The sequence below is a fragment of the Emys orbicularis genome, chromosome 12 (genome assembly GCF_028017835.1).
Source record: "Emys orbicularis isolate rEmyOrb1 chromosome 12, rEmyOrb1.hap1, whole genome shotgun sequence".
NCBI lineage: Eukaryota > Metazoa > Chordata > Testudines > Emydidae > Emys > Emys orbicularis.
Genome location: NC_088694.1, coordinates 6,975,099 through 7,263,456, shown reverse-complemented (window position 1 = coordinate 7,263,456; position 288,358 = coordinate 6,975,099). Strand labels below are relative to the sequence as shown.

The 288,358-nt window shown below is 41.7% G+C and overlaps 5 protein-coding genes across 5 annotated transcripts; 3 read left to right on the top strand and 2 right to left on the bottom strand.

Moving 5' to 3' along the window:
* Window positions 1–75,896: 75,896 nt before the first annotated feature.
* MRGBP (MRG domain binding protein) lies at window positions 75,897–81,990 on the top strand. The gene is made up of 5 exons (XM_065414447.1): window positions 75,897–76,059; window positions 77,049–77,170; window positions 77,706–77,787; window positions 80,331–80,405; window positions 81,650–81,990. The coding sequence occupies exons 1-5, from the start codon at window positions 75,897–75,899 to the stop codon at window positions 81,838–81,840; spliced, it is 633 nt and encodes a 210-aa protein (XP_065270519.1). The 3' UTR covers window positions 81,841–81,990.
* Window positions 81,991–85,588: 3,598 nt separating this feature from the next.
* On the top strand, window positions 85,589–97,980 carry OGFR (opioid growth factor receptor). The gene is made up of 9 exons (XM_065414352.1): window positions 85,589–85,813; window positions 88,635–88,715; window positions 91,043–91,090; window positions 92,164–92,226; window positions 92,559–92,646; window positions 94,055–94,133; window positions 94,679–94,745; window positions 95,115–95,263; window positions 96,492–97,980. Exons 1-9 carry the CDS (start codon window positions 85,613–85,615, stop codon window positions 97,978–97,980), a joined length of 2,265 nt encoding a protein of 754 aa, XP_065270424.1. The 5' UTR covers window positions 85,589–85,612.
* A 6,892-nt stretch (window positions 97,981–104,872) lies between these two features.
* On the top strand, window positions 104,873–173,060 carry COL9A3 (collagen type IX alpha 3 chain). The gene is made up of 32 exons (XM_065414984.1): window positions 104,873–104,938; window positions 106,210–106,278; window positions 114,256–114,291; window positions 116,113–116,184; window positions 119,972–120,025; window positions 128,076–128,111; window positions 130,005–130,028; window positions 130,623–130,676; window positions 131,530–131,583; window positions 133,568–133,609; window positions 136,349–136,405; window positions 138,900–138,953; window positions 139,507–139,560; window positions 140,676–140,729; window positions 141,708–141,761; window positions 143,116–143,169; window positions 144,611–144,664; window positions 145,774–145,827; window positions 147,122–147,175; window positions 148,300–148,344; window positions 149,486–149,539; window positions 150,297–150,350; window positions 154,162–154,215; window positions 155,816–155,887; window positions 160,011–160,046; window positions 162,983–163,027; window positions 164,293–164,325; window positions 165,285–165,431; window positions 167,650–167,704; window positions 168,473–168,655; window positions 171,799–171,876; window positions 172,867–173,060. Exons 1-32 carry the CDS (start codon window positions 104,873–104,875, stop codon window positions 173,058–173,060), a joined length of 2,046 nt encoding a protein of 681 aa, XP_065271056.1.
* A 1,764-nt stretch (window positions 173,061–174,824) lies between these two features.
* On the bottom strand, window positions 174,825–184,368 carry TCFL5 (transcription factor like 5). Its single transcript, XM_065414939.1, has 6 exons — window positions 183,767–184,368; window positions 182,592–182,778; window positions 181,724–181,886; window positions 180,431–180,674; window positions 178,907–179,048; window positions 174,825–174,947 (listed from the first exon to the last, which is right to left on the bottom strand). The coding sequence occupies exons 1-6, from the start codon at window positions 184,336–184,338 to the stop codon at window positions 174,825–174,827; spliced, it is 1,431 nt and encodes a 476-aa protein (XP_065271011.1). The 5' UTR covers window positions 184,339–184,368.
* Window positions 184,369–193,289: 8,921 nt separating this feature from the next.
* DIDO1 (death inducer-obliterator 1) lies at window positions 193,290–259,520 on the bottom strand. The gene is made up of 17 exons (XM_065414301.1): window positions 259,356–259,520; window positions 256,741–256,939; window positions 250,523–250,633; window positions 244,228–245,104; window positions 243,633–243,951; window positions 237,701–237,907; window positions 236,671–236,896; window positions 219,589–220,054; window positions 217,306–217,465; window positions 216,426–216,542; window positions 216,040–216,147; window positions 215,262–215,397; window positions 214,344–214,884; window positions 212,988–213,141; window positions 210,038–210,127; window positions 208,303–208,498; window positions 193,290–196,746 (listed from the first exon to the last, which is right to left on the bottom strand). Exons 1-17 carry the CDS (start codon window positions 259,518–259,520, stop codon window positions 193,322–193,324), a joined length of 7,497 nt encoding a protein of 2,498 aa, XP_065270373.1. The 3' UTR covers window positions 193,290–193,321.
* Window positions 259,521–288,358: the final 28,838 nt, after the last annotated feature.

Genomic DNA, 288,358 nt, shown 5'->3' with positions numbered 1-288,358 from the left:
AGATAGATTTTAAGTGATTATAAGTGATAGGCAAAAAGTCAGAGTGGTTACCAAAAGAAAAGAAACTATAAGCACACAGTCTAAACTCTCTAGCTATAGACTGGGCAACATCTAGATTAAGCAGTTTTTCTAACCTCACTGGATATTGCAGGTTGGTTACAGTCTTTCATACGCAGGCTTTTCCCTCTTAGCCCAGGGACCAGTTTCTTGAGCTCCAGCGTTCTCATTGCCTTCAGTGTAGGTGGGGCGGAAGAGAAAGGACAAAGCATGGGGCCACTGTCATCTGTTTTATACCCTTTTCCATGGGCTTGGAACATAAGTCCAGGCATGTCTGGTGGGCATTGCTGAGTCACCAGGTTGAACAATTCCCCTGATGTGACCTTGTGCAAATGAGTCATTGAATTGTAACTCCCTTGCTGGACAATGGCTATTGATGGTTGTTCGACACCTGCCTGGGCATTGGTTAGCGCCCTTATTCTTGTCTCTGGGGCTCTAATATCTGGGCAATTCCCCAACTCACAGCATATTTTAGTGACAACCATACAACACAATCTCATAACTTCATATGCGCCAATGATAGAGATATTTAGATAGGACAATGGCTTTCAGCAGCTCATAACCTTTTCTATGATACCTGGCATGGCATGCTTTATAAGAAATATCACAATTATATACAAGTGATGAATATGCGGGTTGCAGAGCACACCCTGAGGTATAGAGTGTCACACACAGAACCCATCATAGGCCTGGTTTTTAAACCAGTTCAGTATGCAGTTGCATGTGCCAAAGCCATATGCAATCCTAACCAAATATTGTGCGTGAAATTACCAGGACAGCACACACAAATCACACCCATCCTTGAGTTTTAAAACCGCTTTTTGCGGCTTTCCCCGGCAAGATTCTGAGTGTCTTTAACTCCCATTAAGTGTGGGTTAAGGGCACTCAGCCCCTTGCAGGATGAGACTCTTAGTGCAGAGGGAAATGTTATCCAGACAATCAAGCCTGTCACCTATTCTTTAAAAAAAATACCATGAGGCCTGAACACCCCACCAGAGATGAGTGGAAGTGGCCTTGGTTTGGTGTTCCATGTAAAGGCTAGGTACCATCAGTATCAGCTATTACACCGAACCATCAGGACTGGGCAGGACTCTGCCTTCTGCATGAGACTTTCCCACACAACAAGAGCTATGTGGAATAGGTAGGCAGGGTCACGTGGCTAAAGCACAAAATTGGGAGTCAAGAGATCTGGGCCCACTCATTTCTGAAAGGTCTGGTCCTAGGGGGTCTATTTCTGGCTCAGCCATGGATTTCCTTTGAGATCTGGGCAATCCACTTAACTTCTTTAGTTTCTCCATCGATCAAATGAGGATGATGAGACGTAGCTACCTGCAAATGGTACTGGGGCTATAATTCGTTACTCTTTGGAAAACAGATTGGTCCCCTGGCATGGAAGGCCCTACTATAAGTGTGACAAGAAAAAAACTCCCTTGGTTCTTTTGGCAACTAGTTCCTGGGAAAGACGGAGATCTCACCCAGATGAAATAGCATGGACCCAAAGACATTTTTTTCTCCCCACTGGGTTTGCCAGCCTTTGTGTTTTACTTAGGATTCAGGAGTTCCCACCAGACTTGAGCATGCTACCAAATGATCCATGCTCACTCACAAGTCCATTAGAGATGCCAAGTTAATGATTATGAAACCATTACCCTATAGTTGTTCTCTAATGAAGAGCTCTGAACATTCCCTACACGCGCCTTCTGAGAACCTGAGCCTGCTTGGGTGCTTTGTCGAATGGAATCTATCTCTGTCATCTTGGCAAACAACATTTCATTGTTACCGGTCTTGTCCTTTGCTAGAGCACAAACTCATTAATACAGCTCCCATTTATCACTTGTCATTGCATCATACAGCTGACGTTTCCAGACTCTTTGCAAGTCACACTGCCAGGTCTCCCACGCCCACCCTGCCTATCGCCTCTTGAAAAAGGATCTGTCGAATAATGACTGACAGGAGGTCTTATTCGCCAATGTCTCAGAGTCTGTACTCATGATTTTTTATCCCATTCCCCTCTTCTGAATGTGACAGCAGATAAATGTCTCATAACAATTGATTTTTTTTCCATCTTGTAAACTACATAATAATGTATCAACCTTGAACTGCCTCAATGAAGAAAGGGATTCAGATCTCCCCCCACCAAAACCCCAAATCTCTTCCGATTAGTATCTGGGCTCAGTTTGTGAAAGGGATAATGGAAACAATATTATGGAGTCCCCAAAAAATGAAAATCTTAATTACAAGATATTTGCTCCACACAGCATGTTGCTGCATATTTTAAATATGTGACTTATATAGGAAGCAGAGGCAGATGAGGGGTTTGTTGGGCCCCGGGCCAGAGCAAGTGGGGGCCCCTCCCCACCCCCTCCACCTGCAGTCCACCCCGCCCCCTTCCCTGGCTTGCCCCGCCCCACCCCCCTGCCCAGCACTGCTGCTGGGGAGCTGGTGCGGAGGCTTCCCCCACCCGCCCGGCACTCCTGCTGGGGAGTGGGGTCGGGGTGCGGGGGCTTCCCCCTGCTTCCTGGCAGGAGCACTAGGCGGGCAGAGCGGAGCAAGTCCCTGTGCCCCGACCCCGCTCCCCGGCAGGAGCGCCGGGCAGAGCAGGTCAGGGTTGTGGCAACGCCCATTTTTCCAGTGCCCCCCAATTGGCTGCGGTCCCCTTTGGCCCAGTGGCTAATCCGCCACTGATAGGAAGTTTGTTGGTTTCATTCAAAGGCAAGAAATGATTAAGGAATCCACTGAATGGCTTTGAATTCACTGTCCTAGTGCAGAAAATATTCAACAATTGAAAGAATAGATTTGTTATATAAGTGAGAGAAGAAAAGAAATCATTCCTATGTCTGTGCGCTTCCAATTAAGGGGCAGATTATCAGACATGTGCATGCAAAAGTGTGCAGATGCAAACTCCATTGCATGTGCACAATGTGGTTTGTATATGCACTGTAGATGCACACACTAATGAGGGATTATATATACGTCAGTGTATGTACATGGACCCTGAAGGGTTTATGCGTGCAATTTGTTTTTGCATCGTGATGGGTGAAGCATAATTTTTACCCTGGGTCTGGGATTTAATTACAATCTTTTTATGCTACCTGATTTATAATTATTTGCTAAAGATGGTGTGATCTCACCTTGATCTGCAAAAGAATGCATATTCTTCTTATGGCTTCCTGCTTTCTCCTGACAATAGAACACCTCAGCAAATGAGATGTGAAATTCTCAGAACTGTGCACTCATTCAGCAAAACATTTTCTGATGCTATATGTGAAGGAGACTACATAAAATTAATTTTGTTACATTTAATTATTTCTCCCTCTCTTTTCAGAACTGCTCTGTAGACATTTATTTTCTCCCTTGCCAACAAAGCATAATGAACTAATTCATTATGATTGTCCAATATGCTGTAATGAACTATAAAGCAAAGTTCTACATTGCTTTCTCCTTTAGCTCTTATCTGTAGCAAATCTGTAGTTGTCATTAGCTTTGGGGAATGGTCTGATAAATAATGTGTATGAAAAAACAAAACTCCATTGTGTTACAATATGCTTCACCAGTGGCAATCACCAACTACATTCTTCTCCCTACCTGGCCCAGTCCAACAGTTCTTGAACAGCTAAAATTACCACTGACTGCACTATATGATTAGCATAATATTTAGATACTGAGAGCTAAGTGAGTGTGATCTCCAAGAAAGCCTTTAAAATCAGGAGTAATCAGAAGTCAATGGAGTTACACCTGTGACGGGTTGGTTCACAACAAAAACCCTTGGGGACTGCCAACTGATATGCTGAGACTACTTCTAACCCCTGCCAGCTTGGGAATCCAGAACCCTGCCTGTTTGAGCCAGACATGCTAGCCTGCTACAAACCCAGACCCAGGTCTGAACAACGTCCCCTAAAAGCTGCAGGCTTAACTGAAAACAGCTTACAAAGTGTTCCAGTCTCCAGCACTCAGATGCCCAACTCCCAATGGGGTCCAAACCCCACATAAATCTGTTTTACCCTATATAAAGCTTATACAGGGTAAACTCGTAAATTGTTCGCCCTCTATGACACTGATAGAGAGATATGCACAGCTGTTTGCCGCCCCCAGGTATTAATACATACTCTGGGTTAATTAATAAGTAAAAAGTGATTTTATTAAATACAAAAAGCAGGATTTAAGTGGTTCCAAGTAATAACAGACAGAACAAAGTGAATTACCAAGCAAAATAAAATAAAACATGCAAGTCTAAGCCTAGTACAGTAAGAAAACTGAATACAGATAAAACCTCACCCTCAGATGTTTCAATAAGCTTCTATCACAGACTAGACGCCTTCCTAGTCTGGGCACAATCCTTTCCCCTGGTACAGCCCTTGTTCCAGCTCAGGTGGTAGCTAGGGGATTTCTCATGATTGCAGCCCCTTTGTTCTGTTCCACCCACATATATATCTTTTGCATAAGGCGGGAATCCTTTGTCCCTCTCTGGGTTCCCACCCCTCCTTCTAAATGGAAAAACACCAGGTTAAAGATGGATTCCAGTTCAGGTGACATGTTCACATGTCTCTGTAAGACGTCATTACCCACTTGCCAGCACACACGTATACAAGAAGACTTAGAAGTAAAACAGAGCCATCTACAGACAATTGTCCTGGTTAAGGGGAGCCATCAAGATTCCAAAGCACCATTAATGGCCCACACTTTGCATAATTACAATAGGCCCTCAGAGTTATATTTCATATTTCTAGTTTCAGATACAAGAATGATACATTCATACAAATAGGATGATCACACTCAGTAGCTTATAAGCTTTGTAATGATACCTTCCAAGAGACCTTTTGCATGAAGCATATTCCAGTTACATTATATTCACACTCATTAGCATATTTTCATAAAATCATATAGGGTCAGAGGTGAAAGTAAGCCGGTCCGGTCCGGTCCGGCATACCAGCAAGAGCTGGTGTGCCATGCCAGACTGACCAGCTTCCCCAGGCTGTTGATTTAAAGGGCCTGGGGCTCCCCACAGCAGCTGGAGCCCAGGGCCCTTTAAATCGCTTCCCGAGCCCCGCTGCCTGAGCCCTGGGGTAGTGGTGACAGGGCTCCCTCAGCGATTTAAAGGGCCCGGGGCTCCCCGCAGCGGCCAGCACCCCAGGCCCTTTAAATCGCCCCTGAGCCCCGGGGCTCCCAGCCACCTCTGCAGCTGGTAGCTCCAGGGATGATTTAAAGGCCCTGGGGCTCCCAGCCGCAGCCAGAGCACTGGGGCCTTTAAATCTTGATTTAAAGGCCCCACCTCTTCTGGTTGAGGCCACGCCCCTGCTCAGGACTCCGGCGTACCTGTAAGTCCTTTAACTTACTTTCATCCCTGTATAGGGTGCAATGTCACAACACCAGTGTACACTGTTTATTATTTGTATTACTGTAGGGCCTGGGAGCCCTAGTCATGGGCCAGGACTCCATCGTGCTAGGTGCTGTACAAACACGAAACAAAAAGACAGTGCCTTCCCCCAGGGGCTTGCAATCTAAGTATAAAACAAGAGACAACAGATGGATATGGACAGATGGGAGGATACAAGTAAATAATAAGAGAATATTGCTCATCATGATGGGCAGTGGAATAAGAGCCTACACTTCCGGGCAGAGACTACGGCTCATCTATCATCTGTTAGACACTGGGCAAATGTTTAGCTATTAATAATTTGTAAACCACGATAGTATCAGGTTCTTGCGCTGTGACCGCACACCATTAATGTCTATCATCACTTTTTTGTCATATATTTAAGGACACTAACACAATAACCACTAAGATAATGGACATGTTCTAGTTAATAACCATACACAAGTTTCCTATTACAAGCAGTCCTCGGACTTATGACACAATTGGTTCCTGAAAATCGCGTCTTAAGTCGAAATGTCGTAACTCTGAACCGATTTCCCCAGAACATTGATGCGCACATCGGAAAGTAGGAACTTGTTCACTGGCATGGCGGTGCATCAGACTGAGCGTCATAAAGTCAAAACCGATGTCAGAAAGTCGAAACAGGATGTCAATTTAAAAAGGTTGTAACTCGTAACTCGAACGTCATAAAGTCGAGGTCTGCCTGTATATCTATTTTGAAGCAGTGCAACCTGTATTACTATTGGTGTATTGATTGAGAGTGGTGACTTCTCAGACAGTCAGCAACACACTAGCTCATGAACCGATAGCAAAATAGTTCATTATCCTTTCACAGAGAATCAGCGATTTCCTTGGTCCAGTTTGAAGCAGCAGCCTTTTAATAGACCTGATCCAGGAGGCCAAATTCCTATGGATATTAGCGGCACAGGATCAGATACAGTATGATGCCACTGCTTTGTAGCTTTATTCTTTCATGGACAAGGTGGGGGGAAATTAATTAACTTCTGCCACAGTGGTAGAATTTATCTGAGATGCATGCACTGACATAACAACCAGCTGGAGGCAACCCTGGGGGAAATTCTGAGAAAAAGTCAGCTTTCTAAACTTAGAATTTAATTATGCAGAAGGGGAACAGATATTTTTGATTCTTTTTGTTACACAAATGCCAGAATTTTGACTTTTGGTGTGCATAACAAATGCGCTAGCATGTTCCCATTACAGCTGAAACAGCTGGCACTTGTGTATTTGTTGGTGAAGAGCAGAAAAGTGACTAAATGTAGCAGTACATTGAATTACATCAAATCTCTCTTCTCTTTTCCAATAAGAATGAAGGCTTCAGGGCCAAGGTCTGTTCTTTACCTGATTTTATTACATGCCCTGGATCTAATTAAGTGCATCCTTTATCAGCTCTGTTCACTCTCCCCATCTTATCCTAGATGCACACACACACAAACTCACCATATTATTTTCTCTGCTACCCTGACTATCCCTTAGATTTTAACTAGTTCCAGTGCCATTTAAAGCAACGCTGGGGTGAGGCTGCTAAAACGCCACACTAGTTCTACCATTCAGTCAAAAATTCAAGCTACAGCTTAATCAAAAACATTTTGTCACAGTTGAAAAAATAATATTTCCGTACATCAGGGTGCAGTATACTGGAGCTGTAGAAGGCTCTGCTCATAAAACCACCCCTCAGAGAAATAAGCAAAACTGAACGTCTTTGGGTCAGACTGTCTAGCCACACTAAGTCTGTTTCATTGAAGAGGAAGAATGGTCCAGTGGTCAGGGCACTAGCTTAGGGCTTGGAGGCCAGATTCAGTTCCCCGCTCTGCCACAGTCTTCTCTTGGTCTCTCTGAGTCACTTAGGTTACGTCTAAACAGCAAAACAAACCCTACGGCAGCAAGTCTCGGAGACCAGGTCAACTGACTCCAGCTCACAGGGTCCGTGCTACAGGACTAAAAATAACAGTGAAGACATTCAGATTCAAGCTGGAGCCTGGGCTCTGAGACCCTTCCCCCTCACTGAGTTTCAGAGCCCTGGCTCCAGCCCCAGCCCAAACATCTACACTGCTATTTTTAGCCTGAATCATCTGACCCAGGCTCTGAGACTCCCTGCCGTGGGTCTTCTTTTACTGTGTAAACGTACCCTTAGCCTCAGTTCTCCATCCGTAAAAAGGGGATAATAGCACCGTGCTACCTCACAGGAGTGTCAGGAGGGTAAATATAGTAAAGACTGTGAAGCGCTTTGATGAAAAGTGTGATATAAGAGTTAGGTTTTATCATATTTTCTCCTCAGGCTCTGGGTCTTTCTGCCTATCTTCTAGCTGATTTTTATTGTTTTCTCTCTCGCTCACTTTCTCCACCCAACCATTTAACCTGTTTTCTGAAGCTCTCATAACTAAGTGGCTCTGACTGATAGCACTGGAACACAAAATTGCCTGGTGAGGCTCTCTTCCTTGTATTATTTCAAGCATAATAATCCTGAAGTGGCAGCCTCATGATAGTTATATCAGTGCTTATTTAGATCGTATTCGTAACTGCGGCCAAATATATAATGAGTCCTCTGTGTGTTCTCATAAATATTAGCAAGGACGGCGTCAGACTTGGAGCCGGTATGTCAGGACGCAATATATAGCCTTGAGTGGTGCTATCCGAAATAGTGCAATTCGTATCTCTCCAAAAGACCTGCTCCTGAAGAGTTTGATCCAAAGCCCATTGGAGTCAATTGGCTATTTAGTCAGTTAATCTTTCCACTAACTTCAATGGATCTAGGGTGACTGATGTCTTGATTTTATAGGGACAGTCCCGATTTTTGGGGCTTTTTCTTATACAGGCACCTATTACCCCCATCCCCGTCCCGATTTTTCACACTTGCTGTCTGGTCACCCTATTTGGATCAGGCCCAATTTGCATTAAGTCAGGTATCTGGCATTTGGCAAGTTACAGAACAAAATGGCTACTCAATGTGTAGTTTCTGTTAGGATTTACTTGCTAATTAGGGCAGCAGCCAAAAATATTTTCTAGTTAGACCATCATTATATTTTGTACCTAGACAGCGTTCTTACCTGATATTCCACACTGTCTGTAGCATTGTCTCAGGAAGAAAATTTATTGTTCTCAGCTGTGCTTCTGTGGAAAAATTGCATTTTAGACACTGTGTGTGTGTCACTGTGGCTCTTACTGTTTCTTTAGTCTCTTGCAAAAGCTTCTGCTCATTTTCTATCAGGCTGGATAGATTTAGAAATATCAAAAGTAAAGGGGAGCAAGAAAGGAAGATGCTTGATTTTCAGTCGACATGACTTACTTCTAGAGGCCAAAAAGGACAAGGAACATGACATGGCTTGTAGCATTTTACTCACAGAAATATCCTGTCAATGATCTATGTCTGCAGTTGGTTGAGATCTGATTACAGTTCTGTCCTTGAAAAACAGACCAAGCAGTTTTCCATGACCTTGGTGACACAGACAGGTTGTCCATCTAGCTGGACAGAGAAATTGAGAAGATTGTCCAATATGCTGTAATTTACGTGTTATTGACTGATTTGACAATCAACATTGCCATCATATCAACACTATGATGATCCTGACAAGGTCCTCCAAGCTCTTCTCTGCTAGGCAATACTACGCCTACACTACACAAGGTCAGTGACTGATTATTTAAATCTTTCAGCACATCATGTGCTCTAACAGCTCCTCAATTTACAGACATTGTATTAGGCTACCGGGACCAAAATTGCACAGATTTATGTGGAGGTGGGATCAAGACCAAATTGTCAAAGGGGCTTATCTCAGCTTCTGTGACTACACAACTCAGTATCACTTACTTCCACATTCAATTTTTGCACGCTCAGTTCATGCAAATGATAGCAACTATATGCATAAAACCCATTGGCACTTGATTTCCGTTGGGTTTGGGTTTGCACAGGGACAGTGTTCCATGTGCAAAGTGGTGTGGAAACAAACAAATGCCCCAATTTTGGAACTGTGTCCCTAATGTAAAGTGTTTGCAGGGCATATCTTTGGCTCCAGCTGCTCCTCACCTTTGGTGACCCAAATAGTTTCTGCCATGTACCAATTCAGTAATGTTGCTGCACTAAAACCTCTCTTAGCATTATTAATAACTCCTTTTAAAACATGTGCTGCTAGTATAATTCTGTCTAAAACCCATTCACCAAGGGCTATTTCAAGATGCTTTGAAGTCAGTACTCCCATTGACTTCAATGGGCCTCAGATCAGGTCTCATGTGATACGCAAATGTCAAGTCCACGTCTATTAAATCCAACCTAATTCACAATTATTTACTCCACTAAGTATATCGTGGGGTTGGCCTGTGTGATTATTATTATTTCTACAATGCCTGTCTCTGCTGCAACTCTACATTCTAATTACACAGATTAAAACACCACAAGTACAAAGCAACAAAAGTTAATCACTAAGCATAATAAAAGCATCTTGCTTCATGTTGCGAAGTCTCCGGATTGAAGTACAGAGACCAAGGTGGGCCCAGAATGGACAGATTGCATTAGTGGAATGTGTTGCCCTTTAAAATTTCTATCATCTATCAGCCTGTCTTTCTGCATTGTTGCCTTTCTCAGATTCCTAGTGACATTCTCAGCAAGAGTCGCTGAACCCTGGAGCTTTCTGCCATTCACTTGGCTCATTCAACATGAATTGGATACATTAGGCAAGCCTGGAGGGAAAAAAAAACATTAGCATTTGACTCTCCAAGATGATAAAGCCGTTTACCGTTTTGCAACTTTAATGGAAGTGGCTGGAATTAACACTATGTTGACTGAGATCACTGCTTTATGTTCTTAATCAGCACAGTGCTTATAGAGGGGAGCAAAGGGGGAGATGATGCTTTCCTCTCCTCCTTCCATCCACCTTTTCTTCCATTTCCCCCTCCTCCTTTTCTCAGTTAGCAGCAGTGATTGCTGGAAATATTGCATAGGTGAGCCAAGACCACGCAGGATCAATATGGGGAAAGTGGGGGAATCCAATATATCACCCAGAAAAACAAAATCTCTATGCTGTGTATCCCTTCCTTATCTGTCTCAGTGTCTTCCCCTCGTCATCACTATAATCTGAGTCCCCATCTAGCCAGGTCCTTGGCTTTTCTCTGGCAAAGATTTTCATTTAACCCTATCCAAAGCAGCAAGGTCTTTCGGTCAAAGCAGCAGCACTGGGTCTACTTCAAATGTGTCACCTTCACTGGATGCGCCTCCTCTCGGTGTTTTTCTACGGTTCATAACCATCCAGGAGATAGGTGTCCACATAACAAATACACACAACAGTGGTCACTAATTGATACTTCTTGAGGCAGTTCCAGCAGAGAGGGTTGGGCTGAGTGAATGGGCCGGGAAGACTGAGCTTCTCTCTCTTTTCAGGCCAGGCTAATAAGAAAAGGGGAAAATATAATGGGAGCTAAGGATTCCCACCAGCTGGATGGCAGGGAGATCCTAGCTCTGCACTTTATTATTTATGTTATAGTAGCACCTAGAGACACACACACACACACCCCGCAAAGATTAGGGCACCCAGGTGAGGGACTAACACATAATAAGAGACAGTTCCTGCCCCAAGAATTTCCAGTCTAGGTAGACAAGACAGACAAAGAGTAGGAGACAGGTAGAGATGAGAAGTGACTTGGCCTTGGTCACACAGCTGGGCCAGGAGCAGAACCCTGAGCTCCTGACCCCAAGGAGAATGCCCCGTCCATTAGACCATGCTGCTTTCCACCTTCAATTCTTTGACACTTTTTTGAGCGGCTGCCGTAGTGGCTAATGGTAACAGCCGCCGTGCAATGGAAAGAGGAAAAACTAGGGGAGTTTGGTTCAGCAAAGTCAAGGGGTGGCTTATATTTGGGTCCCACTTTTCCCAAACCACCAAAATTCCAGCATGATCAGAAGTGTCACTTTGGGTGATCTTCGTGACCAGGCAGGCGAGCTTCCTTTTTCCATTGTCTCAATAGAAGGTTTTCTTAGCAACTGTCAGCATAATTTTTATTGAAACTTCATGAGTAGGTGTCTATTGTTTAGTCAGCCTCGTGGTCTGTCTCTAGAAGAGGAATGATTGTCATCTCTGCTATACATTGCCATTCTGTCTGGCTCTGAATGGAATGAATAGTCTAAATTAACAATCTGCTTTAAAAATGAAGGGATGGCAGCAGCTATCATCAATCTTTCTCTCTGCAAAAGCAACCTGTTAAAGGAGGAGTTTGCTATTCAACTGTAGCTGGTGAGTCTGGGCCCAACACCAGTGGAAATCAAGACTGATTGCACTGAAATCAATGGCATTACACCACTTTAAAACTGGTGTAAGAGAGAGGGGAACCGGGCCTTCTATTCGCGTTCCAAAAACAGCAAGTTGAGAGGTCCGCTTTACTGTTTCTTCTGCCCTATGCCCTGGTAAAAATAGGGAGATGGGTGGACCACAAAACTTGGGGAGAGCACTTGTGGTGTGGAACAAGACAAGGGACTCAGGTTCAGTTGAAGCAGCGTCAGGCTTTATTCCAAAAACTCAAGACAGCATCTAGTGCAGGGGTCGACAACCTTTCAGAAGTGGTGTGCTGAGTCTTCATTTATTCACTCTAATTTAAGGTTTCGCGTGCCAGTAATACATTTTAATGTTTTTAGAAGGTCTTTTTCTATAAGTCTATAATATATAGCTAAACTATTGTTGTATGTAAAGTAAATACGGTTTTAAAAATGTTTAAGAAGCTTCATTTAAAATTAAATTAAAATGCAGAGCCCCCCAGACCGGTGGCCAGGATCCGGGCGGTGTGAGTGCCACTGAAAATCAGCTCGCGTGCCGCCTTTGGCACGCGTGCCATAGGTTGCCTACCCCGATCTAGTGGGTAAGGAGACAGGCAGCCGTTGCACTGAGCAGGCTCTGACTGGCACTCAACTGAGTTCTTATATAGCTGGCATGGGCAGCCTCTGTTGGGCAACGACCAATAGGGGGTAAGCTATGCTAATTCAATTACAAGCCCTGCACACGCTGCATGAGTTCCTCACAATTTCCTGGCCATGATGCAGCTATTTTTCATTGGTCTGCCCTCAAGCAGATCCAGGCAGCAGGAGATTCCCCTCGTGTAGGGGAATCCATTGGTGGCATAATGGCTTTTTCACCACCACCCCATGCAGTGGATGTGGATAGGCTACGGGGACAGCTGCAGCCAGGAAGCTGCTGCAACTTCACTGTCAGAACAGCATGCATAGGCTACAGGGAGCTGGATGTAACATAGAGCAGCTACTTGGCTTGCCTATCCCCAAGTCCTATGCCAAGCAGAGCTCAGCCAGAGCAGAAAATCTGGCCTATGATCAACAGTGATCAGTACTTTGCCCTTCGCTTTGAAGCCCCCGCAACAGAATGGCTTCTTTTAGTCTGTGCATCCTCCGGATTTATGCACTATGGTTCACACTTGCAACGTTTACATGTCTCTTCCGTGTAATAAAGAAGAGCTGCTTTGTTAATCAGCCGTAAGTGGCACAAGAGAATCAAAGGGAAGCTGTAAGGAATGTAGGGTTGGATATAGAGAAAATTTTAATACAGGCCTGTGATCAGCAACATGCTAATAGGAAGGGATAGTAATAAGAATGACTGGGAGAGCAAAATTTCATCCATATTAAAGACCCATCACTTAATGGTTTCATGGGCACCAGTAAACATTCATAGATCTCCAAACAGGGGGTGACCAACAGACTTCTGGGGAAGATAGGTATTTGGAGTCAAATCAATAATTGATAATAATAATGCCTTATCTATGAGCAGGGGGGTTATTGCAATGAATTCTGGTATCAAAAGAAGGTATATCCAAATGTTAATAGCTACACTGGAAGTCCAGCCTGCCTGTTACAGTGGTTCATTTCACAATAGATTCTTGCTGGGGCTAGCAGGCTAACCCTTCTTTATAGATACTTACCAGGGGATTCCCACCCAACCTATCCAATATCTGCTTCTGCACCTTGAGCGATACATGCATAAAGGACAGGAACCTTTCAGTGGAATAGAAAGCTTTGTTCAGCTTTCCAGATAATAATACAGGCATTATTGTGTGCAAGAAACCAGCCACTGCTGCACCTGAGCAGCAGAAATGCTTTTGTTGCTTGTTTTCTTATTAAATTAATCTATGGGATTTCCTTGAGCTTTATCAGAGATTTAACTGAAAGGGAAACACTTGGGAGATATTATGTGGTTTGTGGCGGGTAATTATGTTCCTGCGGCTGTTTAAATACTTCTTTCTTCAGTGCTACCATTTAAAAACCATTTTTTCTGTCTCATTACCGACGAGAAAGCCTTAGAGGAGAAGGTCTTCCACACCTGAGGGAAGAGCAATACTTTGAAGTCTCTGGGAAGCTAAGACGTGGGCAAGTAATTGCACAATTTGGCAGTTAGTCACAGAAAACTAGCCTGCTCGTTAAAGTGAAATAAGAAGCTCCTCAGGAGAAAAACGGGCTTTCCTGCAAACCATTTGTGACATGGTCCCAGCACCAAAAACATTGCTGCAGGTTTCATAAAAGGAAGTTACACAGCTAGTGTGACAGAAATATAAGGGCAAAGTGCCATTTGGACACATTCTGCTGCTGCATGAAATCACTAGATTGATCAGATGAATTTAAAGGAATTATTACTTATGGGATTTGAGATATGACACTGGATGTAAATTGCAAATATTTTCATTTGTTTGTTTACTGGATCTGCGGTATTCTACAGCTGTTTCTTTCTACCATCTGTGCCCTGAAGGTTGGCCATTCTTCTTCTCTGCAACATATGGGCGATCACATGCATTGAACCTGCTCTGGGGCCGCTAGTGGGTAGGATAGCGTTTTTAATTATTTGAAGAAGTATGCATGAGATCAGGTGAACCTCAGACACGTATTATTTTTAGTCAACCTCAATCGGATTCTGAAGCAAGAAGAAGTTGGGAGACTTTATGGAGATAGTTTAACTGAGAAAATGTTGATGACTTTGTGCCATTGTAAATATAAAGGTCCAGGTCTCTAAAAAAATTATTTAATTTAGAACTCCGAGAGGGGCTTAGGATCTATCAATTTCAATTATACCGTCCCCAGCTTGAAGAACAGTTTGCTGCTGCATTGGTCTCAGACGCACAGAACTCTCAACGAGATAGCACTGCAGAGGGGATCCAAGAATATTTTAGTGACGGGCCATCTCAATCCTAAGCATAGCCTCAGGGGCACTACTGAGAAAAGGGAGGGAGGATAGGTGACATCCTGTCAGCTTTCCCTGACTCCCCAATCCAAGGGGCAGCTGATTGGAGCAGCTCTAAATTGTGCCAACTGGAATATCCCGCTCTGGCCATTCTACCAGGCCAGGATCACTGCTGTCCCAGAGTGAGTGGCATAGATCTAACTCAGTATGCATGAACCCCACAAAGGAAGTGGAGCAGTGGCTGTGAATCTGGTCTCTTGTGTTCTAGCTGAAATGGTTTGCTTCAGGTCTGAAGACAGAGGTGAGGCTATAGTAGCCATCCATATTTTCCACATATGGTCCTCCCAGTGCCTAAAATCTATCGTCAGGGAAAGCAGAGGCTTCTCAAGGGAGTATGAGAATGGGAGACAGAATCCAATGGACAGAGCACTGGGGCGGGGCCTATCTCTACCCCCTTCAAAGGAAAATGGGAAAACATAGTGAATGGTATTAACAAGATTGGAACAAGGACAGTGTATTTCGCCATATGTGCTTGGATATGTGGATTTACTGTTTCGTCAGGGTGGGTGGGGGGGGAATGCTGTTATAGCCCATTCTGATTGCTCAGAAAGCATCACATCAGATGTGATAGCTGTGAGATGAAAGTGGGTCGCACTGCAACCGCAAATGGCTTTAATGAAGTTCTCGGCTGCAACCGTGGCAGATGTTGCTTGCTAGTGTTTCATAAAGAAACACTAAAAAATACAAAAAGGTAAATGACTTACAGCTTGTACCACATACCACACATTTTATAGGATATCCAATAGAATTATGCAGTGACGCAGCTTTACAATTTATCACAGCTGCAAGACCAGGCAATACAAAAGCAGACAATATAACATGTTAGGCTGGGGCTAACAATAATAATAATAAAAGACCTACACAGAGAGGCAAAAAAGGGAAGGCGGTGACTGGGGTGATGGGCAGAGGGAAGGAAAAAGCAAAGAGGTCAGGTGCAATGGAAATCTGGCATTATCTGAACTATCTCAGCTTTATCCAAATGTATCGAGAAACAGGCTCCAAATGTCTTTGACTTCATATAATGGCTCTCTACGTCGATAAGCTAGTCTTTCTTTCTCTGCGGACTCGGACAGGTCCAAGTACCGCTGCTCCAGTCTGGGCATAAGCCTACTCTTCTATTTTTGGTAAATCATGCACTGGGTGATCATTGCAGCCTCAGGAACCAAAGTCTTGATGGTGGAGTTAAACCCCGCCTAATAGGTACATAACCTAGGATATAATTTTCAGCTGAGGTGCGGTTGCTGAAGCCAAGTGCTAGTTTCAGTCTTGTGTCCACCTCTTTCCACAGCAGCTGTGGGCAGTCTCACAGTGTATGCATCAGGGTTCCTTGTTCTTTGTTACAGCCCCAACGAACATCAGAGGACAAGGGCCACCATCTCGCGCAACCTCTGTGGCGTCCGATACATTTTGAATAAAATCTTTTGCTGTATCGGGGTAGCCTGCGAGCCACCAAAGCATTTTTAACATTCTGTAATATCCTCTGCCACTGGGGTTCTTTTAAGGGCTGTGAGAGATAACTCCCCTTCCTGTGCTTTCACAAAGAACTCCAGACCAATGGAGTTCCTCTTCATTAGCAAAGCATATGTAGTGGACATAGGCCTGGGGAGTTCATGCAGCATTTCCAAGGTACCCAGTAGCTCTGGGGCTCTGACCATCCTTGGTCATCCCAACAGCCCACCTCTAATTTAATATTTTGCAGGTGGGCAGGTGCAGTATTCTCTAGGACCTCCCATTTTTCTTCATCCCCTTTTTATGTCCTCCTTGTTCTTAAGTTGCCTCAAGTCAGGGCGGCCTATTTTGCTTTGAAGGGGGTAGACGCCGCTGCCTCTGGAGCTCATCAGTGGAAGATTGGAATAATGGAGCACTGCTCTGTATCCTTCCCCTAACACACCCTCTACATTGGAGGGTGCCAGCTGGTAGCACTGGATCCAGCAGCAGCACAGTCACACCAGCAGGTATACACATCGGGGGAGTTTTCTTCTGGCCATCTGCAGCCAGATTATGGCCCTTTTATACTGCTTGGGAGGCACAGAGGGGCCCCTACTCATTGGAGAATCTGGCTCTTTAAGTGAATCCTCTGAGTACAATATAATGCATCCTACTATAAAGTATCGAGTTGTGTCCTGGTGCCACCTACATCACATCAGATTAGATTAAGTTGAACGCATTTATACAGTATCACAGCCTATTAACTTGAATTTGTACTTAGTGTATGTGCATCTTACAATAATGGGTTGCTGTCAGCAAAGGTTGTTTAAAAGAGGAAGGCTATTAATACAGACATAATGAAAAAGGAGAGAGTGGAAATAATTGAATTTTCTGGTTCTCGTTACAGATTCACTTGGGCTCAGGCAGTGGCTTCCACTTGCAAAGCCTGGCAGGAAAGGAGCAAAAAAAGGAATTTCAGAATGGGGGAAAGAGAATTCTCTCTAAATATTTCCAGATTTTATGGGCAACATTTCTCATTTTTTAAACTGGATGGATCAATTTTCTCTCTTAAATTATAAATACCCTAAATAAATACTCATGGAGGTACACTTTGGAAATAGCCTCATTTAGATGCTCTTTCTCAGTAACAGCAGGTTTATTTTACTACAGGGAAGAACATGCCATTTATTAGGGCAAGGAATTAAAGTTTCAGCCAATGTTAATGTGTTTCTCAACCTTCTAGAACAAAGATGTTTGGATGATCACTGGATTCCATTCTCTGAATGATCTGCGCTTTACCCATCACTATTTTAGGAGTTACGGCATAGATGGACTGAGTACAGCCATGGTACAGTCAATAGTTTCCTGCCACACAATGTACTTTATAGCTTTGAAAACTAGACAAAGATGAGGTAAGTAGGTCAAGGTGAGACCTCCATATATCATAGACATAATGCTGACTTAGGCTGTGTCTACACTGGAACCTGAATGACAAAAGTTTTGTCGTTCAGCGGTGTGAAAAAAACACACACACCCCGAACGACAAAATTTTTGCCGACAAAAAGCGCTGGTATGAACAGTGCTTGTCTCGGCAGGAGACCTCTCCTGCTGACAAAGCTACTGCCGCTGGTTGGGGGTGGAATTTTTTTGTTGCCGGGAGAGCTCTCTCCCACCGACAAACAGTGGCTATGTTGTGCACCTTTTAGCGGCACACCTGTAGTGGCACAGCTTTGTCGCTAAAAGGTGCGTATTGTAGACATAGCCACATAAACAGTCACCTAGGTTGTCAGTACTATGGAAGATCAAGGGAGAAATTGCAAAGATAGCATGGAATACATTAAAATCTCACCAGGCAGGGCATGCATCCAGCACGTAGGGAGGAAGGCTGGTCTTGTGGTTAAGACACTGGACTGGGAATCAGAAGAGCTGGCTCTGCAAGAAACTTTCAGTCTGACCGTTAGCAAATCTTTTATTCTCTCTGTGCCGGGGTGTACTACCCCTTTAAGGGGCAGTCTGCAGCTTGCAGCTAAGACAACCTGGATTCAATCAAGGAGCACCCTGCCCTGCCCTTGGGGCTGAGCCATATAAACAGGAAAAGGAAACTAAGCAAGGGAAAGGGGACCAGCGTCATGCTGGCTGCCACAGGTTGCAGTGCGCCAGGTCACTGGCCTGGCCCCTAGAGACTCTGTGTTGCTGATTCTAACTTTGGTTGCTCTGACTCAGGGCTCTGAGGTAAGGGCCTTATGAACTGGGTTAAGCAGCTCCTCACCTGACCTGCTACTTACGGGAAAGGGAGAAAGCCTGCCTGGCTCCTGGAACAATAAGAAAACTAGGGACGCTGCTGGCTGGAGTTGGTTTGGAGGCCTTAAAGGGGACATGGGTTTTTTTGTTAGTTTGGTTTTGGCCTCCCCCTTTCTGGATCCTATACAATCTGCCATCAGCATAAATAATAATAATAACCAGGATAATAATTCTGACAGGGGTGTGGTGAAGATAAATGTATTAATGTTTGTGGGACACTTAGATACTGCAGTGGGGAAGCCATATCGGCATCTAGGTAGATACATGTTACAATGCTAAAAGTGGAAGTGACATTCATGTGGTAAATTGCAGACCTATTGGAATAAATGGGTTGGTTATGTCCCTTTGACCACTTCGCCTGCCCTATCCATCTGTTCTCTCATTCCAAACCCCGGGATAGCTTCAACTTGCTGTCTTTTGACAACTGAATCTCAATTTTGACTAGAAATATTTATGAACCTGCTTTGTGAAAATTTGACAAAATGGTCTGATTTGATTTTAGTCATATCTCTGAACATACTGGGATGGCAAGCATCTCCATTCTTTTATTTAAGTCCATCTTCAGGGGTTCTCAAAATTCATTGCATTGCGACCCCCTTCTGATAACAAAAATTACCTACAGGACCCTGGGGTGGAGAGGACCGAAGCTTGAGCCCACACAAGCCCTGCCACTCCTGGGATGGGGTGGGGAGGGGTGGGAAGCCAAAGCCCCACCTCCCCAGGCCAGGGGGCCAAAGCCCAAGCACTTCAGCCCCAGGCAGAGGGCCTGTAACCTGAGCCCCGCAGCCCAGGGTTGAAGCCCTCGGGCTTGGGCTTTGGCCCCAGGCCTCAGCAAGTCTAAGCCAGCCCTGGCAACCTCATTAAAATGGGGTCACGACCCACTTTGGGGTCCTGACCCACAGTATAAGAACCACTGAGCTATTGGTTTATGACTAAGAACATTAAAATTAAAACTCTACACCTAGCAACAATTTTATTTTCAATTTAAGAGACTAAATTATCATACATTACCAATACATGTAGGAAAAATGTAATAGTTCTAGAAAGAAATGGCATTCATTCAAATGGAATAATACAGCACAAAAATCTGCCTAGGCTCCATCCCTGCCATCGGACATTTGTGGCAAGTGTCATATCAGCAATACTACCCTTGGCAGTGCTGTCAATATCTATGATGTCCTTAATTAATCAAGGCGAGACATAAACAGAAGAAAGAAAACTTTGTGCTAAATATTTTCCTTGCATGCTGTAGCACTTATGCACCGCACAGGAAATAGCACTTTGGATTGTAATTAGAGAGACAATGATAACTTAGTCCTTAAAAAGGCAGTTTGAGATCTTAATTAATATCAATAAGGAAACATGGTGTAGGTTTTAACAAGTGACACTGTCTGCCTGGTGTAGAAAATGTTACCTAGAGTATCCCAAAAGGGCAAGTATTCATGTATTCACTTTGTGATCAAAGACATGACACTGGTGATGATTAGAGCAGGAAGTTCAGGATTCAGTGAGACATGGGCCTACGAAGCATTGAATAAAATCTCCAGATCAGGAACACCACTGAAATTTTGCAATGTGGACTCACTTCTAAATCCTAGTCAGTTAATATTAGATTTGAATTCCTCAGGGCAAGGATTCTGTAAAGCACCTAGTATATATTGGGTGATGTGGCCCTGATCCTGCAAAAGCTTACACAGAATCATAGCAACGTAGGGCAGGAATGGAGTTGGAGAGGCCACCTACTTCTACTCCCTGTGCTAAGGCAGGACTAAGTGTACCTATTACATGCTTCATTTAAAGAACATAAGTAGTCCCAATGACTTCATTATACATGTTTTTGTTTGTTTGCAGTATATGCATCTCTCAATATTTCTTCTGATCCTTTGTCCCAATTTTTGTTTCTAATTGTACGTATAGCTTGGTGTGCTGAATGCTCAGGAAGTCAGGCTGTCAGAGACAAAACTTAGTTTGGAGAGGACTACATGTCTGAGCGGACCTTATCAGCTATGCACAGTCAGTCCTATCGGTATCAAAGCAATGCTCCATTATCTGCAGGTTCCTGGAGAGGCCAGCACATTAAAATAAACGCGATCTTGAAGTATGTAATTCTCAAGAAGCTAGAAGGTTCATAAGGCTCTGTATTGACATTGTATTTTCCAGCAGTTGTCATAACAAGCGCAATCTCATCTTCTAGTTGACTGGGCAACCCTCTTTTACTCTCGCGTTGACAGATCTCCAGAGCAGCACATTTTCAGTGTTCCCAGCACTGATAAGTCAAGGATTTTTGCCATCTGAGTTGTCTCTGTCAAATGAATTCACAAGCACATGCATGCATAGCTCAGAAGAACCTTGACTACATTACCTCTGAGCCAGGAAGAGCAGATACTAATCTGTGGGCAAAATACTCAGTCTAAAACCCAGGCAAACATATGAGGAGACCTGAAAAGTGGCAGTGAAAAATGAAGAAAATACACAGAAAACTGATTTTAACCTTAACAATAACAGGTGGGTGAAGTTATGTCTTTTTTATTGGACCATGACAGTGGAGATTTGTTTTACTCCATTTGTTTACATCTCTCCAGGCCTCTTCTTTTCTAACAAATTTCTCACCAAGATCTGGTCTTCAGACTCAATACTGCTCACTGTCCAGAGGGACCAAGTATCAGAGGGGTAGCCGTGTTAGTCTGAATCTGTAAAAAGCAACAGAGGGTCCTGTGGCACCTTTAAGACTAACAGAAGTATTGGGAGCATAAGCTTTCGTGGGTAAGAACCTCACTTCTTGCATCTGAAGAAGTGAGGTTCTTACCCACGAAAGCTTATGCTCCCAATACTTCTGTTAGTCTTAAAGGTGCCACAGGACCCTCTGTTGCTTTGTCCAGAGGTAGTGCTCCTAGCATTCATTTCTCACTTTTCTTCCAGTGTTGGGGCTAACTTTGTGAGCTTCCTTGCTCCATGCACATTTCTGACCCGTTCCTCTCTTACAAAGACTCTATGAGCCATTCTGGATGCTATCCAAAGAGAATCAATCGAGTTGACTAACCTCTCCCTTCATACATAACACCACAATGTGTGTAAATATACCACTGAAATCTTTCCAATTCTGGACTCCATCCATTATCCCTGATATGCAGCAACGTCCTGGTGAAAGGTTCTGTAATATTTCCTTGAGTAAAAGAGAAAGAAGTCTGAAGATTCTGCACACCACATTCATCTTGACCTTCTGGCTTGTAATGGATTGTGGAAGGGAGTCACCATCGTACATGGAACCTAGTTGAAACTCTCCATAAGCACTTCTGATAGATGCTGAATCTTCTTTTCCATCACTGTTTGAAGAACCTCTTCATTGTCCATAGGACAAGTTGCCTCTGTAACAAATGTAACACTTTTAATAAAATGCCCTTTGCCGGTGTTTCTGTGGCATGTTTCCAGGCACTAGAACACAAGACTGGGCTAGATTCTGATTCCGTTTATACCACTGTGATTCCAGAGTAACTTAATTAACTTCTGCAGAATTAGTCCGGTATTCCACTGGTGCAAATGGGATCAGAATCCGATCCATTACTGAATCAAAATGGCAATGAAAACAAAGTGTCTTTGACCACTTTTAGATCGCATAACTGATACTTGAGCATACATGATAATCGAGAAGGCAGCAAAAGTAACTGATCATAACCTTTCGCAGCTGGGGTGGTTATTACTATTAATTATTTGTACTATAGTAGCACCTACAAGCGCCGAGATTGGACCCTGACTGTGCTAGGCCCTGTACAAATAGCAGTGAGAGAGTCCCAGTTCAGAAGTGTTTATAGTTAAAGAGACAAGACTGCCAAAGGCTGGAAGGAAGGAAGAATAATTATCCCCATTCTACAGATAGAGATTGAGTAATTTGTCCAAGATCACTCTGTAAATCTGTGACAGCAACCATGATTAAACCCAAATCCCCTGAATCCTGTCTAGTGCCTTACACGACCACTGTTCTTCACTGTGGTGGCAAGAATAGGATAGCAAAATTCTGACTGTTCTTACTAACTTCATCACTGAGTACAGTTCTGTCATCCTTAGCCACCCTGAAGTGCACCTTACTCTGCAAGCAGTCCCATTTAAATCAGGCTGCTCCCAGGCTCAGTTGTTAGTTAACCTGAGAAAAGTGGCAGAATCTGGCCCTTCTGCGGATGGAATGAAAAATGGAAAAATAAAATCTCCAGGGAGTTTAAAGTGTCTATCAAATACTCACCAAGTCACCAGGTAAGTGGGTTGGAATATTTAATCAGATGGCATTATCCCACACTGAATTCATCTGCTTAATGTACAATGTTAATGAATCTTGGTGCTGTTGCTGAAAATAGAGTATCAATGTGCATTGTACTGAGTGAATGCATTAGCCACTGTTATTTCCTTAATGAGTATTTTAAAGAGTCCCTTGGAATGGAAAGGTTTATAGAATAATAATGAGTGAAAATGGACTCTCCTTTTGATGTTTAGTGCTTCTTTCTAATTCATGGGAAATTAAGATTGTTAAAAGGAAACAATTTCTCCTCATCAGAGTTATAAGTTGTCTACGGTGCCAGCAAAATTAGGTAGAAACTTATTAAACTATATGAAACCACCAACTCCCCACAAACTCATCTTTCCCGGGTACATCTTTCCTGGGTACATTCAAAGTACAATTTGTCTCCCAGAATATTTTTCATAATGCTTTCAGAACACAGCAACCACATGATAATCCACTTGACCAATGCATTAGTTCATAGAATCATAGAATATTAGGGTTGGAAGGGACCTCAGGAGGTCATCTAGTCCAACCCCCTGCTCAAAGCAGGACCAATCCCCAACTAAATCAGTTCCCCACAGAGAGTAGTGCTGCATCTAACCTGCTTCAGATAGCAAGGGACAAAGGAAGCAATGAGATTCCGAGAACTGAAAACCATCAGGACCTTGGTACATAAATTGATGTTTGTGAAAGGACGTGAAGAAGGATGCTGGAGCAAGCCTTTTTTTGGAATGAAATGCTATGGTGGGAAAGTGAAGCTGACTGATGAAAGCAAAAAGAAATCACAGGTTTAAACAGATATAGTGCCTGCACTGGCAGGGAAAAATGATGCAATTGTATGAAGCGATTAATTGTTTTACCATGACCTATCATTGCATTAAATTTTTTAATTTGAATAAGCAGCACCATTCCCAAGGACGGAGGGAACAATCCTATTTAATTAGGAAATACAAATTATTAGCATAATGTGACCTTCTGAAAGAGGATTAAAAACGAGCCTGTCAGTTTCCATTTTCTAATATTGGGCCCTACATTCATGGTAGGTCTCACCCTGAGGTGGGTAAAGAAGTTAGCCCTCCCCACTGATCTGTTCCCCCCCCCCCCCGAGCTCTCTGGAGGGGTTAAGAACTGCAGCAGAAAGGTGGGGTGGAGAACTGGGAGAAGGGAATCGGCACAGCTGGGCTGGGGGTGGGGGTGGTGGGGAGAAACAGGACAAGGAGAGTTAACTTTGTTCCCACCAAGAGCCATATGAAGATTAACCTGGGAAAATGTAATACAGCTCCATGCTCTATTATATCTTACCTGGAACCCACCCATGCTAGGTGGTTTCCATTTAAGGGAAGTCCCCAGGGCAGAAACACAGCCAGGGGGGACTCAGATAACAATGATGACCCCCTGGAGCCAAACTATGAGGAAGTGAGCAGGGATGCGTGTCCTGAACCCAGTGCAGAGGCATAAGGTATCAATGCAGCTAGCCCTGTGCCTTAGGTCTTGTCTACACACTGAAGTTGCTCCAGTTTGACTTAAATCACCTTAAAAACTGATTTAGTTAAATCAGTGCAAACCCCTGTGTGGCGACATTTAGATTGGTTTTACTCTGGTTTATATCAATTTAGCTTTCCCCTGTAAATTACAGGAACAAACCAAACCAATAAGCCCAGTTTGTACAAGTGTCCACATGCAAAATTGCCCTTGTTTAACTAAGGGCTTGTCTACACTTAAAATGTTGCAGCAGCACATGTGTACCACTGTAGTGCTTCAGTGTAAATACCACCTATGTCAATGGGAGGGCTTCTCCCGTCAGCGTAGGTAAACCACCTCCCCAAGAATTCTTCCATCAAACTAGCGCTGGTCTGCACCGGGGGTTAGGTCAGTGTAGCTACATCTCTCAGAGCTGTGAATTTTTCACAGTCCTGAGAGATGTAGCTATACTGAAGTAAATTCCTAGTGTAGACCAGGCCTAAGTCCATTTAAAAATCACATTTTTAGTTAAAGTAGTGCAGCTTTGGGCTTGTCAACATGGAGATATCCAGGAAAACTAATCTGAATTAAAGGTGTGAATTTAAAGTAGATTAGTCAAACCACATTAAATCTCTGTGTGGATGCCGTTATTCAGAGTTAAAGTGGCCTTCATTCAGTTTAGCTTAATTCACTTTGGAAGTGAATTAAACTAAAATGAATGAAAGCCAACTTTAATTCTGAATGATGCCATTCACATAAGGGTTTAATGGGGTTTAATTAATTCACCAATAGTATTTCCTGTATGTCCCCGTGTAGAGAACCCCTTCATGTGTAGACCAGACCTTAATCAGATTGTAGGGGATCATCTGGAGGTAGAACTGTGGCTCATTCCATGAGTGTGGAATGGAGTGATTTGGAGGAAAATCTGCCAAGAAATCTTCATGGACTTTCCATTCCCCAAAATCCCTCACACAGGATTTTCCACGGGATGGTGTGTGCCAGCCCATTGACATTTCAGTGCTCTGATGGTAACAAGAAAGTTCTAACTGAACAATTTTGGGCATTTGAAGACCCAAGCTCCTGGGCCTTGATATGGGACACTTGAGAAGCTGCATGCTATGTTATAAAATAATGCGTGAGGGACCGTAACCATCATCAAAAACCATCCCATGCACCAGAGTAAAAAGCAGAATAAAATGGCAGTAACAATTTATGTTTCTGTCAAACTCCTTTCACACTAGATATACTATGGAACTATTTCCATGTAGAACTGTGATATTCAAAACACTTCTTTTCTGATAGGTTATAGTTGTTGGTTCATACACAATTTCCCCACCCTCTGTCTCATCCCCTTCCTCCTCCCATTTCTTGTTATGTAAAATGTTGATGCCATGGCTATTTTAGCATTTAACACATGCAAAAACTGGAAACTTACAATTGATTCTGAGGCATAATTTTGTTTCAGCCTGGGCTCATTTTTCCTTGAAAACGGGTCTATTCACACTCAAAAGTTACCTGTGCCTGAGCTGTTTCCCCCCCAGAACTGTGCCTGTTTGACAGATCATAATGAAAAGTAAAAAAACACAATTTCTGAGTAGTTTTATATTTCATTACTAGTATCTCAATCCCACATTTCAAAGTGGCAGGAAAGTCATTCTCTCGGATATATAAAGAAAGAAAATAAAATCATATGGAATAATCTGTCAGCTCTGACATGGAAAACTGACAAGTTTAAATGTCTAGAGATTTTCTCCTATTCAAGTTAGTACTTAAATTGCACTGTATTAATTATTGGTGAACTTACCACAGCCTGCAACAGAGAGCAGTCAAAATCCCTTCAGAAGTCACTTTTCCTTAGAATGTAGTTATTCTTATATGCCAAAGTGTCATATAAGTGCTGGTAGTTATAATCTTTCTTTAACCCTGGGGAAAGGAAGGAATAATGTAACACAGCTTTCACTTGATTTATGCCCTCATCATTTCAAAGGCACCCTTAAAAACACAGAGGGCAAACATAAATAAAACAAGGAGTAAGTGTTATGCTAGCCAGCCAGCTAGCTAGGTACTTATGTAGTCCCTATCACCATGGTATTTGAAACCTTATAGGCCAGATTTTAATACCCTTACTTATGTGGAATAGTAGCTTACTACACTTCTAGCCCCATTGAAAGTGTTTACCCTACCAGAGAAACAAGGAAATACTGGAAATGAATATGAGTCTCATAATCCAGCCCTATAATAGTAATTTGTAATTTTAACCTTATTAGTTGAGGGAAATGGTTATATATTTTATATTTTTTTCTTAAATTTAGACACTTTTTAAAATATTGCTGATTGCTAGTGCCCTGATCCTGCAATGAGCTCACCTATTTTGAACCCCATTGACATTTAGGGCTTAATCTCCAATAGCTCTTCGTCCACCCCACCCTATCCCCTTTTAAACTTGCACAGCAGACAGGGCTGTCATCATAGTAAAATGAATCCATTGATTGCACTGGCAACGTTCATGTTTGCCCTGTATAAGTTTGTGCGAATGCAGGGCCATATGCAATGCAATTTCCAAGATCTATTAACAATTAGTGATATTAACCAGTGTGTAAGTTTTGCTCAAGATTTACTGTTATTTCTTTCTCAGGCCTGGTCTACACTGCGGGGGTGGGGGGGAGGATCGATCTAAGTTACGCTACTTCAGCTACGTGAATAACATAGCTGAAGTCGATGTACTTAGACCGACTCACCGTGGTGTCTTCACTGTGGTGAGTCGACTGCTGCCGCGCCCCCGTCGACTCTGCCTGCGCCTCTCGTGGCGCTGGAGTACAGGAGTCGACGGGAGAGCGCTCGGGGGTCGACTGATCGTGTCTAGACTATACGCGATAAATCAATCCCCGCTGGATTGATCACTGCCCGCCGATCCGGCGGGTAGTGTAGACATACCCTTAGAAGATGAGGGATATAATAACTCATCATTTTTCCACTAATGCCCAGTCTCTTCCCACACACTCAAATACATGGGATGTCTTAGGCTATGTCTTCCCTGCAGCATTAACCCAGATTCTTACTCACGTGTTGCCTCTAGTCCCCCTCCTGGCCACATATAAAAACCTCTCACCTGTATTTAATGGTGCTTTCAATCCAGGCTACCTGACCCATCTTGGACTATAGGTTAAAATCTATGTGAGTCTTTTACTCAGGCTAGTAACCTAGCCACTTTGCAGTGAGGACACAGGCTAAACTGCTCGAGTGCTGATAGTCCTCCAAGACCTTCCGACATACCCCCCATATGCCCAGAAGAAATTACATGTTCTCCCATAATTCACTGCAAAAGAATCATAGCGCAACTCATCTGCCTGCCATATAAAGAACCATGGGATATACCCCCAGACGTCCTAGCAAACACAGGAGTGCTCAGCAACAGGGAGGACATGCTAATTTGCGTAGGGCTTCGCAGTGCGGCTGCTCATACCAGGCTGCACACTTGGCGTTCAAACACAGGCCAAGACCACTTTGGATTGACAATCAGAGCAAGTCAAACTACCAGATTCAAGCATGACCAGTCCCATCCTTGGATTCGTGCATTCACTTCTGATGGCTAGAAAACAGACCTTTTTTGGTGTTGCTACCAGCTGACAGAAGGGATGCTTATTACTCCAGGCAGGAACTCAGGGCCCTTTCACTCCAACTTCGGGCGGGGGGGTTGTTATAAAACCTGCACAGATCAATGCAAAACTCTTTGCAAATTCCAGTGATTCGTGGCTAAAATGTTATGGTCATCTCCCATTTCCACCTGTCAGACGTAGAGCTGGTAGATCAAGGATCAGTTCCTGCTCTTGCTTCTGAGATCTTGGACAACTCACTTAAGCCACTCTGTGCCTCAGTTCCCCATCTGTACAATGGGGATAACAGCCCTGCCCTGCCTCACAGAAGCGCTGTGAGGATAAATACACTAATGATTTTGTGAGGCACGCAGATACCTGAGTGCAATTAACTATGGAGGGATGGGGAAGTCTGAGTCAGAAAACATTTACAGTGGGTCAGAGCCACATTTCTGACCAGGTGCAAAGTGGAATGTTCTTTGGTGTTGGCCCAGCCATCCTGTGCCCTGGCCTCTACAAGACAGATTGTATGTTCCCGAGGCACACTGCCCGCCAGAGGCATAACAAGAACCAATGGCTGGAAGCGGAAGCCCAACAAATCCAAATTAAAGACAAGGCACCCATATTTAAAAGTGAGGGTGATTAAACCATTAGAACAAACTACCAAGGGAAGTGGTGGATTCTCCATCTCTTAATGTCTTCAGATCAAGACAGGATGCCTTTCTGGAAGATATGCTTTACTCAAACACAAGTTACTGGGCTAAGTACATGGGTCATGGGGTGAAAATTAATGACCTGTGGTATACAGGTGGTCCGACTAGATGAGCTAATGGTACCTGCTGACTTTAAACTCTATGAATCTAGGTAGTGCTGTTCTGCGCCAGTCCTAGAGCAGGGCTGTAGTTTAATGCCACAATTGAGCCCAACGTGTTTTTTTTCCAGTCCTGTACTAAAGGCTTTAGTCCTTCTAGCTTGAAATTCAGCTGTTATATGTTAGTTTCTGTTCAGTGACTTTTTTTTTTTATTTTCTTCTAGATAACCAAAAATAACAGATGTAGCTTTTGGTGAGTGCAAACATGTAACCCAGAGAATAAAAGAAACATACCGAAACTTCATTTGACAGGACTAGGAAGCCAGACTATTTCTCGGATGCCACATTTCCTCACTGGAAGGCCTTAGGCCTCTTCACAATTTCAAGACTCTTTTTTATCCCCTCAGTGAAAATGCACGAGCAGTTCTGATGTCATGATGGATTAGGACATCATTTCACAATGGTGAATGACAGCTTCCCAGTGAAGCTCGGTCAGCATTCTGCTAAAAACAAACAAACCAATAAAAAACCCAAAACACTCATGCTGTAATCAAAAGCAATAGCCCAAAACACTCCAGTATAATTCTGCCATTCAGATTTCAATTTCAAGTGTGTGGGGTAGGCTCTGTAATGGATTTTTTAGACTGTACCACTTAAGAGCACCAGACAAATAAGATTAGAATTTTGCTCTTTACACATGTAATAGAATTCCTTGACACAAAACGCACTTTTAGAGTATAGCAGTTGCTACTTACTGTGTAGAATATATTGTAACAGAGCTATTGACACTTTGGCTACGTCCTCACTACAGGGGGGGGGTCGATTTAAGATATGCAAATTCAGCTACGCGAATAGCGTAGCTGAATTCGACGTATCGGAGCCGACTTACCCCGCTGTGAGGACGGCGGCAAATCGACCTCCGTGGCTCCCCCGTCGACGGCGCTTACTCCTACCTCCGCTGGTGGAGTACAAGCGTTGATTCAGGGATCGATTGTCGCGTCCCGACGAGACGCGATAATTCGATCCCCGAGAGATCGATTTCTACCCGCCGATTCAGGCGGGTAGTGTAGACGTAGCCTTTGTCACTGCAGTATATACCACACCAGGGCAGCTTTGAATTTCACATCAACAGAAAGGTAAAAGCCAGATCCTCTTACTCCAAAATCAAACCCAGATTTTGCCAGAGCTAAAGGAAAATCAATCAATATACCTATGTTCTTACATGGGCCCTGTCATCATACTATCTGGTCTTCCTTAGCTGTCAGCAGTACAGAACCTATAACAAACTGGTGAGCAGTTCTGAATGCATCCATTAGAAACCACTGGTCCACAAACACACTAACCAATTTATTAAATTATTATTGCATAGCAGCTTGCCTAAATGATAATGAAAAACTACTCTTTGGGTCTATTAGAATAAACTATTAGCACAAATGTTTAGGGTGAGATGTTCATTTCCACATGCTTTGGTTACACATTTTTACTGATGTGTTTAGTTATTTGCTCCATCTTTTATCACAAAGGGCTTGATCCTGCATAGACCTGAGCAACTCCCGGAGGTGCGGAGCATCGGAAGATTCTGAGGCGTGCATCTGAAGGCACTCAATGCCGCTAGGCTTTGCTCAGTACATTGCAGGACTGAGCCTAAAATGCATGTGAAGCAATATATTTTCATTTGTCAGAATTAAATAGAGTCCAGTTTCACAATCTGGGAAAGTAACAAAATGACTTTTGCTGTTTTCTATACAAAAAGGCAATCATACTATAAATGCACTAGCCGCTGACAAAAGAATAGCTCTAATGATTCACATGGTCACAGGTTTCTGATGCCCCTATACATGCTTATTATAAATTGATCAGCCTTAAAAACTTGCCAGTTGCCTTAGGTAATGAAATAATATTTCCCCAGTATTTGCAGTGTTTGCTAAGTGTTCTCTGTAGTAAGGGAAGCAGAGGGAAACTTACAAATATTGAAATAACCGTAACTATTTATCCAGGGCAACCACTGTAGATATAGTTCATAAGAAAGGGCTTGTTCTGAAGATGTTTATTCTGTTAGCATTTAAATTCTCATTTATTGCTGAAGTTCCGGATTTTTTTTCCTTATTTTCGCCAGAAAGCAGAAAGGAACATGACTGATGCTAACCCCTTTCTTCAGAAACCCCAGGCCAAACTCTGTGCTGACTTACAACCTATGTAAGCCCACTAAAGCACAGGGGGGAAGCCAGTGCAGATTCCAGCCAGGCTTGTAAATGGAATCCATTTAAACATCTTCCTTCTCTATCAAGTCAAACACCAGTGTAGGATTAAAGTTATTAAATGCTAAAGTGATGTGATCATAAACGACAGCAGCAGATAAATGTATCAAGCTGTTAGAGGACGTGGAATACTCCGGCTGAGCTGCATGTGCCCACTATTTAAAATCTTATCCCAGCACAACAAAAGCTGGGGGGGAGGGGTACGGGGGGGGACGAAGACGACTCTAAAATGAAGCTGCTAGTGAGAAGCAATGGGTCAAACCCTCTGATGGAGCTGGACTGCCTTGTGCTACTCCAGACAGAGCAAAGCACCGCAAAAGCTGTCTTATCCTCTACACAGGGGAATCCTCCAGTGGTGTCAGTGTCCTGGAACACAGATCGTAAGGCCATCCCTTTCTAGCTGCTCCAAGTAAAGGGACATGGTCAAAGAAAAGTCAATGTGGCCAGAGCATCTCTACAGTTCAGCAATCCCCACCTGCCAGACATAGGCAGCCAGGTGTATGCTACAGCAGCCTTCACAACCCCAGGATCAAGGGGAACATAAAGCCACCTTGCCCCCCAGCCCCCAGTGCTGTGCTCAGCTCAGCCAGCCCTGAGGATCCCCTGAATAATTTTGTATAGTTTATCATCCCTATGGATTGCAGAATTCAGTTGAATCACAGCTCCCCAGCAAGGGTTCATTGTATTTTCTCTCCTTGTTGTACTGACATGGTGGTTTTGCATTTCCGAGGCTGTGGAATATTGTAACAAATCCTGGCTTTGTATGCTTCTGTCTGTTAGAAGCCTTCGAACTGGGAAACCGGAGCCAATGGCCTATCCGCCCTGTTAGGTGGGTTTTCCAGTGAAGAGAGATGCCAGTTTTTCCCTAAAAGGTTTTCTCAAACTACATCCCTTTCATCCAAATTGCCATCTCCCTATAAAGTAAATGCTGCAGCAGGTTGGCCACTGACAAATGCCTCACAGGGAATGTATTCCTCCCTACCTGGAAATGAAATGCCATTGATCTGGAGAACCTCTGTGCCTCCAATGTCCTGAGAAGCTTTGTGATATCGGCAGCCTGATGAGAGTTCACTTAAAGGGCGGGGAGGTTCTTGCTCATTTTGAGGGAAGACTAAGCCTGTGACTGAGGGCACATCTACACCACAAATGAAAAAAGGTGTGAGTACAGTGCAGGTAGGCATGCCCATACTAGCTTTCATCTAGCTGGCATGGGCAACAGTAGTCGTGAGGACAAGGTGGCTCAGGGTTAAGCATGGGCTTGCCACCCCTAATACAAGCCCACTGGGGACCTGGAGTATGTATTCGGGTTTCCAGCCTGCACTGGGATCTGAGCCGCTGCATTATCTGCATTAGCTAGATTAAAGCCACTGTGGTGTACATACCTGCATTGCAGTCAGACCTTCAACTGCCGTGTAAACACACCCTGAATCACTAAAGCTGGATAGCCCTGTTGGAGTAACAGTCCTTGCAGGCAGGCTTGTTAATCAGAATTATGGTCACAGTTGGTGCCCAGATCGTACACTGATTGGGACTTATAAATACACCGATAGCAGAGAGACAGATATGTAGACAGACACAGAATTGAGCAGCAGTGCTTGAAACGTATGATTTGGAAAGTGTCCCAATTAAACGGATTTCCTGGTTAAGCCCATTCTGAGTAAGACAGAAGCGAGGGTTTAATTCACATCACTTAACAGCCGCCTCTCTGACTCAGGAGTGGTGCTGAGAGGCTCTGGGGATGGTTCTACCCAGCCCTCTTGGACCTGAAGAAATGCTATCCGAGATAGAAAGTTTGTAGTTTGAGCTGTGGCGTGAGGACAATGGGGAGATCCACATAGCTCCACTTAGCCTCCAGAAGCCACTGGAGAAGGGGGAGAACATAAAAAACATAAGAACATAAGAACATAAGAACAGCCATACTGGGTCAGACCAAAGGTCCATCTAGCCCAGTATCCTGTCTTCCGCCAATGCCAGGTGCCCCAGAGGGAATGAACAGAACAGGTAATCATCAAGGGATCCATCCCGCATCGCCCATTCCCAGCTTCTGGCAAACAGAGGCTAGGGACACCATCCCTGCCCATCCTGGCTAATAGCCATTGATGGACCTATCCTCCATGAATTTATCTAATTCAGGAGGAAGGGAATTTCTATATTGCTCTTGATCAGACAGAACGATCCTAGCTAACAAGATCCAAATTAAAAGAACTGGCACTTTTCCAGCATCATGTCGGCAGCTGCTTGGAAATTAGATGCTTCCACAGCAGGGAATATTACATTTAGATTTTACAAACAGCCTGTAAAAATGTGGAGCAGGCCAGTATACTGCCATTGGAAAGCCTGTAAGAGGGTGGAAATGCTCATCTGCATGAAGTCTGTGCCATCCCTGCCTCCCTCAGCTCTCTCTTGTGTCGACCAAAGCTACGAAGCTAGCCAGAAACCGAAAGACAGAATCTGTCTGTCTCCTGGACTCCACTGTTCCTGGGAGGAGCTCACCATAAAAAGCCACTTTGTTACCCTCCTTCAAATCCCTCATTAAACTCACGATCCTACAAATCACTTGGCCATGGCTAATCAGTTGGTCTGTGGGCACTTATGCCTATTCACTTGGATGTTCAAACAAAGCCACAAGGAGTTAGACACCTAAATCCCATTGAAAGTGAGTGAGAGATGGGTGTCTAACTCCCTTGGACTCCTTTGAGAACCCCAAACATTTAGCTTATTAGGATTGTTGCACTGTTTATCTTGTCCTACCCTACACTTACTTTAGTCACGCTATGTTTTTCTCGTTATATATTCAGAGTAAGCTCTATGGGACAGGGACTGCCTTTTACCACATGTGTGTACAGTGCCTGGCATTACTGGGCCGTGACTGGGACCTCTAACCAAGGCTATCACTAACATCATTTGGCTGCTGAGCCAAACTCCACAGGCTTCCACCCAAAGGGGAAGGCTACAGGTTGTTTTGGATGGAGTGAGGAGTTATAATTACGCCAGGTGTACACTACAAAGATTTGTCAGCATAGCTGAGTCAATCAGGGGTGTGAAAAAAACACATCCCCAACCAGCATATCTATGGCGGCAACAATCCCAGTGTAGGTGCAGCTATGTCAACAGAAGAATGTTTCTGTTGGCAAAGCTGACGTCATTCAAGGAGGTGGTGCTACTATTCTGACAGAAAAATGCTTTCTGCTGGTGTACGCTACGTCTATACTAGGAGGTACAGTTATCCTGGCAAATCATTTGTAGTGTAGACAAGGCCTTAGTCTTTCCATTTCCTGCCCCACTAGGGTGACCAGACAGCAAGTGTGAAAAATCAGGACAGAGGCTGAGGGGTAATAGGAGCCTATATGAGAAAAAGACCCAAAAATCGGGACTGTCCCTATAAAATCAGGACATCTGGTCACCCTATGCCCCACCCCCCAAACAACCAAACAAAGATTTCGCTTGCCAGCCTCTCGTATTTAAAAAACAAAATCAGTGAAAGATTTTGGAAAGTCGGTACTTTTCTGATGGCACAAAAGTTATTTGGAGCCACTTGTAATTAGCTGCCGATCACAGCCACTTCTGATCAAGCGTTCCGGGAACTTTTCCCCCACTTGTTCCTAATTTGTGGACTAGTGATTTCATCTTTCAAGTGAGCAGCTACACGTCAACATGATTTATGTAGATTTAACTTGCCTCAGACAGATGAGCCTCTTCTGATTATTTCGTATAGCTTCTCGCTGAGTAACGTGAGCAGCTTCAGTGCGTAGCCTTGTGCTGTAAGAGATGATGTACTTCCTAGTCCTCTACATGGTTCATTCACCACATAAATCCAATGAACCCCATGAGTACCAGGGACATTCAACACAGGTCCAGAGTAAGGAGCGTTGTATAGACACACATATACACCTCGTGTTGAATCCATGGCTTTACTGGGCAGACAACATGGTCATTAACTTATTTAGTTGTCACTAGTGGTGGAGCTTTTATTTTCCATAGGCCAATATTTGTAGTGAAGAGGTGTACAGACACACCTGGCCAGGGTCTTACCACAGCACTGCAGTGCTCAAACCTGTATCATGAAAATGTGGCTAAAGGAGTGGACAAAATGACAGGTGGATGCTTTTGGATTAAGCCAATATCGAAGGAAGTAAAGGCTGAGCAGAGTGCTGGGTATATATTATACCGATAACCTGACCCCCACTTTCCAACTTTGAAGGCTATCACTTTGAGAGTGTTCCAAAAAGTTTACTTGAAGACGTAAAACTAGTGGGCACTGTCATACAGTTTTACACGGCGTAATGCCGTTGACTTTAGCGGAGTTACTTCTGACTTACACCAGTGTAAGTGAGAGGAAAATCAGACCCCGTGGACATGTGGAAGAGCAGCTAGTGGCATTAACAGCAGCAAAGCGTATTTTAAAGCTTACGGAAGGATTTTTTGTTTTTCCTTATATGGAAACTAAAAATCACAGCTAAACAACCAGGATCCTGTATAGACTCAAGAGGCCTGATTCTCCCCTCAGCTATACCAGCTTTTCAATGGTGTAACTGCATTGACTCTAGTAGCATGGCTAACAGTTTACACTGGTGAATGAGATCTGAATTAATCATTACAGCTGGCGTGACAGCTCTAGCCAAGACTCACTAGGGTGATTGCAATGTATCACAAAGGGCCTGATTCTGATCTCACTCACTTGGTTTTACACCAATATAACTCCACTGGCTTCAGTGAAGTACTTCAGCCTTACAGCAGTATAGATGATATCAGAAACAGGCCCAAAGAATCTACAGGGATTCAGTGCTGTAGAAATGCAGTGCAGGACAAGTCCTAATACTGCCACCTTTTGGTTCTGCTCCCTACAGATATGCAAGGATCATGCTGTAAGTAAAGTACTCCACGGGAGAGCTGTTATATTTCCTTGCATCAAAAATGTTTGCCACAGGGGGCCTAATTATATTTATTTATTCAGCCCAGACTAGTCCAAGGTGCTTTTGCAAAATGAGTGTTAGCTTCTTCATACACATTTCTGTTCCCCCAAAAGGCATGTCTTATAATCGCCCTGATTTCCACACTGTGCCCACATTGGTTGCATGTAATTTGCATGCACAGTTACATAATCTTGTGCCCAAGAGGCCAGTCACACTTCTAACATGATGGTTGTGGATGCCTTTTTATAGTGTACATGCCAATTAGGCATGCAAATGTGAGCTAATTTCTTCATTTCTGTGCCCAGGGCCGCCTGGGGGGGGGGGAAGGGGGGGCAAGTGGGGCAATTTGCCCCAGGCCCCGGGCCTCACAGGGGCCCCCATGAGAATATAGTATTCTATGGTATTGCAACTTTTTTTTATGGAAGGGGCCCCCGAAATTGCTTTGCCCCAGGCCCCCTGAATCCTCTGGGCGGCCCTGTCTGTGCCTATGTATACCAGTGTATTAGAAGGTAACAATTTGATTTAAAACAAAGGTGTCCTACAGTAGTAACACATCAGATTTTCATTAGCTCATATGGATCCTCAGGGCTACATAAGGGGTGTGGGGGCTGAATAACTGTTCACACAGGGTTAGATTCTAATCTTAGTTACACTGGTGTGAATCTGGATTAATCCCACTGACTTCAGTGGCAACATTTAACTAGTATTACTAACTATAAGAATCTGGATACTTGGAAATCTGAGTCTAAGATCCTTGCTCAACATGACACAGTGAGTTAGTGGCAGAATCAGAAAGAGCCCAGGAGTCCTGATATGCTGTCTGCTATTCTAAGACTTACACAACACTTCCTTACATAAAATTTATTCTGAGGCGGAAAAAAATAGTTGGAAAAACAACAGCTTTCAGTTGAGAACCAGTTTGCTCTATTGACATGTCAGCTGCATGTCTGAAGAGTGAAAAGAACCAAGCTTTCCTTATAACAGCGTATGACAAAGCCAATCAAAATAAACATCTACAAAAATATTAAGGACGAGCTAGCAGACAGTGGAGAGAGCAGATGGTTATTTAAAATAACAGCATAATTCTGCATGATGAATACACATACAAAAGCTCTTGTCATGAAACACAATTGTTAATGGCAAAAGAGAAGGAAGAAACATTAGGGTGTTTTGCAGAGTTGGACAAAAGCGGCATGCTGCAAAAAGGGAATTTTTAGCACTACATACAATTCATTGCAAAGATCACTGACAGCATGTCAGAAACAGGCAAAGTAGAAATGCACAATGAATAATTGGAAGGAATATTGGCATGAGTGATGCGAGGCACCGAGGGATGTTATGGACTCTACCCCAAGTGTAGGGATCAGATCCTGAGCTAAAATAGAATCTTTGTCTCCCCAGGAAAAGGTTGATTTTAATTTATTTTTACTGTAGTTTCAAACCAGGAGAGTAGCAAGTCCTGGGAGGGGTATTGACAAAGGAGGCTGGGAACCATATATGTCATAGACTCTCAGTGTTTCTGGCAAACAGGGGGCTGGCTAACACTTGGGGCTGCAAATCAGTCTAAATCACTATGCCAAAAGAAGAGAGCGATGCCTGATCCTGCTTCCCGTGAAGATAAAGAGGAAGGCATATTCCCAATGCACAGAGAGAGATCAAGGGTTATGTCACCAATTTACACCCACAAAATGTGTACCTGTATATTTGCATCCACAATCCAACTGCTGAGCCTCTGACTAAAGGCACAAAGGCTTATGGTCAGAGGTCCTACTATTCATATTTGCACCCACAATTCATTCTGCAGATGCAAAAAGCTGTGGGCACATTCCACGCATGAACAGGGAGGCTCGGCTCAGCTAGCTGCAAATATCATCAAACTATACCTGGGACAAAATCCTTTATGAAATTTTTATTTCAACAGATTAAAGTGCCTGTACAAAAAACTAATCTCTCTGCATGAACTAAACCTCCTGACAACTGAGTGGGAGGTTGGGAGCGAGATGGAGGGGGAGGAGGGTTCAAAACACCCAACAAAATAAGCTCACATTATGAACTCGCAGCCTGCAATGTTTTTGCATGAAATATGCTGGATTAGCAATATCCTTACGCATATCACCAACAAAGCCATGGGGCTGCAGTGTTATGCAAATATGATGTTGTCTTGAGAGCTTAAACCACTGCTTCAAATCTTGGGAATCTGCTTCTTAGCATATGTCTACACTATGATTAAAACAAACCTGCGGCACTGAGTTTCAGAGCCTGGATCAGCTGACTTGAGCTCATGGGCCTCGGACTGTGGGGCTAAAAATAGCAGCATAGATGCTCAGGCTCGGGCTGCGCTCTGAATCCCAACCCCCATGCGGGATCTCAAAGCCCGGGCTCCAGCCCAAATGTCTACACTGCAATTTTATAGCCCCTCAAGCCTAAGTCTGCTGATCCAGACTAGCTGCGGCTGTGCCATGGGTCTTTTTTTGCAATGTAGACATACCCTTAGAGGTGCTGAAATCAATGGGTACTGCAGGTGGTATGGGCCTCTGAAAATCAGTCCCAATAATGTGTCTGAAATCCAGCACCTAACTCACTGGGCTGGTTATCATAGGTGCTGATCACCCACAGCTCCCACTGAATGCAACTGGAGCTCTGGGCGCACAATGCCTTGGAAAATCAGTCCACTTCTATTTAGGAGCTTCAGTATGGATTTCAGTATTGCCAGATCTGGCCATTTTTATTGCGAGTCTTTTGGTGTTTTGTCCTCCAGCCTCAGTTCCCAGAGTCAGGGGATGACATGAGAATCTTTGCTTTCATTATTTTTTAAGTAAATTCCTAGCCCTTGTGGGTTGCAGAGAAAAGCTTGCAAATGTGATTTGAGTGTAACCTAAAAGTTCAAAATCCAGAAGGCAAAGAAAAGGAACCCCAGATTGGTTTAAAAATTGCAAGATTTAAAAGAAATAGTCAATCTCATGATTCTGGGATGCTGACTCATTTGTTTTGAACTCCTGGAGTTGGCAATACTGGATTTATATGTCCACAATGGGAGGCAGGTGGGAAGAGAGGAAATGCTGGCATGAGATTCTGAATGGCTGAGGGTAAATGTAAGTGCTTGTTCTCAAAGGAATTGGGAGCTAAGTCTTGCACACCCTTATCATCTTACCTTATCTTAGCCCAGGTCTATACTGGGGGGGGGGGGGGGGGATCGATCTAAGTTACGTGAATAACGTAGCTGAAGTTGACGTACTTAGATCAACTTACCGTGGTGTCTTCACCGCGGTGAGTCGACTGCTGCCACTCCCACGTCCACTCTGCCTGCACCTCTCGTGGCGCTGGAGTACAGGAGTTGACGGGAGAGGGCTTGGGGGTCGATTTATCGCGTCTAGACTAGACGCGATAAATCAATCCCCGCTGGATCGATCGTTGCTCGCCAATCCGGCGGGTAGTGTAGACATACCCTTACAGTTTTATAGTGCCACACATCCCCATAGTATCTGCAGGGCCGGCCTTACCATGAGGCGAACTGAGGCGGCCGCCTCAGGTGCCAGACTGTGGGGGGGCGCCACTAGGACCCAGAGTGTAGAAAATTGTGTCTGTTGCTGGTGCATATGTATTCTGTCTTCTCTAGATGCACAGAGATGGTGGAGTGCTGTGCTGGAGGAAGGCAGAATTGAGACCTTTCAAAGTTTTGGCCCAAGCGAGGGGGCATTGGGGCGTCATTTGAGCTCCCCGCCTCAGATGCCAAAATGTTGTGGGCCAGCCCTGAGTATCTGAGCACCTTCTACATAAAATCATTAGCAATAGCCAAGCCCTTAGTGTACTTCATGGAGTCTCTGACACATCTTCCTTTTCAGGGGTGGATAGGGTTTTTTGGTTTTGATTAATCTCCTCCTTTTGGGGGTTGGTTTGTGGGAGTTTATTGGTAGAAGGGCATGCCAGCATTGTGATTGTCATTCTTTTGGAGGGAAAACTTTTCTGAAGAGGAAAGTTTTGCAGTATTTCCTAAAGATGGTCACATGCTACACCCAACCTCCCCGCTCCATCCAAAGCATCCTGCCAGACATTATTAGTCTGTTTAATTCAGTTTTAAAAATATATTCTGCTTCCCTGTGCTCTATACAGTGATTCAAGAGCTCACTTGAATATGTAACTAAATATAAACCAACTGCAAAAGCAGACAGGGGTTGCTCCACTGTTTGGAACTTTGTTGGTGATTAGTGGTGTCTGTTTTGAGAGATTTTCTTCTTTTGTGATATTAAAGATCTTATTTTTTATTTCCCAGAGCTTACATGTCAGTATCACTGATAATAATACTCCACTACTACCTATCTGTCCTCTAGAACTTGGGGATAAGCAAGCGAGTGCAACTTAAAGAAGTATGGGCTGGATGAATGGACTGTAAGGTGGATAGAAAGCTGGCTAGATCGTCGGGCTCAACGGGTAGTGATCAATGGCTCCATGTCTAGTTGGCAGCCAGTTTCAAGTGGAGTGCCCCAAGGGTCGGTCCTGGGGCCGGTTTTGTTTAATATCTTTATTAATGATTTGGAGGATGGTGTGGACTGCACTCTCAGCAAGTTTGCCAATGACACTAAACTAGGAGGCGTGGTAGATACACTAGAGGGAAGGGATCGGATACAGAGGGACCTAGACAAATTAGAGGATTGGGCCAAAAGAAACCAGATGAGGTTCAACAAGGACAAGTGCAGAGTCCTGCACTTAGGACGGAAGAATCCCATGCTCAGCTACAGACTAGGGACCGAATGGCTAGGTAGCAGTTCTGCAGAAAAGGACCTAGGGGTCACAGTGGACGAGAAGCTGGATATGAGTCAACAGTGTGCTCTTGTTGCCAAGAAGGCTAACAGCATTTTGGGCTGTATAAGTAGGGGCATTGCCAGCAGATCGAGGGACGTGATCGTTCCCCTTTATTCGACATTGGTGAGGCCTCATCTGGAGTACTGTGTCCAGTTTTGGGCCCCACACTACAAGAAGGATGTGGAAAAATTGGAAAGAGTCCAGCGGAGGGCAACAAAAATGATTAGGGGTCTGGAGCGCATGACTTATGAGGAGAGGCTGAGGGAACTGGGATTGTTTAGTCTCCAGAAGAGAAGAATGAGGGGGGATTTGATAGCAGCCTTCAACTACCTGAAGGGGGGTTCCAAAGAGGTTGGAACTCGGCTGTTCTCAATGGTGGCAGATGACAGAACAAGGAGCAATGGTCTCAAGTTGCAGTGGGGGAGGTCTAGGTTGGATATTAGGAAACACTATTTCACTAGGAGGGTGGTGAAGCACTGGAATGCGTTACCTAGGGAGGTGGTGGAGTCTCCTTCCTTGGAGGTTTTTAAGGCCCGGCTTGACAAAGCCCTGGCTGGGATGATTTAGTTGGGAATTGGTCCTGCTTTGAGCAGGGGGTTGGACTAGATGATCTCCTGAGGTCCCTTCCAACCCTGATATTCTATGATTCTATGATTCTATGAACTCCGGCATTTACAGTGGTGGGAAGTACCAGCTTTGAAGGTGACATATTACTTCTGAAATTGGAAAAAAAAAGAAAAAAAAGAAACTCTTGATCTAAGACTGCCCAAAATAGAGGCCTTTGGGGTTTCCCAGCTAATCACAAACCATCTAGCAGGATGCAGCAATATAATGAAATTTTTTTTTCATAGACTTCAGAGATAGAAAAGACCTTGAGTGTCTAAGCAATCTCCCTGCCAGTGAAGACACTATTAAAAGCACTTTATTCCATCTAATCTGGAAGGAGGGTTTGTGAGGCTGTGCCTTCAAAACATAGCAGTAGTATGGACAGGACTGAATTTACAGAACATATGACCTTCACCACACAAACACATGCTCCCCAGCAGTCTGGTCAGTAATCATTCCTCTCCAGAAATCAGGCAGCAACTCGACAAGGTGGGTCGAATGGGCCCTGCCCTGCAGCCTAGAAACTTTATGCCAGCTGGAGGGCCAGACAAAAAGATGCCTTCCACCAATTTATGGACCCACCTGTCCATTGTCTGGATTAGCTGTGGTGCTTCTTGCTTAATGCCACATCTGTGACTCTCTGGATGAGCCAATAGGATGTCTGCCTTGATGCCTCTCGGAAGCTGTTCTTTGTGTCTCCCTACTATGGCTCAGCAGATGTTATTCCGTGACTGCACACTAAAGGGTATGTAAGAATGAATAAGGACATCTGACCACTGACATCACCAGCTCTGCCGATTCCTTCTGTAGGAGCCTGATCGAAAACCCACTGAAGTGAATAGAAAGATTCTCATTGACTTTAATGGGTTTTGAATCAGGTTGTAGGTTGCTCTAAAGCTTGACGTTCTTCCGAAGGCAGGCTGTGCTAACCCCATGTCATTTAGAGATTGCCAAGTTATTTCCAACTCCTCTAACACATTTGTTTGCTATTTATTAGCTTGGAGCATCTCTTTAACAGGCAAAATTTGCTGTCTCCTCCTGCCTTAGTGCACAGCCACGATGGGAGAGTAAATGCAGACAAAAATCAGGCTAGAAAATAAACCTAATTGCCATTAACTGCCCAAAAAGCTTGATGAGAGGCACTCATCTTTCTTAATTAAGGCAACAATTAACTATGTTTGGGTTTGATAGCTTGGCGTAGGCCTCCTGCCAAATGCAGTCGTTTTATGTGAGCTCTCAGGGCCAGCGTGCCAACTCTGTAAGCAGCCTCCTGCTCGTGTTTATTTCTGATCCCTTGGATCGGACGCATCCCTTCCTACTGCTCCCCTCCCACCCACACACACTTATCCGAGATTTACTGCCATTGTTTGTGTCTGGCTGCATTCATTCGACCTTGGTAAAGCATGCCATGCGGAGACGCTGGGTGGGAACATTGGATGAGGCACACAGAGCTGCTTCTATGAATTGCTTTCAGAAAATTTATACCAAGGCAGGGATGCTGGAGACTGTATGAGCTTGTAACTCATCAGTCTCACGCCTCAGTAAGATCCATTTAGAAACATTAGGCCTAGTCCTCAAATGATGGAAATCGTGTGCGCTGAAAACAATGGCTATAAACTAGGGTGACCAGATGTCCCGATAAAATCGGGACTGTCCCGATATCGAGCAGTTTGTCCCACGTCCCGACCAAAGTATTTTGTTTCAGCCGCGTTTTTTTTTTTTTTTGCTTAGGCTTTGCTTAGGAAAATATCGGGACCGCCGCAGGAGGAGCGCCTTTTCAATTGTTATACTCACCCGTCCAGGTCTTCACCAGCACTTCGGCAGCGGGTCCTTCAGTCGCTGACGGTCTTCGGCGGCATTTCGGCGGTGAGTACTTCTTTCTTTGGTGGGAAGGTTTATTACCGGCCACCGAAATGCCGCCGAAGACCGTCAGCGACTGAAGGACCCGCTGCCGAAGAATGGGAAGAGACTGTCTAGGAAGGAGTACAGCAGAAAGGGATCTAGGGGTTATAGTGGACCACAAGCTAAATATGAGTCAACAGTGTGTGCAAAAAAAGCAAACATGATTCTGGGATGTATTAACAGGTGTGTTGTGAGCAAGACACGAGAAGTCATTCTTCCGCTCTACTCTGCACTGGTTAGGCCTCAGCTGGAGTATTGTGTCCAGTTCTGGGCACCGCATTTCAAGAAAGATATGGAGAAATTGGAGAGGATCCAGAGAAGAGCAACAAGAATGATTAAAGGTCTTGAGAACATGACCTATGAAGGAAGGCTGAAAGAATTGGATTTGTTTAGTCTGGAAAAGAGAAGACTGAGAGGGGACATGATAGCAGTTTTCAGGTATCTAAAAGGGTGTCATAAGGAGGAGGGAGAAAACTTGTTCACCTTAGCCTCTAAGGATAGAACAAGAAGCAATGGGCTTAAACTGCAGCAAGGGAGGTCTAGGTTGGACATTAGGAAAAAGTTCCTGTCAGGGTGGTTAAACACTGGAATAAATTGCCTAGGGAGGTTGTGGAATCTCCATCTCTGGAGATATTTAAGAGTAGGTTAGATAAATGTCTATCAGGGATGGTCTAGACAGTATTTGGTCCTGCCATGCAGGCAGGGGACTGGACTCGATGACCTCTCGAGGTCCCTTCCAGTCCTAGAATCTATGAATCTATGAAACCCTCCGCCGAAGTGCCGCTGAAGACCCGGACGGGTGAGTGTAACAATAGAAAAGGCGCTCCCCCTGCGGCGGTCCCGATATTTTCCAGTTATCATCTGGTCACCCTAATATAAACTGAGTTACACCAGTTTAGGATCTGGCCCATGAACCCTATGGGCAATCCTGTTCAGACCCTTTGTAAATGACTTTGTTAATGGACAGATGGTTTCATAGGATAAATGAACAACTGCGACTTGTAGAGGAGATAGGAACCCAAGTGTCACTAGTGCAGTTTTGTGCTGTGTGCTTGAAAAACCTGAGGTCTGATTATTACATCCTTGGATCCCTGAGATGACTGCAGTCTAGGGGTGGTGGAAGCTGCAGCATTAACATACAGATACAGTATTTAGATAACAGAAGAGGCATGTGACATCCTAGGAAGAAATGCAGTGGGATGACAGAAAGTTTCTATTGACAATGACATGCCTTTAGATTTGTCTATTAGGCTGAATCCAGTAGAAAGCATTTCTATTCAAGTCTTTTGTTTTCCTGAAGCATCTTCTCTATATATGAATCATTCTATGAATATTAAACTATTGTTATTTCAGTGCTATTCTCTGGTTTAATCTGTCTGATTCAGATTAATGCCTGTCCATAATCCACCATCCAATGGGATAGAACATGCAAGACAACTGTTTATTGAGGCTTTAGAGCCTATAGAGAGACCATGTTCCTAGCAGAGGAAGAGAAGAGAAGATAGAAGAATTAAGGTGGGAGTAGAGAGCTCTGGCTTGTGTTTCTGGCTTTGACACTGATGTTCTGTGAGACTTTAGGGAAGTCATTTAATCTTTTTCCCCATCTGTAAAACTGGGATAATAACGTTTGCCTCAGGGGATGGTTGTGAGGCTTAATATTTGTAAAATGCTTCAAGCTCCTCAGATATGCATCCAGTGTTGTGTGTTAATGGGTGGTGTTTGTTTAATAACCAGAAGTACAGAAACCTAGTAAGAAGGACTAGTTCTGTACAAAGTGGATATGGGTTAAGCTAGCCTAGCTGCATGAGAACAGGCAGCATTGAGGTTTTTCCCGCCAGGATTCATGGTGTTGTCCATTCAGCCCAAAAGCTCCAGTAGATAAAATCCATTATGCCTTTCCCCCCAGTGCAGGTATTTTTCAAACCAATGACTCTTCCAAATAGCATAGGAACCACCATGGATTTTGTCACCAGTTCAGGAACCAATGCACCCGAAGCCATGCATTTGGGGAAAGACTTTGCAGCCCACAGAGACATCAATCAGCTGACTCTATGATGTCCATCTAGGAAGCAGTGTCCTATAGTAGCAGGTCTTCTAGGAATAACACAGCAACTCTCCCTCATTCCCCTGTTCTGTTCAGCATATTTCAGGGAAGGTCGGAAGATGGATGTCAGAGGTCTTAACCGTCACCTCCAAATTTCCATTGTAATTATCAATCAGCCCCTGAAAAGCAGGGCATATCTCACTAACAGCTGTTAAGAGTAATTCCTGTGGCAGGTGTGACAGAGAGAATCAAAGATCTGCTGTAATGCAAACAATGGTGCTACCCGGTTCTGTTTTCAAATGAACACTAATGCAACAAAGGGCATTCCATATAAAACAGCAATTAAAAGCAGTGCATGTTAAGTGCTGTGAAACTGAATAATTTCCACTTATGGTTTTCAGTCCATAATTACACTTCCTAATGGCTCTCACTGTGAGTTGATGACAAAGACTAGATGTGGTGGGACAAGTCACAGTGGAGGCTGCCCTACTACCAGTTATTGGTATTTAGGCATGATACAGTTCTGCAAATGGTCTGTAGCAACAAGGCATCAGACTAGAGTCTATTTTTGCTACTTTTCTTGCTCCTACAGTATTCCTTGCCATATAGTTCAGAAGAACACAAGAGTGTTTAGGCCCAGATCTTGCAAAACTTGCACATGTGCTTAACTTTAAGACCATGGGTAGTCCTGTTGGCATTATTGGGACTACTTATATATGAAGAGTTAGGCATACGCATCAGTGTTTGTAGAAACAGGGCCTGAAGGTAGAAAGAAATCCCCAGACAACCAGGCAAATGATTATGAATCACAGTTGTCATGTTTCATATGTATTCATTACTTTTTTCTGCACTGCATCAACTAGTAGGTCACTATAACTCCTCCACCACAGCCTCTGTCTTCAGATGCTCCATAGCGCTTATTATTTGGCCTATGAACAAATTCTGATAGGTCACCCGCTACTGTATGTCAAGGTGACCATTATTACACTTTTTTTTTAAATTGCCTCTAATTTGCCATTGCGGCTTTTTTAGTTTGAGAAGAAGAACAATAAAAATGTTTACAAGTCAAGTCCCAGTGTGGAGGTGCCTTTAAAAATGGCTAATAAACAAATACGGATGAAAGGTTTTCAAAGTATTGATTGGTACATATAGGTGTCCATATGACTTATTCCAAATACTGTTCAGTTACACAATATGGGCATCCCAGTGCCAGACATTTTTTTTTTAATTTTGCTAGTCATTAGAGCTGAATTCAGACAGAAACACTGGAACCAAATCCCTTCAGAATTAAGAGAGGTTTGGATACAGATCCCAAAAACCATGGCTGAAATCCATCTCTGTCACCCTCTGATGCAGCAAACTGGAACTGAACTTGGGAAGGTCTGGATTTGGATCTGGTTCTGGATCCACATTTCCTGTCTTAGTCTTATATCTGCAAGTCAATGAACCACAACATTTAAAGGCAAAGAAAGCAGGCAAGGTACATAATAGAGATAAATGACTACAATGTATCAAAATATGCCAAGAACAAATCTTCAGTATGGATTAACTTTGCAGTTTATAATTAGTATAGGGGGAGGAAGAGGCAGAAGAGAGAATAAAGAAAAAGAACAAGAAACAGCATTAACTCTGAGCCAATGACTCCAAGTCAGTGCAGAGTGAATGAGGCGCCAAAAGAAAAATAAGTTCAGATGTACATGATCAAATTTAGAGGCGCACCCAAACCAAAACAAACTGACTGAGAGGAAAGCAAAGCATTCAAAACTATAGCAGAACCTACCATAAGAACTTTACCGTGCACTGGGAGTTTCAGAAAACCACTTCCTGCATGTCCATCAACTACTAAAGTAGTCTGGGCCACATTCTATCATCACTTGACTACTTTTAGAAGGAAGCCATTCTTGTATCACTGAAATCAGCATCCATTTGATTCCTTCCAATGTTATCTACAGCTTTGCCAGAAGAATATCCTTGCCTGAGCACATAAAGAAACAAAATAAGCCTTTAACATTAAGATCTTAACTGTACCCATCCCTGTGTGGATGCACAAAGCAGGAAGGGTAGAAGGAGCTTTGCTTCCCGCTTGTGCAGGCCCACTGGCGTCAGGAACAGGGTTCATCCAACTGCCACTGAAATCAATGGGAGTCAGTCCATGGACTTTAATGAGACTTTCATCAAGCACAAAGGCTGCTACGGGCTAATGCTGCTGCTTAGAGGAGAAATGAACCTTCCTTTGCTCATTCCACATCATGCAGTTACCGCACATGCCTTTGGATACTCATCAAGCACTCGTCATGTATATTTTTAAAAAACACCTACAGTTGCCACTGCCCAAGACTGTAGTTCCTACTAGACAGTAAATCCTTGGAACTTGGCAATGGGAAAACTCCCAGTGTCTTCAGCGAAGCCAGGATTTCACCCCAATGTCTTCACCCGCCTCAGGGAAGCCACCCAATCTTTGTGCCAAGAGAATAGTAGCCGTTTTCAGGGATTGCTTTCATTTAACAACTTAGAAACACTAAAACAAAGGGGACAGAAGAAATTTAAAGGGGGACATGAAAGGGAAAGGGGGGGTTAAGAGGGGAAAATATTGATTAGAAATAAAAAAAAATGAGCTGTAACAGACGTATCAGAATTTCAGCTTCAAGGCCCAAATTCTCCCATCCTCTCTCACACTGGGTAATTTCTTACTCCATGAGGCATCCCAGTGAAACCCCTCCAGTCGTTATGTGCTAGTCAGCAAGAGAAGAGTGCTTGGACATGGTCCCAATTGCTTTGGCTGTCAGAATGGATGTCACACATGCTGATATGATCATTTACATACCCAGAGGAGTTAATGCTGTAGGTCACCTGGGCTCTAAAACCACATTTAATAGCCAGGTCAGGATGTGAGATTATTCCGAGAACGTTCATTTAGAGGCTGCATTGAAATGCACATAAGGCAAACAATCATTTGGAAGAACACGTGAGTTTCCAATTGTTGATACCCACTGAGTTTAAGAAGTAGCAAAAAGACAGCTGCTTCCTCCAAACAATATCAGTTAGCAATCTGATGCTTGATCTCACTTGTCTTAATTATAACCTTTCATTAGTCATCTGCAGAAAAGCAATTATAAAATAGGCGATCCCAGCAGAAGACATGAATTCACCAGCAAATTGAAAAAAAATCAAGGAACAAAATGCAATAATAGTCATAATGAAAAGCTTTCCCCTTCAGCTGCTATCTAGTTATCATAGGCCACAAAACTTTAAAAATCATATTCCCTTAAATAGCAATCTGTGACTTTATGCATTTTATAGCAATCGGTTTTGTGCACTAAAAATTAAAATGAATAGCTAATTTGGGGTTTTGAGACAGAAGGAGTCATTTACATTAGTACATGTCAAACACCATTCAAAGCTGTTAATATCATATCTTTAAAGGGGTTCCATATTCAAACCTTTTGATTGTCTGATCTCCTTTGATTTATAAGGAGCAGAAAAACTAAGACCTCAGCCTAGTCACATGATCTGGGGGCAGTTTCAAAGTCTCAGATATAGCCATGTGAGGCCTCATTATTCTCTTGTGCTGATGTAGATCAGAATATCTCTGTTGAAATCAATGGAGTTTAACACTGGTGTCAGACTGGTACAAGTGAGAGCTTTTCATTCTGCCTTTCATAAAGGTTGGGTTCCTTTGCAAAATTCATATTGGATCTGGATTTCAAACTGCCCTAAAGAACAGGAGTGTTTAGGTCTGAAGATTTGGATTAGACCCATCTCTAATTGTATACAATAAAAATACACTGAAATGTAACAGAAAAAAAAAAGTATTTACTTTTTAGGTGTTGAAGGTTGGGTTGTAGGCTCCTATGGATATAGTAACTGATTCTCTTCTCATTTACACCAGCATAAATCAGGAGTAACCCCAGTGAAGCTAATGCAATAACACCAATATAAAAATAGTGTGAGATCAGAAGCGTTCTCGCAGTATTTTGCTCATAGAACTGGATCCTACCACTTAAAGACCAAAAGGTAATGGAGACATTATACTCAGTGTTCCATTAAGTTTGCAATTCTTCTTCACTAGAATTTTTTTTTTTTATAAATTGGCTTCATTATAATGAACTTAAAGGGCCTTTTAAAAAGAGTGAAAAAAATACCTAAAAACTGAAGCAATAATTCAGGTCTACCAGGAGCATAATATAACAATCAAGAAATTCAATCAGCCATTGGCAGAGTTAGTTTTATAAATCCTCATTTAGAAGGTAACTACAAAGAGTGTAAGTAAGCAAGCCTGTCACTAATGAAGCTGATTAGAGTATCCCTGCTTTGGATGAATCTACCTTGATCCTGGGGAGAGCAAAAGGACAATGTTCTCAATTCATTGAGCAAATTGGAACACATTCCCATTAGGGAGCAGAAGATGATGTAAAACATAAAAGAGAACGGAGATGATAAAAAAATAAAATGAAAAATGATTAAGGATCTTTTCCTTAACAATTCAGCTAAGTTTTATGACCCAGGAAGAGTCATATAAAAGATCTGAAGTGGCGGAAATAGAAGATAAAACCTTTCTGTTCTTGGGTTTCACTTCCATACTTAACTTGAGATGTTAAGGAGGATGTACTTGATGTTCAGAGTCCCTAAGTACAGTGGCACCTTGTGCCGAAGATAATGTACATTCCTATGTGATCGTATGCAAAAAGCCACACACACTTCATTTGAAACTAGTTTATAATAAAAGTGGGAAGGCTTCCCTATCATTCTGCCAGGAATGCCCTTGGACCAAATAGAATCTTCAGAGGATGTCAGGTAGGCTTTCTCCCAGTACAACACCATGCAATAAATCCAGTAGAAAGGAGCTGTTAAAAGTGATATGCATAAGACAGAGAGCGACTCTCACAGCTTTTGCAGGTGTCCATATCGGAAAAGCCACCACAGACAACTAAGAATGAATGTCCACAAGTGGCTTAAACCTAAACTAACCCAGAAAGGGAATTGCCTTTGCCTAGGATGGCACAGAGCTAGAGGTCATGAGATGATAGTTAAATCCAAACCATTTGTGGGGATGAGAATTAAGCAGGGGAGAAACTTAGCTGAATGCAGCGTATCTCTCAAATGCCCTTCCCTTAGAGGGATGTCCCTCATTTTAGTCCAATGCTGCCTACATTCAACCCAAATTTGTTGCCCCATCACTTTCATTGCTGGAAATTATTAACATCAAAAATAAGTAATCATGAAACTGAGGCTCACAGAGAGTTATTTACACTAAAGGAATAAATCCCACTGTATTCTACATTCCCTGCATGAATAATTTTGGTGCCCCTCATTTTTGGTCCTTATCCCATTTGTGCCTTGGAAGCTTGAGAGGTGAGAGAGAAGCATGTTATTACACCAGGGAGAGGAAGAGCGGCAAGCACAGGAAAACTCTCAGACAGCCACAGAGTGACCAGTTTCAGAGGGAGCAGCAGAATTTCGGAGAGAAGATGCAGCTATTAACTAGATGTGGAGGAAGGTTCTCAGGATTACTAAGGCAAGGTTAGCTGGACTATTTTGTCTTCTCTTGGTTTTCTAAAAACCTTCATGGAGTGATGTCAATTTGTCTCATGCAAATTTCTCTAAGTGTAACCAACAGGCCACAGTGAAAGTGTCAGCTAAACTAGACTCATACTTCTCAGGAGCTTAGCTATAGTGCCTACTATTTGCCAGCTTCATGAGGAAAGGGTCACATGACTTTTCCAAGAACATCTGAATGTTCCCTTAAAAAATGAAGTTGAATGTTATTTTCTAAACTTACTCGGGTTGTAAATATTTTCTCCTGGAGATTAAATCATTCAATTGGAAAATGGCAGTAATTATGTTTCTCGTCTCTCTCTCACACACATACACGCACACACACGAATACAGTCGAGATAATGGCTTCCAGTTAAGGAAAATAAGAGATTAGAAATACAATAAAGCAAAAATCTGCCATCCTTTCATGTCTTAAATATTTATCATTAGATGAGCAACTAAGAATTCTGGTGTGCAACTCTAATAAGAGCTATTATATTCTATTAGAGTCCAACATTTCCAACTGTTGAAGCAACAGAGAAATCCTTTTTTCATTTTATTTATCTAGGAGCGCATTATACCTTATTAAATGGCAAGCTGCATAGGGGGTTACAAATTATCTTTCATCGGTGTCTGAATGTGACTGAGCAGAAAAATCTTCTGAAAGCCAGAGATATATTGTTGCAGAGTAATTCATCTCTCTAAATAGTCGACAAACCTAGGGCCTGATTCAACACCCACTGAAGTCAAGGGGAAATTTCCATTGACTTTAATGAGCATTGGATCAAGCCCATGGTAACCATTTGAAAGAAGAGGTAAAGAAGCAGAATGCAACTTATATGCTTTGCTAATATCTGGCGGCAATTTTCTGTGATTAAATTTGGCAGCCTTGGGGACTGCCGTGCTTGTGCTATTGATTTTTTTAACTCTAGAGAATCTATGTACAAAGAACTGAAAACAAAAGATCGGTTTTGCAATCCCTTGCATTGCTCCAGCAGCACAGGCAGCTGGGAATAGGAACGTGTGCTGTTGAAGACTATGGAATAAGAAGATAACATAAGAATAGCCACACTGGGTCAGACCAATGGTCCATCTAGCCCAATGGTCCTCTCTTCTGACAATAGCCAGTGCAGATGCTTCAGAGGGAATGAACAGAACAGAGCAATTATCGAGTGATCCATCCTCTGTCATCCAGTCCCAGCTTCTGGCAATCAGAGATTTAGGGACATCCAGAGTATAGGGTTGAGTCCCTGATCACCTTAGCTAATAGCCATCGATGGACCTATCCTCAAGGAACTTGTCTAATTCTTTTTTGAACCCAGTTATACTTTTGGCCTTCACAACATTTCCTGGCAACAAGCTCCACAGGTAGACTGCGTTGTGTGAAGAAATGCTTCCTTGTGCATTTTAAACCTGCTGCCCATTGATTTCCTTGGGTGACCCCTAGTTCTTGGGTTACATAAAGGGACAAATAACTCTTCCCTAGTCACTTTCTCTGTACCATTCATGATTTCATAGACCTCCACTATATCCCCAATTAGTTGTCTCTTTTCTAAGCTAGACAGTCCCAGTCTTTTTAATCTCTCCTCATATAGAAGCTGTTCCATACCCCTAATCATTTTTGCTGCACTTCTCTGTACCTTTTCTAATTCCAATATTTCTTTTTTGAGATGGGGCAACCAGAGTCAATTCTAATAAACCATAAATATGTGTTAAATGGATGCAATGTTCTGGCCTTAGTACAGTTTTGTTTTAGAAATACAGATGTGTGGCTCCATAACTTTCAAGGAATGTCATACAGCATCTCCCTCAGCACAGAGACATGTATTAGGAAGTGAATATATCAGATAATAAACAGAGCAGCTTTGTAAGAATCCAGGGCCCCAGTTGTGTCCCTAAGATCAATGTGTGGCGGGAAAGTGGGTCATCAGCCACCCTGGTACCATCCCACCCCAGCTCCCAAACATGAAGGGAGGCCTCTGAAGATCTGGGGACTAGCACGTGGGGAGAGATTGAATGGAAGAGGCAGGTATATCATCCCTCTCCACCCGCCCCTGCAGCCAGTAGTGGCATCCCCCTGCACCAAGGACTCCCCATTGCCAGGGGGCTGTAGAGGAGAGCATAGGGATCGAGAACCTGTGCAAGGCCTCTGATGAATCCATGCCCATTCAGAGGGAAAAGGATAAGTTGTTGCTCCCCATTCCTACAGAACAATCTGAGGAAAACTTGCCCCCCTCTGCCCCCCATACACACACACACATGCAAAGGTCTAATGCAAAGCCCCTGGAAGTCAATAAAAAGACTCCCCATAACATCACTGGGCACTGGATTCCTACTGATCAGATGGGGATTCTCTTTACGCAGGGTATGTAAAGCCAGTGGAGCTGGCTTTATGCCATCTGCAGCAGCACAGCGAGGATTCTGAGGGCATGTCGGGGGCCGGTGTGGGTGGGCAAAGCATGTTGTACTCCAGCGACCCTGGACTAGCATAATGACCCCTCACTGGCCATTACTGCTGGCTGTTCTGTATTCTGTTGGGGGTTGAACCGCCAGGATTCTGGGGCTGAAAGCTGGTGAAAAGCCACCTATTCCAGCAACTGCCTAAAGTGCAGGGGAGGTTCTGGCCCTGTCTCTTTAATCTCTTGTACTGATCCACAGAGAATTATCCAGTGGGCTTTAAAAAGCACCTGGCTACGCAATATAGTCAAAAATATATATATTATATTAATATAATGTTGGTACGTATATATTATATAATTAGGATAAATTATTGTCATTGTTGTATAGTAATATTAATATATATTATTATACACAATATATTCTAAAAGTCTAGGGGATATTTTTTTTAAGTTACCTGTGTAGCCAAATTATGAAAGAGATCAGGGCATTCCTACCATTTAGAAAATTGTTTGAATTTGATACTTTACCTCTGATATTGTGGCAAAGAGTCTTGCTAAGCCAGTGAGCAAAAAAACAGCATGAATGACTGCAGCAATTGAGAAATGTTGTATGGAACATAAAAGCTCTTTCTCCTTCTATAGAGCATTGATAGAGTCACAGTTTGCTGAGAAATGAAATGAAATGTGCTAAGTAGCGTTGTGGCTAATGAGATTATGCAAAATTGAATAAAGTAATAGCTCTGTCCTGCCATCTCTTACAATGGCCTCTGTGTTCTTTCAATTGTGCATAATTTCCATAGGGCTGAGGCATATCATGTTGCCTTGCCATGTACTTCATGTGAAAATTAAATTATTTTTCTAAGTAAATGATAAATGGGAAGGTACAGAAGGGGTTAGGGGAGGTATCCGTTCTGCAAAGAGAATGGAGAGTATCAAAAAGTTCTATCCAAAAAGAACAAGTATGTAACAGGTATGTAAGTCACAGCTGACCTTGGGACGCTATATTTTATGTGCTAACATGGGAACTATAAGATGCACATAACTTTGTTTAGTAGCCTGATCCTGCAAAAACCTACCCGAGCACCAATCTGGGTGTGAACTTCAGAGCCTATTTATAGTTAGTTGTTTTTGTTTTTTTTTAATGAGCAACTTTTGGATAAAGGACCTTGACCAGAGTGAGATGTCCTGATAATTTTAAGATGGGCACTGGTATTAGCAAAGTAGTGGAGTGTGTTGGCCAAGTCCTTCTGCAGTCTGCACACATCCTGCCCAAGCTGTTCCCTCACCATTATAACCGCATACTGAGGGAGTGCTTCTAGCAGAAGGCAATTCATGAGATAATTAAAATCTTCAGAGTGCAGCAAAGATCCACTGAGGAGGTTTATGCAATTAAGTCCCTAATGAAGATAATGTGCATCATTTGCCAGGTTCTTAAGCGGTTGCTTTCTTGGTTATTAGTACCACTAGCTTTGAAAACAATTTATATCACCGGTCTAGAGTTTGTAATATGGCTGGGTCATGGAACATAAGATATTCTGTCTGTGCAAAGGCATGGTGTGCTGAATCAGAAAACAGGTAATAACAAAGTTTATCGCCATTCACAATAAAGGTGTTTTTAGGTGATTGTCTAATGTTATGGATGCAATTAAAGCCCATGTGTTTGCTATACCTGCTTCTATGATCATGCAGATTCATCTTTACCACATTGCCAACAATTCTAGCTATTCTTCTAGATGCAAATTCTTGATGAATGCAGAGGTATTAAGAATAAAGGACTAAATGAGAAAAGGGGTTTATGAAAAAGTGGGTCTGTGAAGTCCTCAGTTCCAGTCTGTCTTAGATTATAAGCACACTGAGTGTGGCACCTTCTCTAAATCTTTAATGGACATTTGTGCATATCCCAGAGTCATTACAGCTCAAGCAATAGTCTCCACTCAGGAGAAGACTGGAGAAACAGAGATACAGTCAGTTAAAAATGAGAGGTGAGTTCCTCACCCCTGCTCTTACCCCTTTGCGACAGATAAAAGGGACAGAGTGGTATAAAAGGGCCTTAAAAGCCCAGTATATGACTGAGAGACCATTCCCCTCGTGCAGGCACCATGAGAGACAAGCTGCCTTCCCAGTCCCCCTTGGCATATGCTGGGGCCTGGGCTAGTGGCAGAAGGGGTGTGTTAGTAGTGGGTCTGCAACACAGTGCAATAGTGATGTCATAATTTAGAGAGGCCACCCAGAGCTAGATTACACCAGAGTGCAGCTCAGGATCTGGAGGGCACAAAGGTGCCTTAGAGATCACTTAGGGTTTGCTTTATCAGGGTGAGCTACACAGCCCATGGCAGCAAGCTTCCCAGGGCCCAGCTAGCGCTTCAAAGATAGCTGTGTAGACAGCGCCTTGAAGTTGTGGCTCAGGCTCTGATGCCCAGGGAAGGGGATGGGCATCAGAGTCCAAGCTCCATCCTGAGCCGCAGCATCAAGGCGCTGTCTACACAGCTATTTCTAGACCGCTAGCGCAAGCCCTTGTCTGTTGGCCCGGGCTGTGCAGACACACCCTCTGTGACTGCACGGATCAGAAAGAACTGATGGATGATTTGGATAAAGGCTATCTTCACAATGGAAGATAGGAGCTTTGAACTTCACCCTCTATGAGAATAACTTTCTGGCATTTAAGTAATATTTTAATATAAAAATGTCAGCAATGACAATGTTTTCTCTAGCCTGTTAAACCTACTTAGGTTTTTCTCCCCTTAGGCTGCATATCTATGCAAGAAATAAAAACTGGCCTTTTATTTGGCATATAAATGGAAAAGTTTTCATACCTGAAAGATAATTGACGGGTTTCATCCTTAACAATCTAAACACAGTCAAGACAGAATATTGCTGTTGTTACACCTCACTTTCCATAGGGTTTTAGAAGTAATTCTTGGCCACATGAAATATACTGTGAAAGAGAATACTAACAGCTTATAATAGTGCATAGAGTTCACTATAATACCAGTACCAGCCTAGAAGCTGTAATCAGCCAAATGGCTTGACCCAAGGTGACAAATGCATTACTACTGAATTTTGTATCTCATCTCTTAAAAAAAGAGACAAAACTTCAAGACTCAATCTTGAAAAGTTTTTCTCTTGAGATAAAAAAGTCCATTTGCTGGTTAAACTGCATGCACTTCAAGAAAAACGAGCAAGTCAGTCCTGTACCAAGTGTCTTGCAAAACTTCTCTAAATGTACATCTTCTGCAATACCGCAAATGAGATGTAGATGCTAATATTGTTTCAACAGTAATGGTCATAAAAATTAATAATTAATGATAAACACATTTGCTAATTTTTATAACCACTGCAATGTGCTGAATTCCAATGGGGGTTGAAGGCACTCAGCGCCTTGCTAGGAGAAGGGTTAAGAGCAGAGGGAGGAGATGAAACAAAGCTGTGTGATTTGACAATGAAGCTGAGCATGTGGCTTTTTAGTGTCACCACTTTTGCATGGAATTGTTCTTTGGTTTGGTCTTTATTTTATGTATTGTGTTTAAGATTTTTGGTAATTTTCTCAATGAGGAAGGGGAGGGCTTACTATTGGGCTTTTGGTAGAGGTAGATATTAAGAAGGAATTTGAATGACACAAGGGGAGGACATCATGGATCAGGCCAAGGAGGGGGGAAACTGTCGAAACATTCAGATGAAAATATGTCAGAGCATATCTTAAGAGCCACCAAGTCCCATTACCCTGAACAACAACCAGTCACATGCCTCATGCAATAAGTAGTTTCTGATGTTAGTAAAATGCATGGTAATTTTGGATTCTCAGATAAAGGAAGTCCTAAATCCCACATCCTTCACTGTATTAGACACAAATGAGAGATGTTTAATGCATGTAAGCAACTGTATTTGTATGTATTACAATTCATACAGTATGAGATGGTCATAATTCTGACCATACTTTGCTTTTATAGTGTCATGCCTCAAAGCGCTCACAATGGACCTTATTAAATCTCACAACGTCCCCCTGAAGTAGGTGTTATACTTATTTTGCAGATGGCGACACTGGGACAGAGGAATTAAATAACACACCCAAGGTCACTGAACACATCAGTAGCAGAGCTGGGTATAGTACACAGGAGTCTTGGCCGTGGAGCAGCATTCTAATCACTAGTTTACCCTGCCAGGAGGGCTCAGTTTGGGATGAATTCTGAACATGCTGATCTGTGTAAGGTTCATTTTAAATGTCTATTATTTCTCCAAACTCCACCTGTCTTGTCCTCCAGTATTTGTTTTTCTTTTAATTGGTCCAAAGGACTTTTTGCCATAAACAAAAAATATTCTAGGGAAAACCCTGACTGGGGATGATATTCTTTTGAAGGAAATTGAGTGAAACTTTTCCCTGGCCTAATCACAAAGTAGGGCTTCAAATGCAGTAATGCCATGCCAAGACCTTCAGAGCCTTTTTTCAAGTTTTATTTCTCACCCATCTAATTAATGCTATCAAACTGTTAGAAGCAGTGATATTCACAAAGTAGTAGTTCTTATTACTTTAAAGCCCTGATTTATTTTGCACTTGTTCTGTATAATAAAAATCTACATTCAATAAAACTTGCATTAAAGACCATTCCAAAAAAGGTAATTCCTTGTCTCAAGTGACTTTACTTAAAGCTGCCACCATTAGTATATCGCTTGTGCTCATGCGTACTTGCCTCCTTGTGTCAGCAGTGCACATGCTCACTCGGAGCACTGGTTTTGATGTAGATCCTGGTGCACCGTGGGCCGGTATCTCAGTGTGCAAGCCACAACTGTCCAATAGGAAGTTTTGGCATTGCATGGTGGGGCAGAAACAAGTAGCGCAGGGGTGACTCAGACTGTGGGGTCAAGTTTCCATCATGCAATTTTCTCCACCCCCAAAATGCCATCTCCATCCCATAATTTTCATGCCTAGTTTGAAAACCCCATGAACCTATGCAGGACTTTTCACTGTCTGCCGTCTCTGACAGAAGCATGGAACCTGCACAGCTCTGCAGTAATGTCATGAGCGTTGCAAGCAAAGGCTGCATGATCCTCGGTATTTGCAGGGTCGCAAGAAGAGCCTGGGAAACATGATTTCCTGCAGGGCAGACTGCTGTGGGACATAGTGAGAACCAGTTTCTCAGAGCGCCTGCAGATGATTGAGTGCTGGTTCTGGGCCCGAGGAGTTATCATAGAGCGGTACGGGAAAATGTCCTGTCTCATGGAGGAAGAAATAAAGCTGCCATTCCTAGCAACCTTCAGCAGAGGATTGCAGAGCACTTCCATATAAGTTTCATTGAGATCTCTCAGGAGGATTCAAGGGACATCCCTGTGTACATAAACAAACTGCTCTGCATCCTCCCCTCGCCTGCCTAACTCTGCAGGGGATTGAAAAGCAGATAACAACTCTACCTCTCTACCTATTTCTTGTACCACTACCTCTTCTAGTACTAGTAAATTAATGAAAAGTTGCTAGCTGTGGCCTGCTATTAAGTTGGGGGCACCATCACTGTAATGGGAAATAAATTTACACACTTACCTAAGGTTCCTTCCCCAGCATCAGGCTCACCTGTGCTTGACTGCTGGGACTGAGTGGACTGCAGTGGAGTCTCAAACAGGTCCTGGCTCATAGCATCTTTGGATCCCCCGGTCACATGTCCCCCGTCCTTCTCTACCTCATCCTCATCCTCAGTGTTCATGGCAGGGGCCTCTGACTTGGAATCCTTGAAAGTATCCACAGCGGGGGTGGTGGCAGCGTCTCTCCCAAGTACAGCATGCAGCTCTTTGTAAAAGCGGCAGGTCTGCGACTCGGCACCAGATCAGTTGTTGGCCTGCCTGCTGCAGTTCCTTCGCTTTCATGCAGCATGTCATACCCCTTCTCCTGCATCCCCTGTGCAATCTGCTCACAGATGTCAGCATTTCTACAGCTGGTTTGTAACTGTGCCTGCACAGCCTTTTCTCCCCACAGGCCCAGGAGCTCCAATAGCTCCTGTCTACTCCAGGCCGGAGTGTGTCTGGATTGTGTAGCCAGCATGATTAGCTGGGCAGTTGTGCACAGCAATGGAGAGCTCTAGCAGTGTCCTCACCAAGATGCACCATCAGGAAAAGGCATTTCAGAAATTCATGGGGGAAGAGGTTTCAACTCTACGTGACCCCTGGACAGTGGAGTTAACAATTAAGACCAGAGCAGTCAGTGCTGGGCATTGTGGGACAGCGGCTGGAGGACTGTTATGGTCAATATAGGTAACTCAGTGTCTACACTCACACTGAGTCAACCTCAGTACATCGACCGTGGCTCAGTGCCGCTTGGTGATGTGGTATTACTATGTCAGCGTAATGGAGAGCTTACATCGGTGGGAAACAAATTTTAATGTAGACACGTGCACAACTATGTTGACACAAGGTGGCTTACATCGACCTAACTTTGTAGTCTAGACCAGGCCTAATTAGCAGTAGATTATTCCCTAGACCATGTCTGTTTTAGGATTGATTTAGGATTTTTTTAGGAAATGGAATAAAAATTACTTGGGACCAAATCATGTAGACCTTAGCCAGAACTCCCAGTGAAGCCATTCCTGACTAAGGACTGTAGGATTTCACCCTTAAGAGCAAATCCTGACCCATGGCTACAGTGGCTCTCTTGGCATCAGAATCAGTGTGGTTGTACTGTTCACAGAGGGAGCATAATTCCCAGGAACACTGTAGGAGTGTCATTGTTTGCTCCCTGTGCTGTGTGGAGCTTGGCTCAATGGGTGGCACATGCCTGCCTGTTTGCAGGCAGTGAGTCATAGAGCGGGTCAGAGGTGGGCTGGGGGTAGAGATCCATTGCTATGCAGTTTTCCTTCCTCTTCCTACAGAAGCGGCACATTGGAGCTATTGAGCCCTGAAAGCTGCAGCTCTGAACTGCTCTATGGCCTGGGAGAATCAGGTGGGGGGAAAGATTCCAACATCTTGTTACTCACCCATTCCCAATTAAGCAAAGCAATGCACATTCCAGCACTTGGGCTGTGCACTTCCACCCAGACCTTGGGCCTCAGGGACTGATTGTACTTCTACCTTGAAAAATGCTATTAAATAAATGTCAATGGGACATTGCCAATGTATTTGAAGCGGTCCTCTCTGAGCAATCAAGATTAATGGTCAACAAATACTCCAAAAGATATTGTAGGATCCTATCATCATAAATAAGTGAGCATTGGAGAGGTTGATAAGAAGCTGCTATTATTTACTGCTATCTTGGTCATATTTATTAGTACACTGTTCTGTATGGAGCTAAATCTGAAACTGCTCAGGGACTTGACTGATGGTAAGTAACCATTTTTTTTTAATTTGTTTCTGTTTTTTGTTTTTTTACAAGGAAGTAAATTTGTACTCAGTGTGTCTGGTATGATTTCCTTGTTCTATGGTTCTAAACTACAGCAAAAACCAGAATACAGCATTGATTCTTCCCTCACTAACAATGGTGTAAATTAGGTGTAACTGCATGGAGTTATAGCAGTGTAAAACCAGCATAAGTGAGAAGTGAAGGCCCCACACATTAAGGGCTTGTCTACACTTAAAATGCTACAGCGACACAGCTACACCACTGTAGCCCTTCAGTGTAGATGCTACCTTCACCAAAGGGAGGAAGTCTCCTCTTGGGGTTGGTAATCCATCTCCCCGAGAGGTGGTAGCTCAGTTGACGGAAGACTTCTTCTGTCAACCTAACACTGTCTACATGGGGACTTAGGTCAGCTCAATTACATCTCTCAGGGGTGTGGATTTTTTTGCACCCCTGACTAATGTAGTTAAACAGATCTAATTTTCTAGTGTAGATCAGGCCTAAGTGTTTTTGGTTCCAATCCTGTAAAGACTTATGCGTATGAGTGGGCCCACCGAACTCAGTGGAACTTCTCATGTGTATAGGTGTTTGCAGGATCAGGGGGTGTTTGCAGGATCAGGGGACCAGATGTAACTGCATTGAGTTCAGTGGAGATGAACCAGGGCTGACTTTGTCCATATTTAATGTTGTTAATGCTATTTCTTTTATACGTCAAACAAATAGCAAACAAAATATGTACTTTAAAGGAGACACATGAGTGAAGTATGAAGAATAAGCATTCCATTACAATTAGTGTGGCACCAACCAAAACTAGAGAAATGATCAGTTGCTGAGTCCTAGAGCATGATTCTCCTTTGTCTTACAAGGTATTTACTCCCATGTGTGACTCCACTGGCTTCAGTGGGAATGACTTTTGATTTATGATGCTTTGGACAAGATCAGAATCAGGCCCCAGAAACCCAAGGATAGTGAAAGTGCTGGGAATGTAGTAGGGTTTTTTAAAATAATAGGGGAGACTGCCAATGAGATTTGTGCTCCTAAATCCCTTGGGTCATTTTGAAATTCTCCTCTGTTTTTTTCTCTTGTTCAATACCTACCCTTGTGATTAACATTTTCTCTGCCTGCTAGGTACAAGTATCTTTAATGTGTCTCATTACCACTTGATTGACTTGTTTATTTCATCTCAGATCATAATCAATGTCATTTGACACCTATTACTAAAAAGCTTGTAGCAATTTCTTGGTTTTATTTTCCCTGACTTGCATAGATGAGATACTTTCAGTTAAATATCACTGATCTCTGAGTACTTGGCTATTCGCCATCTACAGCCTCAGAAACAACCCTGACATCATTATCAAAAAGGCTGACAAAGGAGGTGCTGTCGTCATCATGAATAAATTGGAATATGACCAAGAGGCTGCTAGACAGCTCTCGAACACCACATTCTACAGGCCATTATCCTCTGATCCCACTGAGGATTACCTAAAGAAACTACACCATCTGCTAAAAAAACTCCCTGACAGAGCACAGGAACAAATCTGTACAGACACATGCCTAGAACCCCGACCAGGGACATTCTATTTGCTACCCAAGATCCATAAACCTGGAAATCCTGGACGCCCCATCATCTCAGGCATTGGCACCCTAACATCAGGCTTGTCTGGTTATGTGGACTCTCTCCTCAGACCCTACGCTACCAGCACTCCTAGCTATCTTCGAGATACTACTGACTTCCTGAGGAAACTAGAATCCATCGGTGATCTTCCAGAAAACACCATCCTGGCCACTATGGACGTAGAAGCCCTCTACACCAATATTCCACACACAGATGGACTACAAGCTATCAGGAACAGTATCCCCGATAATGTCACAGCTAACCTAGTGGCTGAACTCTGTGACTTTGTCCTCACCCACAACTATTTCACATTTGGGGACAATATATACCTTCAAGTCAGCGGCACTGCTATGGGTACCCGCATGGCCCCGCAGTATGCCAACATGTTTATGGCTGACTTAGAACAACGCTTCCTTAGCTCTCGTCCCCTAACGCCCCTACTCTACTTGCGCTACATTGATGACATCTTCATCATCTGGACCCATGGAAAAGAAGCCCTTGAGGAATTCCACCATGATTTCAATAATTTCCATCCCACCATCAACCTCAGCCTAGATCAATCCACACAAGCGGTCCATTTCCTGGACACTACTGTGCTAATAAGCGATGGTCACATAAATACCACCCTGTACCGGAAACCTACTGACCGCTACACTTACCTACATGCCTCCAGCTTCCATCCAGGACACACCACACGATCCATTGTCTACAGCCAAGCTCTAAGATATAACCGCATTTGCTCCAATCCCTCAGATAGAGACAAGCACCTACAAGATCTCTATCAAGCATTCTTAAAACTACAATACCCACCTGCTGAAGTGAAAAAACAGATTGACAGAGCCAGACGAGTACCCAGAAGTCACCTCCTACAAGACAGGGCCAACAAAGAAAATAACAGAACACCACTAGCTGTCACCTTCAGCCCCCAACTAAAACCTCTCCAGCGCATCATCAGAGATCTACAACCTATCCTGAAAGATGATCCTTTACTCTCACAGATCTTGGGAGACAGACCTGTCCTCGCTTACAGACAACCCCCCAACCTAAAGCAAATACTCACCAGCAACCACACATCACTGAACAAAAACACTGACCCAGGAACCTATCCTTGTAACAAAGCCCGATGCCAACTCTGTCCACATATCTATTCAAGTGACACCATCATAGGGCCTAATCACATCAGCTATACCATCAGTGGCTCGTTCACCTGCACATCTACCAATGTGATATATGCCATCATGTGCCAGCAATGCCCCTCTGCCATGTACATTGGCCAAACCGGACAGTCTCTACGCAAAAGAATTAATGGACACAAATCTGACATCAGGAATCATAATACTCAAAAACCAGTGGGAGAACACTTTAACCTGTCTGGCCATTCTTTGACAGACCTGCGGGTGGCTATCTTAAAACAGAAAAACTTCAAAAACAGACTCCAACGAGAGACTGCTGAGCTGGAATTGATATGCAAACTAGACACAATCAACTCAGGGCTAAGTAGGGATTGGGAATGGCTGAGCCATTACAAACATTGAATCTATCTCCCCTTGTAAGTATTTTCACACTTGCTTCTTATCAAACTGTCTGTACTGAACCATCTTGATTATCACTTCAAAAGTTTTTTTTCTCTTACTTAATTGGCCTCTCAGAGTTGGTAAGACAACTCCCACCTGTTCATGCTCTCTGTATGTGTGTGTATATATATCTCCTCAATATATGGTTCACTCTTTATGCATCCGAAGAAGTGGGTTGTAGCCCACGAAAGCTTATGCTCTAATAAATTTGTTAGTCTCTAAGGTGCCACAAGTACTCCTGTTATTTTTGCGGATACAGACTAACACGGCTGCTACTCTGAAACTTGGCTATTCTAAGGAAGAGATTGCTTTATTGTTGATCTTTTAGATCATGTGAAACAAGAAACTAATTAGGTTGTTTGTTTCAAGGCTGCAGATTCATAGGTAGTCTAGCTCAGTTTCTCCTTAAGAGATTTTTCTCTGTCTATCAGATCTTTGACTGATAAATAGTTCTTAGGGCTACTTTGTTCATTGTTTTGGATGCAAAAGGCCATTTTGTCTCGGGGGAAAAAATCTGTTTTTGCTTGGAAAGGGGAGACATTTTGTTCAAAAACTGGCCCATTTTCCCCCACAAGTAAATAGGCTACTATTTTCAGATCTGGGTGCCTAAAATTAAACAGGCCTGATTTTCAAAGGTACTAAGCATCCACCACTTCCAGTGTAGTGAATGGGAACTATAGGTGTTTCACAGTACAAAATCAGGGCATCCTTATTTAGCTACCTATCTTTAGCCACCCCAGGCCCTGATCCTGCAAAGACTTATGTACTTGCTTAATGTTACACACTGTAAGTCATTCCTTTCATTTCAATAGGACTACTGACAAGGAGAAACCCTGGCCCTATTGTAGGCAAAGGGAGTTTTGCTATTGACTTCAGTGGAGCCAGGATTTCACTCATAGTGTACAAAGTTAAGCACGTGCATAAGTCCTTGTAGAACTGTGGTCCACATTTGTAAATCTTGCCCTAAGTGCCTTATCAAAATTCTCCACAGAAGTAGGACCAACTTCACATTCAGAGTGGCAAAGTTCAGAAGGGAGGGAGGCAGAGGCCATTCCAGCCATGCAGCAGCAGGGCCATCAGCTCCAATTTGCTCCTCCACCAGCTCACTCCCAAAACCTCCTGTGTGCCAGAGTGCAGCGTACTCCGTACACAGTTGTGCTCTGTAGTGCACAGAACGTGTGATGATGACACACTGAGTTCTCAGAATCCTGCCTTCTTCATTCAGTGGAATGATATCAGTTCCACTTCATTCAGGGTCCTCCACAGTCACAGAAAAGGAAGGCAGTTTTCTCATCAGAGAGAATAAATACCTTACCTTCGGTAAACACCTTTTCTCTCTTTCGAAGACATCTTGTTCTTGTAGCTACCAGTGCAGTATTGGATACCATTAGCGCTGGGTGAAACCATTTTGGGGGGGGGTGAAAAAAGCAGATTTGGCAACACCAAAACATTTCATGAGTTGGCGTCAGTTTAGCTGAATTGTTTTGGTAGAAAAAAAATTCCAAAAAAAAAAGTTTCATTTCAATGTTTTTGAAATGAAACATTTATAATTTTTGATGTGAAATGACTTTTTGTTTCAAATTTTTCTTTACATTTATTTTTAATTTAAAAAAAATGTTTAAAAGGTCAAAATCTAAATGAAATGTTTCAATTCAGGTTGATTGAAACATTTTGTTCAACCTGAAATGAATTTTTTTTTTCAATTTGTTGGAAATTCAATTTGTCAGTGAATCAAAAAATCCATTATTCACCCAGCTCAAGGTGACATCCATCATGAAGTCTTTTAAAATCAGTTTGGGTAGCCTTTCTTTTTGTGTGTTTGGTTTGGTTGGTTTGTCTGGTGTCATTTTATCTTAATAACGCTCTCATTGAAAAGATTTGTACCAGTGACTTTCCAATACCAGCTTGGTGGCACAATGGTTTACTCCTTCCCCATGTTCACCTTTAGAGACATGACTTCTAATGTCATTATGGTTACAAATGAAAACACGTTTTGTGGTTTCATGCTTTTCCTTAGTAGATATTTCATTTAAAAATAACCTATACAAGTCAGCCTAACTGATCAACTCCGTATGTGGGAAGCCCAGGGATGACATAGGAATGGATGCAACAAGACAGGGTTGATATTCTTATGAAGAGCTCTGTGAGAGATTATTTACATTATGTCTGAACTGCTGGGTTGTGATATTTTCAGCTTCTCATTTTCATGAGCATCAAAATTCACTAAGGAAACAGTGATTTGGGTTTGTTTGGGGGATTGTACTCTGCTGGGTTTTTTCATCTGGTCTGGTGAACTGAACTCAACCCCGGAAATTAAAAACATAATTAAAAGAAGTAAACACATGTCTTCCTCATATTTTCCATGAGCTGCTAATTCCTGTATATTCCCATATATCCGCTTTCTTCTATAATGAATGTGGCATCCTTATCCCTGGCACATTTCAGTTAAATTGCTGATAATGCTAACTTTTAACACCTGTATTCCACACACAACTCCCAAGCACACCAGAACAGTAAAGTAACTATTTACAACAGTTTTCAGCATTTACTCAGCAGTCACTAATTATAGTGCTGTAATAGATCATGAATGTATCAGTTCTCACAACTATTATATCTCAATACTAGAATGATTAGACAAAGCTAATAACTTCTTAGGAAGCAATTTATTTTACTGGCTTGAATCTAAAAACAGCACACTCACTTTGATAGTTTATTTTATCACTCTGCAGTGCTACAACTACTTCACCTCTCTCATTAAACATAATAGTCCAATTATAACCCATTTGCTGATTATTTTCATATAACGAATGCAAAATTTTGTGGGATATTTCTGCTCCGATGACTTCAGGCTTATAACTGAATTGGTGTTTGGGCTGGTATAGCTTCTGCATGATAATTGGTTGTGATGATTTAGGGAATCTGCACAGCTTATGAATTCTGGATGATGTTTATGAAGTTGTTGTTCTGAAATGTGGCTAAGTGACACAGTCTCTAGCTCATACTCACTAGACGAGGGACAATGGAGAGTCCGTGAAACTTAACAACTGTGCTCTGCACTGAACAATGGGTATGCTAAGGAGGGTGTCCAAGTTGAGAAACCAGGTCGACCAAGTGTCTCTGCAAGGGGCTGGTGAAGTGGCGAGAGTGGAAAAGTCCCAAATAGACAGAGACAGAAGTGACAAAGCAAGAGCTTTAAAAGGGACCCACAGGAGGAAGGCTTTATGAGGGACAGCAAACTTTAGGCAGGAGAGGAGAAGGGGTGAGCATGCTTTTGCAGCAGTGGGGTGGGGTTGGTTTAGCTGTGGGACCAACCAAGGTCAAAGCAACCCAAATTGGAGGGAGACAGAGGCTCCATGGTTCAGAAGACAAGCCATATGCTGCAAGACAAGGATCTTGGATAAGCCAGAGGACTCTGTCCCCAATTCAAAGAATGCTCCAGAGTGGTGAGTAAACTGAGGCAGGGAAATGTGAGTGGAGTTTATTATTTTTGTCTAGATCCGCATATTTCTCATGCTACTAAGAGCAATGGTGTTTTAGAATCCTGTCCGAAGTATGGCTGTGCTTTATGTGTTTCACCTATCACATACCCATGAAGAGACAGACTATAAACGCAGAACATCCACACACTGGAGTTCTGGGAGAGGGTGTGTTTAAGATATGGGGTTCATCACTTGTCATGGGGGCTCAGCAGTTGGACTGCAAGGTCTTAGTTCTCAGGAGGGAGTGCTAGACAGAGGATCTGCCTAGAGGCCCCAAGACAGGGGCAGTGTCTGGACTGTGTTCAGACTCTGGAGGCTTAAAGCACTTGGGGATTGAGTGTTTTGAGTGTTTTGATCCCCTCACGGCACACTGAGTTTCAAAGAGGGAAAGCTCAGCTAGATCTGTGACAGCCTGGTATAAATTCTTCATGATGATTGGTTCACCTGAAATGTGGATACCTCAAAACATGACTGCAAGGCCAATGCGACAGATGGCTTTACACCCAAGAACTCAGATGATGGGATTCTATCTGTGGTTCATCAGGTCTTACCTGTGATAGGGCATTGTGATATTTACATATTTGGGCAAGCTGAGAAATGTGTGGCTCTGGCTTGGCTCTCCAAGTCAAGCACAGGCTGACGACTGGAGCCAAAATAGAAGCATGTGAAAAAGAAAATAGGAATCATGACAGAAATATTCCCCATGACCACTAGGAAGTAGAGCCCAAAACATTCTCAATGGCTCTTCATTGGTGTTTTCCCTTCTGTAGAGTCATTCAAGCTGCAGACATGGTGCTCCATTTCAGCCTGGATCAAGCTTTTCATTGGTCTGTTAACTAGGATGATCTGATGGTTACGTGACAGATGAGTCATCTTCTTCTATCTGAAAGAGACACAAGGTGGGGCAATATCTTTTATTGGACCAACTTCTGTTGGTGAGAGAGACAAGCTTTTGAGCCACACAAAGCTCTTCCTCAGGTCCAACTGAATGAGTCTACTGAATTATCTTAGTTGCAGACTAAATGATCTTTACGATGCCAGATTCTCAGTACTGTTATTGGTATCACCACCACAACCTTCTGCAGCCACAACACTGGCCTTGCTGCTCCAGGTGTTTGTCTCTGATGCATCACTGTTTGACAAAGCAGGGCCCTACTCCATCCCAGGAAGTAACCAGCTGTGCTGTACCTATTGTGGCCAGCTATTCAAAAGCAGCCATGCAAACGTGTGCATTCACTTTTAAGCACATCCAGCATAGGCTCACACCTACCCTGATCTGCACAAACTCTGTATTAAGGTTTGCAAGTGCCTAAATGAGGTTCATGCATTTGTAAGAAATCTGCCCCACATTTTACAATGAGGGTTAATGTGTTAAGGTACTGACTGTCATTTTGCTATCACCTACTTTAGGTTTAGTGCCTGCTTCTTGTTCTTCTGTAGTTTGTGATTTGGTTTTTTAGGGTGAATAATAAATATAATGTTCTGGGGACATCCACACTAGATTCCTGACCAGAACTTTGGAACAACCAAATAAGATTGGCCTCCAGAGATTCCATTGCCAGTTTTATGTGGAGCCTGCTGTGTAGACTGGGCTATACAGATACTCATGCAGTGCAGATTTGATCAATAATGATGATCATCAATAAAGCTCAGAACTATTAAGTCTCAGGGCCTTGATTTAGGTGCTCCAAGGAATTACTGTTGTGAAACAGCAACACATTTCTCTTGTCCTCCTTTAACTGGATCAACCCAAATGCTCTGACCCTTTTTTCATTATTCTTTTTTGTGGGCAAAAGCAGTAGATTTCAAACAGAGCTCTGAATTAACTGAGACAGTCTCCTTGGCCCCAAGTTCAAAAGTATTTAGTTGCCTAACTCTCCTTTATTAATAACCTTTGAGGATCTGGGCCCTCCTGCTCTTCTCTCTCCACCCAGCCAAGTGTTCCTCCCTGGCTAACAAAGCTGGCATACACTGATTATCTAGCTGCTTCCTCTCTATGAACCTGAACCAAATCCCACTGTAGTCAAGAGGAATTTTTCCAGCGCTTTCACTGAGCTTTGAATAATGCCCTATGAGAGAGCCTTTCCAACGGCGTGAGATAATGTTTCTCCTTTCTTTATGCTTTTTTTTTTTGTAAATGGAGAGACAATATATGAGAGAACTCACCAGAGCTAGAGTACCTGTGTGACCAACACCTGCAGAGACATAATTCCTTCTGAATAGACCCCATGGTGAGATAATCAGGACTGCTGCAAGCTATCACAATTCCCAGTTAAAATTCAGTATCATTTATTCGGTTCATTCTTAGTCACACTCATCTCTGATGTACCCAGACTGTCAGGCTTCTGCTGGGGGGGGGGGGGGGGGGAAGAAATAACAGGTTTCAAGCTTTGGACACATTCATTTTCTGAAAATGCTAAAATGTTTCCAGACATTCTCTCTTTGAATGGCATCTGTTGTAGTTTTCAAGTTAGAGAGATCAGAACTTAAAAATAACAGTGGCAAAATTTGAAGAATCAAAAGCTTCTATTTGCAGTAGCCTCCATTTTTTGCACACTTAAAATGGCCTGATTCCTTAAAACACTGAGGATATGGCCTGGTCTACACTTAAAACGTACACCACCAGTATAGCTCTGTGAGTGAAAGAAACACACACCCTAGCAACATAGCAAGGCCAGCAAAAAAGGCCTTCTGTCAGCATAGCTAATGTCATTCGGGGAGGTGATGCTCCGATACCATCAGAACTCCTTCTGTCAGCATATTCTGCGTCCACACAAGGGGGCGATGGAGTGTGGACATAGGCTATGTCTACACTGAGGGCTTGGCTACACTTGCGAGTTAGAGCGCATTAAAGCAGCCTCGGGAGCCCTAGCTCACTCCCCGTCCACACTGGCAAGGCACGTAGAGCGCTTTGACTCCAGGGCTAGAGCGCTCCTGGTACTCCACCTCAGCGAGAAGATTAACACTTGGTGCACATTGGCTGAAACGCCCGGGCGTCAGTGTGAACGAGGTGTTGCATTACTGCACTCTGATCAGCCTCTGGAAACATCCCATAATCCCCTTAAGTCAAGTGGCCACTCTTGTCATTGTTTTGGAATCGGCTGTAGGAATGCGGATATGCCCTTTGAAAGCTCCGTTTCTGACAGCCGGCTGCTTATCTGCTCTGAGACAAAGCAGCCATTACTGTGGAATGCTGTGTGTGAGAGAGAGAGAGAGAGGTGGGGGGGGAGGTCTGTTGCTGTCTGAACTTACAAGACAGCATGCTGACATGCTCTCAGCCCCTCCCAAAAACCCACTCTCTCTCCCCCAACATACACACAACACACTCCCTATCACACTCCACCCCACCCCCCGCATTTGAAAAGCACGTTGCAGCCACTTGCATGCGGGGATAGCTACCACAATGCACTGCTCTCTGTGGCATTGCAAGAGCTGCTAATGTGGCCACGCCAGTGCATTTGCAGCTGTCAGTGTGGACAGATTGCAGCGCTTTCCCTACTGTGCTCTACGAAGGCTGGTTTAACTCAAAGCGCTCTACATCTGCAAGTGTAGCCATGCCCTGAGCTCAGAGGTGTGACTACAGCATGTGTATACATACCTGAGCTACCTTTGATCTAGCTAACTCAAATAACAATAGCAGCAAAAGCAGGGGCAGCAGCACATGCTGATCAAGCGCACCTGGGACCCTGGGTATGTACTCAAGTGGCCATGCTGTAGTCACACTGCTCTGGCCAGGCCAACACTTAAAATGTAGGTCAACGTAGCTACTGTGCTCAGAGGGTGCAACATATCCACAACCCTGAATGCCGTAGTTATGCCAACCTAACCCCCAGTGTAGACACAGCTATGTCAACGAAAGACTGCTTCTGTCAATCTAGCTACCGTGTTTTGGGGAGATGGTGTTCCTCCACTGATGGAAAATATCCTCTTGTTGCTGTAGGCTGGTCTGTGTTTAAAATTTAGGTTGACGTAGCTTCATTGCTGAGGGGTGTGAAAACACACACCTTGAGCACCATAGCTACAGTGACCTAACCTCCAGTGTAGAGGCAACAAGAGCAATGGAAGAATGCTTCCGTCCATCTAGCTACCATTGCTCAGGGTGGTTGTGTGCCTACACTGACAGAAAAACCCCTTCTTGTCACTGTAGGCTGCAGGCACACTACAGGGTTATGCCAGCATAGCTCTGGAGCCGTTGCTATCCCAATATTGTCCCCGCAGCATAGATGGCATGCTTTAATTCAAAAGGATGCATGTGACGTGCCTTTAATAACCATTCACGCAACACATAAAAAATTCTTCGGTATTCAAAAACAAAGCTCTTATTTTGTTAAAAGTATGAGCACATGGTGTTCTAAACCTGTGACAGAAATAGTTGTAGCCATATTGCTCACCCCAGAAAGCTGATGCTTCTAAAGAGGAAGCCAAACGCTAGGCAGATTTCTGAGTTGTTCAAACCGAGAACTCTTATGAAATGTCAAACTGCACTGTACTGTTTCTCCTGAGGAATCTAACCTACTTCTGCAAAATGCTGAGTACCCTCAGCTCCTACTAAAGTCAATTGGAATTTTGCTTTCAATTTGATCAGGAGAAAGATTGGGCTCTAAAAAGGGAGGGGGAAAGTGTGAGAACAAAATTATGGTTGTCCTACATTGCCAATGTCTATTTAAAAATATTAGTAAGATTCAAGACCTCATAGGGGAAGAAGGGGGGACACATCTGTCAATGGGGGGAAAAACTGTCCAAAATTAAAAATTCTAAATCTGGTCATAATCAATAAAGTGGCTATGCACAATGTTATTATGGCCTCATAAATGTTTCTCAGAAGCTTTGAAATAGCCCAGAAAGTGTAAATACAAATACAAAGAAATAGAATTATCTTCAATGGAAATAGAAGTAAATACTTGAATACACAAACTCTTTCTCTCAAATTACATTTTTTTTAAATTGCATGCTATTGTACTTTCAGAGGTAGCCACACATTTTTCAAGTACACACAGCTTTGTGTTGCAAATGTCATTAGAACTTAATGACATAAAAATTGTTATCTAGACTGACACAATGATTCCTGCTTCATAATAGTCTTTAAGCAGAAGAACAATTTGACACATTTAGAAAGCTGAATAGTATCTTAACAGAGCTGAAGATTTTAAAAAATAACAAACCAACAACTCCTGGAAAACTTTGAAAAACATTCAATTGCAGAACAATTCTGTTACTCTATAATTTATTTGCCTTTATTTCTTCCTTCATTTTTTTACTCCTTGGAACATATGTATGAAAACAGGAATTTGTTGCTCAGGAACTTATTTGCTCCTGCTGTTTAGTCATCGCAGGAATTCATAATCTTCTTTTTGTAGTCCCACTCGATGATTTGGCAAAAATCAAATTGACAGATTAAAACAGATCTGGAGCCAAATTAGTTTAAGGCTCAAGATCAGGGGTGGAGTTTGGATTGGGACAAGGGTACTAAATTGGGTTCAAATATACCAAAATCTTGTGAACTGTTGATGCATGATTTTAGATCAAAATAGAGAAAATCTTGTGAAATCACAGCTCTCCAGTGGTGGATGCACTATAATAACTATATTGATACAGAGATGGTGATGGGCAGATTAGATATCTCAGGAGATTTCCACCATCTTAAACAATGAAAATCTCATGGGGAAAAATTGTTCTTGCAAGATTTCTGCCATTCTGGGTTGAGAGCTCACAGAAATAGGTGTTCTTGTGGGATTTCAATAGCATCTACAGCTGGGAAAATAGTCCCCTTCCATTTTGAAATGAGGAACTGGATCCAGGGATTCAAATCCAAAAACCCCTTCTACCCAATATTCAAAAGAGTTTAGATTTGAGGTTCTGGTTTTGACCCACCTCTAAATGTTTTATCTAACCCTTTAACCTCTTTTAGATATGTATAGAGCATCAGTCACCATTGTAACAAGGGAGGGGTGGCCAATCTGTGGCTCCGGAGTCACATGCGGCTCTTCAGAAGTTAATACGCGGTTCCTTGTACAGGCACCGACTCCGGGGCTGGAGCTACAGGCGCCAACTTTCCAATGTGCTGGGGGATGCTCACTGCCCAACCCCTGGCTCTGCCACAGGCCCTGCCTCCAATCCACCCCTTCCCGCCTCCTCCCGTGAGCCTGCTATGCCCTCGCTCCTCCCCCTTCCCCCCCCAGAGCCTCCTGCAGGCCACAAAACATCTGATCGGGAGGTGCGGGGAGAGAGGAGGAGGCGCTGATCAGCGGGGCTGCCGATGGGCAGGAGGCACTGGGAGCCGGGGGGTGGGGGGAGGAGAGCTGATGGGGGGCTGCTGACGTATTACTGTGGCTCTTTGGCAATGTACATTGGTAATTCTGGCTCCTTCTCCGTCTCAGGTTGGTCACCCTTGACAATTAGACACGGTGAACACTCATGGAAACAGAAACTTTCCATTGTGGAATACTTTTGATGATAAATAGGTAAGTTTTTCCTCCATAGTTTTTTATTATTAGGGTAATTTACTAGGGCCTCTGTACTTGTAAATATCTGCTCCTGCTGTTTATTATTCACATGAAATAGTAATCTTGTGTTTGTGACCACAGTTATTTGCTGTGGAAATTATTTTAATGTCACAAAGAGGATTAAGATTTCAAGAGAGAAATAAGCAGCAGGAATACCTGATCACCTTAGCAACAGAGAGGCTGTTTCATGCCTGTATACCTAATAATAAAAAGGAGAAAAGACAACACAGAAGGGATGATATATTTTCACATTTTTCTGAATGGAACGTTTTAGGTAACAACTGTCTCACGAGGCAATAGTGACCTCCCCTTTCAGAATTCTCAGCAGCTAAGCAGTTCCTTAATTTTAAGCGTATTTCAAAATGTATCAGCCGCAGGTGTGACACTTCAATTCTATCTGAACAGTTATTCATTATCTAGTGCTAACAGACCATACCCGTCCCTAGTGGAACTTTGGATTTCACTAGTATCTTGTATCAAAAGACATCTGAGTGCTTTAGAAATATTAACTTGCACAATATGTGTGATCTAGTTAAACAGCATTGACCTGTGACTCCGGAGAACTGGACTCTAATCCCACCTCTGCCACTAGCCTGCATTGTGACCTTGGACCAGTCCCTTCACTTCTCTGCTTCACCTGCATCCTTCGTCTGTCTTGCCTATCTGAAATGTAAACTCTTTGGTGAAGGGGACTGTCTCTTACTATGTATGTGCACAGCACCTAACACCAGTACCTTCAACTGGAAGTTCTACTGGAATACAAATAATGTTAATATTGTACCCCTTATAGAAACATCTGATAAAAATGAACATTGTAGGGTTCTTTAGAAATGTAAGCTTCTATAGAAACTACTCTAAAAAATTGTGGAATTTAATGGAGAATGAGAACCCATCTACAGATGTCTTAATACCAGCCTATTGAAGAGAGAGAATTTTCTATAGTAAAATCTTTAGGATGGTTAAAAAAACCTATAGGAAAGTTATTTTCTATTAAATTCATTAGGACTTCTCATAGTTAAACTATTAATTATCCCCAACTTACAGATTTGCAAAGAGACAGACAGACTGAGGACTGGTCTGCGCTTAAAATTAGATCGACCTAGCTACATTGCTCAGGGCTGTGAAAAATTTTGCTTCCTGAGCATCTAGTTAGGTCAACTTAACCCCCACTGTAGATGCAGCTAGGTCGAGGAAGAATTCAGAGTGCAGCCATGCCACTGTATTGTAGACTGGGCGAAAGACCAAGATTCTCAGCTGTGTCCACTGGTCTGAGCTTGGTTTTGGTGCCCAACTTGACACAGCCTGGGGCTGAGTTTCAGAAGTCCCAAGCACCCTCAGCTCCAGCTGCAGTCAAGGGCCGCCGGCGCTGCAGTTCTAGTCAGTGTTTTCAAATGAACACAGCCAAGGTATGTCAGAGGGCACCCAGTTCCCCGGGCCAGAGCCAAGGCCTTTGCTCAAGAGACAGGCCTGAACCAGACCCCACAGGTCTGATGTGCACCGAGGGCACGGAAGAGAGACATCCCCCCCAACCCCGATCACTCCAGTGCCTCAGGAACCCAAGCACTTGCGCCCCAAGACCAATGGGGGCTGGCTCTGAGAGGGCAGCCAGACTGGCCCCCTTGCCCTCTCCTGGGGGATCTAAGCTGCCTGACTGGGACTCAGGCCCAGTTCTAGACCCCAGGTGTGGAGAGCCCAGAGCAGCCACCAGAGATGAAGGGCAAGGAGTGCCTGCCAGGGGGAAGCAGCACTGAGCCCCCGCTGCAGGGATTGGGCAGCCACCAGGGGGTGTCAGGGTTGAGGGGGGAAGGAGCAGCCGCTGAGCCCCATTGTAGGGATCGGGGCAGCCACCCGGGGGCGCCAGGACTGAGAGGCAGGAAGCAGCCGCTGAGCCCCCGCTGCAGGGATCAGGGCAGCCACCAGGGGGCGCCAGGACTGAGGGGCGGGGAGCAGCCACTGAGCCCCTGCTGCAGGGATCAGGGCAGTCACTAGGGGGCGCCAGGACTGAGGGGCGGGGAGCAGCCGCTGAGCCCCTGCTGCAGGGATCAGCAGCCACCAGGGGGCGTCAGGGCTGAGGGGCGGGGAGCAGCCGCTGAGCCCCTGCTGCAGGGATCAGCAGCCACCAGGGGGCGTCAGGGCTGAGGGGCGGGGAGCAGCCGCTGAGCCCCTGCTGCAGGGATCAGCAGCCACCAGGGGGCGTCAGGGCTGAGGGGCGGGGAGCAGCCGCTGAGCCCCTGCTGCAGGGATCAGCAGCCACCAGGGGGCGTCAGGGCTGAGGGGCGGGGAGCAGCCGCTGAGCCCCCGCTGCAGGGATTGGGGCGGTCGCCAGGGGCAGCGCAGAGGCCGGGCCGAGGCCGGGGGCGGCCGCCAGGGGGCGCTGCGGCGCCGTGCAGCCGGGACCGCGGCGGCGCTTCCGGGGCCGCGCGGGGCGATGGGCGAGGCGGAGGGCGGCTCGGCCGGCGGCGCGGAGAAGCCCCCCGTGCCCGCGGGAGGGGCGGCTCCGGAGCCCGGCGCGCCGGCCGAGGAGGCGGTGGTGTGGAGCCCCGAGGTGGAGGTCTGCCTCTTCCACGCCATGCTGGGCCACAAGCCCGTAGGTGAGAGCAGGCCTCGGCCAGACCCCGGCCTCGAGTAGCGGCGCCGGCCGGGAAGGAGAACCGGGGCTGGCCGAGGCTCGTGACCCTCCTGGCTCAGGGCGCTGGGAGGGGCCGGGCCCTGCGCTGCTGTGCCGCCCCTAGCGGCCTCCCGCGGGCAGCGCCGGGGGAGGGTGGTGCTGCCCCGCCAGCTGCCCATCCCGGGCTGCCCTCCCGTAGTCTCAGCGCCCGGCTCCCCCTTCCGAGCCCCAACCCTCCCCCCAGGGCGCTTTTCCTCCGGCCACCGCCCCTCCTTTGGGGGCCTGTAAGTGGGTGGGGGACATGGGGGGGCCTCTTCTCTGGCTGGCCGCGTGGGGCGCTGCACCCACATCCAGCCATGAGCAGTCTTCGGTGGGGGGAATCTGCCCTTACAGGAGCAGAGGACAAGTACCAACCTTGTCTTTTTATAGGCAGGGCCTGAAACAAGCCCTGCCCCCAGTGGGTAGGGATTTTTACATGCAAAAATATAGGTAAGGCAGGAATTATGAATACAGGAAAAACGTAACAAGGCAGGGGACTACTGCTGGGCTTTCCTTTCCCTCCCTATCCTTGACTAGGAAGGAGTGCAAGAAAGTGTGGGGGAAAGGGGTCACGAAAGCTTATGCTCAGATAAATTTGTTAGTCTCTATGGTGCCACAAGTACACCTGTTCTTTCTCCCCCTTCAGTTGTTCCTTGTCAAGGGAACCTAGAGGCAGTGAGGCATCATCTCTGCAGCCTTGGGGGTGAGGGGTTGTTAGATGCAAATGAAAAATCTAGAAGAATGTTTGTTTATTGTTTTGCAACCTGGCCTTTCCAAATTACTTGTTTGCAGCTTGCACTATTTATTGCCTCTGGCCTACCTGTGCCCGTGCCCTAAGCATGGGGGAAGACCCATATTACACAGCCTGGATTTTAACAAGTAGACTTGCACAGATCTGTCACAGTTACTTATTCTGTGACTGCCTTCCTTCAGGTGTGAATCGCCACTTTCACATGATTTGTATTCGAGATAAATTCAGTCAGAATATCGGACGTCAGATTTCCTCCAGAGTGATTTGGGATCATTTGAGCACCATGTACGACATGCAAGCACTAGTGAGTATAGAAGATTGGCACTGGGGAATCCTGATTTCCAGTAGATTTCAGCAGCTTTGATATGACATACTCGTTGGGCCTGATTCTTAAATTAATGTAAATTAGGTGACTCCTGTGAGGTCAGTGGAGTTTCACTTGTGTAAAACTAATATAGGAGAGAGGAAAATCAAGTCCGTTATTTCTTTCATCTTATGCTCTTGCTTTGATGTAAAATTTCTAGTTCTGTAGGCCCTGATCCAGTAAATACTTAAGCACATGCTTAACTTTATACATTCAAGTAGTCTTACTGACATGTATAAAGTTAAGAACTCACAAGCGTTTGCAAGATCAGGGCTGAGAAATACATTGTCTCCCTCACATCCTGATTCTTGTCCTCTGATAACCCTTACGGAACTCCTGACCTCAGACTCAGATACCCTATTATAAGTTATTTGACCTTTTCCTGTGCATGAAATTACTCGGGCGTTTGTTTAGAAAATCTGAGCTGATAGTTCTAACATAATCATACAAAATAATTTTTTCTTTTCTTTTTAAGCATGAATCTGAGATTCTGCCCTTCCCTAATTCAGAGAAAAACTTCATCCTGCCTGAGGAAATTATCCAAGAAGTGAAAGAAGGTGAGATCTGATACTAGCTTTTACGTTGGGATGCTCTAATCCAACTTGAACTCCAGAAGAAGGGAAGAAATAATGATGTACCAGCCTGGTGCCAGTGTTTCACATAATTGGATTGTGTGGGCATGGAAAACAGTAGAAAAGTTTAACATAGATGGGATCTTTGATGCAAAGACATTTTATTTACATTATTTAGATACAAACTCTCCCTTTGATTGAGTACACAGGTCTTCCACTTACTGCAGGGGAGTGGGGGCTGCTGTGTGCAGCAAGGAGGTCAAAATTTGGCCCTTTGGACTCATATGCAGGTGATTAAAGGTTTATTTGTTTTGCGGGCGAGGCGAAGTTGCACACTTTAGTAAGACTACCATTGGTAGTAAGCACTATGTCTGACTGTGTTTGCCAGGATAGATCCTTTGTGTTTAAAATGATGGCCATGGAGTTTTGTTTTATTTCTAGAAAGAACTATATTAAAATATAGAGTCTATTTGGCCAATGAAAATTCCAATTGTGTGTATGTGGTAAAATGTTACCAATTAAGATTCATTAAGCAATTGTTACAATAATGCTATTTTGTTAAAACAGTTTTATTTCAAAAACTACAGTTACATTGGATAGCTGCAGTTCTCTGGCAGGTAAAACACTTGCCTTTTGGTGAGGTGTTTCACAAATCACCTGCAGTGATTGGGAATCTGGAATAATGAATTTGATTGTTAATTTCTTACATTTATTTTGTTTATTTCCAAGAGCACCATAGATAAAATCCTTTCTCCTTCTGAAGGGATACATTCTTCATACACTTCTTGCAGTAGTTGCCTCACAAATTACTTGAAAGCAAACTGAGAATCTTATCTTAAATTAATGCATTTATAGCTTTAAAGCAATACAGTTGTATTTATCAGGGATTTGGAGCTATCAAATTTTTGAATTGCTCTGCTCCGGCTCTGCTCCAGTTCTGGGCATAAAACCTACTTGTCCGCACTCCAGCTCCGCTCCAAAGCCCTGGTTTATATTCAACTCTAAAATCTGTTCATAGAATCATAGAACTGGAAGGGACCTCGAGAGGTCATCTAGTCCAGTCCCCTGCACTCAAGGCAGGACTAAGTATTATCTCTAGACCATCCCTGACAGGTGTTTGTCCAACCTGCTCTTAAAAATCCCCAATGATGGAGATTCCACAAGCTCCCTAGGCAATTTATTCCAGTGCTTAACCACTCTGACAGTTAGGAAAAACTAATGTCCAACCTAAACTGCCCTTGCTGCAATTTAAGCACATTGCTTCTTTTCCTATCCTCAGAGGTTAAGAAGAACAATTTTTCTCCCTCTTCCTTGTAACAATGTAATCTTCTATGTACTTAAACTGTTATCATGCTCCCTCTCAGTATTCTCTTCTCCAGACTAAACAAACCCAATTTTTTTCAATCTTCCCTCATAGGTCATGTTTTCTAGACCTTTAATCATTTTTGTTGCTCTTCTCTGGACTTTCACCAATTTGTCCACATCTTTCCTGAAATGTGGCACCCAGAACTGGACACAATACTCCAGCTGAGGCCTAATCAGCACGGAGTAAAGCGGAAGAATTACTTCTCGTGTCTTGCTTACACCACTCCTGCTAATGCATCCTAGAATGATGTTCGCTTTTTTTGCAACAGCGTTACACTGTTGACTCATATTTAGCTTGTGATCCACTATGACCCCCAGATCCCTTTCCGCAGTACTCCTTCCTAGGCAGTCATTTCCCATTTTGTATGTGTGCAACTGATTGTTCCTTCCTAAGTGGAGTACTTTGCATTTGTCCTTATTGAATTTCATCCTATTTACTTCAGACCATTTCTCCCGTTTGTCCAGATCATTTTGAATTTTAATCCTATCCTTCATTTAATGTTTCTCCATGATTCTTAGACTGCCTAATTTCAAAACTCCTTTGTTCTTAGAGCTCCTCTCTGTGTAATCTGATCTAGCAGAAATCTCCACCGATACTTAGCCCACTGGCCAAAAAAAAAAAAAAAGACAGTCAAACTTGGAAGATCCAGATTGTCATCAGGTACCCAGTGCTGTTATCCAAGATAGGAACTTGGAAATTCAGATGTCTACCTCTGAAAAAGGACAGTAGTTCTTACAAGATTTTAAACTACACCGGAACGCCTCTCAACGACTAGCTGCAATAAGTATTCCACTCAATATTTATAAAAGGCAGCATCAGTCCAAGCCATTGCAACATATTTTGCCCAGTTACTATTATATTTGTTCCTATTAAGAAAAAATCGATTGGAATCTGTGTTTTGGTGACATCTGCCCTAATTGTTTCCATGACTCTACCTTATATTTGATGTCAGCAGTGATTGTAGCTCAATTGTTCTTTCCATCCATCTGTTTTTTGGCAATGAGTAATCTGTTTACTTAACTTGAGTCAGTGTTGACTGTTACAGTAACCAGTTTTGAACACTGTGCACTTACAGTTGATCCTGAGGTGCCGAACACAGGAAAAGATAAAGTATACCTCTATCAAACAACAATCATCATCTGCTTAATAATTCTTTTTACAGGAAAAGTAATGATTGAAGAAGAGGTGAAAGAAGAAATAAAAGAAGAGTTGGAACCTCATGCAGGCCCAGAAGAAGGTACATCTGTAATTTTTATACTTTATAGCCACACTTATCTAGAAGGCAACAGCAGTTCTGAATGGATTTCATCAAGTGCTATAGGCCCAAAAATTTGACTTACCTTAAACTTAAAATTGGCATGATATGGTACAGAAACTTTAAAGAACAAAAGAGCATCAGACCATTGACAAGAACTAAAATACTTTTGAAATGCACAGAAACTACTGTCTTTCTGGAGATCAACAAATTTGAATTCCCTTTGCTGGTTCTGCAGTTATACTGAACAGTGCCAAAGTCCTCAAACAGTTGATTTGAGCTCTGGGAGCAGATGGGAGAGGATAAAGGGCCATAGCTGATTCCTATTAAAGCCAGAGGTAAAACTCCCATTGCAGTAAGCCAGCCTCAAGGTGACAAAGGTGTAGATCACACTAGCAAGGTCCACATTCAAAAGAAATGGTCGCAATCTTCTGGCTAGGTGCAGATGGAAAATATATTCCTTGTGTCTTCTGCTATATGATCCTCTAGCAGCAGCTGTGGATATAACAGTATCCCTAGTTTGTGAAACTGAAACAGATGGCAGGCACCACATCATCAATGGGAGGAATCCTTGCAGTACCAGATTAGTTGGTTCACCTATTTTGGCATCCTGCTTGCAGCAGTTGCCATATCTGATATTTCAGAGGAATTACCTTTTGCTTCCACCTCAGTCGTACAGTGCTGAAGCAGGAGAACTCCATTCTTACCTCTGAAGCTTCCTCCCTGATGTATGAGATGTGATTTCTCTCATCACTTTACATTGGACCTTGTATTACTGCAATCAGTGAGGATTTTGCTGTTCATTTTAATAAGAGCAAGATCAAGCCTATTGTTAGTGGTCGTGAAATTATCCAGTTATATCATAAAATACTTGTTTAATTTTAAAATACAGCTACAATATTTACCTCAATGACAATGAGTTTCATAGGCTGAACATGTGCCCTGTAAGTTCCTTTGAATAAACAAAAATTATTGCAATATAATCTAGGTTAGTGGATTATACTACTATTTTTAATTGATTTATCAAAGTATGTGCAGCATTTTAAGGACAAATAAATGAAAGTAAGGTATTCATTTTAAATAACTTTTTTCTCTGTAAAATGCAGAGAATACTTGCATACTTACAAGGATGTTGGGAGGCTTAATCAGTTTGAAAATTGCTATATAGTATAAAAAAAAATTTCATATGAGCCTGATTTGGAGTCATTGCTTTGATCCCTTTTCAGCTTATGCACCTTCAGGAAACTTGGGAAAAGCAGCTGAAAAACCAAGCAGCAAAGAGAAAGAAAGGAGCTCATCAGATTCTGGGTCCAAAGAAGGAGCTGATAAAAGGAAACGTAACAGAGTCACTGAAAAGGTCTTAAATGCAAACAGCAATCCCTCCAGTCCAAGTGCTGCAAAACGGCGCAGAACATAGAGAATACAGTGAAAGACAGGTGCTTTTAACTATAGAACCAGGGAAGGGAACAGTAGAATGGAATAGGAGAGAAAGGAAGTTGTTATAAAGATTTGTTAGGTGGAGAAAAAACTATTTGACCCAGATATTAAAAGCTTCAGCACATTGTCATTATGTGTGGACATGGGTTTGTGTGTCTTCTCTCGTAACGAATGGCTTGCTGGTCAGTATTGCATAGCTAATCGATGGCTACGTTCTCAGGATACTGCAGGAGAGTTGGCAGCTTTACAAGCAAGTGTGTACTACTTAACAAGTCAAGTGGTGGCATTTTAAAATATTAGTAATGCGCGCGCACACACACACTGTGTTAACACAGTTTGTGAAATAAGCTCTTGGCGGAACAGGAGCCTCAGTTTTTGAAAAGCTTACGTCACTTATTTAAAGTTTGGATCCCTTTCCGGTCTTATTTGTATTGCTTTCTTTGGTGACTATTATGGCCCCTTGGTGGGTTACTGTTCTTAGGACATTTTACTAGTAACATGTTATAGCAAGAACACCTTTTTCTATTAAATGTCTGGCTTTGTTGGTCCAGTAAAACTAAAAGCTAGCACATTAAATACAGATCTAAGGTGAAGCATTCTTTGTTACTGTTCTGTTTGACTGAGGGGAAAAGTAAACCCTCTGTCTCATGGAGACTTAGTGTGGTATAATTTATTTTTCAACCTTTAAGTACATACTGTAAATAAAGGAAGATGTTAAATGTTTCTAGACAGAAGTCCTCATAAGTGGCTTAAACTAACATGTCCAGTAGTGCCACATGGTATGAAAGGGATCCACTGCGCTATGCAAGAACCTGGAGATACTGCCTCATCCAGTTGTACTGTAATAGTGTATATAACAGTTGTTTTTGTATTTCAGTATTTAAGTCAATTTTTTTTAAAAAGCTATTTTTACAAAGGGCTGTTAAATGGAAATAATATTGTAAAACCTTAATCTTGTGCTGTTATTGTACTTTCCTGGAGTAGTTGTAGTTCACTCTTACTGGTATTTTGAAACTTGTTTCAGTCTTATATGCTAGAGTATTGAGAATTGGTAGCAGTTACTATTTTTTTGAATTGCCAGAAAATGATCAATTCCCCCATTTTCTCCCTTCCCTCTTCCTGACATACTGATTTTAACAAGTGCATGTTAAACTGCTGAATGAAGCAGTCTGAAATGTTATTGGGTTATATCTTCACAGTATTAACTTTACTGTTAAATAAAAAAATAGCCCAACACTTTTGTCATCTACCTGAAGAAGTGTGAATATAATAGTTTGGCTCATTGTGTTTTATTAGTTGATCATTGTGAAAACTAGCTAAAAAAACAGGCTTAGGACCATCTTTTAAAAGATACGTAGGCTCCTAAAGATGCTGATAGGTGCCTAGTAGGACTTTCAGAAGTGTCTCTGTTGGAAATTGTGGATCCTCCTCCCTTTTCCCCTGTTTTAAACAATGGAGAAATGGATGTGGCTTGTTTTGGTTAAACAGTGGCACCGATAACCGGTATGTGGTCCTGTACAAAACGCCTTTGCCTTTGCAATTGGCTCATCCATGGATCTCAGTAGAGCTCTGGCAATCTGTGTTCATTTGGTTTACTGCTGCTAAACAGGCAGCAGAGACAGCACATCACATGCTTTGCTAGCCTTTGCCCATCATTTGTGTTTAAGTGACTACATGGTAGATATAAAATCCAGAGCATATGCCTTAATCATGAGGCTATTTTAACCTCTTAGTTTCTAGACCTCTACTCCCAAGTTTCTGCCCTCCTTTCTCAGATTCCTATTGCCAGCACAGGCAGCTGGACTGAAAAAACAAATCCTGCTGCTGTTCTTGCTCCAGGTCGATAGAGTTTCCTGCTAGAGGGTTTGCTAGAGGCCTGTCTTCTTCTGCTGGCCTTCACTACACCCCACGCTGGCCTCCACAGACAAGAGGGCTCATCCTGAAGAGAGAGGAGAGGGATCTGGCATAGGAAAAATGGAAGGGCACTCCCACGGTAGGGAGTGACAATAGAGATGTGTGTGTGTGTGTGGGGGGGGGGGGATATAGCTAAGGATGATGCCTGAGAAGCCTACTGGTTGCTCCTAGTCAAACCAGATGAGGTATAGCAGGCAGCTAGGTTTCCCCATGAGAAAAGCTGCAGAAAACTGGGGCCTGTTTAAGGGAAAGGGGGGGGGGGAGATGTGTGGCAGGGGGACTGGTGGGTGTATTCATAGATCAAGTAACCATCCACACTTTGAGGGATCTCTCGCTAGTGTTGTATAATAGGAATAATAATCTATACTTCTACAGTGTTTTACATCTGAGGACCTCAAACCTCTCTATGAATATGTATTAATGTTAGGTAGGAAAGTATAATTATTGTCACTGTTCAGGTGGGGAAACCGAGGAACAGAATATTTAAATGAAATACCTGATGTGTCTCACGCAAGACCAGCTTCAGCCCTGATGCAGAACATGGCAGAGGCAACGAAGTCAAACTTCAACTGTGCGTAGATTGTGATGGCACAAAGAAGCAGGGCTTTCCCCTCCACTAGGCAGCAGCACAGCCCAAAGAAGTCTATATTACTTTTTAGGGGAGTGGGTGTTGTCAAGACAACTAGGGGATGCACTGAAGCGCAAAGACCAGATGGAAGATGATGGTGGCAAAACCATGCAATCTTGTGGCCAATCCCTTTGGGGTGTTGTCATGTGCATTAACCACAAGACTATCCTTCCAAAAAAAGGTATTTTTGCTATGTTGATTGCAGAGTTTGCTAGCCCTTATGTTTTTGCAAAGCTGCGTGACTGACAGGACATCACCATGTGATGCAACATTTCACTGCAATCCCTGAGAGTGGGTGGAGGTGTAGGGTTTGCTGGATTTTCTGGGTTTTGCTTTTTTGATCTGGTAGAATAGATATTTAAGAGCAACCTGGAAACTACCCATTTTGAGGTTAATTCAAAATGGAAACCAGCCTTAAAAAATACCAAAATGTTCTGCGAGATTCCCTCTCTTCCCCCCCCCCCCCCTTCATGAAGCTCTGGCTTCTTTGCAACGTTGTCCCTTGATTTTCCCCCCTTCAAATATGACGATGATTAAATTAATCTGGTACCTCTTTACCCCTGATTCTGCAAAGAGGTACTCACGTGCTTACACTTATGCACTATTAAAGTCGAACAAACAGTTCTAGGATTGAATTTTACAGCCTCCTATTGCCCGCTGGCAGCGGGGCCAAAAAAGGTGGTGAGCGCTGGGGGGCCTCCTGGATGCCAGCTCTCTGCCATGGCCCCTGCAAATCAAAAGAAAAATAACTGCAGTAGCCTACGCTAGGCATCCTCTAGGGCGGACCCCCGAGCTGTCAGGCTGCCCTGCTTGCGGGAAAAGGCTCGCTCTCTCCGCGGGAAGGGTGTTTGCAGCCTGCGTGTGTCGGAGTCACTGACGTTTAACGATCAGCCTCGCCGCGAGCCGGTTTGGCGAGCACCCCTTCCCTCCGGTTGGGCCCCAGCCCGCCGCTGCTGGAAAAGCCGCCGCAGAACGCGCCCCACGCCGGGAGCCCAGCGAGGGATGGAACGCGGAGACACCGCCAACGTTCCAGCGGCGCGTCTCGGCCAATGGCGAGGCCGGGCTGCAGACAAGGGAGGCGGAGCCAGCTGGGCCGCACGCCTCCCGGAAGTCAATAAGGCCACTCACGTGGCTGGCTTTGTACCCTACCCCTCCCAGCTGCTAACACAGCGCCTCTTTCGGTTTCCTTTCCTAGCAGCCGGGGGCCCTGATGGCGGCTTGGATGAGCTTCAGGGGGCTGGAGGATGGCGAGGAGAAAGAGTGGTGCTCCTGGGAGTACGACTCCACTTGGGAAAGCGAGGAGGAGGAGGAGGAAGAAGGGAAGGCGTCGCAGGAGGCCCGAGCCGACGGAGAGGAAGAAGAGTCCTCGCAAGGGTGGTTCAGGGGCTCCCACCAGGCCAGCGGCGCACAGGTGACTCCTCCGAGTGGGCTTTCTGTGACGGGGTGGGGGCGACCTGGTAGGGAGGCTGGGGGTTATTTTGGCAGGGCGGTGGGAGAGGGGTTATTCCTCCAGTGTGCTTGGGGGAGTTGGGGGTGAGGAAAGAGCCCCTCAGTATCAGATCTGTGTATGTGGGGGAGAAATATTAATTTGCCTCTCCTTCCAAACTGCCTTTCTCCTGGTCCTGAAGGGTTAGTAGTAAACCGTCCCTCACTCCTTTTAAGCAAGCTATCTTCTGACTTCAAAAATCTCCACCAACTCCCTATTGTAAGGCAAATGTTTCTCTTCAGCTAAGTAGTTTTCCTCGACTTTGCATTACTGTTTGTTTAAATGTGTTACGAGCTGAGGTTGCATAGTTTATTTTGCAGGTTTGAAAGCTACAGCTTCCACGTGTTGTAATGTCACACATATGTTGCTGCAGGGGTAACTGACCCACAGTGTCTTGGAGCCAATTCTGTATAGTTTCTTAGTTTGTAACCATGAGCAGCTTGAAGTAGCTTCAGAGAGTTCCATGTTCCCCTCCCAATGGGATCACTAGCATATTATTTTGCCATGATCTTAATGAACCATATTTCCAAATGCCTCAAAGAAAGGGGGCACAAGCTCACTACTAATGCATTTTGCAAGAAGTGGGTATTCAGGGCAGAGGTGTGCTGGTGAGGTTATGGCTCAATGGAAAAATTAAAATAAACATCTGTGGTGTTATGTTCCACTAAAGCTTCATGAAATTGCCACATGCTGTTTCTGATTAGCTTTCCCAGCATTCCTGGTAAGCAGGATAATTTTGTTATGAATCAACTTTCCATCTTGTAGACTCAGTTGATTCCACTTCCCCGAGTCTATGATGGTGAATTCTGTTTTTTAACATCATAGCTCAGAATTGTTGACACTGAGCATCGTCTGTCGCTATAAATGCTCCACCCACTTTTTTTGGGAGGGGGGTGTGACCTTTTATTGGTGGCCCTAAGGGATGTTACTCTTAAGATTATCAAGTACCATCAAGTGATGTTTCTTCGCTTTTAAGAATGAAATAAAATTTACTAGGTTTTTACAAAGCTACTTCAAGAAGGGGTGCTATATAGATCTGCGGTGAACCTGAAAAAGACCACCAGCTAATGTCCTACAACACTTTAAAAAAAATCCTTATGGGGCTGCAAAATGTGATTATTTAACTCTGATGCTGTAAAATGTTAGTGTTGGATAACTGTGTACTTTAAGTCTCTTGTAAAGTTTCTCACTGTCTTCATCAGTGAGTGTTAATAACAATCCCAGGATACTACTTAAACAGATCTTTTGCTTTGCTTTTTGTCTTTGTTTTAGGAAAGAGAAAATCAAAGCTCATTGCAGTCTTTTTTCTCTAACTCCTCCTATCTTGGGGAAAAGGAAACTAATCCTTGGGTTCAGTTTCACTTTGGTGACTCAGGTCAACACAATTTTAAGGTTAGGAAGTTGCACATCTTAGCTAATTCACTTTCTTAAAGGAAGATTATAATTTTAAATTATGTGTAGAAGCTCATTGGGAGTGTTCAGTAAAATAGCTTTTTGATTTTACCTTGAAGCACAAAGTAATGCTTAATTCTTCAAGGGCACAGATTTAGTAATAAGTTTGCAAACAAAACTAAGATTTAGATCAGGGATCGGCAATGTTTGGCACTCGGCTCGCCAGGGTAAGCACCCTAGCGGGCCGGGCCAGTTTATTTACCTGCTGACGCGGCAGGTTCGGCCGATCGCGGCACCCACTCACCGCGGTTCGCTGTCCCGGGCCAAGGGGGTGGCGGGAAGCAGCGCGGGTGAGGGATGTGCTGGCCGCGGCTTCCCGCCGCCCCCATTGGCCTGGGACGGCGAACCGCAGCCAGTGGGGGCCGCGATCGGCCGAACCTGCCGCGTCAGCATGTAAATAAACTGGCCTGGCCCGCTAGGGTGCTTACCCTGGCGAGCTGCGTGCCAAACGTTGCCGACCCCTGATTTAGATCCTGTAAATGAATCTGCCCATGCCCACCCCTGCAGCAGCATAGAGTTCTGTTGACTTCACTGCTTGTGCAGATCCATTTGCAGAATCTAGTTCCAGGACTTTAAGTCTCAAATGCCTGTAGTATTTCATGAAATGCCATTTGCAGAGATAAGGTGTCCTTGTGGAAGAACTTTGTTTACTTATTGTTAAAGGGATGCTGTCAAGTCAAACTTAGTCCTAAATGTAGGTTTTGGTTTTAAAGGAAAAAAACTTTTACAAATCTTCAAATCAATTTTTATTCCTGTAAAAGCATCTCTTCATCCTCCCGCCCCCCTCCCCCCCCCCCCAACAAGCAAACATTCCTCTGGATTGTGCTAATGCAGAGGAATCAGAAAGTGGAATGGACTAGACCCTGCTTCTTTTCCTTTCTTCCCTTTTTCTATGCTAAGAAAATTACCTGTTGTTGATAACAAATGCAGCTGAACTGGTGCTGTACATAGTTTAAGTGGAAGCAAAGGCAAAGACAGCCTGTTTTCAGCACCAATGAATGGATTTTTCAAAGCCTGCTTTAAAGGGATGTTGCAGGTTCTTACCCCCAAAATATCAGCACCCTACTTCTAAAAACGTTAACTCTTCCTTTATAAATGTATTCCTAGCCCTCTCAAGCAAAGTCTTCAATGGTCTTTGAGGAGAGTGGGAGAACTCTCTTATACCAAAAAAACCCTAAGTTTTCTCACCATTCATTTTACACACACCTGCAACCTGCAAAGAGCTCTGATCAGTTTGCAAAACAAGTACCTATTTTTGCTCCTATTAAACTAACTTAGATTCCTTTCTCTTCAGTCTAGATGGTATTGTTTATTCAGGAAGACATATATGTTTTTGAGGAAAGTTCTTTCAGAGCTTAATCTTTCAGATGCCCAGGTTAGAGATTTTTTTATTTTATTTTATTTTAAATACGTACTTTCAAACAACTGGCTGAAACCAAATCCTAAATCATATATGTCTTTTGTACGTCACTATAAAAACGCTGTTTGTTCATAACTGGAGATGTCCGTGGACATGTTTTGAGTTAATTTTTTATCACATTTAGCTTCTCCTATAAAACAATATGCATTTTTTGTAATAAAAATCTTGGGTTTTATTCTAATTTTTTTAACACCGGCTTATTCTACTGCAGAATAGCAGGCTTCATGTTCCATTGCACCAACATCCCTCTCTAACAACAAAACTGACTTTGCATTGTCCCATCCTCAAATAATTATGTGAGGATGAAACCTCTGTTTGCTTAGGCTGCTCTTCCTAGAATGCTGGCCACATTCTCTTTACACGAGTCTTGCAGTTCTCTGCACCTTCCTTTCTTTTTTGCCACTGGTTGCTAGCTCTTGTTCACATCCTCCAGCTTTGTTCTCTGCTTTTCTCACACACCTCTGAATGGAAGCTTGGCCCCAGGAATGCCAGGGCAGGGGATTGGGTATGCCTTCTCTGCTTGCCTGCTGTTGCGCTGTCTGATGATGCTCTGTTTGAGGACTCTCTTGTCTCCGATCCAGCAGCTTTCTAAACAAGACTTGCTGCACTTCTACTTCATATGAGTCAGCTTCCTTAAACTTGCATTATATCTATCTTGATTCACTCTTGTCTCTTGCAGACCTAATCCTTTCCCATAATTGGAGCTGGTCTTCTCTTATTTCATGACACCTGATTGTGTTAGGGGATATTGATCTAGCAGAAGAGTCTGAAACGCAAACAAGACAGTTGGGGTTAAATCCTGGTCCCAATGAAATCAATAGCAAAATTCCTATTGACCTCCGAGGAGTCAGGATTTCACTCCTGGATTTTAAACATCATATAGTCAAGATTGTAGCTGGATTTCATAGGGCGAAATCCCAATCTGTGTTTACACCCTAAGAAACAACTGTACTGGCCTCCCTAGCACCAGGAATTTGAGTTCTAATCCTGGTCCTTCCATTGACTGGCCTGGACAAGTCCATTCACTTATCTGTCTGTTTCATCTCCTGTAAAATGGGAATAATGCTTATCTACTTTGCAATCTGTTTATTTTAAATATTTATGTAGCCTCCTCCTCCCTGTGTTATGGGGAAATTTGTGTAAATGTTCAAGATTTTTTTTAATTACTTTATTTGTGGCTTTATTCTGTGGGAAACCCTTTTTCCAAAGGTGTCTAAAACAGAAGTGCGTACAACACCTGGAAGATAGATGCTAAGTGTTTTTATTATTAAAAATTGATGGGACTGGACAGAGAAATCTCTTGACTACAAACCATTTGGTACATAATCTAATTCCCCCTAAATAATGCAGTGGACGGTGATCAATATTTGACTGTTCGCAGGAAAGTCTCTGTTTCCCAGACAGGAGGAGGAAATTATAATGGTCAGATAGTTACAAAAAAATTGGGAGAGTTTTTGTTCTTGAAAGTGCTGGGCACCAGAAGCCAGATCCAGGCAAGCACTTTGAGGCCTGGTCCCAAATCCATTGAACCTGATGGAAAGATTCCCATTAACTTCAGAAATCTTTGGATCAGGCCCTTTCTGCACGAGTAGTCTGGTTGAAATCAATGGGACTTTCCAGGCACTTAAGGTTAGACCATGTGCTGAAGTGTCTTGATGGATTGTGGCCAGAGTGCCCAGCACCCTGCATGCATCCTATCTGCATCTTTCTGCTGCTTGCATATTTTAATGGCAGTTCTGTCATTGGGGTTTGTATAAACACAATCCACATTTTAAAAAATAAAGGATAATTTGCTTTTTTTAAAAAAGTCAGTTATTTAATGTCACTCTCATAACTCCCACTTCTATGTGATGCTGGCAAGGAGAAAGTGACGCTTTCGCCGGTGATTTCTGTCTAAACACTGTATTAAATTCATAAACACATCTTAGACTTCTAGGGCCTGGTTCTCCTTTCACTTGCGGCTGCTTTACCCCAGTGTGTAATTTCATTGACTTCAGCAGATTTGCTCCTGATTTTGTATCGGCTTATCTGAGAAAAGAATCAGGTGGCAACTGTCTGTGGGTTTTTTAATACTGATTTGAAGTATAAACAACGCAACTTCATAACTAATCGAACTTGTCACTGAAGTGACTGACTTGAAAGAAGTAAAACGTTACTGGGGTGTCTTCGTTCTTGATGTGGATGAGTGAACTGTATTTTTCTTTTAAAATATAACTGAAGTTTGGTTTCAATAATGTCTCCCTAAGTCTCATGTTAAAGTATTTTTTTTATTTTATTTTTAGGAGCAAAGAAGACCAGCTGTCTCATCAATTGGTTATAGAGGTTTTGAGGTAGGATTAAAACAGTGTTTGCCTGTTTGGAAAGATATAGATAATGATGATGGGAAATATATTTAAATAACTCACTTGACTCCTGGCTACATTATCTTACATAAACCGGCATTGCTGCTTGCTAGATGCACAGCTTCTTCTCTTCCACTCTAAGCTGTGGAAGAGTTCAGTTTAGTAATAGTCTTAGGGAGTGACCACCTAAATATTTTGCAGTTGGGTTTAAGTAGCTCTTTTGCTCCTGGAAAATGTGCAGAGATGAGATTTGGACTTCAATTGTGGACTTCAGTTGTCTAGGCTACAATAAAAGGTATCCTTTTTATTTAAAAAAATAAAAAGAAAAAAAAAAAGTGAGCTTATGCCTTTTAAAAACTTAGCGTTAACAAGGAAATTTGTATTTTATTGTGTAGGGCTTCCTTGACCATCTAAAGTGGGAAAAATACACCGTACCTGTTAAAGTCTTAGTGTAGGCCAGATGCTAACATGTCTTTAAGAAACCTGCACTTTTTATCTTAGTCTAGATAAGGTATTGATATTTGGGCCTCATTCCGGTTAGCATTGTCTTTCCTACTGTCCAAGGGTAAGATTTGTGGGGTTCGATCCTACCTGCCCTAGGGAGAGAAGTGAAGATTCCAGTCCCGAGGGTAAAAGACCAATAAAAACTCTGCAGAAGTTCATACAAGCAAACCATCTGACCCTGGTTAATTAGGCCGGGAAGGAAGGAAAAGCTGAGTTAATAAAGGAGATGATGTCAAGCTGTCTTAGCCTGAAGGTACCTTCAGGGATGCAGTGGAACAATCAGAATGATAGAATGGGTGCTGAAGCACAGGTGTATCCTCAGGTGGTCTGCCAGGGGAGATGAGAATTCAGAACGTTGTGGAGGATATTAATGGGGGGGTAATGGGACATATTTGTAGGAGAGGCTGAGGTTAGCCAGACTTTCTCACGTTAGCCAGAACAGCATTTACAGCATCATTAGTAACCAACTCTTCAAGAAGAAACATGGCAAAACAATGTTTTCGGTTGGGAAGCTTTTGTTCTGGATCTCTGATTTGTCTCTTTCCTCTTCCCTTCAGTTCCTGACTGGACGCAACTGGACAGCTGCAAAAGATATGCAGAGATACAGGCATTGTTATCCGGTACAGGCTGAAGATTTATGAACTTCCTGTCTTTCGCGTTTTTTTCCTCTTCCCATGATAGACGCAAGGGGCGCTTGGTTGATGTCATTTTATCAGCCTTAAATTGGCAGATTGATGAGGAATATTAAAATAATGATAAAGTAATTCACTTCTCCTCATCCAATTACCAGGATGTACTCACTACATCCTGCTGGCTCAGAAACAAGCTGTTAGCTCCCAGCTGCTGTTCTCAGACTTGGTAGCCTTGCTAGCAACACAGAAGAACTATGGGGAAGATCATTATGTATGTGTTTTAATGCATTGTTGCTTGTTAATGTCTCTCTCTTCTGAAGGGTTTGAAAGAAAGGGAACCTGATGCTGAAGAGGAGGAGATGTGGAATTTAAGTTTTTACAAAAATGAAATTCACTTTTTGCCTCATGGTACGTATCTGACCTGGACCTCCCGTATGTGCAGTTGTAATGCATGTGAGCTTGCAAGGTATCCCACTGATTGGAAAGAATAGAATCCAGCTCTCCTGATTCCCAGCCCTGTGTTCAGTCTGCCAGAGCTCTGCCTTGTGTTGTCTTAGCTCCATGATGCACAAATACATGTAAATCAGGGTTTCCCGTTTAAATTGCAGAATGCAACCAATTCCTTGGTCATTGTTCTTTCCTTTGTTTCACTCTGTGGCATGTGCAGAAGTAAATCACTGTGTGCACTTCTGTTTGTGCAGTTTGAAAGGCTCTTTGCTTTTTAAAAGATTAACTGATTGGGGCAGGCAGAATACCTGGTGGGCCCCTCTGTAGTAGTTAAATATATTTGCCCACAAGCCATTCTGGCAACCCAGTTAAAAATGTTTTCCGCTAGGCACCTTCCCACGGCAGGACGTTAATGCCTTTAGACCCACATTCACACTAACTTCATATCTTTGGATTAGAATCTGTTGCTGAGCTGTGGGTGTGAACATTCAGCTCTCTAGATGAGTGTTTAGCCATCCAGCTCTCCCTCATGCCCATTCCCTGTGTGCTGAATTCTCACTCCAAGGTGCCTTCACTTCAGGCATATGCGAAAGTGAAATGACAAGAGCTGCCATCCGAAGGGAAAACAGTAACATTCCATCACTGATCTGAAACCAAGAAATGAGATGAGTGTTTAACCTGACGTAAGCATCTGTAAAGTCTGGATGCTGTTTTTCTGGGGTCTTTCCAGATCCAGCTATGGTGCTCTCTGGGATTTCAGTCTTCATTCAAGACTGTGAGACTCTAAAAGTACTAGAAGACTTCTCTCCCCTTCGTAGGGCTTGATCTTGAAAAGTGCTGAGCTTCCAGTGACTTCAGTAGAAGTTGAGGATGCTCGCTACCTTGTAGGATGTACTTGGGTCATTGCAAGATCAGGCCTCAAGTAGCAGCAGACTCATTCTGGAGAATCTACCCCTAATTTGTTGTGTGATAGCAGATCATAACGCTAGCCTGTCTTTTACTTTCTGGGTTTTACGGTGCTTGGTTTGTTAGAAAATAATCTATCAATACACAGTTATTTGACTATGCACAGGAATGCAGGATTGGGCCCTTTCTCAGGAATGGCATTTCCTTAAAGCCTGCATTCCAATTTATGCAGAAACCTATGCTGTTAAAAACATAACTCTGTTAGGGTCCCTTGGAAAGGAAACTAGGTTGTCATTTTGTTGAAAGTGCTCTTTTTATGTAGGTTACCCTGACCTCTTTTGAAGACAGTGAGACAGATCCTGTTTTCTGTAACTATATCCCATCTCCTGGACAATCCGTTAACTTGACACATGCTCATTTGCTGCGATTTCTTCTCTCACCTCCCACTCTTTTTTTCATCTAGGCTTATTTATTGATGAGCTCCTTGAAGCTTGGCAGGAGGATTACGAGACTCTGGAAGAAAATCATTCTTATATACAATGGTAAATAATTATTACAAAAGGCGATGTCTCTTAGAATGATTCTCTTCTGATGTCTGTCTCAAAGAATTTGCTGCTTCAGAGCTGCTGTGGCTGGCTTCTCAGAAAACCTTGGGCCCCTCTTGAGTTCTAAATTTGTGAGATTTATTTTAGTCAGTTACTTCCTTTGAAAGTAACAAGAGGGTTGGGTATCCTGAATATTTCCCTTGCAGCTCTGTCAGTAGTCTTCAATCCCCAGCTGCAGTATGTCTGGAAACCAGGTACTGAGCAAAGATATTGTGGTGATGGTTAAGTTAGAAATACCCAGACAGATAAACAATTAAGACTGCTAATAGTACAAGTATGTATAATGACTTTTCGCGGTGTGACTTAGGCTGTTACAGACTAAACTCCTTGTGTTTTCCATGGTGTTATGTCCTCTCGAAGAGGACTGTATTTGGCATCTACAGCATTTGGAGACATTTCTGTTAACTTATTTTTAAGGAGCATGTGTGCTGGGTTGAATGTGATCTCTATTTTGTCTAATCTGCAAATCTCTTTCCCTTCAGGTTGTTTCCTTTGCGTGAACGTGGGATGAACTGGCGTGCAAAGCCTCTCACATGTAAAGAAATTCAGGTGTGACTCTTTCTTTTTTTATTTCAAGCCTTTTATACTTGAAAGGCATTGGGGGTTCAACTAGGTAAATGTTTGCCCTATACTATGTAAGGTTGCTCCATTTCCTTCCCCACCATAATGGAGCCAGCTCCAATGACTGTTAAATGCAGTTTTTGATGATCTTTTTGCTCCTCAAGTGTCTTCAGCAGTAAATTATAGGTTTGTTGATATAAGCAAGAAATAACCAGGAAGAGCCCAAATGTGTGTCTTTACACAATAGCCATTTATAAGCATTGTGTGTAACTGAAAGGCCTCTTAAATCACTGATGGAGACAGTTTAAAATCTTTTTTTGCCATACATGCAAATTTGGAGTCTTTTGTGCATTTCAGGCCTTTAAGAAATCCAAGGAAGTTATGCAAAGATTCATTAGAGCTTACAAACTCATGCTGGGTTTTTATGGAATAAACTTGATCGGTCAAGAAACGGGGGAAGTGCAAAGAGCAGAAAACTGGCGTCAGAGATTTCGCAACCTTGATCGGTGAGTCCCATTTATACTGTTTGGTTTTTATTCCTCACTCTTGGGAAAGAAAAATCAAATGAAACCAAAGGAATTAGTTGTGTACAGAGATACAAAGGCTTTCTGTGTTACAGAAGTAGAGTGATCTGACCACAAAACTAGGAGCCAACTAGCCAAGAGTTTAGGTGTCCTTATTCTGGCTATAGCTTGGGAGGCCTGTCAGCATCTTTCATATTATTTTAAATTACTTGAACTGCTTAGAGGCCACAGCTGTCCCACTGTGAGCCACATGTGTATTGTGTGTTCCTCCTTTGGCATTACTAACCGAAAGGTGGGTGTCCATCTGAGTCTCCCTAAGGCTGTAATACAGGCTTAGAGACTCTGATATTTGCGGCCTCGGAGTTTGTGTCTCACACAAGTTTACTCTTCAGTGAGATGGGCCTCAAGCAGCTGTAGTCTCCAAAATCCACTGGAACAGTTTTCACCTATAGCTCAGTATACAGCAGGGATTACTTCTTTTAAGACATGCTGAGAAGAATGTGTAAAGTTCGGTTTTGAAAACAAAATGATCACGGGAATTAAGAGTGAAGATCCTCGTTACCGCTGGGAATTTGGAGTCCAAACTTCTGAGTTCTGTTGTTGGCAGTGAGCATGACTTGCTATGTGTGACGTTGGACAAGCCACTTAACCTCTCATTTACATAGCTATTAAATAAGAATAATTCCCTATGCTTCCTAAGGTGTTTATAAGGCTGCCTCAATGCCTGCGAAATGCTTTCAGATCCTTGGATGAAAAGTGTTACTTAAAAGCAAAGTAGTGGTTTTGTAGGTTTTATTGTCATACATTGATTGGTGATAGCAAATCCCTTTTCCAATACGTATCTTTGTAGTTTGAACTGCACATTAGTGATGGCAGTGGGGAAGCCACCCCCCATTCTGGAATTCGGATATCATTTAATCTCTGCTACAGAGTTAACTGGAATATTGAGACAAGGATGGGATAGCACTGTTGAAAGCCAGAGCAGATAGGCTAGATATTACAGCAATAGATGCTTTTGAAATAGGCTGGCTTAAATGTGATCTACCCTTAAAGATTCCAGTAAAGACTTGTTTGTAGTTAACAACGTTCAGCACATCTACCCTGTCTGGGTTAGAGTGGGACTCTGTACTGTGCTGCTTTCACTTAAAGATGTCATTTTCCTGTTTCACTGTCTTCAGTTTTTTTTTTTTTTTTCCTGTTTGTGTCTTAGGTTTAGTCACAACAATTTGCGGATAACTCGTATTCTGAAGTGTCTGGGAGAGATGGGGTATGAACACTATCAAGTACGCCTGGTTAACTTTTTCCTAACAGAGACGCTTGTTTACCAAACACTCCCAAACGTTAAGAGAAGTGCCTTGGATTACTTCCTGTTCACCATCAGAAACAAGCAGAAGCGAAGGGAACTGATACACTATGCATGGATGCACTTTAAACCTCAGGATAAGTTTGCATGGGGGCCTCATAAGAAACTCCAGAACTATAAACTTCCGTCGTTAAAGTCTCAGCACTGCCAAAAGGCTGCGGAAGAGAATGAATCAGTCAGAGATAAAGAAGCAGTTGGAAAGAACGAAACCAATCCTCCAAACAGGGAGGAGAAAGTTGGAGATGCTGCATACTCAGAAACCAACAAGGTGACTGATGAATGTACCTCAGAGGAACAAAGTAAGCGTGATGCCATGTATGTTGCAGAGCGAGGAGACAACGTAGAAGAGAAAGAAGCCTCACTTTCCCAGCTAGAAGAGAAGGTTCTGAGTGAGGACCTTGTGGGCCTGAGGGATGGAGCAGAGAGTGAATGCCTAAAGGAAAGCAAGAAAAGAAAGCTTGAGATGAACAGATTAACTGGAAAGTGCACAGGGCTATTGAAAAGTCCCACTGATATTGAGAAGATCTCTTATAACCTAGGGGAATTTGCTATCGATCAAGAGACCACAGAGACTCTTCCAGCATTGCCAGAAAAGGGTGACCAAGTAACAGCTGAAGAAGGTGACGTCAGTAGTGAAGACTTCAAGGCGTCTGAGTCATCTGATGCACCTGTAAAAAGAAGGAAAGTTGATGAGGCAATGCCAGAAAACAGTACTGTAAATGTGGCAATAAACCTGGACACGGACACCACTACCTGCAACGTCCAAGCAACAGGGGCTGAGAAAGGAGAAGTTAGTGAGGAAGACACGGTTGTGGAAGAAATTAATGTGAAAACTGAGAATGGTGCTGAAGGTGCATCTGTGAATTCATTGCCTGGTTCTGAGACTAATGAGCCTGGTCTGCCTTCTCTGGCAGGCAGTGGCTCAGTGCTACGTGAAGCAAATTCAGAAATACAAAAAAAAGCGCACCAATGTAATGAAACTTTAACAGTAAGTGAAAGCCAGGTAGACGACAGAGAACAGAAAGAAGGGGCAGAAGATGTCCATGCAAGAGGGGAAACAAAAACCCCAGACAAGAACCGGGGCCAAGAAGGTCTTCAGCAGAGTGTGGTGGAATCTTGTCCTGAAAAAGTCAGTGCTAGGAATGTAGCACAAGAAATTGATTGCATTGAGGATTCAGCAAAACTGAATGATCAGCAGACAATGGCAGAGAGTGGCAAAAACATTGCAATAGCACCAGAGCAAGGGGCGGAGGAAGGACAGTTATGTCCTGAATTCAAGGAGCATGGAACAGGGATTCAGACTCCAAAGGCATGTGGAAAAAGAAGTCTCCTTTAAAACAATCCAGAACAAACTCAATCTCTCCCCTCCCCTCTGGTTGTCCTAACTAGAAAAAATCTGCTTGGTCAACTTCGTAGGGAAAAGCCCCTGGCCTCTTCCTGTTCCCGTTTGTATCTGACATGCTGGACTGTCTGCAAGGATTTCCCCTCTTAACCTCTTTGAAGAGCAAAGCTCTTATTTAATAAGTGATTTTAATCCATGGAATACAGATGTTTGTAGAATAAACCAATTGGTTTCTGGTTTTCTTTTTTTACCAGGTAACTCCTCTTGGGCGCTTTGGAAACTGTCACACTAACAATGGGGAGTTTTTACATTTGTTGTCTCCCTAGCAAAGGCCATTGTGAGGCCTTGTTGATCATCTTGGTGAGACTCTGTTGAAATCCGTTTTTAAGGAGACACCAATTTGGTTGTGCAGTGTTTGTCCGACTTGAAGCCTGGTACTTTTCTGCTCCTTGAGGGCAAAGGTCCCCCATTCTGCTGATATTTGCTTGCAAAAGGGGTGAAGGTAGCGAAATTTCATGTATGTGAAAATGCAAATGCCTTTCCATTGGTAAGTTACTAATTTTAAGAATTTAGTTTGGCATACGAGAGTCATTGATTAAACTATACAGTCAAAATGTTTGACAAATATTAACCTTAACGGGGCTTTTCTCCAATCTATGTGCAGAGATCTTGAGGGTTTAATTCCATCTAGCCCTAGCACAAGTCACTTATGCATTTCTTCCAAGGGTTGTTGGGAGACTGGAAACCCACCAGTCTCTAAGAGAAAAGGGGGGGGGATAAAATACAAATGAGGCATTGCTTAAAGAGAATGCTGCCCTCCTGGGAGTCCCTTTTCCTCTCTCTGTGGAGCCCTGATGGTTTTTCAGATGCTACTTTTTTCATTGGTTCTGAGTCCTTTAACTGTCTGTCAATGCAGTTTTCATCAGGCTACCGTTCCCTTGTCCCTAGTGCAGATTTTCACCTTTGATGATTTTAATCCCTTTTCTAGTTTGTGCACATGTTGTGCCAGTAGCATTCTGTCTCTCTGTCCCAAGTGTGTCGTGTGCACTGTCGGGGATCATAGCTGTTGAGGGGTGGGGTTTTTTTTTGTTTTGTTTTGTTTTTTTGTTTAAACCAGAGGCATCATGAGAATCTCTTGTCAGCCCCTGCCACCTACTTACCAGCACTAATGTTGTTAGATGGTAGTAACAATAGATATTAACTTGCACTTAATGTTAATAATGTGCACATCAGCCTTGTACGGAATTCAATTGGCGTAAAGGAGCATCATACAATGTAATGCTGTATGTAGGAGAAAATATTAAGGTATTTACTGCAGTGGACCTGCTTCACCAAGCAGAAGGAAAAAATGCAGCAGCTGAAAAGACTGGACTTGATGTTCATTTAAACTCTGGTTCTATTTTTGGTTGGTTTGTTTTTTAAATACCATTTGGTTTTTGTAGCGCATTGCTGCAGCTTAGGTCAGCCATCCTATCAGAGAGAGTTTTTTCTTCTGCGTGTTCCAGCTGTTAAGCAAAGAATCTTTAACTGTTCTGGATTTTAATCTGTGACTTGCCTGCTCAAAACTTGTATACCCTGATCCAACCTGGCATTTACACATATGTGTAACTCTAAGCACGCATGTAGTCTCGTTGAAGTCGGGGCTTATATGCTTATAGTAATACACAGTAAAGGCCTTAAAACCCATTTGTTAAAGTATTTTTTTCTCTAGAAGAAAAACAAATTGTGTTTAAATATTAAGTAAAACTAACTAAAGACCTTCAGTGTTTAGAGAACACGGGGAAAAAATTGCTTTTTATGAAAGACTTTGTACAGTTTTATAGCTGTCTTTTTATTTAAGTAACGAAGGTCTCACTGGACATGTTCATACATGGCCCACTTTGCGTATCTTGTATGGTGGTGAGTTTTAAATGAGATCTCAGTATAATGTATATTAAAGTATGATTTTAATGCAAACCAGTTGTGGGTGTTGTTTTTTCACATGAGGAGGAGGAGGAGGAAGAGTGTAGTACCAAGTTCTCACTTGTGAGGCTGTTTTGAGGAACTTGCAGGCTGTTGCACAGCTGAAAAACGTCTCTTGGTGGGGAGGGATCTGCAGCTTCTTTGTGGGTAATCTACTGTGTTCTAAACTTGGTTCTGGCCTCGTTGATCCAGTGAGATCTGTCCTAATTCATCCCTTTTCCTAGTTCCCTTCCTTATAAACACACACAAACTTTACCCCTCTCTATTTCTCATTCAGCTCTCCCAAGCATACAACTTGTGCATCAGCAGTCCGCTCTAACATAACTGTGCATAACTAGGAATCCTCCAGAAGCTACTGTTTATAGGATAGGAAGCCTGGCACCTATGCCTGTCTTCTATCTGAGGCGTGATACCCCCTGAATCTGAACTGCTGGCTGGCCCAATTTGCCCCAAATTTCACCAATGTCCATGTCTTTGCCTGGCCTGAACAGAGGTGGATCGCCCTTCAGCTGTCTTGTTTTTAAATCCTATTATGCTGAAGCATAACTTCTTAAACTGGTGTCTTGTCCAGTACAAACAATACTTTTTTTTTTTTAAAGTGTTCTCTCTAATGGAGCTTGAAATTAGTATTTCTTTTTCCTAATTGCTATGCAGACAGGGATATTATCTCTTTAGCTCTCACTTGTGGCATGATAAATTTAACTTGCAAAATAAGTGTGTAATTAATATATACAAAATTTTTATGCAGATGCTGTCTGTGATGCTGCAGAATAATCTTTACTGCTACATTGGGAAGGCAAAGGAAGGATTGCCTTCTGGTTCAGGAAGACCTGGCTTCATTTTCCAGACTATCACAGGCTTTTGGGGCAGGTTGTTTATCTGTGTGCCTCAGTTCCACACCTGTAAAATGGGGATAATACTTCCCTCCATCCTGGGCTGTTGTGAAGATAAATGTTTGTGTTGGGAAGGTGCTCACTTATGGCAGTGGAGACTGAAGCCATACGTAGATGGATGCCACTTTCTGTGGCTGTTGCTCTAGGTTTTTATAATGTGCCATTCCTGCCAATTGACTTTAAGATAATTAGCATCAGCTACTATAGGAATGGGCATAATAGAATATATATTTTACACACACACACTACATTAAAAGCAGGAATCAGTTCTGGTTCTGTTCAATATCTTCATCAATGATTTAGATAATGGCATAGAGCAGTGGTGGGCAACCTGCGGCCCATGGGCCGCATGCAGCCTGTCATGGTAATCCACTGGCGGGCCGCAAGACAGTTTGTTTACATTGACCGTCCACAAGCACGGCCGCCCGCAGCTTCCAGTGCCTGGGAACCCACTGCCACTGGGAGCTGCGGACGGCCATGCTTGCGGACGGTCAATATAAACAAACTGTCTTGCGGCCCACCAGCAGATTACCCTGATGGGCTGCAGGTTGCCCACTGTTGGCGTAGAGCAGTGGTTCCCAAACTGGGGTTCGTGAACCCCTGGGGGTTCGTGAAATGTTAGAGGGGGTTCTCAGGAAAAAATTCCCTAATGGTGGACAGAACTGTCCCTAGGGATCTTGGGCAGCACAGGGCCAGCAGCCCAGAGCCCCTGGACTTCCAAGAGCTAAGCAGCTCAAAGCAAGCCTATCTATCACACTGAGGAGATATAAACTTCGAGACTCCTTATAAGAAATGGAAAGGGAGGTGGATATTTTTTGATATTTTTAAAATTAAATAGGCAGCTAGTATTGTTTTTAAAATTATTATGAAGAACAAGTTTAAGCTTTGTTGTAACATGCGTTGTTTGCCTGGACTGCTCAAGATCTGAATGCTTGTGTAGGAGGAACTCTTTGAGTTGGCTTCTTAAATACCTTCATGCTGTTTCCCATCTGATACTCCTTGATGAAACATAGGAGCCTTGTCTTATAACAGGCTTATTCAAAGTGATACAAGCTATGAAAGTGAGATCTTGGAAGAGTGTTGCCATTTTCATAATATAATAAAAAAAACTGTAATGATAGATAATAATTAATGAATAGTGTGTAATAAACAGTGTCTCATAAAAACAAATTTTATATTACCAAGATCACTGCTTTTATAATTTATATTCAGGTAAAGGAGAAAATCCCTGGAAATATTCATTTTTTAGGAGGGGGTTCACGAGACTTGACATTTTAGCGAAAGGGGTTCACAGGTTCTTAAAGTTTGGGAACCACTGGCGTAGAGAGTACACTTATAAAGCTTTGTGAATGATACCAAACTGGGAAGGATTGCAAGTGCTTTGGAGGATAGGATTAAAATTCAAAATAATCTGTACAAACTGGCAAAATGGTCTGAAGTAAGTAGGATGAAATGCAATAAGGACAAATGCAAAGTACTCTATTTAGGAAGGAACAATCAGCTGAACACCGACAAAAGGGGAAATGACTGCCTAGGAAGGAGTACTGCACAAAGGCGTCTGAGGGTCAGAGTGGATCGCAAGCTGAACATGAGTGAACAGTGTAACACTGCTTCAAAAAAAAAAAAACTCTAGCAAACATCATTTCTGGGATGTATTAGGAGTGTTGTAAGCAAGACACGAGAAGTAATTCTTCTGCTTTACCCCATGCTGATTGGACCTCAACTGGAGTATTGTGTCCAGTTCTGGGTGCTACATTTCAGGAAAGATGTGGACAAATTGGTGAAAGTTCAGACAAGAGCAACAAAAATGATTAAAGGTCTAGAAAACATGGCCTATGAAGGAAGATTGAAAAAATTGGGTTTGTTTAGGCTGGAGAAGAGAAGACTGAGGGGGGACATAACAGTTTTCAAGCACATAAAAGGTTGTTGCAAGGAGGAAGGAGAAAAATTGTTCTCATTAACTTCATAAGCTAGGGCAAGAAGCAATGGGCTTCAGTTGCAGCAAGGGCAGTTTAGCTTGGACATTAGGGAAAACTTCCTGTCAGGGTAGTTAAGCACTGGAATAAATTGCTTATGGAGGTGGTTCAGCATCAGTGCTGGTATAGCTTGGAAATGTATTAACTCCCTATGGGTTCCCTCCGTTGCTACAAGGTCATTCAGCCCAGAGTTGTACCTTAAGTACTAGCCCACACAAACACCATGGAACAAGGGGAGAGGTTAGAGCCTGTGGAGCTGTGCAACAGAGGTGACCATCCAGGTGCCCTCTTGATAACTCCAGATCGGATTATGGCAAGGTGCTTTTGAACCCCACCTTAAATAAATGCTGAAGCAAGGATAGAGCCTGGCAGCTCACCTAATCAGTGTATTTCACTTGGAGCACAGGACCTTGCTGCTCGGGGGCAGCCCTTGCTGCCTATTGGTTCCCGAGTGGAGTTTATGGCTTGGAACAATGAAAACAAAACATTTTTACTATATTTTGTTGGCGGGGGGACCATCTCTATTTGTAATATGCACAGATTTTTGCCCCCATCATCCCCACTACAGACAAATGTGACATTAACCCACTGTATGTTTGTATCTCTTTTCTGGGGTAATGGAGCAAGTGGTCATGCTAGGAGACTAGTGCATTGTTGCTTGGAGGGGAGGGGGAAGAAAAGCCATGAATCCACTTTCTGAAATTTGCACAGTCGTGGCTTTTGAAGGCATTTGCATTTCTCCTTCCCCACCTCTAGGTCCCCAGCCCCCTCCTCTGTGCTTTCTACCAACTTTCTGGTAGGCAGATGGAATAAGGAGAAGTGGGCAGGCTCTTCTATTCTGTAGCGGGAACACACTCGCTTCTCATTCAAAAAGGGAAAAGAGATAGAGTGCAGTTGCATCATAATGAGCATCTCTGACCCCTCAATCGCAATGAGTCTCTTTCCCCAGTGCATCTCCACTTCCCGATTTTCACTGACAGTCTCCTTCTTTGGATGAAATCATCTTGAATTAACACGTAGAGGGAAACATGGAGCCATTTGTAGGATTGAAGTGGGCATTCATCCACGAAAGCTTATGCTCCAATACATCCGTTAGTCTTAAAGGTGCCACAGGACTCTCTGTTGCTATTTGTAGGATTGTGAGCCTTGCTAATATGCTCACATCTCAGATAATCTACTTCTGGATTGTTGTCGTCTTCTCAGTGTCACATGCCTGTAGTGAAAATATTTCAAAGGCAAGTTTTGTTTTAATCTTTTCAGCTTTCTGTGGCTTTCTCAGGGTTTCTCCTACATTCCTCTTCTTTGCTCTTCTCGTCACTATGCCGGCTGTCTCTTCAATGCCACATAAAGTGCACACAAAAATCAACCAGATGCTCTTTGAGTCTCCAAGAAAAAGCACAGGTGAACACAAATCCGTAGCTGATAAAGCATTTAATGAAGCAAAGATACTAGCCCTATTCTCTGCCCTGACCTCGTGCCTTTATAGGGATCCCTGCCTTTATTCCACAAAAATGAAAATCCACAGACATTAACTAAGTCTTCATTTTTGTTACCTTTCATCCATCTAGTACTAAGTTGGTAGTGAATTGTGAACTACTTTTCACTGGCCTAGACAAGACCAAAGTAACATCTGTGTCTAGGGATGGTGGATTTTAATTTTGTCTCCTTAGGGTTATCTGTCTGAGTGACAATTTAGCTAAGGCAAGGCCAGCCTTTCCTCGGTTAGAAAGGTCCCCTCCCTGTTTGCAGTTGGCTTGAGCTGTCTGTGCGGTGAATGTGTGCCTCCTTTCATAACTGACTGTGCCACTCTGCAGTTTGCCCCCCCCCCCTTTCCCCACCTTCTCCTTCCTGAAACCTGGTCTCTCTCTCTGAGCTCAGCCCCTCTCGCCTGCCTGTGCTTCTGAGCTCTGCCCCCTCCAGCTGGAGACTCAGGTTTATCTGGAGACTGAGGGGCTCATTCGGGAGCTGAGATCTGAGAGGTGAAGGAGAGATCCATTGGAACCAGGAGCAGAGAAAGGGGCTAGTTTCACTGAAGAGAGGCAGAGCGTGGAGACCATGGCTGGATTCTCAGCTCTTGGGCTGCTCTTTCTTTTTCAACTACTAGCCACATCCTCAGCTCAGGTAAGAATGTGCCTTTACTTCTAATGGCCAAAAATCCCAGCTATTGATGGAAAAAATACATAAGGATCAGAGGGTCTCATAGCAGCAGGATGAAATGTGCACCATATGGCAGCAGGCCAGATAATTGCTGTTCATTTAAAATCGAAAGTTTTGTGTGTCAAACTTAGAGAGCCTATTGCTTGCTAGGTGCCTAGCGGTGAGAGCAGAAGTGTTTCCTGGTAGGGGTTTATTTCATGTCCTATGATATGGAAACTGCCACTTTAAACTTTGTGTAAAAGAATTGTCTTCATAGTTTGGTTTATAGCCGTGTCGGAGAAGCCTCAGGAAAAGGAAAAGGAAACGGCGATTTGGGGGGGGGGGGGAATTGTTTTACTATAAAAGACAAAGTTGCCCACTAAATAAAAATCCCCTGTGCTCCACCTCTTCATCCCATTCAGGGTTTTTCTTCCTCCCACCCCCCACCCCCAGTTGATCTATTTTTGAGACCTGTTTAGGAACAAGCACATTTAATTCGTATTCATTCAGGTGAAGCTACATGTATTCGTAGCAAACGTCCCTGTAGTGGTGTTAACTTTCCAGTGTGTATCATTCAGGAAAATTCTCGGGGGGAGGATTTTTCATTGCCTTAATGAAGGAATTTTTGCAGCCTGGCTCAGGAATTCTGAGCTGACCCTCATCTGCTGTGAGCAGAACTAGCTCCACAATGAAACCTTTGTTCCCTCAAGCTGCATTGCAGGTACTCTCTGGAGCTCTTTCCACAAAGCAGACCTTTATAGGATCCCCACTTCTCCCACACCCCTAAGAGCTAAACCCCCACACACTGTCCAGCTCAGATGGGCAATTACTCAAGTCCCTTTAGCTGTGCCTTCCTTCAGACATTAACTGTATAGTTCCATCTCTTCTGCTGCCTGGTTGTATATGGAATGTGAATGTCACTTTTAATACCAACCGCACGCACAGATTATTCTAACTTGCCTTTGCCTTTTCTCTGTGTCTACACTGTGAGTGACTGGGAACAGCCACTCGTGGAGCAAGGGCAGATATGATTCCCTGTAAGCTTCCCATTCAATAAACAGCTCCTGCTGAATGGGGATGGGTTGGGTCTCACGGAAGCACCGAGGATGTGCTCAGATTCTTAGCAAATTAAGTCTGGAAAGATTCTTGCTTCCTCTGAGTCTGTCATGGATAGAGAAGGGGAGCTGGAGTTGCGCTGTGATCTGTGACCTACTGTGTGTGTTTTTTCTTCCGTTCTCTCTCCCCATCCCTCCCAGAGAGCAGGACCACGAGGCCCTCCTGGACCACGAGGACTCCCTGGATCACCTGGCAAGGAAGGCATAGATGTGAGTGCTGAGCAGCGGGCGGCAGGCTGAGCTGGGGGAGGGAGGTGGGGTGGAGCAAGGGGGAGGGCACATTTCATAGAGGAATTCTTCTAGTCCTCCTGTCGTCCAGAGAGAGGCTCCAGGCATTTGGGCAGCACTTCAGAGGGACCGAATTAACAGCCCATGTGCCGTAGGCAAGGAAATCAAGGGGCTCTGTCCTGCTGAGGCTGAGTTACGTCTGGAGGTGCTGAGTGCCTAGGAGTTGCTCAGCACCTTGCAGGATCAAGCCCTCAGTGCCAAGTGGGAGTTTATGACAAAGCTAGTGTGTACAACAGGGATTTGTTAATCTTCCAGGCATCCTGCAACGCTTTCTCTCTGGCATCTGCAAAGATGCAGGTTAAAGGGTGGAGGACAGTAGTGGGTTTAGTGCAGCAGTTACTGTACTGGGTGTTGTTATTGCACGCTCAGTGCAATACTGTGTATTTTATACCATTAGACAATTGTTTGTTTTAAAACGTGTCAAGCATCTGGCTCTCCGGAGAGGCCCTAGAAAGCCGAATTAAATACACCACGCTGGATGCTGATCTCACTCACACTGGCTTGACACCACTCTAGCTACACTGTCTTCAATGGAATTACCCCAGTTTTACACCTGTCTGATGGAGATCAGAATCTGGCCCATTGATTCCACTTGGAATTTAAATGTCCTTAGTTTGTAGCAAGAGGCAAATTAAATCTTTGGGAATACTTTTTTTGGTGGTTAATTCCTTATTATTAACCCTTCCCCCTGACTGCAGGGTTAGCATCTCGGCTCCTGCAGAATTTAGTGAAGGAGGAAATCTTGTCCTATTTCTTTTAGTTGAAGTTTCCGCTGAAATGAATTGAAATTTATACCCACTGGATAAAGACAGGCTTGTCTTCCACACCTATCATAGTGGATTAAAATCGGTTCAGGTGATCTCAAAGGAGACTATTCATATCTCAAATACTAAGGATCAGATTCTGATCCTTTCATTCATGTTGAGTAGCACCTTACTCCTTGAGCTACTTGTCGAGTAATTTTGCTACTCATCATGAGTAAGAGTGTCAGCATGGGGCCTTAAAAGCAGCCTTTCAAAATTCTATTCCTCCCATGCAAGAAAGTTTATTTTGACTGAGAAAGCTAAAAAAAGGTTTATTCCTTTGCATCCTGTAACGGGTGAACAAGTAGCTTTTGTGCCTGTGATTGCAATTTTTTATGACCATTTTGCAAGGCTGGCCACAGTGAAAACATCATTGTTTTGCAGCCATTTCCCTCCACGTGTTCACTAGACTAAGGGAAACCATTTTACTAAATAATCTTATATTAGTTTTTAATAATGAATGGTTTAGAGAAGGTAGGTCGGGAACTTCTATCTGAAGTTTTGTAATAGAAGAACAAGGCAATTTAAAATGAAAGATAGCAAAGGAAGTTCTTTTCAACACAATTAGCCTGCAGAACTAATTGCCACAAGTTATCATTGCACGCCAGAGCTTAGCAGGATTCAGAAAAGGGTTGGATATTTCTATGAGTAACGACAAAATCTAGAGTGATGATGATAAGGATTAAAAGAAGACCAAGAATTTTAGGGCGGGTATAAACCTCAAGCTTCAGTTCATAGACCATCATCTAACTAATGGGGATCAGGCAGAAACTTTTCCTGGAAGTAGGCTGTTCTGCTACTGCTTTCTGCTGGGTTTCTTTCATCTTCCTCTGAAGCAGGTGTTACTGGCTGCTGTCAGAGACCGGAGACTGGGCTCGATGGATGACCGGTATGACCCAGTATGGCAATTCCTATGTTCCAAATACTGTGCGGTTCCCACTAAACAATTTCCCGCATAAACAGAAGTTAGTGTCCTTTGATTTTAATAATCCAAAGATACCATAGCGTCATAGAAAAATATAGGGCTGGAAGGGACATCAGGAGGTCATCTAGTTTGGGCCCCCCACACTGAAGCAGGAATTTGGAAATCTAGTCCATCCCTGACAGATACGTTTCCAATCTGTTCTTAAAAACCTCCAGCTTCCCTAGATAACCTGTTCCAGTGCTTAACTCATTATAATTAGAAAGTTTTCTCTAATATCTAACCTAAATCTTCCTTGCTGCAGATTAAGCCAGTTGTTTCTTATCCTTCCATTGGCTGATGTTGAGAACAACTGATAGCCACCTTTAAAACAGCCTTTTACATATTTGAAGAAGGTTATCAGGTCCCGTTCTCCCCCCGCCCCCAGTCTTCTTTTCTCTAGACTAAAGATGCCCAATTTTTTTTCAACCCTTGTTTTCTAAGGTCTTGTCATTTTTGTTGCTCTTTTTGGATGCTCTCCAATTTGTCCACATCATGTCACAATGCAGGCAAATCAGTGCCGTCAAAGTGCGGCAGTCTGCTTAGATAGATGTTTTTGAAGACGTGTCAGCTGTTCTAAAACGAAAAGAAATAAAATGCTGTTCCTCACCCTACATGGACTGGGTTTCCCTTCAAGGAACCAAAGGCCACGCTTTCAAACGTGGCCTGTAATTCTAGGAACCTCTGTTCTGGGCCCCACCCTGAGATGCCACTGACCCGAGTGCTCACGACTCCAGCCAAAGTCAGCGGGAGCTGCAGATGGTCAGCACTTCTGAGGCATCGGGCTTAGCATGTCTCAGGTGGGAGACCCAGAAACGGAGACATCCCTAACTAATGGCCATTCATGAAAACTTGGCCCTCATTGTCCAACGTGGGCCTGATCCTGCAAAGCTCTGAGCTCCGGTTGCACCTTTTTAGGGGCTCGTTGAAGGAAATGGACTTGGAGGGCACTTGGCATCTTGCAGGATGAGGCCAGGTAATAATAATGAATAATTAATCAGCTGAAGCTCGTCTTGATAGATCATAATATTAGACTGAGTTAAATCTCAGGGGAGCCAAACCCTGCAGACTTACAAAGGGAGGTTGGTGAGAGTGTTGACCATGTAAGGCAGGCAGGATTTCTCTCATAGGCTGTCCTTAACTGAATGAAACAAGGATGCAGCAGGAGCAAAAAGAAGGGAAACATGCTGTCATGTATTAATAAATGAGAAACGCTCACCAGTCATTCAGGGTCAGAGCCTCACACCATTCCACCCATTGAGTCTGCAAGGAATCCCATTGGCTCAGAGCATCAGGGTCAATATTTCTGTGGTTAGCATCAAGTGCACCGGCATAGTTTAAGGACCACCGTTTGCCAGGGTTCTCTGAGAAGACGTTGTGAGGTGTGTAATCCCGCATGGCTGTGCCTTTTTATAGCTCTGAATATAGAGGAACCTATTGAAGGCGTGTCAGAAATCTAGGCTGGTTTTTCTTTAATGAAAGAGCAGCTGTGTACATTCTAATACTGTAACGAAATAACGTATTATTTTATACGCGTGAGATCCTTTTCCAAGGCATGCTCAGAACTTTCCTTGAGCATTTTAAAATACTGTGATTTCCTCATGTTTTTCCTGATATTTTCTAAAACCATCCTGGCCACGTTCAGTTCATAGATGGCTTTAGAGAAATGACTGTGCAGAATTACTAAAGAGCATTTGTGGTCAGATGTACACTGCAAAAGTGTGCAGCAACTGCTGAATATAGGCCTCAAACAATGAACAGTACATAACATGCAACTAAATTATTCAGGCCAACTCTGGATAATCCTCAAATGAACCCTGCGCTATTGGCACCCTTTCCAAAAGCTCCTTGTTTCGCTTCTGCCTCTCACTTTCAATCCCATTGAAGCCTCCTCTAATTATCTCCTTTAAAACACTGCATGTTCCGTGATCTGTAACAAGGTAATTGCTTAGCTCCCAAGAATACAAAGGGTGTGTTGTGATTAAACCAGTCACCTAAGAGTTGCTCTGAATTATTTCCAGCATGCAATTGTTACAAAGCCATTGTCAGTTCTCTAACAGACATTTCCCCTCCGGTGTGACTTTCATACAGGGTGGCTGAGACTTGGGCTACGTCCTCACTACGGGGGGGTGTCGATTTAAGATACGCAAATTCAGCTACGCAAGTAGTGTAGCTGAATTCGACGTATCGGAGCCGACTTACCCCGCTGTGAGGACGGCGGCAAATCGAGCTCCGCGGCTCCCCCGTCGACGGCGCTTACTCCTACCTCTGCTGGTGGAGTACAAGCGTCGATTCGGGGATCGATTGTCGTGTCCCGACGAGACGCAATAATTCGATCCCCGAGAGATCGATTTCTACCCGCCGATTCAGGTGGGTAGTGTAGACGTAGCCTAAGTAAACTTACTTCCATCTCATGTAAAACCAGGGAGAACTATTCCATTACTGACAGCCACTGATTCTAATTCACTAAGAAGGATGACAGCGATTTGCCACCAGAGGTATAAATGCTGATCAAAGTTCTGATTCTGAATGGGTTCTGCTAGCACAGACCCCAGTGCTCAGGTAGAATCCCCCTGAAATCAAATGGGGACCCCACAGGGGTTCACGATAGCAGATCCCAAGGTGTGATCAGGTCACAAGACAGGAGAACTGTTCCTGAATGGCTTTCTCTAATGCTGTGACCTTGCTGCCACGTATCCGTATTACAGAGGCCTGTAGGGAAAGGGGGCAGGGTGATGGTGTTAATCTAGAGGAGGATATAAAACATTGCTGTTCATTCTGTTATTCAAAACCTGCCATCCCAACATACCTTTCCCCCCTCATTTTCATTATAAAAGCTCTTCCCCAGCTCGGATAAGGGCACCTATCTGTGGCATATTTCTGAGCAAAGGACTGCAATGGAATGGCCTCTGCAAGTCAGAGCACAAAGACTCCCTCTATCTACTGACCCTCCAAGCTGTGTGTTCTCTCAACAGCCGCGCAACACGCAAAGCCCTGCACTCTGACTGACTCAGGGCAGCCGGTCCAAGCGTAGGGATTTGCACAGGAACTTTATGGTTGCAGACGTAGTAAACATAGTCAGTTCTCAAATTCTTCCACCTTCACAACTTCCCCCACCCAAAATGCCCACTGTAAAGATGGCCACCGCTAACCCTACTCAGTAGCCACTCCTGTGCCTCCACATCTCCTCCTAAGGAAGATTGCAGCTCTCACCTCCCCCCCACAAGTGTAATTAACAAAAAAATTAATTAAAAAGGCAATGTAGGTTTATTATTTATTTAATGCCGGCTCCATTCCAGCCATAGGCCCCCTCCCCAGCATCTCTTTGCCCTGGAACTTACTTTACCCAGGATACAGCTAGTACTTCTTAAACCTGGAGCACCCTGAAACAATCCTCTAGGTAGCCTGCTGGAGGGGGAATGACCCACAGGTCTCCTTGATCACGGTCACTGAAAGGTGGTTTAAAAAATAAAAGCAGAAACTTTGTCGGAAAAGTAAACCCTGCCTTAAATTGTTTTCTGAAGGATTTCCCCCAAGCAGACATCACTGTGGTTTCTAGGCAAAATGGAGGAAAAAAGGTTAATATTCTCTCTGCTTCCGGGTGACTGGGGATTCCCTTTCCACAAGGGAAATTTCCAGGTGGTGTCATAACTGGTTCTACGCCACCCGTTTCTGACCCCCACTCCAGCGAGGGCGCGGGACAGGAGGGACTGTGGTGAGAAAATGCTGTGCTCCAGTGACCACAAGGCTGCTCTAACTTTATGCCGGGATGGCTGGCTCCAGGGTTAGGAGAGTAGAAATGTGGCAGGTAGCCATCCATGCCCCTTCCCCAGAGCACAGCTCAGGAGATCTGAGACATGTTAAACTCATGGGCATAACAGGCAACACGTTTTCTTAGATTATTAAGAAACATTGCAATGTAGACTTTATTATCTCCATCCCAGATACATAACACTTCCTGCGCAGATTAATATAATTAGGCCATCTTCTTTGCGATTTTTTATTTTAAAATAGCTAGAGGGAATGCAATAGCAGTTTTTAGGCTAAAGAAAATCTTATTTTTCTCTTCATTTCAGCTATATTAATTAAATGCTCAGCTTGTCTGGAGCAGTTGATCGTTCTGTTTTATGTACCGAGATGGCCCTATTGCTGGAGAATCGCAATTTGTAATGCATTTATCCCCACAAGAGGGAGGTGCTTTTATCCCCATGTTGCAGACAGAGGCACAGCAAGGCCAAGGATTTGCCCAAGGAATCCAGTGGGAGAGCAGGGGATTGAGCCCTGGGATTCCCAAACCACTGGGCCATCCTTGCATCATGGTATGTAGAGAAGATGAGCATTCCTCCCAGGAAGTGAACATAAAGCTCAGACAGTTCCCATTCTTTCATATCGCTTGGTCCGTGGCCTATGCTAATCTTTAAACAATATGTATGGGCAGCATAGTATTGGATGTGGGGAGACATGGTCCAGCAACAGGAGTGGAGATTTTGGAGACTTTTTTATTTGTCACCTTTGTGCCGGGTTGTCAATGCCATAATTTTAACCTGGCTCACCAGCAACACTGAAAATAGGAGCCATTGCCCAGTGGTGCAATGTTATCCGTTGGCAGCTACCTTACTTTTGCAATTGAATTGGGAGGGATGGAGATCAGTTGTTTTTTGCTTGTGCCTTCTCCCTCCCTAAAAACAGAGCCCATGAATATAATCCGTTCAGACACATGTAGTCTGTCTCATCACTGGTTTATGGTCACATGTTCCCCTGAGAGTGTCACAAATCCTCAGGATGTCCTCTTGTGTCTGGTTTTGCATTTGCATATCCAACTCAACAGAATATGTAAAAGCTTCGGTGGCCAGACGCCTTCCTCTTTGCTTTACCTCTGAGGAAACCCAGAGTGTAAGTTATTCCTGGAAGGGTCTGGGATAAATTATGCTGTTTGAGCAGCATTCCGAATCATAGAATCATAGGACTGGAAGGGACCTCGAGAAGTCATCAAGTTCTGTCCCCTTCACTCATGGCAGGACTAAGTATTATCTAGACCATCCCTGGCAGGTGTTTGTCTAACCTGCTCTTAAAAATCTCCAATGATGGAGATTCCATAACCTCCCTAGGCAATTTATTCCAGTGCTTAACCACCCTGATAGTTAGGAAATTTTCCTAATGTCCAACCTAAGCCGCTCTTGCTGCAATTTAAGCCCATTGCTTCTTGTCCTATTCTCAGAGGTTAATGAGAACAATTTACCTCCCTCCTCTTTGTAACAACCTTCTATGTACCTGAAAACTGTTTATCATAAATGAAAACTGTTAACTGAATCGTCTCTCTCTCCAGAGGTTGCTGGTGAATAACATGTGGGTTTTGCTAGATAGAATTGCCAACCCTCCAGGATTGTCCTGGAGTCTCCAGGAATTAAAGATGAATCTTTAAGAACATAAGAACGGCCACACTGGGTCAGACCAAAGGTCCATATAGCCCAGTATCCTGTCTTCTGACAGTGGCCAATGCCAGGTGCCCCAGGAATGCACAGAACAGGTAATCATCAAGTGATCCATCCCCTGTCGCTCATTCCCAGTTTCTGGCAAACAGAGGCTAGGGACACCATCCCTTAATCTTTAATTAAAGATTATGTCAGGTGATGAAACTTCCAGGAATATGTCAAACCAAAATTGGCAACCCTCATAGATGTGGAAGATTGGATCAGGGAACTTCATGTTTCAGAGGATGGCAGGATCAATGGCTTAGCGTATAGTAAGTCACGGGCAGACCCTTTAACGTGCAGGTCACCCCAAGTCATGGCAATTCTCCAAGTGGGCATGGGGAGAGAAATGGACTTCTAATGAGCGTTTATGTGGCTGCTGCAAAGAGACTGTGATAGGGAAAAGAACGAGGAGTACTTGTGGCACCTTAGACACTAACAAATTTATTTGGGCATAAGCTTCCGTGGGCTAAAACCCACTTCATCGGATGCATGCAGTGGAAAATACAGTAGGAAGATATATGTACACAGAGAACGTGAAAAAATGGGTGTTGCCATACCAACTATAACGAGACTAATCAATTAAGGTGGGCTATTATCAGCAGGAGAAAAAAAACTTTTGTAGGAGAGATTTCAGTTTCATTGTCTTTTTTCATTCCTTTAGGGAGAACCTGGCCCACCTGGTTTACCTGGCCCACCAGTAAGTATTTACTGATCAACAACTAATTTACTCTCTCGCTTGTAAATCTGCTACGGGGAATAATGTATGTGAATCACTAGTTTTTCAGCAGCAAGGGTCACAAATTGCACTTTCTCCTTTCAGTCCTCAGCAGAACTCCTATTTGCATGTTTGGCATGCAAACTGAGAACAACCGGCAGCATGGAGTCAGCACTGACCTTAAGAAGAAACATACTTTCCTGTTTCATAGTTAGAAGAGCAGAGGATCTGGGATAAAGCATCAGAATAGTGGAGCTAAAGGGCTTGTATTGTCGTTCAACTCTCTTTGCAGACATTGTTTTTACAGTTCTTTCAACATGAGAAAGAACACTATGTAAATGCAGAGTTTTCATATGGTTATGCAGCACTCTCAGCTCTGGACTCCAGTTTGCACACTTGTTTCTGGGTGTCCAAACCATCATTTGGGCATCCTTCCGGTTGCTTGGCTTGCACACACACATGCAGCTTTTGCACCTTGAAAATGTGTGTAGGCCACTCCTGCAACTGCTTTTAGTTTTACCTGCAAACGTGGACTGTAAAATCAAGCTTGGAAATGTGGCCCATAGCGAAAAAATATGCAAACGAAAATGTTGAGTAAAGCAGCGTCAGAGATAAAATGAAATATTGTGACAGAACTTGCAATAGGTGGCAAAACATGCGGGACTCAGTCCTCCGCTCTGGCTCTGTAAAACTGAAGAGGGGCTGTGTGACAGTGCTAGCATTATGTCACCTTTGTGGCCAGGGCCGGCTCTAGGTTTTTTGCCGCCCCAAGCAAAAAAATTTTTGGCTGCCCCCCACCCCAGCCCTGGGCTCTCACCCCCCCCCCCAGTGCCCTCCCCCACCCACACCCCCTGCCACCCCAGCGCTGGGCTCTCTCCCACCCCCACCTGCACCCCCTGCTGCCCCAGCCCTGGGCTCCCCCCCACCAGTGCTGACTCCGCCGCTCCCCCCTCGCCTCCAGCCGGTCCGGTGCTGGCAGGATTGGGGTAAGCAGCGGGGCTCCCGGGCCGCGCCTCAGCCCAGGGTCCCTCCAGCCAGGGCTCCCGCCTTCAGGACCGGCCGGGACCAGGAGGGCAGAGCTGGGGGACCGCCCCAGCAGGGGGCTACGGAGCCGGGGCAGGGTAGCCCCAGAGGAAGCGGAGCCCCGGAGAGCGGGACGTGGGCCCCGCACGGCAGCGCCCCGGCCTCTATGGTTCCGCTGCTGCTGCTTCTGGCCGCCCTGCCGCAGTCCCCCGCGCATGAGGCGCTGCTGCTGCCAGGCCCAGCTCTAGTCTTTTGCTGCCGGAAGCAAAAAAAAAAAAAAAGGAGGCCGGAATGCCGCCCCTGAAAATGTACTGCCCCAAGCACGTGCTTGGTTTGCTGGTGCCTAGAGCCGGCCCTGTTTGTGGCTCCCCATTCCTGAGATCATCCAGGGTCCTCTTTAGCTCCCTAGGCATCTTAGAGTGGTCCTAGGTCTCCTCAGAACTGTGCCAGCTGCAACACCCCCAACCACACCCTGACGCCCCCTTGTGCTCGGGGCTGCAATGGGGATCAGTACACGTACATGGAACTGCACGAGAAGAAAGCTGTGCCAAGCAAATTACCAGGTTTATAGAAAAATGAACCAAAGCACATAAGTGACTAGAGATTTACATACTTGTAGATTAATGATCAAATCAATTTATTTTGAAGACATTTTCCTGCATTGCAGGATATAAATTTAGCACTTTAAGAAATGAGCTGATCATCTTCTATCTTGTATCAAGTCATAGCATGCTTCTGTAATTATTATATTAACAGTGACTGTCTATTAATCTGGTTTAGGGGCCGAAAGGTGCATCAGGGAAGCCTGGAAAGGCCGGTGAAGCAGGGTTACCTGGCCTTCCTGGAGTGGATGTGAGTATTTCAGCTTCTTCTCTTGGATTGATCAAATATTTTACATTGGCAGCAGATGTGGGTACTGAGCTGAATCTGTGTCTTACGCACCAAGGGAAATCTTATGCGAGAGCAATGCAAACAGCAAATTTTAGTTGTTGTTGGGTTTTGCAACATGTTTTGATCAGCGCAAAGTCAAAACTTAGCGCATCAGTGGTCTATCCTAGGCACTAGCTGTCAATGACCTGTTTTGATGGTATGATCAGCGCTGTCTCTCTTCATGGTTACTCCCAGTGGCCCAGAACAGCCTCTGCCTGTTGTAGTTTCAGGTGATTTGAGGCGTGGAGAACATTTAAATCATCAGGTGTTTATTGTGCAAGCCTCAAAATCTTCCTTTTATTTGGGCTGTTTGCACCCACCTGAAGCATCAATGGTGTGAGCCAAGAGTAAACAAACCTACAAGAGTTCAGATTTTCTTCAGTTCCGTTGCAAGTGGATTCTAGGTTCCCAGTAGGTTCAGAATAAACCCTTTCAGTCCTCTTCAGGCTGCCAGATGTCTTTGGTCCTTTCCATCTTGGGATGCCAAATTACTGAAACACTGATATATGGCTGCTGTATAACCAAGTACAAAAATAGACACATTTCTGATTCAGGAATGGGGAAACAACTGACCAAACTTTATCAGTTTGATGTTTTAAGTCCTTTCAAAATATATGAATGTAAACCAATTCATATTTTTGGATTCAGTGGCTCTTCAAGGCTTAATGCATGTACTTCATTAGAGTCCATGTGCAGCTGGCTTTAAGTGCAAATGAGGCAAGGCTGTGATCTGGTGGTAACTGTGCTACCAAAAGCCAATTACTAGTATGAGATCTAGTGGTTTGAATGCAATGGTAGAGCACTGAAACCGTATCTGGCCAGTCTTCCATGGACTTCTTGCAGCACGGCATTATTCTTTGCTGTCCTGTAGCTCATTGTGCATTGTCCGGCCCTAAAATCAGCACATATCTACCTTCCTGATGAGAGCAGCTGCATTCAGAGAATTGCAGGTCTCCGAGCCTAGCGTACGCTGACTGCCTGCCGCCAAGCATCGAACCAGATTACGTACGTACAGCTCTACATCTCTTGATCCAAATGCTGTAGCATTGTACTATGAGAACCTGGAAGTGAAACTGACTCAAAATACATCATGTCTGTTTTCCTTCTCCCAGCTGAGTGAAATTCTGATAGTAAAAACTACATAAACAAGGAAAATAAAACTAGATTATCTGAACAAGTGCAATGCTATGGTGCTTGGGTTGCAAACACTATGAGGAAATCTTTAAACATACATTTAATTGATTTTTTTTTAAAAGTGGCTTATAAAAACATGTCTTGTTACTATTAGTAATATTTTTTAAGATAACCTAAATTTGGTTCTAAACTCCCTGGCAGTGTCCCTTTAGCTATACAGTTGCTTCTGTAATTACTGTACATTCCCTTTTCCCAGCAAGGTTCTGGAGATTGTCTTCTCTCACCTCCTACACAACCTGCAGAACCTCTTTCATTCTGATCTTTGACCCTTACATACTAATGAGGTTTGCCCTTCTGGGTGGTTAATCACCTGCTTCCGCTTCTGAGCACATATCTCTCTCACGATATCTGATCTGATGGCTTGTTATACTAGCCATCTTTTCTCTAGACAATTTCCAATGCCTTGAGAAAAGGCAGTGGGGTAGTCCCTCAGCTGATATAAATTGTCATAGCTCCACTGATTTTCATAGAGCTATGACTGTTTATACCCGCTGAGAATCTATCCCAGTGTCTTCATCAGTCTCCTTTTATGGTTTTCCTAACTATCCTGTATATTTGATAAGCTAAACGTTTAACACTCGCTGTCCTCCATTATGGAGCGTGTGCCTCTTCCCATTTTCCATTTGTCTCCTTCCTCTGAGTTGTTTCGTTGCTGGCTTGAACGTTGCTTCTAGGGGGATGGCCCCCCAGCTCTACATCTGTTGACATCTGCCTCAGCCCTCTGGCTCAATCAGGTCCTCACTACACCGTGATTTCTTAGCACTGAACATTTCAAAGACTTAAGTTCTTCTCCTAGGTAAAAAACCAAACCAACCAAAACCCTGTGTTCTCATCTCTCTTATTTCACTGTCACTCTGCTTAACTTTCCTTCCAAGGCCCAAAAACTTGGATTCATCCTTAACCCAAACCGCCTTCTTCACACCACCTCTTCTGTTTCTGTATGCATCTGTCACCCTCTCTGAAACTCTCCCTGGATTGGTCCTAACACCAACCCTGACTTTGCGGAAATCCCTTATTCACATGTTGATCACTTTCCTCCTTGTCCATGACAGTTCCCTTTTATGATCTTAAATTCCCATTCTTGATACTTCACAGAGTCCAATGCTACAGCCAGGTCACTCTTGGCCTAGGAATTGTGAACAATAGCAGCCCATCCTTCATCACTTAATCCTGGGTCTATCTCCAAAACCCAATTCATGTTTGCCTTCCTGGTTTCCTGACATCTCTGTGGACTCACTCCACTCCATCTAACTTTGTCCCAAGCTCAGTCACTCCATGACTTTGGCCATGCTCTCCCTTCCATTCCCCATGGTGAACCCAATCTGTGACCCGATGTTGCATTTCTACTGCCTCATCTGTCTGGCAGTGACTTCCTTCCTCCCTCTAAGATATTGAACCATGGCCTATATTTGACTCTGCCCTTAAAACTTTCCTTTTCTTTAATAGCTTTTATAGGGACACTGTAAGCATTTTGAGTCCTACTGAGTCACACCTGCCCATTAACAGCAGTTTACTCCAAGAAATAGATCACTCAAAGTGTAGGGTACCACTTAGAGTGAGTATTGGAGGCCCTTCATGATACTGCAGCACATGAAAGACGTTTGTGTATAAAGGTATGGTATTGTTAGTGCGCTGTCTAATTTGTTGTGATACTAGAAAAGGGATTTTAATTGCTTGCTGGCCCAATCCTGCCAGGACTTACACACCTGAATAACTTCATTCATGTGAGCAGTTCCACTGGAGTCTTTGCAGGATCAGGCCCTATAACACTTGTTCCGAAACAAAGCTAAGCATTGAAACTGAGTCCCAGACTGTGGAACCTCACAGGTTTCAAGAAACAGACACATATGGCTATTGATTTTTTTTCTTAACATTCGTGATGTGTTTTTAAACAGTACGCCCCAAATCTCAGTTAAAATGATCAGTACTGTAACTATTTTAAAATGAATAACTGATGGAATAACACTTTTTTAACAACCATATGTGTTTTGATCATTTACTTTAGAGGCAAATTAAATGAAGATATTTATTTTTAATATCCGATTAGGGATCTAATCATGAAAGTAGGACAAAACCTTCAAGGGCCAAAAACGTTCAAAAGTAGGTGCAACAAGTGCCTCAGCCGAAATATATATACACCCACTGTATGCAAAAACTGTCATTTGCATATGCAAATCAGATAATTGCATGCACAACTCTGGGGTTCTGTGGCCACTGTAGGAGCACACCCTGGGCTGCATGAGCACCCGTTGGCCCTAGCTTTGGAAATTTGGCCCAAATTTTAGCTGTGGTTAAACAGTAACTGACTTGGGTGTTTCACCAGATGTGCTGAATGAGTAGAAGAGACCCACGTACTTTCCGTCCCTGGTTTCTCATTAAGAGGATGGTCGTCAGGATTTCATGGGATTTGGGCACCCAACTCCCTTTCTGTAACAGGGATATTGGTTGGGGTTTCCAACAGGCTCTAGATCTGTCTTCTTCTCTGCTCTTATCCCTGCCTTTCTTTCCCTCCCAGGGTTTAACAGGACCCGATGGCCCGCCCGGCCCAAATGGGCCACCAGGAGAAAGAGTAAGTATTAGAACTTAAATCCTTAGTCTGCTTACATTTATATTCTCAAGGCACTGCTCAATGGTTATTTCAAATCTCTTTGTAACTTGGTGACATTTAGAATATTATTTGTATAGTCCTAGCACCTAGAAGCCCTAGTCCTGGACCAGTTCTCCATTGTGCTAGGTGCTGTACACCCCTTGCATGCTTGTGCACTGGGTCTAATGTTTGTATTTCAGGTGTTTGTGTGTGTTGACATATTTCACTGGTTTGTTTCTAATTGCCTCAGGGAGCCATGTATGTGCCTGGTCTTGGATGTCCTGGATAAGGAAATACCATTAGCAGACCAGATCTCAGGATACTTTGGTTGCATAACTAGCTCCTTGATGCATTCAGAGAGCCTGTGTAGAACATAAATTCAATTAACAAGCTTTCCAGGTTTATCCAAATACCGTTATTAGGGATTTATTTGTGGTCTGAGTGCAGAGTCCTGTTATTTTTTCTACTGCTGCTTTTTTTTCTCAGTTGTGTAGACTGGTGTCTTTCATTAATTCCTGGGTTGTGGTCACACTTGACATGGTGACATCATTAGTTGCATCAGCATGGATGTCACAGCCTTCACAGCAAGAAGCAAGATAGATTTTTTTCATTGAAAGTAATAGCTGCTTATAGGAACTCTGCCAAGGGGCACTATGGGAAAGAGAGAGGTCTGCCGTAGGTCTTACAATGTGTTAGGTCTCAAGCTTTGTAAGTCATGGAGCAAAACTGTGCTCTTGGCTGCTTCCCATCTGTGCTGGCATTCTCCACTTGAGAATCCATCTCTGTTGCAGTCGCCTTCAATAAAAACAGAAGGTGCGGAAGGATGTTGTGCACGAAGAGGAGATAAGTAGGGGGAGGTTTTCAGATGCACTCACCTTTGACTTAGCTCAGCTCCCACTGAGCGTTTTATCCTTGATTTCAGTGGGAGCACAGTTAGGCCATTTTTGAAAATCCCCACCAACAGGGCCCAAGGGCCTGATCCCATGAAGTTATGGGTGCCCTCAACTTCCCTTCAAGGGGAGTTGGGGATGCTTGGCACCTCCCAGGATCCAGCCCTGATTTTCAATAGAAAGAAGGCCTGGGCCACAAAAACATGCCTCATTTGCATGTTCTGTTACCCATAGAACCCATTTGAGCGCACACACACCTGATATCCATGTGCAAACAGGGTACCTGAGAATTTGATGTATGCACAAAGTAACTCACATTTTAAGCATTTAGCTGAAGCATGCAAATTCATTATTAGCGCACACAATGACCTAACTGTATGTTCAGATTAGACATGTGTTCCCAGGTCTTGAAAACCTGTTTGTCAGCATGGTGCAAATTTTAGACCTGTTGACATTTACAGCATCTTTTTAAGGTCAGCAATCCATCCAGAAAGTCTTTTTTATAGTCAGTGTAATAAAAGCAGGGGAAGAAATTGTTGAATTTGAAAACAGAGCTTTAGCAATGCAGAATTGTTATCCTAACTTCATTTCCTCTGGCCCTTAGTCAAGAAAGCACGTAAGAACTGTTGCAGTCAATGCAATACAAGCATGTGCGTACTGTCTTCAATGGATGTAAGCATGTGCTTAAAGTTAAGCACATACTTAAGTTCTTTTCTGAATAAGGACGTTTCCTAAACTTGGGCCTCTGTGGGTAAAAAGGCTCTTCTGGCTGTCACTATGAACAGGTGTACTTGGCTTATGGCAGTTTATTCACAAGAGATTTTTAGCTTCTGTTACTATATTATTAAGAAATGTTTCTGTTCTCCCATAAAGGCTGCCTCTCTTGGTTGGGCAAAGAGATTCTCAAGCACCCTAATGAAATAGTTCAGTTACTCTAGGTCTGTTCTCCCATTGACTTTAGGAGTAGGACTGTTCCTATATCAATGGCATTGTCAGCCCTGAGAAATTTTTAAACAAGAAAACAATTAATTTTGGCTATGAGATTATCTGGATTATCACCTTATTGCTGATGCCAAAGGATTTAAAAGATTTAAAAGATCAAAAGATTTTAAAGGGGCTGTTTGAAGTTTAGTGTTTTATACTGTGTGTACACAGTGTAGAATGCATCAATAAATCAGTGGATCTCTGAGAAAATACCAAGACTCAGCTACTTTCTAGAACCCATAATAATTTATATTTATGTCTGAATTTAGAATGTCATATTAGGCACGCATTTTATATACTGTATCCATGGATATTCAGAAATAATATTGCCCCACTGTAAAAAATTATGGTAAGATCATTTTCCAATCCTAAGAGAAAGCAGAGTGTTATCAGGAGAATGAGTTGAGTCAGAAAATGCATTATTAACTGGTGCACCTCCACTGAACTTAATTGAGTCACACCTGACTCCAGGACTGCATATTGACCTATAATCATTGAAAAGTAGAAGGAACCTTCATTGCTATGTATTAAGGACCCGAATTTGCCCCGCTGAAGTCAATGGGAGTTATGCAATTGATTTCAATTCGAGCAGAATCCAGGTTTAATTCAGTAGGTGTCTGGAACTTAAAATTTTCTTTTTACAGGAGCAGTATCTAGCCTTGTCCTCAGTGGTTGTAAAGGTTTTAGGGTTAAAGATGAAAGTGATCAGAAGAAAACCTGAGTAATATGCAATGGGACAATGGCTGAGTTGACATCTGCAATAGAGTTGATTTTTATCGGATTACAGCCTGTTCCTAGCAAGACACTTCTTAATGAGCCACTTGGCTCCTCAGAAATCTGTTGGCTTAATCATCCTCCTTAAATTTAATAAGGGAAAACATTTCTAATCTGGGTTGGTATGCAGAAATCTTGGGGTGGAATGGCAGTGCTTCCTGGGATCACCAAGTAAACATTCTGACCAGCAGTTACTGGGTTATTTTCCAGGTCTGTCCATCTGTCTTATCACACTCTGTACTGGATACAGTTTCAGACTCTTTTCAAATTCAGAAAATGCCCCCTAAATATTTCTGAATTAAAATAATGGTTTCCTGGCTGAGAGATTGGATGCCAAGTTTTAACCTTGAGTTGAGGGTCTTTTGGCTTCCTTTTAAATCCCTCTGAAAATAAAGGTCACTTCCATTTCCCAGGCATGTTCTGTGGAACCCAAATACTTGGCCATAATATTTCAGTACTTCCATTCCTGACAGCAATCTGGACCAGGCCATGGGAGAGAGAACATGAAGTGAAAGTCATCAGAAATCTTCTGAACTCTAAGGGCTGGTCTACACTGGGGGGGGGTCGATCCAAAATACGCAACTTCAGCTACGCGAAAAGCGTAGCTGAAGTCGAAGTATCTTGGATCGAATTACCTGGGGTCCACACGGCGCGGGATCGACGGCCGCGGCTCCCCCGTCGACTGCGCTACCGCCGCTCGCTCTGGTGGAGTTCCGGAGTCGACGGGGAGCGCGTTCGGGGATCGATATATCGCGTCTTAACGAGACGCGATACATCGATCCCGGATCAATCGATTGCTACCCGCCGATACGGCGGGTAGTGAAGACGTACCCGAAGACTGGCATGTTTAAAGGATCCTAGAGGAGTTAAGCACTCTTAGGCCCCTTAAAAAATCCTAGCCCATAGAAAAATCACTTCTGGTTCAGTTTGAGTTTTGGGTGGTGGCATGCGAGAGTTTTTATCAGAACTGGTTCACCCCGGCCTCATTTGACAGGTTCTGAAAGAGGAGTACGTGCTATAGCCCTTGACGGACTGGTCTCCAAACACACGCAAAATTCCTCAGTAGAAAATAATGGGGCTGTTAGGGTGCATTTGTACCGGTGTCATCTCTGAGACACCTGCAATTTATTGTCTACACTTCTGCTTTCACTTCCCCCCACCACCACCATTTCTAAACTGTGCATTTAAAAAGATACTATTCTTTTTTGATTTTGGGGCGGTAAGAGCCAAGGCAATTGGAGTGTGTGGCAGCCTGACAGACTCCCCCAGACAAGGAGGCAATCCCACGAGGCTGCTCTTCAAGTGGGAACCTGACCTTCACGCTCTTTCCCTGGGGAGTTGCTGGGAGGAAAAGGGAGCTCTAGCGGCAATTTCAAAGGGGTTCTATGCATGCCGCCCGATCCAATCTCGGGGCCTACATGTGCAATTATGTGGATGAAATTCTGAAAACCCGGGGGCTAAATTAACAATCGCATGGGCGGTTGTTCTAGTTTGTGCATGCAGTCACCATGCACAATTGCACACACACACTGGCAGAATTGACCGTCTGTGTGTGCCGTCATGGGAACTGCACGTGCAAATTGGGCATGGATTTTGTGCGAGCTTTTTGTGAGCCTGTGGCAATCTGACCCTGAGAATCTCGAGAGTCAGTGAATGTAACAGACGAGCACTCCACTCACGTGGGGCTTCTTGTGTAAATTTTTACTGGCTGAGCATTAAGTTTAAAATGGCCTATAAATAAATACATCGCTTGTTGTGTGTCTGAGTCTGTCACCTCCTCATTTACTGTTCTGAGTTCTGCCTTTACCCTGGAATCGCAGCAACTGAGAACAATAGTAGCAATGCAAGTAAAGAGCTGTGGGGGCAGGTGAACAAAGCCGTTCTATCTCGCATCGTGAGCATCAACACAGCATAGAAAAATTCAACGTGAGGCCTGTGTTGGTGCCATTAAACAAAAGATGAGCTCACTATCACTCACGTTGAATAAGAGTGGCACATCTCCTCCTCCTCCTCTCTTCCCTCATGCTTGTTAACATGAATAATTAAGTCAACCTTCTGTTATCGGCTGTCTGGCTGTATTTTCCCTACCCTGTCACAGCTAAACCTCCTTTCTGGTTAAGAATAGGCTAAGAACTTTGAGAACATCAGTCCGCTAAACTCAAGCAGAAACTCTTGGCAGTAGAAAAGAGGGTCGGGCTTGGTGTCTAATATTTGTGTGTTTACACATTTCATTGACTTTTTCAAGCTTCCTGGAGCCATTGATGGTACTGAAATAACAGGAGAGCTGGTCTCCTGATGCTGTTTCATTTCCCAGGTGGTAGCAATGCTATGGGAAGGCCAGATGGTGTGTTACTTGGACCAATAAATTGTTCTCCAAGACTAACAATGGTGGTGAAAAATGAAAACTTTAAAAATACTCAGCTATTGAGGTTTTGCCCAAATGCCAAGAGATTCACGTTGAAGCAGGTTTCTGTGGAGCTCCCGTGCATTTTCCATGCACAGATTTGTATAAGCCCTTAGTTCCTGGGTACCTCACAGCTCCCTAAGTTATGCTCTGTAGACAACGATCCTGTGTGCGCATTCATGCATGTGTGTCAGTCATTTGAGATAAGAAGTAAACTATTCCATTTTCACTGGTAGATACAGGAGCATCTAGGGAGTGGAACTCATTCCCCCAGGATGTCTGCCTTAGCTCGTCCCCTTCCCATTTTTCCAAAGGCCTCTGAAAATACTGACCCACATCTTTGACTGAGTCTTCGAGCTCCCTTCTGTGCTGCCCAGATCCTAGTGTGGCTGTGTACCGGGCTGGTCGTAACTTAGAGTGGCCATCAGTGACCCTGCGGGGCTGATACAGCAGCTGGGAATTGCTGAGCTGTAGGGAAGCCCCAGCCAAGTTCTGGTTTCCCTGCACGTGCCCCCTACACTGACTCCAAGGAGGGAGGCGGGGGTCGTGTTGGAGCCGTATTGCTGGAGAATGCCGCTATAGGGCTGCTTTGGGCAGGCAGGGTGGCAGAAGGCTCACATTAATAGCCGTGTTGATTTCAGTGGGGCTACTTGTCAGGGCGAGGGTGCATGTGTGTGTGATCTCAAGCCCAGAGAGCTTGTATTTAAACCTTATCGACTCAGTAGTAACCAGCACCTGCTGTCAGCCGCAGTCAAGCGTGCGATTCCCTGATCTGTCCCCGCCTTCCCAGGTGGAAAATAACCTTTGGTTCCTGTAGTTACCTCCTTATACAACAGCAACGGCTGCTCCACACTAGGGGCTCCCAATCTAGTCCTTTAGAAATTGAATTGGGATTTTAGGACCTGATCTTGCAAGGTTAAAATCTGTGCCTAAGCATGGGAGAAGTCCCACTCGGGCATTAGTATGCCATGCAGACACATCTCTGAATTCTTCCTTTGCTAGGAGCATACCATGCTATTTCCTAGGGAACTCTTCATTGTTACGGGTGTCGTCAAAAGCGTGTCTTGATGAAGGTCATTTTTGATATGACAGTAGACAGCTAACTAGGGGTGCGTCAACTGCAGTGTAAGCCCGGGACTATGGGACCCAGGCTTGTGGACTGGATGTTTCCAAGCCCTCGCTTGAGCCTCCGCACTGCATTGTCAACCTGGGTTTGCAGTTGCTGAATTTGAGTCTCCCAGCCGTGCTAACATCCATAGTGCAATATGAAGAACTTCTGACTTGGGTCTGCGGCTTGACCTGTGTCCACACTGCAAAATGACAGGGCTAGGACCTGAGTCACCGTGTGACTTGGGCTCTGACCCACCTTCCCCCCCCCCACAACCTGGGCCCTGAATACTTGCCGACTGGAGTCAGATTTTTGTGTGTGTGGACGGAAGGGGGGCTTGGGCTCAAACCTGACTTGGAGCCTGAGTTTAGTGTGCAGTGTAAATATTCCCTCAAGCTCCAGGATCAGTTACTGCATTAAGGCTTGTTGCTGACTGTTCCGGTACAGTGTAGATTTTAAGGTAGGTTAATTACACAGGCAAATGGCTGATCCTGGGCATATTGGCACACCATAAAGTTTTGCAAATCCCAACCTGCAGGAGTGAGGACTCCAGAGTCGCTAAAGATGTCATGGAGTTTTCTCAGAGAAATACAAACCTGTTGCCAGTTTTTAGAAGGTGGGGATGACAACCCTGTTTGACATTACAGTCCGCTGGGCATGGCATTAGTATGAACGATCATCTATACCATGAGACTTAGCGTATTGCTGGCTAATGTTTTATTTATAGTCAGTACCGCAGTGTGCTTATAGATAAGCCCTCTGAGTCTCCAGATATTTGTAGGGAAGATGGCTGGTGAATTGTATGATTCAGCACGCAACATTGAGCACAGTTGCTTACTCAAACAGAAGGAAATGTGTTTGCCCTCAACACCAATGTGAATAAGCCCAAATCTTTCCTGTAATTTCACATGGCAGCAAGGGCAGAGATGAAGTTACAGGAGGCCTGCCATTCTGTAACCCATTGTGTTCAGTGGCTGTAGAATCACCATGCAGGGAACAGTGTTTTCTTCATTCATTTTTCCATTTCCATTTAGTCTGCTTTGGAGCATTAACCAATGATTAATTTCATAGGCTCTTTACAGCGTTGGCACCTTCAGAACACAACAAAGGGATTAAAAAAGCCCAGCTGTCTTTCTTGTTATCTGTAATGAAGCAGGAACTTAGCAACTTCAGTGATCTGATTTTAGAGTAAAATTTAAGATTGCAAACATGCTCAGAAAACTGTAAATCAGGCTTAAGGTTTGGAATGCAAAAGCAAGAGGGAAATAACACCAGAATAGCTGGCAAAAAGAGACAAGTCATGGAATCTAAACATCTTTGCTAGAAGGGGGAAAGTATGAATTAATAAAATGCAGTACAGTTGGATCCCGATCCTGTCAACGATTTCAAATATAGCCTTCGGGTCCACAGCATGAAGTAATTATGAAACAGGACGTTTCAAATGGGAGCCAGTGAGATTCACTCTATCTTTAGCAAACTTTAAAGATTCCCAGTGCCCAATCTGTGGCGTGTTGTGGTTCCCCATATTTAGTCTCACTTAGTGGAGTCTCGTGTTTTAATATCGGCTCACAGATTTTTCTAAGAGAGTAGGGAAAAGGTTCCTGGAGGCTCTGTTTTGAGCATCAAGCACATTCTTGAATCATTTAACTAATCAGACATGTCAAAGGGTCTTTTACTTATGTCTGTGAACTCAGTCTCGCTTTTCCATGTGCATGGTGTAAGATGGAAGATGGAAGATGGAAGGTGACCCCATGATCTGGTGAGTTCTGGATGGTATGAGCCAGCAGACTGACATCTGGATTGGAAACTCCCCTTTTACTTCTGTGGAGAGGCCTAACCCTAACTCATATTCTGATGTTTCTAATCCTACAGGGTGCTTTAGGACCTGCAGGGCCGCCTGGACCAGCTGTAAGTAATTCTGAGTATTTGCAGACTTGTGTAACGTAATATAGGTGCAGAATTCCCCATAGTAAAGTACCAGCAAAGCCCGTTTTGATGACAGCTATCTCATTGTGAGGGTCAGATCACAGGGCAAGAAAAGATGTGGGTCTTGTCTTGAACCAAACATAAGGGCTCAAAGATGAAAAGAGATCATGTACTAAGTAGAGATTTTGGCCGGGAGGGGGCTGTATTAAAATATATATATTTAAAATATATAAAACCAGTTCTAGCTGTCAAAGGCTTGATCCAAAGCCCACTGAACTCAGTAGGAGACTTTCTATTGCTTCAGTGAGCTTTGGCCCAACATTTATAAATTACCCAGCGTGGTTCCTGTCAGCAGTGGACATATGCCAACTCATCGGCCATTGCGCTGGGCGAGATAAGGTCTTTTCCAGCCTATAAAAAGGAGCTGTCAAAATGTTCAGCCTGTTGAACCATCCAGCTGGTTAAGCATCCTCAGAGACTTTATAATAATTCTGAAATCCACACAGCTGTGTTAGAAGATCTCTTTATTTACTGGGGAGTCACATTTAACCATCGCTATTTGGACCAATGGTATTACAGAAAAATTTAGAGCTAAATCCACATTGATCAGTACTGATGTCTTAGTAACAAAGCCCCTCAAAAAGCCTACTGGGAAATTAAATGATGGGCATGTGTTTAATTCCAGATATAACCTCTCCACTGAAATACTGCATTTAAAAAACCTTGGCTCCTTAATGCTGAAAAATCAAATAGCCTTTTCCAAGGTGATGATTATTATGGTATTAAAAATCCAGCTTCTCAGCCCAGGGAGCTAACAGGCATGACTAACTCAGTGTGCAACATCAGCGCATGCTACTGACACCGCTGCTCCTGCTGGTCCTCTCTTCTTATGACCAGGAGTAGGGTGACCAGATGTCCCGATTTTATAGGGACAGTCCCGATATTTGGGGCTTTTTCTTATATAGGCTCCTATTACCCCCCACCCCCTGTCCTGATTTTTCACACTTGCTATCTGGTCACCCTAACCAGGAGGCAGAATATCGAGGTGCACAAAGAGTCAAGCATTCCGGTTGCTTGTCAGTTTCAATAGACTGTCCGCTCCCGAGGTCAGAACGGGCGAGATGGGATAACATACCTCGCCCACATGTGACATGGCCTATGTTGTACTGCAGGTCAGACTAGGTGATCACAGTGCCCCCTTGTGGCCTTGGAATCGATGATCTCTCGATGATATCGGAAACTCTGTGTTTACGGGCCAGAAGCCGGTCACACAACTCGGTCACATAACATTAACTCGGTCACAGTCCTTATTTTGTCGGGGATGGTAGATTTTTTTTTTTCATATCCCCAGAGAGATGGTTTTCTTTTAATGTAGCTTTTAACAGGTGCCAAGAGAAGTGGCTCCCCAACAGCAAAAGATTTGTAGAGAAAACTAGGTTAAAAAAGAAACGGAGGGGAGGCTATATTTCTACCCTGATATGTGCACATGACCCGTTGATGGGTCACTGGATGAATCTTGCAGCAGAGAATAGCCCACGGGCAACAAAGAGGAAAAGTGAACACAAAATACAGATGACAAATCTAGGTAGGGTGACCAGACAGCAAGTGTGAAAAATCAGGACAGTGGGTGGGGGGTAATATGAGCCTATATAAGAAAAAGTCCCAAAAATCGGGACTGTCCCTATAAAATCGGGACATCTGGTCACCCTAAATCTAGGATTCAGTAACTGTCTCTGGCTCCACTTTCTGACTAAATTAGAATAATAGATGCTAGGGGAGTGTTGAGGGGGGGGAAGTGGTTTTTTGATACAATGATCCACTCTTTGTGTGGTCAGTTTCCAAATGATCTTTCTTTGTTTTAAATTTTGTTTTCAGGGCAAAGGACTGCCAGGCCCTCCGGTAAGTAGCAGCATCTTTCCCAGGGCTGGTCTACACTACAACATTGGGTCAACTTTGCTACATTGCTCAGGGGTGTGAAAAATTCACTCCGCAGAGCAACATAGCTAGGTTGGCCTAAGTTTTAAGAGTAGACCAGGCCTCAAAAAGGGGGTTTAAATTATTACATTGGTTGTGTTCTAGTTCGGTATTTTCTCCAAAACCCACCCACAGACCCAGATCCTTGAGTGCTCTGAGCCACGCAAAATCCAGTGGGTGTGAAGCCATGGCTAAGGATGGCCTGATGCACCCTTTACATTACTGGAGGCCAGTTTGGCCTCTGATGTGAATTAGAGATGCCACAGGGTGCAGCAGCTTTGTAACTGGTGGGAACATTGCTTTCCCCTGGAAGGGGATACCTCTTGGGGACAGGGCACAGGTAGCCAGGGAGTGTCTGTGTTTGTATAGAGAGCATCTGGCCAATGGGGTGATAAGGTGTGTAAGGGAGGGATGTAAGATTGGACCAGTCCCTGAGTGGGAGGGGTGAGCAGCGTAAAGCTGTACTGTGAGGGCTTTCCTGGGTAGCAGCATGGGTAATGTTCTAGCTCTATTTTACAGGGGCCTCCAGGAGCCAGCGGACTCCCGGGTGGAAACGGACTTCAGGGGTCACCTGTGAGTTTCCTTTGCTGTTTAATTCCCATTGATTGAACATCCTGCAGCCACGGAAGAACAAGGTCTATTTCTGGCCTCTTGCTGCACTTGGGAAGGTTAATGAGAGTATGACACCACACTTGCTCTGTGAATAGGCCAGCAGGAGATGCCATTCCCTGTACTGGCTAGTGCGGAGGGTATGTGTCAGCTACCATGCCAGAGCTGCTCAAGTGTTCAGTCAACTCGCCCTCTAGTGGCTGCAGTCTACAGGGCGTGTAAGCTGTAACTGCGAAGGAAGTCTTTGTTTCTCATGCTACATGTGTGCAGGTTAGCTGGTGACAACGGCGTCCATTCTTTGTGGCAGGGGATTTGTCACACCTGGAGCTCAAGTGTGTCACTGGCATGAAGCCATTTAATATATTGCAGTCATGCACAAAATTTGCATTCACATTTCGAAGTACAATTCCTGAGGACTTATGCCTCGGACTGAAGGAATGCAGGTGCAAATACTCAGATTTGTCCTTGCAATTCCTTTGGCAGACACAAAAGCATCTGCAGAAAGAGACACCAGGGCTCAGTCCTCTTCTAGACATGTCCCCTTACGCCACATTAAAAAATGTGATTGCACTTTCATTTCTTTTCGGATTTTCAGTCAAGTTATTAATATAGTGAAATTGTCCCAAGAAAACCTTCTTATCCTCATTCATCTCATATATAGTATTTGGGGCCTGCCCCACTCCCATTGGATTGAACGGCAAAACGTCTGTTGATTTGAGTGGAAACAGGATTGGGTCCTTCAGTGAACTCTTTTTTCCTAAGAGAGATTCTACAGAGGGTGTATATGGGAATTCTTATTATTTCTCACTCCTTTTAGGGACCATCAGGTCTTCCAGGATTCCCAGGACAGCCTGGACCTCCAGGGCCTCCAGTAAGTTGTGATTTTTCCATGTAGAAAGCTAAACTTGGTGTGATTTTTGGAATCTTCTTCTTGTGCCCGTGGAAGCAGCTGACAGGGCAGTTGCATTTTATTTGCTGTTTTAGGTTCAAACTCCCACTTAAGTTGAAGTGTTCCCTACACGCTAAAAACAATGCATTAGAGCAGTGGTTCTCAAACTTTAGCAACCCGAGGACCCCCATTTTGAATTAAAATTTTTCACAGACCCCCAAGGCCCCTGCTCAGCTCCAGGCCCTGCCCCCACTCCACCCCTTCCCCCAAGGCCCCGCCCCACCTTTTCCTGTCCCCGCTTCTCCCCTACCCCTCCACTTCCCTGCCTCTTTTCGTCCCCTCCCCCGAGCACGCCCCATCCCCGCTTCTCCCCCTCCCTCCCAGCACCTCCTGCACACCCCAGACATGATTCCGCCCCCTTCCCCCGAGCGCACCCGTTCCTTCCCCTCCCTCCCAGCGCCTCCTGCACGCCACTGAGCAGCTGTTCCCCGGTGTGCAGAAGGGGGAGAGTTATGGGAGGGAGGGGGAGGAGTTGATCAGCAGGGCTCGCAGACCCCCTGGGATACCCTCGCGGTCCCCTGTTTGAGCAACACTGCATTAGAGGGAAAGCAATGACTGTTTATTTCCCGTGCTTATGAGTGTTTATTATTCCTGCTGATGCCGAGTGGGCAGGGCATGATGCAATGCCATGTGGCTTCAGGGCACACACTGATCACGGGAAAGATTTTTCCTCCCGGGTAACCATGGTGTGATTGGCCGTATTGTTATGGGATTTTTCTTCACGTTCCTCAAAAACAGCTGGTCTTGGGGCCTGATCGGGTGAAGATGATCCTGTGAAGATGTCTGGCTCCCTGTCTGGAGGGATTGCTTACTCTGACAGAGGCAAGAGCCGGTATCAGATGGAGCGACAGTCTGATGCACTATATCAGACCCTGTGTTCCTGTGATCCCATGCCCTTGTGTGGGTTGCTGGCTGTTGGGATTTAACTTGTGCATCTAAAAGCATGAGCCTCTGTCTACTGTGTGAGCTAAAACAGCCACCTCTGTTAGCTATGGTTGTACTAGCCTCCCCAACCACTGTGTGTACCAGCAGCCATCCCAAGAGGGGGACGGACGCCATGCGGGGTCACACATATCCTAAAACTAGCTTTTGTGTGTAGTGGAGTAATTGTGCAGGTAGGGTTGTTGGTAATTACATATAACTGAGGAGATGGGTCTCCTTTTAAAGACTTCTGCATTAGACAATGAGTGGAAAGTCCCACCCCTATAAAGGGAAATTCTCTGTAAGATACCAATCTTGGGAACATGGAATTGGGGTTCCCTCTGGAAAATGTACTCCTTGGAAAACATGGTTCCTCCCCACATCCTGCAGATATAACCACACCTCTATGTTGGTCTGCTTAAGCCACAGCCATTGTGTTGGCAGCTGTATGGTCTAGTGGTTAGAGCACATGACTAGCTGTCAGGGCTCCTGGATTCTGGGGTTCTGTTGCTAACTCTGCCACTGATTTGAGGTGGGTGACCTTGCTTCATTGATAGCGTGATCAGACAGCAAGTGTGAAAAATCAGGACCGGGGGTGGGGGGTAATAGGAGCCTATATAAGATAAAGACCCAAAAATCGGCACTGTCCCTATAAAATCGGGACATCTGGTCACCCTACTTCATCCATCTCTGGAAGATGTAAGTGGCTCATAGGCCTGACGCTGGCCATCTGCCAAGGGGTGTGTGACTTGGGCAAGCCATTCAACCTAGTGCTGCCTCCATTTTATCTCCCTGTAAAAGGAGTGTAAATATATTGACCTAGCTAACTCATGAATGTCTGTGAAGTGCTTTGAGGGGCTTGGATGAAAAAGGCAATACAGAAGTAGAAAATATCTCTGTCAATAAAATTATGTTTTTTGGAGATAACATTTCCTTTGGTGCTTTGTGTTGATATAGTTAAAAGTCCAAATGTTCTTGGTTATAGGGTCTTCCAGGGGTTCTTCCTGATGGCAGTGGGGACCTTCAGGTAGGTTTTTCTTTATATTGTAGCAACACATTGTTAACTTAACCCCTTAAACAATTTTTTATGTATGGATTTGGGTGAACATAGGTCTGTTTTAATGTGCAAGGGCTAGATCATGCAAACATGCCTGGGAGTAGCATTACCCATTAAATTAATGGAGCTGTTGTGTGGATAATGTCTTCCAGGTGCATGAGTATTTGCCCTATCAGGGCCTTGGACTCTTTCAAGTATGCAGATATTTTAGTGCTGTTTCAGGATATTCCTTGTCATTTTACTTCAATTTGATCCTTGCTTCCCTACTGTTGATTTTGCATATGTTTGATCCCGTGCCAGTTTAATAAAAACAAATTTTAGCATTTGACAACTGATGACAATTTTTCATGCATCTGTTTCAAACAGAAAAGGTCAAATTTGTTTTGCTGTTTATTTCCATGGGCAGCAGCACCTTGCTCCCATGAGCATAATCCTTGTTTGTTCTTTCCTTTTTGAGCAAATGTCTTGATTTCTTTATTTCAAAGGAATGAAACAGACATTAAGGTAATGAGCAATATAAGTGATATTTCAAGATTTCCCAGCTGTTGTTATGACAGCTTCTTTGCTTTCCTAATTAGAGTACTCCAAAAAAGCTTCTGTTTTGTTGACACTGCCTTTTGGGAAAGACTTCTGGAATATAATAGAAAATAACTTTTTGGTAATTTTTTAGGCCACTTTATAGAATTTAATAGAAAACTATCTCCCTGCTACAGAATTATATACAAAAGTAAAAAAAAAAAAAAAAAAAAACACCTATAGAAAGATCTCATTCTTTATTTTCTATATAGAATCCTCTTAAACTTTTATACAGCTTTTGATTTAATCCCTGTGAAATTCTAGAAGACTCTCCCTTGTGGGCCAGACGCAGCTTGAGAATCTGTTGATAGTTTGCTTCATTTTTAACTAAATTCCCATTCCTGTAAACTTTCATGCATGAGCTTTTCCTTTGATCGGGTGAGATCAGTACAACTTCTAATGGGAGTAAAGTTAAGTGTATTCCTAATTGTTTGCATGACCGAGCCCAAGTTTTCCAGTAGAGCAAGATCAGTGGACATGGTCTGCTGTAAATAAATATCCTTGTTCTTTTTAAAATACGGTTTAGGGCCTGATTCAAAGCCCACGGAAGTGAGTATTGATGTCTCTAGGCCCTATGTTTTCCAGACTCAGCCAGGGTTGCAGTCCATATTAGGAAGTCTAGATAGAAGAGACCGTATTACTCTCGATCCAGGCATGCAACTCCCATTGACATGTACAGTAGGTGATTGGCTTGGGTGATGCAAAAGAAGAAGGTTTTCTAACCATCAGAGGCATGAGGTTCCAATAGGAACAGTGAGGTCAAATAACCTAACTAGTTTTGAGATGGAGCTTGGTAAGTTTATGAACAGGATTCTGTGCTGGAGTTGCCTGTGATAGCAGGGGGCTGGACTCATGACCCAGGAGGTCCCTTCCAGTCCTGAGTTCCTAGGTATACGTTCATAGGAGATGTCTAAAATTGAGTTGGGGCTTTACGGCCTGGATTACAGAATCCATCCATGTGCCCAGCTTTGTTTCATGTTTTGCTCCCAAGCCCCTGAGGCCACCTGCTAAGTTTAGACTTGAGAAAATCCTCTCCTGTTGTTGAAAGGCGCTATGAAGTGGCAGTCGTTACCTCTTTTGTGTGTTAATCAGTCTCTCTAATTAGGCCACAGAACAGATTCCAGCATCACAGGAAGCAAACCTGGAGGTTATTAACTAGAACTGGACTAAATATTTCTCAAATTTTGCTGAAAAATGTCGATTTTTTTTCATTAAATGTTCAGGTTTTTGGAGGCAGTGTGGCCTAGTGGATAGAGCACTGGACGGGGACTCAGGAGATCTGGGTTCTATTCCCAGCTCTGCCACTGGTCTGCTGGGTGACCTAGGGCAAGTCACTTCATCTCCCTGTGCCTCAGTTGCCCCATCTGTAAAATGGGATAGTGATACTGGCTTCCCTCTGTAAAGTGCTTGAGTTCTACTGATGAAAAGTGCTATAAGAGCTACAAGGTGGGGGAGGTAATATCTTTTATGGGACCAACTTCTGTTGGTGAGAGAGACGAGCTTTCAGGCTACACAGAGCTCTTCTTCCAGTCTGGGAAAGGTACTCCGGTCTGGTCTACACTACAGACCTATATCGGTATGAGTACTTCGCTCAGGGGTGTGAAAAATCCACACCCCTGAGCAATGTAGTCATACCAACCTAACCCCCCACGTGGAGAGCGCTGTGTCAGCGGGAGAGTTAATCCTCTCGGGGAGGTGGATTAACTATGCAGACCGGAGACCTCTCTCCCCTCATCTTCATGAAACCATTACAGCAGTGCAAACCGCCCATGCAGCGTTTTAAGTGTAGACTTGCCCTCGGTGTTACACGGCGGAACATTCAAGGTGAATTGGGCAGTTAACACACTGAGCACCTTGCCCAGACCGGAGGAAGAGCTCTTGTAGCTCCAAAGCGTGTCTCTCTCTCTCCAACAGAAGTTGGTCCAATAACAGCTATTACTTCCCCCGCCTTGTCTCTCTCATATCCTGGAACCGACACGGCTACAGCAACCCTGCAAACAATAGATAAGAGCTAGGTATTAGGGTTAGTATCATTGACCAGCATATTTCCCCCCACAATAATAATGACACCCACCTTGCTCCAAACACCCATTGTCTGTGCTAGCTAAACCCACGGCTGTTTGTTTTGTGCAGTGCCCCGCTCTCTGCCCCCCAGGCCCTCCGGGTCCTCCAGGAATGCCAGGATTCAAGGTAAGAAAAATATCCTCTGTAAACACAAGGAGTTGAGTCCCAGAACGTGTGGCAGCGGGAGGCCCTGTGGCTGAGAGCAGGACTCAGGTTTACACTGTACAAAGTACACTACAGTCCTCCTTTATCCGAGCCGGTGGGTCTTGGAGTACGTTACCCGGACACAAAATGCCACCAGCCTTTATTTTCAAGAGACAAGTGAAGGATACAGGCCCCATCCTGCTCTCAGCACATGGCATTCCCATTAACATCCATGGGAGTTCCAAACACACAGGGCTTGATCCCGCCAGGTGCCCCGATCCACCAAAGCACTTAACCACACCCCCCCCGCCCCCATTGATTGCAGTGGGAGAATTTGCAGTGCTTAAAGTTAAGCACGTGCTTAAGTGCTTTGCTAAATCAGGGCTCTGGGTCCTTGCAGGATTGATCTCAGAGTCTCTCTTTGTTAGCTGTAATTTTGACTGTCTCCACTGCAACTGGGGGGGTGCTCCCCAGCGCACGAAGATAGATGTACTTGCTCTGCTCCAATTAGTGCGCTAAAAATAGGAGTGTGTCTGGGATAGCAAGGGCAGCGGCTCGGGGTAGCTACCTGAGTACAAACCCACCCGGACCCCCCTGGGCATGTCTCAGGCAAGTAGCCCGAGCTGCTGCCCTTGCTACCCTGCTCTTTTACATGCTAGCTGGAGCACCGCTAGCCCATGCCTGCCTCCCCATCCCCTTAGAAACACATCCCGGGTTTTTAAAGTACACTTATCACTGTGATGCAGAGATACCTATTGTATTGTGGAGGGCATAACTCACATGACCAAATACCATTTCACCCTATTTCCCGCCTACCGTAGAACCCAACTGCTCCTCGGTTTACAATGTGCTGCTGGCAGTATGTACATTCAAGGCTGCAGGGGGCGTTCAGCCGCACTGAAAGGCAATACCCCTCACTTCCCATCCCCCACCTTGCACGGATTGGGTACCGAATATATAGTTCATCTGTCTGGTGGGACCAAACCTCATCTCAGCTTCTCAGCCAGCTGCTCTGGTGCTGAGCTGGGGGAGCTCAGTTTCTCTAATCCTTGCAGCAATATTTAGCAGATGTAGAGGGCCAATCCTGCAGGAGGCTGAGTGTCTCCTGGGGAAATACTGGTGTCCTTCAGCTCCCATGGAATTCAGCCCTCTGCAGGAAATGCTCAGCTCCCCAGAGAACTGAGAGATCGTTAGAAACACATACAGTCAACTGTTAGTGGTAAGGGGTGAAATTCAAGGCCCGCGAAATAAGCAAGTCTCCGAATAGGGCTTAAGTAATGGATAGGTCCTGAGCTGATCCTCTGCACAGTGAGGAATTTCACCCACTAACTAGTATTAGTATGGTCTTTTGCCACAATAGTAGTGGGGATGGAAGGAAATGAAGCAAGGCAGAGTTTTATATCCAGCTCGTTCGAGTGTATATGGGTTCATTGCCAGCCTGACGGGGTTGCCGTAGCTGTAATAATGAGCTGTGGAAGGTTAAATACCCTTTTGCATGAATGGGCTTTTAAAAAAATGTAAAGACCTAGGGTAACATTTTTCAAAAGCACCCAAACCCCATTTTCAAAAGTGACACAGGGCAACATTTTCAAAAGCACTTAAGACCCATTTTCAAAAGTGACTGGGACTTTTGGTTCTCAGTCACTTAGATGATTTTGAAAATTTTATCCTTAGGCATTTAGGAACTGTAACATGGGCAGCCCCCTCGTGGCCAGAGATCACTCTGTGGTGCCCTGCCTCTGTTTCCCTCTCTTCAGGGCCCTTTCAGAATTCACAGTTCAAAGGTGGTTCCCATTTATTTAGTCCTTTGGTACATACCAGCACCAAGCAGTTCAATGTCTCTCTCATGACTAATCCCAGATAACACAAACTCTCACAGCCTTCATCCCAGCTGGCCTTTACTGTCTCTCCCCTGTGTGCACAAGGTCTCTCCCAGACCTCCCTGCCTTGACAGCTTTCTCCCACTCTCTCCTGCTTCTTCAGCATTTCCCCTGCTGACTCAGGGCCCTGCAGTCTCCTGGGCTTCCCCACCCCACATCAACTTCCTGCCCACTTTTTCCCCCAGGATCGCCTGGTGTCAACCTAGGTGTGGCTAGTCCTGTAATCGGGGCTGGCTTAACCCTTAGCTCTCCAGCCCCTGGGGCATGTCACCCTGTTACAGGAACCTAAAGTCTCCATTGGAAGACGCTTTTGAAAATAGGACTTAGGCATTTTTGAAAATGTTACCCATCCTTCACAACTTTAGTAGAATACATTCCAATAGACACGGACACGTCTGGATCAACTGCTTGTCTATCCTAAATGCAACACCCATCCAGGAAATGAGGAATGATGCTACACAGCAGATGCGTAAATTCCTCTCCAATAACTTCAGTCAGTTCCTTGCCTTGCTTTAAATCCTGTGTCCCTCTTATATAGCTTAGCCTGCCACAGAGCAATAATGAAACTCTCAGCTCATTCTTGATTTTATTTTTAGGGGCATACAGGCCACAAAGGAGAACCTGGGGAAATAGGAAAAGATGGTGAGAAGGTAAAACTCTGTTTAAAGAAAAAAATTAGATTTTTTTTTTTTTTTTAAAGCATAAGACCAAGGGATTTCTCTCAGGATGATGCCAGGGCGGAATGAGACAATTGGTTGGACAGCAAGGGAAAGCCCGTTATTTGATTGTACTTGGCATGTGGACTGAAGATCATTAGCCTCCATCATTTTGTGTGTGAGAGAGAATATTTCAGCTAAAAAAAATGAATCATTTTGATGATCACAAATTTCAAGCGTGGACTCTAAATTGGCACCTGCAGTTTTGCTGTGCCTGGTTTTGCAGCTCATGCAAATGCTGCATTGATCACACAAGTTGGTTAGTGAGTTGCCTTCACTATCTGACCAATTGACAGAGACGCTATTTGTGGGTGGAAGAAATTGCATAGAGGCAGAACGTGAGGCCATAGTTTTGGTGAGGGAGGGTCCGGGGAAGTGATTGGTGGGGAGGGTTAGCATGGAGAAGATTCTTGGGAAGAAGGTTACCAGGATCTAGGGTGAGATTTATCATTGCATCTTGTCTAACTCTCTGGTTTTCTATCCCCAGGGAGACGCAGGCCCTCCAGGTCCTCCGGGGATTCCAGGCAGTGTCGGCCTGCAGGTAAAATCTGCCTTTCAAACCAAAGCAGTCCCCTGATGCTCCCCCCAGTCATGCAGGGTTTCAGTGTGAAATGCGAACGGTTGGGGTCTGTCCATGTGGCTCTGGGATCAAGTCCCAGGCCAGCCCCTCTCACCCATTGTGGACACGGCAGTGCGCTGCTGGTAACAGACTGCAGTGAGGGCCTGATCCAAAGCCACTGACGTCCATGGAAAGACTCCCTTTGAGTTGCATGGGCCTTGCCTCGGGCCTGGTAGTGGTGCCATCCTGTGGATGAAACATTCAAGTGAGTACACATCTCATGGGCCCAGGTGGAGGCCGAAGGGCCCGTGCCACGTTTGAATGGGAATGGGACTGAGCTCTGCACTGGGTCGTATGGATCCCCATGGTAAAAGCGTGGCTGCCTCACAATGCCGTCTGGTGGCCTCAGTGCAGCCCTGCACACAGCACCTCAGCTCAGTTTCCCTTCTTGGATCTCCAAATAAACCCCACACAGGGTTTTTCCAGTGCTATCACAACCGCCCTCCTTAGGGTCTGATTTATTAACTTAAAGTTCAAAGCGAAACACAAAAGTTTTCCCTCCAGCCTTCAGTTCGGTACAGCCCAACCCCCACCCACACCTCCACCCCAGTCTGGTCAGAGTCCTTCCTGCCTTAGCAGGCTGCTCCCAGCACTTTCTAGCTCTGGGTTTTCCCAGCAGGCGCCTCTCTCACTACAGCCTCTTGAGCATCCCCCATATTGCTGCCTCTGTCTGCTATAAATAGAAAATTGCCTGGTTCCCCTCAAGTGGGGCTCATTCTGTCATCAGGGTTGGCTTGGCCTCAGGCTCCCCAGCCCAAAGGCAAGTCCCCCCACACCGTTATACCCCCCCTCCCTGAATCTATCCCTCCCCAACAGAAGAACCAGACTGTATTGTCTCAGTCTGAGACCTCTCTGCTTTGGGGAGAGGTTCTTGGGGACAGGGTTTGTTGTCGTCCCCAAATCCCTCTGCTCATCACTGTTTCTTAAGGCTTCTTTGCCTTGGCTTTTAGGTTTTCACTTCCCCGACTTTATCTCTTTCCGTTTCACTGTTTTATATTTGACTGATTGGCTTTTAACGGGTTGTTTTTCTCACCTAGGGGCCAAGAGGGTTAAGAGGCCTCATTGGCCCAGAGGGTCCAGTCGGGGACAGGGTAAGTAACTATCATCTTCTCCAGACTTTCCCCTGGACTTTTCCCTCGTTAAACCCATGCAGAATAAAATAAATTAGCCATTAGAGATCACTGCCTCTAGTTAATTTCCTGTCCACGTCCTGCGAGAGCAAAGCTCTTGGCAGCTATTAGACACTGTGTGAATAAAGTTACACGTGGCATTACTTCCCGTTGCCCTGTGGGATGACTGGACAAGGGAAGCCCCATGAAGGTGAAAACTGTGGGCCTAATCCTGCAAGCTCTCCAGGCAGGGGACTCACCTTGAAGACAGCGGGAGTTCTGTGCATGGGGTATCCACAGGATCGGACCCTATCTTAGAGTAATAACCTAAGCGTGGGGGGAGAAGCTGATCTCCTGTGACGATACGAAGATGCTATTGAGCCTTGCAAAGGGCTGGGGAATGGAACATCTTCTGAATGTTTTGCATGTGATTCCCATCTGGAAAGAAAAGCTGAAGAACCAATGGGAGGACAAAGATTTTTTAGAATATGGGGGTGGGGGGGGGGAATCATGAACATTGATGTCCTACGGTGTCCAATCCTGTACCACTGACTTCAGTGAGAGTAGGATCAAGCCCTTACTGAACAATGGTGACTGACCAGCATGGTCTTCTTCGGGTGTGCCTGGACATTAGCTCAGGGGTTAACAGCTGAGTTTGAAGATGCCATGTCCTTCTATAGGGCCAAGTACATTACCAAGGCTTCACAGCTGTGAGTGTTATGAGTCTGGTGAGGAGATAACAGCAAGGAGACCCAGAGTGAAAACCTGCTGATTTAGACCAAGATCCTCTGCTGGAGTCTATTAAGATCCTAACAGTTATTAAGAAGCATGTTGCGACTTTCCATTGACATGCATGTGCTTTCTTGCTTTGTAAAAATAATTCAGCTAGGGGTGTGGCTAGGTTGTCTGGTCCAGAAGAGTCCTGATGGCCGCATTTTAATGCTGTCTTATTGTTTTTAGGGACCTATTGGTTTCAGAGGGCCACCAGGACTCCCAGGACCTCCAGGGAAAGCAGTATGTATCCATTCTTACTTTGTTTCCTTTGAATCCTCATGGCCATGGCCTCTAATGTCACTATTGATGCCTAATGCTTGCTTTCACCAGGCCAAACCTTCCACTGCCAGTGAACAACAGAACCGCCCAGTTCCCTCACCAGAAATAACACACATGTTGCATCAGCACAGTGCTTACTGAGTGAGATGTGCACACGCAATTGTATTTCCATAAAGATCTTCCTGGTTCCCACTGGTACCTCTCCCATCTGATACTGGATTGTTCCCATCTTCCTCAGCCCCTTATTCCCCCCCCCCCCTCAGAGCTACATCATCTCCCCTGCCCCAGATTTCATGCTGTCCTCCCCCAACCACCGACAAGTTCTCATTCTGGCCCTCGTAGGTTCAACACCTCCCATAGTTCTTCATTGTCCACCTTTCCCCCCCACACACACACACACTTCAGCAGATGTGGGCTCCCCTTTTATGTGCTTTGTTCATGCCTTCTACACGGGGAGATGTTCCGCTTGGTAAGAGGAGGCTGAGCAAGCTCCACATCTGCTCTCCTGCGGTTCCCTCCTCTTGGCCAGATCCATGTTTAGCTCCCAGCCCAGAAGACCATTTTTCCCCAAGGTAAAATATTCTGTTCTGTGCCAAAGATGCAATTACACATCCTTTTGAACAAATCCTGAGTGAATGGGATTTGTACAGAACTGTGATGGGCTTGGGGCTGGGGGACAGAATCCACACACCTACCTGTGGACAGTTCTCCAGTCTCTCTATACCGCCCAATTATAGGTTCCTGTTTTAAGACTTAGGGACACTTGAGCCATTGGATTGTGGACCCAGTAACCACACCATCCACCCTGCCTGACCTGCCACCAAGCCTCTCCTCCACTGTGGTTTATATGGAGCCCAGTTCTATGTTGCATGGTGGATGCAGAGTCCCTTAGCCCATTTGCTTTGCAACCACCCACCCCCCCAGTGGTGGGACTGCGGCTGGTCCACTACACTGGGGAAATTCACCCTAAGTGAACTAAATTCAGGTCTTGTCACTTTCCCACACAACAGCATTAAACTACTGCAATCAGGATCCAAGCGGTAACAGGTGAAGTTTCCCTCCCCCCTCACCACCGTATTTAACAAAGAGGGTACTTCAGATGAACATGGGAAAGAGTGTCCCTACCCTGTGGGATCACTGCCTGAGTCCCAAATGCAATCCACCCATGTGCACAGTATTAGAGATTGTATCTGTGAAAGCATAGCAGCACTCCTAGGGAAATGTGGGCATCCCTCATGCCTGGCATGGCTAATTCCCCATCTTAGTGTTGGTCATCAAGACGGAGATGGTTAATGGTTTTCTTTTTTCATTCCAGGGAGACCGAGGAGACAGAGGGCCTCAAGGGTTCAGAGGGCCCAAAGGGGATACTGTAAGTGCAATAAAACACTTGCCTACTAAAATATTGAACATGAAGTCTAGTTTACAGTTGTATTAAGGCTTGCCTCTTTCATTCTATTTGTGTCGCTTTGCTGGCAGAAGGAAAAATTCTCAAGGTAGGTTAGAAACTGACAACCTTCATGCCTCTGGATGAGAGGCACTTCTGGGTGAGAGACACATAGATGGATTCAAGGAGAATCCTTGGATCTGTTTAACTCAACCCTGTGCTCCAAAGGGGTCTCAGAGCACTGCATTTACTTTCCAGTGTGAGATGTTATGACCTTGATCCAGGTCCCATGTCAACTTAATCTTGCAAGAAATCCTTCTGAAATGTCTTTATGTAGCAACTGCTACTGATCAGGAGATGGAAGATAGTTCTGTTCCCAGTTCTGCTCTCAATTCTCTGGGTGGCCTTGGGCAAGTTACTTAATCGCTCTGTGCCTCAGTTTCCCAATTTGTAAAATGGGGATGATACCTATTAATCCTTATAAATCACTTCCGGGTCTGTGAATGAAAATCACTGGATAAATGCTAAGTAGTGATAGTTATTATTTCTATGAATCAGAGTGTTAAAAATATTATTGCTGCTCTTAAAACAAATCTAGGAAAGATCTTTAGAAACAAACTTTTGCAAGTTTTCTTCATGGAAAATAGTGCACTTGTGCATGTATTATATCTGGTCATAGGTCAGAGCTTTCGACAGGATATTACCTTGTACACAGTTCAATCATTTGTTGTATCTTTTTGTCTGAAGTTCAGGTTGGAAGAAGAGTAGAGTTTAGCAAGATTTCTATACTCCTCCTAATCCTTTTACTTGCTCCATTAGTCAGACTAGTTATTTAATCCTTGATATTTCCCATCAAGCAGGGCTCAAGTGAGTGGGAGGAAAGCAGGGATATTTTCCCAGCCATTCTGAGAAAGCTGAGCTTTAAGGCTCAGATTTGTAATGGTGTCTAGGCGTTCTGTCGCTAAGTATTGCAAGGTCTAAATGACCTACTCAGCTACATCCCATTTTCAAAAGTGACTAAGAAACCTGTGTCTCACTGAAAATCAATTGGACTTAGGCCGCTAAATGCCTAGCCATCTAAGTCACTTAGGCCTTAGAACACTAAGTGGAGCAACATATAAATACCTTTAAAAGTGTGAGCCTACGGGCTCGGGGCTTGATTCAACAGCCATTGGTGTCAATGGGAGTTTGCTCATTTGGGTCAGGCTGCTGATGCTGAGACGTGATGAGCACACATCTTCCGCTGGGCTCATGCTCTAAATGAGCTAGTTATCCATCTGTGGATCGCTCAAGGTCAATCACAAACTGAATGAAATGAACCTATACTGTTAAAATGTGAATGTTGAATTTATTTAATGCTTTTACCTAAAGGCTGTTTCTCTGGATATTTCCAGCACTGGATGATAAATGACTTGTGTGTTTCTAGGGTAGACCTGGACCAAAAGGATCGCCAGGGACCGGTGGACCCATAGGAGAACCTGTAAGTCAGATTTTAAAATTACAAGTCTCTGTGTTCCCTGCTTCATGACTTTACAATACAGCAAACGTTAGAAGAACGTATGTTGTTTCTGTTTGATGTAGTCTCCACATCAAGGGCTACATTTTCAAAGTTGTCTGAACCTGGACCCTGAGAGTCTGTTTATGCAACCCATGCTCATGTTCAAGCCCAGAGCTGGTTCTATAGAAGTCAGTGGCAAATTTCCCTTTGACCTCAGTAAGTTTGGAATTTGGCCCATTCGTTAATTTGGCCCATTGCAGTTGATGGGACTATTTGCCTGACTGTATCCTAACAGGAGTGAAGGCTGCACAATCTGACCGTACAGTTACATCTACAATTTAATGCCCAAGCAGCATTTCTGCAGTTGGTTGTCTAAACGGAAAGGTCTGCAGACTTAAAACGTCGCAGGGCTAAATTTAGAGGATGCATTTGAAAGTGTAACCCTGAAATTTAATATAATCAAATCACTTACTGGTTCCGGCTTAAAATTTAAAATATATTGGACAGTAATGATGACATTGGGTAACTGAAGTGTATGTGTTTGTGGAATTTGTTAGTGCTGTGTTCTCTGAAGTTAGAATCTGGGCTGTATTGTTATGATCTAGAATTTATATTGTGGTTAAGAATAGATGATCTGCAACATCATATCCAGAGTTAGTGAAACCTATAACCAATGGTGGATTCATAGCCTTAATGAGCAATAATTCCTATGTCTACACTTCCGCGGTAAGTCAACCTAAGTTACGCAGTCGATGTAGCTTCGGTCGACTTACTGCGGTGTCTACGCCGCGCTGTCTCCCGTCGACTTACCTTACTCTTCTCATTCCGGGTGGAGTACCGGGGTCAACCGGAGAGCGCTCTGCCATCGATTTAGCGGGTTTTCACTAGACCCGCTAAATCAACCCCTGGTGCATCGATTGCCAGAGCGTCGATCTGGCGGTAGTGTAGACATAGCCTAATACTTTTGGGGGACTTTATAATTCAACACTAAAGGACTGATTGATCCTTATATGTTTCTGAATCTTTGCATGAGACTTTGCAATCAATGGTGTCTGTGTCACAATCTTATTCTGCATTGTGCGCTTATTCAGGGCATGCCTGGCAAAGATGGACGAGATGGAACGCCTGGACTCGATGGTGAGAAGGTTTGTAAAATCCTATTTCAACACCACATAGAAAGATTTCGATTGCTGTCATCCACCGTACCCGGGTATAGGCTTTCCTGGAGAAAAAGCAATGCTTGAAAGACTTTGGCTCAAGAGAGAGATTTCCTGTAGTGTCACTCAGGCAGAAGAGGAAGATAGTTCATACTGATCACCTTGGGGAAATGCCAACAAGAAATTAAACCCAAAGTTTATGTGACATAATGAACAGAATTAGCTGGTATGACCAGGGTTAAGTGACAGATCCTTATTACACAATGACTAATTCTAAAGCCACTTATTTGTGGTGAAACTTGCAGTATAAGGGGTCTCTTTACAATAAAAGGTTAATGTCCTTTCAGGGCTGTTGGTGGAGACATCCTTTTGTTCTCATCACTTACAAGGAAAGTGCTGTTAAGTGCCAGAGGGTTAGACATGTAACTGTGAGGTTCCAATTTCGGAAGGAGACCTTGGCAGGTGATCTCATGGAAATACACCTATTGGTCCTGGGGAAAAGCGACAGCCTTCACAAGTGAGAAATTAGAAGCTGTGGGTAGGGTTTTCAAAAACACCTAAAACAATCAATGGGAGTTGGGTGCCTACTTCCTCTAGGTGCTTTTGGAATCTCATCCTTTGTGTGCACACAGGCATTGCAATTACCCATTTTGCACCTTCAAATGCCAATTTGTGCCTGCATGTGGTTTTTGCAGACACAACAGGTGAATTTTGACAGGTGCACTCCCCTTAGAATCTTTGTCCAGGAATGTACGCAAAGGCCTGATTCTCCTCTCGCTTACACTCACTTTGCATCAATGTAACTTTATTGATTTCAGGGGAGTTTTTTCTTTATTTATGCCAGTGTGACTTAGAACATTATTAGGCTCTATAAAAGTTTAAGGCGTGATTCTGATCTTGCGAACAGCCATGTAAATCAGGAGTAACTCACTGAAATCAGTGGAGATGCACTGGCTTGAAGCTGGCTTGTGAACGGAGAATCCGATCCAAAATGTCCTACTTTGAACATTGAACTTAAATGTTGGAATGTTTAGCGACTCACTGTGTGGTATAATAATAAAAATGTGCACAGATTTTCCGAGAGGGTATAAACGGGATTAATTCATCCAAAGGGGCTTTTCTAAAGTCACAAGATTACAAGCGATTCTGGATTCTACAAATATTGGGTGGATGGGAAATAAAGCCTGCCTGGAAAACGTCTGTTTGCGGAAGAGTCGCCCCTGACTAATGTGAGTAGCATTAGATCAGTCAATTGTCCATCTTAACCTATCGCTGTTTACAGGGTGACGCTGCCCGCTTCGGTCCTCCTGGAGAGAAGGGGCCAAACGGACTTCCTGTGAGTATCACAGTATTGTTGCCATAAAGGGGTTGGAACATCTTGCCCAATGCAGGAGTGATACTTCTCTGTCATTTGACTGAGATGGAGGACACAAGAACAGCTATTTCTCACCTTGGGCCAGATTTTGGAAGGCACTGAGGCATCTAATTCACACTGGGAGGTGCCTAGATGTCTTTCAAAATCTAACCTCTTGTCTCACCGTGTGTCTCAAACCTTTAAGCCCATGAATAAGACTCTCTTCTCATGGTGCAACGTGAGAACGCCAGATGTCTGTGCACAGTATATTATACAGACTGGAAACAATCTGGGATATTTGCACAGTCAACCATGGCAATACAGATAGAAACATGGTTAAAGAGAAATGATCTGATCCAATCCAGTTGCAGCCAAAAGACTTTGTTGGGACTTTAGGAGAAGATAAAGTGATTCTGTCCCCTGCAGTTGGCGATAATCAACTAGTAACACTCCAGATTCTCATGTCAGTCACAGCTGTGTCAGTGTGAAGTGACTCAATTGAAAATGGCACACCTCCTGCCCCAGTGCCACCACAATGGAGCGGCTGAAACCCTAGGCAAGTCGCCATGGTGTTAGTGTGTGTCCTAATATTTCAGAAAGAAAACAAAGAGGAAAAATGTTAGCATCGTAATGACATTTATCCCTTAGCCTAAGGGGCTAAGGCTTGGAAGTCAGGAGACCAGAGTCTACAGTATTCCTAACGCTGACTTACTCTAAGACATTGTTGGCCAAATTATTTAACATCTCTGGTCTCCAATTTCTTCATCAGTAAAATGGGGATCAAAATACGTACCCCTCCCCTGCTTTGTAAAGCTTGTTGAGTATTGTTGAATGAAAGGTGCTATATAAGTACAAACTACTATTATTATTATTGTATTTTTCATGTTCGCCTTTCTTTCCCATTATCGTCAGTGGGAAGTGTATGGGTAGCACTCTGGATAATGAACTAGATGGTAATTTCTCCCATTATTTTCACATGGAAAAATGTCTCTAATAGAAACATATGTCCTGTGATTCTAAATGCCCATATATGTTTAATCAGACAGTAAATGTTACTTTCTACAAACTGCACAATTTCTGCTGTTGTGATTTTTTTTTTTTTTCAGGGGTTACCAGGAAGACCAGGTCACAAGGGTCCAAAGGGTGAACTAGTAAGTGAAGGATGAGTTTTCACTGGGAAACTATTGTGTGTGTCATCTTAGTGCATTGCAGTTTTAGGCCCAATCTGGCAACACTTACACACATGCTTAATTTTGAGCACCAGAATGGTCTCACTGAACTTAAAGGACTGAAAACACGTGCATAAATATTTACAGGATTGCGTCCTTGGGGATCAAGGCCTGCATTTCTTTTTAAAACTGACCTGCTTGAGTCACCTGTTGAGGTGACACAATGTGGATATTCTGCTCACTGTGCACATTGTACCTTCTCAGGTGTTTCTCAAAAGGACTTTTGAAGATCTCACTTTGATGGATATTTCGGGAAATTGAAATGCAAAAGTATAAAATGCGCAATCCAGTCTCCAATGAGTAAATATCCAGTGCAGGGGGTTTAGTCGTGGGAAGATCCCTCAAGTTTCTTTAGACAGTCTGCTTCAATTCCAAAGACCGCCAACGGACCTCTGATAACCCTACCAGTGGCAGAATTTTGGAATTTGCCTCTCTGCTGCCAAACTTTCGCCCTGAAGTCACGAGACTTGACATGGCTGCCACACAATATGTGTAAAATGGCACTCTCAGTAAATCTGCATCAACAGTCCCCTTCAAGATAAGCTACAAGGAATCTTTACAACAATGCATTTCATTCCTACACTTTGAGACACCAGGCTGGCTCTCAGCAATGTTTGATGAAAGAAAATCTGAAACAGATTGAGGCAACTCATCATAAAATTGCTCATTAAAGTGTATTTGTTCCGACTTTCCCTCCCTTTCAATCTTCTATCTAGCATCAGCCTCATTATTATGTAAGGTATACAAAGGCTACTAATCCTCATGCTTCAGGGTGTACACTGATCATTGGCTGAGGTCAGGAGGGAATTCCTCCCACTTATGGTGTTCCATAATATATTGGAAGTCCCAGCATGTGCACTTTAGCATAACTGTCCTATAGTTTTATATATTATAAGAATTCTTCTCTTCTTGGAGTTTTATTGTTGTCTTTTAGCACGTTTTGTTATCTCATTTCCCCAGCAAGACTTTAATTTCATCCTTTTCCTTCCAGCTGGTTGGTAGAGAAGTTACAGAAGTGACTATGAAGTTCCGCCCAATTGACTGTTTGTTTTCCCCACTACAGGGTAGTCCTGGAGAGATGGGAGAGGCAGGTCCATCGGGAGAGCCCGGTATCCCTGTAGGTATCTCCACATCTTACATATATCACGAACTCTGTTCAGTGCCTCTTAAATTCCATCACTAAGCCTGAGCTCATGTGCTGCTTCTCTGGCACAATTGAGCTTGGCATATCCGTAATAAGTGATATGAACTTCTCTCTCTCGCTCTCTCACACACACGTGCATATATATGTATATATGGTTTTTATACAAAGATATATAAAAAGTATATGTACACAGTGTGGTAATGCGGGCTGACAAAACAGTCCTTCACTTGTGGATGTAGAAACATTATGTGTGATTTTATCTGGGGAGTGGGATGTGGGATGTAAGTCACATGTCAGTTCATTAGAAACTCAAATACCACTTACCCTGCTGCAGTGGGGTCAAACAAGCAGTTTAGGGAGGCGGTGTGCCCTAGAGGATAATACACTGGACTGGGACTCAGGAAACCCAGGTTCTATTCTTGGCTCTGCCATTGGCCTGCTGGGTGACCTGGAGCAAGTCACTTCACTGCTCTCTGCCTCAGTTTCCCATTCTGTAAAATGGGGCTAATGATACTGACCTCCTTTGTAAAGCAGTTTGAGATCTATGAATGATAAGTGCTATATAAGAGCTAGGTATTGTTGTTATAATTTATTAACTAGCTGATACCCATGAACTGACAGTGATGTGAGACATGAATGATATATTTGTGTAATGGTTTTCCAGTGGGTTGGGAAGGGTGGAGTTCCCACTTGAAGAACAGCACCGATGACGTTTTGATATTGTTGATAGGGTGATGCCGGTATCCCTGGTGAGAGAGGTGAGCCCGGACCTAGAGGATCATCTGTAAGTAGAACATTGCTTCTTCAAGTATAACCTTTCTGCAGTTAAAAAACAGCACTGTTATCAATCTTCAGAGCCACCATCAAGCTAAAATAAAAGGTTCCATCCTCTACTGGCGTAACGTCTGTGGATTTACACCAGCAGAGAATTTAGCCCAAAGTAAATGGGCCAAGATCGCCTCTCTTTTACCCCAGTGTAAATGTGGAGTAACCAAATTGAAGTCACCGTGCTTATTCCACATTTACATTGAGGTGGCGGAGAGGAGAATTTGTCCCATGTGATTCATGTGGCTGGTGCTCTTACATGATGGCAGCTTGGACAATCAGCACCTCCTTGATTTGGTATAATAAGGGTTTTTCTGGAATGCCCGGCGCCCAGCACTCTAAACGTGAAAGCCGTCCCTTTTAGGTGTCATTCAGAGATACTAAGGCCAGAAGGGACCACTGGGATCATCTAGTCTGACCTCCTGCGTAACGCAGGCCAGAGAACTGCCCCAAAATAATTCCCATTTGAACTAGAGCAGATCTGTTAGAAAAACATCCAACCTTGATTTTAAAATTGCCAGTGATGGAGAATCCACCACAGACCTTGGTAAATTTTCCCCACAGTTAATGACCCTCACTGTTAAAAATGTATGCTGTGTTCCTATTCTGAACTTGTCTACCTTCAACTTCCAGCCATTGGGCCATTGTCTGCTAGATTTAAAGAGCCCATTATCAAATCTCATAGCTGTAGAAAATGTTTACAACAAAATTTGAAATCATACAACTCACCTAGGTTAGTTACAGCCTTGAAACTTGGAAGAGGTGTGTCGAAAGGTTTGCAAACATGCAGGGAGCCCATTGCACTCTTTTGTGCAAAGTTTTGCCCGTTTATGGTTTGCATTAAAATCACACAAAACTCATGACCGCACAATTTGATGCAAAAGAAGGTCACGTTTGAGGCTTTCGAGGATATTTCATTTTGGGACACTGAGACAGCACAAACCTGTGGGGATTTTGAAAAGGAAGCGTTTGTGTGAAATGAAACAGTGGATTTTGCCCAGCTCTAATCGCTTGGGTTTTTCCCCTCACCTGTAAATTGTAAAGAATTTCTGGTTTGAAGCATCCAAAACAGGATGCTTCATACCCATTCTCAGCATTGTCACAGAGCACAGAGAATAAAGAGCTATGAGCGCTGTAATGAAGGAAGAGTCTACAAATAATTGCATTTCTGCCCATTGGGTTCCTGCAGAATGGTGTAAGATAAGAAACTGGCTTCGTTCACAATATTAAAAATTCCAGGACACCATTTATTTTCCTATTATACCAACAAGTGCTACTGTTGTGGCTGGGCCTGAACTTACAGGGGGTTTTGATCTTGTTTAAGTATTTTTGAAATCAGGAAGCCTACAGGAAATCTAAGATGATTGTTTGTATGTGCCACTTGGGCAGAAATTGAGCAGTTTAATAAGTTATTGTTCTGAACAGCTTGCTCTTTAAACTTCCAAGAAAAGGGAAATAAAAGTTAGACTGTTTAAATGAGAGAGAATTAATAGCCAATGTGAAATTCTATTCTTCGGGGCCCTGATGCAGGAAGGTACTTAAGCATGTGCCCAGCTTTAAGCATGTGTAGGGTGACCATATTTCCCAAAGAGAAAACAGGACACCCCCAGACACTTACCCAAGGCCCGCCCGCACCCCTGCCCCTCCCCTCCCCCCCCCCCCCCGCATGCTGTTGCCAGTTGCTGGAACCCAGGAGGCTGTTGCCTGGTCTCTGGAAGCCTGATCGCTGGAAACCTGGGTGGGAGGAGCATGCTGGAATGCTGCTTTCCCCCCCACACCCAGCCCTGCCCCCCCCCACATGGGGGACTGGCATCTCCAATCGCCCCCTCTGTGCCACACCCCACTTTTTTGACAACAGTGGGCATTTGTCCCGTTTGCTCTTGCCAATTGATCAAGTCAGCAAGAGCAAACGGGACAAATGTCTCCTTTTGGGGAAAAAGTGGGGACAGCTGGGACAGGGCTTAAAAAAGGGACTGTCCCGGCCAAAACGGGACATATGGTCACCCTAAGCACGTGAGTCCCATTGACTTCGGATCTTACTGAATAAAATGGTGCCGTTTTTACATAGCCTACTGAGATGGAACTGCTCATATGCTTAAAGGGACTTCACTGAACTAAGGTCTGATTTTGATCTCCCTGACAGTGGCTTTACTCCAGAGTGCCTGTGACGTCAATTAAGTTTGTATTGATTTAATACTAGTGTGCGATCGTGACTTGTATAATATCATATGTGCTTGGGGCAAAAAAAACATGCTGGGTTCTGACCACGAATATAACTAGTTCTCTGTATATTTCCAAAGCTGCAAACAAGGGGTAAAATCTTCAGAAGCACATAAGTCTCCTTAATTTTACAATGGGATTTTGGCTCCTAAGTGACTTAGGTCTTGAGAAAGTTGTACCCAGTGACCTTGGAGCCTAAATCCCATTTTCAAAAGTGACTTATTGCTTAGTCTTAGGCTCCTAAGTCATTTAGTCACTTTCGAAATTTGACCTAACATCATTTGTGTGTTTTATTTTCTCAGTAGAATACAGCGTAGCCTCTTGTATGCAGCTGTCAATTTTCTATCAGAAATGTTTTTAGCTGGAATAACAGAAAACACAAAAGGCTGCATTTTCAGAACGCCTGACCTAAGTTGCTGGTGCAAAATGCGCCTGCACAAACTGCAATGGATGTGATTGCCAGTTTTGAATGTCCCAAGGCATGCACGGTATCATGCTTTTGTATTTGCATATGTGTATTTCAAGGGGGCGGGCTGGACACCCAAGTTCCTGACTTCCAGAGGGGCTGCACGCTTGCAGCTCCTATTTGCTTCACTTGTAGTGGTGGACGCTCAACTTGTCTGGAAATCAGGCCCCAGGTTTTCAATTTGCCAGCCCCCACAGTCTGTTCCTTTAATTACCAGTTTTCTTCCTAACTTCATCTGACAGTTCAGTAAGAGTTGGAAAACGGTTCAGTGAATTAATTAGCTTAACCTGTATGCAATTAAATATGTGATATATAGTTAGTACTAGAGTTGCTTGGCACTCCATCTACCGTTCCTCCCCCCGAAAACCTCTTTCCCAGCAGGCATATGTGTCAACCTACTAAGAAAAAAATGATCTGTGAATTGGAAAAGGTGCAAAGGGATTGTCTTGTGTTTTCAGTTCCAGCAACTTAGAATGATATCTCAGAAAGATCCTGTTAGGGTGTAAAAAGCCTTGGCCACTTATTTGACAGTCTGCCCCATATTAACCCGGAAATCTCAAGAGGATGATCAGGTGTATCGGTCACAAAAGCACCATTTAGCGGGTCACGGTCAGGAAGCACCCATTGACTTCAGTGGGATTAGTCATGTGCTTAAAATTAGACACCTGCTTCCCTCCCTTGCTGAATCAGGCCAATTAACTGTATCCATTCAGAACTGGAGTGGCAGGTCTGACCTGACATATTCTCAGGGCTGTGTGTCTAGGAGAAGTTTGCACAGCATGTGTCCCACTGTGCCTGTCTCTAGCCAGGGTCACTTAGGCCCTTGCAGTCATAAGAACCAAATGAATCGAAGCATTGAGTAAAACAGAAATAATCGTTATTGTTAATGGTAATCATAGCAATAAAGTTCAATAAACAGCGAGCTGCCTTATAATGGCCATCCATCAGCATGGCAGTTAAGAAGACTTCTATACCGCAGGACTGCCTGCTTTTTGTTGTTACAACGAAGGCAATTCAATTGTGTTCATGACTCAATTGGTTGTGAATGATCTTTCTTAATGATGCTTATTCTTCTCTTTCTCAGGGTGCACTTGGTCTTCAAGGCCCATTGGGAGCCCCAGGTGTAAGAGGCTTTCAGGTCAGTAAGCTAGAAATTTGGGTAATTTAGTACCCACCAGGTTATAATCGTTTGGTGTCCATGCAAACTTCTGGCAAAGAAGATTGGGTGATAGTGACAAATTATTGGAGGGACTGGATTTCAATTAATCAGAACATACTTAATGCTTTCTTTAATATAACACAGTGTGAAAGGGGGAGCAAGGGAAGAGTAGTAGCCAAAATACTATTATATCCACTGCAAGAACAAACACTGTCTTTATTTCACAAATGCAGAGGAAGTCTTTTAGATCTGATCATTTTATATCCTTCTTCACCTGGATATTCCCAACCCACTTGTCTTGAGTGTCCCCTGTGCTAGTCCTGGGGACCCCTCCTTTAATCCCAGCACCCGCACTCCCAAGATTCCAGCTACTTTCCCCTCTCCAGGCAAAAAGTGGCTAGGGCCAGGTCCACACTACAAACTTGTCCCAGCATAGTAATGTTGGTGATGAGCTGGGGTCCCAGATCAACAGAGCTGTGCCAGCAAAAGCCCCAAGTGGAGTCGCAGTTATACTGGCAAAACCGTGCTTTTGCCAGTATAACTTACTTCACTCTGGGTGGGGCTGGATAGCTATGCTGGCAAAAGTGCAGTTTTGCCACTGTAAGCTACATTCCCCAGTAGGAGTGCTTTGCTGCTATAGTACAATGGTATAGCTGTGTCGGCAAAGCCTTCCAAGTGTAGACCCGTCCTAGGATTCCGCACAGAGCCTGAGCAGCAAAACACCTGAATTGTCCAGACAACCCACTCTGGAGTATCATCAAGCGCTCCCTTATCTGCAGCCCATCCAGCCTCTGTTGTCAGGGAGAGCTCAGACTCAAGCCTTTCACATGGCTCTGCAAATGTCATCAAGAAGCCATCAGGCCAGCCTTACATGGGTGTTTTTATAAAACTGCTTTGAATTAAAAGATCGGCAGGTTTTCATACAGTTCTCAGTGTACTGACCACACACAGCAGTAAGGGCTCTATCATCCGGGGCCTATGGCGACTCGTCGTACTGAAGCTCCATTGCTTCCTGACTCCCAAACTTGGTTCTGTTGGTGCACCCAGATGCCCTTATTGTGGCCGCTAAGCAACCTATGCTAATGCCATTGATGATCCCCAAGAGATTGGGCTGGAGTACCTCAAAGGGGGGAGGGATAGCTCAGTGGTTAGAGCATTGACCTGCTAAACCCAGGGTTGAGAGTTCAGCCCTTGAGGGGGCCACTTAGGGATCTGAGGCAAAATCAGTACTTGGTCCCTGCTAGTGAAGGCAGGGGACTGGACTCGATGACCTTTCAGGGTCCCTTCCAGTTCTATGAGATAGGTATATCTCCATATATTTTAAAATGCCCTCCCCCAGTCAATGGCGTCAGAGGGGAAGGATAGGACCAGCAAGCAAGGACACGAGGAAGGAGAAGAGCGTACTGGGGTCTGGAAGGAGAGGAAGGACAGGGATAGCGGTTGGGACTCGGGAGAGTAAAGAGGGAAAAAGGGAATCTGGAATGAATGACTTTGTTCAGGAAATCGATATTGAGACTGGTGAACTCTTGGGACGTTAACAGGTGCAAGGACTCTCATCTTTCCTTTGTTTTCCCTATAGGGCCGCAAAGGTGCCAGTGGGGAACCTGGACTCCCTGGTCCTACGGGGATTCGTGGTGAATTTGGTGACAGGGTAAGTAGAGCTGGGCAGGAACTTCTGGGGTCTCACACCATGTCCCCATTCCAAATCATGGTGAAAAGTCAAAATCTTGAAAATGTTCATGAACCAAAAATCTGGAAACCGTTTTGGTTCAAGTCATTTGAAAAGTTTTGTTCCGATTTTGACCTTTTTTCTTGTTTGCTCCTGAGAGGATGGCCTGAATGAGAGCAGCCCTCACTTTACTACCCCCCCCCCCCGGCCCGTTCCCTCCACTTTGAGTGATGGACTGGCCCTTTACAGGGACCCTCTGACCGTGAGGAGAACTTTCCTATATGACAGATTTCCCACCTTTGGGGTCTCTGTCAGCAGTGTCTGCCTGTCCCTGCTCGGTTTAATGTACTAGCACTTACTACTTTTTTCCCTAATTGTCGATTATGCAACAAAGCAATCTGTTTGCTCATCAGGCTTTTCCCCAGATCTTTCAAAGGTACAACTATTGCCCATAAATCGGATGATGCTAGTGACAATAAAGTAAACCCAGCAGAACTGCGCTAGCTTGTGCTCCCTGCCAGACCGACGATGGAACACAGCCCCTTCCAATTTTCAGAGCCTCATTTTGAACCTTACCTCTAATTTTGAACATTCAGTTTTATACGGATAAATAACTGGGCCTGCAACAAATCGCAAGTGCAAGCAGTAGCGGTTAGATACCTAACTTGCTGGCTTGCAAGGGTAAAATGTCATTGGATGTCTACATTTTACCATTTGCAATTGCAGTTCATTGCAAGTGCAAAACTTCGACTGCAAAGTTAGGGGCTTTGTAGCTGAAAATCAAACACACGATACCATTCAGCTCATATAAATAAGAGAATAAGAAGGTCTAATGCTTCAGAACCTGGGTTCAATTCCCTGCTCCACCGCAGACTGTGGGTGACCTTGGGCAAGTCACTTACCCTCTCTGTGCCGCATTCCCCTTCTGTAAAGTGGGGATAATAGCACTGTCCTGCCTCATAAGGATAAATTAAAAATTGTGAGGCACACAGAGGGTACGTCTTCACTACCCGCCGTATCGGCGGGTAGCAATCGATTTATCCGGGATCGATATATCGTGTCTCGTTAAGACGCGATATATCGATCCTCGAACGCGCTCACCGTCGACTCCGGAACTCCACCAGAGCGAGCGGTGGTAGCGCAGTCGACGGGGGAGCTGCAGCCGTCGATCCCGCGCCGTCTGGACCCCAGGTAATTCGATCCAAGATACTTCGACTTCAGCTACGCTATTCGCGTAGCTGAAGTTGCGTATCTTGGATCGATCCCCCCCCCCCCAGTGTAGACCAGCCCAGATACTATGGGATGGGGGGCCATATAAGTATCTTGGGGCTTGTCTACATTACCCGCTGGATCGACGGGCAGCGATCGATCCAGCGGGGGTCGATTTATCGCGTCTACGCGATAAATCGACTGCCGAGCACTCTCCCGTCGACTCCGGTACTCCACCAGATGCAGGCGGAGTCGACGGGGGAGCATCAGCAGTTGACTCACCGCGGTGAAGACACCGCGGTGAGTAGATCTAAGTATGTCGACTTCAGCTACGTTGTTCACGTAACTGAAGTTGCGTAACTTAGATCGATCCCCCCCCTCTCTCCCCCCCAGTGTAGACCAGACCTAAGATAAAAGAGCCACCTGAATAGGCCAAGTTCTTATGTCTCAATATATAGGTTCAACTGATTAATAAACTATATCATTCCTTTATGCTTCTTGATGTCAGCCTCAGCAGGATGATCATGACAAATCAGGCTTTTACTGATCTATTGTTAAAAAACAACCAACCAACCCTGAATCATAGGCGTTAGAGCTGGAAAGGGGAGCATTTCCAATGCTGCATCTCCATTCCTAGAAGCCCCATTATGTTTAGACTGAATAGTTTATTTCAACAATATTTTCCAGATCCTATCCCAGCCAGATTGGACTATTTGTTGCAATGGACACAGGGTTTACTATACCTGCTCTATATGCAGATTTCATCAAAGTGCAAGATCCCCATGCTCACAGGAGAGCTGCATTTTAGTTATTTAGAATATTTAATTAGGACTTTTAAAAAAAAATCTTTTCTTTTTTCTTTACAAACGGAAACATACCTGGGCCCCGCACGGCCAGAACTTAAAAATAAATTCAGCGGTTGGATTTAAATAGAATTATTCTTGTTCAAAAGAAGCCAACAGAGCAAAAATGAATGTCAGTTATCCACGGCCTGCAGGAGAACAGTAGCTGTGTGTTCCATGGCTTCCTTCACTTCAGCTTGTAGGTAAAGTCTCTGTGTAAATAATCACCCCTGGGCACCAGGCATTTCACAATGGACCTCTGTGTTAGACCTGGATGAATCTTGTGTTGAGATTTATGCTTCTCAGTCACACGGGGCTCTGAGTCTGGACGCTACAACAGCAGGGGGACTGTAGAAACAAGAATCGCCACAATGAACAATGTATTTTTGGAGATGACACATCCCTTTAAAACTATGGCCCTTTTAAAAATGAGTGAACAGAGAACAAGTAACTGTTAAAAAAAATAGCAGCCCGGTCACAGGGTTTGGGGAATAATATTGCATTTGCCACTGATTCATTTAAAAAAAAAAGTTATAAATACCCAGATTCATTTCTACCTTCTGGCTTGTTACCTCTGAATTATTTTAATAGGGAAACTTTTTAATAGAACTTTCAGTTTTTTAATTGATCTTCAGGGCTTGACTTTAATGAAATGACACCCACTAATTCTATGTGTTTGTTCTATCACGTTGTTCTGCTGGAAGTTTCTAGAACCAGCTATGAAAAAAATCACATATTTCCCAATTGCCAAATTGATGAATGTGCCATAAAACTGCTGTTCTAAGACTACAATAATTGAACCCATCCAACAGTGCATTGCAGAAAAGACCAAGGTCCTCAGAACTTGAATTAGCTCCCGGCTGTGTTAGATGGATCCAAAGTCACAGGCCAGGGCTCCAAATGTATTGCTTCATTCTCCTTTTGAATGCTAAAGAGGCATGGTTGTTCTTGGAATGTTTCTTCAGACTGGCTAAATTACCCCTAGCTTTATAAATTACAGCTGCTTGGTTCACCTTTTACTCCTATGGACATCTGACCCTGCCACTTAAAACAGGATACCAGACAAGGTGGGTCCCTTACCGGCAAGTTCCCAAGTCATGCTTCTCTGTGGATGCCGAAGTCAGGAACAGCTAACCCTAAACCCTTGTGAAAATTGACGTAGTAATAGAGACCTTGCAAAACTGTTATGAACATTCACCCTTCCTGGCACAAAAATCCACTCTCCTGCTCTATACCATGATGATAAAAAAATCTAAGAATATTTTACATGCCTGGGGGAAGGGAGGGAAAGGAACCTTACCCAGGGGTGAGGGAGGAAGGTGAGTCTGATGTAAATGGACAGAATTAAATGCACATGGCATTTTAGTTTTGTTCAGTGAATTAACAAGAACAGTAGGAACAGAGCAACAAAGAGTCCTGTGGCACCTTATAGACTAACAGACGTATTGGAGCATGAGCTTTCGTGGGTGAATACCCACTTCGTCGGATGCATGTTCACCCACGTCTGTTAGTCTATAAGGTGCCACAGGACTCTTAGTCTGGATCTGTAAAAAGCAACAAACACGGCTACCCCTCTGATACTTGACAGTATGAACAGAGTATCCCATAAGCAAAAGGCTTACAATGACCACAATTTACTGTTAGCGGCCACAGAGAATGAACGGAAGGCAGGTGGGGAGGGGCCCTCAAACACTGAGTTATTTTTAATGGCTGGCAGGTTGAATGGGTTATGGGGGAGATGAGGTGGGAGAGCCACTTCAGAGAAGGAAATTGTGACCTGTCATCTTGTGGCTTATGTATACTGTAACTGTCAAGAAAGAAATGTGAACCACAGTGACCGCAGAATATTGCTGCAAAACAAACTGAACGCTAAAACCTCTTGTTGATTCTAAGAAATACAAATGAGTTCTGATCCCTGTCTAGCCTCTTTGTCTTAGCTGGCAATTACAGGATTAGTTTTCCCACCCCTCACTGTGCCAGTGAGCGTCTGACTGTGCTAGGAATGCATGGGAAAAGAACAGTTCCCTGCTCATTCCCCCTTTTTCTTGTTACAGGGTTCTGGTGGAGTTTCTGGTCCCAAAGGTAACCAGGTGAGCCAAGGGTTGGTCTTTCCTTTTCTGGTTATTTCCCCATTTTATTCAACTAATATGATTTAACTGTAGCTTGATCACAGCTATTCAACAGCATTACCAACTTTCCTCCCAATTAAAATGAACAGGTTATGCAGCAGACACAGCCAACACATTTTTCTTCTGATTCATTTTTGTGTGTGCTCAATGTATTTTATTTTAATAAAGGTATCTTGAAATGCCACGCTCAGTCTTCCAGTCACAGTACGTAGCAAGTAAACTGCTTGGGGCCAAATCTTGCTCACCTAACTCACAAAAGTCAGCCTATAATCTTCAGGGGGGTTACCCACGTGAGTGGTCAAGCAGGGTTTGCTTGACCACTCACGTGGGTAGCCCCCCTGAAGCCTCCAATGATTAACTATGTAGGGACTAGGAACATTTAGCCCTTAATAAACTTTTGCTTCTAAACTTTCATGTTTGGATTGCTTCAATTGATGACCTTCCTTGAAATATATAACTTAGACCAGTGGAGGAATGTGGTTTATCTCTGCAGAAAATGGAATGCACTCCCAACAACAGTTTATCAATTGCAATTATGCCTCCTATCCTCCTTTTGTTGCTTTCTAAGGGCAGGATCAGTGTAAGTTCAATAGGGTCTGTGAAGCCTAAATCTGAAAAAGACATCTAGTCCCAATCTGTACCATCAGCACAATGATGTTTATTATCGGCTGTAATTGTGTGCAACACCCTAGCCATGTTGTCGTGTCATTCAGAGTGGTATCTGAAACGTGTAAACCCTGCACATACCAACGGGTAGCTCTGTATATATTGTTTCTATTCCTACCTGAATAACAAGCGCCATCTGTTGGTTTAAAGGAAAAGGGATTATATATTGTAGCTTAACATGGCCATACAGGGCTATTCACAGAATGGCTCTTGGGAGACTTTTGTCCTTGTATGAGTCCAACTCTGAAATAAAGCTGCAACTTAATAATTAGCCACCTGGTTTCAAACATCACTGGAAACACCCCGGCCTGATTTTGGGTAGACCCCAAGTTTGTGACTGTTGAAGTTTAGGGCTTATGAATAGTTCTCTTGCATGCACTTTATTTCAGAGGCTTGCTGTGATAATTGGACCTACAAATTTACCCAAATTGTGAGCTTAACTGTGAAAAGTGGGTGTAAGTTCATAAGGTGTTACAATAACCTAATAACAGATGTTGATGGGAAAAGGTACAAAAGCACAGAGAGACTGAATTAGTCCAAACAAAAAGGCCTCAAGGATTGTGTTGAAATCATGCTTGGAAAACTGGACAGTGTGAGACCAAAAATCAATGAACCACAATCGGTGTGTCAGAAATTAGGCCTAATTAGTGGACAAAATAATGAGGGAATGGACTATTCCACCCATCACTCCCTTTTGGGGTCTTTCAAGAAAGAGAATTTGGGGAGAAAAATTGGCTACTAGAGTGAGCTTCACCATCCTGGCTGCCACCCACACCATCTCCTGGAACCCTGGACCTTCTTCATCCCAATCCTAAAAATTGTCTTGACCAAACTAGGCCAAAAACCGGAACCCAAATAACACTGCCACTTCCACCAGCTCCAGCTAAATCCCAAATACCACATGGGATTTGAGACTTTGTTTTTCAATCTTTCCACCCCACCCATGTGTCCTTTTCCTTCTCTGCCTTTTTCTCCTCTTTCCTATCCCTCTCCTTTTTCCTTTTGTCTAACGAAAGTCTGGCGTAGCTGGCCAACACTGCATAATTTGCAACACTCCTGTAAGCCTGTGACCAGAAAGGGGCAACTAAAATCAATGCCCTAAACAGCTCAATGCTGGTATAAGTTTGCCAGATCTCAAAGTGACTAATAAAACAGTGTGCTGTGCCTTTGTTTTTCCAGCAGCGAGGTTGCAAGTGAAAGTCAAACACCAGAGATGGAAGCTGTATTTTCTATATTTGCTGTTCTTTTCTCTTTTCGTGTGTGTGTGTGTGTGTCTGTCTGTCTGGTTTAGTTTTCTTAGGAAACGGGATCAGACTTTAACAACAGCAGCAATGAAAGCTCCAGCCCATTTCAGCAAACTTCTCTTTCCCCCAAAAAGGACAGTTAATACCATCTTTCATAGCATCTAAAAAACCCGTCAAACAAGGGGGGGTTTCCCATCTAAAAACTCTCTCCAGCTAAAATGAATAAATTAATATCTATTGTTAAAATGAAAGCCTTACTTAATACTTTACATTTCAAATGCTTTAATTGTTTTTCCTTCTTTTCTGTGTCTTTAATAAAAGGTTAAAATAATGTTTAATGGTTTGCTGTGCTACTAACCATGCCAAGTCTCTGTATACCAAACCCCAAACCTTTAACGTTAAACCGTAACAGGGTCTTGTTAACACCTTAACTCTTTAGGCCATGTATTCCAGCTGAATTAATACAACCAGCTGCTTTGGGGTCACATCCTGGTTTAAACAAGGAATGAACAGACTTAACACGGAACTATCTTCCTGGAGTGAAGTGTGTTAAGTGTGGACACCTGTTCTGGCTGCATTGGTGCTCATCAGCACTTGCCAGGTCTTTGTCTCCTATGGGTTCAGCCCTTGCTCAAGTCACTCTAGAATTAAATTTTTGCCACAGCGAGTTTGATGCAAAGGGCTCCTAGCTCTTGCAGAAGGCTGCCTGTTATCATGGTTGCCATTCAGAGCAGCGGAACAGCTATTGTGGAGTGTACCTTAATTTTGCCATATCCATTTTCCAAAGTCAGAAAACTTTCCCACTGCAACAGCAACAAGGCACTGGATCCTCTTTGCTCCCAGTAGGAGTTGAGGGTACTCAAGGCTCAAAGGACTGGGCCCTGACAGAGTAAATCCCACTTGGAAAGTGTAGCACATGTTTGTGAATAACCATTGCAAACCCACTGGTGAGGTTCTCATGTGTTAACTGTTGTGCCTCGTTATCAGGGCACTGCTGGAGCAGATGGCCTGCCAGGTGACAAAGGAGAACTGGTAGGTATCATTTAAACAAAACAAAATTAACATATCAAACAATGGGAGCCCAGAGATTAATGAACCAATGACTATTAAAACCTGCCAGCGTTGAATACACGAGGGCTCCAAAGGCTAGTTACACTATTGACTGTGAAAAGAGAACGGTGCCCTGTGAAACCAAACCAAGTATCCCGTTCACCATCAGTACTGTGCCCGTTTTAGTTTGACTAGTAAAACTAGAGGAGGATTTCTCACGTGTACAGCCAGGGATTCATCATTCATTATTTCTACTCCTCAGGGAGATCAGGTGCATAGAAGCCGACAATCCCTTCTGTTCTTGGGTATTTAGGCTTTCCACACCTTGGTTCAATGGAGGCTGTCACTGCCAGGGAGCTGCGTTCAGCCCTGATATATGTGGGTCTAATGATGAATCCCTGTCTATAGAGGTGAGGAATCCTCTAGTTTTACTAGTAAAACTAAACCGATCAGTTATTCCTTACAAGTGCAGTCCACGCCTGAACCTGTTTTATCCCTTACCTTGAGCCCCTCCACCCTACCCTCCAGCAGTCAGAGGATTGCACTGCTGAGCAGACGAACCCAGCACTGCTCTGCAGAGATGCAGGGGTCACAGTGGTTCTCAACCTTTTTGGGCTCAGGGTCCATTCGTAAATGTTTATGGCTTGTTGTGACCTGGGGGTGGAGGCGCTGGGGTGGTTTCAGTCGGATCCTGCCCACTAGTGTCCTGCCTGGCACTCACCCCACAGTGGCGGCTCCTGCTGTGGGACTGGCTGCGCTTGGCTCTCGGCATTGCAGTTGTGTGAGTGGAGTTGTGACCTGGCTCATGGGGTTCCAGTGCCACTCACTCAAATTTGGCCTACTCAGACTCCCGTCGTCATGACAGCCGGGCCAAATCTGAGTGGCACTGGGACCCGGAAGGTGAGCCCAGCCAGCCCCGTGGGACAGGAGCTGCCCCGTGACCCTTTGAAACATTCTGGTGACCCAATTTCCGGTCCCAACCCCCGAGTTGAAAGATACCAATGGGGTTATCCTCCCTCCTGTCAGTGCCCTTTGGTTTCCTTGGGCTGTGCCCCTGTTTGCAGTATTGTTCTTTGCATTGATGTAGAACCCACAGACCCTGCTCAGGAATCCTGTTACATTAGGTATGGTACACAGTAGTGGTCCCTGCTTCCAAGAGCTTAAGGATCTGCTTTTAGATGTTTACTTTGCAACTGATTCTTGTTCTTTAGAGAAGAATAAAATCAAACTCCCCCTTTTTTTTATAGGGTCCTTTCGGCCCCCCAGGACAAAAGGGAGAGGTAAGTGTCATCCATTTCAGACTGAGAGTCACAGAAATGTTAAGGAAACAAATGTGCTTATCACATCCCAGTGTAGCTTCTGATCTCATTGGGTTATGCAGCATCAAGAGTGGCATTGTCTTTTATTTTGGGCTCTGGGCTCTGGTCCATTAATATAACCATTAGATGACCCTTAGTGTTGATTTTTCATGCACACTCTGGGGCCAGTCTTCAAGGATGGCGACCTAAGTTCTGTGTGTAAATCCCACATCTGTCTGTGGGAGTAAAAGCTCAGCAATGCAGAATGGGGGAGTGTATAATGAGTCCCGTCCAGCAATGCGCTTAAGCACAGGCTTAACTTTAACCGCCGGAGTTGTGCCATTGATTATTGCTGAAAATGCCTAATGTGGAAAACAGTTTATTCAAAACTCTTAGCACGTCACTTTGTGTTTCCCAACCCCTCTTGAGGAGACAGAAATTTGGCCTGGGAAGGCTAAGACAAGCAGCACCCTCGAGAAGATATTAACTGCTGTTGCTATAATGGTGACATACCAAAAGGCAGGAACAGTTAGGTCTCCACGCTTGAAATCAAAGGCCCTCTCCACGCTACGGTGGAAAGCAAGTGAGCATCAATGCTGTTGGTTCTGACATGGTTTCCCAGAATGATGTTCTTCTAAGAACCATGCTGTAAATCTGCTACTGTGTGGCCTGTTTACGTCACTAGAATGGTTTGAATACCGTTGCTGCTAGCACTGTTTGAACTATAGCATGGATATGGCCTAAAACATGCATAATAATCATGACAGGCATGTAAACCCATAAATTCGAGATGAGGAACATACATGGTCAGCATACCCACTATGTCAGTAAGAGAGAAAACAAGGAAGCCGGAAGAAAAGCTTAACTAAGAAATACTATGGAAGAATAACAATATACTGAGCCTCCTGTTTTTAAGCTGTTTGGTTTCTCTTCCTCCTTAGTCAGGAAAAAGAGGCGAGCTGGGTCCTAAAGGTATACAAGGACCTAACGGGACTTCTGGTGTGCAAGGGATTCCAGGTCATCCAGGACCTATGGGCTACCAGGGAGAGCAAGGTATCCCCGGCATTACTGGAAAACCTGGTCCTCCAGTAAGTATCATCTGTTCCTTGATCACAGTCCTGCATTGGAAATGGATGAATGGGTAATAGGCAGTACCGGTTATGCTGGACTTTGGGTGCAGAGTTGACTCTGTTTAGAATAAGTTTACAAAATAAGTTTTTGCCCTTTTGTTCACTAATGGACAAGTCTTACAGTACTTGCAGCATCAGTACCTGTGATGGGTATTATGAAGCAAATCAGGCTACTGGGCTGAGAGGAAACATCTCCTTTGCTATAAGTCAGTAAAGAGGAGGTCCTTAATGGCAGAAATAAATAAAAATGCCAGCCTCTGGGAGGCTGGATGGTCAGGGAATTTGTAATAGGATATGTAAATTTGTAAATCTAGGTTGCTGGTTCAAATCTGGTGCAGTGGAGAAGTGAATGAGTTACCATCTCATGGACATTTGAGGTATGTCTACACAACAATATAAGCCCAGGGTTTGAACTCAGGCTTAAGCCTAACCCCAGTTCTGTCTACATAGAAATCACATTAACCCCAGGCTCAGACCCAGGGTCCCAGGACCCCACAGGGATGGTGGGTCTGACTTGAGTCAAGCCGGGACTCAGGGTTCAAGCCCTATTGCTTTGCAGTGTGATGTAGCTCCACTGGACTCAGCTCTGGAAGTCTGCCAAAAGTATCCCACAATCCCACAGGCCGACTTTCTTTGTCCTCTGGATAGTCCAGTTTTGTGGACAGTCAAGTTTTCCCACACTGCACCATGAACAAATGGCTAGAGTGGCCACATTTTAGGAGGGCACTAGGAAGTCTGGGATATGGGTGAATGTGAGCCTGGATAATGCAGTACCGATGCTGGAGCCCCAGGATGAAATCCAAGGTTCAACAATTCCTAACCTGGGATTACAAATGAGCGTAGACCCTCCGGTCCTATTTTAGCAAACCCAGAGTCTGTTAACTCGAGTTCTACTAACCCTGGGCTTACAGTGCAGTGTTGACATACCCTCAGAGGCCTGTGTGAAATGGGTTCGATGTTCTCAGTCCAGTTCCCAATGGACAAGGGTCCACACCACCAAAATGACATCACAGCTGGTATTAATTGGTTCCCTTGGGGTGGTCCCCTGAGAATGAGTAGGGCATGGAGCTGAACTACCTGCTTGTCCCTCCAGAGTAGTGTTGAAGATGCATGCACTGACACTCCCTACGTTGCTCCTGTTCTGTGAATAAATGTAGACTATCTCCAAGGCTGTCAATACAGCACTAAAGTAACATAAAAATGTAAATAGATAATAGGAGCCTGGCCTGCCTGCTATAATTTGTCTTAAGAGTAACACTAAACTGTGTAGGTCTCAATTGCTAAGTGTTCTCAGAGGGCAATTGGTTCCAGTGTGTTAATGTTGGCAACTGTTTGGTCAGATCAGAAAAGAAAAGGCCTAGTCCAGTGGATTTTAACATTTAAACATTATGGGCCAAAGATTAAAGGGGCTTTTAACCTGGACTTCAGCTTTGCAGGTGCAAATGACTGTGCCCAGAATTGCAAATGAGGGCACAAACATGAACAAATTAGAGGTCACCAGCATTAGACCGGCTTCTTCTAATTTTGCACTTCCACCACTGGCATTTGTGCATGCAAATCAGGTAACTGCACATCTAACTAGCAGATATGCAGAAGCAATTTATTTGTACAAACAAGTGTGCACACAAAATTTGCAAGCACAGAATTAAGACCCATTTCCAAAAATTTAAAGATTAGTTTCCTCTCAATGTGGTGCGTTGTTAGGAGTTACCTGCATTCATTGGGGTTGGATGTGATGTGTGAAGTCATGTTTGTTCTCCATAACTGTGATAGCACTAAGAAAGTAAATTGATAGCAGTCAATAACTTTAAAATGCAAACCTGTCTCCTGTTGGGTCATTATAGTATTACTCACATTAGGGTTTGATTTGTTATTTTCCCCAAGCTTGAGTTTCACTTTTCAATAAAAGCCAAATAAACAACAAATTAAATATATGACTTGGAACATTAGCACCACAACATTCCCACTAACTTTAAAATCAACTTCATTAATATTACCACCACCCCAGGACCTTAAGGCTGAAGCTAATATTTTCTGAAGAAACTACTCTTTCTTCTTAATAAAAACTCTTCTGCTTGATTTTGCAGTCCATTAGAAATAAGTTTCTTTCAGGGATCAATAGTTTGATGACAATCAATAATATGATTTTGTGTAAGGACTCTTTTGCCAATTGCAGGGCAAAGAGGCCAGTGAACAACACATAAGAGAACTCTGTGGGGGAATGATAAATGGTGAGTATAACTGGGAGATAGCTGAACTTTAATTATTGTCTGCATCAGAATATAGCTACACTTTATAGTCAGAGAGCACTTGTTTCTATTTAGTTTAACAATGATTGTAATAATCTGAGACATTAGGAATTCCATTCCAATGGGACTTGTATTACTAGCCAATCATTACAAAGTATAGTTTCCATTCACTGAATGGCTCATTGATATAGTTGCTGTTTTATGATGCCAAAGGTCATGGGATTTCATTCCTGATAGAGCAATAAAGTATTGCTTCAAAGAAATTATTTTATGTCTTTTGAATATTTTGCTTCTTGAAGATTGTGTTTCATTCACTTTTTGTGGCAGAAACTAAAACCTGCAAACCTATTTCAATTACTTGAGTATTGATTTCCATTAAACTTTGCTTCAAAATTATTTAAAGTGTTTTCATTTAGTTTATAAATAACATGAAAGAAAAAATTCATCAGTTTGCAAAGTGATTAGAAGTTTCTGAGCAAAACCCCCCACACAAGTCCAGAGGTTTATTATAATGTAAAACCATTTTTTGTCATCTTATCAAAATGCATTCACCGGATTCAGCTCAAGGCATCTCTGGTTGTGGATTACCAGGACAGATTCTAACTTCAGAAATCCAGAGCCTATAATCTTCTCCTTTGATTGGATACACTTGGTGGCAAGTGTCACATACCAGAAAAAGGTTTTCAAACTTCAGACACAGGCATAAGGCAAAATAATTTAGTTTTGGTTTTGTTATATTTTTTTTCTCAGAACAAATTGCACAGTTAGCTGCTAATTTGAGAAGGCCCTTGGCTCCGGGACTGATGGGTCGACCTGGCCCAGCGGGTCCCCCAGGTCCACCTGGGGCAATGGGAAGTGTTGGTCATCCCGGTGCTCGTGGTCCACCTGGATATAGAGGGCCGACAGGAGAACTTGGAGACCCTGGTCCCAGAGGTGAGTGAGATGAAATCAGCGGCAGCCTAATGAACCTGCTCCTGCTCCCTTAGAAGAAGTTTTCTCAGTGATTTCAAACTTCAATGGTGCAGGGTGGTTAGAGTGGGGGAAGGGGTCAGGATTTTCTGTATTACAGTGCACTCCGTTTATAAGAATCACCGATATATGAATCAACTGCATATAGTGATCAAAACCACCGGGACTAAATGATTCCTATACTAAATACTCCACTTGTAAGAATCAACCGCTTATAAGAATCAAATAATCCGGGACGGCTATGCACGGTAGTATATACTGCAGCATGTGCAGCTGCTGAAGCTCCAGTCATTAACAGGCACCTATTGTTTAGTTAACAAAGTAAATCCTCATCACTGTGATATACTTGGGTATAATGAGGAACGAGGCTTGTCTTGGGGATTTATGACCACTGTCCCCTTGAACTCCTCCCAGTATTTCCCCCTCCTGTTCCTGTGCCATTGTCCATGACATTCCATTTGTCTGCAATAGCTTCCTCAGTAATACAGTAGAACTTCAGAGTTATGAACACTAGAGTTACGCACTGACAGGTCGATCACACCTCATTTGGAACCGGAAGTACGCAATCAGGCAGCAGCAGAGACAAAAAAATACAAATACAGTACAGTACTGTGTTAAACCTAAACTTTCCTTGTGCTGCTAGTGTGAGAATCATCCAGCCATGATGGCCAGTGCAAGTCTGCAGAGTGGTTCACTACAGCACCGTGGTCTGCCCGTGTTGGGGGATGGATTTTGTTTCTCAAATCCATAAAAACCCAATCACCTGGCTTTTGAGGGGATATCCGGAATTTTACCCATAAATAGCAAAGTTTTAGGACAAAAGACCTTTAGCACCAACCTAACTACCATTGCAAAGTGACATATACCTTTAGGACTAAATATAACTGTGTGTTTCTTGGAAGCAAATGTGTTTGTTTGTTATTTTCCTTAAACAGAATTAATTAAGATGGCAAGTTAGGACAAAGTTAGGGGGAGGGGGGGCGGACAAAGGCAGAGTATGCTGCATCTCAAGGCTACTTAGGCCTGAGCCTACAGACCTTACTCACATAAGCAAATGCTGCAAGATTGGGACTTTATTGTTAGCTATTTACACCTTACAATTAATGTGCAAACATTGCAAATTGGTAACAGTTGCTGAAAGCAAATCCAGCATTTGAAGATTTTAAAACTCCTAAATGTAATGTATAGATGCTCTGTAATACATGAGATAAAACACTAGGGGGCAGCACACTAAAGAACTTGGTTCTGCAGAAATTTAACTTTTGCTTTTGGGAAGCCACTAGTACGTCTCATTTAGGGTTGCCAGCTTTCTAATCAGAACGCCCTTGTCCTGCCCATTCTCTGAGGCCCCGCCCCCGCTGACTCCATTCCCCCTCTCTCTGTCACTCGCTCTCCTCTAGTAGTATCCTCATTCACTTTCACCAGCCTGGGGCAGGGGGTTGGGGTGCGGGAGGGCTCCAGCTGGGGGTGTGGGCTCTGGGTGGGGCTGGGGATGAGGGTTTTGGGAGTGTGGGAGGGGGCTCAGAGCTGGAGCAGGGGGTTGGGAAGTGCGAGGGGGTGCAGGCTTTGGCTGGGGGTGCAGGTTCTGGGGTGGGGCCGGGGATGAGGGGTTTGGGGTACAGGGGGGCTCAGGGCTGGGGTTGGGGTGTGGGTTTCGGGAGGAAGTTTGGGTGTGGGAGGGGGCTTAAGGCTGGGACAGGGGGGTTGTGGTGCAGGAAGGGGTGAAGAGTGCTGGCTCTGTGAGGGAGTTAGTATGCAGGAGGGGGTTCCGACCTGGGGTTGGGCTGTAGAGGGGGTTTGTGGTGCGGGCTTACCTCAGGTGACTCCCGGAAGCGGCCAGCATGTCCAGCTCCTAGGCGGAGGGGCCAGGGGACTCTGCCCACTGCCCACAGGGGCCACCCCCGCAGATCCCATTGGCCGGGAACTACGGCCAATGGGAGCTGCAGAGACGGCATGCCGGCAGGGGCAGCACACAGAGCCCCCGTGGCTGCCCCGCGCCTAATAGCCAGACAAGCCGGCCACTTTCAGGAGCCGTGCCGAGCCAGGGCAGGCAGGAAGCCTGCCTTAGCCCTGCTGTGCCGCCGACCAGACTTTTAGCAGCCTAGTCAGCATCGCCACTAGGATCCCTTTTCAACCAGACACCTGGCAACCCTACTCTCATTATGATGTAATTTTGGAATGTACACAGATATAACCATTATAATTTAAAAGGTTTCATACACATGCAGCTATACCAGCGGTCCCCAAACTTTTTACCTTGTGCCCCCCAACCCATCTGCCCCCTCAGAGCCAGGGCTGGGAGGGGGAGACGTGGACAGGGATAAGGGGGTCGAGGCTGGGGCCACAGCTGGGGCAGGGGGTAGGGGCAGGGCTGAGAGCAGCAGCCGGGGCCTTGGGTGCAGGGCCGGCAGCCGGGGCACTGGGCATGGAGCCCAAGGCACGGTGCCCATGGCGTGGGGCCAAGAGAGGAGCTGGGTGACACTCTCTCCCCGTCGGGGCTAGCAGCAATGCCCCCCTGAATGTTCCTCCACGCCGCACAGTTTGGGGACCTCTGAGCTATACTAATTAGGATAGTTGATTACTGCTGCCAAATTTACGGATTTTGGACCAGATTTTCAAAGGTAGTTAAGCTCCTAAAGATGCAGGTGCCTAATGGGATTTTCAGATGTGTCTAGGCCCTAACTCCCATTGATTTAAATGAAAGTTAGACATCTTGGTGCTTTTGGAAATCTCATTTAGGTGCCTAAACACCTTTGAAAATCTGGCCCTTTATCCTTAATATAAAATGATGGACAATTGTAAAGAGATCTGATTGGCTAATAAAAGTTCCACTTGTGAGAGTATGTGATTTTAAGATGCAGCCAATTATAATGAAAGTATAACTTTTAAATTAAAAAATGAAAGTGTAAATTCCAAGAAATGCAGAAACCGCAAAATGTGCACACCTGGGGCCCAAATCTGGCAATTGGATCCATGCAGGTAGCTTCTTGGCACTAAGTTTTGCATTACCCTTTATGCTGACAGGATTTTCCCCTCCACATATGCGGGCTAACTTGGCTGTCTCTGTAAATTATTATTTAAATTTAAATGTCTTTACATCATTACAGGTGATACAGGTGAAAAGGGAGACAAAGGAGGCACTGGCATAGGTATTGATGGGCCTGATGGAGATCAAGGACTTCAAGGTAAGCTGATGCAGTATTTAGTATGACAGGAAAGTACCCAAATGACAGCAATATGGCCTATACCTGTTTATTCAGGAATATACTTTTATTTTTATGATAAATCTCCTCCTAGATAGACCTTTTCATAGTATAATTAAGACGATGTATTTTACGGGGACATTTTTACTGCATCTACAAATTCAGTAGAGGGACACAAGGGGAAGATTTCCCAAATGGCAAACGAGAGTTGCTTTTGTGCTTAACTCTCCGATTTGTGCCTTTGGGAATCAACCCACATGAATCCTATTATTTCACCTTCACTTGATAGCAGGTACAAAATTAGAGGCCAAGTTGAGGATCCTCTAAGACTTTAGGCTGAGATGTTCAAAGGATCTAAGGAAATTAGGTGTTCAGATCCCATTAAAATTCAATGGAGTTTGGACACCTAACTCTCTTAGGCTTTTTTGAAAATCCCAGCCTTACACATTTTTTTGAACATCAAAGAGGCAACAATCACTATAGGCTAGAATAAAGGCTGTTAGAGGGGCTGCGCTGCATGTGGTTTGTGCTATGTCTGAATTCCTTTCTCCCTACAGTTACCATGCTAATCTGGGTTACGTGGTAGTAGAGAGATGACTCACTCAGAAGCCAGTTTTGAAATGATCAGCCACAGCAAAGTATGGTAGTCCCAAAAACAAGCAGACATATATGTAGGAACAACTATGAATTGGCAAACTTCTGCTGTCAGCTATTCCAGTGTAAATCCAAAGTAACTCCACTAAATCCAGTTCAGTTATTCCAGGGTTAGACCATTATAACAGAGCAGAATTTAGCCTGTGGCTCAAACCATTACCATATTTACTACAGATATCCTATACTTCAGAGAGCCATAATACAGCACTAGATATAACCCTCTTACAGCTTACAGATACCTACCTAATATTTTAAATTTTACATGCAAATAAAAGCCAGGATTTCACCCTAAACCATTTTTCTTTTTTCTTCTTTAAGGTCCACCAGGTGTAACTGGAATTAGTAAAGATGGTCGAGATGGTGCTCATGGTGAACCCGGTCTGCCAGGTGATCCTGGTGTACCTGGTGCAATAGGGGCTCAGGGAACTCCAGGAATCTGTGATACATCAGCCTGCATGGGTGCTGTTGGAGGAGGATCCAAAAAATCTTCAGCACTAAAAGTGGAGAAGTGACTGAATATTTAAGTAAACAGTGAATTGTATGAAAAGAGTCAGAATCCTCCTAGTGATAAATGGACAAATATTCCTTTTATTAAAATGAATAAAATGGAGACTTTGACACAGTAATTCAGTTCCATGACACAGGAAAGCATCAGACAAAACCCTTTACTAAAAAGATGCTTAAAATTGTTTCCCCACCCCCACCCCTTATTTTCCAGAATTTTTACTGCAAATCAGTCTCACTTTCCCTTCCTCCCCACTTTGTTGAAGAGACCTACAGGAGGAAGCGCTGCTCCTTTTACTGTCATCTCCCTAACTGTACAAAAGCTTGTGGCTATTTTGCATAAAGGCTTGAGTCTATGCTCACTGAATTCAGTAGTGGTTCAGGCACTAATTGAACATCATTGACCATGTATATTTGTTGTCCACCATGAATTATCAGACTGTACCTCAAACATTTGCCATGGCTAGTAAATGTTAAACCCTTTGCACTCTTGCAATCTAACTCTGCAAAGGGTGTAATGTATATATTATAATTTACAGGGGAGAGTTTTTGTATATTTCCATGTTATAATAAAGGATATTCAATAACAGTATCTTCACACCCTCTACTTCAGCTATTTGCACAGAATTTGTGAAAAAAAATCCCAAGTCAGAAAGGATGCTCTTCTCAACACCAGCCAAAATTACTGTATGAACTATTGTAAAAATAAAAGGAGATTTTTTTAACCTTTTTTTGTGATGTTGTAACTGTCATTATACACATCAAAGCTTGTTCTACCGAACCCCATCTTCCCCCAATTGTTTTTATTAGAATTATTTAGAAATAAATTGCTGCAAAATTGTGAATATCCGTGATTTAAAACAGTATTTATTTTGGGGTGACTTTTTTTGTACTATAAAACCTGTCAGCATCATCTGTTTTAAGAAATTAATAAAGCCACTTTTTCAGTTCATAAAATATACTATTTCTGTCCTGAACATTGCATCTTATTAACAAGTAGAGACATTTCTACTCTTTTAATATGAAAATATTTTGTGCACTTAAATAATTCACCGTTTACAATATACCACTTTTGGACTAAAGCAACAATACAGGAAAATTGTTGGACAGTTTGTGCAAGAAGTATTTAAAATACTACTGTATTTTAAAAGCAATGCCAATAGCATTGTATGATTCTTTAGTCCTATGGGGATGTACGGTTCAATATGAACTTCAAATTTGAATTCCAATGCATATAATATTGTTTGTAAGAATTGTACTTATTATACAAGCACTAACCAATTTAATTTTCTCACTGTTTCAATTGCGAAATGGGCACTATAATGGCATCTTTATTTATTTATTTATTTTACATTTAACAGGAATGTACATTCATGACTGACTAAATACAACAGGACAGGTTGATGGTCTATAATAATTTCTAACTATATTATATCAAGTTAAAATGGATTTTGGTAGCTATTGGGGGGGGGGAAATATTTAGTGGCTGTCATGACATTTTCTTGTTGCCTCTGGTCCCAAAGCTCTCTGAGAGGACACTGATCAATTAATATTGTTGGTAATTCATTTATCTTTCCATTTTGAATAAAGAATGTTTTCTTTACTGTTCTATTTATGTATTTTTACAAATTATATTTTGCAAGTCACTCTTGGATCCTTCAATTTCAAATTAGTCACAGGAGATGAAGTCCAGTATGTGGACATAAAATAATTGCTATGGAACATCATTAGGTGTCAATACTTTCCATAAAACGCTGGGTATTTAGTTCAAATTACTTGATCTCCATTGCTGTGCTATTCTGTATGTTTTCCTGCATTGGACATGTTACTAATGAGTCAGCTCTTGTTAGTTTTAGTCTCCTGCCTGTTTTACCACAGAACACAGTCTCAAATTCCTAAAACCAAAAATACAAAGTAATTATTATCATGCTTAATGCAATACATATTTAAATAAAATATTATTAAACTACTAAGGGGCGGGTAAATCCTGCAACTGGTAAACCATCGAGGGAATGATGGTCCAGTGGTTAGGATGCTAGCCTGGGCCATGAGACCTGGTTTCAATGTCCTGCTCTGCCTCAGACTGCCTGATTGACCCTGGGCAAGTCACTTAGGCCCAACTCCTCAAAGGTACCTAAGCAGAGTTAAGTGCCTAAATATCTTTGAGGATCTGGGCCTTAGCCTCTCTGTGCCTCAATTCCCCATCTGTAAAATTGGGATAATAGGGTTTCATTACCTCACAGGCATGCTGGGAGGCTAAATACATTAACAATTGTGAGGTGTTTAGAAAACAATTGAATTGGGCAGAAAAAAAATTTGCCTGCTACTACTGACTAAATACTGTAGGAGCCCCTTCCAGCTAATGTGACCCTTTATAACCCCCACAACAGTTCTGATAGTGAATGTTTGCAATTGTGCCTCCAGCGCAACTGCATCCCCCAAACCCATCTTTGTAGTAGAACATAAGGAACCCCTGCAATGTGGTATTAAATGAACATGGAGCTCTCAGTTGGCTCCCAGCATAGTGCTCCCTTCTGCTGTGGAATCTTGTTGGTTTTGCTGCAATCAGAACCTGCCACAACTATTAGGGAAGGATAGCATTTGTTCCTCCATTTATGTGAACTTTTGTGTGTCAAATCAGTTAGCATTTTAGGAGAAAATTCTACTTTCAACTGGTCACATACAGCCCGTTAGTCAATGGATACTGCTTGTATATAGCTGAAGGCAGAACTTTTATTTTTGACTACATTTCTGCAATTTAAAGCTTAATTTTATGACAAATTGGGCAGCTTTTTCAGTGGGCAAAACTTTGCGGACACAAATGCTCCAACCCCAAAGACTTCTGCATATGAATGCTAGTATTCATAGTGCCTGCCCTGAGATGTCATTTTGAAAAGAGACTAGGAAATAAATCAGTTCTTGAAGTGCTGTATGCTGCCACCACCTCCCGGGAGGGACCATATACTAAAAAGGACGCTGAAGGCTACTGCTACATGGCCATTGTGCATGGGTGTCAAAAATCACCTCAGTTGGACGTCATCATTGGATAACATAATATGCATAGAGAAAGATTTTATATATATATATATATATATATATATATGAGGGCTGTCAAGCGATAAAAAAATTAATCGTGTTCAATTGCACTGTTAATAATAGAATACCATTTATTTAAATATTTTTGGATGTTTTCTACATTTTCAAATATATTGATTTCAATTACAACACAGAATACAAAGTGTATAGTGCTCACTTTATTTTTGATCACAAGTATTTGCACTGTAAAAAAACAAAAGAAATAGTATTTTTCAATTCACCTAATACAAATACTGTAGTGCAATCATGAAAGTTGAACTTAAAAATGTAGAATTATGTAAAAAAAAGTGCATTGAAAAATTAAACAATGTAAAATTTTAGAGCCTGCAAGTCCACTCAGTCCTGCTTCTTGTTCAGCCAATTGCTCAGACAAACAAGTTTGTTTACATTTGCAGGAGATAATGCTGCCCGCTTCTGGTTTACGTTACCTGACAGTGAGAACAGGTGTTCTCATGGCACCGTGTCACAGGTGTTCTCAAGGCACCGTGTTGCAAGATATTTATGTGCCAAATGTGCTAAAGATTGATATGTCCCTTCATGCTTCAATCACCATTCCAGAGGACATGCATCCATGCTCAAGGCCGTCCCCACCCATACGCAAAGTACACAGCTGCGTAGGGCCCCAGGAAATTTGGGGCACATTTCCTGGTGCCCTACGCAGCTGCGTGCTGCACCAGACCCTGCTCCGCCCTCCCCACTCCACCCCTTCCCCAAAGCCTCCGCCCCCACCCCACCTCTGCCCACACATGCTCCGCCTCAGCCCCGCCCCCACTCTACTGCTTCCACAAAGCCCCCATCCCTGCCCCGCCTCTGCTCTGCCCCAGCCCTGCCCCCACTCCTCTGAGGACTGCAGCAGGGGGCAGGCCTGCACTCACCAGCAGCAGGAAGTGCAGCGACCCGGCCCCAGCCGCACCACCGGTGAATGCTGAGGGGGGGGGCGGTTCCTCCCTGGCCCCCCAAGGCTGGGAGCCAGAGGGGCAGAGCGGAGCAGGCTGGGACTGGGTCATTCCACTTCCCGCTGCCTCATGAGTGCGGGGGAGGGGGGGGAGGGGGGTGGTGCGGGAGGTGGAGCAACCCGGCCCCAACCCGCTCCACTCCGCAAGCTTGTGCTGTGGGGGTGGTTGCCCCTCAAGCTTGCTTTTGCCCCCCATGGAGGACTGGGGCCAGCCCCCCCCGCGGAGGCCTACCCCCCTCCCCCTCAGAGGGGCTGCGTAGGGCACCAGAATGGCTAGGGACGGCCATCCATGCTGATGACGGTTTTTGCTCGATAACAATCCAAAGCAGCGCAGACCGACGTATGTTCATTTTCAAAATCTGAGTCAGATGCCACCAGCAGAAGGTTGATTTTCTTTTTTGGTGGTTCGGGTTCTGTAGTTTCCGCATTGGAGTGTTGCTCTTTTAACACTTCATGCTGCACACCTTGTCCCTCTCAGATTTTGGAAGGCACTTCAGATTCTTAAACCGTGGGTTGAGTGCTGTAGCTATCTTTAGAAATCTCACATTGGTACCTTCTTTGCAGTGTTCATAAAATGAACATGTGCTGGGTCATCATCCGAGAGTGCTATAACATGAAATATATGGCAGAAAGCGGGTAAAACAGAGCAGGGGACATACAATTCTCCCCCGAGGAGTTCAATCACAAATTTAATTAACGCATTATTTTTTTAATGAGCATCATCATCACAGAAGCATGTCCTCTGGAATGGTGGCCAAAGCATGAAGGGGCATACGAATGTTTTGCATATCTGGCATGTAAATACCTTCCAATGCTGGGTACAAAAATGCCATGCAAATGCCTGTTCTCACTTTCAGGTGACATTGCAAACAAGAAGCAGGCAGCATTATCTCCTGTAAATGTAAACAAACTTGTTTGTCTTAGCGATTGGCTGAACAAGAAGTAGGACTGAGTGGACTTGTAGGCTCTGAAGTTTTACATTGTTTTGTTTTTGAGTGCAGTTATGTAATTAAAAAAAAATCTACATTTGTAAATTGCACTTTCATGACAAAGAGATTGCAATACAGTATGTATGAGGTGAGTTGAAAAATACCATTTCTTTAGTTTATCATTTTACAGTGCAAATATTTGTAATAAAAAATAATATACGCTTTGATTTCAATTACAACACCAAATATAATATACATGAAAATGTAGAAAAATATTTAATAAATTTCAATTGGTATTCTAGTTTAACAGTGCGATTAAAACTGCAGTTAAGTGTGATTAATTTTTTTGAGTTAATCATGTGAGTTAATTGCGCTTCATCGACAGCCCTAATTACGGAACTCTCTAATAAAATAAAGTACAAGACAAATAAATTCACTTATAAAACCAGGGAGATTAGAATAGGAAGCAGAAGATGGAATGGGAAAAACAGCTCAGTGTGTATGAGTGAGCAGGACAGATATGGATAAAAAGTGGAATGTTTAGAGAAGGCTTCAAACCTACAGCCTGCTCTGGTTCCCCTAATTCCTGAGTGTGGCTCTAATTGACCAAATCAAACTTTACTTAGCTTGTGAGATCTGATGCAACACAGACTATGAGCTCAACTGAAACCATTCTAGTAATACCTATTAAAAGAACTTCCAGTTCATTGACTTTGTATCCTTCAGCCACGTTTTTTAAGAGACAAAGTAAATGTCCAACACAGGTGTTTCATGCATCTTTCGTGATGCAATACAGATTTAGTTAAAATGTTTAATCATTTTAAAATCATTATTAGAAACATTTAAAAAGATGGATTGTATGAGATTTATTAACCTTTTTCAAGGAATCCCCGTGCCTTTCCTGAATATATTTCAAAAATGCTGTTGTCCACTGTAATGTTGTTGCCTTATCAGTATCAGCAGTGCAGAATGGAACCAGAAGATTCAATTCATCACAACAAATCCGGATTCTGCGCCTACAGTCAACGCAAAATAATAATTTCTAGCAGCCAGTTAACCCAGATAGCTGACATAGATATATGGTTGTATAGCTGTTTAGATGTTGATATCTGTTTTGCATTTTGAGGGGACCAACACTGGATAGGTATGAATAGGAATAAACACAAATATTTGGAAGATTCACCAAAGCTAGCCCAGGTCAATGTAAATTACATTGCTTTGTGCCAGCTAATTTGCCTACATTCCGAAGAGTTGCAGTCACCCTAAGACCATTTTGCCAGTGCAACCCTTCCTCCGAGTTTTTATTGGGGAGAGGAAGAGGATACCAGCTTTAGTTTTTAGCCAGGGCTTGACAGACCAACCGCTAGCAGAGGCTTCAAGTTCTGAGGGTTTGTGCTGAATCACTGCACGATGGGGAGAATCCATTGAGGCCTAATACATGGGCGCTAAACCTTAGACAGAAATTTTAATAGCTCTACTTAGCTGGTTGTATTTTTGCTTTTGTGGTCATTATTTAACATTTACAGTGCAATAGTGTCTAAAGACCACATCAGGTTGAGCCCTATTGTGCTTGGCACTGTACAAATATATAATAATAAATGCCAAAGATCTTTCAGTTTATGGCTGCTCTACAGTATTAGCAATCACTCATTTCAATATGATTCATTTCTACTAGCGTAAGTCTTTCTTAAAACTGCCTTTAAGACACAAAAAGCTTGTATCAAATTAATATCTATACTCAGTTATATCCTGTGCAAAAGACGTGGATTTAGGAGTGAAAAGCAAATGTCATTTTTCCATGGTGTTCAATTGTAGCAGTAGCAGCGGCCAGGAGCCCCGGGCCCTTTAAATCACCATCGGAGCCCCGGGCCGCTGCCACTACCCCAGGGCTCCAGCAGCGGGGCTCTGACAGCAATTTAAAGGACCTGGGGCTCCACTGCAGTAGCGGCGGCCGGAGCCCCGGGCCCTTTCAATCGCAGTCGGAGCCCTGGGGCTCCTGGCCGCCTCCACAGCTGGTAGCTCCGGCGGTGATTTAAAGGGCCCGGGGCTCCCAGCTGCTGCTATCACAGCCGGAGCCCCCAGCCCGTTAAATCTCGATTTAAAGGGCCTGGGGACTTAAAGGCCCCGCCCCCCTGCTCAGGACTCCGGCGTACAGGTAAGTCCTTTAAGTTACTTTCACCCCTGTATAGAGGTGAGAAATAACAGACCTCAACCCTATTGTCCCTCTGCAAATTTGTATACCCTTACCACCCTGATGAGAATGCCACATTCCCCAGCTGACGAAGTCAGCAAAACATGTCCAATAATCTATTTTAAATGATATAATTAGTATACTGTAGTTAATTTATGGTTTAAGAATTTTTTTTGTTGGAACTCTTCACAGAGCCATGGACATTACCTTCTGTCTCTTTCCATGCGGTTATGTCTCTCCCGGCGCTGAGAGATTCCTCCCTGAGTTCCACTCTGTGCCAGCATACTTGAATTTACCTGTGTTGACTGCCAAGTACCTTGTGCAGATGCAGTATTTTGGCTATCACATATATTTTGAATTTCACTAAGAGGTTTGCGGTCTACATTTGCATCCAACTGGCGTATTCTGCTGCGACTTCTTTTGTTTATTGCTTGTTTACATAAAGCTTCTTCTTTGCAAAACAAGGGGAAAAAGCAGTACTTTATTTTTGATTCTCCCACTCTATCATTATTTAATAAATATTAAGCTTCACTGAAACTTTATGATTTTGTAAGTTTTCATTTTGATGGACTAATCCGTAACTAATATAAAAAAGTTAGACCTCTGTAATTGTAACTCTTCTTATTTTCAAATTAGTTCATCTGAAAATTATGTGCCTAATTCTACTAAAGCACTTTGAAAATATAAAGTGCTGTAAATATGAAATTCACATTTTCAAGATAATTACTGCTGCACTACTAAATGCAAACTAGTGTTGAGGCAATCAACTTTTTCATCCTACTATTCAAAGAAAAAAATGTCAATCAATAAATGAGCAATATCAAGTTAATAATTAAGGATCAAATGCTCCCATAAAGGGGAACATGAATTTCAGCTTGTGATATTTCCTCCCAATTGTTCTCTGCTGCATTAGCACAACTATTGTCACATGTGGGGCAGGAGAGAGAGAGAGAGAGAGAACCATCACATGCACAGATTTTCCAGGATGCCCTGCAGATCTGCCCAGCTGGGGAGGGCAGGGGCAGCCACACAGAGGCCCATGCCTGACAAACTGCTGTATGAGACTGACTATAGCAACACATTTTTATAGGAGCCCTGCTGCCATGGCCTGCCCTGTTCTCACTGCTCTGAAATCCCCCTGATGCTCCTCAGGTGGAGACTTACTACAAGGGGAGAACCTGAAGAATGATAATTCAGGTTTCGAAATTCGCATGGATGTGCTGAGGCACTGATAGTTTTGGCTCCCTCATAAAGTGGATTGCCACACCAGCACTTAGCGGCAAACACTATAGTCAGAAACCAGCAAGGATGTTGATCATTTCTGAAAGTCTGTCAAATACCTACTGATTCTGTAGATTATTTGTAGAGTTCAAATTGCATATATGGAACCAGTAAAAGCACATTCATCCTTGAAAACAAACTGACTAAGTAAGTCAGAAGAAATATAATTTGAGGTTGAGTGGCACAGAAAGCAAAGTGAGCAGAAGCTAAATCATTTACCTCCTACTTTAATCCAAACTTGTTCAGGTAAAGCTTTATTCCTAGTGCCTACTGTTTGTTTAGTGGATTCAATTTCCTGATGATAACAGAAAGAGAATGCTCTAGGTAATCCAAGGTCTTGATGTTTTGCAGCTTCCAGAATAGTACATGATGTGCCAGAGTTCTGAAAAGGAAATTAGGGAGTGTTAAGTGAAAAGAAGAGGATAATACTTTTGATATGTATTTTAATGTTAGTCCCATCCTATGAGTTGTATTGATAAATCAAATGCCAATTGTGATTTTTTTCTGTACCACAGTCATGTGATTTCAACATCCAGACCGTTTGTGTCGTTTTATTGTACCTCTGGCAGTTTCTGCTTGCCAGTTTTGGTTATTATTCTTGGCTTGTAGTAACTGTGTGAAAATGAATTTCATGAGTTTTTGTCAAAAGAAAATGGAAAGAAGGAACCAAGAGAAAAGTCTACTTGCTAACCACCTACTTGCAGCTAGCTATGTCTTTGTGAAGGAAACTGATGTAGCAGTGAATTGAGTGACTTAAACAAAAGTACCTTCCTGGAAAGAAATCTAATAGACTGTTGGTCCTGCCAGTTGGGTACATATTCATGTAAGAGATATAAGGACTTAATCAAAATGACGGAGAACTATATTTCATCTTTAAGAATATTAAAAAGACACATAAATTATAAATCCCTCTGAACATGCCTACGTAAGTTCCTTTTAAAACAAAACTCTATAAAATAACTTTGAATCTGATCAATTAAAATTAAATTGTATTTTAGTTAAATCTTGCAGAATTTTTACAAATTTAGACTATTGTTAAGTTTCAAAGAAGAAGGCTACAAATAATAATAGAAAACATAAAATCTACCTGTGTTTGTGAAGGGTTAGCACTTCCAGAAGTAGAACAGGCATTCATAGTAAATAATGGATATGTGAACTGTAAAGCTGTAGCTGCAGCAGCAGTCTTATTTTTCACTAATGTAGTACATTTATTCTGCTGCTGGTGAAGAGGCACACCCATTAGTTCTGCTGGTTGACGAATAAGTGTTACTAAACTACAAAAAATAAAATAAAATAAAACAAGACCAGTTACTTGAAAATGACAACTGTAGAAACCTTTTCAGCTATCTACTCTTCTAGTGACAATAACTAAAAAAAAATCACTTCCATTTACTTTAAATACACATTACCATTAAGGGCCAACTATTTACCTCACTGACTTCAATGGCAAAAAGGATCTGTTTAATAAATTATTTTATTCTGTACAGTGAAATTACACTGTTGGACTTCATAAAAGTAATTTCCTTCAGCTCTCTAAGTTTGAAACTAAAAAAGTATATATTGTGTTGTAATAAAAAACACAGGCTCAGTAACAAAAATATTCAAATAAGTGGCAGCTTGTGCAAGTCTGAGGTTCATATCTTGCTGCAAGCGGATTTGTGCAGATAAACTTTTACATTACAACACTAACCAGAGTCCTCTGATTAGTCTGTGTGAAATCTCCATTACTTTTTGCAAAGTAAGAAGGATGCAACATAGAATCATAGAATATCAGGGTTGGAAGGGACCTCAGGAGGTCATCTAGTCCAATCCCCTGCTCAAAGCAGGACCAATCCCCAGACAGATTTTTGCCCCAGATCCCTAAATGGCCCCCTCAAGGATTGAACTCACAACCCTGGGTTTAGCAGGCCAATGCTCAAACCAAACAGCTAAATAAAGCTCTGGTTTATATATTTTGCTTACATTTGATGTTGATGTCAAAAATAAAGTTGAAAATTAATTCATTTACACAACTATCTTGTGTATTGTATTCATAACTGACCAAGTTCAGACCTAGTGTAAGTAAGCACAATTTGAAGTTAATGGGAATTGGGCCCCCACTTCCTCAAGATCTAAATTTTGTGCCAAAGCACACAGCTAGTCATTTTGAGTATTAAAAACAATGCACTGTTCATAAATTTGAATCTGCCTAAATTAATACTGAACTACATGAAAATATATAATTTAACAGTAAACTTTAAACTAAAGTTAATGACAACACACTTGTTAAGAGTCACTCCCGATTCTTGTGGCTCTTGGCATCTGGGATTTTCTGTCTGGATGCTGTTGAATCTGTCTTCCAAACGAACACGAACTGCAGATTTAGATCTAGGCTCAGGAGCTGGTGCTGAATTTTCAACAAGTACAGTTTCTTTATTTGTCCCACCAAAATTTTCACCATGTTTAACTCTTACTAAACTGTGCCCTGTGACTTCTACAGAGCTACTATTAGGTGTTTTATCTACTTCATTAGAAGGGAGATTAGATTCACTAAGTAGCATCATTCTGAGCTCTTGAAAGTCAATGTGCCCCAGACATTGGTTTGAACCCATTAAATTGCTGTCAGAAGATAGACCTGACTGACAGATAACTGGGTAAACTGACTGGTTCCCAGAGTATGATGAATAGCCAGCTTGATTGGTGTTCACTGAGGACTGGTGCTGAGGTTGATCTGCAGGATTACTAGCTGAGAAGAAGGCAGAATTGAGCCTAGCTTCCATTTCGCCTTCGTTTGCTTGTGCCTCCATGTGTGAATAGAGTATGTGCTGAAGCTGGGTGTACTCTATTTCCGTCATTTCCACCAGGTTGAGGTCTGTGGTGGTGAAGCTAAGGTTTTGCTCACCAAAGGAGCTGTCAGTTGGGTCTTCAGGTCCAGCAGGAGCAGGATCCGGAACACCAGCAACTGTCTGCGGACTGGAGGTCTGTTTTGGAGTTGATCCTGACATGACTTCAAACTAGAAACTGAATCAATCACTAATAAATCCTTCAACAACAAAGTGTGCTTCCAGCAAATGCTATCATAACCACTCCCTCAAAAAAAAAAAAAAAAAAGACGTAAATGAAGTACTCCCCTGTAACAACAGCTCCAAGAGTGCAATGAAACAGCACCTTGTAAAAAAAAAAAAAAAGAGTCATCCAACCCAAGATGGAGAGTACAATCCCTGCCCCAGTCAATAATACTTCTTCAAAAGAGGGGGCATCACATCCCACTTGGCGATCCCCCACAGAGGAGCCCCACCCCCAGTATGGTCCCCTCCAAAAGGAGAGGGAATAACCCACCAGAAACACCACCTCCAAAACAGGGTGTAATCTCCCAGTACCAACCCACCTCAGAATAGAGGATAGGGCCCGCAATAATGTCCCCGGAGAAGGCACTACCCACCCAATGATGCTGTCAAGTAGAGGGGGAGGGGCTCTGCCCCTAATGATAATGGATCCCACTCCCCCCCCCAAAATGGAGGGGGTGGTCAACACCTCCCAAAAACAATAACACCAAGCGGGGGGGGGAGGGTAAATTCAGCCCATCCCACTAACATCCCAAAATAGGGTGGGGGAGGGGGTAAACTCGGCCAGCGCAGCCTGCCCCCTCCCTAGTGCTCAGTGAGGAGCAACTGTACCCCCCTCCCCTCAAAGGCCTGCCCCACAGAGATCGGCCAGGTGCGAAGTCTGCCTAGCAACAGGCAGGAGGTGGGGGGGAGGGGGAGTCTGCGAAGTACAGTTCCGCCTGCGGGGTGGACCGCCTACCCGTGCGCGTGCGCCGCCGCTTTTTAACCGCCACGCGCACCCCAGTGACCGAGGGAGGCTCGCGCGCGGGCGCCACCCGCTGTGTCCTCGCCTCGCGCCGTAACTGCTGACGCTGCAGGGTGAGATTCCCGCCGAAGTCGGATTAATGGTCACGTGCCCGCCCCGACATGCGCGCACTAGCAAAGAAAACCGCTGCGCATGCGTCGTCAACATCATCATTCACTGGAGGGGCCGGGCTGGGCTGTGTTTCCTTCCCTCGCCATCGGCCCACCTGCTTCGCGTCGGCTGTACCCACAAACCGCCCCACACGTTTCCCCTCCCCCAGATCCCCTAAACAGCCCCAGATCCCCTTCCCCCAGTCCTGTCAGGAACACCCCCACACACACCACCCCGAACCGTCTCCTTCCCCCTCCCCCCTGGGCCGGATGTAACCTTACACCCCCCCTATGCGCAGCCCTTCACCCCTCCCCCCACCTACAGCTGGCCTTTGTGTTTGCCATAAACACTGAAACTTTTAACCCTAAACACTCCTGGATCATCTCTTTCCCCCCCACACACACACCCCTCAGGAGTACCCCCTACCCACCCACTTGAGACTATCTTCCCCTCCCCCATTCCCCCCAGGAACACCCCCACTCTTCATTCTTGCAGAAAGACAGTTACCCTCACTCAGTCCTCCCCATAAACTCCCCCCTTTCCCAACTCCTCTCATAAGCACCCCCACACCATTTCCCTCTCCGTCCTAGATACTCCCCCCATTTCCCTTCACGGAATCCTACCCACCGAACATCAGCCTGAAAGGGAGAACAGGGCTCTTCTGTGGCCAGCTCTGCCACTGTCCAGCTGTATGACCTTACGCAAGTCATTCTCGTCTTCTCCCCACCGTAACAAGGGAAATAAATCCAAAGTACAGAAACAGAAGAGAGGGAAATGTAGTAAGATGGCCCTGGACGGGAATGCTGCATGACATGAGATTTCTGTCACTACTTCCTGTCATCACATAAAAACATCCGAGTGTGTTTGACTAGATTGAAATAATGGTGGGTACAGGAAAACTACCCCAGCACAATCAAGATACTGCAAAACTTGGGCTGGGAGGAAATGCCAAGGCCAACTTTTGCTCTGGGGTAGAATGGCCTAAATGCAAAATAACTCAGATGAAGGCAATCGAGTTTATGCAGGTTTACACTCCTGCAACCAGGATGGAGCAAATTCTGTTCTTTAATTATGGAGGAATTGGTTCAATTAGGAAGAAGTTAGATCTAGACAGTACAATGTCAAGACAGAGTAGGCATGATTTTCAAGGCATGATATTCAAAAGCACTTAAGTAATTGAAAAGCCCAGATCACATTGACTTTCAATAAGATTTGTGCTCCTAAAGTCACTAAGAATCTTTTCAAAATCACGCCAGATACCGTTGTGGGATCTAAAGATCTTTAAGGATGTTGTCCTGTCACACAACAAATAGGCTACCTAGTACTGGTCACTCTGAGCTCAACACCCCAATTTATTTCCTACGCATAAGCGGCGTTACTCTTGATTTTCAGGTGTAATTTTTCTTCTCTGACTGTATATTGATAGAGAAACTGTCCATCGGCTATCTCTGGATAGGAGGCTGATGTCTGCCGGGGTGAAAAGTCATTGATGAGACTTAAGAGGGCTGAGAAGTCCACTTCATGCTCTACCTGTTTTTCCACATACGTGACAGGTGGTTGTTTGAAGAGACCACAACTGCTAGCTGGGATGCTGTACACTTTCTTTCCTCCTCTGCCATTTCTCAGGCTCTAGAGCAAGGCAATTCTCTTCAAAACGGACCGAGGCTTGATGTATGATGCTATTGCCACCCAGCTCTTCCCAATTGGTAGGATCTATGCCTCCCTTCTTAAGATATACTTTCAGGGTGTCTTTGTAGCATTTCCTTTGTCCTCCATTGGTCCCTCTTACCATCACTAAATTGAGAAAAGAGGACTTGCTTTGGAAGATGAGTATCAGCCATCCACATACAATGACCAGCCCAGCAACGTTGATGTTTCCTAATTAGGACCCTACCAAATTCCCAGTCCATTTTGGTCAATTTCATGGTCATAAAAAGAACAGGAGTACTTGTGGCACCTTAGAGACTAACAAATTTATTTCAGCATAAGCTTTCATGGGCTACAGCTCACTTCTTCAGATGCATAGAGTGGAACACACAGACAGAAGATATTTATACATACAGAGAACATGAAAAGGTGGAAGTACGCATACCAATTGTAAGAGGCCAATCAATTGAGATGAGCTATCAGTAGCAGCAGAAGAAAAAACTTTGAAGTGATAATCGAGATGACCTATAGAAGGTGTGAGAACTTAACATGGGGGGGAAAAATTCAACATTCAGCTCTGAAGGCAGTGGAGAAGTAAGGGTGGCAATACTGCGACACCTCCCCCCCCCAAATAACCTTGTGACCCCCCCTGCAACTCCCTTTTGGGTCAGGACCCCCGATTTGAGAAATGCTGGTCTTCCCTGTGAAATTTGTATAGTATAGGGTAAACGCACACAAGAGACCAGATTTCACGGTCCGTGACGCATTTTTCATGGCCGTGAATTTGGTAGGGCCCTATTCATAATCTTCACCTCAACACTAGTAACGTTAGATGCAGAGATAACGCTGGTACTGGCGCAACAGTCTTCCTATCTGATACAGAGAATCTTCCAAAGGCAGTGCTGTTGGTACCACTCCATACATTTGAGATGGCTTCGATAGATCAACCATATCTCGCACCCATAAAGAAGAATGGGGATGACTACTGCATTGTAGACCAGGATCTTAGCTTCCATCCACAGATCTCTGCCAATAAAGACACAACAGAGCAACTTTCCAAGGATACATTAACACAATGGAGCTTGTGTTTGAGAAACAAGATGGGAGTCCAGTAAAATATGTTACCTCCAACTTCTGTTAGTGAAAGAGACAAGCTTTCAAGCTACACAGAGCTTGTAGTCAGATCTGGGCTGTCTGTCTCATTGTGTGTGCTGTCTCCTGCTTTTCTTACTTACATACATACACACACATCCCTCAGGTCAAAGTCTACAAAGCAGCCCCTCCACGCTGGTTATTTGCATTTCTGGAAAGCCTGGCAATTTGCCTTTATTTTTGGTGGAGCCGTGCCTGTATTTTGGGTTTGGAGACTTGTGTTTTCAGTCACTTTTTTACATTCATCCTGAAAGAAAGGCAGGTGTTACGCCCAACCTGTAACAGCAAGGTTTGTCCAACCCGCCACAATACCAATCTCCTCTTGCACAAATGGAGCTGTGATTTGGTTCGGGGGTACAAGACGACATGGTTTTTAGCCTATTTGCCTCTGCTCTGTTTTAGTGAGCTGGCACAATTATTAACATATACAAGAATTCTTTTCTCTGAAGCACTGGAAGCAGGATACTTATGTTCAAATGTGCTGCAAACTGATAAGAGCAGAGCAGCAGGTAGCATGGAGAGAGTAGGAAACCAATTCCCTGGATTTGCTGTTGTAAGATTGAGACATTTTAAATGTTAACACACTTGCAGCCGTACTGTGGAAACAGTTTTCCTTTGCAGAAAGGTCCAGAAAAGATTTCAAGTTTTATTGATTTGTAAACCATCATAAAACTCTAGAAGTAGCCTCAATAAAGTAATTAGACTAAAATTGAGTGTATAGGTTCACTCTCCAGCTCATACACACAACCTACACATAGTCACAAGCCAGCGTTCTGTGTGCAATGGGCATTCACTCTTTGTAATCAGAAGCACACGTATAGACAAACCATATTATACATCTACTGGTGGTTATGCTTATTTAAAAAACAGGCATATTTCTAGGGACAGATTTTCAAAATAAAATAAAAAAAATAGTAAGAGACGCAACTATGTGTACATATTGTCCCACAGCCACAATGTGCTGCTATTTTGAAAATCTAGTCCTAGAAAAAGAGAAAAATAAAAAAAAACTAGCAAGTGCTTTTTGAAATATCCATTTCTTTAGGAAGCTCAAAAATATGCTTTTCCTGTTGACAGCATCCCTTAATATTCTAAGCACTAAATCAAGTAACGGTGCATAGGAATTGTCTATATTTGTGCTATATTTTATCATGGGGTACAAATTCTGAATGTTATAGCAGTGATATTTTCCTCTACATGGGATACCAAGATTTTTAAAGCAGTTTTTTGCATGCCTGACTTGACTATGCCTCAAAAGCTAATCACACACAAGCATTACATATGTTAAATCTCTGAAGATAAGAGTTGTCCCCCATTTTCTCCTCACTTTATTCTAAACAGAGCTTGAAAAGCACTCATCTGGCAGGATAAATACCACTTTAAAAGGATAGTAAAAACTGGAATGTGATCCAAAAGATTAACTAAAGATGCCACTGGTACATAGGTTGGCATTAAAGCCAGAGTTAAAATTATTCTTTCCCCCCCCCCTTTCATGCAACATGAATCAATTGCACAAACACGGAAATAACTGCCTCGGAAGGAGTAAGGCAGACAAGGATCTGGGGGTTAAAGTGGATCACAAACTAAATACAGGTCAACAATGTGATACTGTTGCAAAAGTATTCTGGGATGTATTAGTAGGAGTGTTGTAAGCAAGACACAAGAAGTAATTCTTCCACTCTACTCAGCGCTAATAAGGCCTCATCTGCAGTAGTGTGCCCTATTGGGCACCACATTTCAGCAAAGATGTGGACAAATTGGAGAAAGTCCAGAAGAGAGCAACAAAAATGATTAAGGTCTAGAAAACATGACCTATGAGGAAAGATAGAAATAATTGGGTTTGTTTAGTCTGGAGAAGAGAAGACTGAGGTGGGACATGATAACAGACTTCATGTATATAAAAGGTTGTAAGAGGAGGGTGATAAATTGTTCTCCTTAACCACGGAGGACAGAACTAATGGGCTTAAATTGCAGCAAGGGAGATTTACTGTAAGGGTAGTTATGCACTGGAACAAATTACCTTGGGAAGTTGTGGAATCTCTGTCATTGGAAGATTTTAAGAACAGGTTAGACAAAACACCTGTAAGGGATGGACTATTCTAGATAATATTTTTCTGCCTCAGTACAGCGGATTGGACTAGATGACCTATTGAGGTCCCTTCCAGTCCTTCACTTGTATGATAAAAACTCTGTGTTGTTTTTAGAGTTTATCTGAATCAGGCTAAAAGTTTGTCATTATTCTTTCAGGCCCAGATTTTGAAATCTAGACAGCGTATCTTGCAGCCGAATTCAAGTCTGGCTCACCACAGAGTGAACAAGGCTATGCTTATGAAATGGAACCACCACCAATTTTGTCAATGCCACTGATGCAGTTTCCTGGCTGCTGGCTCTATGTAATTACAGACGTACTGGGCCCTAGCTTTACCAAATCCCAGCATGAACATTTGCAACAGCCTATTTGACATTGCTGTGGAGACCACCATCCTAGCATACGAGAAGCATAGAAGTCCCTTGTAGAGTCACTCCACCTGCTTCCAAATAGGGTGACCAGAAGTCCCGATAAAATCAGGACCATTCCGATATTTAGATGTTTGTCCCACGTCCCGACCGATCTTTGGTTGGGACGCAATTTGTCCCGATATTTTGCTCTGCCGGCAGCTTTTGGCTTTTTTATTTTTATTTGCGCTCCACCGGCAGCACACGGCTTTTTTTTTTTTTGCTCCGCCGGCGGACCCCCCCCTCCCCCCCACGTGTGTCCCGATATTTTCTTCCTCTCATCTGGTCACCCTACTTCCAAATCACAGAAGGCCTTGTTCTTCATGAATGGGATGAATTTCCCCCCTTCCACCTCTGCAAAGGCTGAGACCAGCTGAGCTGTTTATCAAAGAAATTTCTCATTAGTTCTGCTGAGGTATGCACTGCAAATGACAACCTCATAATTCAAATAAAAAATCTGGAACACACTAGAAAATGTTTTTGAATGACTAATTTAAAAAAAATCATAAACAAGCACAATAAAGATCTCATTTGCCTTTCAGAACCATTACAGTTAATGTCAGTTGTTAAATAAATTGTTTTGTTTTGAAAGCACCATCCTTGTTCAGAATGGTAAAGAAACTGAGCGATCTGATTAGCAAAACATCCACCATTGCTCAGCAACTGTTTCTCATGCCATTCTTCTTCTCTGAAGCCTCTCAAATTGTAATACTCTTTGTCTTGTTAAAAAGTAGTAATGATATAACTAAAATATGTGCATGGATTTCAGAAAAAGACAACAAATCTCTGTAGATGTTTATTCTACTTACAGTAACAAAAACCTGTGAAGTCCCACATCTTAATGTACAGTGATATATTTTGCAATATAAAATACAATTTACAGAAATTTCTATCAAGTAAACCTAAACAAACACTTGATTTTTGCATACTTGTATGTATGTCTTTAAATTAGAAACATCCCAGTAAAAAGAAAAAGAAAAAAATCTTACATCATAGTAGATGTTTGCATTTAATACCACCTCTTTCTGCATTTTATCATTTTGACTACCGGTTTCGAATACAGCCCATCATTTAAATCAGCCGAGTCCTTGATATTTAAGGAGTTCAAAGATGCACCAATATAAAGTGTAAAATCTGTAGTGATGTATATGGAATAGTGCTACTTATAATGTAGACTTCAAGATGCAAATGTTAGTAGGAATCTAATTTTACATTTGCAAAACTATTTTATAAAAATATCAAAATATTTACCCAACTGCAAATGTACAAGTTCAAATAAATTAGCAGGGTTTTCTCTGTTTCACACGTCAGAATTATGTACTTGAAGAATACATGAAAAGTAGCAGTATGCTGTATTGCACAGTGAAACGCTTTCCCTCAAGCTATCGCATTAAACTAATATCACCTTTTCCATTTCAAGCTTTATGCAAATGTTTATTTTCAGTGGCCAACTTTTAAATACACCATCAACATTATTATGGATTGCCAAAAAGCACTGACATTTTAGTTCGGGAACAAAATACTTCTTGTCAATAAATTACAGAAAAAGTGGAGCAAATCCTTAAACCTCTAAATAGAAACATTCTGCAAACAAAATGCTTTGAAAGAATCAGCATAACCAAAATAATAGCTTTAGTAGTATATTTAACCAGCTTATTTTCCATTCCTTTGGTTTACCAGTTTATTCATTTACAAATTTTAATGATTTGCCAATGTATGATATTTTTAAAACTTCAGAGTTCTACTGGATACAGAGGTGTTATATTTTCTTTAATTATATTTTTGTAAAAATGCAACTTTTAAAACCTTGCAGCCTCATGAAAAAAAAGTTATTTATGTAGAAGCCTGTGTTTCTTGGTTGAACTCTCAACAGCTGGATTCCATAACTCAAAATACCTTTATATAAAAAGGAAGATAGTGCACTTTTAAACTTGTCATTTCATATTCAAATACTCTGTCAGTTACAAATAAGTAATAACACTGTTCTTTTGCAGCCATTTCTTAAATACACACAACCCATCCATTGTAAGATCACAAGACAACAATATCAGACTCCTCTTGTAAAGCATGTGCTGTAGAAACAACTTTTTACACCGAAATACTACATAAATGAGATGTAAAGTTATGGCTCCTAAGGTTTTGATTAGATTCTCTTATAAAATTACAATTCAAGTTACTGGAAAACATAACTTTGTAATCTTAAAAAGCAATATGCTCTTTGTAGACTTTTTCCATTTCTGTATTAATTGTAAATGGAAATTTTAAGATAAAGGTGTAAGTAGAAAAAAAGAAAATCGCATAACTCTTAACGCTGTGAATTTTTGTAAGAAAAACATTATGCACAAAATGCTGCAAGTTAAAGTCCAGTATGTTCTTGCTTTGTATCTGTTTGAATATTCTCTCATTCACAGTTGTTAAAAAACTGTTTTAATTTGTCAACACATTTTGTAAGGCTGGCTTTACAAGGGCATTCTTGTAAAGATGAGAATATACAGTATATACAGGAGACCTCGAGTTCTTGCTTCTTTTTGTGTGTGAAAAATTAATCATTATTTATCAGGTACAATTAATTATGAATTGTTTCTATGTCTGATTAGTGGAAGATGAAGCAACTTCTGTTTCTGCTGGCTTTTGAGTTTCCTGCTGTGGTTCAGGCTTCAAATCTTTACCACTTTCCCTACTTTTACTTCGGTCTTTACGATCTTTTCCTCTGTCTCTGTCCCGGTCTCTATCCCTCTCTCGATCTCTTTCTTTCTCCCTGCTTCGATCTCGGTCTTTATCTCTGTCACGATCCCTGTCCCTGCTTCTTGATCTGTCCCTATCACGTCTTCTGTGGGAATCTCTTTCTCTGGTTCTGGCTCTCTCTCGGTCTCTGTTTCTTTCCCATTCTTTTGCCCGCTCCAAATCTTTCTCCCTATCTTTGTTTTGGTTTCTCTCTCTGTTTTTATCCCAGTCTTTGTCTCTGTGTCTCTCCCAGTCCCTTTCCCTGTCTCTATTCCAGTTTCTGCCATGATCTCTTTCCCAAGGTCTGCCATGTTCCCTATCCCTTCGTCTTTCTTCAAACCCTCTACTTTGTCGATTCTCTGACTGCTGACTTTCTGGCTGATCTAATACCTTTTCTTTATTTCCTCCTTCATACCTCTCCCTCTGCCTCCCTTCAAAAGTCTGACCTCTAAATTCAATATTTTTGCCCTCTCGGAAATCGGACACCGGCCATTGTGCTTCTGACTCAGGTCCTTGTCCTGAAAGATTAGGAAGAGAGGCAGATGGTCCTGCTTCATCCCACATCTCCTTCCTGTGTTGTGGTGGATGACTTGGAAGTTCCAGGAGTGGTCTAGGGGTTGGTTTCATACCTTGTGGAGGTTGCCCTTGAAAATGAAATCTAGAAGGGGGAGGTTCATTTTGTTCTGGAAATAATGCAGGTGTAGTTCCTCTTGGTCCTCCAAAATGAGGTGGGGCTGGCCCTCTCTGGTTTGGAAATCTGGGTGGTGGACTCCCTCTCCGTTCTTCAAAAGGCGGTGGCAAAAGTCCCCTGGGGCCTGGTATGTGACTTGGAGCTGGACCTCTTTGCCCTTCAAATTGATTTGGATGAGGGCCTCTTGATCCTCCAAAATGACAAGGTGGTGGACATCTTGGCCCTCCAAACTGAGGTGGTGGAGGGCCTCCTCTCTGTCCTTTAAACTGAGATGGTGGTGGTCGTCTTTGACCTCCAAAATGAAAAGGTGAAGGCCCCCTATTTCCCATAAACTGGGGTGGTTCCGGTCCTTCAAATTGTCCAGGAGGCCTATTCATTTCATTATATTGGGAATCTGGGAAGTCTCTTTGTTCCATGTGAGGTTCCCTACGATCTTCAAACTGAGATGGCGACATTCCTCTTGGACCACCAAGATAGGAAGGTGAAGGGCCCCTATTGTCACCAAAAAGAGGTGGTGGTCCATGTTGTGTAGAAAATAATGAAGGAATAGGTCCTTTTTGTCCTCCAAATCTGCCAGGTGGAGGTCCTCTTTCTCCATCATTATTTGGAGAAGAACCATGCTCTTCTGAAAACTGTGGTGCTGGTCCTCTCTGGCCAAGAAAATTGGGTCCATGAGGTCCCACAGATGCACCAAACATCAGTGGTGGAAGCCCTCCTTTTTGCCCTGACAAAGAAAATGGAGGCCCTCCTCGGTTTTCTTCAAAGTGTTGAGGGAGAGGTCCTTTTTCTCCCTCACTTTGAACAGCTGGAGATTCAGTTTGTTCTGCAAACTGACGGGACTGAGAGTTTCTTTGATCTTCGTACTGTACTGAAGAGAGACTTCTTTCGGGTTCAAAGTGACCAGCTATCTTTTCCTGAGGTGTAAAGATTGGATTTGAAAAAGAATCTCTTCCTACTGATGGAGAATTAGCGTCTTGTGACTCATTTGACCAAGACTGACCATCATTTGGTGTAGGGAAATTGGGCTGAAAAGATGTACTGGGAGGTGTTGGAAGCAGTACTTTACGTAAAGGCTTGGATGTGGAAGTTTCTCCAGAAGCTGTTTGATTCACACTTTCCAGATGAACTTTAGCAGTGTTTTCAAACTTGACATTAGGTGCATCTTGTTCAGAGAGTGTAGCCACTTTTTCACCTGGAACCCACTTATCCTCACTATACCCAGCCTGGGTAGCAGAAATTAATGTTTTATCTTCCTTTTCAAGTGAAGTCTGTAATGAACCTGGATAATTGGCTGGAATAACTTCTTTTGTAGGTGTCTCATGGTGTACTATTTGTGGCTTTATCCGAGAATCAGCACTATCATTATTCTCTGTTGCCATCCTTCTAGCCTGTCGAGGATCTCTACTTTGTCTCAGATCAGAGCCCTGGTTTAGCACTTGTGCTTGCTGATTTGAGGATGATGGTAAATCTGATTTTTCTGTAATTTGTTGTTCCTGCTGGAATAAATCAGACTTTGTTATGGATGATTTTGGTGGCGGTGACATTAAAGCATCAGACACTGAAAAGTGAGCCATTGAAACGCCAACAGCTGCTCTTTGTTGTCTGAGGGCTTCTTCTTGTTCTTCCAGTTGTCTTTTCTGTTCTTCTATTTGTTTGTTTAATTCATCCAACATTTTTTGCTGTTCTACCAAGGATGAGGGAGCAGACACATCAGGCACATATGGAGCGGATGTCTCCACAGCACTGCTTTTCACATCTGCATACATTTTATTAGGTAAATCATCAACAGTAACTTTTGCTTCTTCTAAGATAGTTTCATCTTCTGGATCATAGGCCTCATCCTCTTGTTCAGATGTTTCACAAGGCTTTTCAAGATCATACAGTTTTTCACTTTCACCAGTCTGTATTTCAAAAGCTCTGTCTGGCTCATACTCTTCTTCAGGATCATATGGTCTGTCATCTTCCTCCTCTTCTATAATTTTATCTTTAGACATCTGCCCAAACTGCTGTACAATTGGATCTAATAAAGGAGCAGATGACACTCCATCTATTGTAACTTGAGCTTCCTGGTTTGAAGACTGAACAGTTTCAGAGTCCTTAGTAACAGACTCAAAAGCTTTCTTTTTTCCAAAAAGAGTCTGCAAGATATGCTCAAGAGGTGTGGCTGTTTTTGAAGAAGACGAAGTTGTAGAAGTTGAAGTTGTTGTGCCAGTGACTGTTGCTGTTGCTGAAGTTGGAACTGGCAGTAACATGGTTGTTGTGGTTCCTGTTTTAATCGATGACAGTATTTTTAACACTGATGGTGTTATTGTAGATGGTTCTTGAATGGGAAGCGGTGGTGGTGGTGGGGGAGATACAGGTGGCGTTGTACTTACAGCTGTTTCTCCAGAATAAAGAGTGTATTTTGAAGGTTTCTTTTCTTGCTGAGAAGCAACAGGGCCTTTAGGGTACACTGATACTTCAGTTTCTTCCTGTATTTGAATTCTGCTGCGCTTTTCTTCCATCTTGTCCGATTCCAGAACAGTTGCAGGACGTTTACCTTTTTGACAAATCACTAATCCAAGAATTAAATTTGGACGTGATGATTCAAGACCTGGAAGACAAAAAAGACTGTGTTAGAAGGCAGTTATTTATCCTTAAAGCAGTAACCGATTGATCTACAACAGCAGTGAAAGCACACAAGAGAGAAAATACATACGATCAATTCAGATAGTGTGCAACTTCTGTTTGAATTGCACTATATGTAGTTATGTCAGATTTTTCACTAGTTTTTTTTTTTTTTTTTTTTAAAGGAAGTACACTATAGGATATTTCAGTTAAAAATATATTCTCTGATGCTTTTCTTGTGAAATATTTTTAACTGAACAAACTAGCAATAGGTGGCGGTACTAAAAATAGCAACTTCCTTATTAATATAAAAAAATCAGACCTCTGTGTTGGAAACATACTTCATTAAATATTCTCTTTTCATACTACTGTACCTTGTTCACTTCTCAAAGCTAACATGCTACTGCAATGGTTAAAAAAAATCAAATAAGTTATCAGTAAATATACTGTAACTAATGGAGAGATAAAATGGGGAAAGCCTGCTGCAATAATATATGCATTCAGAACATCTAAGTAACAAAAAACGCAAAGAATTATTATTAAAACATTAGTCTCATGCCACTTGAATATTTCCAAACTATTTTCTATAGTACATTGAGAATATGGTAATTTTGTCTTTAAAAACATTTTTTAAAAGAGGTCAACATTGTGTTTAGCTTCAAAGGAAAATGCTTAACAAAAAGGCTTATATAACTAGCATAGTAAATTATCAGAGAGAAAGAGGGACTATATAAATATTAAGATTATCATTTAGAGTAAAAAATGTGGACCTTACTCTTAAAGCTGTTTATTTTTGTTAACAGAGTACTGGTATTAGATTAGCTTCAAAAACTTAGTTGAGATGTGTTTAATAAGTAAATAGTAACAGTACTAAAATCATTTCCTCGTTGAAAATTTTTTATAATAATTTCAGCTCATTTTAAGGATGAAGCTATTTTTTAAAAAGAGAAGTGTAATAAAAGCAGGGAAGCTGGAGGCTTACAAGCATATTATACCAAGCCCTATCAGGCAAGTTAAGGGTAAAGTAGAGATGACGTTTGGTATTCGTGGAGGTATAAAAAGAAAAGATTTTAAAAACTGATTTGAAAATTCTACCAGAAATATGATCTGTACTGTGGAACAGCCCTTTGCACGTTATACACTAAGACACCAATTATCTGGATCACTGAGCCAACTCCAGATATGTTTAAATAATTAGAGCACAATTAGACAGGAACATAAGTTCACAGTTTATTAGATAAAGACTTTCAGACAGAGGGTAGGTATGGATAATCTGGAGCCTATACCTTGTACATATGTGTTTCAGTCATTAATGCCTGGATTGTTATTGTTTTAGCTGTATTATGACAGTACCTATTGGGATTGGAATCCCATTATGCTGGTGTTGTACAAACACATAGCAAGACAAAGTCACTGTCCCAAAGGGTTTACAATCTAATTTAAGAGAAGACACAAGTGAATGCAGCACACACTAAAAAGGGGACAGGAGAGGCAGGACAGGAGTATCAGAAAATCGTGTGTGAACATAAATTAGCCATTGCAGAATTTGATTCCAAGTACTTTTAATATATGTAAGTATTAGTAATCTCCAATGGGCTTCTTCGTAGCATTACCTGTGGGCCATTTCCTGTAGGCTTCATAGTAAAACTAGATCTTGAAGAGAGGGTAAGTGGCTATATGGATCAGTTTGGAGAGGGCATTCCAAGATGGGGTGACATGGAAGAAAGCTTTAAGATGCTTGTGAGATAAATGGACAAACAGGAGTATGGGTCTGGCAGAACAGAGGACAATGTAATGTTCAACCCTTCCATAATTGAATGTTAACTATTTAGGGCATGGTGCTCCAGCTCTTACATAGGGGAGTAGTCGCATTAAATTAATAGGATTACTCACCTAAGTAAAGGCTTCAGGATCAGGTCATTAGGAAAGCACATGCTAAATTGACAGGAAGATTTTAGGATATAGGGAAAAACATTTTGAAGGGTGTTCATAGGGACTGCTTCACACTTTTATTTAATTCCATTCTCCCCTCCCACGCAACTTCCAATGATACTTGGGGAGGTTAATCAAATGAACATAGGATGGAGGGCAATGAACAAACCCATTAACATGCCTCTGGTTACAGACAAAAATCTGAATGCTTGTATAGATTACGTTTGTGTACTGTAACAAACTGAAAAGTATTTCCATAAAATTTAGAAAGCTCTGGGATTATATTTTAAGCCCCTCCCCCCCAACAGTCTTTTCAGAACAGTTGTGTGTATAACAGCACATTGTGAGGACTAATGTAATCTAGTATATTTAAAACAGCTTCTTATGATGGCACTACAGTTTTACATTTCTAATTTTGTTCTTCAAATGTAGCAGGGGAACAGTTTTCTTCAAACTCCTGCCTCTTTCTTCGGCTGACGAGATTCTCCTCTAAGTCTTCTACTGACATGGATGTTGCATATTTCAGTTAACTGATACTGTTGTCCACATCACACCCATTCATGGAAAATTTTATATTTTGCTTTCAGTATTTTCAAAATTACCCTGTGATATATTCCTAGGCTTCAGACTAACAAACCATTTTGTCAAACATTAATCCTTCAGCAACAACTGAAGCTCTCGTGTTTATCGTAATTGTATGGAGGCAGGCATTCCTCAGAGGACATCACTGCTAAGATTTAAACATTAAAGCAAGAGAATTTAAAATCATATCATGAGTCTGCCTGCTGTCAATTGTGGGGGAAACGGCACTAATCTAAAAACTCTGAATACTTCTGAGGGCAACTGGTAAATGTACAGTGAATCTGTTTTAAGTGAATACCTAAGCAACCTGCAAAAATTGGTTGCCCACTAAAAGTGGTCTTTATAAAAAAAAAATTGTAATGAAAATGTTGAGGCTACTCTACAGTGATTGCTTAAAAGAATTGGTTAGCTACTGGAAGTGGTCCTCAGCATAGGTTTAAGTATATTGAAAAACAAAGAGTGTTCTCGTCAACTAGAATTTAAATGTTTTATAGAATAAATTCAGCCATAAACCTACATGCCTTGATTCATGAACTCACCCAGTTTTCTCAAGTATTGCTGCTTGTATGGTATGTAACACCTCTTGTTTTGGCTCCTAACACAATACCAGTCTGCATGAGCTACATCAAATCCAATTGCTTGTACAATGTGGAGAGTTAAAGTCCCACAGTTTAGATTTTTTTTTTTTTTTTTTTTTTTTTTTTACTGGGGATGGTGTTTGACCCATTATATTATTGTAAACATTCCTTTATTTTGATTTTTGTAATAAATACTGCGCTCCATTTATGTGAATTCCATGTCATAGGGATATTACTCAGACCTAAATTTAGGGTTTCACAAATACTGCCAGTTTTCTTCCCCCTCTGCCATAATTTTATTTTAAATGAGATAAACTTAAAATAAACTTAAATCAGTCATAGAAAAAGAGAGGCAAGCTGTACTGGAAGACGCTGGGACTTGCAGAGAATCTTAATTGTCTAGTGGAAAAAAAGATCACATGGGTATTGAGGCGGGATGGGGATCAGGTAGGTTAGAAACTAAATGTACAGCATTCTCTTGGGAAAAGACCTTAGAAATCTTTGGTCTGTCCAAAAACAACCTATCTTGCACTCAACTGCTTAAAGTCAGCTGCAGCAGTTCTGATGAGTCTGGGTATCAGGAATTTAGCAAGAGACTATTTTAGCCCCATTTAAAATTATAAAATTTATTAGATAAATTCAGGGATTTGCTTAGTCAAGGATTCTATCCATCTTACTATCCCTTATAACTGCATTGTTCAAAAGTAGAGCTAGTGAAATAGGAAAATACCCCTGATTTGTGAATGTTTGTGGATATAAATGTTGAGTTTGGTTCACTATGAATTGAGGGGTCAATTTCTTATTTGCAAGTTTTCGGATGACCGTCATGTAAATGTTGACAAATCCTGAAAGTTTCACCAACTTCTATTTGTCCAAAAATCCTTATTAGGAGTTTGCTCTTCTTTTGTCTTTAAAGTTTCAGTTATCTAATCAGGAGTAGAGACAATCCTTGTGACTTAAGTGACCAGTCACAGCTCAAATTAAAAACACAATAATTTACTCATTTGTTTAAAAACAAAACAAAACCCTCATAGGATGGAAAATATCCAGTATAACTACTCGGTGAAGCAGAAATTAAGATCTGTTTGCAAACTACTCATTAACTAAAAAAAAGGGTCAAAAATTGTAACAACATATTTGAAACAAATAGTTCAACCAGCACTAGTCAAAAAACTAATAGCATTCAAAAACTTTATAAAATGTATTTTAAGTATTTACTCAAGAAATCAGATCTGTCTAGAGCTTGATAATTGTCCTAATCCATGATTATCTATTTTGATATTGTAACTTAATAGTTCATATCAAACTGTACATAACCCTTGCCTTTCAATTATCATATATTCCAAATTTCAGCAAAATAGGAATTTTTTAAAAGTCTGTAATCAAAACTATGCTAGCATCTCATTGACATACATTTTCATAACCCCAGACCAAAAAGTTACTCTTATATCCAGAAGTGGTCTGATTTTGAAAGGTGCTAAGCATGTGCAGCAACTTGAATTCAGAGATTTGTGAGTGACCAGCACTTCTAAAGATCAGACAACTTCTATGCAGATGTCCAAATATCGCTTTAAGTGTCTAATTTGAGGAACCAAGGTTTGAAAATGTCGACCCCATTCTCCAACTAACCCCTAACAACTGGTTTTCAGGTGGTAAGGCATTTTAAAAGTGCTGTAAACTAATGTAACAAAATGAATTTAGTAGGTATATTTTAACGATGAATTAGTTTTTATATATAAATAAAAGGCTTTTATCCCACTACATGTTTGAAGTCTAGCTGCTGATTTTGTTAAACTGTGGCCATAGAAATACAGGATACCTCAATGCTCATTTCCCCATATGCTTGCCTTTCTACTCCTTACGAACATCTTTTACAATACATTTTTTTTATTTGTATAGACCAAGATATGTTACTCTTACTTTCATTATTGCAAGCTCAAATTAAACTCTCACTTGTAGCACGTTAGATAATTCAAAACTGCCACTGGAGTTTTGTTCTCAGTTTTAAAGTATGCACTGATGAAGTAGATTAAAATATACTTGCTGAATGGAATAGTCTTCTTTTTCTATGATGAATATTTGTGCCATCTTCTTCCACTGTCTTTAATATATCTGCTGAGATGAAAGTCTACTTCTACATAAAGGATACACCTATTGTTATAAAGATTTATCTTTCCAGAAGTCTGATATTCAGGTATTTTAGTGCACTATAAGTAGTGTGCGAAGAATCTGTATTCTTCCACATTTTCAGAAAAAGTATTTACCATTGTAATTAATCAAATCGATATGCCAACATTTATGCAATGTTTTCTACGGGGACAGAATAGATTGCTTTTTCATTAAAATGCATCTACTTTAAATTAATAAGGTATTTGACAGGATTTCATGTCACATTCTCACAGGAAAACTATAGAACTTTGAATCAGAGATGTAGAAGTGGATAAAAACTGTAAAATCAGCAATTATTAATCCTTTGATAGCAGGAGTTTCAGTGTCAGGTTTGGAGAAGGTACTGAGTGGAGTTCCACTGATGTCCATTCTTGTTCCATTACTATTTGCTGTTTTCATTATCGACATGGCAGATGGATGTGTGAATACATTAATATTTACAGACAATACAAAAGACAAGAGAGTTAAAAATACTATATTAAGAAAGAAACCAAAATGAAGCAAGTTTAGTGGGGCAAGAACAAAATTACATATAGGGTGGGAGAAAACTGAGGTCAAGTAGTAGGGGCACAGAGAAGAGTTTGGGGGGGGTATTATAATGAGGTCAATACAATATAGTCGCAAAAATAAAATGAATGCAATTGCTACATAGGATGGTATTGTGGGAGTTAGTATGTATAGAGGAAAAAAAAGAGTCATTTCAGTTCCACTCAGAACTCAGCAGGAGCACCATGTCAGCTTTAGATACTGGATTTTAAGAAAAACCACAAATTGGATACAGTACACAGAACAACTAAAGTGAGACTTTTGAAGAAAGTAACTACATTCAGTCCACAGTAAAATGAAGGGAGACACAGTAGCGTAAGTATGTAAAAGGGGTGATATGTCAAAGCCAAGGAGCAATTTCCCCCCCCCCCATCAATTAAGGAGGACAAAAATAAAGGGGGGGGAGTAACGGGGTTGTGTTGCAGCAAAACATATGTTTATAAATTCAAAAAGGCCAATAAAATAAGCATCTAGCACATCGAGATCCTGGTCCATGACTAGGGCCCTTTGTCACTAAAATAATACAAATAAAAAAATATTGGGTAATCACCTTCACTACAGATTCAAGGTCAAATTTGACACTAATCTTTTCGGGATGATTCAAGGATAATTAAATCAATCCTGCCACACTGCAGCAGGATGGACTAAGTGATCCAGCTGATGTCCCTCTTTCCAAAAAAGAGAACCAAAAAAATCCATGAATAAGTCACCAAAATGTGAACAATCATACAGAAAAAATGCAAGTGTTTCCACTGAACACAAAGTGTTCCGACATGACATATTTTAAATTGATTTGTTTTCCTCCTTTAGATTTGTGCACCTGGTGAAGTCAAATGTAATGGAAAGGAAGCAGGATATGTGGCCGCATAGTCCAGCAGACAGGGCACAGGAGTAGGAGTCAGGAGACCTAGGCTCTATTCAGCTCAGCCACTAACTCACTGTGTGACCTTAGAAAAGTCATATCTTCTTTGTGCTTTTCCCATCTGTAAAATAGGGATGACTGTACTTACCCTCCTTGGAAAACTGCTTTGAGATCTACAGATGAAAAGTGCTAATTTGTGTGTGTGAGCCATTCAGACTATATTTAGGGATGATACAGTGAAACACAGTAAACTCCTACTGGAATAACCTGGAACTGCCACCTGATAATACTTCAGATACTATAGTATTTTGATGAATATCTCTAATGGACATCTTCCCATTTTCCCTCAATTTTTAAATCCCAATTAAATGCAAGAAAATGGATGTGAAAGTTTTTCATGAAGCAATAGGTACAATTCTAGTTTAGAAGTCATCAGTTTCATTTTGTCAGTCCGCCACAAACAGGAGAGAAATGTATAATTTCTACTTGTATAATGGAGCTCTTCTGCACAGTTCTAATATCTTCCAGCTAGGATTTTTGAAATGGTGGCAGAAAAAGGTTTTATGTTTACTACATCATCTACTTATTGCTTGCTCACTTATATTTGTATTTTCCTTAGCAGATTTCTGATAATATGTTCTGGTTTCTTGTTAAACTGTAATTGAAGGTACAGTGAGACTGTTACGCAACATCTATGAAAACATTTATATTTAAAGAGACAATGACCACTTTCCATAAAATACTTTTATTGACTATGAAGAAAAAGAAAGCAGTAAATTCCATCTGATATTACTTGAAAATGTGGATTACAATGTTTTATGTGGTGGTATTGATACATATACACATACATAGAAGAACAGAGAAAAAGTGCTTACCTGAAAAAATTCAATATTCCTATACTGTATTTAGTTTTAAAATATTAATGCAATTAAGCACTGTTATGAAACAAACACTGAACTATCAGTTCACACTTGCTAGGAACGTCTGGTGGCAGAAGTCTAAGTTGAAGGGTCTTGTATTGGATCTTTTATTTAAACCATATGCCCTCCCCATCTTTCAGACTTAAAAGTGGAATCTGCACTTAACATCTCTTTTCATCTAAAGTGTATAATATTTTCAGATTCTCTATAGCACGGGTGGCGAAACTGTGGCTCACAAGCCACATGCGGCTCTTTTTCCATTAAAGTGCTGCTCACGGAGCCCCCGCCCCACCCCATCCCCACCCATTCTCCACCTATCAGACTTGGGGGAAGGTGGAAGCTCGGGACCTCTACCTTGCAGCAGGGTGGTGGGGTAGGGGCTTCTGCCCAGTGGGGAGGGGTGGGTCTCAGGGCTTCAGCCCCGCGGGAGGCACTTGCCAGGGCTTGGGGCTTTAGCAGAAGCTGGGCTGAAGCCCTGAACCCCATCATGTGCCTTCCGTGGGGCTGAAGCCCCAACCCTCGGCAGGTGAACCCTTGCTCTCAAACTTCTGAAGATTGTCGTCTCGGACGGTCAGTAAGTTTGGCCACCCCGATCTATAGTTTGGATGCCAGTAATTCTAGGTTTAAAAGCATCCTGTAAATAATTAACTAAAAATGTTGGACTAACCTTGTTAGCAATGCCAATTAAATTAGTCTGATACCCCCCAAAAAGATTTAATTTTACACATAAAGTAGAAGAGCAATGATACTTCATAGAAACAATTAGAAAATCCTTTCTGACCTGCAGAAGTTAGGTGGTTAGTAGAATAAGAGCTTGGTGAGTGCCATAAACTGATATAATTCCCTTCCTAACCCTTCTTTTTTAATAAACTGATGCCACAAAGCATATTGGCCTACTAAAGCAGAAAAGGGAAAGTCAAAACTCTTCCAATGCAGTTATCATGAACTATTTAAAAGAGGGAAAATGGCTGAAATAGTATAATTTGCATTTGCAAAATTGTTGTATTACTTCCAATTAAGGCATAACCATCCATTAGTAAGAAAATGCATGCCACTGTATATACTTCAAGAGAGAAGCAAATACAGGGCAAGAAATAGATATATGTACACACAAGTAAAAATCTTTTAACCAGTAATATGTTGTATGCTATGAAAACAAAGCCAATCCTTTGAAAGTTGTTGATACTGGCCATTTGGACACTCCCAGGTATAGAATTGGATACAATCTTTTGGCCAGTGAGCGTTTTGCCATTAGGATCATTGGCTATGGAATTCTTTTGCTTACAGTTACTATCTTTGCCCATTTTGAAGTACATTTCTTTTGGTGAAGAAGGGTCAGTCTAAGATTCCCTCATTTCACCCTTTACTTCACCACCACCAACTGGAAGTCCTGGTGGCAGATGCAATTCCCTCTGGAGTCCAACAGCATCACGTTAGATTCATACACTTGAAATCATAAAAAATACACCCCTTCCTCAAGAGACAGTGTATTGTTTTTTATAACACTCCAACCTTTGCTGGCATGGAAAAATCAGCAGACACACATGTAGCATATAAAATTCAAATGACAAACAAAAGTAAAAGGCCCAGATTTTCAAAAGTAAGTGATTTTGGGTGCCCAACATCAGACACCTTAAAGGGACCTGATTTTCAGAAAGTGATGTTAAAATTAGGCCCCTTGAATGTCTAGTTCAGAAACCTAAACGGAGGTACTCAAATCATTAGTCACTTTTGAAAATCTTGATCAACCCCCACTCCCCCCCCCCCGCCAAAAAAAAAAAACAACAACAGCCAACCAACCCTCTTAATACTTTACATTTGTGAAGGGACAGATGTTCTATAAAAATAACGTTGATTTTAAAACTCAATAGCTGGTTGCAATTTCCATGTATTTTATCCATGGTATTCCTTAATTCTAGTATTTGAGAAAGATTTAATTTTAGAATTTAGAAACGTAACCTTTATCCGACTAGAGCCTAATCAATTTGTGAACTCGTCTTGGGTATAATTCACTCCAGTGCAGAAGGCCCACACAAGGCCCATATGTGATATTTGCAAGTTCCTACTAAGAAGATTTAAAAGCATTGATTTATCCACATTTACCAGATTCTCAAGATCAGAGAAAACTAATTAAAATTAATTGAAAAAGAAAACTTACAAAGCTAGACAAAAATCAAAAGTCAAACAAAGCAGGTACTAGGTGTAGATTATTTAAGTGCTCCCCTAAGATATATTTAAATACACTACAAAGGACTGTGGGCTCCTTCTGGCTGACTGACAGGCCAGTCCTATTCCTCTTGTTCATCATGGTCCACAGTGGAAGGGACTTTGAGTGTAGGAATTTTTTTTGTACTAAGAAGAATGGTCCAATGGTTAGGTTGCTAGCCTCGAACTCCAGAGACCCAGATTCAGTTCCCTGATTCAAAGATCTTCTGTGTGACCTTGGGCACATAACTTGGTGCCTCTATTACTCAGTTCCCCAGCTGTAAATAAGGATAACAGTGCTTCCGCTACCTTACAGAGGCCTAGTGAGGATAAATACATTAAAGGTTGTGAGGTGTTCAAATACTACGATAATGGGGGCCATATAAGTACCTGATAGGTAGGAACAGACACTGCCCCTTTTGTTGCAGTCCAAGAATGGGGACCAGGAGTATGTCCCCTTCATGGATGGTTACACAGCTAGCATTTCTTCCCCACTATCTAAGGCTGAGAATCTTCAGAATAGGCTTCTCTAAGATGGTGTGGGAGAGACAGGAAGGGAGTGGCACCAAAATATTTTTTTTACACTTGGCACAAAGAGCTGGCCCAAATATGAAACACTCCATTATTTGTGTTTAATGAGGTTTGTTGAGAACATTTTAGTGTTTAGTTGGGTCCTAATCCTATGAGCATATGGAAGTTGAGGTCATTCAGCTTCTCAAGAAAGGAGCTCAGCACACTGCAGGATCTGGTCCTTGATGTTCATTCTTTAAAGCACTTTGTAAAAACACCAGAACAACAATTGAGTGCTGCCTGGATCTCAACTCACACTCTTTTAGCCTCTTAAGCTGCTACCTTGTGTCAAAAACAAATTCTTGTTTATTGACTGAATTTATGCTCCTCCTTCATGAAGACATCAAATTCAAGTCAGTATAAAAAGTGCTATCTGAAGGATGAATTCACACTCCCCTCATTCTTACTTCTTCACTCAGTCATCAGGCCTACCACACAGGCAGAGGAGCAAACTGAAGCTGAACTTTACTCCCTCTGCCCGCCCTCCCCCCCCCCCCGCAAATAAAATAAAAGCAAATGTATATGAGAATGATCAGGATTGTGATAATGTAATCTTCCTACACCCATTTGTAACTATCCATTGTGCAGCTAGACTACATTCCTAGGGAGTGGGGAAATGGCTTCTTTTTTTTTTTTTAAACCAAGCCAGTCTTTGACATTTAGTGATTTAGCTGGAGTTTCCAATGACCATTAGAACACAAGCACGCAGGAAAAAAGTCATAGTTAGAGTGAGGTGATGATGCTGTGAAGTTATTGCAAACGTTACCTTTCATTTGAGTAGATATCTTGATTCCTGTGCTTTCCAAAGTTGGAATTTCCTGCTGGCTTGGTGCTGATATGTGTGGGCAGTGGTGTTTTTATATAATGATTGTTCTGTATACCAAGTTTTATGGATACATTTATGCTCATAATAATGGGTAAGCCAAGCCTACTGCAGAAAGGACTGTATTGATTACAGGTTATTTTATCTTTGGGGCAAAGAGTTTACTTATTGCTACTCCCAAATTACAGGTTTCATTTTTACAGCTGTTTTTACATAATGAACTACTTTTCCATTGGTACTTACTTGAGGGCATGTATTACACCTAAATAAGTAACATCATTTGTCTTGGTTAGAATTTTTGAAATTATGATTTAATTTTGGGTACCCTTTAGCCTCCCACAAATTATGTGCTTACCTGGTCCCTCAAAGGGCAAGAGTTTGGATGGAATTGGGTCCTTAGCACTCAGCGGGATCAGGTAGAGGTCCTTGACGTGTCTGTTGTTATTAGCTACAACACCAAAGCGACCACGACTGCTAAAATAGGAGTAGAGAGAAATATAGGCAACTTCCTCTTCTTCTGTTGCAGGGTGGAAACGAATCAAGCACAGTTCCTACAATACAAAGGTACAAGGGGAAATTGTTGATCTAGTGCTAAACTAGCAAATGAAGTGCTAAATGGGATGTTACTACATTGGACAGTACTTCACTTTTAATTAAAAGAAAAACAATATTCTACAAATTGTGGCAATAATCAACACCAATTGTCTACATTAGGGCAATACTGTAATTGAAATGAATATATCTGTGCTTAAAACTATTATTTTAAATTAAAAATAGAATTAGTTTTAAGCCATACACAATTTTGAAAACGAACATTACTTGTCTATCTTGCATCTAAATATTGCCTCTTAATAAATCAGTAGTCTGAGCATTCCAGCAATACCAATAAAGGGAATACTCTTACTGTGATGCATCATGACAGATATTAATATTGTAAGGCATGGATTTTCCATTTCCATCAAAGTGTTTTTAATGGTAAAGCCTCTTGCCTACATTACATAATCTCTTTTCCTCTTTTAAACTTGAATACAAATATTTAACATTAAAGAATTAAATTCTCTTGGTTCACTTGGTACACTCATTTACTCACAAAAGAGCAGTAAGTAAGGCATTTGAGCCATTCAAAATTGTAGAGGATCAAAATGGTTACGATGCTCAAAATACACAAATTTACATTTTTCTTCAATAAATCCAATTTAAAAAATATTAACTTTTAAATGTTTCCACTGGATTCCCGGGCATCATCTCAGATAATATTGGAGATGTAGCAAATTAAAACTATATCAGAACTGACAATAAATACAAGTGCAAAGTACTACACTTAGGAAGGAAAAATCAAATGCACGAATATGCAATGGGGAATAACTGACTAGGTGGTAGCAGTGCTGGATCTGGGAATATAGTGGATTACAAATTGAATACGAGTCAACAACGTAATGCAGTTGCGAAAAAGGCCAATATCATTATGGCGTGTACTAACAGGACTTGTCGTATGTAAGACATGAGAGGTAACTGTCCTGCTTTAGTCAGCATTGCTGAGGCTTCAGCTGGAGTACTGTGTTGAATTCTGGACATCACACTTTAGGAAAGATGTGGACAAATTGGAGAGACTCCAGAGAAAAGCAACAAAAATGATAAAAGGTTTAGAACCCCTGACCTATGAGGAAAGGTTAAAAAAATGGGCATGGGGGGACCTGATAACTGTCTTCAAATATGTTAATGGCTGTTATAAAGAGGATGGTGATCAATTCTCCATGTCTGCTTAAGATAGGATAAGAAGTAATGGGCTTAATCTGCAGCAAGGGAGATTTAGGTTAGATATTAGAAAAAACTTTATAAGTGTAGTTAAGCACTAGAATAGGCTTCCAAGAGAGGTTGTAGAATCCCCATCATCGGAGGCTTTTAAGAACAGGGTGGACAAACACCTGTCAGGTATGGTCTACATCTATTCGGTTTTGCCTCAGTACAGGGGGATGGACTTGAAAACTTCTTAAGGTCTCTTCCAGACCTACATTTCTAGGATTCTATGATTATGTTTTATAAAATTAGTTTTCTTCTTCACTGCTATACATAGGATTTTAAGTGAGTACCTTAGAAAGGGAAGATTTGAGTTTGCCAACATAATCCCAGACTGTCTTCGGTGAGATCCTCCCACCAATATGAATTGTATCTGGTAAATCCTAAACAAGAAGTATTACATGGTAATATGAGAAAGCGTCATAAACACACAATATGTTGTTTTAAAGCAATGTAGATCGCCCCATCCCAATAGCCTATTGGAGGCTATGCTCCAGGAAGAGGAGGCTATAACATTATAATATTTTAGCCTGCCTTTTATGACTTAGGAGATGCACTGTATTTTAATATGAGACTGCCTATTTCTTAACTGCAAAATGAATGTAGTTATTGCACATTACTGGGAGGGTGACAGTATATTACAAGGAAAAAGGCAGTCCAGAATGACAATGAAAGTTGAAGGACTTCCATATGCACCATTAGCTAAATCTGCTCATTTGCTTTGCACTGAGCAGGTAAGCACCTCTTTCTATACACAAGTGAATTTTTTATCACCCTAATTTCCCAGTATAGCAGTATAAATTCTTCTCCTTACTTGCAATTTAACAGAATGTTATGCCCCATGAATACGAGCCATGTGTGTTCTAGTTAGGGTCTCTCAGTCAGAATGCTACAGGAAATTTATCAGTACAAATACTGTAAGTGATTACCACCATGGCTCCCACATTACAACTAAAAATAATAAAGTCATGCCCTAAAATACACATTTATATTCTGATACAAAATATAATATAAATACCTTCATAAAATGTGCTTTAAAAAGGGAGAAAGTTTCCAATCTGTTCTGATATTAACAAATGCACACTTTTTTGTAAAAGAAGGTCACTCAAATCTGCATACTCCCAGAAATAAAATATACCTCTACCATTTGTTTTTATTTAATTAAAAATAATAAAAAGTGCAATATCTCACTTCTTAGAGGACCATATAAATTGCCATAGTGGATCAGACCAGTGGTCCATCTAATCTAATACCAGAAGATCATACTTTTCAAACCTGGCCTGAAAAATATATTTTTTTAAAATTATGTCTCTAAGTAAGTTTTAAGCAAAGTCCATTTTTTAAACTGCTGCTTTTTCCATGCCAAGAATGGCTTAAGACAGTCATAGATACCTCAAAACATCAATTCAGGGACTGAAGCCAAAACAAGGCCATTGTTAGCTCTTAGAGGACCCTAAGGATCCTGAAGCCTTTTAACAACTAAATAATTCTTACGATTTTTAAAATGGGCTTCTTGTTTTAGAACTACAGAACTTGTTCCAAAAAGAATTACTGTAAAAAAAAAAAAAAGTTATATTTTTCTTTAAATGTGAAGTGTCTATTTTGAGTGGAACAGCAGTTTGTCTGAACATATGCACACATTGCCATATATTTAGGGCTTTGGATTTGAGGTTTTTAGTGATGATAACCAATAAAATGCATCCAATGCAAAAGAGAACAAATTTATACATAAATAAAAAAATGAAAGTAGTGTTTATCGAATAAACACCAGAAAAACACTGGATAGGATTACTGAGTATTAAGGGCTTGTCTACTCAAAGCAGTGATGTGGACTATGAGGGCGACTATTTCTAAAGCACAGTGTATTGCGCATTAAGTGGTCCATGTAGACGCTGTGGGTGTGCTTTAAAATAGTGCTATTTGAAACAGTACTACCTTACAATACACTAGGGAACATTCCGAAGTATATGTTATTGTAATGAGTAATTTATATAATATTCATTACTCAATGCAGTGTATCCAAACAGACAACATGGGAAAACCCCTGATTTTGGACAGATACATAAAACTAAAGAATTCTTTAAAATAACCCCCTCACAATGACATTTCTAAATCCTGAAAAATAGAAGCCCTACATATATTACATATTTAAAAGTCTGACTGCCAAGAGTCGGATAGATCAAAAACAACACTGAAAACTGGACTTTAAATAGAGGCTTACTGGATCTACACCAGAAATTTTCCAACTTTAGTCAGAACCACATATACAGTTGAGGCTTAATCCAGTGCTCAGTGAAGTCACTGGGCGCCTTTCTGTTGACTTCAATGAGCACTGGATCTGGCCCCGATGGCCTAATTTCTAGATGCAGGGGGGGGGATTTTCAAAAGTTTCCACAGTTGGCCTAACTCTGTTCCCAAGGAAGTCAATAGTAAAACTCCCACTGCCTTCAATGGGAGCAGAGTTAAGCCAATGCCAAGTGTTTTTGAAAATCCTACCCATATTGTTCGATATTACAGGTGCAAAAGAAGGTAGGTTTAAGACAACATCAGTCTTAACTCTACAGTTTTTGTGGTCCCATAGAAATAGGAGATTATAATGAAAAAAAATTAGTTCCTTAACAGAAAACAGTTTGTTTTGTTCAGTGCAGTACACTAAAATATTTTAAAAAGGTAAAAGATGCATTGCTTGACATTATAATTGCTATTCTAAAAGAATTATGTAAGTATTTTGTTTATGAATTCAAATATAAAGCAATTTTTATACTTGCTACAAATATTTAAAAAGCTCAGAAGTGGTTTTGCACAAAGTGCCCATAGTGCCAATATTCTAATGTTAAGTTCAGTATTAGAGCAAGGTGAATAATTTAAAAGTAAATTGCTGAATAACTTATTCAAAAATAATGCTTAATAATTTTTGCAAATATTATTTGACCATCTCTAGTCAGTCCGAATTGTCTGCTTGTTTTATGTTTTATACCAAATAGATATCCACCCTATGCTCAGTGACAGTTGTAATGTAAAATATCAACTACTTTTTGTAGTTTATTCATCGTTAAAATGCTTCCTACTTCCAAAACTTTCACACTGGCATACTGAGCCAAACAGATAGTTGTTCCTTTTAGTAAAGTGATGCCATTTAGTGTTGTAATAATTTCAGTGTAGCAATATTTAACAAGTGACCTGAATCTTTGTAACAAGCGAAAAATATAGATGTATTCTATACATACAAACATCTGTTCTAACCTCACTAAGATATTCAAAACACCCAGAGACAGGATATGCTTTAGTGACAAACTTGGCCACACTTTGCATGTTAATAAATCCTTTCCAAATGGTATTGAGACGAGAAAGAAAGAGGGAAGTATCTCCATCCTGAGGGGACCGTGACTCTGTGGTGCTGCAAAACAAAATCGGGGGAGAGAAAAAAGTTAGAAATGACACTTTCCCTTTTTTCTTCTGCCTCCCCCCACTCCTCAACTATTTAGGCATTTTAAACAAGCGAATAGATATTCCGAGAAAATTTAAACATCTAATTCTACTAAGAATCCAAATAATTATTATCTAAATTATGCTTGGAAATTAACTGAATTCTGGTGAAAGAATGCAAGGAGCTACTGAAAATAAAAGCAAATATGCTGAGACAGGGAATGAACGGTACTGTGAGGGAGATATTTTGTAGAGTCAGGCTAGCAATGTGATTATATTATCTCAGACTCTATAGTAAATTTAAGCATCTTCCACTAAATAAGTGAATGATACTGTATGTATGAAAACATCCTCATAGTAAAGAACTGAATGTGACTATAAATTATAACTGACTTTGGAAAAAACTGAAAAACAAACAAAAACAACAAAAAAGTATTTCATCCAAATTATAGGGTATGTTTGTTTTCCCTGTTATGCATATTGAATGTAAGGGTACGTCTTCACTACCCGCCGTATTGGCGGGTAGCAATCGATTGATCCGGGATCGATGTATCGCGTCTCGTTAAGACGCGATATATCGATCCCCGAACGCGCTCACCGTCGACTCCGGAACTCCGCCAGAGCGAGCGGCGGTAGCGCAGTCGACGGGGGAGCCGCGGCCATCGATCCCGCGCCGTCTGGACCCCAGGTAATTCGATCCAAGATACTTCGACTTCAGCTACGCTATTCGCGTGGCTGAAGTTGCGTATCTTGGATCGATCCCAACCCCCCAGTGTAGACCAGCCCTGTGTGACCTTGTCCTTTTACTAAATTGATCAATTAGTGAGACAATTTCCAACCACCCCCCAAAATCAAATCTAAGAATATTTTAATTTTAGGATGAAATTCTGCTCTTAGCTATACCCATGTAAATTTGGAGTAACTCCACTGATTCTATTTATACTGAAGTTTATATACCCATTATCCCACATTCATAACGCCCTTTACTTTTAATGTAGGCAGAGTATGCCATTTGGAGAGGAAAAATGAGGGGATGATAAATCAAAAGTTTTTCTGAGTGAGGACATATTTTAAAATCTGAACTGCCTTTCTTAATACAGAAAAAACATATTATTGGTAGAAAACAGTAATGTCAAAGGCTCAGGAAGTTGGTTTACTATAAAATTTACACACTTGATATTTGGTGATGGTGGAACTGTCAAATATCTTGGATCTGGTGAGGATGATGGTTTTGTTAATATTGATTTAGGAGCTGTTAAAACAGATTTTGATATTTCCTGTCTGGATTCCACCATGGAAACTTTGTCAGGCGCAGGGCTGGAATGCGATGCTGAGGTCACAGTACCAGATGAACTGCTCATTGCCGTTCTGGGGTCCCTGCCAGATACAGTTACTGTAGTGACAACTCCTGCAATGCAAGAAGTAGGATAAATGGAGACCTCTTCAGGCAAAGTAGATTCTGCATTATGATGCCCCTGTGTTGTAGGAAAGTACGTTGTTTCCAAGACTGACTGAGAGACTGTTTCTGATACAGATCCAAGAGTTTCTGTTGTGTTTTCAGATACTGCCTCTGTTTCAGGCGCTGCAGCTGATGTAGAACTTTCATATTTTGGCTTTACTTCTGGCTTTGATTGTGTCTCCATCTTTTTAGCAGAAGTCATTGACAATTTTGATTTCTTTGGTGCTGGTTCATCATCAGATGCTGAAATCTGACCTTTAAATTAGACAAACAAAAATTTTATTTATTGTTACTCATATAATAAATCATGCTGGAAAGAAAAAACAAATAATTTATATAGCATCTGCAGTTAAGCATTCTTCTCTCTCTCAAAACTGAAAATAGAGTTTACTACCTACTAAATAAATAACTAAGTAGAGCTAAGGTGGTCTAAATAAAAAAAGAAATTATATCAATTAATTCTACACAACTACAAAAAGGACCAGTTTATTCAACATGGGCTTGGTCCTAGCCTACCGAAGTCAATAGACATCTTCCCACTGACTTCAGTAAGTGCTGGACTGGCCCTTTACGCATAAGATTTCTTATGTGCAACACTACATTGACATTATCTCTAAACTGATTATGTATACCTGTACAGATTTTGCAGTTCAGGTCAAAAAGATGGGCTCGATGCTGACTTGTTGTGTCCTTTAACATACTGCTAAAAATATCCAGAAGGGGAGCACTACTTTTCTCTGGTGCATCTCGGGTTGATTCTTGCTGCTCCTAAAAATGAACAAATGCAAAAACAAAAAACAAAAATGACTGGTTGTTCATTAATTTGAATTTTAGTTGTTTTAACAACAAAAACCTTAAAAAGTCATTTGGTCTCAGCACCTTTGAAAAGGCATTGTATTTTGAAAACATTCTTTATACCTTATCACTTTACCTGTGTTTCTCCCCCCCCCCCCCCCCCATCTTTAGTAAGGACATATCACAAGGACATATCACAGGAAATCAAGAGCTCTCTTTTTTAAGAGTTGTTCTGCTCTCAGTCCCCATCTGACATCAAAAATATGTCCTATCAAATCAGAAGTTTTCCCAGCAACCAAACTGTGATATTACCGATTGTGTTTTCATATGGAAAGTTATCAGAAAGCATAGATCAACTCTTCAGAAACAAAGATCACTTCTAAAAATTAGTATCTTTTTAAAATGAGCATCAAAGGTAGATAAATATATAGTGTCTGATTTTAAAGAATGTCTGCAGTAGTATGCCCATCATTAAGCTTGGTGCACTCCTAAAATTAAAACGCAAATCCTTGTAAAAAACAAATGGTTATTTTACATATTTAGAAACTCTCTATGCAGAACTAGTTGTCATATTTTCCTCAGTGGTTCAGCACTTAAACAACTGTTTATACTTACATCTGAGTCAGACACTGGTGGAGAATCTTCCATATTTACATCTGGTATGTTTTCCTGTTTTATGACTGACTTCCTGCTTTCATGAGATTTACTTCTTGACTCTGTTATCTAAGAAAAGCATAAAATTATATTCTAACATCAAAACCCCACATTTGTACTTGTATCCTATTACCTATTTGAAATAGTTAATTACAAATGTACCCTACTTTGTACCTATTACCTATTCTTTCAATAACCACTGATGGCTACAAAATGTATTGGTCTGCCAAAATTCTCACCCTCAGCAAATGTTAACAAACAAACTTTTGTGCAGGTGACTCTGGAAAGTCACAAACCCATCAACAATTCCTATGTGAATACATGATAAACAGAATTACATTACTTACTGATTTGATTGGTTTCTCTTTCCACACAGACAGCTCTTTGGAGAGAAGTTCTTCTGGCTTCATTCTCACTAGCTTTGACAAAGAAATCTCTTCACGAAGAACACGATGGAAAAGTCCCTGAAACAAAAACCTACTTTACTGCTATGTTGAAGAATACTAAGAGTTAGATAACTAGTAAATAAGATTCTTCTTGCAGAAGAATTAACTTTATTCCTTAATTTATTAACTCTATATTAAAAGGTACTAACTAGGTGTAAGCAAAATTGAAAAGGCTTAGTACGAACAGATACCAAGGATTGAATGGGCATACAGATGAACTATTTTCTGATCACTAAAAGTAATCCTCCAGTGTAAGGTGAACTGCATTTCCAAAGGGGTGTGAGGAAAGCTTGCACTACCACTACCTATGCTATACCTGTTTTTTGAATAAAAAGGACCTCAGCTTACTCTGCTCTCAAGTCTACATTTTCACAAGCATTCATGTTTTAAAAGAATCATCGTTCTGTTCATCTCCAGTGAATTTGTGGATCCACTCTGGCTGAAGTCATCCAAGGTGTCACACAACGCCAGAAAGGTAGAGAGAGTTGGAATTTCTTGCCACCTTTGCCCAATATATCATTATAAGAAGTATCGTATTCTGAATCAAAGTAACCAAGCTTGCTAGGAATTAATGAGTCACACACAAAGACATTCTGGATAACTGTATGATAAAAATCACTTCTTTTCAGTCAAGAGGTGAATGATTTTGGAATAACTTCGGGTAAGTTCTACAGCCTCAAAATTTAGAGCTAGTAGAGTTTTGCAGATGGAAATTAAAAATGTTAAGTGTCAAAGAGGTTTCATATATTTTAGCATATACCCAGCATTTAAGAACACAAACCTGATTTTTTGGGTCCTTAAGATTGAACATGATACTGCGATATTTACTCTTATATCGGTTGTCTGTAACTTGAAACAAGTTAAACATTTCCTTTTCAATATTCAGTGCTATCTTGCCCACTTCACTCTCTGTCATGACCAGATCGTCACTATCATTGACTCTGTAAAAAAAAAAAAAAATTTTTAATTATTATTATACTTCCTCTAAATACAACATTGATATTAAATAAGTTTGGCAATTTTAATTGTGAGCAAAATCTCAAAAAAATAAATAAATTGTGAATTCAGTGAGGCTACTCACATGCATGAAGCTAATCACGTACTTAAATGTTTACAGGTTCGAGGCCTTAGAGGCAATATTCTCCACACAAGTATTTTTGTTTTCACTTTTGAATGGAACTACAATAAGTTAGTTTCCCTATCACTAAAGAGGAAAAGTTAAGATGACATTGTACTTGTTTGTGTAACCATCTCTGGTTTTTTATTTTATTTTAAAACCAATTAGCAATAGTTTGAAATTACATGGTGCTTTAGTGTTTGTCAATAATTGATTTGTTTTTAAATGGTGTGATTACTACTATTTTTTCTTGGAGGGGAGATAAGGGAAGGGGTAAACCTATACATCACACACTTCTATCCTTTGGCAACAGGGAAGTATATTAATCATACTGTATTCTGTATATTTTCTTTAGATTTTAACTTTGTAACAACTGCATTGTAAAAGTTTCTATGTTGTGATTTAAGACTTCATATTAAAATTGCCATCATACTTCAGGTTTTTTTCCCTGCCCTTTAAGAACATTTAACATTCAATTCTGATTCTGTGCATTTGGAATTTTTACCTCTGAATGTGAGATATCACCAAACTTTCTTTACTTCACTTTAATGTTAAGCTTATGTCAACTATTTCACTTGAAGCATGAAGTCACTGCCTCCTTATCACTGTTAAAGAGTAATGCAGTCTAAACATTTATTTCAAAGTTTGTTAATGCCTTTACAGTAACTCCTCACTTAAAGTCATCCCGGTTAAAGTTGTTTCGTTGTTACGTTGCTGATCAATTAGGGAACATGCTCGTTTAAAGTTGTACAATGCTCCCTTCTAACTTTGTTTGGCAGCCGCCTGCTTTGTCCACTGCTTGTGGGAAGAGCAGCCTGTTGCAGCTAGCTGGTGGGGGCTTGGAACAAGGGTGGACTGGCAGCCCCCCTATCAGATCCCTGCTCCCCTAAGTTCCCTGTGCAGCAGCTGCCAGCAGGCTAGCAATTGCAGCTATCCCTCCCCCCAATGCCATGTGCTGCTCCTGCCCTCTGCCTTGGAGCTGCTCCCCGAGCCTCCTGCTTGCTGTGCGGGCAGGGGGGGGGGCAGGGAGAGAGGGGAGAATAGGGGGGCTAATGTCAGGGTTCCCCCCCCCGCTCCTATACCCCGCTTACCCCTTCTTCTCCATATAGAGGAGGGTGGGGACAGGGACAAAGAGAGACAGAGAGAGCCTGGGGCAGCAGCTGCTCTCTCAACTTCTTGATCCGCTTAAAAAGACAATGCACTTAAGAGTGGGTCAGCTTACTTAAAGGGGCAGTGTGCATCTCTCTCTCTCTCCCACACAAAAGGTGTATGTCTGACTCTGTCTGCTATGCTATCTCCCCTCCCCTCCATTCCTGCTGCCTTGTAGAATGTGAGGCTACATTAACAACAATGTATTAACCCTTGAGGGCTCAGCCAAGTCCTAGTTCATCATTTAGCACAGGGGTTCTCAAACTGGGGTCATGAGGTTATTACATGGGGGGTCATGAGCTGTCAGCCTACACCCCAAACCCCGCTTTGCCTCCAGCATTTATAACGGTGTTAAATATATAAAAACATATTTTTAATTTATACGGGGGGGGAGGGGGGGAGGTTCGCACTCAGAGGCTTGCTATGTGAAAGGGGTCACCAGTACAAAAGTTTGAGAACCACTGATTTAGCAGCAAGGAAATATCCCACCCTCTAACTTCACCACCTCAACCAAGCTTCACAATCATCATAGCTGTGAACAGTATTGTTTGTTTAAAACGTATACGTATGTGTGTGTGTGTGTGTGTGTGTGTGTGTGTGTGTGCGCGCGTGTGTAAGTAAGTTTTTTTGTCTGGTGAAAAACATTTCCCTGGAACCTAACTCCTCCTATTTACATTAATTCTTATGGGGAAATTGGATTCGCTTAACATCGTTTCGCTTAAAGTCGCATTTTTCAGGAACATAACTACAACGTTAAGTGAGGAGTTACTGTACAAAGTAAGTGTGTTGAATTCCCACCTTTTCCATAAAATTTCTTTGAGGGATCGTCGTATATTTTGTCGAATTTGAGAGTTGGGTTGTGATTGAGTGGGGTTAGCTGCTCCTTTTGTTTGTGCGATTGCAGACGTAGCTGAAGTGGAAGACATTGCCGTTTTTCTAAGCCCTCCAGGTAAATTGGAAGAGACAACTGATTTTTTGGAAACTGATGGTGAACCATGGGAAAGAGGTGACTGTTTTGAAGAGGAAACATTGCCTGATGAAAGCCAAGATTTCTTAGGAATTACACCTTTGAAGCTCGCAGCAGAATATTTAGTTGGGTGTTTAGTTAGTGAAGTGCTAGTAAATGATGGGGACTTCTTTGGACCAAGGTTTTTGGACAGGGAAGACATCTGTTTCTCAACTGTAGAAGCTGAAGCAACCCCTTTCTTTGATGCTGTGGTAGGTTCTACAGGTTTATCCTCACTCTTCTTCTCTTCCTTCTGGGCTGTTAAAACAAACAGAAAAACAAAGATATGGCTATAAAATAATGGCCATGTACAGTAATACCTAACTATACCGAAGAAGCTTTACAAATATTTAAAAAAAATTGTATTACACTTAGTATCTTCATTCTGCAACAGATTTGATAATTTATTATTACTTTTGATATTCATTTCGATGGGAAACATCATCCTACTAATGAAAACCAGTTATTCATTCAGAAAGAACAGTCTGGGAAATAATGCCTCCAAACAGTCTAATTTTCAAACAGGCATCAACTTCAATTTGTGTCATACAACCTATTACAAGCTCACAATTCCTTAACTTTCACTGGCTTTATTAAAATATGAAAAAAATGTGCATAGGTGTATCTTAGCTTGGTTTGGAATAAATTGAGTATTTAAACACTGAACAGAATATATTCCATATAAAGAAGAGGCTGAGTATGGAGACAAACTCCTTTAAGAGTCCCAAAGAAAAATTATGAAGATACATCACAATATATACAAAACATTTAAAAAACTATACCACCCTCAAAGAGTCCAGACATAGGTTTCATTAACAATCAGATATTAATATTCAACTTGCATGACAATGAAAAAACTTCACCAGTGCTTTTTGAACAATGTACCACATACTACTACTTGAATTAAATAATCAAGTTATAACAATTTACTTAACACTTATTCCAGTACATGTAGTTGTCTAGATTTTGTAAATTTGAGAGAATGAATTCACAGTGGCGAATCATTTCCTAGAGCTTGACTGAATTTTAGTAAACTAAACATTGTTTTTAAAAAAATCAATTACTTTTCCTTTACACAAACATGATTTAAGGACTGAGTTGGGCACCGTTTACTGCAATGAGCTTTCATACAGTCTCTCATTCTAATCGCTCCAGTTGAAAGTGAAATAATCTGATATCTCTAACAAGTTATTAGTAAGTTTTTATTTAACTTTGAGGTTTTCTAATCGCCAACCTCTCCCTCTGCCACTGCAAAGCTGTAAGATATTAGACAGGCAATTTGATGTCAGGAAAAGGTATAAGATTATGCAAGTGAAGGCCCCAATTCTCAACTGTGCAACAACTCCACTTGGGGACATAAGGTGGTGACAAAGGTGTCCATGTTATAATTCCTGGACCTGTTAGGGAATGATTCAGCACAGCAGGATCAGGAAAATCAGCAAAAGCAGGTAAGGACAGTTCCACATTGGTGTATTACATACAGAAACATCATTTACGGATAACAATTCTAATTGCTATACCACCATCCTGGATCTTTTATGATACATCAAATAGTCCATTAAGTGAAGGACTGAGGATGTGGGAGATTATTCAGGAACAACTCCTGAAATGTCATTCTATTTCTTCCTTCTGAAGGAATGCTGGGAAGACCAAGTTGTGACTTTATGCTTCCCCTCTCAGACTAGAAGTAGCTAGACAGGTTAATGTGGACCCTTCTAATGATACAGAACACTTTAAACAAGTAGGACTTCTTAATATAAGATTTAATCAAAGAAGTCAAGTTTACCATAGAGGATTTGGTACACTTCCTGGACCTCTCCTATAGAATGTCCTCAAGACAAGTTATCAGGAGACCCAACACGTTTTGTTCTTTACCCTCCACACCCACTGCAATAGAATCAGAAAGCAGCGGCAAAGTTCAGACTCTTAGGATAAATATGTTTCCATCTGTTTTGAAATGGACTCCAAGATGTGTAACCTCCTGGGTAAGAGATAGACTGTTGGACTTGTTTGACACTAGTTGAAAAAGGTCCATTATATCTAGAGACACAAAGAGACAAGTCCACACCTTATTTAGATGGTCTGTTATTATGAAACACTTTCATCAGAACTCGGGAACTGATGTTCTAATAAACCAGTTGTCACAATATTGTAGTTGGAAGTAGCTATTGGCACATGAATGTAAGCATCTTGAAGATCCACAGGTGCCAGATTAGTTACACTCGCTCAGTCAATAATGACATTCCAAGTGACTCCTTCCTGAATCTTGTGGGGCAAAATGTAACCATTTCCAGTCCAGGATGAAACAACTTCCTTTTGACATCTTGAGTGTGATCAAGTGGAATGAATGAATGACTGAATTTCTCCATTGAGTGAACTAGAGTAATTTTTTGTCCTAAAAATGATTCACTGTAACTATCACTGTCCCATTTTTTGGTGTACTGGGACAATATTAGCCAAAGTCAGGATGTATAGGAACTATGAAATAATAGTAATACCTAATACTTATATAGACAGGGAGGTGAGGAAAAGGGCCCAACAGTCTAATATGACGAGCCTTCATTGACGTTCAAATGTAATAAGCTTGCTCCTAACTCTCAAGATTTAGTTCTTTCATTGGTAAAGATTATTTTAGAGGTTTCCATAGTACCTTCTTTGTGGTACCTAAGCACTTCCATAGTACCAAAACATATATCCAGCCTAGAAACTAGACAGAGAAGGGTTTCCTACCATTTCAGTTTGGCCAAAACAGGCTCAGAATTACTGGAGGCAGAAAGCCCAGATACGTCATTCAACAGTCAGGAGTCTTGGGAACAGGAGAGGCAAATATACCCAAGAGCCATGTATTGATGTGGCTGCAGAAACGAACATTTCCAGACCTCCTTTTTTGGTTTATTGAACTTCTGACTCATTTTGAGTACATATCTTTTCTTATTGCTTTCAGTAAAAAGGGGCAGAAGCATGTTTCTGTGACTCAGTACAAAGTGGGGTGACCAGATGTCCCGATTTTATAGGGACAATCCCAATATTTGGGCCTTTTTCTTATATAGGTGCCTATTACCCCCAACCCCCTGTCCTGATTTTTCACACTTGCTATCTGGTCACCCTAGTACAAAGTCAGGCAGAGCACATCTGGGATTTGAAAACAAACTGGGTGAAACCTTGAGTCCTCCTCAGTGCCAAGACTTTTGGGAAATCTGAGCAGTGCTGCTATATTACTGGTGATAACAGTGAATGACTCAGCACTTCCTGACTGGTATATTAGAGTTGCAGAAATAAAATAAAAGGCTATTCTGGAGAGATATGTGTTTGTATTTGCTATATTTGTAAGTATTGTGTAGAATATTTAAAATGAGGAAGAAGTCATATTTACCAACAGGACTCTCTTGTACGTAATTATAAATGGTTCATATTTAGCAATTTTATACAGGTCTCCCAAGGTTGCAGTGATTTGTGTAAGGATTTTCAGAACACATATGAAATTCAGTTACATGTGTCAGCATTTTACCCAACAGAAAATTATGGAAGATTTCATATACTTCTATATCTCAAATATGACTTTTGATCCTGTTGTAGCTTAATACATACTCGTGACCTCATGGATATAAAACATACACAAATACTTTTGCCACCATCATCCTCCCAACTCCCTCTAGCACCATTTGCTTACCATGCTTTGCTTTATGTCTAACTTAGATTGTAAACTTCTTCAGGCCAGGACAAGTGATGTGGCTAAACAGTGTGATATGCTAATTATCCAGTTTTATAAAACAAATGAAACAATTCTGAAATATGAATGTCTATGCCTGAAGGGATTAATTTTATAGAAATGCCCTAGATATGCAATATAAAAATGCAAGTAATCATAATTCAAAGCAGGAAGTTGAACTCAAAATCTTCAACTGCAGTTTTTCTAGGATCCAAGGGGAAAACTTGGAGGAAAGCATCATCATTCTGTAGTATAACTAGTTATCTTCCCCTTTTAAAATAGTTTGTATTGCACAGTTGATCCCATTTTTACACTTCATTTTAAAAAAATGAACAATCTAAAACCTGACGGTATCAGAAAAATGGCAAGTTTATGGGAAATTAGATAAGCATTTATTAATAAGACATTACATTTAAAGAAAAATGGCCTCTATCTGCACAGAAATGAAATCCTACAAATTTCAGTCCAAACAGAGATTAAGTAACTGCAACAATTAGCTCAAAACGGTGAGAAATCTTCTAGTTGTAAAAGAAAGCAATTAAAATAAACAACAAAATCCCCCAGTGCATCAGTCCCACCATTCTGGCTTTTCTGAAAGCTTAAGAGGTGTTAAGATTTTTGTCTTCTACTTAAAAGACAGACGTGGTTAGCTGTTTTTCTAGATTTTGCCCTTTCTGTGGTTCACCTATTTTTTTTTAATCTTTTTTTTTTTTTGCTGAGGGAGATATTGCCTCATAGAACCTCACTAGAAACGTGATGTCGACAGAACAACGGGGATAACACAAATGTTTTTAGGTATTAATGATGTTCCTGAACCATCCATATTTCCCTTAAGAAGTGCCTTTTTGACCTAGTTGATATAACATTCACAACAATTAAGCACAGCAGCTACTTTGAAAATGTTAATCTTTTGTCCAGACATTTTAAATTAAATTATGTAATAGTGCTTGACAAATGAAGTGAGAAGTGATAAGCCTCAACGTGCATCATAAAGGAGGCTCATACATTCCTATTTTGGTCCAGATACCTAAGTGGTTGTAATATAGTAATTCCAATGAAATATCTGATCAGACTCAAAACTGAATAAAATCATAGATATTTAATCACCCCATATTAAACTCTATGTTGACTAGAATTTTCAGGTGGGTCTAAAAGCAATATGTGATATTATTGTATGTATGTACTGCAAATATCTTGCCACAACTACTACTAAAGAACTAACTGAGAAATCTGAGCTTCCCTGGCTTTTGTGTATCAAAGACAGGTGTTTAAACACACACTTCCCCATAAAATACTGTCAACCTATACATCAAACTCAAGGTTAATAAGTAGTAAATGTTTTCTAGCTTTCATGGAAGATTTTTTTTAAATGAAACGCTTTAATTGCTTTTTTCAAAGTAAATATTTCAAACACTAACTTCTGGAAGCTTAGAAGTGTTTTTCCCTCCCCATTATGAAAACTTTAGAAGTCTGATATAAAAATCATGATCTGGTGTAAAACTGCAATGACTTTGTATTTTTACCATGTAAGAGATAGCTGCTTTGTTTGGGAAGAATTTAGTATCTGATAATAGCAAAGGATTTTTTTTCCTCCAGTGCTGGAGGAATTTAACACTGAATGATAGGTAATCGAACTGTAAAAAGTTACACAGCAATAATTAAGACAGCTCATTCAACAGAAAAAAATTATCTTACTGCAAATTTTCCTTCCAGTACTGTCATTTGGCTCAAATATTTATGCAAATTTAGGAGTATGCATACATAAGATGTATATGCAAATTTAGGAGTATTTATTTGTTGGTTACTCCTATAGCTAAAAAATATTCATGATGTTTTATAAATGTACCAGGTTCAAAATGAGCCAAGCTGAATTAAGGAGTCAGTTTTAAGTTATATTAAGTGAAGTCTGTGGTGTTTTATCATATTTTAAGTATGCTGTCAAATTCTTTTAAAAATATACTTCACACTAAAGTCAAAAATTATTACCTGAACAGCATTCAGTACGACTAGATTTTAAATATATATATTAATTACACACATACACTCATCTGAGTTGTATTATGGGTGACTTTCTCCATTATTGTGGAAGTGATAATGAAGGCATCTCTCTCTACCCTATATATTTACAAGAAGGGAGTTAAATACTTGTTCATCAGCACTTTAATAGAAAAAAGGAAACAGAGCTTGAAAGTTAATACTGTGCTCAATCCCTCACTTCCCATATTTAGTCTAACATCAGGCTGCTTGGGGTGGTTCGTTGCAGGCTGCCTTGGCATTGTGCCAATGCAAAAACAAAAAAAACCAAACAAACAAAAACCACCCTAAAGTAAAACATTGTCAAATATAAAACTTCAGCTTCTGAAATTGTTCATCCGATGCAGAGTTGTGAAAAAGATGCTGTAGCATCTTTTATTCTGTGGCACTGGCATTACTACTGAAGTCGTAAAAAATTTCTGACTCAAGAGATATAATTCTCCAGATCAGCAGACACCAGAAAATGAGGAAATAAACTTTAGAAATTTCACAATACTTAACAATTCAGTCTACATCTTAAATTGTGGCAATTAAAAATTTCTACCTAAAGGGACTTCTTGATTATAGAACTTGGAAGTTAACAGGATTTCTCAAGCACAAACTTGTGTTTACTTTCTAATTCAATTTTATACAGATAGCTCAGTGACTTGAAAATACCTACTGAAAATTACCTTAAATACTTATTTAAAGGACACTGCACGAAACCATTTTAAGAAAAATATTAATCAAAATTTGATTCATTACAATCACCCACTAACTCCGCCCCCCCCCCCCCCCGAGCTCACCCTCCCTCCCTTTTCTTCCTATGACTGGCTACTTCACCTTGAACGGGCCCTTGAAATATGTTGTATGCAGTGTAATTGTAGCCGTGTTGATCCCAGGATATTAGAGACACAGCTGGTACAATAAAAGATATTACCTCACCCACTGTATCCCTTGAAATGTGTTAACTATTTAAGCTGTACAGTTTGTTTCACCTTGTATTTATCTGACACTCTTGAGTACATTTCCCAGACCTGACAAACAGCTGTGTGTGAGCTTGAAAGCTTGTGTCTCTCTCTCTCACCAACAAAGCCTGGTCCCATCAAAGATATTATCTCACCCACTCTGCCTCTAATATCCTGGGACCAACACAGCTATCACAACACTGCAGACAAGTTTTTCCATTGTTGTTTTATTTCCTTCCATGGAAGTCTGGCTGTAGAAACCCACATGTTCTGAAAAATCTCTGCATTTCTGTTTAGTCAGGTAGGTCTGTGTTATCACCATTCATGGTATTTCATTTAATAATCCCTATGATTTTAGTTTAGTAAGCTGTGTGCAACCATCTAGTTACTACAAGCTTTTAACACTTAAAAATTAAATTCACTTCAGCTTACCAGAAAAAGGGGGGAGGGAGATAGGGTTGTTGCCGGTTTTGTTCCTTTTTAGTTATCTGAATTATTGTTCCATCAAAGATTCAATTACTTGCTATAGTTCACACTGACAGTTTTAAACTGTATGGCCATAGTATAATACACACTTAGATACGGTGGTGAAGAGTCTATCATATATATATATATATATATATATATATATATATAAAAATGGGGAGGTTTTTGCAGGTCTTCATAAAATTTGTAATAACCCCTCCCCCAGAACTGTAACAGTATAAGACATTACTTGAAAGAATATTTACAACTAAACTTTTTGTGGCTGTGGAAGGTAAGTTTAGTCATTATTCACTGTGAGAAGTGCTGGGGGAAAACCATTGGAATGGGGTAATATTGCTGAATGTAGAACCCAGAATGTAGAACTCGGTATTACTTTCTACTGCTAAGCTTATCTATTCACTACAGTTATGACACGCACCACACTTAGGGATATGGATCACTTTACAGGAGTAAGTTAAAAAGCAAAAGAAATGTCCCAGGCATAGTCTACCCTTAAAAGTCGTATCAGCATAGCTACATTGGTTAGGGGTATGAAAATATCCACATCCCTGACTAGCAGAGCTACATCAATGGAAAAGTGCTTTCGTTGACATAGCTAACATTGTTCAGGAAGGTGGCATTCCTACACTGACAGAAAACCTTCTCTGTCAGCATAGGCTGCATCTACGACAGTGGGAGTTTAAGCTGGCTTAGCTGTTCCAACAAAGCTATGCCGGCATAGGTTCTGTAGTTAGACATTGTCCAAGTATAGGAAGTAAAACCACTACATGCCATTGCCACATAGCAACTTTAAAAAACAAAGAGTGAAAATTCCTTGCCAGCAGGCTTATTTTTGGGTACCACAGCCAGCAGTTTGTGAACAGGATGAATGGAGCTGTGCTTTTTGAACATGGCCAGACTGGAATGCAGATGTATTTCTGGCAGAAGTAAATTTCTACGGAGAGGACCTAACATTGGAAATGCCATGTGCCCTTGACTCCCTTTAGTCTCACCCTTAGATTAGATAGGTTAAGGATTCTTGATGAGTGCAGGTGGTGTGGCAGGTCATACAGGGTGCACCAGCCTCCAAGCCTACATAGGGGTTTTGTAGATCGTACCCAGTATCTTGATTTCACCCAAAAGTTAATTGGCATCCTGTGCAGAGAACAAGTATAATATCTTTTTGCCGATCCATCTTGCTCGGAGGCAGGTAGCTGCATAATAAGTTTCCAAATGAACTTTACTATTATGTGCTGCAGTAGTCTAGCCTAAACTGGTAGGAAAAGGCGCTCTCAGTCCAAGTTGGAAAAGGCATCCCTGACCATTTAGCTGAGAATCCAGGGCAGCAATAAGTCTAGTAAAACTCAGAGATTGTTAACTGTTTTACCAATGGGTGGGCAGGCTCCCTCAGTTTTGAATATTCCTAGACTTTGCCATTTCCACTTTCATTTGCCACTCAGCATCATCTACATCTTAGCTGACTGATGGTAAACTAACCAGCTTTCAGGCAGCTGTGGTGCGCACATCTTCTTGCAGGAATGACTAATTATGGGAATAACAGTCCGAACAAAATTATACTTTAAAAAAAAAAAAAAGCCATCTCTTTGCAAAGCAAGGGCTGTTGAATTCTCAGGAGTGTTTTTTTTTAAATATTTAAATTAAATTTTTAAGAAAATAAAAGTGAGACCCTTCAATTCATTCACATACAACTGAAAACTGAAATATGTTGCTCAGCTGGTGCTTTAAAGGTCAGTTCTAAAGCACTCCACAAAGAGAAGTTACTTACCAGTAACTGTAGTTCTTCAAGTGTTGTCTCTGCATAGTCTCACAGTTGGGATGTGCACCTGGCAACTCAGAGCTTCAGAAACTTCTAGAAGAGACATGCCTGAAAGGTGCCACTCGAACACGTTCCTGGGGCACTGAACATTTAGTGCCCAAGGCCATATAAGGTGCAGCCAACAACCGTCTCAATTCCTTCTTTTCCGTGATCAGAGGAACTGCTCCTATGCCTGAAGTCTGTTTTTGTCAGACTTCTTGTCATTTCTCTCAAAAAATAGTTATATATAGTTAGCTTTTACTTATTTTGCAGTATCATTTTTAGGCAATTTTAGTATTTGTGTGCCATTGTGCACTGGGGATTTGGGCTAGTTCCTACTATCAAAACTGAGTCAGATCCTAATAAATCCTGATTTAAAAGGTATGCCTCTTGCCCCTCTATTTTTCTCAAGTCAGATGTCCATATCAGCTGTCTGGTCTGCCGCAAGATGTCAATGCCTAAACTGGTGCTGTGTGCCAGGCCTTTACAACCCAGGTACTGAAAGACTAGGTAACTAGTCTCCATTCTCACTTTACTGAGGAAACACTGGAGCTAGGCCATGTCTACACTGATGATTTGTCATGCTGCAAGCCAACATAGCTATGCGAATGCAATTCTCTAGTGTAGACAGACAAAGCTACCATGTGGTTACAGCTTGTTCCCTGCTTGAGATGACCTTATAGCAGTTTACCCTATCTACACTAGAGGATTAGACCTGTGCAACTGGCCTCCCTAGTTGAAATGGGGGCAATACCTGCTGTAGACAAGGCCTTAGTTTTTTCAGAACCACTTGTGTATTCAAGGGATATTATAGGCCATCTTCAGCTCCAAAGCCTTCTGCACCCAGATCAACACAATCAACAGAATCCAACAGTGGAAATACACAAGAGACCACCTCAAAGAACCCCTTTTATTTGGTGGAGGGGGAAAGGGAGGGGGATTTCCCATTGGTTATACAACCAAGTGAACAATATTAGTAAAAAAAATGCAAACAGCAATATAGGGTGGTGAGTTTTTTAATCAAATTTCCATCGGTATCGACGAACGAGTAGAAAAGAACCACCCTATGAGCCAGACTGTGCCCGACACTTGTGCCAAGCCTCCTCCTTCACTCTTGTGGCTCCTCACGCAGGAGCCAGACACACAGTGTGATTGTGGAGTGCTGGCCTTCTGCCCTCCAAGAGCTCCCAGGGTGACAGCTGCTTGAAAGGGGGAGTAGGATGCATGCACCCTCCTCCCGAAAGGTGGCAGGGCTCCAGTATGTATTTTCCCGAAGTACTGGCAGAGTCCTCTCAGGTACTCTGGATGCAAGATTTCCCCTCTGCACCACCCTCAATAGTTTTTACTTATGAAGTGCCCTAGTCCTCAATTAATATCAATAATGTATCATGGGCAATTTGCACAGTGATAGCCCTGTACTGTGCCATCTATTTCTTAGGCACTATTCTACAATGCTAGGGACTCATGGTGGACAAGTAATAACAGATCCCATGGAATGAGATAGGTTTGAATCAGGAAACTGGACAATCTCAATTATTCACTTGTGGGGACAAACAATGACAGGGTGGATCTTCTTCTCTATCTGCCTAGGCAAAATGCCTCTGCCACTAGCTCTTAGGCCTTGGCGACATACAAACCTGTACTTATTTAACTACTAAAGGTATGTTTTAAAACTGGTTTAGCTAAACTAATGCAAGTGTACTATACTAGTGCAAGTACAAAGACATTCTTATTTCAGTTTGAATGTGGCTTATTTTTGTTTAAATTAAACCTGTAGAACAAAATTAAGCTAAACCAAACTAAGCCACTCAAACTGAAATAAGCATCTAACAAACTTAACTACATGGTGCAAATCCCTTTGTCAACACTGCTACTGTGGTTTAAGAGTAGCTTGTTTCAGTTTACGTTAAACCTGTTTCTAATAGTTTAAGATAAGCCAAAATAAAGGTACGTACAACCTTCTGCACTGGTTTAAACTAAATTTGTTTAAAAATCACATCTTAAGTTGAACTACTGCAACTATGTGTAGACATGCCCTTAGCTAAAATGGCAAAAGTCTGTGTGTAGATAAGGACTTATTCTTTTCCCTCTGCAGGGGTATTACAGGTTTTCATCCCACCTTGTTACCCTCCACTGCTATTATGTGTACACTGCTCCTCTCTTCCAGCCTTTCCTTTTTTTTTTTTTTTTTTTACATTGTATGGTATATTTTCCTTTCCCTCCTCACCCATGCTACCTTCTACATTAAAAAAAATTAAAAATAAATAAAAATAAAAATACAAGGGAATGTTGCAGAAGAACAATTATCACATGCACATCAGATTTTGATTTTGGGCTCCCATCTCACTGCTGTCCTTTGACAATGTCTCTTCACTTTGTTACAGTTGTGTAGGAACAGAAGCAACCCAAAAGCCCTTTGTATCTGGAATCCTTTGATGACAACTTGTGTGAGTAAGCACTACTCAGCCTGTGGATAAGGCTCAGATCTAGACAGAGGCAATGATTAACCTAAGCCATAAAGGAGGCAAAGAAAAATGGAGGCAGGTAGTTAAAAGGAGGCTAATGTAATCAAGGGCAGAGTTTCACAAATGTTGCCCCCTTGCTTTCCAGTAGGAGGCACCATAAAGTTGTCTGTCCCCTAATCCAGTTGTAGGATGGGAGGAGAGATGTATGGCAAATTTTAGCCTGACAGAGCCCCTTTCAATTAACTAGTTCTGCTATAAAGTCCAATTCATTAATAATTTATAAGAAATACTATCAAATAGAATATTGCAATTAATGGCTAAGAATTCATACGAAATTAGCTGCAACTTAGCTATAACTACTAAGTCAATAAATACTTTATTGGCTTAGTGATAGAAAACTTAACTCAGTGACTTATATCACAAGATCCAACATATGAATTTAAAATAGTTTATGTTTAGTGTACACACTGGTTCATCTAATAAAATATATTTACTATGTCTTGTAAGTTCTCCTCTTACTACCAAATGGAGTTATGATTTTATATAAGTTATGTGTGCTGTGACACAGTTGATAAGTGAATAATCAGCTTTAAAATTAGGATACAGGCAGACCTTTACCTTCCGTTTTCTCCTCCTTCTGATTAATCTTCCAGCTTGAAAATGACGAAAGATTTGCAGCCGATTTCCACTTAAGTAAAAATGGCAAAAATTCATTTTCTCTTTCAAATGTTCTTCTACTATCAAAGAACCTGCATTGAAGTCTTTAGATATGTGCATGTCGACATGCTACTAAATGAACTTTGGCATCAGCAAGTGGCCCAGCCACCACCCACATTGTTATAACCAAAATATTTGATATCTCCTCAAGTCTTCCGTTACCCACATAGAAACACAGGAGGTCTCTTCTGTAATTAGTGACCTTTACAAAAGATGTTAAATACCAATGAAGCAATTTAATTTTTTTCCCTCCAGTGGAAGGGTAAGTTATGACTTTATATACTGAATTAAAAATATAACAGTTGGCTAATTTGTCAGAAAGTAATATACTTCCTCTTATTTACTACAGGACCAATAATGAGAGAATTACTATTCATCATTGACATTCTTTAGATCCGTTCTGAGTCATTCTCTACTTTAAATCTTCATTTGACAATATTTCTCTGAAATTTTTGTTGTTGTAGATATTAACTCGTTCAACTAAAAAAGTAAAGCTTTATAAACCTTTCAGAATGTTGCTCAACTAAATATTATACAAGCAAAACTGAAAAATAAGACTGCACTCCTAGCCCACCTGACATATGAGGATATCAAAAGGCTCAAATGACTAAAAGAAAAAGAAAAAAAAAAAACCCCATCAATTCAGTACCAGTATTAAATCCTTGTGGTAGACTTTAAAAGTAGTCTAGAACATTTGACAGGACCACAGCTTTAATATAATATGCAGACTTTCCTTATTAAATATAAATCTGGATCCAGACATCCTTCAGATGTGTTTCTTATTTCAGGATCCATCATTTTTCATTTTACTGTGATTATCTATTTTGTACAAGTTTTCGAATACACTAGGCAAACAAGGGGCAGATCACACTTAAAAATATACATATAATTTACAATTCACTGTTAAGTTGAATGACAACCAGTTATATCAGTGCCGTATGATCCGGAGCTCCATCTTCCATCTGGAGATTTTTTTTTTATGAAGTGCACTGACAATTCACTTATTCCGTTTCTCTAAGAGAATCGCCCTCTGCCCCCACTATTAATTCTTACGAACTCAATGCATGACAGGACAAAAAATAAGGACAATAGCTCTTTTGTAGAGCCAAGTAAGCAATGGATATTATCCTCCTTTGTGATCCCATATTTTTGATAAAAACCTTATGAATGAAATATCAAATTAGTAGACTAAACTCCCTCCCTCAACATATGCATTAAAAAATTAACTCTTTTTAGAAATGCACGGTTATAAAACATGGCAGACGATTTTTAAAAGGCCATAACTTTATCAGGTTATTTTAGAAATCATTTTGTTGGGGCTGTGTTTTTCCTGCTTGAAAGATAATCCACTGGATAGACATTTATACTGTCTATTTTGCTATTTCATTTTACTTCTACTTTGACAAGCCCTGAAGCTTGAGGACTTTAACAACTATTTGATATAAACTGAAGGCTAAGGGTACAGTAAAGAAACATGTTCTGGCAAAAGCATTAAAATACTACAGATTCTCTCCTCCATGCCAAACCTGGATCTTTGAAAGCCCTTGTTTCACCTTCCCCAATCTCAATGACCCATAGCCTTGTAGCAATTAAAAATTAAATTTGAAATACATTTTCTATATGTGTGGTGCACTGGATGCTATGAGTAAATGCGGATCAGCTACTAAAATAGGCCTAATTTCTCAAAAAGAAAAAATATGCGTATATTTACTTCCCCATAGCTGTACAGCCTAAATACTGCCTACATCTTCACAAATAAATAAAATGTATTATTATTCTTGTGGCATCATATGTGCATGACGCTTCCCAGTTAATTAGTACAGCTGAACCAATAAAGCCAATGATTTCCATTCAGACTGTTAAGAAGTTAGACGGTGTAAACCAATACTCAGCCTGTATATTTCGGTGGATTTAATAAAAAAAAAAAAAAAAAAAAAGCCACTTGCAAGTAGGGCCTAATTTCTCACCACAACATAGTATGAATCTGAAAATCCAGGGGAATCTTGAAGCAGCCATTGTAGTGGGGGTTGGAGGGAGGAGGAGAAATCTTTAGAACTGTGTGTTGCGTGCTTCAAATAACCATGTTACAAGTGTTTCTGTATATGAACCAATTTCAAAGGAAGAGATCATTTTTATCATACAAGTGTACTGAATCCCACTCCTACCCAGATTATTTGTCAACATTTAACAGAGGACTGAAGGGGTTTGGCTCTCTCTGTCCTGCCACCCAATAATATCACTGTCATGTTAAAGTGTAATGAAATCTTACATCCACCAGCTAGTGCAACAATATTTAGCATACAGTATAGCTGCATTTTATGCATGTGCTATATTGACTGAAGGAAAGACTAATTTAGGGTCTGAACAAAGACTGATCCTTCAACCCTCAGTCACTGAATTTACTCATTTGACTCCTGTAGGACAACGTGGGCAATTAAAGGTTCTTCGCATGAATAAGGATTTGCAGGATCAGGTCCTTAGCTTGAGGGTACAGAGCACCTACTTAGGATAAATTCCATTTCAGTTCAGTACAATGTAAATATATATATAACTATGTACACTGAACAGAATAAAGCATACACTACCTTACTTTTAAATTTTAACAATTTGTAGACGTTCCCTAAACAAAGAAACTGTGATTGATGTTTCTTTGGAGACACTATGCAGCACTTAAATCATAAATTATTCTACCAGAGTTATCAACCAAAAATGAAAGAATCTTTTCCACATAAAAAAATTATATTTGGTAGTTTAGTAATGGTACAAACAGAATCCAAGACATTTGTAGAACTTACCTTAATTAGAGCAATCTAAAATTCCATCCCTATTGGCTGATTAGAGAACTCTTCATCTGGTATATACTGAATTGTCTTGTATTCATTAATAAGGCCTGGTCTACACACACACATTTTGTACCGATTTAATTTTCAGTTAGGGATGTGCTATTCTGTCAGAACAGTTAAATCAGTGTAACCCCTAGTCAGGATACAGTTATATCTGAATAAAGGTACCTTATACCAATATAGTGTTTTTCCCTTACAGAAATAAGCTATACTGATACAAGCAAATTTATACCGGTGTATCTGCATCTACATTAACAGGGTTGTACCACATGCAATTATAGTAGTATATTATTATTAATTATTTGTATTACCGTTAAAGCAGATTTTTGTGTGTAGACAAGACATAAGAGTTCATAACGGGCCCCTTTTTACCTTTAATTTTAGACAGAAAAAAATACTGCTTTTTGAAATCTACAATGGTAATTTAAAATGCAACTCTGTAGTTGTTATGGGATATAAAGTATCAAAAACTATTAATTTAAATCAAGTAGGGGAAAAGAGTAATCTCCAGAACACTATAAATAGCATGTCCTAAGGCTGCATTTCTAAAAGAAGTGCAGTAAAATAGAGGGGGAAGTTTAAATTTAAATGCAATATACTACAGTATTCCTGAGAAAGTCTAAAGAGTTGTGTATAACACTAAAGTAATTTTTCTGGGGAAATACTTGTGTTTCCTTTATGTTCAAAAGTTCTTTCACCTGAACAATCTAGGTCTCAAGATGAATTTCAAAATGAAAAGTATTCACTTGTTTTAAATGTATATTTGTCAAGTTAATATATAATTCATGTGTTTAATAACCAGGTCTACTTCTGAAAATAAAAATTAAACCCTGATAAAAGGTGGTTAATAAAAGCTGGGAGAAAAAGTAACATTTGCATTCATTAAATTTCAAATTGAGAAAATATCAGTCACTAGACATCTATTTATCATGTGTTTTGAAATGTGAATTGTATGATTTCACCTAAAATCCTATTACATTATAACACTATTTCACTGGAGTCAATCAAAAATGTGATAAAGTACAAAATCTATTTCACATTACAAATCAGTATTTACTTACCTTTATATGAGCTAACAAGAGGTTATGGATGCTATTCAGTACCTGCAAAATTATAATATGTAAGGCAAAATCTCTGCCTAACTTCCCTTTAGATGTTTCCTTGTGTGTGGATAATGTGTGAAATATGAACAACACAGAGATAACAAGGAAATAAAGACCACCTCCTCACTTAAGTAAAAGATGATCCTTAAAATATTTAAAGTAAGTAAATAAAAGATCAGGAATCATAGAACTGGAAGGGACCTCGAGAAGTCATCTAGTCCAGTCCCCTGCATTCATGGCAGGACTAAGAAGGAGAACTTGGATATACTTGACAGTTAAAAGCTGTCTGCAAAAATATAAAAGGTCTGTAACAAACCCTGTTGAAAAATCCCGTCTTGGCACTAGCAATGCAAATGCAAAACTTGAGAAGCAAGTGCCAAGGCTAGATGTATGATAATAAAATTTAAGTTAGTACAGTGAAGTGTTGATAACAGGGGCACCTCGTGTAACTTACAATATTTTGAATTTAAGACGTGTATATCGATACTCACCTCCTCTGAGAACAGAAATGGTTATTGCCTTTGGAAAACATTTGGTAACTTACTCAGCAAGTTTACGTTCAGAAACCAGTTGCGTACACTTTGATATCAAAATTATAAATGAACCTTATAAAATTTCCCTGATATAAGTGTGTGTGAATCTTTGAAGGAGAGAAAATTTGTGTGTCATATTAAGAAAAAGATACCAAATTTCCTAATCTTACAGAGCCAAGAATGGATGGGTATTCAAATAAAATGTAAATGATTACTCAGGAATATCCCTATGCGATACATACATTTGAATAACAGTGAAGATGAAATGGCAGCAGTCTTTTCTGGCTTTACTGCATTGTAATTATGATCGCTTGCCCAGGATGGCGTGCTGTTTTCTGATGCCGGCTCTTTAGCAACTGGTTGGGTGTTTGCTTCAGTTTTAGGGGCTGTCACCATACTTTTCTTCATGTTAATCTCTTTTTTCTCAGGAGTTGGTTTCTTCTGGGTGGACAAAGGCTTAGTACCTGCCTGTATAATTAGTAGAACCTTAATTACTAATAATAGTAATGACAGGAAGAGTTATCATGTTGCACGTATTTAGTGACGAAAATATGTCTTCATAAATAGTGAATAATTACAAATGCATTTCAGATTACATAGTTACAATACAAAATGGGTTTCTGACAAGTCTATAAAGCTAGGAGAAATGCATTGGCCTAGCAGGAGAGAGTGTTGAGTCTCTACTCACGAGTAGACCCTGCCAGCAAACTGAACACTGTTGTATTTATCATCAAATATACGTAAATCTGCACATCCAGCTGTACCTGCCATGTTAACGTGGTTTCAGAGAGCTAAGTAATATAGATTTAAAAGGGCCTTTAAGAAATTCTTTCATTTCCTTACATGTGACACAAATCCCCTTGCATAGCCTGTCTCCCCATTAAAAAATAAACCTAAAAACTTTTAATCTAGGATAATATTAATAATTTTAACCTATGAATTAGCTTTAAAATATTACTGGGGAAATTATTTCAGAAAAGCTGTACTGAAGTGTAGATAATTTAATAGCACCTATGCAAAGGAGGCTATATTGTATTTTAACAACCTTTTCCTGTTTTCTTTTTTTATCAGTAAGATTTAACTGAATTATCTTATTCTTTAATGTAGTTTTAGGTCATGAAAATGGCAAAACAAACAAAAGAGTGACTCTCTAATGTTAAATCTTGAAAACTAAATATATTTCTGTCTGAAAACTGTACAGCAACAAGCCATTGGTGCTTCAGGGGAAATGCTGCTGCAAAGCTAATTTTTTATTCAGGAACATTAGCTTACCTGCAGTGGAGATTTTAGAATTGTGGATCTCTCAGATTTTGATTTGATCTTCTCTTTTGGCTTTGGTTCTTTTCCTGCACTGAGAAATTTCATGGTGGCTGCAGCATGTTTGAGAATGCAGTCGTTACTGCAGTACACAGAATCAGGCTGAGCCACATTAGAACAGCCGGGACCAATGCATTTTGATGCACCAGGAGCTTCCATTACCTAAAGATTGAAGCACAGCAAGTTCCATTTTTTAACTAAAAAAACTGTATATAACCAGTGATGAGCACTTATGTAACAGAATTTAACTAGTGCGTCTTAAAAGCATAACACGATTTTTCAATCAATATCAGATTCCAGAGTGAACTACTGACACCATCCCATATCCAACTCTGCTGGCCTAAGGAGTTCATGCTTGCAAATTCAACACAAAACCAAAATATAAATAAGCCATAAGAAGGTCCATTTCATTTATATTTATTAAACAGAAAAGTACCACAGGCTTTAACACCTATTTCTCCTGGAGTTATTGATATCTAAAATGGAAAAGACCTACTGCATTAACCAGGCTGTCTCCCCGATAAGGCAGAATTGTTTTCTGCAGCACATTTTTCTATAGTTTTATCCAGTCTTATTTAAAAGTTCCAAGTGACAGGACTACTCCCACTTCCCTAGGGAAACTCCACCACAGCCTAATACTTACTTCCCACTGTCAGGATAGAAATTTCCCAATACTCAGTCTAAATTTTCTCTCTTAATTTCACCATAGTGTTTTACATGTAACTAAATCCTCTTCCTCCTCAGTGTTAACATATACCAATAACAGATGCCTCAGAAATATGATAGTAAATTAGGTTTAATATCTTTGGGATCCATAATATTAAAAATGCAATTGTGTATGTGTTATTATGAAATTGTATGCAACTCCTTTAGGGGGATGGAGATGCTAATATAATTCCTCTGGTTATCAGTCCTTTTGAAGCCATCCCCGAGATAGGTTTTGCATAAACTAATTCAAAATGGATTCTCCAGTGACTATCCAAAAATCCTTTCTTTGTCTGTTAAACAGACTGGGTTTAAACAGGCTCAGGGCCTTCTTCTTGATCCAGCAAGCAGACAGGATCCTGGTCCACAGAGGGACCCAAAGGACTGGGCCTACTGAAGTCCCATAAGACTGTGTGCTTGTTCTGAGCTGAAGCTGTGATGAATTTGAAACCACAAGGAAACCCCTTGAGTGGGGTTTTGAAGGACTATTCCTGCCAGAGACCACATATGGGTTGGGGAGATCTCTGAGGTAAGCTTATTACCATCTCCATAGGTTCATTTGTTGTTTTTAATGTTTTCTCTGTGTGCCTTTAACCTTAAGAATAAAATAGGTATGCATAGGAAGTACTGTGTGTTGCCTTATAACTGTGGGCAATTACTTGGTTATTAGTCTCTGATGAAAAGTAAGCAGGCCTGCTTAGGCAGAGTCTTTTGCTGGGATATCGCAGTATAGTCAGGGGTCTGTGTGCCTGGAAATACACTGGGGTCAGACGGGAGTGGACACAGGTCACCACTCAAGAGAGATAACAGGTAGAGAGCTGGAAGCCTGAGATGGGTGCCCTTGCTGGGCCAGAGGGGAAATACCAGTGCAGCTACCCTGAGCTGACACACTATACTATTAATTTCTGTTGGCTTCTTCTTGCCTCTCCTCATTTTGTCAAAATGTTTCGGGTAATGTGGTGACCACAACACAATGTAAGATTCTACGCAAAGTCACAACAAAGTGAAGGAGGGGAAGAAAGAGAGAGAAACTATTAGCTCTGCACATGCAATCCAAAATTGCACTGGCCTTTTTTACTGCCCTATCATGTTACAAACTCTTGCATTAACTTGTATGTTCTCCAACTGAGTCATATTTTGTCATTTTCTCCCCTAGTTCCTCATCTCTCTAAAGCCCTTCCTTTTATATCTCAGTCCTCACTGGTTGCTCCCTCTTCCTGATCATTAGTGAAGATGTTAAATAAGAACGGGCCTAATACCCAATATTGCAATACTCCATTAGACAGCTCTCCCCAACTCAATATATTGTAGTTTATAATTAATATTTGTTTACAGTATTTAGCCAATTTTCAATCCGCATGACAGTGTTGCTACACAGACCAATTTCAATTAAGATTTACTGAGACACAAGTAGTGCTTATCTAAAATACAAATACCATAAAATTTATTTTGTAGAGATAAATATTGTTCTTCAGGATAATTCTCTACAAATGCCCATGTTCACATCTGATTATGTCCACATACAGTGGGAGAAAAATATTACAAGAAATAATACATAAGTGCTTCCTAGGAGGCATCGTACATTTTAAATATCTAACAAGTCCAGTTGTAGTGTGTCACAAATAACTATTAAAGGCCCAATCCTGCACCACTGAAGTCAGTGGTGAAAAATCCATTTTTTCAATGGTATAGGATCAGGGTGTAAGCACCAAGCTTTCCTGAATGTCATTGCATTTTGATTAAAGTATTAATTAGCTGCGATGTTTGTTACAAGAATTTGAATTATTTAAAATAAACAATCTGTAGAATACAGCTCAAAATACAATGCATGAAAAATGCTACTGACATAATGTTACTCTTCTTAAGCGGTAATGACCATCTTGTTGACATCTTTTCAGTGTTCCTGAAAATTCAACCTTAAAGTAGGATTCTACTCTGAGGAGTGATAATAAGTGATTGTGAGGTTCCAAGTTTATTTCCTATAATTATTTCTGTATCCAGTGTGTTCAGTGTACAATTAAATCCCCCCCCCCCCAATGCTTGTTTTATAAACTCTACCTTCACTCAAGTCAAATTGGAGTTATTCCTCTTCACGCATCATCAACAGTACTAAAAGCTTTGCATGCCAAATTAGACTTTTAGTACAACCCCACTGTTGTCAAATCATGCCCACACTGAAGCCTGTGCAACTTATTACACAGGGTTTATTTTGACACAAAAATTAACACATCTGACACTGAATGCACGAGGATCAGGTGTCACTTTTGCATACTCATCCTTTACAGTAGAGACTAACCGAAAGTTTGGGAAAAGTGTAGAACCAGAATTTAATAGTATATAAAAGTTAGTGGGTGGGTGAATGGCAAAACTCCCATTTACTTCAATAGAGCCAAGATTTCACCCATTAACCTCTGTTTGCCAGAAGCTGGGACTGGATGACAGGGGATGGATCACTTGATGATTATCTGTTCTGTTCATTCCCTCTTGGGCACCTGGCATTGGCCACTGTCGGAAGACAGGACACTGGGCTAGATGGACTTTTGGTCTGACCCAGTATGGCCGTTCTTATGCTCACTATTTACACTAAAATTATCTGTGAAACTATTTCTAAATTTTACAAAACATTGGGGTACCATTAAAAGCAATTAAATATCACTGTCCTAAAAATGAGGCACCCCTCAAAATGTAGTCACAGGAAAAATTCTACTGAATTTTCTCTGCCATGGTTCACAAACAAAACTGGGCTTTGAATAAAAAAAAACAAGTTTAAAGAAGATACGAAATGTCGACATTAAAGAATCATGATGTTTTCCATAACTCCCCCCAACTTTTCCAATAGATTAAAAGGACAGCACAGGAGAACATAAATATATACTGACTTATAACACTGAAATATAAAATGAAGAATTGTTAATGGTAAGATTAAGAGCTGTGATAGCTATATTTTTAATGATTTGTAATTAAGGATAGTGAATGAGTACAAATGAGGTAACACTTAGGTCAAGGTCCTGTTGCCATACTTGTGGTTTTGCCAATTCTTCTTTTACACAGACTTGCTCATCTGTTTAAAATGATGTTATTGCTGATAGAACCAAATTAACATGTCGCACAGGAAGTTTTGGGCTGAAAATAGACAACAAGAAGCCCTTTTTCTGGTAAGACACAGGTCAGGGTGACAAAAAACCACCATGACATTGTAACTGAAAAACCACCAGAAAAAAATGCAGAAGTTGGGTAACTGAAGCCTGTGCATGCACAATGTATGGGTTACCTAAAACTACGGAGGTCAAGCGATTAAAAAAATTAATCACGATTAATCTTGAGATTAAAAAAAATTAATTGCAATTAATCGCAGTTTTAATCTCACGTTAAACAACATCAGAATATCATTTATTTAAATATTTTTGGGTTTTCTATATTTTCAAATATAGGGTCAGGGCTTGGGGCTCTGGGCTTCAGCACCTCCCCCTTTTCCCCTAGAAAGTTGTGGGCTGAAGCTTCAGCCCCCGCACCACCGATGCCTCCCAACACACCCACAGGTATACAATTAACATGTTAAAAAAAATTAACGCATTAATTTTGCTTTCAGTTAATCACAGGCATTAACTGCAATTAATTGACAGCCCTACCTAAAACCCAAAGGGTTCGTGTGTTAAAAAGTAAACTGGATAAAGATTTAGTAATCTATAATATAGAAATGTATAAGAGACCCATGTGAACATGGGCCCAAACAGGAGAAAAACTGGAAAAGAGACTGAAGCACTAGACCAGGAGATAAGAGAAGACTACGATTATCATGGAAGAACTTCCTGGTGCCCTGGAATGTGGTAACTTGGGCCCATTAAACAATTCCATCTTATCTGTTATTATTTGTCTGGAATAAATGCATGTTCAGACACTATAAATGACAATAATTCCATCTAAAATTGTATAAATAAAGGCAAAAATTAATTAAAGCTGAAATTTTGTTGGACCTATCACTCTGTTTCCCAATTTTTATGTCCAACACAAAATTAAATATCAGCATATAGGAAATGATATATTAAAAACTTTTTTAGTATTTTATGTTAAATCTGCACACATATATTGACAATAACTGTAATTTTAAAGTTGTTGTAAATTAAAAAAAACTTTTTCAGATATATTCTAAGTATTTTGCTGAAAATGTCACTCCAAAGTCTACAAGCATTGTGCCAACGGTGGGCTTCAATATAACAGCTCTGATTCTAGCCAACATTTATAGGAAATGGTATTCCTGTCCAACCATTAAAATGCACACAAACCCATAAAACAAATTATTGCAGTGTGCTGTCAGCAAGTATGTAAGATTTTTTTTTTTAAATTTGCTAAAGAGAAATAAAGTACAGATGACAGTCAAGGAGGATGCCTGTGCTTGCAAATACTAAAATAGCACCAGTAGCAGAAAGGTCAATTACTATGGCATTAAAAGGTTTAAACTAGTTTAAATTCAAGTTCAGAGGCTTTTTGCTTGCATTTAGAATGGCACACAGACTAGCTAAACAAACAAAGTTCCTGTAATAATTGTATGTAGAAACTGGCAACAATTTGGAAGGATATTTTTTTTAAATTAAATATATTTTCAGAGTCATTTTAAAACAATAAAGTTTATCAATCCCCCTTTTCTGTGTATGAAGAGCTTCAAGAAATAAGGTCAAAACACAATGTCAAAGATTGTCTGGAAGTACACAGGACAGCTTGAATGTGTAAAGGCACACAAGTTTGCCAATAGTAACTGGATACCTACAGTGAAAAATAAAATAATTGATAGTTATTAGAAAAAGGCAATTTTAAAATAAAGACACGCCAATTTCAGAATTTTAAGGGTCTTTATGAAAGAACGGGAATTCAGCCAGTGTCTTGATTACCCAAATAAAAGAACAGATGCATACACATGATTAGGGTATTTTCCTTATCTTGATGTGTATGATTTGTAAATTTCAGTCCTTCAAAAATTAAAAAAATATATCCTAATGATTGTGACACTCCACTCATTCAGTTCCGGATCAAAATCTTTACTTATAAATCAGAAAGATACAAACAGCAAATATCTTTTAAAAAAAATTTAGCAGCTTTGTTTTATATAAAAATATGTTGCAGCCCATAGATAAGCTAATGCCTCAACACATTCAATAGAACAAGAAACAACAACTAAAATACTTACAGGTTGAAATATCTTGAGTTTTTTCTTCCCACTTGGATTTGCAGCTTTTTCAATCCTACCCTTGATTCCTTGATCCTCACTGGACTTTTGTTCGACTGTTCCTACACTTGTGAGCTCTGTGCCATCCACGTTTACATGCCTTGATTTAGTTTCTTGCTGATCTGTTTCTGAAACTGTCTCATCCTGCCCCTGCAGAATGGTGCAATTTGGGCAGATATAGTCCTCCCCATTCCTTTCCAATAGTCGCCCACGAGCCTCAGAAATCCCCACACAGTCACCATGAAACCATTCCTCACACCTATCACAACAAATCATAAACCTGAAAATAAAGAACAAGTGGTTAAAAAATAAAATACTGAAAAACTCAAAAACAAAAAAAGTCCTTGTAATTTTGTCAGGAAGCCGGTTGCTTTGTATAACTGATTAATTTATTAGCTTACCCTACTACTTACATCCCCATGAAGTTGCAACAGAAAAAAAATTTTTATAGACACCTGGCAATGAAATCTTTGGTAGTAGGCTTATTTCCTGTGGAGGATTCTCTATTACTTGTACAGTATTTTTAGACAATACTTTGCATATGTATATAGCCCACCTGTTATTATGAGGCTGGTGACAGATACAGTACAGTGTATTTGGGTCATAAATCTCAGACTCAGATTTGCTTTTTGTGAACTCTTCAGATTCTTCATCTTTGATCTCTTTTGTTGCCAGGGCAGGTTTTATTTCCGTCTTAACCTGAAGATCTTCAGTATGTTCCTCAGACACAATTGCTTGATTTCCAGTCTCAGTGCAATCAGTAGACTCAGGTTCTTGTTTGACAGGCAGCTCAGTCTTAACTTGATTTCCTGCCTGGACATCAACTGTTTCTGTAGGATTTTGTTCTAGGTGTCTTTTCCTGAGGCGGTTCTGTATCTCTTTCAATGTCAATTCTGCAGGTTTTTGTTCAATGCGTTTGTTTCTTAGACGATTTTGTAGTTCTTTCAGCGTCAATCCATCACTATCACTATCAGAGGTATCATCATCATCATTTTTTGCACCCCTGCTTTCCAAGACTGGCTGATCCTTATTGTCTTTAGAGTCACTCTTCCGAGTGCCAGGTTTTATATCTGGAGTGCTCTCCACACTGCCTTCAGAGGCAGTCTCCACATCTGTAACCGGACAGGATGCTGGTTCACTTGAATCTTCAAGAGCAGTAGGAACATTCTTTCTACCTCTACGTCTTACTGTTGTAAGAAATTCTTCCACTCTTTCAGTACGCTTGGGTTGCCGTCCGCTACGCCGGAGGGACAGGCTTTGTTGCTGCTGCGGTTGTTGTTCACTAGTGTCCACATCAACATCTCCTGCCCCTTCTCGTTTGGCAATTGTAGTCCTTCGAAATCCCCATGTTTTCTTGAACTCCTTACTTGTGGGCTTGATAGCTTTTTGTTCCTCCTCATTGCTTTGCTCACCTTTATCATCCAAAACTGATGCTAAAAATAAAAGTAAAATTATGAAACTGATACTTCCTCATTTAGGATCACAGCTGACACTCTTTTTTTTTAAACAAATCTTTCAAAATGTCATTACGTTTTCTTTGTGAGAGTAGATATAGACACACGTTAAATGTGGTATGCTAGATGATTACTTAATAGCTCTGAACACAACGAAGCACACACTTTTTCTCAAAGTTCCTATTGACAGGGATCACTAAAGTTACAGCCAATATAATTAAGCAATGTGCGATTCCCCACTTCAATTTTTGATCATAATGAAAATTAAGCCAACCTTCCTGTTCACATGACAACTACACTCCAGTGTTCCACCTCACAGCAGAGGTAGTTTACTGTCCCATCTAACACTAAGTCAACATAATCCAGAAGCTAGGAATTGCTCATGCAGTGCATCCCCTTCTTTCCTAGATGCTTATAATATTCCAAGCTCTTGCTGGCCTGGTATAACACAAGCCAAAATAGAGAAAGAACAGGTTAAAGACTATTTAGATAAGTTAGATATATTCAAGTCAGCAGGGCCTGATGAAATTCATCCTAGAATATTTAAGGAACTAGCTGAAGCAAGCTTGGAATGCTAGCAATTATCTTTAAGAACTTATGGAGGATGAGTGAAGTCCCAGCGGACTGGAAAACAGTAAACACCGTACCTATCTTTTAAAAGGGGAACAAAGAAGACCTGGGGAATTATAGAGCTGTCAGCCTAAATTAAATACCTGGAAAGTAACTGGGACAAATTATTAAACAAATAATTTCCCTAGAAGATGATAGGGTTATAAGAAATAGCCAGCATGGATTTGTGAAAACCAAACTAATCTGCAGCAAGAGAGTTTTACATTAGCTATTGGGAAAATCTTTTTAAGTATATGGATAATTAAACACTAGAATAGGCTTCCAAAGGAGGTTGTAGAGTTCACATCACTGGAGGTTGTGGAATTCATGTCACTGGAGGTTTTAAAGAACAGGTTAAACAAACCGTTATCTGGTCTGATCTAGATTTACTTGGTCCTGCCTCAGTGCAGGAGAGTTGGACTTGATGGCTTCTCGAGATCCCTTCCAGCCTACATTTCTCTCTCTCTCCTCATCTCCCCCCATTTATTTAGGATGTTTTAACAAGTTTCCAATCAGTACCATGTAAATATCAGAAAAAAAACAATCATTATAAAAGCTTGCTTTTGTTTAGAGAGATATTATACAGGAATATAACCATCAGATCTTTCTATTTAACAGGGTGTTACCATATTACAGAGTGAGCATCACAATACCTATAATTTGTTGTTTCTAGAAATTTTATTAAATTGAATGAAATCACTATACACACATTTAACAGACCAAGCATGGCTATCAAATGTTAATATTCAAAAAAACTGGAAAGGTGTGCTGGTTTATTTGCAGGTCAATGTACTCTGAGTAATGAATAAAAGGTAAGCAAATATTTATCTGTCCTCTCTATTTTCCTGGGCATGTAATGGGTATGTTAACTTTTTCATAACCACAACCTTCCATATTTATTTTTAACCATTTCTCTATGATTGGACTATTTTTCTTTTTCCAGTGAGAGGCTACCAATATTCGAGCAAGTAACTAGCAGATGAGAAATTAATTCTTCATTTTCTTCTTGTGTGACCATTTCTGCTAGGAAGCCCCCTAGGAGGATTACCACGGGATCATAAATATCCACCAACTATGGTATTTAGTTATGGACTGCATCCCAATATTCTCTAGTGACTGGATATGACCACCACATATGCCTAGGGAGGTTGTGGAATCTCAGTCATTGGAGGTTTTTGTACGTACAGGTTAGACAAACACCAGTTAGGAATGATCTAGTTATTACTTAGTCCTGCCTTGAGTGCAGGGGACTGGACGGGACGACCTCTCAAGGTCCCTTCCAGTCCTAGATTTCTATGATATATGGTGTGCGTGCGTGTGTTCGTTCTAACCTGACTGGTGCCAGGTACTACTGAAACAGTATCTTACAGCAATTTTCTTCTATTGTGCTACAGACTGAGGTTGCTGGACCTCTTTTACTCTGAGGTAATTTGTCTACCCAGATCCTTTTCCCACGGTGTCATATACAGCAATTTTTTTCCTTAGGAAAGTTGTCTGCAAAGATCAATATAAATTATAAAGTTTCCTAATTGACCAAATGCTATCACATCTATTAAAGTTAGCTTTCTATATAAAACAGGTTTTCTAGAAAAGTGAGAAACATAATTTCTGACTTTAAAGTACTGGTACCAGGGGAGAGTGGGCCAATTAAAGCTAGTTTTGACCTCTAAATAACTTAGAAAAGTTTGTTTTACCGAATAGCTCGCCAACTGTATGTTACAAGGCTCTCCCAATCTCTCAGGTTGGTGATTTGCGTTAAAATCTGGATATTTGCAATGGGTGTCACTGGTGAGGGGAAAGAACTTATCTCTAGTTCTATCCCAAACCCATACAATAGCATTTGCTAAAGGATGTGAGTACATTTCTGGAAGGAGTGATTTATTATTAATCCATGGTAGTCTAGCAATGTTTATAATGCAGCAATTTTCTTGTTCAATAAACCAGCCCTATATTTCTCTGATTTTATAACCTAAATCTTTTAAAAACAATGTGTGACATCCTGGCCCCATTGAAGTAAAGGAAAAAAACTCCCATTGATTTCAACAGAGTCAGGATTTCACAAAAGGTCTCCTACATGCCAAGAGGATGCTGCACCACGATGCCTTAAAGCCACTCCAAAAGAGTACAATAATATTTTAATCGTTTTTTCTTTTAAAACAGAGGTTTTTATTTTAATTTGAATCAGTGGTTTTTATTTTCAACAATAAAGTCAGAAAAATATATCAGGTGTTTCTGAGACTTTTAAATTACACTTTAAAATGAATCCGAAAAGGTAAAATAGACTGAATCATTTGATGGCAGTATCATCCCTTTTTATCTTTGATAGACTCTTCATAGCAGGAACTCCCCCTTTCTATGCATTTGTACAGTGCCTCGCATAACAGACCTCCATCTTGGTTAGGGCTTCTAGGTGCTACCATAACAAAAAAAACCACTAATATGTCTTAAGGCAGCAGAAAACCTAAAGCCAAATCCTTGATAAAAACCCAAAGTCATGAATGTGATAGCAGCTCCAATCTAGCTTTTTCGTGCATGTGAAATGAATTAAAGACATCACAGAACAGAGACTTACAACACCATTAACCTAAAGATAAAAGATGAATAACTAGTGATCAGATAATTCATCATCCCACCTATCTTCACATAGCCACTAAAAGGAGTGATGCTATCTGCCAAAGAACATCAACTTTTTCTCTTTTTGAAGTGCCGGACTAATGTTCTGGGAACTCTACAAAAAACAACCAGCAAAACTCAATAGCTTAAAGAAACAAAACAAACATACAAAACCTATAAATGATCATTCATCTCCCAAAACAAATTACATCACTTTTACAACTAATTAGCTTTAACACAATCAACTGCCATCCACACTGAATCTAGGCAAGCCTAAGAAAACAGTATCATCTGGTAGAATGCACTGAAGATCCCCAAATCCAGAGTCTGGCAGAACAAAAGATGATTAAGGTGAAGTCAAGGACTCCTCAAAGGCCCAGCTGCTAACCATCGCTGTCTGAACCAGCAGGTTGTTAGGTTCAAGCCTGTCAGCCAATCGCAACTGCTGCAGTATTACATGAGGAGAAAGGCAGTTTTGCAAGCAATTAAATGCAAGTCACAAGTCAATAACATTTAAAAACAAAACAAAACACCTTACCTGTTATGACCAAATCTCTCCCCAATCAACCAGTGAATTAGAATTTGGATGTACTTATATGTGTCTATCTACTAGCATTATAAATCCCTTAGGGCAGTGACCATGTCTCTCTCTCTTGTTTTGTACAGTTAACATCACATTGATGGGGATTTGACACTGAATCTCATATCCTTCATAGAGATAGTATTATGATAGGATTATGGCATAACTATGATGTATTTTATACAAGATATGTCATGTGACATATCATTGTAAAGGTTATAATTTACTGAATACGATTATCCTATTTGTATGCATGTTTCATTTTGGTATCTGAAGTTAGGAATATTGTCTATGTATCTATTACAAACGTGTTTACACCTGGGGAATGCCCACTATGCAAAAGTCTAGATGGCTGGCTGGAAACGGCCCATTCCCATTCAAGTCAATGGACCATTAAGAAGAACAATAGGTCTTAGAAGAAGCTAATCTCCCACCAGGGAGACCAAGGTTTCCTGAGGACAGTACAAACAGCCTCCAGGTCATGGCTGTTATGACACCACAGGGGCATGTGACCAGATCACATGGTACTGGACTCCATCTTGGAATACCAGTGTTTTTCCACTGAAAGACAGAACCAAGCTTGGAGACAAAGGGTTCCCACCATATACAAAAGCTATTTAAGGCAGGGGAGTGACATCATCGTGGTTCTTCACTGACTCCCCGCCCAAAGGAGACTCTTGGAAACACCTGAGGAACAAGGGAGAAGTGCTGGACCCATGCTAGAGGGGTTTCTAGCCTGTGAAAGGAATACCTGGGGTTCTTAAGCTGCAAGCAAGTGCAGCGTGCCCCTTAAGAGCCTGCAGCCAGCTTAAATCAACATTTACGGTAAGAGTTTGCTACTCATATCCAATCTCTTTAGTATATTAAGCTTAGATTGTTTTTTTGTTTATTTGCTAGGTAACTTGCTTTGATCTGTTTGCTATCCCTTATAATCACTCAAAATCATCTTTTGAAGTTAATAAATTTGCTTTTGCTTCATCACAGACCAGTGTGTGGGAGTTATGCCTTGGGGAAAAAAAGCGGTTGTATATTTTCTCTTCAGACCTTGGGGAAAAAAGCTCTTGTATATTTTCTTTTCACACTGAGGGAGGGGGCGAATTTCATGAGCTTACACTGTACAGATCACTGTGCAGTGCAAGATGGTATAATTTTGGGTTTACAGTCGGGGGGGGGGGGGGGGAGAGTGTTCTTGAGCAGCTGGGCAGTTCCTTAGCTATAGCTGCTACATGCAGAACTGATCACAGCAGCCTGTAAGTTCTGCAGCTAGGTGTGTGTATGCTGGTGAAAGAGCAAGCTTGGAGAGCTTGGCATCTTATCACAGCACCATAGTGTGAAAGGGAGCCCAGGCTGGTGGGTATGGGGGGCTCAGTGGTACCCCAGTTGCAGGTGGCACCCTGGGGGGAACCCATCACAGGGGGCTCCTAAATAAAAATATTCTTTATATTCTTAAAAGTGAATCCACACATTAACATATTGTACTCCTCCTTAGAGATAACTTGAGTAAATAGTGCAAAAACTTCTTTTGGTTAAGAAACACACCGATTGGATATGTTATAGAGATTTTTGCTCAATATAAAGGAAGAAAATGGACTTACCAGGAGAACGGTTTTCCATGTTACCAAGACTGGATTCAGATTCAAGTGCCACAGACCGTGCACTTACAACTTGTTCCATAATAGGGACACCACCATTCCCAAAGTGCAACTCTAAAAATAAACGTAAGACTCAGAATTTAATTGCTTTGACCTGGAGATTCTGTTGCATCTATTAATAACAGGAGATTTAATGTAGAAAAATCTGTCACAGTGTAAAATTATGAGTATCCAAACATGTAGGTAATTAATTTTTGACCCCAAATGAATACCAGAAACAAAAAGATCTCAAACAAAGTGCTAAATTGTACGGCACATTTTTGGATATAGCACACACATACACTACTAACTTGATTCCGAATTTTTGCAAATTGCTTAGCAACAAAATAAGAGTAATAAAAGCTGAGGTATATAACTCAACTACTCAAAATAACCTATGCTATCAACTATTTTAAATGTTTCATTTAAAGGAACACAGTTGAGGGTGTTTAATCCTAAACTTCAGGTATTACAAAACTAAAGCTTTTAGGACTTAAAGTTAAATATATATATATGGATCTGAACTTGAAAAGTATGTCTCAACGCAAAAGTAATTTATTGATAAAGTTAAAAGTGCCAGAATACAGAAGTAGAACTAAATGACACTGTACATTTTAACTATAGTGTCACTACCATGACACTTTGAAAACTTCCACAAATATGTACCAAATAAGTTATAATGTGTCACTCTCAGTGTTGTTAAGACTGCAGAATTTACAAGATGACATGTAAGCCTTGCAAGACAATACACTGGATGTAATTATTACCCCAGTTACAATCAAAACCCAATTATTGTTCCAACAATCTTGTCTAATAATAGTCGTGTATAAAAATATGTGAACGGTGGAACCAGAAAACTGAATTATAAACATGTTTCCTTGTTTTTCATACCAAAACCTGACTCTTGTATAAGTATCCAGAGTTGTGAAAATGATTGTCTAGAAGCCTCCAGCTACCTTAGTCCATAAGCAGCTATGAATATTTTATAAGACCCTATTAAATTAAAATATAAAAGTAGGAACCATGTCAGCTGAAAAGAAAAATAAATTAAACTCCCAGAAGATTATTCAGATTTGGGGTGAGGAAATGCAGAATGGTAATTTATTTCTAGCATCCCTGGCTAGCACCTATAACTTTAACAATACCTCACGGAGTTCATAAATACACACAAAATGAAAAATTTAAATTAAAACATTATTTTCTAAAATGAATTATTACTCAAGCAAACTATGACTTTCTCTTGAACTCTGAAATCAGGATGAACTGTTACTGAAGCCTACAAGCTATGCCAACATATGGAACATATTAAAAACAAAACAAAACAAACAAAAAACAGAAGACAAAAAATATTCAGGAACAGATTCTCCACTTTGATAAAGAGGAGAGAGGTGGCTGCTGCAACCTAGTTGTGGTTCCCTGACCCTCAGTTGTTCATTCTCAGGAGAATTAGAGCAAGAAAAGGGGTACTTAGTTTCTCTAACTTCTGCCACTGTAAAAGGCTCAGGATCAGGCATAGTTCAGTTCCACCATGCACCTGCCTTGCCCACTACATGCCCTAACACATTCCCTCCCTTCCCTTACATCTTTCTACCAGTAGAGAGTAACCCTCCACAAAGGGAATTGTCACCAGCTATCTCTAACTATTTTAAAAGCCAATTTAAATTACCATGGCTAACAGAAACTCATGTTGACAGATGGAGTTTCCCTGAGTAAGCTGTTGACCCTTGACTTAGTGGTTCTTTTTGGCACGTCATAGAAAAGGGGAGGACGACAATTTCAAAGGTAGAAAAAACATCGTCTCAGAGTCCAGAATGGGGCGGATGCTTTCTTCTGGAAAATTTTGCTCAAGGCAGCAGGCAAAGAAGCACAGAATTGGCCTAATAGCCAAATTTGAGAAATGCATTAAGGGGCATTGCTGGGTCACATTGAACTGGAAGTAGAATCTTCTTGTCTTGGCATTTTGTTTGCAGAGAGATCCCATCTTGAACTCCAATCTTTCTTATCAACAGAAAAAAAGAGCAGTAGAGACTCCATTCTGCTGGTTCAGTTTTGTGCCTACTTAGCCAATCAGATGCTGTATTTAGATTCGACTTGATATACAGGGCCCAAATATATTACATATTATTATTGCCCCGGAACAGGAGGGACCTTTCTTCTTGGTGCAAATATGATGACCTGGTCTTCTGTTCATATAGTGTTGTCTGTCATTATTAGGATATGTTGAAGTTTCGTTTATATGTGCAGTACAAGGAAAGCTAATCAAATGTCTCAGAGCTCTAGGCAGTTCATCTTCCTCATCATTTCTTTCTAGGACCATCTCCCCAAAGTGATGTGAAAGATGTGCTCCCCCAACAAAAAGTGTTCTTTCCATCCATAATAAACACAGTTCTATCCAATTCATCATTTGGGTGTCCAGTCACAAATCACCAGGCTAGATGAACATGTCCTTAGGGGCATTCTATTTGCAAAGGAGGTGAAGAACATCTGATGGAAAGGGTGGCACGAATCTTTGAAGTGGATATATGAGAAATGTTGCCAGCTCAGCAGATCTAACAAATCAGATTACCTAGCAAACTCGATAATATTTTGAAAGCTAGAGGCTGTTCACAGACATGGCATATAACTTCCTTTATTTTGTTCTCTCCCCCCGGGAAGAAACATCCTTTGAAGTTTGGTTTTGAGAGTGACTTCAAAGTTCTGAATGGTTTGAGTGGGATTAAGCAGATTTTTTTCTTAATTCACCATGAATCCCCTTACTTAGGAGAAATGAACCATAAAACTGATGTCCTGTTCTGCCCTGTGTCTAAAGGATGCTCTTATCAGGATGCAAATCTTTTTCTAAGGGCTTGTATAGACACACTCATTATAGTAGCATAATTAAAACTGTACAACCCCTATAATGTGGACACAGTTATATCAGTGTAAAGGTGGCTTATACCAGTACAGATTATTCCCGTAAGAGAAGGAGAATAAGTTATAACAGTAAGACTGCATCCACATTAGCGCTTATACAGATAGGTAAAAACCAACCAACCACACCCCTAACCAAAATAGTTATACTGGTACAAAACCTGCATTAAGTCCAGGCCTAAAGAGTTTCCATCCAAACAAGTGGTACATTTCTGTGAATACTGTTAGAGAGTAATTAAGGTCAAAGTATAGGGCCCTCTATTGGAAATGTTTCTGACCACATAAGAACATGGTTTGCCAGAGTGATGGTCTGATCAGGATAGGTAGGCAAATCTTCGAGACTGATAGAGGTTAGGAAACCGATCTGAAAAACAGCTGTCAAAGTGGACTTTAGTGTTTTTATTTTGAATTCTGATACTTGTAATGATTTCTGCAAGTTCTTCAATACAAGGATCGTTTTTAAGCCCCTTATATGGAGACTAGGAAGGTAAACACATCTCTATAGCTTTGGTAGTAGTTTGTTAGCTGCCATCTTCTGGCTGTGCTTTACTAAGCTCTGGGAGCCAGACTGAACATTTCCAACATTTGTCATCGCTCCTGCCCGAGAATCAGAGATGCCTGCTCAAGAGTCCGATCTCCTCAGATGGAAGAAGAGGACAAGTCAAGCATTATTGTGGTTGGTGAAGGGTTGTCTAGAGAAGATGCTCTAGACATTTCACCTCATGATCTGTTCAACTGCCATCTAATTCAGTCACTCTCTCATCTGTATGAGAAGAAACCTGGAGAGGACTGTTACTCTCTGAAGATCTACTTCTCTTCTGGCATTTGGCCAATAGCAACATTTTCTTGTCCCTGTACTCAGTTTCGAAGACTCCTTTATCGAGAGATTCCTCAAAACAGACAATTTGTACTCTCTTCCTCCCCTCCCCGGTATAATTTGAGGACACTATCAGATGCTAGGACATCTCCCTTCAATACCCTGGGTCCATAAGTAACTTCTTACTATTATTACTGGTCCTGGGATTCTTCTGGATCCAAATCAGATGAAACCTAAGTAGTCTTAATAGAAAACCTCTTGTATCAGGAATGCCAGGATTCTGTACAAAGTGAGATTTCGTGAACCCAGATTCAGCTCAGACAAGTCCAGGATGGGGTGGAAATATCCTATTTTCTTTTTCATCATGAAGAATCTCTATCAAAAGCAAGTAATCTTTCTTCTGGAAAAGACAATGGCCCCTTGGATAAGTTTCACCATGCTGTCCAGAACTGCCTGTCACTTCTTGCAATCCCAATGGGGAGGCAATGAAAAGAAGTTAAGAGGAAGGTATTCCTGAAAATTTTAAAGGAGGTCAGTCTCAACAATTTTAAGAGTCCAGGAGAAGAAAGTGTCTAATGGACTAGATTAGTTACTTCTAGGATGCCTTCTCTAGATGGTGTTTGGGAAGTATTTTCATTCCTCAGTGGAGTTGAATGGGTGAAGGAATGAAAGGACTGATTTTTTTAGTAATGTTGGTAGTTAGTAATTCAGCAAAAGGTATTACACATTCCCTCTAGAGGAGTCTCACTAATGGGACTGGTTACGTATAATCTTGTTCAGGTCAGAAGAATCTCTCAAAGCCTTATCAACAAATTCTCTGAAAAAAAGCTCAACACACTGAAAGGAACTCAAATAAGGCTGGTCCTTGATGTGGTCTCTGTGTCAAGGCTTCCAAGTTGTATGTTGCGCCGGAGAAGAGTTCTGGCAAATAACCTGGAAATGTCACAAGCTGAACTGTAGGGTAAAGCTAGTGTTGATGTGAGAGACACAGCTTCTTAGAATCCCTCTCCAGGTCTGAGAGAACAGCACGAAGCAAGAGACAGAAATAACATACGAGCATGAGGCAACTTTATCAGGATCCAAAATAAAGAACAATTTGGGCATAAGTCACTAAAACCAGGAAGCATACGTGCTGCTGCATTTCAAACAAGTTTCATGCAGTGTGAATGCCTTGCTAAGAAGGAATAATAAATACGTTTTGTGATCAGTAGTATATGTGTTGTTGTACAGTCATCACAGGATAAATCTTCCACAAATCGGTAAAATGAAACACTATTTTCATACACTTTCCTTGGAAAGGTTATGGAATTTTATCTTGTCTGACTAATGAATTTTACACTAACAACACATCTGAGCCACAACTAAATTTTAAAACCATTGTTAAACTCTGTTCCATACATGGAACTTAAGTCAATTGTCTCTAGACTGAGAGCAGCAGCTCCATAGGATTCAATTTTGCATTTCTTTCACAAGTATCTAATGCACTATAACAAAACTGAATCATACAATTTATCTTATTTTCATTTTATGGTGATTGCTGAAGAAACTGAACAAATTTCCAATAGCTTCAGATATATACCCACAATTCCAATAGCTAGTATATGAGGGGCTTAGACATGCTAGCATGTTATTTTAAATCTCACTATTTTTACATCTTGTAATGTGCAGTCCTGATGAGATGGCTTCTGTTTTAAGTAGTGTACCAGCATATGCTACACTTGTAACATATCAGGTATGAACCCCTCTAGAGTTAGCCCATGACAAAATGGTGCCATGTATTTGTCTACTTAAACTAAAAACTGATGGCCTGTGAAGTTCTCTTTTTTAAAAAATATGCTACCATTTATAAAGTAATTAACAAAGCTAAAATAGGGAACTTTTCAAATCCACATAACAGTGTTTGAAAACGTAGCATTTACAAGTTTCTCCATAAGACAACTTCAGTGGGATTGTACTGTTGATATAACCATCAAGCTAGTGCATGCTTGAGCATCACTGAAGTGGGAAATGGCTAATAAGAATGCTGCAGTAGAATTAAAAAAATAATAATGGATTTTAAGCTAATAGTAAGGTAATAAAAATGCTGAATTACCTTTCATGCCCAGCTATTGGAGCATTCACAAATCATTTCTAAACTTGATGGAATTTTGTTAAGCTCTTTGGAAGATCATGTTTAAAAATAACATTACATATTTATTTTTTAGTTTTAAGCATCTTATGTAGCAACAAGATTATAATTTTAAAAGATTAGAAAACTTTAAACTGATATTAATAAGAAATTGAAAATCAAAGCAGTTATGATGCAACAGATCAAACAATATTTTACATATGTGTTTACCTTGGAAGATGAAGAAATGTTAAGAGTACAGCAGAGGAAATCCAAATTCTGAGATTTAAATTCCAGATAAAACTTAAAAAAATAGGAAGATTCTTCAATGTCCTCTATATGCTTTACCTGACACAGCATTAGAGGTTGGGATGGTTTCTCCCTGTAGATCTAAATGAAAGGGAGAGCAAGAAGAGGGCAGCAGTCGTCGATCAGAGTCATTCAGCATAATCCCTAAAGCACATGCTGAATTTGATAATTCAGAAGTGCATGGTTCATCTTGATGACAATCCAAAGACTCAGATATAAATCCTCCAGTTGTAGGCTCCTGAAAGGAAAAAAAAAAATTAAAAGTTTATATAGTTTTATTAATTTACTTTACCATTCTGTATTACACAATTCCAATAGGTCAGACAACACAAACAGGTCAATTGTAGGTAATGCTTTAAATTGCTACGAAGTTCTCATTATTAAAAAATAAGTCTGTAAATTGAGATAGTTTTGGTAAGAAAACAGAAAGTAAAAGGCAAAGTGCATCTGTAACACTTGAAAGCAACCTTCACATTTTGTTTCTTCATCAGTTTTTCCTCAGGAAATGGACTGAAACAGGAAGGAGTATTATCGTAAAAGGGAAAAAATACTATCAAAGCTCCACTGTTAAGATTGATCTTTCAGCTCCATAAGGAATGTTGCTTGTATACTGATAAATTTGTTTGGAAGCCATTAAGATTTTCATAGCACAACAGTGTACTAAATAGGAATTTAACAAAACAAGTTAACTCTAATAATAGTATTTAATAGCTCAGCAAGAGTGAAATTAAAATATATACCCTATATTTAGATGTTTCTAACAGTACTGAAAATACAGAAAAACATTATCCTACTTTTAAAAAAACTTAAGCGAAGTTTAACATCACTAATTGAAGCTAACAATCCTAGATAAATCTGATTAACACCAGCTTTACTCCTACAAATTTTCCCTACAGCCAGATATAGATACACCTCTACCTCGATATAACGTGACCCGATATAACACAAATTCGGATATAACGTGCTAAAGCAGTGCTCGGAGGGGGGGGGGGGGCTGCGCACTCCGGTGGATCAAAGCAAGTTCAATATAACGCAGTTTCACCTCTAACGCGGTAACATTTTTTGGCTCCCGAGGACAGCGTTATATCGAGGTAGAGGTGTATCTAATCGTGAGTTACCAGTTAGCGGAAGGATAAATTCTCTATTCTTTCACTTTCTCTTGGTCTTGTATTGTGTTTTCAAGACAGAGTTTAAAGAGACTCAGTCAAGCCAACATACCCTAAATGCTAAAAGACAATGTATTTTTGTGTGTCATCCTTTATATCAAATATTTTACACTATAAAGTGTTTTAAAACAAGTCAAATGCAATTTTACAGCAAAAAAGTAGGCCTGGTCTACACTAAAAAAGTTTTACCAGTATAACTATATTGGCAAGGAGTGTGATTTTTTTCATTGCCATAGTTATGCGCGTTCAGATGCAATTATACTGATTTAGTTCACTTTTAACCGGTATAATTTATTACACTTTGCCAAAACAGAATAAGCTATACAGTTTAACTATGCTATCATAGCTAGAGCAGCAAAATTTGTAAGTGTGGACAAGACCATAGCTTCAAAAATTTAAAAACTAGAAATTAGTTAGTGGTTTAAAAGTAGGGAAGATTAAGAGTTCCAGATGAAGCTCCACAAGTGAGAAATTGTCCCTATGGTCATGTGCACTCTACAAAGATTCCCAAACCTGAACAGTTTTCAAAATCTATCCTTGAATATTTTTCAAGAAACATGGTTTTATCGGCAGGTACAGCCTGCATGAATGGGGCAAAACTTTTTAAAAATGCTTCATGAAAACCAGACTAGAAGCCAAAGAAAGGCTGACAACAACCATTTGTTAAGAGATCTCCCTCTACCATAGCAGCTAACTCTGCTGGCAAATCTTTTTCAAGAGTATTTCAGAATCAGGAACTTACTTTACGACAGGAACAAAGCTAACTGTACAGAAGTACAGAAAAGCCTATCCCAATTGGAGTACAACGAGCAGGCTTGGGAACAGGAGGCAGGATAGAACCAATAAAGAAAGTGAGTTTTGAATTGAACTTGAAGATAAGCCAGTGACAGAGAAAAAAGGTAACATGATTCCATTTCTTGGAACAAACAATGATTTAGGAGCAATTGCAAGAGGAATTGCAACAGTAAAGGTAAAATGTGATTAAAACATGAACAAGGATTTCAGCGTGATAAGGATAAATTCTGGTAATGTACCAGAGGTGGAGATAGGCAAATGTAAGGACAAATTAAGATATACAATCCTATATGTTCCAACAATTCCTCCCTACAATTTATTTGTTCAACTCAAACTGTCCACGTTCACAAACCCCAGAGTCTTAAAGCATATTTGCTATTTTTAACTACTTGTTACTACTTGGGAAATTATCTCCACATTCTCCCCAGTGCCATTACATTTTCCAAATGAAAATAGAAATTTGCCATTCTTCTCAGCTGGTACATGAAATAGTAAAGCAATCCAAACAATTTTTCTACCACTGACAGCAACAGATAAACTAATGCTGCATGTGGACAAATTCAGGTTATTCCCTGCTTTCTAAATACTTCCCATGTACATTTCAAATCTTCCAAAAACAAAACAAATAAAAAACCCAGAGTAGTATAACCTAATTTTGAGAACCCTATTACTGTTTATTAAGGCATTGGGTACCTGCACTAATTTGTACTTTGCTTCATTGTCTGTATCAGTGGCTATATCCAAGGAGTCAGTGGTAGATGGCTGAAGAGAGTCTGAATTTAAAGTGCCTTCTTCCACGATGTTGCTCCGTAATAACCGCTCAATCTCCCTGTTCAGAATTTCCAATTCATCACACATCACGCAATTCTAAGAGATATACCTGAAGGAAGAGGGAAAGTCAGCTAATCACTACTTGTTCAATTCTAATAAAATAGCCTACTATTCTTATATAACATATGCCACTGAAAAAAAACTAAAAATTAAATATATTTGCCCTAACATATCTTATTTGAAACTTTCAGCTTGTAACATACTACTGACTCCAGAATGTCCTCTGCTGATTGTGCAAATAAATCCAGTTTAATATTTTTGTGCGATCAACCAGAGTCCAAAGACTATATATGGAAAATAATCTTCAATATATTTAATCTTGAGGAACAGATCTGATATTACCAATGCATACCCAACACTGCAGTTGGTATTTTCTCAGGTTAGGGAACATTCTGATGTTGAATAGATATGGGGTTCTCAACCTCTCTCTTTCTGAAGCCCCCCGCCAACATGCTATAAAAACTCCATGGCCCAGCTGTGCCACAACAACTGGTTTTCTGCATATAAAAGCGAGGGCCGGCATTAGGGGGCACAAGCAGGGAAATTACCTGGGGCTCCATGCCACAGGGAAAACTGCAAAGCTAAGTTGCTCAGGCTTTGGCTTCAACCCCAGGTGGCGGGGCTCAGGGCCCCAGGCTTCAGCCCCATGCGGTGGGGTTTTGGCTTTCTGCCCTGGGCCCCAGTGAGTCTAACACTGGCCCTGCTCGGAGGACCCCCTGAAACCTGCTCACGGCCCCCCAGGGGTTCCTGACCCCTGGCTGAGTACCACTGGAATAGATCATATTTTGCAATTTGTTATAATTTTACTCCACCCAGTGGCAAGATTGCAAACTGCATTTTAAACAGGGAGTTTTAATTTAACATGACCGTTTCAAAACACCTTGGGAATGGAGGTTGTTCACAACTCTGAACAAAATGTTATGGTTGTTCTTTCAAAAGTTTATAACTGAACATTGACTTAATACAGCTTTGAAACTTTAATATCCAGAAGAAAAATGCTTCCATTTACCTGACCAACAAATTTTAAAGTGAACATAAGATGATGTCTCTTTTTCTCTTTCCCCATTCTATAGCTTTGGGGGGTTAGAGGGTGGGAAGGTGAGTAGGATGTGTTTGTTTTGTTCTTGGTTTGTCTGTATGGTTAGGTATTTGGGTTTTGATTTATTTTTAAATATTTGATTTGTGGGAAACCTAGGTTGAAGAAGTGAGTTTTATATTTTATTTTGAATACTCTGAAGATTATAGTCAATCAAATCTCTTCCAGAAGAGAGGTCCAAAGTCATGGACTGGTTAGAGAAAGCTCTGTCTATTGCATACATAAATCTCACTTTTGAGATCAACCATTCCACTGTACCAGTCAAATACAGCTGTCATGGGAAACCAAAGTCACCTACACTGCATCTACACTGGACAGTCTTACAAAAATAAACCTTGCCACCTGTTCTACTATCTGGTTAGCTGACCCTACAGGGAGCCTTGGAGTATATACCTATACTGCAAAAAATCCCTACAGCAGCAAGTCTTAGAGCCCAGGTCTACAGAGTCAGATTCAAGGGGTTTCGTGCTACAGCAAGAAAAATAGCCGAGAGGATGTTCCCGCTTGGGCTGGAGCTCTGGCGCCGAAATCCATCTCCTTTCCAGGGCTTCAGAGCCCAAGCCAGAACTTCTACATGGCCATTTTTAGCACCGTAGCGCGTAACACCTGGGCTCTGAGACTCATTATTGCATGAGGGTTTTTTTCCCCTGTGTAGACATACCTAGTGTAAACAAGGCTCCCGCACTGGACCAGTTTTTACCACGTTAGTTAAACCTGCTAAAAAGCAGGCTGAATTAGCACAGTAATAAAAACTTGTCCAGCTGTAAGATTTGTCTACTATAGGGCTCTCAGCAGTTCAGCTGAGTAAAAGAACATTTTTGTAGATGCCATAAATCCTTGCATCCCTGTCCTATTTAGATTAATACTTATTAAAAACCAACAATTTATAATTGCTCTTTTTAACAATACATTGCCCTAACCAATGAATCACCAAACTCCCACTAGTACGTATAATTATAGCACTTTCTATATTAGAGAACCCCATCATTATTTCACTTTATTGTCACATCACTTTTAGAGGTTCTTTGAGTACACATACAAAAAAAAAAGTACAGAATCTCACTGATAGACAGCTGTATAAAAGCTTCTTCAAAAGCTCTTCTGATCTGCTCAATATGAAGAGCTCCCATGATACCAATGACAAAAGTGACAGTGTCAAAAAGTTCAATGACCAACTGTAACTAAAATGTGTTTGAAATACAAGACAGTTTTAATAAATATAGGCAAAAATCTCTCCTCGGGGTTGAAAATAACTTCAAAACAAATCCTAAATTACTGAGCTATACGTAGGAGGAGCATGGAAGGGATTAGAGCAAAAGACGCAGAGCTGCAGTGTAGCACCTCCACTGCCACTACTACTACTCCAGTGTATGGTCGGGAAGTGCAAGTTACAGCTCCTTTGTGTTACTTGGACTCTTACAGTCACAGGACCCATTTAACCATGAAGTCTGTGGCCCTTCCCTCTGGTAAACCTCTGAACCTCAATAACATCTCAGCATAGAAGGAACTAATACAGAGACATCCCTCAGCCACATGCAGGAGAAGGATCCCCTTCCAGACCTGTCCTACTGATGGCTTCTCCTAACCAACCACACTGCAAGTTTAAGTGGTGCAATGGGCCTTAACAAGGTTTTCATCCTTTCTCAATTTCGCACTGATGCACTGAACAACGTCTCCTTCAAACAATTAAGCATTGTATCACTACATCTGTAGTCTATTGGAAGGTACCTCCAACAAATAAGTGCTCCTACAACGCCTCGTTTTGCTTTTTCAAAACGGTAATGTGACCATACCCCAAAAATAAAAAATAAACCTTTTTATATAGCTTGGGTATTTTCTTATCACAAACTTGTATACAAAACACAGGATATCATAAATAAGATTATACGTATTTCTAGATTCTCTTATTACATCACAAAGTGTTCTGGTTTTATTCTCATGGTTACCATGTCATTAGAACATCTCTATAAATCAGAAGTCTAGTTGTTCCTCATGCTTCAGTTGAATACATTGAAAGCAATACTTGGAATCTCAAAAATTCTGCTGACAAACAATAAAAAATAACTAATATGAACATGTACATTGTAATGGAAACTGCGTACAGAAAAGCTACAACAAAAAGGTGTCTGGACTGGTACAGAGATCTCAAAGAAAGAAAATCACTAAGTAAGAAAAAAATCATTTTTTCTTTTTGATCTTCTATACCAGTCCAGACCCCTGACTTCTCCCAAAACACTTCAAGCACCTGAGTTAGGGAAGCATAGTATCTCAGAGCCAACTGCAACACCCTTCTGCCAACAACCACTTCTGCAAGCACCTGTACATTAATGTATAATGTCTGATGAAGTTTTACATGCCTTACAAATCTTTAACATCTTAAAAACTTCTTGGCTCAGATATTACTTTCTAAATAGCACTTTACTCCATGCTGAGATCCATTATGTAAACCTCTGGTGCCCTATGCATGTCCAACAACTGAATTTTACTCTGCTTTAGCAATTCTGGACAGAAAGTGGGCAAAGCAATTTTCTGCTTCAAATGGAAGGTACATGTAATCTTTGTTCTGAATTCTAGAAGGGTCTAAACACAAATATAGCCAGGTGCAGAAATGATGGAAGCCTCTCTACAAGACAGTACATATCACTCTCCTATCCTTCAAATCAGTTTGCAGTGATGAGAAACAGAATCTTTAACAAACATAATGAAACCCTCTCTTCACGGTCTCTAAAGGGGAGTTGTGAGAGCATACCAATTTTAAGCTCCAAGCGTGAATCACAGCTTGCTTTACTGATCTCAGGCTTTACTGATCTCAGCCTTCAGAAACATCTGGGTGCCTACCTACAGGAACAGAGTTAACCATTTAACCATTCTTCTGAATCCTACAACTACTCTCCCATTTGGGTAAAATCAAAATTCTTCTAGTCAGCAATTTTGAACATACTGTGGGTTCTAGCATCTTAGTGGGTGACCACCCAGTTGATATTGTTAGTGATATCACCTACCTTGGCTCTGTTGTCGATAACATGGGCAGCATCAAGAAATAACTTGAAGCCCTCACTGCAAAACTGTCATCAGTAATGATGCACCTCATTAAGAACATCTTTCACAACCAAACACCCTGATAAGTAGAGAGATGAAGCTGAGAATATATAATGCTTCAGTGGCTGGATGGTGTCAGACACCTGTCCCTCATAGGCATTCTACCCAGTAGTGCACTAGATTTGGCTCAGGACAGAGCATCATGGAGACACATAATACATTTGATGGCCTCTAAGCTGTCCACCCAACCGCATAAAAACTAGCCTACAACTGCTGCAAACTGGACTTTAATATTGGTAGCACTCGGGCTCATGTCTACCTGGCTTGAAGAAATTCTAGAATGAAAGCAACATGGCAAGACAATCTTTCCCTCCTCATGCCAATCACAGAACGTCCTCCAAATTCTCTAGTTTTCTACAAGGTTGATCACTAGACTTCAAACACAGTACACCTTTTGTGCATTCAGCAACTAATTGAAAGAGAATCTTGTCAGATCCTCATTATAGATTGTTCTGCTTATCAGAAGGTCTTGTATCACTAATATTATTATTGACCTAATCAAAGACATACTCATTAACTCTGGCAAGGCTACAGTGCACACAAATATGCAACGAGGAATGAATCTCAACAAGTAGAGGTTGAAGATTCCTTTTCTCAACACACTGGCTTTAATAAGGAGAAGAAAAAATAAACAAGCAGCTGTAATGAGAACCTCTAATAAATTTCGCAAATAGCTGCAGCATGAAATTGACCTGCTTCTCATCAATTTCACAGTTGCTCAGGGAACTCTTAGAAACAGCACCGAAAAGGGACAATATTTGGGCATTTTTCACTCTGCAAAGGTACAAGCAGCAACATAGCACTGGAGTGGTTTGTCGGAGACATCATGACCTCAAGTTTGTACACAATTCACGTTTGGATGATTATCTTCATACTCATACGGGTTAGGTCAGACTGACTCTTTGGACAGTGATTAGCTATTGGTAGTTTTATGTGGTTATTTTAAAATAACGTTTTAATGTTTCTACGTATGTTATGGAGCCTGATAGTTTCTATACCCAGCACGGTCCTTTCACACAGTCCTTGCATAGCTGGCAAGCTCCCCAGAAAGTCCTGTCACTGAGCAATTCTGAAAACATTCTTTAAACCAAAGGATATTTACAGGCCAAAAAAAAAAAAAAAAATCATGTCTAATTGGAATAGCTGTCAATTACTTAAGGGGAAACCACTTTAAAATGCTGTCATTTCTTCAAAAAACAAACAAGTCAAAAAACCCACATTAAAGCTTGGAATTTCAAAATTAATATTACACTTAAAAGTTATGGGACTACACAGTTAATCTAAGATAAACATCCTTAATTCTACCTTGGTAAAAACATCCTTAAAACAAATAGACAGCTCTATCTTCAAGCCCTACACATCAGTGATTCCAAAGAAATGAAGAAGCCATCTAACAACAATGCTCCCTCCTGCAAATATACCGTATGCTCCTATATTTAAACCAAAGTGCATTAAGTATTCCATTATAGCCTGCCTTCTTTAAGACCACAATAAGGTTACATCTCTTCAACAAAAGCAGCTATATTCAGGACAATAACTTGGAATAACCCAGAAAGGCTTCAAATATAAAAATGTTATACTGTGAAACAGAATAGACATATAGCTATCAAATCTGGGCTACAATCCTCAAGACACGGACAAAAAAAAGTCAGTAACTGAAATGCCAATGACACAGTATTGTGGGAGGTGTGTGCGTGGGGGGGGGGGTCACATATAGGCAAAATATTCAAATAAGTCAATCTGCAGATATCTGTATCCACAGGATGCCAACTTTGCGAAGACTTCGTAAAACTTCTCTTCGCAATGTCACCATCTTACATGACTGAAGTAACCATTATGGATGGGTGCGTTTACATACTTTCAATGCTAAATTTGAAGTGCTAGACTAAGGCCCTGATCCTGCAAAGCATTTAACTTTAAACATGAGTAATTCCATTAAAGTCCATTTATTAGCCCTAAAGAGGTACTATAGGACTCTTTTAAGAGGAAGAAAAAGGTGTTTCAACTACTAGGATTGTAGGAGTAACAAAAAAAGGCAGGCCCTGGGATTCACTGTTTTTATTCACTGGAAGATGGGAGGAGTCAGGAGTGAATCTGTTAGCAGATGGCTGCATGTGAGCAAGTGGGTCTTTTCAGGAGTAAGTGCATGCAAATAATGCAAGTGTAAATGTGAGTAGATATGTATAGATTCATCCGTGAAAACAAACAGGCGTGTGGAGGTTAAAAACAGAATAAATGGGATAAATTAAAGAAAAACAAAGATGTTTATAGGAAAAGGAGGAAGAGACAAAACATATAAGAGAAAGGAGAACATAGTACAATATAGGAAAAGAATATAAAGGGTGAAAAATAAAGAGGGAACATTCAAAACAATACAGAAAATATAGAACAATCTACAATAGGAAATAAGAAGTGGAATTAAATCAAAAAGGGGAAACGTGATTATAACAAAAGCACAAAGTTATGTTTGTTCTGGGTATTTTTAAGTTTATTCAATAAAAAATTGATTGCCAATGCTACAGTTAGATACAGTACAAACGGTACAAAACAGTTTCAATTCCTTTAATTTGCAAGACCATACTTTTTAAGGGTCCGTGGCTATTTGGGAACATAGTAGCATTAGTAGGCTTACTCCTTGGGACAGTAAGTCTTGGGAAAAAATTTCAAAATCAGAGTGCAGTTCTTTCTATGATACTAAGTTTAAAGGAAAATTCCATTAATTCATTCTAGTAACTTCAAACAGCGAAGTAAAAATTTACCAAAAAAGAAGTTTACGTTTTCAGAACAGAACAGTTTTTAGAAATACTTGTCACTGTTTCAGTATGTCATGTCAGTGATTAAAGATAGGTGGAACACAGAAAAATCCCTTAAAATATGTATGGAGTAATACGTTTACTGGTTTTTCTTGCAGAAGTCAAATTTCTACTGCAGCCTATTACAGTCTCCCACTGTCTACTATTTTTGACAACAATAAGAGGTGCAGTTATTAGTATAATCAAAATGGATATTTTAGGGCAAGGATTCTCAAACTGGGGGTCGGGACCCCTTAGGGGGTCACGAGGTTATTACATGAGGGGTCACGAGCTGTCAGCCTCCACCCCAAACCCTGCTTTGCCTCCAGCATTTATAATGGTGTTAAATATATAAACAAGTGTTTTTAATTTATAAAGGGGGTCAAATTCAGAGGCTTGCTATGTGAAAGGGGTCACCCGTACAATAGTTTGAGAACCACTGTTTTAGGGCCTAGGCCAAGTAATGGTAGTATATATGTAATCCTATGAAGCACAGACCTATGTGGAAGGCACGGCCCTAATGGACCTGTGTCTTGATATATCGTTATGGGACAATCCCTTTTGCCTTGCCTACCTCTGTAAGTCTGTATTTAACCAGCCTTGCTATGGAAGATTTGGAAACCTTTCTTCCAAAACTTGTGAAGGAACATTAAATATTGCACATTGTTTCTCCAAAGGCTCCCAAATTCTAACACTCATTAATCAAAGTAAGAAGTGCTGAAAATTATATCTTATAGTAAGTATAAAATATTTTATTTTTGTTAGTATTGCAGTCAGTACAGCCTCCAAACTGTGAAATGGACTTTTATTGTGGTTCATGCATCATCAGCAATCTAACTGAATTCCACCTGTAGAATCATTATTGATTGGTGATGTTGAGAGAGAAAAAGAACCCAGCTTGACTTACAAATCCAAAAGGAGTTTACAAGTTACAAAAATATACACTTACTTGCAAATTTCACAAATTTGGAGTAGGAGACAATGAACATGAAAACTTCAAATGGCACTTTTTACAGTCGCTTTTCATGGTATAAACGTACTTTGATGCTTTTTATGGCAGCTTCTGTTGAAACCGGATCTGCCAAAAAAAACCTGAATTTTTTGTCCCACTAAATGGCTCTGTTGATCAAGGAAATCCTGAGCTGTTCAGAATAAGGATGACTGTTATACTCCATTATTTGTCAACAGCATTTGGAAGGTCACTGTACTGAAATAGTCCATGAAAGACACTGAAGCTGCAAGCAAAAGTCTTCACTCCCTTCTTCTCCCCAAGCAGCGGCAAGCAAAAGCAGACACTCCCTTTCCACTCCAAACAATCCTTCCCCTATCTCAAGGAAGTTTTAACTATTTTAAGTACCTGAAATATTACTTTGTCAGTTGTTGAGTATCATAAAATAGCAGCCTCAAACTTGGAAAAAGGAATCCCTCATGAAGCCCTGCAGAGATGGCTGGAGAATAACTCTTCCACAAGCTTCTGCAGCTTTTTGCTGCTGAAAACACAAAATCTACTCAAATACTCTGATGAGAAATTTCAGCATTTAACAACACACATATAAACAAACACCATGATTATCTTAATTCATAACTGTCTCTACATGTAAATACTGCCACTGGACTCATCTTAATCAATGTTTACCTCTCGATGTTTACGTTAGAAGGCTTTAATTTCACCAAGATCTAATGATTTATGTATAAGACTTAAACACTTAGTAATATAATCTTCGTTAGAACTAGAAGTTTCACCACTCTTATTGATGATATATTGTATAGTTTAGTTTTCCTTTAACTGCTACTAGTAGTTATCTTACAGAAGCAGCACACTTGAGGAAGAAGTATAAGGGACAAGCTTTCTCACAGGTGCCTCATTAAATGGCATTTTTACAACTGCCCACAGTCCTATGATAATTCAACACCATTTGCTTTTTTTGATTTTCCATTAATACAGTTTGATGTGGCTGTCTCAGAGTTATTCCAAATCACCTCCAACACAGTGTACTAAGAAGTAAATATTCAGATTGGGACATTTACATCAGTATCAAGGTAAGCTGAGTTATCACTAATACAGACAACCTTTTGCAAGATGCATGGGGTTTTTTTTAAATGCACATTTGAGTAATGACAAAAGTGTGATGACAAAAAGACCTCCATACGTTTATGCCATTATCAAAAGATAAGGAGCCAGTATAACTGCTCTTTATTACAAATACTGACTGGTTCATCATTTTCAATCTCAATTCAGGGCAAGAAAATTGAATTCATATCAGACCTCACCCCAAATTAGCAATACTTTAAGATTAATTTATCTACAATTTTGTAGTACTCTGAATTAATATAAATACCCAGGCATTAAAAATATCATGAATACCCGCACAAACAGAAACTGGTCACATCATTAACTGAAACAGCTTTAGATGAAAAAGAAATATATAGATTACAAATTAATGAAGAACAATCTGTGTGAAAACAAATACTTTATTAATTTACGACGGAACAGTGTCCATATTCAGACCTACATTTCTTCTTTTACCCATCTCTTTTTTCCATTTTTTTCTTCTTGCTCTTCCTTCTTCTCTATGGCATTCATATTTATTGAAAAACATAGCTGTACAAATATTTTTAATGATTGACTTTTTTGTATTTTCTTTTCATACCTTTTACATTTTACTGTTATATGATTTTATATCCTGAAATTTTATCTATACCATCCAGTCGATAGGGATGTTGACTGGAGTCAGGAGACCTGGGTTGGAGCCTCAGGTCTGCCACTGACACCTTGAATGTCCTTGGTGAACTAACTTATCTGTGTCTTAGTTTTCGTGTAAAATGGGGCTAATGCTTACCAGTATTAGTGTGACTGGATTCACAAATAAGAATAAACTTGTGAAAAATATTCCATGTTAGAATAACGGTTCTTTATCATGCTAAAAAGTGCATGTCATTACAAACTCACACAGTAGTAAGTCACTAAGGCTTCCTTTGTAATTTTGGTCTATGAAGATATTGTGTGCGCTAGTCCATCATGTAGTTATCTTTAAAAGATCTGATGCTTAAAATAAATATTTACACAATAAAAAGTATGTTGCAATGTTTGTAATTAACTAAGGATTGTGAAGTCCACGAACATGAAAGCTACTACAGAAAATTTAACAGTGTAACTTCCTTTGTAAAGTGCTTTGACACCTGCAAGTGGAAAATACTACATAAATTCGAAGCATTAGGACACTTAGGAAAACAAGCCTACCATATCACTTACTTGCAATACTATCTGGTTTATTAAAAAAAAAAAAAAAAAAAAAAAAATCATCACAGAGTCAAATTCCTTCATATTTTCCATACGGTAGAACCGCAGAGTTACAAACTCCTTGGGAATGGAGGTTGTTCATAACTCTGAAATGTTCGTAACTCTGAACAAAACGTTATGGTTGTTCTTTCAAAATTTTATAACTGAACATTGACTTCATGCAACTTTGAAACTTTACTATGCAGAAGAAAAAATGCTGCTTTCCCTTAATTTTTTTAGTAGTTTATGTTTTACACTGTACCATACTGTATTTGCCTTTTTTCTTTTTTTGGTCTCTGCTGCTGCTTGATTGCATATTTCCAGTTCCAAATGAGGTGTGTGGTTGTGACTGGGTCAGTTCATAACTCTGGTATTGGTAACTCTGATGTTGTACTGTACCTAATCAAAAACTACTTCCCATGAAATAATGTCACACTCTCAAATGTTAATAAATGCTTTACAATTTGCAAGAGTAAATGTAGATTTGGCAATGTATAGCTGAGTTACACAACCATTTTTCTCTGAAGCTTCCTCTCCTTCCCAAAAAGAGGTGCCAACAACTTGCAATTATTTCATGTTAGAGGTGAGACACATATGAATGTTGATATAGTGCTCTGTGATTGTTTTTAGGACTGTGTATCGGTATCTTCATACTCCTGGACATCCTTTATATCTCTGGAAATTGAGATGTAGCATTTCAATGAAGAGTTTTTTCATCCTGATAAAGTTTTTCAAATATATGCACAAATACATTTACAAGAGTCTGTTCTGTATTAGCAGAGTGGAGCCTATTAAAAGCACATTTATAAGGAATCAAATATGATAGTACAATTCTGATATCAATAATATATCGGACTAAAAATTTAAATGCCTGTCTATTTTAATTTAAATACCTGTTCTATTTCAAACAGCTAACTCCATGTCAAATTAAACATGAGTACATTTTAGAAAGCCAAACCAACGTGGTAGTTTACTTTAAAGTATAATCTAGATAAAAAGGAAATAATCTTTAGCAGTTAAAAAAAGTTGCCCTTCAAAAAATAATTAATAGCTATACAGACTTAGCAAATGTGTTACAGCGTAGTTAAGGAATTGTAAACCATCTCTTCCTATAACTCAAAAGTATATGACGGCACCAGTTAGCATGATCTCCCCCTAGTGACTTAGCTGGAGCTAACAAATATTCAGCAGATCCCTTTATAGGACAAGGTCTTCCATATCTCCACTTCCGTTACAGAAGTAAACATTAACCTGCTTCTGCGACTGGGAATTCCATGATCGAAGTGATACAGTACTGGGGAATGGTTTTTATAATAAAATATATTGTTGCTCTTTCTAAAGCTTTTTTCACAAACTGTAAGTTTCTTCCTCATGCACGCCAATCAAATGTTCCTCACGACAGCAGTTTTCAAACAGGGGTCTGGGGCCCCTGGGGGGCCGCAAGCAGGTTTCAGGGGCTCCGCCAAAATAAACCAGAGAGCAGGGCCAGCATTAGACTCACTGGTGCCCAGGGCAGAAAGCTGAAGCCCGAGCCCTGCCACCTGGGGCTGAAGCCGAAGCACATGCAACTTAACTTTGTGTGGCCCCAGGCAATTACCCTGCCTGCTACACCGGCCCTGGCTTTTAATCTACTGGTTATGCAGAAAAACAGTTGTTGTGGCACAAACGGCCCATGGAGTCTTTATAGCATGGGGGGGGGGGGGGTTTCAGAAAGAAAAAGGTTGAGAATCCCTTGCCTTACAATATGAACTTCTGAAAAGGAGTGGGAAAGCAGTCTAAATCTCAGTGAGTAAGAAAGGATGTACAAATTATCATTATAAACAAAAACAATGGATTCAGTTGCCAATAAAAACATGTTATTCCAATAGATACAATATGTTTATGAAAAGCTAATTAAAAAGAAGCAACAAAATAAAATTAGCAAATGGATTTTTCATGTTAAGCGTTACTGTCAATAAATGATTACTGAATCAGCACCTAAATCTTGTTTGACAGTCTAAATGGTAATCCTGGTAAATCTGCAATAGCTTTGCTGCATATTCACCTTGCATAAAATCCCAGGTCCATTTCAGAAAATTCTATTCAAGATACTGCCATGGGTTCCATTATTCAACCAAAAAAAAATAAAAACCTAATTAGCGCAACTAAAAAAATTAGTTTATACTTCACAGCTACCCAGTCATAGTAATCACCACAAATTAAAAAAAAAAAAAACTTTGCTAAAATGAAGTTAAGTTTACAGGCACAGATCAGTGGTTTGAAAGCATGATTATTTTTGAGAACAGTATTTTAAAAAATGTTAAAAGTCAAACATTAGAAAGCACAGAAATACAATTTTATGATAGCATGCCTGCCTCTCTCTCCCCTTCTCCAATCTGTTTTATGCTTTTATCCCCTCCAGAACTCTAGGAGCTTGGGGAAAGTTATGAAGGGGAGACAGGCTTTTGGTGGCAGGCCCTGGAAGGAATGGAAAGAACAGTTACAGCTAGGTGAAGGAGATTATGAGCAGATCAATTCTATAGCGAAAGACAGGGAAATACAGCACAAACTGCTTCCCTGGCTTCTGCAGTGTGTGTGTGTGTGGGGGGGGGGGGGGGCACAAAAATTTAAAAGCAAATTTACCTGAAAACAAATTACTTTCTGCCTTTAAGACTACCTAAAATCTTCTGAAGCAAAACCTACAGAAGAAATTCTGACTATACACTGCTCTGATCCTGCATGCTGAAAGTCGGAAACACAAATGGAGAAGAAAAAGAGGATGCACTATCAGCTAGAATGAGAGGAGCACTAACTATTACAAATTTATTTTATTCTGACTCCACATATTGGTAGACTTCTATTGATTTTCTTTAAACCAAAGTAATTTCTCCAGGCTGAGATTGAAGCCAGTTAAACAGTAATTTATAATGCAAATTCTGATACAACCTTAACGTTCATGCTGTTGTAACAGCAAACCAAACACCATAGCAGAGCATAAAAAAATTACTCAATACCAACTAGCTCAAAATCTAAGGTCTTGTCTACACTAGAAAAAGTATTTGCCAGAAAACCCTCTTAGTGGCGAGGCACCTTATACCAGGCAAAAGACTTATTTGTATATAACTTACACCAGTATAACTTATACCAGTTCCCCGAACAAAATAAGCTATACCAGCAAGAACTTTTTTGCCAATATAATTGCATTCATGCTAGGGTTTTTGTCAACACAGCTATGTCCGTTAAGGGTGTGATTCCTAATCAACCCTATGCCAACAAAACTTTTAAGAGTGTAGACTGGGCATAAGCATACCAGTGCTTCCACACAGAGTCCACTCCCACCCACACAGATCGTATCTCAGCAATTTAAAAGAATAAAAGTTATATACTGTTTAGTGTGTACTGAATTTAAAGAATTAACTATTCAATATGCTTTTAAAAACTAACTTACAACTAAGATCAGTTCGACTATGGGGGGAAAAAAACTTGTAGAATATGTTATTCAATGAATTTCACCAGTATTAGTTTAAGTATTCAGTGACTAGTAACTGACCAGCTACAGAGTTAGTTGAACACCTCCCATTCCAAAGGCCCCTTGCTACTGTGAGGGTGGATGAAGAATTTTTGCTATTTTACCACTAGACCAACATTCTGGCTGTGGTAAACTGGATTATCATCATTCTAGTACCCCTTTTACCAGGAAGCTGCTGCACTGTCTGCCTCTGCTGAAGCTCATAGATTTCCCAAGCAGCAGAAGAGTGAAACTAACCTGATTTATCTGAAGAAGTGAGGTTTTTACCCACGAAAGCTTATGCCCAAATAAATCTGTTAGTCTTTAAGGTGCCACCAGACTCCTTGTTGTTTTTGACCTGATTTATGTTCTTGATGCTGCACCCAGGGTTGTGAACAGCAGAAGTAAAACTAATAAAGACTCTAGAGAATTTCAACTGGTCTGCCATTTGGGAAAGCCCTGAGCAGCATCAGACACTCCTAAATCATCTGTCTGCAGACTTTGGAAAAGAGTCATACTTTACACAGGAGAAAAAAAGTGAAATTTTTCTCCCCATTAGGTAAAACCTTTGATTCTGCAAAAGTTAATGATAGTTGTCCAGGAAAACTTCCTACTTGCCCCAGGCAAGTAGATTTTTCATGTCCTGACCTTAAGAATAGTAAAACAAAACTATAATTTAGTCGCTTCATATCAAACTGTCACTAGATATTAATATTACATAGTCAACATACAGTACAGTTTGCAGTACTGTTGTAGTTGTGCTGGTCCCAGAATATTAGACACACAAGATGGGTAAGGTAATATCTTTTGTTTCATAGAATATTAGGGTTGGAAGGGACCTCAGGAGATCATCTAGCCCAACCCCCTGCTCAAAGCAGGACCAATCCCCAATTAAATCATCCAACAGATTTTTGCCCCATATCCCTAAATGGCCCCCTCAAGGATTGAACTCACAACCCTGGGTTTAGCAGGCCAATGCTCAAACCACTGAGCTATCCCTCCCCTCCCACTTACAGGCGTCAAGAAGAATTCTGTGTAAACTCGAAATCCTGTCTCTTTCACGAACAGAAGTTAGTCCAATAAAAGATATTACCTCACCCACTTTGTCTTTTTAATATACTGTAGTATTTAGCATACTTTCTCCAGTATCCTGCAAAAGAGAGCTTGTATACTGCTTATGCAATACAGCTTGTTCACTATTTTTCAAATCTGAACTACTTACCTGCACTATAGTTGAGTTCTGCTATTGAACTTCCTCATTACCAGTGTTCAAAATATATTTCCAGCAATTGTCCAGTCAACAAAGAGCTTCAGCAATACTGATTCACATAACTTGGCACTCTTCCCTTTGAAGTAGTATTAACCAATTCTCCATTATGCCCTTTGGGGACACTACACTACTGAATGCACAGCAGTTGTTTTAGAATTGGGGCAAATCAGTAGTCCTGACACTAAAGACTCTATGGGTGTTTTTGTTGTTTTTTTCACAAGGGTAGGGGTATTATTCCCAGAATTTAGATCAAATTCCAATTTGGATAACTGAATTCTGCCTACCTACAATTCATGTATTAAGCAACAGTGTACAGAAACAGTACACAAGAAGGCAGTATAGTTAATTAATGATTGAAACTATTCCTAAAATGGTAAGCCAGCATAGTTAGCGTAAAACTTAATAGCTCAAAGATCGACATGTGCCATAACCATCCAACTGATAAGTCAGGGTACTGTCATATGCAAAATTGTAGTAGGTCCAGAAAACTAACTGGCCTCAGGGCAGGTGTATTAAACCTTGCTTTTAATTTCTGGGTCCATGAGCACAGCGGTCATGAGAAACAGAAAAAGGTGTATTTAAAGTATTTAAAACTAGAAACAGGCAGGATGCTTAGTGTGAAACATTTTGATAAGACACTAATTTTTAAACCTCCAGAGCACAACTCTATATGATGTCAACAGCCTGGCCTGGTAAACAGAGTTCTGATTATATTAATGTACGTTTCTTGAAACAAAATCTGTAATTATTGTTTTTTCTCTGAAATATACATGGCAAGGATTTGCAAACCTGTTAAAACTTCCCAAATATATAAAATAGTTACAAAGACAAACAAAAAAACACCTCCACAGCACAGTATCACTATAGTGTGAGATGCTATTCTGATCTTATAATGAAATATACAGACAGACAAGGGAAAATCTTGGCCCCATTACAGTCAATGGAAGTTTGGCCATTGGCTTCAATGGGGCCAGGATTTCACCCACTACTACAATGGTTTCTAAAGTGGAACATCTTACTTAGTTTGCTCCTGTCTTAATAAAATTATACTTGGCTCTACAGGAATCTCTTAGACTAATATGAATTATACCGTTGCCATCAAAGTTTTGCATGTAAATAACGCTGATTTTAAAACCTTTATGTTACCATTTAAATACAAAAAGCTGCATTAATGTAGTATTCGTAACAAACTATCTAAAATAGGGAAGTTTGAAATGAAAGTTATCAACTTCATTCTTAACTCATCACACTGTGCTTAGCTATTTAAAAATAATATAATAGTGAAAACAGTGAAATATTTGAACACAACAAAAAACTAACCTCTCTGCTAGGAGTCACAATTGAGTGAAATAACTTGTACACAAACAAAATCTGTCTCTCTCAGAATATTGGCTATATTTCTGGATTCAATTCCTGCCTTTGTCACAGTGTTACTGGGTGGCATTGGACAGTTCACTATTTGTAAAATGAGGATACTACTTCCCTATTTCATAATGGTATTATGAGGATACAGTCATTAATGTTTGTGAAGCATTCAGGTACTACAGAAACTGGGTTCACATAAGTTCCTGGATAGGTAAAATATGTACCCCTCATGCCATAGTTGGTACTAGACTACAGCCTCTACTTGTGAGAGTAGAGGCTCTCCAAAGCACACTCAAGTAGTGTGATATTCTTAAATAAGGGAGTACCCAGATATTCTTAAATAAGGGAGAGTAACAGGCCTTGTCTACACTAAATTCCTTTCTTTAAATTTTCCCACCATTGCTACTACCAGCAGTCCTAGCAACAGTGCGAGTATTAGGCCCTGTCTATATGTACATGCACTCCACCGCTGCAGCGTGTGTGGTGAAGACACTTTACGTCAACGGGAGAGAGCTCTCCTATCAGCATTAAAAAACCACCTCCACCAGTGGCATAAGCTGAGTCGCCATTCCACCTCCATAAGTGGCATAAGCTGTGTCAGCAGGAGAAGCTCTCCTGCCGACATAGAGCTGTGCACACGAATGCTTATGTCAGTGTAATTTATGTCATGCAGGGGGGTGAAATATTCACACCCCCTAAGCAACAAAAGTTTTGCTGACATAGGCTGTAGTGTAGACCTAGCCACAGGCCATATCTACACTACTACTAATGTCAGCAAAACTTACGTTGCTCAGGGGAGTGAAAAAACACCCCTCTGAGCGAAATAAGTTTTGCTGGCATAAGTGGTAGTGTGCACAACGCTAAGTCGGTGGGAGAGCTTCTTCCGCCAACATAGCTACTACCACTCGTTGGGGGCATAGAGCGGCTACGCGAGAGATCTTACAGCAATGCTGCTGCAACGGTACAGCTGTGCTGCTGTAAGGTCTCTAGTGCAGACATACCCTTAGTTAAGAAAGGCCACCAGTGATCTATCTGGTTGCACCAACTGGAAACTTGAAGGGGGGGAAAAAGTCTAGTAGTGACAACCAAAAGGAAGGCAAGTCCAAAAATAAGAGAAATGCAGAAGCTGGGCTAATAGCTTATAATGCTCAACTGGAAAAAACTGGGGAGAAGGGGGTGAGAATGCACCAAAGTAAGAATGGGAAGTCATCTACCTAGCCTAGCTGAAGTTCATGGCTGAACTGGAGAGTTAGTACAAGTTCAGAATCCAGTTTTACAACCATAAAAAAACAGAGACTGCTTTTTGACTGAAGAGCCAAATATAATTTACTTTCTGAAAACGACTAACTTTTTTTCTCGCTAAGTCTCTCTCATTATCTCCTGGTAATTTAATTAAAGTTGGGTGTTAGGAATTCAGAGTTTTATGTAATATTCTGAAATCAGTTAGTCCTACTTGCTTTACTTTTTTTAACAAAAAAATACAACACTGCTAATACAACACACAATTACAGCTAAACTGTCTGTAAAATACTTTGAAGATTAAAAACACTGTGTGAAGTAATTATTAATTGTATTAGTCTAGTCAATGCACCTTGCATATTAACTGAACACCTTAAAAACCTATAGCTCATTGTATACATTCTGAAATATTTAAACTGCACAGTCCAAAACAAGTTTGTTTAACTAGACACAATACTTAAGGGTTGAGTGTCTCACTGTATCTCAAAACCTTAAACATTATTTTAAATGATTCAAAACACTAATCCTGCTCTAACAGAAATCAACAGCAAATATCCCATTCACTTCAAGGTGCAGGATTGTGTCACAAATGACTGAAGTCACACAGCTTCAAAGAAGGCTGAAGGCTAACATAATCCTTTGGTCTTCCTCTAGATTGGATCTAAGCACCTTTCAGTGCAGTCTGTTTCTGAAACCCCCTAACAGCTAACTCTGAAAAGGTAATTTGTGCATGGAAGATACTACTACATTTGTTCTTATGGAAAGAGCCAAAGGCCAACTATCCATTTCCAGTCTTTCATATGCTAAAAAAAAGTTATTATCAATGAAAAATGGTGCTTGAGAACCTATTAGAGTTTGATTTAAAGATATTTACTTTGCATATTTTGACTTGTGATGTTGACAATTTGTGTTTTAATGTTATAAAGCTTAAACTTTTTGAATCTCAATATCTACTGTCATTAAATGACGGTCTGACCACCACCCCCATCATTTCCTGCAACTGTGAAATTTTAAATTAATAAAATAAGACTTCACATTTTCAGCTGAATTTCATTTATTTTTCCTCAACCAACAATTGAATTGGTTGTATGGTTAATTAAATTGCTAGAAACTAAAAACATACTTAGATACTAAATTAATTTACATTACCACCTGTCACTGAAATAAGCAACAATGAGAACATTCTTTTAAAAAAAAATAAAAAGGTCATCTGATGACCAACTGCTAAATGAATAGGGTCCTACCAAATTCAGGTCCATTTTGGTCAATTTCATGGTCAGAAGATTTTAAAAATCGTAAATTTCAGGATTTCATTTAAATCTGAAATTTCACGGTGGTGTAACTGTAGGGGTCCTGACCCAAAAAGGAGTTGTGGGGGGGGAGGTCCACAATGTTATTGTAGGGGACGTTGTGCGCTGCTGCTGGTGGCGGCGCTGCCATCAGAGCTGGGCAGCTGGAGAGTGGCAGCTGCTGGCCGGGAGCCCATCTCTGAAGGCAGCGCCACCACCAGCAGCAGCGCAGAAGTAAGGATGGCATGGTATGGTATTTCCACCCCTTCTTCTGCGTTGCTGCCTCAGAGCTGGGCCCTCAGTCAGCAGCTGCCACTCTCCGGCCACCCAGCTCTGTATAGTATAGGGTAAAAACAGACAAAAGACCAGATTTCACGGGGGAATCCCAGATTTCACGGTGCGTGATGCATTTTTCATGACCATGAATTTGGTAGGGCCCTATAAATGAACAATAAATTAAATAGGATTGTGTAAGTTTAAATATTTAAAAAATACCGGTTTCTGAGAAAAAACAAAAGATAGGTTTATCCATCAAGAAAAATACAACCCTGAAGAATTATGGATTACATAAAACCCTTATGTGATACATAAAATAGGTCATTTTTTTTCCTGAAATTCCTAGATGGAAATCCCAGACCCACACAGCAAAGTAAACAAGGTGTCATACTATGTTTTAAAAGTGATCATGTAAACTACAGGAAAAAATTAATTAAAATATTGTTTCATAATTTATATGGCAATTTTCATCTCAAAAAGGATCACAAAGCATTTCACAAGTTCAAACTGACAAACTACAGAAAAAGAATTACTTCACCTATCACTGAAATGCAGCAAACTCTGGGGTGAAGCATGAAATCTATTCTAGCTATTTTTTAATTGGATTGAATCTACAGGGGCAATTTAGGAAGGAAATTCTTGCAAAAAGTAGCACATGATCCTTAACGGTGCCAGGTAATCACATCCAAAAGATGGCACCTGGCACCATTAGAACTGGAGAAAGGAAAAATGTAGAGGCTGGGAAGTTACTGAATACTTTATAGGAAGCCAAAAGAGTTTCAATTCCTTGGCTCCTACCTTAAGACTAAATCACCAAAACAAGGTGAAATTCACCTCTTCTATATAACTCACCAATACAGATTGAATTTACTTCTAACTCCCCCAGGGAAGAAAAAAACAAAGCACCCCAGCTTGTTTGAATTTCATTCCCACCCACCAAATGACCCCCACATCAGGATGACTGTCTCCCCACATTTCATTACTCCCATCAAATGACCTCCCACCTCCGGGTGTCCCCCACAACCATCACACCACCCGAGCCCCTCTCATCCGCTATGCGGGGACGGGGGGAAACAGTAGGGCAGAAAGGGGAGACGGATCGTGACATCACAGAGAAGTGGTCTGACATCAGCTCGATTATGATGTCGATTATCTTGTATCTCAACGGTCACCTCGTCTCCACAGTGGAGAAACCCGCCTCCGATACTCTGCTCCGCCCGGCGAGGGCGACGTCCCTCCGCTGCGGCCCGACAGCCCTCACCGCTTACAGGGAGGCTCCTTTCACTTCCCTCAGGGGCCCTGCATCGAGCGGCCGGCCTCCTCTGGTACCGCGCCAGGCCGCCGACTTGCCCGCAGAACCGGGTCGGGCCGACCCTACCCCCGAAAACAGGGCTCGTTGACCCTCCGGGGGCCCTGAAGCCGCCTGGCCGGGCCTGCCCTCCTCCATTTTCTAGTCAGGCCCAGCGCCCCTAGGCCGTAGGCGGCGACCACCCCTTCTCCGCACCCCCCGCCTCAGTGCGGGCGGTGTACCCTGGTGTCCCGGATTCACCTCAGGCCGCCTCTCTCACTCACCGTCGGGAGGAGGGGACAGATCTCGCCGGCACCGGGGGTCTCAGCCGAGCCGAGCCGCCATTTCCTCCTCGCAGCAGCTCCTCAGCGCTGGGCGCGGGGCACCACTCCTCCCCAGCTACCATAGAGACTGACATGGCGGCGAGGCGTGGTCCAGAGAGTCAACCGGTCGGCGCTCCCCTCTCTGTTCCACACACTGCTCCCGTGAGGACTTCTGGGGCGCTGCGGGCAGCTACCGTTCGGAAAACATAGAGCGCGAGGACGCCTGCGCAGCCTCGGGGGGGGGGCGCTCTCGGGGCCAGGGGAGAGCGCTGCCATGCCATCACGTGGGTAGCTCCATGCAGGGGCGGGCGCCGGGCAAAGGGGGAGCAGCAGAGCTCCAAGGGGGCAGGGCAGGGGCTCTGCTGCCAAGCGGCCGAGACAGCCAGTTTCGTACGGGGGACAGCCAAGGCAATAACCTCTGAAGTAAGAGGTATCCACAGGGGGCTGCTAGGGGAACCCCACTCTTCCTACGGAAGTGCAAACAGCAGCTGGCACCGCCCCTTTGGTACATGCACTATTTTGATGCAGTAGAGGGAGAACTCCTGGGTTCTCTTCTTGGCTCTTCCACCGCCTTCCTTGGTGACTTTGCACAAATTAACCTCTCTGTGCCTCAGTTTTCCCAGCAGTAAAAAAGGGGATAATTCTTACCTCACAGGAGTTAAAGAAGTTTAGTTCATAATTGGCAAGGTGCTTTGAGATCCTAGGCTGAAAGGCACTATAGCAGTACTAAATACTTTACAGTGACTTATCCTGGGGAGTTAACATAGCTTTGTCATGGTGATTTTACACTTAATAGGGCAGAGAAGCTGCATCTGCCTGGAAACAACAAACCCAAGACCAGCCCCATTCTCTCCTCCCTCAAAAGCAAATCCTCAATTTATTGTATTTGGTTGGATGATTAAAATTGCAAAGAAATCAGGAAGCAGCATTCTCTGAGACCCAGCTGCCCACACAAACAACATTTTTCATATCTGTTTATTCAATGACAATGTTAATCTTTCTTACAGTTATCTCCTTTCCATTCTGTTGTACCTGTAATTGCATTTGAAGTATCACTTAATCACTACTGTAACTGAAGATGCCTAATAAACTCCATTTTGTTTTTAAATAATTTACTATTGAGGTTTTTTTTAAAATACCTTAAATATTGATAAACTCTATCCATTATCATAGAGTTTGCAAAACCAAACTAGTTGGGATTTGTCGGGGGGGGGGGGGGGGGCAAAGACCTGGTGTCAATGACTCGAAAGTTTGATAGACATTCAAGGACCATTGTTCTACAAAAAAGTACTTTGTCACATGTAAATATATCATGTATTACAGAACCAGACAGGTGCTATTTTTTGCAGTTGTTTTCTATAAAACCGTGATCCTCTAAACTGCTTTTGGGAGTGGACCTTTGCACTTGCACAGAGCCCCATTCATTTAATTGATTTCACTGGAGCTTCTTGCAATATAAGGACTAAGAACATAATCAGAAAATATAGTAAAATTAAAAATGTGCTTAGTACTAATGCTGTAAAACTATTCATTTCTGATAAATTTATATTTTGAAGCTGAATATATAAAAAATGATTGCGTATAGTGGAAAAAGACCTGAATTGGATGTGATGTTAGATAATCTGGGTTCTAATTCCCAGTGCTATTAACTTCCTTTTGTGACATTAGCTAAGTCAGCCTCTTTGCCTCTTTTTCTTCAACCATAAAAGGAGGGTAGTAATACTTACCTCACTCGTAAAGACGTAGTGAGGCTTAATTCATTATTGGTTGTAAAGCACAGAGATCCCTTGATGAAAGGTGCTACAAAAATACAAAACATGATTATTATTAAAAGTAGACACCACCACCTTAATTTTGTTCTGCAACTAGAGCTCCAATAAACTGAATACCTTGACCTATTTGAAAAAAATATTTCAAAGTTTTAACAGACCAAATTCAGCTCTGATATAATCTCTAGAATAATAGGGAATGTAGTGAAAACGCTAGCATCGTGGCATTTCTCGGATAGATAAAACAAGTAATTTACACATCAAGGAAGTAAAATGTGAGTGTGTTCCAGGAAAGTAACTAACAAACAAGTGTAAAAAAGCATGCACCACACACTACCTTCCACACAGGTTCTTGCAGTTGTATTTTCTATTATATGCACCCTCCATTGTTCCCTCCAGGTATTAAGTTATTAATTTTGCATCCCCTGAATGCTAAACTGATGCAAGTTAGATTTACATATTGGGCATAAATATACCTCATGCTTTATATCTCCTTTTGCCTTAGAGGATTCCATGCTTGCACCACCACTACATTTGGCCCAGCTAGTTTCTCTTATCAGTTGCCTCCACCATATTTACTGGAGATGCATCTCCAATACTGTATTATCAAGATATGTTGTCCAAACAAGAGGTTTCTTCTACCCTATTAGAAATCATCTATCATCTCATCGGTATTTCAGAACTGCTCAATTTGCATCTCAGAAATTCCCTTTTCCACTGCTGTACCATCCCTCAGCAAACAAACTAATTTCCTTTTCAGTAGTCAAGTTCTAAAGGATCTTTCTTCATGAGAGAAATTGTTTTTAATTTTTGGCATTTAACTATGTGTAAGCTAGAGTTGCACAGAACATTCATTATGAAACTACACAAAAACGCTTGCTTTTCTATTTTGTCACGAACGCTAAACTAGTCCAGGTTTGTAGAGGCTCACAAACCTTTTGAGCAAGCCCAAGCTGATTATGCAGGGGACTGGACTAGATGACCTCTCAAGGTCCCTTCCAGTCCTATGATTCTATGAATGAACTTAGGCTGACTTAGCCGGTTGAGTATTTTGGATGGGAGCAGGACTTCAACTTAATTTCTTCTTACCTAGAAGTTATAGAATGCAAGTCCATGACCAAAGAAAAGGGTTCCCCCAAACTCCTACCAAATCAAACTGCCGAGTTTCACACAGCACTAGTATCAGCTTGCCCGCACAACTGAAAATCATGGTAGGCTGGCTAGCTCAGGAGACTGGATAACAGAACATGGAGCCTCTGACCTCTTCTAGGTTGCAGTGTGATTCCAGACCAGATTGGTAGTGATCAAAAGTAACCATTTGACAGTTGTTTGTTTGGTGGTCTGCATGAAATGAGTTTGGTCTCTGTTCAGTCCCAGATTCATGTGATAAAAAATACCACCACAATTTGTCTGAATTAATTAATTAATTAATTAGAAGTCCTAGCAAAGAGACTTAAAGACTGACTGGCAATTTAAAAAACATTCCAACAGACACCTTCATGCTTTCTCCTATCCTGCCCCTTATGCACTGGAGGAGCTTCCTATAAATATCCACAAAACCACCACATTGTCTTCCTTCATATCCCTCCTTAAAACTCTTCTCTGCTGTGATGCCTACAAAAAACAACAATTGTTAGGCAGTTGGTGTATTGTGACCATTGCTTATGATGATCAGTATTGTCTCATTTCTTCCTTGTGCTCCTTTGTTTGTTGTATCCACCTGTTAGCTTGTAAACTCTTGGGAGCAGGAGCCATCTCTTCATTATTTTTGTGCAAGGTTTAGCACAATGAGATGTTGGCATCTAGGTGCGCTGCTATACTACTAATACTACTACTAACAACAGGCATGGAAATTTCACTGTCTTCTCATCCCCCTAGAGATGGTACCTTCAAATCTGGGTTCAGGTGCATTTGTAGGGAAATGGTAAAGGGATCAGATGACTCATTTTTTTCCAAGAGACAGGACTGAAGAAGAGCTCTTGAAAGCTTGTCTCTCTCACCAACAGAAGTTGGTCCAATAAAAGATATTATCTTACCCACCTTGTCTCTCTAATATCCTGGGATTGACACGGCTACAACATATACGTTTTTTCAAGACAGTCTCATTTTAAAATGGCCCTTAAAAATTGGAGCCTTAGAGTTGGATAATTGTTTTACACTCTGTACCTCAGCACACTCCTCCTCTCCGCTAGGGGCACTATAGCAGACTCTGCAAAGCCATTTTCAGCAACCAGAAAGAGTCTGAAGATGGCATTACCCCAAGAGGCAAAGGTAGGGAGTATAAATCGTGAATGAGCTTCCCCTGGAGTGGGGAGTGACAGATGGTGCCTTTCTTCATTTTGATAATCCAGACACCTTAAATATGGGAAACTTGCATTGCTGCTGCTTCTGCTCATGCTATACCTGTTCTACGGATAAAGGCCTTCTCTGTTTCCAGAAGCAATCAATCCAGCACCTCTCACAAACACTAGATGATGGGCTGTCACGCGGGCATGTCTCTGCAGCACTAGATTCTCCAAGGCTGTTGATTCACCACCTTTCTTGAGCTCTAGATTCACACAGATACAAAATACTTAACACTCATTTTAATACTTTTCATGTAAGCAAAGCAAAATGTTTTGTGGAGGGTTCACAACCAACAGGGAATTTTGGAAAAATCTATGCAGAATTTTCCCTCTGTTTGGTCTTTCACTGGGATTTTAGCCAAATTCTGGCGGATTTCTGAAGAGATTTCTCAATTTGTTTTTGGCTCTACTGGATTCTGTTACACCTTTTTAATACCAGACACCATTGTAATACCCAAGGAGATTTTTCAAAAATTATTAATAAAGTTAAAAATTAACTGCAGCTGCTGCACCAAATTTACAAAAAAAGTATACAATTCTCCCAAGCCATCCTGTATGAGCCTAACATTTTGTAACTAGTGTAGAAGTCCCTTTTATCCTACTTTTTAAAGTCCTTACAAAGTTGTAGTTAATAAAAGATTTCCCAGAAATGTATTTTGGGATATATCCCATCATGTTGGAAACTCTCCCACTCACAAAAAGCTTGGTTCTCTAGAGCAGTGCTTAGTTGTAGCCAAAACAAGTCATGCTGCTGAGATGGAAAAGTGCCTCCAGAGATAGAAGCTTGGCACAGCGAGTTGGCTGACCCGGCTGCTAAAGACCTGGTAACATTTCTGAGAAGAGGCACCTCAAACATTTTGAAAAGATTTGGCCTGACTTTTTATAAATCTTGGATTAATTCCTAGTGAACAAAAACGGATACATCATTCCTCCATTCCTCTCTCTGCCCCTCTTTCTTTCTTTCTCCTCCGTTTCCATTCATTTACTTTTCTTTTTTTGTTTGTTTTGTTCTTCCCTTATTTGGGGGGGGGAATTCAAATATAAATTAAAAAATAATAAAGATTAATAACAGGCCTTGCTGTTCTCTAGTTTCTGCAGGACACTGGCACGTGGAAGATGTCACTACTATTATTTGGTCCAGTCTCTTGCTTTCCAGGCTGGGAGCATATTGTCACTCTGAAATAATAACCATTAAAGACTGCTTGTTTCTAAGCAATCTCATCCAGCCCTCAAGCCACAGAAGGGCATTTTAAGAGGCTGCAACTTCTCCTACACAGCTCAGCAAAGTTTTGGCAGGTAGGGTGGGGGAAACATGAGGGGTTCATCACTGGGGTACTTGGCCTAAGGAGTGGAAGGGGCTTAGCATCTGGGGAGGGGAGAAAGAAATTCAGTGGGGAAATTTTCCCATTTGCTTTCCAGACACTCTTCCCTCACAGCTTCATTACTTCCAGACTCCTTTCTTCCTCTATTGAGAGCACCTACCTTAATGAAGGACTTAAGGGCCTGTTTCCCACATCACATTTGAAGCCTGTGTACAATATGACTTGGTGCTTCTAAATCCTAGCGCTCCAGATCATACAGTACTAGGAGTCTGAGTGCCCCACTGTGCACACAGTTAATTGGACAGACCAGCAGGCATTACATAGTGGATGATCCAACACTTACTCCACCTGGTATAAGGTAGAGAGAGGAGAATGAGTTAGTTGGTTGGCCAGCCAATAATGTATTTATAATACATTGAAACTAGGATAAAGTTTGAGTCACTATAATCAGACACTGATCCTCCAGAATATCCAGGATTTTCTTCATAAACTATGATGTTAGCAGGGAAGAAGGGCTGACAATGCAGACAAAACAAATCTAGACTAATACAGACATAAATTATTTGCATCTTTAAAACTTACTTTAAAACTTATATACAATAGTTAGATATTTCTACCAAGAAAGTGAGAGTTAATATAGGTCATTAAAACAAATAGGAAAATTAACACCTCTCAGAAGTATTCTTTGTTTGCAAACTCATTGAAAATATACTTGTTCAGGTAACATTCAATACATTTCCTTTGCAACAAAAATGACTAGAAACTCCTCCCCGCCATGAAAGCTTAAACTCTACAGGAAACTTTTAGGCAGTACCAAAATTATATTCATTCTGAACATGTGTATTACTAGTGCCCCCAAACTATTATTTATATAATCATTTTACGTCATTCTATATTTTCACACCCAAAATAGTGTGGTGGAGCAGCAGTGTGTCACTGAAAGCAATAGCTGTAGTCCAGAACCTACTTTTGTCTCAATTTCCCTTTATATTGGCGAACGTAAGTCAATGAAGGGAAAATTAATAACATATTTGTTGTTTGCCTGAAACTGAAGAAACCAGGAACCAATACTGTAGACAGGTGCACTGCACACACCTGGTCAAACTTTTCCTTGTTTTTTTTAATCAAGAAATTTTCATTTTCCCTGCTGCTTTTGTGACTCTTGTTCCTTTTACCTGTAGTTGCAGCTGTGGTATCAGTTACACTGTGCTACAACCTTCTCTCCTTTCCCTGTGTTTGAGGTGTGGTTCTCTGTATAGTAGAATCAGGAAGTGGTCATAGGGATTGGACCTCCCCATCCTCTCCACCTATATAGAAGTCTCCAGATAAACTCCACCTATTAGGGAGGAGTTGGCAAAGTCAGATAATTTGAAGGGTTGGGGGGGTGTTTGGACAAAAGATGTTCTTCAATCTTATTAGCAAAAGAGGAATAGGAAATAGAGACCTATGCTCAAAATGTACTTACTGGTTGGGAGCCAGAAACTTTCTGGGTTTCCATTTTAAGGGCTCGTTTACACATTACATTATTCCTGATTAATTCCAAAAGCCTGAAGCAAAGCCCACTAAAGTAAATAGGAATCTTTCCATTGAATTAAATTGACTTTAGATCATGCCTTCAGAAAGGACCATGGAAGATAAGAATAAGGTGATTAGGGACAAGTATAGAGGGTTAATGTGTGTTGCACTCTATCTGAAGTTACAGACTCAGGGTTTATGTTATTTTTTATTTGTATCTCACACTGGTTGTATTTATTAGTGCTCTTCAACAGTAACTTTGAAGTGCTTGTGACAATTAATATATATATATATATATATATATATATATATAGTAGCTCCTTGTTCAAAAATCTGTATTGATTATAAACATTCAGTACTTTTTTTTTATAGAAATAACTCAAATTTAAAATGATTAAATAGCGGCTGTACTATGCTATGACAATTTGACTGAATGTTGGGGTTATGCTTTGCAGGTGCAACTGCAAAAGAAGAAAAAAAAAAGTGTGCAAAATGGGTAAATGCAACCTCAAATACCTGCTTTGCATGGGGATTGGGGGAAAAGTGAAATTACCAGTTTTCCTGGAGGACCCTGCTGTACGTTGTTCTGAAAATTTAGGCTTTTTTTTTTATACTGATATACCTATTTCTGCTAGGGACTGATTTTTTTAAATTATATTTAATAACTGAAATAGTTAAATGGGTACAACCCCTCATCCGGACAGTTACACAGCATAAAGGTGCATCTGCACATTTATACCAGTATAACTGCATCCACATTATGGGACTTGTCTTACTTGAAATGTACCAGCATGGTTAAAACAATAGTGTTTGTGTGTAGTGTAGACAAGGAAGGCCAACGCGAAACACATGCAGCATAATCCCTACGGGTCCAGAGGGCCGTGGCGTGCAATGGTGATGTCAGGGCATCCCAATAATAATCCCTGCACAACCCGGCTTAATCTGCGTTCAGATTTGACCCCAAGACCTTCATGCTCAACGCTGTGCCTGGGATTCATATTCATCCCACCGACTTTCATGGGCCTAATCACAGGCCTGTGTGAGGGACCTGATCCTACAGAGCCTGTCAGACAGACCAGTGGCTGGGGAGCCCTGAGCGCGCACTATAGC

Bases quoted from the DNA above. Each gene is read 5' to 3' on its own strand.
- MRGBP (XM_065414447.1), top strand. From the start codon at position 75,897: ATGGGCGAGGCGGAGGGCGGCTCGGCCGGCGGCGCGGAGAAGCCCCCC. The intron at 76,060-77,048 runs GTGAGAGCAGGC...GCCTTCCTTCAG, and splicing joins GCTGGGCCACAAGCCCGTAG to GTGTGAATCGCCACTTTCAC. The intron at 80,406-81,649 runs GTACATCTGTAA...ATCCCTTTTCAG, and splicing joins TCATGCAGGCCCAGAAGAAG to CTTATGCACCTTCAGGAAAC.
- OGFR (XM_065414352.1), top strand. From the start codon at position 85,613: ATGGCGGCTTGGATGAGCTTCAGGGGGCTGGAGGATGGCGAGGAGAAA. The intron at 88,716-91,042 runs GTTAGAGATTTT...TTTTATTTTTAG, and splicing joins TTAATCTTTCAGATGCCCAG to GAGCAAAGAAGACCAGCTGT. The intron at 94,746-95,114 runs GTGTGACTCTTT...TGTGCATTTCAG, and splicing joins TCACATGTAAAGAAATTCAG to GCCTTTAAGAAATCCAAGGA.
- COL9A3 (XM_065414984.1), top strand. From the start codon at position 104,873: ATGGCTGGATTCTCAGCTCTTGGGCTGCTCTTTCTTTTTCAACTACTA. The intron at 130,029-130,622 runs GTAAGTAGCAGC...TCTATTTTACAG, and splicing joins AAGGACTGCCAGGCCCTCCG to GGGCCTCCAGGAGCCAGCGG. The intron at 149,540-150,296 runs GTAGGTATCTCC...TATTGTTGATAG, and splicing joins CGGGAGAGCCCGGTATCCCT to GGTGATGCCGGTATCCCTGG.
- TCFL5 (XM_065414939.1), bottom strand. From the start codon at position 184,338: ATGACGGAAATAGAGTACACCCAGCTTCAGCACATACTCTATTCACAC. The intron at 181,887-182,591 runs GTAGATTTTATG...TTTCCTTTTCAG, and splicing joins CTAACCCTTCACAAACACAG to AACTCTGGCACATCATGTAC. The intron at 174,948-178,906 runs GTTAATAAATCT...TTTTGGTTTTAG, and splicing joins ACGGGGATTCCTTGAAAAAG to GAATTTGAGACTGTGTTCTG.
- DIDO1 (XM_065414301.1), bottom strand. From the start codon at position 259,520: ATGTGTGATGAATTGGAAATTCTGAACAGGGAGATTGAGCGGTTATTA. The intron at 245,105-250,522 runs GTAAGTCCATTT...TTTTATTTTTAG, and splicing joins CATGGAAAACCGTTCTCCTG to CATCAGTTTTGGATGATAAA. The intron at 220,055-236,670 runs GTATGTATCGCA...TTGTTTTAACAG, and splicing joins ATCTTCACTGTTATTCAAAT to CCCAGAAGGAAGAGAAGAAG.